This window comes from Pipra filicauda, unplaced genomic scaffold (genome assembly GCF_003945595.2).
Source record: "Pipra filicauda isolate LSUMZ 115617 unplaced genomic scaffold, ASM394559v2 scaffold463_size517996_pilon, whole genome shotgun sequence".
NCBI lineage: Eukaryota > Metazoa > Chordata > Aves > Passeriformes > Pipridae > Pipra > Pipra filicauda.
The window spans coordinates 261-220167 of record NW_024104602.1 but is presented as its reverse complement, the minus strand read 5'-3'; the positions used below and the strand labels follow the sequence as shown (position 1 = coordinate 220167).

General features: G+C 51.0%; 13 protein-coding genes and 2 long non-coding RNA genes across 31 annotated transcripts; 7 read left to right on the top strand and 8 right to left on the bottom strand.

The window, feature by feature from the left end:
* Nucleotides 1-4574: 4574 nt before the first annotated feature.
* BUB1B (BUB1 mitotic checkpoint serine/threonine kinase B) lies at nucleotides 4575-27655 on the bottom strand. Of its 7 annotated transcripts, none has more exons than XM_039386091.1 (24): nucleotides 27505-27655; nucleotides 25444-25605; nucleotides 25001-25060; nucleotides 24624-24768; nucleotides 23663-23859; nucleotides 23405-23583; nucleotides 23096-23289; nucleotides 20834-20928; nucleotides 18807-19030; nucleotides 18435-18541; nucleotides 18041-18138; nucleotides 17714-17766; nucleotides 17152-17253; nucleotides 16826-16910; nucleotides 16344-16446; nucleotides 15678-15964; nucleotides 14570-14757; nucleotides 13057-13203; nucleotides 12839-12951; nucleotides 12392-12553; nucleotides 11560-11702; nucleotides 9886-10057; nucleotides 9405-9511; nucleotides 4575-6748 (listed from the first exon to the last, which is right to left on the bottom strand). In XM_039386091.1, the coding sequence occupies exons 2-24, from the start codon at nucleotides 25584-25586 to the stop codon at nucleotides 6571-6573; spliced, it is 3282 nt and encodes a 1093-aa protein (XP_039242025.1). In that variant the 5' UTR covers nucleotides 25587-25605; nucleotides 27505-27655; the 3' UTR covers nucleotides 4575-6570. The 7 variants fall into 7 exon arrangements, with proteins under 7 accessions (XP_039242025.1, XP_027605132.2, XP_039242027.1 ...); XM_027749331.2 differs by lacking the exon at nucleotides 27505-27655 and adding an exon at nucleotides 27374-27439; XM_039386093.1 differs by lacking the exon at nucleotides 27505-27655 and adding an exon at nucleotides 27129-27138.
* Nucleotides 27656-29847: 2192 nt separating this feature from the next.
* On the bottom strand, nucleotides 29848-43180 carry CDHR5 (cadherin related family member 5). The gene is made up of 14 exons (XM_027749339.2): nucleotides 43082-43180; nucleotides 42718-42896; nucleotides 41825-41875; nucleotides 41502-41594; nucleotides 41215-41313; nucleotides 39999-40109; nucleotides 39480-39656; nucleotides 39044-39134; nucleotides 37693-37790; nucleotides 37153-37359; nucleotides 36553-36669; nucleotides 35948-36020; nucleotides 33656-33816; nucleotides 29848-32811 (listed from the first exon to the last, which is right to left on the bottom strand). Exons 1-14 carry the CDS (start codon nucleotides 43158-43160, stop codon nucleotides 32227-32229), a joined length of 2121 nt encoding a protein of 706 aa, XP_027605140.1. The 5' UTR covers nucleotides 43161-43180; the 3' UTR covers nucleotides 29848-32226.
* A 1591-nt stretch (nucleotides 43181-44771) lies between these two features.
* LOC114002923 lies at nucleotides 44772-64979 on the bottom strand. 3 transcript variants are annotated; one of them, XM_027749357.2, is made up of 11 exons: nucleotides 60291-60373; nucleotides 56319-57058; nucleotides 51085-51223; nucleotides 50277-50428; nucleotides 48034-48110; nucleotides 47150-47208; nucleotides 46856-46959; nucleotides 45981-46094; nucleotides 45761-45865; nucleotides 45447-45548; nucleotides 44772-44907 (listed from the first exon to the last, which is right to left on the bottom strand). In XM_027749357.2, the coding sequence occupies exons 5-11, from the start codon at nucleotides 48077-48079 to the stop codon at nucleotides 44796-44798; spliced, it is 642 nt and encodes a 213-aa protein (XP_027605158.2). In that variant the 5' UTR covers nucleotides 48080-48110; nucleotides 50277-50428; nucleotides 51085-51223; nucleotides 56319-57058; nucleotides 60291-60373; the 3' UTR covers nucleotides 44772-44795. The 3 variants fall into 3 exon arrangements, with proteins under 3 accessions (XP_027605158.2, XP_039242036.1, XP_027605156.2); XM_039386102.1 differs by lacking the exons at nucleotides 47150-47208; nucleotides 48034-48110; nucleotides 50277-50428; nucleotides 51085-51223 and adding an exon at nucleotides 60862-64979 and having other exon boundaries at nucleotides 56319-56467; nucleotides 60291-60439; XM_027749355.2 differs by lacking the exons at nucleotides 50277-50428; nucleotides 51085-51223; nucleotides 56319-57058; nucleotides 60291-60373 and having other exon boundaries at nucleotides 48034-50037.
* DRD4 (dopamine receptor D4) lies at nucleotides 55791-62798 on the top strand. Its single transcript, XM_027749350.2, has 4 exons — nucleotides 55791-56082; nucleotides 61096-61208; nucleotides 61552-62099; nucleotides 62507-62798. The coding sequence occupies exons 1-4, from the start codon at nucleotides 55855-55857 to the stop codon at nucleotides 62707-62709; spliced, it is 1092 nt and encodes a 363-aa protein (XP_027605151.1). The 5' UTR covers nucleotides 55791-55854; the 3' UTR covers nucleotides 62710-62798.
* Nucleotides 64980-65052: 73 nt separating the features above from the next.
* Nucleotides 65053-80307, bottom strand: DEAF1 (DEAF1 transcription factor). 2 transcript variants are annotated; one of them, XM_027749348.2, is made up of 13 exons: nucleotides 80002-80307; nucleotides 79162-79259; nucleotides 78667-78796; nucleotides 77683-77829; nucleotides 76760-76899; nucleotides 76085-76150; nucleotides 75066-75192; nucleotides 73018-73146; nucleotides 72429-72557; nucleotides 69704-69954; nucleotides 67922-67987; nucleotides 66185-66274; nucleotides 65053-65736 (listed from the first exon to the last, which is right to left on the bottom strand). In XM_027749348.2, the coding sequence occupies exons 1-13, from the start codon at nucleotides 80216-80218 to the stop codon at nucleotides 65632-65634; spliced, it is 1695 nt and encodes a 564-aa protein (XP_027605149.1). In that variant the 5' UTR covers nucleotides 80219-80307; the 3' UTR covers nucleotides 65053-65631. The 2 variants fall into 2 exon arrangements, with proteins under 2 accessions (XP_027605149.1, XP_027605150.1); XM_027749349.2 differs by having other exon boundaries at nucleotides 73018-73123; nucleotides 80002-80297.
* Nucleotides 80308-80777: 470 nt separating this feature from the next.
* TMEM80 (transmembrane protein 80) lies at nucleotides 80778-86446 on the top strand. Of its 2 annotated transcripts, XM_027749363.2 has the most exons (5): nucleotides 80778-80796; nucleotides 82873-82889; nucleotides 84135-84228; nucleotides 84332-84424; nucleotides 85333-86446. In XM_027749363.2, exons 1-5 carry the CDS (start codon nucleotides 80778-80780, stop codon nucleotides 85536-85538), a joined length of 429 nt encoding a protein of 142 aa, XP_027605164.1. In that variant the 3' UTR covers nucleotides 85539-86446. The 2 variants fall into 2 exon arrangements, with proteins under 2 accessions (XP_027605164.1, XP_039242037.1); XM_039386103.1 differs by lacking the exons at nucleotides 80778-80796; nucleotides 82873-82889 and having other exon boundaries at nucleotides 82896-84228.
* Nucleotides 83436-140190, bottom strand: LOC114002926. 2 transcript variants are annotated; one of them, XR_005565356.1, is made up of 3 exons: nucleotides 140077-140190; nucleotides 87577-87667; nucleotides 83436-83611 (listed from the first exon to the last, which is right to left on the bottom strand). It is a non-coding gene; the product is annotated as an uncharacterized LOC114002926 (long non-coding RNA). The 2 variants fall into 2 exon arrangements; XR_003546052.2 differs by lacking the exon at nucleotides 83436-83611 and adding an exon at nucleotides 86417-86679.
* EPS8L2 (EPS8 like 2) lies at nucleotides 91250-138785 on the top strand. The gene is made up of 21 exons (XM_027749337.2): nucleotides 91250-91481; nucleotides 108216-108280; nucleotides 109400-109455; nucleotides 120766-120830; nucleotides 123475-123636; nucleotides 123904-124053; nucleotides 124163-124242; nucleotides 124373-124512; nucleotides 126343-126422; nucleotides 126882-127008; nucleotides 127334-127422; nucleotides 128897-128971; nucleotides 129431-129579; nucleotides 129735-129861; nucleotides 130212-130327; nucleotides 133049-133160; nucleotides 133921-134028; nucleotides 135100-135241; nucleotides 137163-137346; nucleotides 137731-137863; nucleotides 138196-138785. Exons 2-21 carry the CDS (start codon nucleotides 108237-108239, stop codon nucleotides 138265-138267), a joined length of 2211 nt encoding a protein of 736 aa, XP_027605138.1. The 5' UTR covers nucleotides 91250-91481; nucleotides 108216-108236; the 3' UTR covers nucleotides 138268-138785.
* Nucleotides 140191-141661: 1471 nt separating the features above from the next.
* TALDO1 (transaldolase 1) lies at nucleotides 141662-148142 on the top strand. The gene is made up of 8 exons (XM_027749352.2): nucleotides 141662-141914; nucleotides 143898-144021; nucleotides 144398-144505; nucleotides 145073-145204; nucleotides 145640-145815; nucleotides 145967-146164; nucleotides 147275-147420; nucleotides 147980-148142. The coding sequence occupies exons 1-8, from the start codon at nucleotides 141818-141820 to the stop codon at nucleotides 148010-148012; spliced, it is 1014 nt and encodes a 337-aa protein (XP_027605153.1). The 5' UTR covers nucleotides 141662-141817; the 3' UTR covers nucleotides 148013-148142.
* A 2713-nt stretch (nucleotides 148143-150855) lies between these two features.
* Nucleotides 150856-157552, bottom strand: GATD1 (glutamine amidotransferase like class 1 domain containing 1). 2 transcript variants are annotated; one of them, XM_027749353.2, is made up of 8 exons: nucleotides 157447-157552; nucleotides 156541-156617; nucleotides 156190-156295; nucleotides 155528-155635; nucleotides 154706-154800; nucleotides 153453-153546; nucleotides 152652-152763; nucleotides 150856-152139 (listed from the first exon to the last, which is right to left on the bottom strand). In XM_027749353.2, exons 1-8 carry the CDS (start codon nucleotides 157502-157504, stop codon nucleotides 152130-152132), a joined length of 660 nt encoding a protein of 219 aa, XP_027605154.1. In that variant the 5' UTR covers nucleotides 157505-157552; the 3' UTR covers nucleotides 150856-152129. The 2 variants fall into 2 exon arrangements, with proteins under 2 accessions (XP_027605154.1, XP_027605155.1); XM_027749354.2 differs by having other exon boundaries at nucleotides 150856-152136.
* A 2838-nt stretch (nucleotides 157553-160390) lies between these two features.
* On the bottom strand, nucleotides 160391-177986 carry CEND1 (cell cycle exit and neuronal differentiation 1). Its single transcript, XM_027749364.2, has 2 exons — nucleotides 177888-177986; nucleotides 160391-168366 (listed from the first exon to the last, which is right to left on the bottom strand). Exon 2 carries the CDS (start codon nucleotides 168190-168192, stop codon nucleotides 167800-167802), a length of 393 nt encoding a protein of 130 aa, XP_027605165.1. The 5' UTR covers nucleotides 168193-168366; nucleotides 177888-177986; the 3' UTR covers nucleotides 160391-167799.
* NLRP3 (NLR family pyrin domain containing 3) lies at nucleotides 177384-185912 on the top strand. Of its 4 annotated transcripts, XM_039386110.1 has the most exons (9): nucleotides 177403-177468; nucleotides 177669-177766; nucleotides 180998-181163; nucleotides 181850-183530; nucleotides 184079-184207; nucleotides 184495-184665; nucleotides 184915-185088; nucleotides 185183-185353; nucleotides 185490-185912. In XM_039386110.1, the coding sequence occupies exons 3-9, from the start codon at nucleotides 181118-181120 to the stop codon at nucleotides 185689-185691; spliced, it is 2574 nt and encodes an 857-aa protein (XP_039242044.1). In that variant the 5' UTR covers nucleotides 177403-177468; nucleotides 177669-177766; nucleotides 180998-181117; the 3' UTR covers nucleotides 185692-185912. The 4 variants fall into 4 exon arrangements, with proteins under 4 accessions (XP_039242045.1, XP_027605135.1, XP_039242044.1 ...); XM_039386111.1 differs by lacking the exon at nucleotides 177669-177766 and having other exon boundaries at nucleotides 177384-177468; nucleotides 184942-185088; XM_027749334.2 differs by lacking the exon at nucleotides 177669-177766 and having other exon boundaries at nucleotides 177384-177468.
* Nucleotides 185913-186032: 120 nt separating this feature from the next.
* On the bottom strand, nucleotides 186033-191083 carry LOC114002901 (scavenger receptor cysteine-rich type 1 protein M130-like). Its single transcript, XM_039386114.1, is given in 11 exon segments — nucleotides 186033-186324; nucleotides 186511-186789; nucleotides 187016-187099; nucleotides 187312-187407; nucleotides 187558-187737; nucleotides 187819-188190; nucleotides 188279-189550; nucleotides 189625-189927; nucleotides 190001-190382; nucleotides 190385-190728; nucleotides 190799-191083. Coding segments are annotated over 11 exon segments (3480 nt in total). The 5' UTR covers nucleotides 190851-191083; the 3' UTR covers nucleotides 186033-186208.
* Nucleotides 191084-197966: 6883 nt separating this feature from the next.
* On the top strand, nucleotides 197967-208189 carry LOC114002902 (antigen WC1.1-like). Its single transcript, XM_039386113.1, has 14 exons — nucleotides 197967-198414; nucleotides 198485-198805; nucleotides 198895-199212; nucleotides 199286-199588; nucleotides 199663-200553; nucleotides 200626-200934; nucleotides 201023-201394; nucleotides 201476-201655; nucleotides 201806-201901; nucleotides 202114-202197; nucleotides 202481-202858; nucleotides 205612-205782; nucleotides 206101-206163; nucleotides 206399-208189. Exons 1-14 carry the CDS (start codon nucleotides 198048-198050, stop codon nucleotides 206482-206484), a joined length of 3939 nt encoding a protein of 1312 aa, XP_039242047.1. The 5' UTR covers nucleotides 197967-198047; the 3' UTR covers nucleotides 206485-208189.
* A 4837-nt stretch (nucleotides 208190-213026) lies between these two features.
* Nucleotides 213027-215967, top strand: LOC113999387. Of its 2 annotated transcripts, none has more exons than XR_005565359.1 (4): nucleotides 213027-213064; nucleotides 214035-214151; nucleotides 214603-214758; nucleotides 215931-215967. It is a non-coding gene; the product is annotated as an uncharacterized LOC113999387 (long non-coding RNA). The 2 variants fall into 2 exon arrangements; XR_003544854.2 differs by lacking the exon at nucleotides 215931-215967 and adding an exon at nucleotides 214885-214991.
* The last annotated feature ends 3940 nt before the right edge of the window (nucleotides 215968-219907 follow it).

Genomic DNA, 219907 nt, shown 5'->3' with positions numbered 1-219907 from the left:
CAGGGCTGGAGGGACCCCGAGGGGCAGAGTGCAGCTCCTGGGACTGGCTGCCTTGGCCCTGGCTATGGGGGGTGCCACTGCACATCAACACAACCCTCAGAGAAGGAAACATTTAGCACATATGAAAATTGCAAAACACAGAAGAGAGAAGAAATGGAGGATTACAAACTTAGACAGAAACAAAAATAATAATTTTAAAATGCTCTTGGAATAAAAGGGTGGTTTAAGACCAGGACAGGAAAGCTACCACAGACATCGAAGGAGTATTATTTATGTGTATGGCACCCAAACCAAACACGCAACCATCTATCACACCGAAATCTGACAGGAGAGTGACATCCCACAAGTTGGATGCTAAGAATTATTCACCAAGATACAGGTCAAGGCCCAAAATTCAGTGTAAAAGTTAAAAAACCCCTTAGGTTTTCAAAGAAAACAGCTTGGATCTTGGCAGCTGGTGGAACAGCTACACTCCAGCTTAAACAACAGCAGCAGGCAGAGCAATGGTTTCCCTGTTTTAGTCTCTGGATACTAATCAATACCAAACCTATTTTGGTGCCATATTACTGGTTGCATTGCACATTTCAACTTCCCAAAACCACCACTGTGGCAGGGAGAAGTTTCCAATCCCAAAGCAGGTGAGGAAAAGCAGCAACGAAGTGTAGTGTTACCTTGGTTTTATGAGCCATTTCTCCTCTGCAGAAGTGAAAAATTTATAAGTATGCATATGTGGGTAAGAAAATATACCTAAAAGTACAATACCAGTTTTATAAATGAGCAAACCCAAACTTCCATGACCTGTCCAGTCTCTCATGCAGAGCCAGGAGCAGTGGGCAGGGGAAGGTTTGTCCTCAGTCTGGAACCCTCTTTTGTCTCAGTAATACAAGTTTAACAAAACTACAAAAGCATTACAAGGGCTTTGCTAAAGCATCCACAGCTCAGCATCCAGCAGGTTGGCTTTTACTGTAATGAAATGGTAGGAAAAGTCAGGAGAAGCAGGGCTCTCATCTCTCCTTTTCAACATGGCCAACTACTCAAACAGCATTTCCTAACTTGCTGTCTCCCATTTCAAGAGGACCAGTGTGTAACTCTTTTTCATAAGCCTCATCCAATGCACCAGTGTGTTCCTCCTCACAAAGCAGTCGTTCTGCCTTTCCCACTCCACCCACACTGCTGAGCATCCTGTAGGAAAGGCTGGGGATGCATCAGGAAAGATCACCGTGGAAACCACAATAAAGTTTAAGACAGTGAAGAATGTGCCATACAGTGAAAGCCCACAGAAACTTAAGCTCGTAATTGAGAATGTTCTGATGTGTGGACATATGTATTGCTGACTTGGATAAAGGCCTCCTCAGCTCAGCTGAAAGGAAGGAAAACACCATTTTGGACTTGGTGCATGGAGCACATGTAGAGCAGAAATGAATGCTCAGAGATGCAGTGAAGGTGACTCCCATGTTCAGCTGTGTGGGAATTATGTGTTCAAAGAGCTGAGAATGGGATCATAGAGTGTTTTCTATTGTTGTCCAACTCCCCAAGTGAAAAACGTGCTTTTCCAGGACATAAGGAGGAATAATAACTTTTCTAATTGCATAAAAATGGACTTTTCCTGTTACACATTGCCCATGTTAAGCAAATCAGAGACTGCCTTCACAGCTGAGGGTAAGGTTTCTGGTTCAGGCTAGTCAGGACTTCTCCCAGCTGACACTTGTTTTACATCTTGATAAAAACCTGCTGCTTTTAGACAGGATCTAAGCCAGAGTTTCTAAGATAAAGACTGTGGCTCCAGTAAATCTGCATGAGGAAAAGCCGTCCCTAGTTCCCCTACAAACAGCAGGAGAAGGGGATGTGCCACTAAAACAAGGGGTGCCCTCTGCCATTGTTCTCTCAAAGGGTATCAGCAGGACTGGGCTGGGAACCAAGGGAACAGGCTCAGGAGAGGACAAGTTGCAGCCAGTTCAGTTCACAGAGAGGTAAAGCACCAACCCAGGCTGGCTCTTCAGGAGCAGCTGCAGATGGGGCAGAACAGCCCAGTGCCTTTGCTGGTTTTTGGACCAGATACTAAGGGAACACACCAACAAGCCACATTCACCGCTGAATTCTGCACTATTCCAACATTTTTCCCTACAAAATGATTCCTGAGTGAATGATTACATAGAGTACCACACTACATCAAAGTACATGACTAGTTTAGCTTCAAGGAACCACAGAGCTCGAGATCCTGAAAACTGAGGAGAATCCAAAGCACTGGGAAAACAACCATCAGCTCAGGCCTAGAACCTGAACAGTTGCCTTTGTGTCCCTCAGGTGCTGCTCTGCTTTGTAAATCACACTGTCACACCAGCTGGAGCCATGGGATCAATAATTAAATAGCTCTGGATAGTAATTATTACAAAAGGAGAGTAAGAAACAACCATTTATAGAACCAACAAAAGGAACGACATTTTTCCCCAGTCTTACTTAGTGACCTCAATATCCACATGTTGTTTAATAATTTAAAATGTTATGGAAATGAAACCTTCGTATTTCTAAGTTTCCAACCATGGCATTCTGATGGATTAACCAAGCAGAGGGGCAATGAGTGTAAAACACTAAGAACCCAGAGAATGAAGCTGATAAAGTGTCCTTTATCCAGCTTTAAGGGCAGTCTGTATAAGCACAGTTAATGTAAATGCAGTGCCCATAGCCCCAGGCTAAAGCAGAGACTCTAACCAGCAGTTCTGCAGCCCACAGCCAAATAACTCTCTTAGAATAAGAACTCTCATCTTCTGTACACAGGTTTCCTCAGGGGAAATCACCGGGCACAGCCTGGAGCACAGCACCTCAGGAGCTGCATTTCAGCCCCAGGTCATTTGGAATATTTATTAAGTGGGAAATCAGCAGCAGCACAGAGGAAAGGTTTAGAATTACTTGCTGATACACATGCAGGAGGGGTGATTTGTCTACTTTGAATAACAGAATCATTAAGGCTGGAAAAGACCTCTAAGAGCCCAACCAGCACTGCCAAGCCCACCACCAAACCACATCCCCAAGTGCCACCTCTATATAGCCTTTAAATCCTTCCAGGAATAGTGACTCAACCACTTCTTACTGAGGGTGCCCCAACACCCTTCATAGATTCTCCTCAGCCCTCCTTTTGTTGTTTGTCCTGTTGCTTTTATGTTTTTACTGCAGTACACAGGTTAAGCTTTAACTGGGCTTTGGCCCTTCTAGTTTTCTCCCTGCATAACCACACAAGATCCTTGTAGCCCTGCTGAGTTTCCTACCCCTTCTAGTTCATTCTGGAAAATCAAAAAGCCAAGTATTACCTGCTAGCACAAGCCCAAGCTTAATCTATATAACACAGACCTCAGGCTGGGAAAATCTCAGATAACTGCACTCAGAATATATCTGTTAAGTTTTATCAATTATGTCAGATTTAGGATTTTAAATCTAAAAATCACATACCTTTTGAGACCAGCAGATGACGAGTGCTCCTCAGCCTTCCTTGAGCTTCCTTACAACGATCTCTTCAGGGGTCAAGTGGGTCTCAGCTCACAATATATTTAACTATGTGCAGGTGCACCTTGGAAAGTCGTTAGGTTCTGTCCCACCATTGGTGGTTCCACTCCCTGGCACTCAGGGCTCACCTGGAGCACCTGTGTGTGGGCACTGAGTCCCCAGGAGCCCTGGAGACAGTGGAACCAACTTCTCCAACCCCAGCTGCAGCTCCAGAGCTTAAGGGCAGAAAATGGCTCACACCTGTGGGGTTTGCCTCACCCACAGCTCCATCAGCACCCATTTTTTTATAGGTAGCATATTTTTGCAGCTTAGTGACTTCCTGCCATTATTTCTAGACCCCTTTCCACTTAACACAATAGAGTGGACATTAACAGCTTGATTCTCTCACTGTTTCTGAATCAAAGCACTTCAAGACTGCAGAGATCTTCCAGACATCCCTGTTGTATCTCTGGTCAAGTTTTATTCTCAAACAACGTAGTACAACCATGATCTATTTCTTGGATTTACTTTCCTTAGTGCTCTTTTATTTATATAACAGTGTATTAAAACTTGCTAGAGCTCAGATTCCATCACCATACTGTTTTGTGATAACCTGACTAGGACTTGTACACCCTTCACACATTTCACCCTGCCAGCCACCCCCTGTGGCACTTCCTGTCATCCCAGGATCTGTAGTTGCCTCTTTTCCTTAGGCACTGCTAAGACAATTTTCATGTCCAAATATCTCATGGGCAAGGCTGGTCTCTCTCCTGTTTCGTGACAAGTCTGTGACAATCCCAGCCTGTGAGAGCATCTGCCTGTTACACAATGATTCAGAAGTGATGCTTAGGAAAAGCTTTGAAGGTTGGAGGCAGAGTTACTTGAACATACAGCAAGGATGTCAAAAGACCTCCCTGCCCTCCTGGTACGTGTTGGTGCAATGAGCTCGTGGGCTGGGGGAGCAGAGACTTACCTGTGTGGAAGAGAGGCAGAGTTTCACTGGAGTAGAACAGAACAACCAGCACAAGAGGTGACTGCTCTTTGTTATCCCTGCTCCTCCCTCTGGTATTTGTGTGTGTTTATTAAGGCCAGGGTTATAAACACTGCTGTGTTTATTTTACAGGACTTGGGGGCAGTTTTGTGTCGTCTGGGACATACATGAAGACTAACTGATCAGGGGCAGGCTTATTACACGGAGAAGGATTTAGCACGCTTTTTGTTCAGAAAGAAAACAGGTGCCAAGTCAACATCGAAGTAATGGTGGAGGATTGCAGCTTTGAAATACATCTCCTTATAGACAAATAGGTTCACTTACAGCTTTTAAAGACCTTTGCTGAACTTCTGCTGAGAGCTCTTATCTGTGCGTTCAGGCTGTTCTCGAAGGCTTTCTGTCTGAGTTAGACGTGGTGAAGTTGTTCTGTACTGGCTGGAAACATGTCTTGCCTGAGAAGTCCTTGGGATGAGCCATACTTGCTTAGCAATGTTCTCTTCCTAAGCTACCTGGTTTTCAGACCTGTGCTGCAGGATATAAACTGAAACAGGAGGAAGTGAAACCCCCCCAGATTTTGCCTAAAAGGCAAAAGTTCGAGGATCAGCAAAAGAAAATAAATTTCAGCTAAAGAACAAACAGGCAATGTTTTTAGAGCTTGCAGAACTTAGCTATGCATTGGACTCCTTGTTGCTCTACCAGTGATCTTGGCTCTTAACTCTGGCTAGAGACAAATCATTATTTATCTGTGTGCTCAGTACGTGACTTATCAATGATTTGTACTACAAGAAGCATTATTTAAGGCATTAATGGACCAAAATAAATTCTTCTGCAGCACTTTACATTAGATATTAAAGCTGGTCTATCAGGGCATTTAGGTCCCATTCCTGACTTACAAGAGCATATAAAAAAGGTATTAAGAACCTGGGAGAGGAAAAAGAATACAGGCCAAAGCAGGAGGAATAGTGTTGGAATACGCAGAAAAAACTGGAAACAAGGTGGCTTGCAGCCATGTGAAAAAAAATAGAATTAAGTTCCAGAATAGAATTTGGAGACAACACAAACAGGAGAATCAACAGAACCATGGCTGGACAATTGAACCAAATGAAAGAACCCAGCCAGTCTGGCTTTCCAGGGAGATGAAAGTTCTGGTGAAGCAGTTGTGTGCTCTCACTTTCATGCGTGGCAGAAGCTGTGAGGAAGTAAATGCCAACTCTGAGGAGTTTCTCTGCATTTAAAGTACATAGTACATTGGGTTTGGATCATGTAAATTCTGTTGCCTTGAATAAAATGAAGCCTTTTTATTGGTTTCAGTAATACAATGTATAAAAGGTTAACACAGATATCTATCCACAAAACCTTGCACAAAAACCTGCAAAGACTTCACTTATGGCAAATTGAGACTTCAGGGAGATTTCTGGAGGATGCTCAAATCCAATCAGGAACTGCAGCTCTTGCAAAAGTAAACAAAATGCCTTAAGAAGCCAAAATTAAGTGTGTGGCTTTTCCACTCATGTCTTCATCTACTTTTTCTTATGACAACCATCCATGAGAGCACATTCCAAGTAGAACCATCCAGGTTATGTTCCAGTGTCCAGGAAATGCCACGTGGTTATGAGCCACCAAACGGGGGGCTCTTGTATCCAGCAGCCACAAAACATCCGCAGCAACTCCAGCACTAAACCCAGTCTTTCAAAACCATCTGACAGCAGTGTTTAATGTGACTGAGTTGCTCTCAAAAGACAACTTCATCGATCAAACACTAATTGAAAGGCCAACTGAACGCAGGACAAAGCCATTCCAAAGAGCGCGGTGTGAACCAGGTATGAAACGCATCTTGAAGGAGCTGTACAAGGGCAGGGGGCAGACATGACAAACAATTTTCTCTGGCAAACTGCTCAGACACAGGTTAACCTCCTAAGCCTCTTAAGTGATCTGGGCACTGATGCAACAGAAACATCCTTTAGCAAGTCCCATGTGAAGCACCGCAGACACAGCTGCAATCGCTGTCATGCTTACATTGGAAAAAAATAAATAAGAAATCAGTAACAAATTCTTCTCTATAATACAAGGTGTGTTTGTCCTCTATGAAGTCACAGGAAGTTCTAGAGGAGGAAGGTTACTCCCAGGGCAGCTAAGGACTCACAAAGTCGTTCTTGGAAACAGCTGTCAAACATGTCACCGATTTCCTCTCTCAACTCCCGCAGCAGAGGCGCTGTGGACTTACCATCTGCATTCAGAATTGTCCCAAAAAGTTTACTCCAGAAATCACTGTCAACAGTCCTAAAACAAACAGAGCAGTGTTCAGTGGAACAGTACACACACACACAAACACACACACACGTCTGTCAGGGTCTGCATTTATATTCAGCACTAAACATCCCGGGAGATCCACCCCTGAAATAGTCATTCCAGTCAAGGCAAACTAGGAATGTGGTGTTCATTGCATATGCATGGGCCCCTTGCTCTTTCCCCAGTAAGCTTCTGGATAGGAATCACACACATCTAAACCCCCCTGTTTGTGCTGTTACCTCTTTTAGTGCACCTGAGCACTGTCCCCATTCACACTGAGCCACAGCACTTGGCATTTAAAGGAGTTACCAGGAACAGTTTTGAACCAACAAACTTGGCAGAATCCTTTCAGGAAGAAGGGGCAGAGGTAAATCTTGTTTCCCCACTTGCAAGCTAAGTTAACAAGGCAATATTAAAGGAAAGCTACAAGAGACATAAAATAATTTTTTAAAAGGTGTTTTACAGCCAGTTTAACTTTGTTTTTTTCCCTGCCTTCCATCTGCCAGAGTTCTGTATAGATAACATTTCAGAGACAATTCACAGGAATAAATCCCCTCTCTCCCAGATGTACCCACACAACATGAATTAAAAGGTTAAGTGACTCATTTAAGTCTTGACAAACTGATATCAGAGCTAACCCTTTGTTCTTCAGTCTTGCACTGCTACTGAGTACTGCAGCACTTTCTCCCCCGAGCCAGGAGGTACAGTGGCTTGGGAACAAACTATCTGCCTCTGCTTTATATAAGTGACTCACCAAACAGCAGCAGCCAGAGTCTCAGAAGGAATCCAGCCTGTACAATTACACTAGTAACTCTTATATTTGCTAAAATAATTAAGTCATGCAGAACCTAACCCAGCAAAAAATATGCGAGACTTGAGGCCATTTTCTTCGTGGGCTTAGATGAGTAAGAGGCATAGCAGAAGAGATTAAGAGTTGGTAAGGAGGTCTAAGGAGTTCAAAAGTAAGGAGTAACAAAGAGAGTCCTAAAAATTCAAACACAGCTTCTATATCCTACCTCACAAACTTGCACAGATGAAGTTTCCTAAAACAGTATAGCAAAAATAGAAAAACTGAAAAGACTCTGGGAACTGAAACATCCCCAAATCCATTCTTTACTAATGGTAAAACCCCTCCCCTGAAAACCAGGCTGCCAGCCCTCTAGTGATACTCAGAGATGAAAAAAGCAACTTGATCAGAATTACATTCACCTTTCCCTAAATCTCTATCACTTTCAGAAGCAAAGCAAGACAGGATGGAAAAGAAATTCCTTATAACTCCCAAGTTATGAACTGATGCACCCAGGTGAGCAATGAGCCATTCCAGCCTGGTTCCAGCTCCACAGAACTCATGCTCAGCTTCTTCCTTCATCTCCTCTAGCCCTTTCCAGGTCTCACTCCTCTTCTGCCCAAGTCTCCCTCGAAATTCTACCTCTATCAGAATCGTAATTTTTTTGATCCAGTGTCACCAGCTCTTACTGCAATTCCTTTCCAATTGACCCCCTCCCCTCCAAACTCCAGCCCTATCCTTCCAAATTCAGACTTACTATTCCTCCTGCTCCAGTTATCCCAACAGTTATTGCTATTTTTCCCATACCCACATCCTGATCAGGTCCCCAACACCATTTTCCAACCTTCTCAACTCAGGCCTTGTGTGGTTTCATCTGCAGTAGCTCAGTTTAATCTCTTGCAGAATTAAAAAAGAATCAGTTAGAAAACTAGTAAAGAAAAAAAAGGGCATTGCCCCCCTCTACACAGCAGCCCATGAGGCTTTTTCCAAAGGCTGAACACAACCAGCTGGGAGGTGTGAGCAGTGCAGGTTGCTAGGGAACTGGACAGCTCCACACTGGCACAAGGTTTCCTTAAGGAAGTGCTTTCAGGAGTGTATCCACACAGGCAGTGCAACCAGTCAGTATCCATGACCCTGAACACAGCAATTGCTGTCCTGGGGGGGAGAGTTCTGGAAAATCCTTATGAAATGCCAAGGCAGAGGATGCTGCAGGATGTGACTAAGAACATGAACAAGTCTAGGAACCAAAAAAGGGCAGAGGAAGGCAGAGCAATCTTAACAGCCAAAACACGTGGCTAAAAGAGAGCAGTAGCAATTAATACCTGAGGACAAACAGCAGCTTCCAAAAAGAAGCTGTTTGCACTTGCATCTTAAATGACAGTTGTAAATTCTTTTCCTTCCTGTGCACGTATATTGTTTCTGCTACTGTTACAGACAACCCTGGCCTCAGTGTCTCAGCAGAATGAAAAAAGAGCAAACCAAACTAATCCACTCCTAGAGCGACACGCTCATGGGATCTTTTCTTTCCCCTCACCACCCACCCACCCACTTATCAGCTTTTCCAAGCTTGGGCTGTGAGGTGCAAAGAGAGAGACTAAGGCAGTGTGGTCCGAAAGGATGGAAAGAGCAAAATCATCTTCACTGGACTGTTCCTATTCAGCTTAAAATTGTCTCCTAAGCATTGAGGCCACCAGTGAACAAGTCCAACAGCTTCACAGTTTCAGTCCCCACAGAACTAACACTTTTTGGCAGCAACAGCCCCAGGTTGTGTGTTCTAAGCTCTGAGGATGGTACCACTATAAGGAAAATGAAGTTAGATGTCTGTTCTTTCCCAGCAGCCTCCTCTGCAAAAAGACTTACTTTGGTAAGCTTTGGCTGATTTTCCAGACGGAATTCTCCTGATAGACCTGGATATGATCCCCAAACAGCATCAAATGGACTATATCTGCAATGCCAACCAAGTCTACCTGTAATCACAACGAACATCACAAAGTTCAATGCCTGTCACTTTCTGCAATCCATTACAGCTTTCTGCTTTTGGTGCTTTCACACATTTAAGTCTGGATTGGTCTTTGCACCAGAATCTTCCAGAGACTGTTAAGCAAGAAAACTTCAAGAAGTAAAATTCTGTTTTTATTGTAGGTTTCTAGATAAATACAGTAGTCACAGACACTCAACAGTGCTGCTAGTCCCCTTCACTTAATGCCAAAGACTCTATCAGGTGTCAAATTCAGTATTTATTGGTCAGAGCTTTCCACAGCACTTGAAAATTGCAGCCTAAGGAAATAGATTTTGCAAAGGAAACACAGAAACTAAGATGTCCTGCTAAACAGAGACTCACCTGATAAGGAAGAGAACTTGCTGCCAGAAGCTGCTGCCCGTGAGGGGTCTGAGATATGGGAAAGCTGTTGCACAAGCTCACTCGAGACTGCAACCTCAAATCCAGACTGTGAGAGAAATCCACCACCTTCAGAGCACTGGCCATGTCCTCGTTAGCAAAGGCATCACAGATCCTGAGCAGAGGAAGCACGTGAAGCACAAGACAATCCAACAAACTTTTTCTTTCTGTAATTAATTTAACAGTGCAGTGAAGGTGAGTCTTAGCCATGTCAATGCTCCCCTCTGATGGCTGCCTTCAGAACTGCTGCAAGGGCTGCCCCTGGACAGGAGCAGCTGGCAGCCGGGAGCCAGGGGTGACACTGGAGTCTCCAGTGACCCGTGGGAAAGGCCAAAGAGTTGAGGATGCTGCTGGTTTAATATTGGTCACAGTTATCCAAGCACAGTCTGTGCAATAGGACAATAGTGCAGTGCTTAGCACTCATCCCTCTCCTTCAGCATCTCAGAATGCTTCATACAGAAAATAATTAAGCTTGATAATGCTTAAACAAACCTTTCCTGGTCTAGAGGTGAGGGAGGACAAACAAGAAGGGCAGGGAGGAGTATCTGTATCGAGGACTGCCAAGCAACAATATCCACAGACCACAGCTCTCACTACTATTCTTCTTACAGATTTGTGTGCTGAGCACGTTTTTTAATTTATACCGTGCACTTGTCCTTTAGTTATCTTAAAAAACCCAAACCACTATCCTAACTTCTTGGCAGCTGGGGTTGTTTTATTTGCCACAGAGAAATCCAGCAGAAGATATCCAAGCCCATCAAGCCACTGTTAGATCAGTGACTTCCAAAATAGCATGCAGCACCCTAAGGCATGTGCAAGACAACCCATTGTAGGGTGTGAAGAAAATATAAGAACTTCAGTGTGTATGTATGTATGTAATTTACAATTAAGTAAATAATATAAATAAGTTATTAATAAAATAATCACAAAGAAATTCTAAATAAAAAATCTTGGGGGTGTGCATGTTAGATGACTGCAAGCTCTAAGTACATTTAAAGTTAATAGCTATTTATAACATATCAGGGATAACTAAGAACAGCCTCAGTGAATTTATGTAATGGAATTCTACCTGATTCATTAGACATTCTGGTTACTGGCTTCCCACACTTAGTTCACAGATCACATTCCATGGGATATGAGACTTTGTTAACATAATATGGGAAAGAGCTTCAAGAAGAAAACTAGATCTGTGCATCAAGGGACAATCTGGACTGCGGAGGAAGCTGAGCAGTCTGTTTAAGGGTGTCTGGATATTCCAGTCCCACCTGTCCTTTGTCTTCTAATTCCCTGGTTTTCAGATATGTAAAACCAAAGGCAAGTTACCATATCCAGTTAGAGGTCCAGTACACTAAACGTCCAGTAAAGTAGAAGCTTGAAAACACAGGCAATAGCAACACCATTTTGCTTAGCACAAGTTTTACAACATCACTGTGTAAACCTTCTATAGAAAGGTTTATTCCTAAACAAAGTGTTTTCACTGTTTCCAGAATACACTGGAGCCTAAAATACCTGGACTGCCAAACCAGTACCCCAGCTGAGGAGGAGAAATGAGAGCAGTACGAGAGCTGTAGCTGCAGTGAGTGTTCTGTACCCCCATAGCCACACACAGAGACAAACCTGTCTCCCAGAAAGAACACCTCTGGTCTCAGATCTCCATGGACAATCTCAGCCTTGTGCAGCTTCTCTACCACACCCAGAAGATTATAAACAACCAGGAAGATGACTTCCTCCGTGATGGACTTGCGGCCACGGATAACATCCTGCAAAGAGACAGTAAACATGTATCTCTGTGCCATTCTACCTTAGGTTAGGTCAAGTATTTATAGCTCACCTTTTTTTTTCATTACTCATCTGTACAGAGATAACAGTCCCACCCTAAATTCAGTATAATCAGATTTTGCCCATAATCAGCCCACACAGAATTACAAGAGCCATGAGCTCCTAGGAGACATTATTATTATTCAAAAGTGGACAAAAGATCAGGAGGAGAAAATTGAACTCAAGACTGAAATCACTATTTAATTTCTATCCTATTTATACACAACAATTCAAAATGCACTCATGAGACTTTATTTAAAATGTAAATCCTTCAGCAAGACATTAAACACTATGACCTTGCTATAGCAGATGGGAACTTATTGAAACAGGTGAAGTTAAACAACAGTTTTAGGTGCAAATCTTGTTTGGAATAACATGTGGTTCTTGGTTCAGGTCCTTTATCATTCACAAAGACAGAAAATGTGAATAATTTGTTCAAAATCATCTTCTGAGAAGCACATGATCTACAGATGAGAAACCAAACCCAAGGGAGGCTATAACAGACAGCCCTGGTTTGTATATGGATAAGACCCAGAGGATCCAGATTGCAGGATTAACCAGGGGAAGCTCTTCAGCCAAAGTCACTACTGTACCCAAGCAAGAGCCCCTGTGTCCTCCAGCCTGTACTGACCCCGAGCGTGAAGCGGTTGATGTCCCTGTGCACCACGACACAGCCATCCCGGTACAGGTGGCAGCTGCAGCTCTCACTGAAGCTCTGGTCAAAGTCAGCCTTCAAACGCCTCTGTAACTCAAGGGTGATATAAAAATCCCAAGGCACAGGCTGAGAATATACCTACAACAAGGTATGTAAGAAGAACATTTATTTTTGGAATAAAATGAAAATTATTCATCTTCATATCCTTCTCAGCCTTTTTTTTCCTCTCCCACTTTACTAAGGAAGACGTTTTCCACAGCCAGAAACTTTTTAATCTATACCCACAATTAGAAATAGGACTCGAAGTAGCAAACTTCATGTATGGAATTCAGAAATGAAGGCCAGATTTACTACATTTTACATATTAATGGATGAGATTTTACCATTTCACAATTCTTGTACAATAACCATCGTGTGCGTTACCTTTATTGCAAATCCCTTTGCATCCAACTGGAAAAGGTTAGCTGGAACAGCAAAAAACATTTTGTAGTCTTCATTGTTCCAGTATTCCCATTTGATGCAGTAAGTCTCATGCCCTGGGATCAAAGGTTACATTCATGAGCTGCCACAGCAGAACCACAGTTCAACCCAACGAGAACACAAACAGATGCCCTGCACTGCAGAGGCTCTGGCACACCTACCCAGCTCAATGTCCTTCTCAACCTCCATGCCAGGCAGAGCTCCAGGCTCCAAGTAAAAATCTGGAGAAGCAGCCAGTGATTCTGGCACAGGATCCAACAGCTTTTTATGCTGCTCAGCACTCCCCAGGAACTGAGCCACATCATCCCCTATGAAGGCAAGGAACAGCAAGGTGAGCTGAAACTCAGTAATGAGTCTCTGCCATTGGATTACCTCTGTCAGTAAAAGTACCCCGGATACTGGAAGCTTTCTGTCCACATTCTGATTTACTGTTCACCTTCCAGCAAGTCAATTCACCTCTTCCCAACAGTTTGTGAAGTGAATGTGACACTCCTCTTTACAACCACCTCACAGACTCACGTCTCAAGGAGTCTCCTGTAGCATCATGCAAAATATATCTTCCACAAGAGACAAAGCTCTGAATTAATTCAGCCACAGCAGAAGTCAAACTCATTCTGCAAATCAACACTCCTCGTTTTAAATCTATGTCCAGAGTAAGTGATCAGTTTAGGATTTTCAAATGAAGGGGTTTAGTGAAATTCAGTCCTTTAATTACAGCAGGGGTTTTATGGAAGAAAAGGAAAACAAAGTTGGACTCCAACACTGTTGCTCACTGCAATATTAAAAATTTCGTGTCTTTTACCTCCTGGAAGACACATAAGATAATTCCATGTAGGAACTGTATTTTTATTCCAGGTCCCAAGCATGCTTCATCAAAAAATAGTCTACAGGCACACAAGAACATTCTTCTCCAGAGTAGATACACTGAGAATTTTCAGATACACAATTCTAATTAAAGTATCATAAGTCAAAATCAAAGGAGTTAAAGCAGTTTAAACACCTTGAAAAACCATCATGCCACATACACCTAATTCTATAGGCCAGATTTCAAAGGCCTTTTGGGACCATTCCTGTTCTAACTGTAATATAAATATTCAGAACAGAGAAAAACAAGGGCTTTTAGCTAGAAGAAAAATAAATTGACTATTCAAGTACCAGTATTGTTTTCCTTCAATAGGAATAAGAAATGTACTGTGAAGCAGCACCACACTTTACAGCGCAGTTAAAAGTGCAAATTTACACCAAAATTCTGCAACTTTCACTAGATTTCAAATTCCCCTGTTTCAAAGTAGCAGTTATCAGCACATCAGGAGAGACACGGTATCATTACAGAGAAAAAACCAAGACAAACCAAAACAAAGCTGTCTTAGAAGTTCTCATTGCCCTCCAGTCCCAACTTTTCCTTTCAGAATTTGACCCCATTATTCCTACACGTTCCCTGGTTTTACTACCTTAATAACTTCTGCCCCCTTAATATTTCCATGTTTTGGATGCTGACAAGCATTCTGTACTGCACCTCTCTGCTGCTTCCCACAAGGGACACAAGTTCAGGCACAAGTCACAGCAATGGGAAACACACAGGAAGCACAGTGGGATATAGGAAGGACAAGAAGAAACATGCTTAGTGACAGCTGCAAGTTATTTGTTGTGAGTGAAACTTGGTTTAGTACTAACCAGGAGCGTTTCCACAGACACCTCCAGCATCAGGACCTGTTTCAGCAGGCAGGCTCTGAGCCAGCTCCAGCTTCTCAGGGATACGCAGGTATTTAATAGCAGATGTTTGTGTCACAGAGGACAGAGAACCTCCTGAGACTGAAGAACCTGACGAGCGAGTGTCTTCCAGGCTTGTTTCCATGATTGGGCTGGAAATAAAGTCATCAGCTATTCAGACTGCCAGAACATACAGGTTCGAGGTAATGCCAGCCCAGGGACCAGGAGAGGATACCGTGCACTTCCACATTTAATTAACAAAGAAATCCTTTCCCATCCTCAGTGGAAAACCAAAAGTCATGTCAGTGCTTCATTCTGGCTTTGATGATTGTTTATACTCAGAATCTTAGTCTACAGATGACTTTTTATCTCCTCTTCCACTAAATCTGACTGCTACCATACAAGACATACTGAATATTTATTCCTCGTCTCGCTACCAAATTTCAGTGCTTTTAAAGCAGTGAAGGGTTGGGTGGGAAATAACTCTGCCTAATTATAATCAGCATGGTTTCCAGGGAGCTTCCCAAGTAAACAAACACCTTTGGCGTAGCATATGTGTTTACATACTAACAGCCAGCAAAACCAACTCAGCTCTAAATTAAGAAACCCCCATATAAGATGCTTTTTTGGTTTACAAGGATAAAAAAGAAGGTTGTTTGCCAGTTTTTTCTTCTCTCCAGCTTCCCTCCTCTGTAGAAAAACTAAATTATAGTCACCAGATGCATCTTATATACTTAAAATAACTGCAGAAATCTACAAGTATGAAAGGAACTGATGATTCTGCTTTTCATGTCTGATAACCAAGACAGAATGCATTTATTAGTTACTTTGCAAGTTATTTGGTAAAAGCATGGAGTAAGGCCCAGAGCAGTAATGCTGAAAAGCCAAGTGGGCTTGCTCTTGCCTCTTGGATCTGCTCAAGGCAGAGTAGACCCTAAGCTAGAAAAATGGCTGTCTTTGGAATATCCTGGTCTACTCAGAAAACTGTTTCTTCAGCAAGAGAACCACAATAAAACCACAACTGTGAAAGACACACAGGATAAGGGGCTTCAGGTACTTTGCTGTTAATTACCTCAGTTTATTTACACACAGAGCTTCCCTGTACGCTCCCTCACACACCAGCGTCTCCTGCTCCAGAGGTGCACTCTTGGATTCTGGACTATCCTCCTTCAGGCCGCTCTGGGAGAAAGCAGGAGCTGGGACTCTCTGAGCCCCCAGCCCGTGAAAGGGCGTCGAGGCCAGGTGGGCAGCCCTGTTAAAGTCACACGTGTCTTCTGGGTTGGCACAAAGGGGTTTGTTCTTGTAGGAGCCTGTCACAATTGCATCCTCAGTCAAAGGTTCGATTCCATTCAGCTCATCCTTAAAAAAAGCAGGAAGAGACAGTGAAAAGCCTGTACATTTTATGACATTTTTTTCTTTAATTTATTTAAAAGGTGAATATTTCTCTCTCCCCTTTCTTCCACCCAACCACCTTCCAAAATATATCTGACACTCTGGCCACTAATGACTTGCCTAAATTTTGGAAGACTCCCTACCATCATCTCCTTATTGTCCACCCTAAAGCCTAATAAAACCATGAATTTCCAGTATAATCTTAACATGCCCCAATTCAAGTCCTGCCATGCCAGACAGCAGTTTGGAATCCCTGCTTATTGCACATCAGGTCAGTGTGTAGCAGGACAGGCAGTGCTGGCTCCCCCTGGGCAGGGGCTGTGCTGTGGGTAGGCTGTGTCCTTACACAGGCTTCTGGGGAGACGTTTTCCTTTGCTGTCAGAGAGGCCAAAGGTTTACGAACAGCGAGTGGGCGACGGGCACTTGTCTGGGTCTGATCTGCAGAACAACTAAGATAAAGTTACATTCAATTAAATACTTATTAGAGCAGATTCCAGTCTTCAACAGATTCCTCAAGAGTTTTTATCTACAGACAATTTCAATCTATCTTTTTCTGGTACAGAACTGCCAGTTAACTGCAATTTATGCAATTCTCCAAAATGAAGAAAGCTTACATAGCAGCTTAAAGAGTTCTAGGCTGAGGAAGAGCAACAGAAGAGTATTTCCTCATCATGGACTCTGAGTAATGAAATAAAAAAATAGCAATGTAAACAAAACAAAATGCCACCCCACACCCTTGTAAGAAACAGTTATTTCAGAAGCTACAGAAAATGGTTTGATATTTCAGGTGTTCCCTCCCTCTGAAATCTAGATCTTGAATATTTCTACCTTATATTCTGATTTGTTAAAGTAGAGGATTCATCAAATATAGAGAAAAACGGAGCAGGAGCCAGTGGGGGAAGCAGACCTACATCTGTAAAGAAAAACCAAGAGGCTCTGTCATATCAACAGTTTTTCCACAACAGTGTATCCAACACTGCTTAAAATATTTAATACACAATTTTAAAAATGTTGGTCCTAGCAGGAACTCACAGAACTGGCATTTAAGGAACCCCATTAAAAAAGCCTTGGTTTTGTCCCATTACTGAACCACACCTTTACCACCATATTATGTGAGCTGGCTTGCTCTTTTTAGACTGTATCAGAATTGGTACCTTCTTTTGGAAGGCTGGCCTCATCTCTCTGTTCCTCCTCAGGGTCTAAAAGCACATTTCCACTGTGGGTGTCTGGGGATACATCAGGAGTAGGAATAACCTCTGTCAACAGTTAATTTGGGTCAAAAGTAAGTTTTTCAGCACACATCCTTCCCAACAACAAAACTTCCCCAGGAGAAAAATACACAACTTCTGGTTGTATTCCTCCAGAGAATCCTCTGAGGCAAAAGGACTTAAGATAGTAACAATCTGATGGTAGCATTAAACTCTTTTGAGATTTTAGTAGAACTGCCAATGTGAAAGCTTGAAAAAAGCTCTCCAGCTATTGAAAGCAAAAAGCTCTTCTGCTCAAATGTCCTTTCAAACAGTGACATTCTCTGGCCTCAGATACTCAATCTGCTGAATATGGTTAAAGGCACTCGTAGAACCTTCTCATTTTCATTCTTTTAACCCACCTAGACTTTTGTTTTTAGTTTGCTGCAGTCTTGCTATTCATATAAAAAAAACACTTCCCCTTTTTACAAAGCCTTCTCCTTAATGGTAAAAAAAATTTAATACTTACCCTCAGGACAAGATGGTTTATGTAGGTGAGTATCTTCACAGACACGGAACTCACTGCAAAAAAGATATAAACTTGTTTCTTATACTTTACAGACCTTCACAAAACAGAACTAAACTCCATAAAAAAGGCAATGTATGCTACCTGCAAGAAGTTAAGATCCCATAATCAAAAATATTGAGAGAGAGAGAGAGAGGGCAGATCCTGGCTGCAGGCTGACAGAGGAGTCTGTTCCACTCTGCCTGCAGAAACAGGCTGATAGTGATCCATGTTACTCTTGACTTATCCCCACAAACCTTCTCGTTGCTGGCAAAGAAAACTCTCTATTACCTTTGCCACTGAAGCTGCTTCTCCCCAACTTCTGTTGCACCGGAAGAAGTAAATCCTTGCGGTCCCAAAGGTGCCAAAGCTTCCCTTATCTCTGCTGCCTATAGAAACAAAACCGTGTTTTGGTTCTACAGGGATGGAATCACAAGCCATGAAAAAAGGTTCCAAAACTATTACTATGATAATCCTGTGTGGGTCATTAGTTGTCTTTAGCCATTTTTATTGGTACGTAGCTTACTGTCATGAAACAAAGTCCATTTTTATTGCATAGTGTAGTTACAAAATTTTACTCTTTGCAACCCTGTATAACTTTCACAGGAGATTTTAGTAACCCTACAACTGTTACAGACATACATAAGCAGCTATTTGTAAAAGAATGGTTAAGTGAGGACAATACCTGTTCACGTGGTTGTTGCTCCTTGTCATCTTCTTTCAATTTCTTCTCCAGCTCCTCAATTTGCCTTTGTATTTCTTCCTTCTTCTGTGCTATGGCTTGCATTTCCTCTAAGGAAGAAAAGCTTGTAAGGCCCAATGCATATTTAACATACAATTGGTGGCTAAAGCCTAAATTATTTGTAAAGGGGTCTTTCCCTGTTCCACAGCTTGAATGCAAAGCTGTCAGATATGTTACTGTCTGTGTACCTCAGAGCAGTTAAACAACTCTTCCAGTAGAAAAAGAAAAGCAGCTGCAATAATAGAGAGCAGCAAATATAATGTTATGATCCCATCTCTGAAAGCCTTACTGATTTCAGCCCATTTTGAAACACACCTTCAGTTTTCTTTTTCGCTTTCTTCCTGTAGATTTCAGCTCGAATCTCTTCCAAAGAGAATTCATCGACTCCAGCATAAACCTTGTCCTTGCAGTACATCACCATCTCCCTCTGCTCCTGAGTGTCCTGCTGATGGTGCTGCACTCGCTGCAGCGGGTCCTCCTTCTCGGGTTTGCGAGCGCTCAACACGCGGTTTATGCTGGGCTCGATTTTGCACGGAGTCCTGGAAAACAGGGAATTTGTTACTGGGGTTCTGGGGAACTTCACTGTAGCACAGAAAAGCAGGCACAGGAGACAACAGGGCTGATTTCAGAGTCTGGTTGTGGAACAGTGTAAAGACCTTATGATCTGTTGTTAGCAAAAATAAAGCAGAAAACTGGAATGATAGCAGATGAAAGGCCAGCATACAACTCCAAACGGGGTAATAAATAAAAAAACCAAAACAAACAACAATCAATCCCAAACAGTTAATAAGGTCCAGTCACAATTCCTTAGCGTGAAAGGGCTTTCTCAAAGCCCAGTAATGCCAGGAGAGAGGAACCAACACTGGTACAGCTTCACAGGCAGCAGCATTCCAGCTGGACTGACTCAGCTGTGCCTCAGTAAAAGATGACCTGAACAACTGACCTTAAAAACTGGGTTAGCTGTGGTCTGGGTAAGCAGATCCAAAGAAAGCCCTATGCACAGCTCCAAGACATCCATTTTGGTTTGTGTGTGAAGGGACTCCCAGCCCTTTCACTATATGGGAGATCGTGAGGCAAAGAGGTGCTTCTCATGTTTGGGTTTTTAAAGCTTTTTTGGGGAATCTGGAGGCCCATTACCAAGATCACTACAGGGTCCTTCTGCCCAGACCTCTGGATGATAGCTGAGGGCATGATTTGCATCATGTTCACACAGTTTCAACATAACACTTTCAGACATGACTTGGCTGGTGACCATGGTATCATGAGGAAATGGACTCCAAGGCAGAAAAAAAAAATCTACTTTTAAACATTCAGCTACATTATATAAAACTGCATACAAAGTCTCTGCCTGAGTTGCTTAGAGCTAATTTACATAATGTTCAGTTCCACCCACTCCTTCCCTCTCCCTCGGATAAAGAGCTAAAGTAAGTAACAAATCTTCATCTCAGAGACCAGCATGCCAAGAGATTTCATTCTGTGGTATCACTAACTTTCAGGAGCAAGAAATAGTCTAAACAGAAATTTATTTTTTTACAGATTCTTCAACCCAACTGTGGCATGTCCTTGGTCAGAGCTATTCTGCAGTCCACATGGAACATACAAAACCCACAGGAAAAATCCATGCTGTTCACCACGTCTCAGCAGTCTTGGATTCTATGCAATTCAGAGCTGTGGAAACTGCAATACCAAATTGTCTTTTCCACTTCTCTCTCAGGAAGAGCCTGTGTATTCCCTGGCCATCATTAGCCATAGAAAGGTAGAGCAACTTTGCAAAAAAAAAAAAAAAAGTCCTTTGCTCTAACAAAACCACCCCATCTCCTGGGATTTATTAGAATTTCAGGGAGACTGCACAAGCAGGAAGGTAATTTCAGGCAAAGCAGCATACTCACTCCTCCACGACCTAAGCAACACTGTTGTCATGGCAACTCTGATAGTTTGTTTCAGAATAAAACTCCAGATATGCTGAGCACAGAGCTCCCAAGACAGAAAAACAGCCCTAAGTCTGCCTCAATTTGAGGCTGTTCCACAGCAAAGGGCACCCTAAGACAGGGACCTGTGGGTTTGTGCAAACACACCGAGATAAGCCATTAGACTAATTAGCACATATAAATATGACATGGGCTCCCACATCACGAGCAGTGCTGGCTGAACACTTCCCATGTCCTTATGCAACCTCTGCTGGAGCCTCTGCCATCAAGCTGCAGCACTGATTGCTTCCAGGCTGATGGATTTTTAAATTCTTGTAGCTCTAGAGGCTTGACTACTTGGCAAAACAAGTCAGAATTTTAGGAAAGAGCTTTTAGAGTTCCAAAGGCAGTTCCCATCTCCAGCTCAAGACTCACATCATTTGAGGCTGAGCTGACTCGTCCACGTAGGGGGTGAAGCTGGGCAGGGGGCCGGGCACTGCCACGCCAGGGTTGGAGGCGCTGCGAGGACGCTGAGGGAGGAAGGGCACTGTTAACAGCTGCAACGTTCATCTGTGCACTCCACACCTCTCTGGGCTCTGCATCTCCCTTTGCCTGCTGTTCTGCTCGTTTGGAGGGTTTGTTATATAAAAGAATTAAACCTAATAGACTTTTCCAAGATTCTTGCCATTCTGACACATAAATAGTTACAACCCATCAGCTGAACACTGGCACCTAAAAAGCAAGACACTCCTCCCACGTGACCTCACCATCCCAGTTTCTCTTATTCTGAGGGAATATTATATGTATACACATATATAGAGAGAGGGAATGTTATTCTGGTTAAGGTGGGTATTCCAGTTTCTCTTTGTCTGTTTTCCACAGATGCTTCAGTCCTCATTTTCCAACTAAAATTGTCCCAGTTGTATTACAATATTCCTTCTCCTGTCAACCAAGGACCTTCAGACTTGGGGGGTTTAAAATTTTCCTTTCAGAGGCCATTCCAACACCACAAAAATCCCTTAACTGTTTCTGAGGTCCATTATTTAAGAGAACAGAGTTTAGTCTGACAACACACTCCACACAACAAATCATCTGCTGATTTGAACTCCCTGTGACCCTTCAGCACGAGAAGTTTCCCAAACTGTTTACTCAGCCATCTTCACATCAGCAATTAGAGAAGCTTCTTTCCTCTGTGCAGGTTTTAATATCTCAAAGCCTTCACCAAAGGTTATTCCTTCCCTACCCTTGAGTGAAGGGGAATTAAACATCCTCAACTCTTCTTCTAGTAGCAGGATATTTTATTTTATTTTTTTAATTAAATCTAACAAATTTCATTAAGGGGAGAACAGAGAGAATTCTAAGGCCAGACATTAAAAGATATACAGAAGCATCTGGAGACCAGAATGAATGTGTTCAGCAGCCCTAAGCAACTGATAAAAGAAGTTCTACATTAATAATTCCTCCTCATTCTTCTCCAGCTAAATTAAACCTGTGATTTACTGAACTTTTCCGTTCATTTAATCAAATTGCTTTGTATCTGGGAGTAATATTCCTGGAGTTCCCCTGAATTTCAGCCTATTTGCATACCTCCCCTCATCCTAGCTTTTGTTCCTAAGCTTCACTTGTAACAACTTCTATATTGAGAAATCTAAAATATTTTTATCACCTGATTACTTTCTATTCTTCCTCTCGAAGGTACAAAGAATGGGGGAACACTGGGGGTTATCTGAGCACCTAACAACAAACTTCATTTTGCAGGATTAATTCCCTTCAGATAATGTCTTGGATCTCTTCCCTAGAAGAGCTAAAACACCTGAGCACAGCTCTTTCTTTTCCTGTCTCCTGCATTAGTTTAAACCACTGGAACCTACTTTCTGTCATCCCACTGTCAGGATAAATATCCCACTGATACAGCAGTTCTGCAATTCTTTTGATCTCCACTCTGTTGTTTTCCTCACAAGCACTTCAGATGTGCAGAATGCTGCACATGCCTTATTTTTGTAAGGCAGGCAACAAGTTCTTCCTTCAGGTGGTATTTTACAATATAATTTGACTCTTACTCTTCCTTCTCAGAGAATCCCTCTCACATTCCTTTTCTGACCTCCAAACAGCTTGGCAGGTCATCTCTACCAATTTTTCTAGTTTGCAAGAAATATAATTACTTGATATAGTAATTCTAGAGAGTTTTTTAAACTTCTTCTAGTAATTTCAGCTTGCTAAACTTGAGTAGGTTATGCATAGCCAGAGAGTCTTCGGAAGGAGAGGGACTGTCCACAAGGGCCTGGAGTGATAGGACAAGGGGGAATGGCTTTCAGCCCAAGGAAGGTGGGTTTGGATGAGATATTGTGAAGGAATTCCTCCCTGTGAGGGTGCTGGGACCCTGGCACAGGTTGCCCAGAGAAGCTGTGGCTGCCCCATCCCTGGAACTGTCCAAGGCCAGGTTGGACAGGGCTTGGAGCAACCTGGGCTAGTGGAAGGTGTCCCTGCCCATGGCCAGGGGTGGGACTGGATGAGCTCCAAGGTCCTTTCCAACCCAAACTGTTCTGGGATGCTATGATTCCATTATAAAATCTGTATTTACTAACAGACACAAACCCTAGGCAAGGGAGAAAGATATGACCTTTGTCTCAGGGATCAGAAGTCATCAGCTTACATACACCTTCCTTTCTTTTCCCAGTCTATTTCGAGACTCCTTACCCTGCCAGAGTTCCAAGGTCCTGCACTGAGTTCATTCTCCTTGGCCCTGGGAGCTGGAGGTGCTGCCCACGACTGTGCTGTAAGTGTGGGAATCTCATCTACAGACGCTGAATTTTCATCAAAGACGGCAAAACCCGGAGTATTTGAAAGCTGCAGAGAAGTTTGAGGCTGGACGCTTCTGTTTGGGTTAGTGACTATAAGCAAGAAGATTTATGCAAATTAACCTTTAACGATCACATTCAATTGCAAAGTCCACAACAAAAAGATGCAACTCTTCCAATAACAGGTGATTTCAGCTCTTGAATGTACCTTTAACTGCATCTCCCACACGACTAATGGGTGCTCTCACTTTTTTCTTCCCCCTGCCTTTGAGATCTGCCAATGAGCTTCTCTGAGGCTCTGCAATTTCCAGCAGACCTGTATCTTTTCCATCTGGACTTTCCTCAAGTGCCAGTAGTGCCTGCCGAGAAACGCGGGCCTGAAACTGCCTAGAAAAACATCGGACAAGTCAACATAACCTTCTACCAGGTACCCAGGGAAGCACCTCAGAGTAAGCTGTTCCCTCACCTGTGATGGGACTGCAGTTTGTCCAAAGGCTCAGCCTGGCGCTGAAGCCCTTCCTGGAATATCAGATCTGCTTTCTTGAAGTTCCCTCTGGCCTCCAGTGCCTCTGCCCAGGTGATGTAGAGCAGTGCCAGCGTGGTGCCAATCTCCTGGCTGCGCAGGTAACTGTACAGATCCAAGGGCTCGTGGCAGCAATTGCCCTGAAACAAGCCCAGGTCAGTGATCCCACTGGATTGCAAAGGAGTCCAAGGCAGAAATCTGCATTCTGATGCCTCCAGCCAGACCCCCCTGATTTCAGTACAAGTCTGAGAGGAGCAGCTGTAAGGCCAGGACATGCAACCATTTCCTAGATTTTTTTTTTTAATCTGAGGTAATTCAGTGATTGACCTATGTCATATTAGCATTCCTGAGAACAGTTATTTCAGCTTTAGATAAAGTACAGCATATTCCTTGCCAGTTTTGGAACTGGTAAATCAGCTCAGGAAGCTAAACCTGGAGAAAAGCTGCTTTAAAAAGATGAGAACAACAAAAATTACAGCAATGGAGAGACAGGGAAGGACCAGAACATGCTCAGCTTGGTTTGGCTCAAATACAGGATGTGGATATAAGACAACAGAAGCTAAAATAACTGGTAGGGCAGATATAACACCTAAAATATATCTTTAAATCGCTTCCCTTTCTCTTTAAATCATTATTTGAGCTCTACTTAGTCAAACCAGCTTTTCCACAACAAAACTTCTGGAGTTTGTAGCTGTCCAAAGATAACAATTGTAAAAAAGGTCTCAAGATCCCATCAAAAAGTGAAATTCAAAAGTAACATGTTTGCAGAGGGATACTTCTAATATTGCACCTGTGCTACAACATCCTTTGCCTCTGCTGTCACAAAAATCAGCTTAGCTTTGTGCAGATGACACGACAAGTCCCCTGGAAAAGCAGACCCAAGGGAGATTAAGAAAATACTCACAAACTTGAGCCAGAGATTAAGATAACGAGGATCTTTGTAGTATCGCTGCTGCTCATTGAGGGCTTTCACTGCCCTTTCCAAAACTGCTGCGAGATTTCCATCTTTCCCACCCTGGGGGAAGGTCTGCTCTGTCCACTTGATGTACCTACAGATGGAAGATGTTCAGAGGAAGTCAGTTCTGAATAAGTTTCTGTACAATCTAAGGGGATTTAGAAAAAAAATAGGCATAATACTGAAACACAACACATTATTCAAAAACTATTATAGAATTTAACTTGGAATGAGTTTCTAAATTAGAATGCTTTTCCCTTGCTTTTCCAAGGATATCTGACCTTTCTACTTTTTTTTTTTGAAAAAAAAAAAAAAGGGAAACTTACCGGTCCCACACATCCAGAGGGTCATCTCCTGAGTAAAATCGGATTTCTGATTCAAATTCTCTAAAAGATAAAATTATCCATCCAATAAGTACATGTGTATCACTGGAAATACATTTTCCACGCTGTAAACTAAGACTTAACTATTATAGTTAAAAGTACAACCAAATCTCCCTGGTGTTTGCTGTTTAAATGTTCCACTGCAAACCTGAAAGTTGCAGTTTGTACCACACAGCACCTACAGCGAGGAGTTCTGAACACCTAGAGTGTTCAGACATCAGCTGAACAGACATGTCAGCTACTAAACTGACATCAGCTACTAAACATCTTTTATGCCTTTTTTAACGCTTATGAGATCAGTACAGTTGAGTAAGACAGAGAAAAATGAGGAGGAGGAGGAGGAGGGAGGAATATAAGGGGAAAGGAGGTGTTATAACATCACCCACTGTTTTTTGAGCTGCACAGCGGTGTGGCTGGAGGAGTCCTGCTGAGCCAGCGCCTCCTGCAAGCTGGACATCACCCGCCCCTGCCTGAGGGGCTGCACATTCTCCTTGCTCAGCTCCCACTCATCGCCGCGCTCCTGGGACATGACCGCGGCTCCTTTAGCCCTGCGCTCACAACAACAATAACATCATCATCACGTGTTGGCAGGACCCAGACCCGAAACTTCACAGGTCCGCCGTTCATCAGCCCATTCACGCCAAATTTACTGCGCAGTCAAAACACACCGTTTAGATGCCCAACTCTTAGAGGGACTTTGGGTTTTAATTCCCTTCCGTGGGAATTGCATGAAACGAAAGGCAATCTTAACAATGAAGAACCTCTGCAGGCGACGTTTGCAGGGCAAGCCGCTCAGATGATGGCGTTTCCCTTCCCGGGGATTGCTCCCTTCCCTGCCCCGAGACTGACACCCTCCGCCCGGGGGGAGCCTGGGCGGGCACCCGAGTTCATCCGAGCCCCTGTGGCTCTTCACCTGCGAGTAGCGCGAGAGCAATAATTCTCCATTGTTCAGTGATTTTCTATCCGCCTTTACAATCTAAATTTCTATTAAGGTAGTTGCGGAATAGGGCAAGTTTCTGAATGCTTTAGTTAAAGTGGTAACATAAGTATCCAGTTTCCCGACAAGAGATGCCGAACGAAGGTGCTCTGTAACCAGCTCAAGTAAAGTTCGAGCTCCAAACGACCACCAGAGACGACCGGGAAACCCCTCGGGCCCCGCGCTCCCCTCAGCCCTCGGCCCCGCGCGCCCCTCACGGCCGCCTCGGCCGGAATCAGCCCACGGCCAGATTTTTCCAAAACTCGGTCCTTTAAATATCTAAAGAGATGCACAGTTCTGGGAAAAAAAAAAAAAACCTGCTGCAAAATCCCCGCGCTACCAGATTAACTACAGCACTCTGCAACAGAGCGCTGAGTGCGCGTACAAGACCGGTCAGAGTAACAGCGCTGAGCTAACGTTTTGCTCGATTAGCTGGGGACCTTGCGCTCTGTCAAGTTCTTCCCCGCGAATATCCCGCTACGGTCCGCAGCCGTATTTTTCCCGACTTACTATCCCTAACAAGTAATTTACAAAAGCAAAGCAGATTCTGTGAATGAGAGTTCAGAACTGAGGTCTCAGCCCGCAGCTCCGCGCGCCCCTCACGGCCCCGCGCGCCCCTCAGCCCCTCACGGCCCCGCGCGCCCCTCAGCCCCTCACGGCCCCGCGCGCCCCTCAGCCCCTCACGGCCCCGCGCGCCCCTCAGCCCCTCACGGCCCCGCGCGCCCCTCAGCCCCTCACGGCCCCGCGCGCCCCTCAGCCCCTCACGGCCCCGCGCGCCCCTCAGCCCCTCACGGCCCCGCGCGCCCCTCAGCCCCTCACGGCCCCGCGCGCCCCTCAGCCCCTCACGGCCCCGCGCGCCCCTCAGCCCCTCACGGCCCCGCGCGCCCCTCAGCCCCTCACGGCCCCGCGCGCCCCTCAGCCCCTCACGGCCCCGCGCGCCCCTCAGCCCCTCACGGCTCCGCGCGCCCCTCAGCCCCATGCACCCCTCAGCCTCTCACGGCCCCAACGCACCTCTCGCCCCTCACGGCTCCGCGCACCCCTCGGCGCCTCAGCCCGCGTACCTCGCACCCTTCAGCCGCTCACGGCTCAGCGCACCTCTCGCCCCTCACGGCTCCCCGTACCCCTCAGCCTCTCGCAGCCCCGCGCGCCCCTCAGCCCCTCACGGCTCCGCGCGCGCCCCTCAGCCCCGCGCGCCCCTCAGCCCCGCGCGCCCCTCAGCCCCTCACAGCCCCCACGCACCCCTCGGCGCCTCAGCCCACGTACCTCGCACCCCTCAGCCCCTCTCGGCTCCGCGCACCCCTCACAGTCCCGGACCCCTCTGTCCCCTGAGCCCCGCGTACCTTTCGGCTCCGCGCGTCCCTCACGGCCCGCGCCCCTCAGCCTCGCGCAGTAACGGCAGCGCCGCCTCAGCCCGCCCCGAAATTCAAACGTCCACCTTCTCCCTATTGGCCGCTCCCGGTGCCCCCCTCACCTGATTGGTTCATTTCCGCACCGCCGCCGCGGGGCATCACGGGAGCTGTAGTTTCCCTTCAGGCGACTCCGTCAGGGAGAAATAAATAGTTTTATAATTTATTCCCTCAGAATTAATCTTATTATTATTATGGCTTCCCACTGCCAGAGGGTGGGTTTAGATGGGATATTGGGAAGGAATTTCTCCCTGTGCGGGGGGTGAGGCCCTGCCCTGCCACAGGTTGTCCAGAGAAGCTGTGACTGCCCCAGTGAAATCAAATTTTTCCAGCCCTTATTTACGTGGTACAGGCAAGAACTCAGGTTTAACAACCTGGTCGGGGGGGGGGGGGGGGGGGGGGTGGGAGGGGGGGAGTGGGGGCGAAGCGCTTTAACAGCTCCCTACACTAGTTTCAAGTTGTTCTTCAGCATCACCTTGTGTTCCTGTAGGGAACTGAATGTGTTGGGACTGGTCGTTCATCTCTCTTTAAGTGAAAGTTGAGATCTTAATAAAATCCAACATCTTCGGGGTCTTAAAAATATTGATGTCTTGCTCCCTTCTGCATTCTAGATCTGCAAAAACTGAAATATGTGGCAGCTGCAAAAAAAATTTCCCTAGACTTGGACAGGAATATCCTGTGAGTAATACAGATTAGCTGCCTGCTATTACTGGGAAGGTGATCAAAACCAGAAATATTTGTCACAAAAAAAATTGACTATTTGATGAGTAAAAAGTGACTTTTTTCCTTCATAGCTGACCTTAACTCCCAGACTCTGAAGCCATTTGTGATGCCTGTGGGTTATGGAGATTCCATGCTCCCAGATGAGACAAACTTGGATCATGCTGTTGACGGGTGGTTTCTTCTTCACTACATAGGCAAAAAATTAATGACGTGCCTAAAAGGGATATATGGCCTTATACCTCCCTAAAAAATCTGTTACTTTTATACCTGAAGAGTTAACACACTTATCCTACAATAAAATGCAGAATGTATGCATAAAGATATATAAATCCCAGCATAACATCGAGTATAATGTGGTGTCTTAAATTTTTCAGCTCTTTCATTATGACTTATCATACAAGTGTTTATCTCAACTTACACAAAATCAAGGGGAAAACCAGAATTCCAACCTCAGTCCTTCATTACAGCAACCTCTCTGCAAAAGGAGCACAGGAATACAGGTTCTATCCAGATATTACTACTGGGTCATTTCCTCGGCCTCAGTTGTTGCTTCAGTTCTAAATCTGTTCCTTTCAATGTCTGGTGGATCTTGTGTTGTTATTGATTGGATAAAATATCTATTTATAAAAAGAGAAGGCTATATTTTGCTTAAAGCCCATATGATGGAGTTGATCCTGTTTCTTTAAGTTTGCATTTACCGCTCAGGTCTGTTTTATTTTTAGGAGGACTTAGTAACCAACTAAGGAAAAAATAAAAGGTACAAACCAGAATAAAATTGAATTGACTTCTTTTTTGAGGGAAAAAGAATCCATTTTGGAGCTAAGGTCACCCAATATCCAAGAAAAATCAAGTTAAAACAAGTCTTTTATGGCTGACTATTTATCATTTGGAAGTTGTTCTTTGAGAAGAAGGATAATCTCTCCAGATGAGGTGACTGAAGAGATCAGGGTTCATTATTGACTCAGATAAAAGGGAGATCATTCTGCTCTCCCACATACAAAGAGAAAGTTCTCCAGTTCTCTTCCATCCCTTCGAAGCCAAACCAACAAGTGTCCCCTGCACTCTGCCAGGTACCAAAAGTGTTTTTCTCTTGGGGGCCAAAAAAGGCCCAAAGGTGCATTTGCTGTCACTTATGCCAATGAGACTTGATAAAATCCATGGGGTTATTCAGTTCTAAATGGAGACAGAATGTGAGCAGAAAGGAATTTTCAGACACCTGGTGATTTTTTGGTTTGTTTCTGTTACTTCCTGCAGGTAAAATGTCTGTATTTACTTGATTTTTTCCAATTCAGGTTTAGAGTTTCCCCTGACAGCCAAGAAGGGATGTGGCTTTTTCTCCTTGTAGAGGCCAAAGGGAAGGTGAAATGGGCACTTCCCAGGGGTGTTATTCCAGGAGAGGGTGCTCCAGGCTTGGGAAAGCCATGAGCATCCTCTTCCTTGGCAGATGTAAAATCCCAAACCCACATCTCCCACTGCCCCACTGGAACTGCTGGTATTCACCTGCAGATTTGTTCACTGACTTTTTATAGCTCTGCCTTACAAACATTAAACAAATATCATTCTAAGCTGGTACAAAAATAAAAATCAGAGCTTGATTTGGGAGAGGGTGAAAGAGATTTCTTAAATCCACCTGTAGAGTTAAACTTCCAAAATCATTTGAGTGTCTTTGGAGTGCAAGGATGAGCTTTTCAAGGTACTTAGGCATTTATTTACCATCAGAAAACACTTAAGCTGATACAATTTTCTAAAAACATTTCTATCGGTACATTTTTCTTTCCCACGCAGATGTTTATAAATGAACATGATTGTTGTACAATAATGCAAGAAGTTTATAAACATTCCCAGCCTCAGCAGACAAACAAATCCCACCAGATGGAGGGTAAACTCAGATGGACTTGAACTGAAAAGGTTACATTTTCTTCTTGTTCCTTTCACTTTTTTATTCTTTTTTCTTTTCAAAAAGGCAGAAGTGAAGAACAGGATCTGGAGGCTTTAAGGCAATAGCTGGAGGAAGCTGAGCTCTGCCTGCTGCCAAGTTTTATTAGTTCTCCTCACAACAACAACCACCACTTCCACAGACACAGCATTTACCAAACATCACCTCCCTGGAAATTAAACAAGCATAACTCTGAAAAACACCAAGCCCCGTGGCTGTGTGTACTGATGAGGATTGGAGGAAAACAAAGCCTGGTTTGGTGGGACCAGTCTGATTCCAACAGCACAGGGAGCACCCCGGGGAGGGAAGGGGGAGCACTGGGAGCTGAGCACAGACTGCAGATCCAGGGAGCTCGTCAATCACTGTGGCAGAAACCCAGACAGACAGACAACAGGGCCCTGGCAGACAGGAATGAGCACACGTGGCACAGCCATGAGGGACACTCCAGCCTCTCCCACCCCTCACAGTCCTCCCAGGAGCAGCACCAGGGACGGCAGGCTGGGCTCACCCTCGCCCTCGCTGTGCCCAAGGGTGGTGGGCTGCCATCAGGAGCTGCTGGAGAGCTCTCCCAGTCGGTGGGAAATGCTTACTGGAGACAACCCAAAGCAGCAGGAGGAGCCTTGTTTACATGGCAAACACAGGGCACACTCCCTGCCCTCCACCAGCAGCCAAACCACACTGGGCAAAGAGCTCGGCTGCAGGAGGGATCAAAGCTTCCCACGTCTCCACCTGCAGCACAAGTGCAGCTCCTGAAGGCCACACAGCCAGGGCAGCTCTCAGGAGAGCAGAACTGAGCACTGAACACTGGGACAGGGACATGGATGGGAATAAAGTATGGGCCTAGAGGATAAAAGCCTCCTTGCAAATCCTTTGTGCTCTGGAGTACTTGAGGATCCCAGCAGTCATCCTTTGGTTTCTCTCTCTCTCTTGGGTTTATCTGGAGTAATGGCAGCAAAGTGGAGATTGGTTTGTAGGGAAAAGGCAGGATTATTTATTGGTTTTGCTCCTCTACCATGACACTTTGTTGCAATCCTGTGCTGTTGTGCTAAGCTGAGGAAATGGGACAAAAACCAGTGACCCAAGTTCCTCCTGCTGCATCCCTGCCTTGGACAGTCTCGAGTTTTTACTGGAAGTTAAACGCTCCACAACCCACATCTGCTCTGCAGTGAGCCCCAAAGTGAGAAAACCAGGAGCAGTATAAATTTTGTGCTGATGATCAGAAGATGCCAGTGGAGACCAGCCCAGCCTTTGGCTGCCAGCTGGGGAAGAGATGGGTCGATGGGAGGTGCAAACCTGGACAGGAGCATCAAACACCTTCCTCCCCCTGCTGCCTGGAAACACAGTGCTGACTTGGCAGGGCCATAACTGAAGGCAATATCTCAGGAGCTCTTTTCCCTGACAGATAGGAGATAGACAGTTAAAATAGTGCACAATGAGCGGGTTTATGGCATAGAAAATTGATGACTAAGTCCTTCAGTAAAGAACAAGTGATTGGTGCTTGTTAACCAATGATAGAGGAAATACCAGCTCCTGAGTGTAGAACCTCCTGGCTGGTGGCAGGATGAGGACTGTGGTGGCACATTCCAGCTGCCTGTGCTGGAGCACAGAGCAGAGCCAGGCCCTGAAGTGAGCTCCTGGATACAGTCACATGAGCAACTGCAGGCTCAGGGGGACTTGCTGACACCAGACTGTAACACCCTGAAGGGAACAGCCAAGCACTCACTGCTGGCTTATTCACCCACCAAGGAGATGAACACTGGGCTGCGTAACCAAACTGCTCCCTGAGCTGGGCTAAGGTCAGACCTGGGCTGCCAGGTCAGTTCAGGTACAGCTCTGCTGTACCTGCAGCCAGTTTGGGAAAGGTGATGTGAAGGGGCCCAGGAAAACAGGCAGGAAGTGGAGAGATGAAACATGTTCTCCCCCTCGAATCTTAAGTGCCATTCCAAGGTCTCACTAAAGGGGTAAATTAGCTGTAATCTCCTCTGGTCTTATTTGCTGCACTTAGACAGGCAGGGCAGGCAACCTCATCCTCTGCATTCCAGTTTGCTCCCTGAGCAGAAAGATGGACTTCATGCCAGCAAAGCTGCTGATATTCCCCCATTTTGAGGGGGATGTAGGCCCACTTCCATTATAATTCAGACTCTTCTCCTGTCACTGCATCCATATAAGACACATCGACTGTCTCCTGTGCAGCTGGGGGTGAGGAGCTCTCTGAGGCAAAGGACAGTCCCAGCCCTCTGTGCTGATCATCCAGGTCAGAATCTTCTTCCTCCTCCTCATTCTTCTGCAGATCTTGGTCACTGTCATCATCATCATCATCTGCTGCTGCATTGTTCTCAATCACTTCAACCCTCTCTCCAGCCTCTGGATCCACATCAGTCTTAAACCACACAGCTTTGTAGCCATCGTCTGCCACGTGCCTGTCTGTCTTGAGGATGGACTTCACCTCTTTCTCCTGTCCAGTCTCTTCTTCCACTTCTTCCTTTTTCTCTCCCTGGATGGAGATGGTGCTGGAAGCTGTAGAACCCCTTGAGAGACTCTCAGTTTCCCCTGCACTGCGGGAGGGCAGGGGAGGTGCTGGCTGCTCCAGCACACCAGTCTCTGACCGGATGCTGCCGTTTTCTGGTGTCTTATCCTGTGTGGTGCTCACATCTGGGTATTCATATTCCTGGTAATATTCGTTGTGGTGACCCCCAGAGACTTCCTTGGAGAGCTACAGGAGAGACAGTGATTGTAGTGACAGGAAGACAAATGGGGGGTGGGAGGGAAGGGGTGGCTGAAGTGACTGAGCTCCTGCCCAGGGAAGTTCAGCTTGGTTTGCAGTTAGACCTGTTCAAAGCCAGGGAAAGGTACAGCTCCCTGGAACAGCTATTTTTTATTGACTCCATTTCTGGAGCTTTCTCAGGTCAGTGTGGGCATGTTTTCCAGGAGGGCTGAGCACCAGCACTGTGCACTGATTTGTCCCCATCTGTTTGAGGTATTACTCTGGAGGGGGATTCACCTCACCCAGGGGGAAGGACTGTTGTTCTCCACCCGAGCCATGTGCTCTGCACTCATGTCTAGGCTCCCGGCAGTCCCATCCTAAGGCACAGACCAACATCTGGTCAGACAAATTACACCCTAAACTCTGAGGTGACCAGTCTGCTAGGGCCCTGAGAGGTCCAAAAGTAAATAGCTGAAGTGCAGACAAGTGTCTGAGCCCAGGCTTCTCAAATGTGAGGGACTTTTCTCTCCTTTGACTATGGAGGGAGGATGAACTGTGGTTTAGAGACCACCTCTGATATGTGTCACATTCATCCCAGATTTTGTGCTCCATGGAGCTGGGGTCCTCTCCTTACCATGTCTGCTCATCATCTACCACACAGCTCCAGCCTAGGGAGCAGAAAAGAACAGCAGCAAACACCACCAAAGCAAGGTTACCTGTGCAAACATTGTCTTGGGAGTGATTTACCACTTTCACACAATGTGTGCTATTTGGACAGCCCACACAGACTTTAAAACTTCCTCAGATGCCACTTTCTAACTCTTAGAAATTCAGGTACAAACAAGGCACTCACCTTCTTCTTCAGCAGGTTTTTGACAGGTTTTCCATACCATTTCCTGGATTTCCATACCAGCACTCCAAGGAAGACCAAGGCAATTAAGAGCAGTGCTGCTAAGGTGCCCCCTAGGATAGCCATGTCCTGAGCAGAGTACATCTTATCAGAGGAGGTTTCAGCTGTGAGGCAAACAAACCAGTGTTACAGAGCCCAAACTGGCAGCCAGTGTGTTTAACACAACCCTTCGTTGTGGGAGAAGCTCCAGCCAAGTTTGGAAGGGCAGGGAAGCATCCTGTGCTGCAGAATGTGACAGTGATATATCTGATATCACAGAACACCATTTTTTTTCTGTCCTAAAAGCAGAAATGGTTTTGGTTTTATTACATAGAATACTATAATTTCCAATAAATTACATGAAGTAGAAATAGTAGCCATTCACAGAACAATGACTTTTACCTGGTGATTTAACTAAATCGATATATAACTGACTGTATTAGGCAAGCAGATGCTACATGGAGCAAATTTATGTAGGTCTTTGGCTTTCCCACTTCACCATCTTACACCAGAATGCAAAAATGAGGTTTCTTTGTACATATGTGTGTGAAAATGCAAAGCTTCCTTTAATCCAGAACATCCCCTCCGATAGTGATGAGCATGTTAAAATAAAAAACAGAAAAGCATAATAGGAAATAGGAAAAGCAGTAGGAGGTGCCTAGGACAGGAAACCCTTTCCTGCCTTTTTGTAGCTGTAGCAATATTCCCCAGCCTGCCCAGGGGCAGCTGCTGCTTCCACTGGCCAGTGTAAGGTATTGGTACAGAGATCAACAGCGTAGTGGAAAGACAGAAACATTCTCAGCTTGGCTTGGTGGTGGGATTCTTTAAGTTTTCCAGCTTCATTTTGTAGTGTAAATGACTCTCATTAATGATTAATTGTTAATGAAACACGGTTTTGTTCTCCTCCTGATTGTTCATGGTAATGGACTTTGAGTATCCCCTCCCTGGGTTTATCATTAACACCCTGGGGAGGGCTTAGGACCTCGGTGACTTTTTGCTGCTTACTCATGTCTCCTGGGGAGCCACAGCCCAGAGTGTGTCCCAGAACTGTGAAACTCCTCCTGTGCCCCTGTGCAGCCTGCTCAGCTGGCCCTGCCTCACCTGGAGGGTCTGGCCAGGCCAAAGGGAACCTCAGATCTGTTTGGGCCATCCCTGGGTTCTGGCTATGGCACAGAATTCCTCTCAGAGGCTCTGAGCCATTCCCTGTCATTTCAATGTATCTTTTTGCATATTCAGCAGCTCCATTGCTTTGTGTGGTTTAAGAAGCAAGGGCAGCATTTCAAAGTTGCCCAGAAGTGGTGGTACATGCTTGGAGCATTTCCAGCTCTGTACTGACACCTGAACAAGCTCTCTGCAGAGCTGGACTGTGCCCTTACATTGGGGTCAGGTGGTTTGTGGCTGTGAAGTGACTCTGCCTTTAGGGAACTCAAATTTACACCCAGGAGCCCACTTTTTTTCCTCACCCCATGATGGTGGTGATAAGAGGGTGAAGTGATGGAACATCAATCACACATCACTGTATAGAAACCAGTGGAGTCTGGGCATTGTGTGCCTATCCTGATGTGAAAATGCATGATATTGGTTCACCTTAATGCAAAGTATAAGTTTCATAAACTTCAAACCTAATTAATTTATCAGACCTATTTAAGAGTTACTTCTCAGAAGTATGGAAGTGTGAGCTATTTTTACATCAACACAGTTAAACAGTAGCTAGAGGGTTACGTATGAAGCCTCATGTCTATCTTATTACTCATGGGTTATTTCTTCTGGTTAGACCATAAAGTCTTGGGGTAAAAGAACCTGACCTGAATAGAAAATGCCTTGGCTCACAGGCAAGCCTGGCTTTGGGGAGTGCCAACTGCCCTCTGCTGGGCCTAAGACAGGCAAGAACATTGCAGTTTTCTCTGTGTTTGGCTAAAAAGGAGCAGGGAGGTACCAAGGTCTCAGGGCAACACTTCCCTGCCATGATAGGACACCCTGGGTTATCTCCCAGCATGAATCAGCCCCAGATTTAGCTTTGCAGTAACAAGAGAAGGCACCACAATACACAGCACCACTTAAGGTCTCAGGAGGCTGTTTGAGGTGTGTAAGGATGTTGTTGGAGTGTTTTCTCTGTTAAAGCCCCTGCAAGTATGGGGTTGGCCCCAGTCCAGGCCCACAGACTCAGCAGGTGACTCTCATGGCCAGTTTGCCCAGAGAAGCAGAAAAGACTCCCCAGTCATCTCCACAGAGCAGAAACCAGAGCCCCCAGCCTACCTGTGGCCGGCAGGACCTCCACCTCAATTACAGTGCTTGCCTCCTGCAGGCTCAACACATCTCTTCCAACAGCCTATGGGAACATGGGAAAGAGAGGTTTAGGCACTTCCAAATCTCCAGCTCACCCTCCAGGTCTGGGGGGGACCTCTGAGGACAAAGTATCCTGTCCATCTCCTCACCACAGCCCTGCACAGGGGCTGGATAGCCTGGTCACAGAGAAGGAAGAGCTCTGAAGATTCCCTGTGCTGGGAGTGGATGACCTGACCCAGGTCTGTGCTTTGTGCAGAGTTCCCAGCACGGTGCAGTGCACAGGTACTGAGGTGATATGGGGCAGGAGCAGCGTGTGTTGGCAACCTCTCTGTGCCCTGCCCGTGTAGCCACAGCAACGCTGTGGTCAGGCTGGCTCAGACAGCTCCACAGGGCATGGCACTGTGCCAGCAAGCCTGAGGGACCCCATTGGAGCAGGCAGGCAGATGGACAAAGGGAACAGGCAGCTTCTTTCAAAGCCTAAAGTTAATAACTGCTTCCTTTGACCCCAGCAAACAAAGCACTGGAATTCCCCCTCTTTGCACAAGCCTGACAAAATAAAGAGAAAGCTGCCCTACCTCGATGGCCACAGTTCCTGGGGACTGCAGCACCACGTTGGTCAGGATGAGTCCGTCTCTGGTTGCGACGAAATCGGTGCTGTTTTTGATGTAGTACTCGATGTTTGGGTTGAATTTCTGAAAAGCCAGAGAGTGATGCTCAAACCACATTCTGCTCCACCTGCACCTTCCTAACAACCCCTTGGCAGCACTTGTCCAAGACACCTGAGGTACAAGCAGGTGTGTGGTGCAAAAAATAAATCTGCACTGAGCAGCTGAGAAAGGCTGAACTCACCTGTGTTCACCCTGGTGCTCAGAGCATCACAGACACCTCAAAAAAATTCCCAAGTCTTACCCAGCTTCTACTGGTAACTTTACTATTTGCCCAAGCAAAATACATCTATGCAAGAGACCCATATGGGACTGGCTTTGGAAGAGGGGGGGTCCAGCAGCTTTTCCTCATTACATCGCACCATAAGTGGTACTGGTCTATGTGGAATTTCCAAGGAAATATAATACGGAATACTAGAGGAAAACATGTGTCTGCCTCTCCCCACCTCCCCTTCCTCCTGTTTCCTGATCCTGCTTTGAGCCCAACACGGTGCATTTCCAGTCTCTTACATCAGGGAAGTCCTCGTCGGCTGCCGTGATCGTCAGGGGGGTGGAAGGATCTCCAGCCTGGAAGACAAAGCTCCTCGGGGCCAGTCCAACCACCACGGTGCCGCTGTAGAGCTCCTTCTCAAAGTGTGGGGGATAAAGGCTCTTGTTGATGACCTTTATCTCTACAGTGGCCACGGAGTATTTCCGGACGTTGTTGGCCTGGGTGGCCTGGGGAGGAAGAGAGACAGATGACAGGGAGATGCTTCCCCTGCTTGTGAGGAGACATGTAAAGACAGGCCTGATGCAACCCCAGCTCAGCAGGATGTCCCCATTCCGTGACTTTCCTTTGCTGTCACCATCCACACCTGAGGGAAAAGTCTCTTAACTGCTGCAAGGGCTTTGCATGTGGGTTGGTGTAAGACATAGGTCAAATACTGGGCCCTTCCAAAATAAAAGGAGGAACTGAGTTATTCTTAACATCACTGACTCCTATCACATCCTGGCTGCTGCTTCCTAGAAATCCAGCTGTGCTGGGTGACTGTCTGCAATGGCATCACTTACCATGACTTGCAAGAGGAAGGAGTCTGGGGAAGTCACTATTTTGTTCATAGTTAGATTCCCCGTGTCTGCATCCACTGAGAACACTTCATCTGTATTCCCTGGGGAAAATGGAAAGGCCATTCAATCATCAAATTCCTTCATAAAGTGACCTGGAGCTCACAGACTCATTCTTTTGCATCTTCATGACAATATCCCCAGGACAAAGTGCTGTTCTCCTTGCCTGCCTGGCTGCTCCAAGGATGAGAGTGCTGTCCAAGGACTCAGAGAGACACAACACACATGTGTGACCCCAATTAAATGAGGTAGGACAGCAAAGCTTTGCATTTCCAGTGCCTGGGCCCAGATATTGTCGGTTTAAATTCTGATAAATGCCCAGAGCCTCTGGTGCAATTTGAGGACTGGAAGTCTCTATCCAGTTCCCATCCTGTTCTGGGAATGCTTATTTCTCTCTACTGGCTACAAAGGGAGTCTAGACACAAACCTTGTATTGATGCAGGGGTAAAAATCAGCTTCCTACATGTGTGTGTGAATCATAAAAGTACCTGTGTTGGATATGTGTTAAAATATAAGCAGAATTTTTAGTTCTCTTCCTCACTCCAAGACATTGTGGGCTCTGTTTAGACAACAACCCCCAGACTGGGGCCCTCTGTTGCCTGTGGGGTGGGGAGGCCACGTGCATCCAAAATGCCAGTGGAATTTAGGGTTCTTTGATGTGTTGTTGTCAGGAGGATATTCAGTGCTGAATGAGGCACAGCTAAAGGGAGAGGAGCACTCCACCTGGCCAACAGCTTCTACCTTTGCCTTGATAACTATGCAGAACCCCACTACTGCTAAAATAAAATAAAAAAATAAATCCTTTGACTGACTTAAAGGGCCCAATCAATGACTGGCAATCAGTTGACTGTATTCAAGTGATCTTCTTGAAATCAAGACTAAAACAGAGCAGATGAGGCAGTGGCAATGTGCTGGGGAATAAAAACACAATTCTTGGCACTGCAGGAAAATTATGCTGCTAAAGTGAGAATTTTAGGTTCAGCTTGAAGACTGAATGAAAGTGGCATGACCAGACTGGCAAAATCATGTCTAAAAACTTAAAGATAAAACATGTCTCACCTCCCATAAAACCCAATTTCATTGTGATTGGATTGTGGGACTGTAATTCTCTTTTTCTTCCTCTCTGTACAGACTATTTCTTCTACTTAATCCACAGTGTTCTGTGGATCTCACGGTGTTTCTGTGGCACAAACAGGGGCTCTCAGTGAGGTGCCATGGGAGTACCTGCTCTTGGTACTGCAGGGGACTTGAGCAATGCTTTTTTTGGGAAGGTGGCAATGTGACAATGTCCACTCACCCCCAACGATGCTGTACACGATCTTCTCATTTATGGTGTAGTCAGGATCAACAGCATAGATGGGTCCTGGTCTCAGGGTCAGTGGCTCCACCTGCAATGAGAAGGCACAGCCTGACATGCCACAAACCAGCACTAAATCAGCAGTTGGGGCTCTCTCCCATCCCAGCGTGGCTCGGGTGGCTTTGTGAGGGCAGAATGGGGTTTATGGCTGCCAGATGGCTGGCACAGGGCAGAGGGGAGCCAGCCTTGGGAGTGGGGTGCTGCAGGAGCAGCAGTGCTGCCTGGGGTGGGGAATTCCACCTTCTGGGGTGACAAAGGTTCCCTGTCCTGCTGAACCATCTGCACTGTAACTGGAGACCAGCAGGAGCTCATGGAAGTTACCAGGCACTTCCCACTGGGAGCAGCATGAGGGCCCTGTTTGGTGGCTCCTGCTCACCGCCAGCTCGGAGATGTTGACGATCCCGGAGTAGGGGCTGCTGATGCAGACACTGGTGTCGTTGTGGAGGAGGGCACAGGGCAGGAACCAGGGTGCTCTGGTGTCTGCTTGGGTGATCAGGAGGGTTATTGTTGCAGTAGCTGTTCTGGTGAGGTCGGCGCTGCCCACGGGCCTGTCCTGGAGCCAAAGGCAAAGCACACTCATGAGACGTCAGTTTTATTGCCAAAAGAAGGGCCCACCTGCCACAAGCAGTGGCCCAGGGTCCTTTAGCCCTTGTCACTCCACTCTGTTTAAGGCTTAGAAATTTATGTGAGATTGGCTAAAGCACTGGGTTGTCTGCTTCTGCTGGCAAAGGTGGGCTGACTGCAAGTCTGTCCCTGTAACTGTGGAGGGTGAAAGGCTGCTCCAAGCCCAGCACCCACCCTCCCTCTGCCACCCCAGAGATCTCCCATCCAAACTCACCCTTCAGGTAAAAGACACCGGGCTAACGAGGCATTCTGTTCCTCCCCAGGGACTTACCCTTGCATACAACAGCAACCTCGTTGATTGAAATTTATCATAGTCCAGTGCTTTTTGTAAATAAATTTCAGGGTTATTAACTCCTTTTATGGCAAAATAACCGTCTGTGCCCTGGCAAGGGAAAAGAAAAAATCCTATAGCAGACTCAGCCACAGACATGTTTCAAATCCTGCTCATTGCTATGTTTGTCATCTCAATTGTACCTTTAATCCTGGGGAACTGGTTGGGGGGGCAGTGTGGGAATGTTGGATCTATTTAATCTTTGGTACTGCACACTGGAGTTGCCTGGCTTGTCAAAAGGTGTGTTCCTCCTCCTGGATGAAATCTCTTACCTCATTTATTTCCTACACTCAACAAGTTGCCAACAAGCCTTCATTTTTGGTCCCTGACAGCCAAGCAATCTCACTTTCATGCAAAAAACAGGCCAAAGATGGCTCAGCCTCTGAGGGCTGGCAGGATCACCTGCCTTAGCCTAATGCAGCTGGATTTTGGAAGAAACTGTAAAGCCAAACTGAAGTAACGTACGTTGCAATTTACTCTGTAGCCTTCTGCATTTGCTTTGGCTCTCCTTTAATCTTATGCCTTGTCTACAGTTCCTTTGAGTTTCTCAATCCTCTTGATTTACACCAATGTGAATGCAAAGTCTGCTCCAGAGCTGAAATACAGAAACTGATGGTTTCTGTTCCCAGCCCCTAAAGCCCCTGGGGTAATGGAGGTAATGGATGCGAGTGTCAGGCACTGTCTGCTCCCTCCACAGTGCTTTTCAAAAGTGCAAACATACATTTGGGGTTTCTCTTGAATTTGCTTTTATTTTTAGTTTCTAGCCAGCCCTTGCACTCCAGGCTGGCATCAGGGACTGTGTGCGCAACCCATTTCCGTTGGCAAACAGGGCAAGGACTCCATTTCCCATCTGACTCAGTGCAATTCTGAGCTCCCTGAGGTACAAAGGTCTCCTGATATGTTTACAGATCATCCCAACAAGACTTCCCTGAGTTTTATGGCTCTGAATATCCCAGATGAAAGTTTAATCTGTACAGTGCAATAAAAGTGTGAGCAGTGAGAGAATTCAATACCTACAGCATTGATGGCTCTGTTCTGTTAACCAAATAAATGTTTGGGGTTTGTAAAAGATGAGAGCTAAATGCAATGACCTCTACCTGAGAACTGGGGCTCTTCTGCTTCTCCAGAGCTACTCTTTCTGCCCAGAGATGCTCACCTGCACTGTGGCTGTGAGTTCATAGTAGATGATGTCCAGGTCAGCATCAGTAGCAGTTAAATCTTCACGGGCTACAATGGTTGCATTCACTTCTGTATCCTGAAAAAACACATTGCTGGGGTTATTCTCTGTGTGAAATGGGCTGAAGCCTCTCCCTGCTGACCCCTCCTCAGTCCCACAGCACTGAGTGACCCAGTGCCCTCTTATAGGGTTAGGGAGAATCACAGGTTAACCAATTAGAAGTCTCAAGTACTGCTACACCCTCTTCCATTCCAAGACACACTCACCTCTCGGACAGACCTGGTGAGATTCGGCTGCTGAAACTGCGGATCGTTGTCGTTCAGGTTGAGAATGGTGACAATGATTTCCAAAGAATCGCTCTGCAGAACGGGCAAAGGGAGAGGATCAGAGCCAGAAAGAGGCTGCTGGGGCTGCTCCTGGTTTGCAGAGTGACCAGAGGGGATGGTGTAAGGAGCAGAGATGGGTGGGGGCTGGATGGGGCTGGGAGCGTAGTGTGTGTGCCCACAGGGAGAAGGACATCTCCCTATGCCTGTGTGGGAAGAGCAGAGGGAAGCACATGCTGGGTGCAGTTCCTCATCCTGGGGCTCACCTGGCCAGTAGAGTCCTCACAGTTCAAGTACACCACCAGCAGGGGGTCTTCCTGCAGGAAACACAAACCCACCACTGGAGAAACAGCCAACATGTGCAAACTCCTTCAAAGCAAATGACCCAAATTTATGCCTTGCTGAATCAGAAATGCTGATGGGCTTTATCTTGTTTTCAGGTGTACCTAACTTTTCCTTTCTTTCCTTTGTGCTGGGATCTTGGGATGGAGTCAAACCAGCCCAACCTTCAGCCTCTCTCCCTGCATCTCCTGTAAGATGCTGACAGAGCTAACCTGTCATTTTCTCCCACTTCAGGTGAATTCAAACAGAGATCTCTTTTTAAATTGAATGAATCAGAAATGTTCCATGTGGCAAGTACAGGGTCATCTGCAGGGTATTAACTCTGGCTGCTGCTCTTGACTCAAATAAATGTGGGGTTTTACATTGAAAGGGAACTTAAGGACGCTTGTGGCTGTACACAGAGCACTCCAGGGAGGTAAAAGAATGTAGCAGCAACCAAAATGAACCATGACCTTTTATGCTGCTTTTCAGTTTCACACAAGGTCATAGAATCACAGAATGGTTTGGGTTGGAAAGGACCTTAAAGCACATCCAGTCCCATCCCCTGCCATGGGCAGGGACACCTTCCACTATCCCAGGTGGCTCCAATCCCTGTCCAACCTGGCCTTGGACACTTGCAGGGATGGGACAGCAGCAGCTTCTCCAAGCAACCTGTGCCAGGGCCTCCCCACCATCACAGGGAAAAACTTCTTCCCAATATCCCATCTAACCCTGCCCTCTGTCAGTGTAAAGCCATTCCCCCTCATCCTGTCACTCCAGGCCCTTGTCCAAAGCCCCTCTCCACCCTTCCTGTCCGTCCCTTCAGGCAGTGACTCACCTCATAGTCCACCACCTTTGTGAGCAGCAGCTCATCCCCCTGGATGGTGAAGAAACTGCCGTCAGGGAACCGGGGGTCAATGCTGACGGTGAACCCTGGCTGCACGTAGATGGTGGTCACCACGTAGTTAACAGGGTTGTTTTCAGGAACTTTCGGATTGCTGTTACTGACAGAACATCCTGGAAAGACACACAAATGAGATGGGAAGCTGCCTGGGGATTCCCACTGGGAAGGAGTCGGTGAGAGCCAAGACCTCTCTGGTCCCCCTGGGGTGAAGTCGCTGAGCAAAGCAACCACCTCCCAGCCTATGCCACCGCTGCCTGGGGACACTGCCAGGGCCCACGGACCTCCTGCAGGAGCTTACCTTGCTGCTGTGCTGAAACCCCTGTCGTGAGAGGCAGCAGGACGAGCACAGGTGTGAGGAGCCAGCGAGAAACAGCCATGGGGAACCGCCAGTCGCTGAAGAATCCCTGTCCCCAGCTAAGCTGATCCTCTCTCCCCGTTTCTCCCGGTGCCGTCTCCCGCGCTCACGGCTTTGTGACGGCAGAAACAGTGACTGGACTGGATTGCTGAGCTTCAACCTTTGCCTCCTTGCCTCATTGGGTGAGTTGTTGAAAGATTTACCAGTCATGGAACATGATGACATGTACATTCCTATTTCTTCTTTTTTCCTGGGTCTCTCCTATCCTGAACTCTTCGTGGCAACAAGAATGTATTTGAAGCATTTCAGAACTCAGGGCCAAGCCCTCCCCCCTGAGATGAGCATGAAGGACAAGGGCTGGCACTTGTGAAACTGCCTGTATTCTCCAGGCTCTCCCAGTGGAAAGGTTTCTAATGTGCCAGAGATGGGGTCTGTATCCCACAAGGTGAGCAGAGTAGATCCTGACAGGGACGAGGCTCGGCAGCCCAGGAATTGCCAGCAACTCTGTAGGGAAAACACACCTCCTTCTACCAGTGGCCAGCAGTGGCTCCTTGTAGGGATGCCTCCCAGAATCTCCTTCCAGGGGACCTCTGCTCTCACTGATTCTTTTAAATTCCCAGCTGATTTCAGAAGGCTCTCATCTGCTGCACCTCAGCCAAGTGACTGTTAGTGGCTCAATGGAATCCAGGCTGTCAGCACTCCTGAAAGTATTCCAAGAGGAATCTTTCCTAGCAGAGACTTCCTATGGACCAAAATAAACAACTGCTGAGGTTTGTTCAGCCCCTCAGTAAGGGAATGGTGCTCAGGTGAGCACTGGAGTGGGAAGGGCTCCTTTGCAGGTGTCAGGTACATTATAGATGGTGAGAAGTGCTGGAGCAGGATGGGCTGAGCAGGGTTGTGCTCGGCACAGGACTGCAGCTGAAGATCCTTATTTTAGAGCTGCTCTCAAGAATCTGTTGGTTTTACAGGAAAGCTGGAGTGGCCGTTCTATCAGAGGAGGGAATCTGCATGTCAACAGCATGTAAACCTCGTTAAGTGGTGGGAACAAATTCCTCCACGTGGAGCTCTGTCTTTAGTGGCTCTGAGAAAGCTGGGCCAGCAAATCCAGGGGCAGAATGGAGCGGAAATACCATTTACAGTGAGTATCTCTGTTGTGTAGCTCTCAGAACATTTCTTTGCCACAGAATCTAACACCTGGCTGAGTTCCTGCTCCATGGATTCTGACTGTGTGCACAGCTGGACGGTGGGCACTCCCAACGTGCCTCGTGTGGGGGATCCCGGCACAATGCTCCTCCCCAGACCCTGCATTCCAAGGGTAAGGTACCACCCTTCTTCCAGTTTCCCGAAGAGGAGCCAAGGCACAGGTACAGCTAACCAATCTTTATTTGGGAGCAGCAGCGGGCAGCCAGATGCCAACACACAGTGGAAGGGATGTGCTTCACCCAGGCTCCATCTACTGACAGCAGTTCACACCCACACACATTTCACTTTGGGTAATCTAAGAGGTTTCATCGGGTTTTGGCTGCTTTCCACGATTATTTTTATTTATTTGCCAATCTCAAGAGTTTTTCCTAAGCAAATTCAAGAGCTTCCCTATTTATTTTCAAGGCCATACACATGCAAAGCTGTCTCCTTGGCTGTTTTTTTCCCTTCACCTTCAGGCAGAACCATCTGTATCTTCCTTCATGTCTGCAACCAGCGGCTTAGAGGTGGGGCAAACGTACCGGCTGCTGATGGCAGCAGCTTCCCAGGCATCTCTGTCTGAGAGGCTGCAGGGAGGGAAAAAGGACGGAGAGTTCCTTATTCCTGGGGGCCTGGACTGCAGGAAGTGTGACAAAGCTGTCTTGTGAAATTCAAGGATAGAGGGACCATGACTGCCTGCAGCCGGGCACCCCACAAAGGCACAGCAGGGTTTCATCCCCACTGTGGTCAAGAGGTAGTAAGGGCCAGTGTATTCCTCCTAATTTTAGGGATTTAAGAGTGAGATGTCTAAGTGAAAGTGGTTGGTCACTAGGAAAAGACAATATCCAGGTGCTAGGATCCTCAGGAGTGTGTTTGACAGGGTAGTAAGGGTTTTCTTTCCATTTTAACTGTTAGGTTGGGTTTCCTAATGGGATGAATAATTACTGCAGTCCAGGATAACAACTCTATGATTAGAAAAAGATAGTATTTCATTTCCGTGGGTCTTATAATTTTTAATAACTGGCTTTTCTAGGGCCATTTATAAAAGCATTTGGCTTTATAAAAACTTTTGGCTTCAGTACTATGGGGCTCAGGGCCACAGAGGGAACAAATCTGTCCCACCTACCTGGTGTTCAGAAAGCTCTGGTACAACCAGAGAAAGCAAAGTTCTGCAGGGCTGTTCTCTCCCTCTCTCTCCTGCACATCTGTGTTGACCGGGCCAGGAGAGCTGGAAATTAATAATAATTAAAATAACAATTAAGAATAATTAAAGAAAATTAACAATAATTAAAACCCCCAAACCACAACAGTGTAAGCACCACAGCTGTAGAGCAGCATGTGCCCCGTGTCTGCTGCTGTCGTGTCACCGTGGTTCAAGGGGGCCCAGCGTGGCAGTGAGAGCCACGGGGGGCACGGGGGCTCCCAGAGGTTTCCCCTCACCTGCGCTTGCGGCCCATGAGGTTTTGGATGAATTTCTGCACCTGGGCGTTCCCTCTCATCTTGCTGTACTCGCTGGTGAACAGCCCATCCGAGTGCCTCTGGGACCTGGGCCAGGGGAACGTGGACAGCGGCTGCTCAGCCCCTGGCAGCCCTCGGTGCTGGGATCCCCCTCCCTCTGGAGACTCCCTCGCCCCACAGGGTGGGTTTGGCTGGTGCTCACCTCTCCTTGAGGCCCACCAGGTGTTTGACCAGCTGCCTCACGTAGGCGTTGCCGTTCATCTTGCTGAGCTCGCTGTGGAAGAGCCCGTCAGCATGTCGCTCCATCCTGGGGGGACTGAGAGGGAGGAGAGGCTTAAAACCAGACAAGAATGGGCATTAAACACTGCTCCCTCAAGGAAAGAGGGTACCAAACACACACAGGCAAGAATTTGTGCTATTTTGGCAAAGTTTCACCAAAAAAAGGGAAAACCTTACGGGAGTCTAAAAAATATCTTTGTTAACCATCACACAGAAAATCGACCTGCACTTGCTTTTAGTGATGTAATCACCTTGCCACAAGGATGTGAGAATGTGAGGTTAGTGCTGGCTCAGCACAAAAGAGTAGGGCAAGAGGCTGGAGAAGTAATAAAGAAACACCCAGAGACACAAACCTGAGGAGCAGGTAGATAACAGCAGTGGTGACAAAGACCAGCCCTTGCCAGTGACTCCTTTGGTGAACTTGGTGAACTTACAGTGTTGGCTATTTCTGGCTATGTTTTCATGGGACCAGGCTATTGGAAATAAACTTCCACCTCTATCAGGCTGTGTAACTACATAGCAGGAAAACAGACTCCAAAGTGACCTTTTAACTTACTTGGTTCTGTTTGGGGTCATGAATTTTCTCTTTCATTAAGCCAAATCAACATTCCCATTCTCAAGCAATAAAAAAAATCTTTACAGCATTTGCACTCATTTAACTAAATCAATGTAGGGAAGCCAAAATCCACAGCCAAGCAGATGCAAGTTCAGGAAGGCAGATAAAAGGCTGGGTTTACAACCAGCTCTTTGAACAAAAACCATGGGGAAAAAGGAGGCAGAGTCCCAAGGAACGCTCACCTCTCCCGGGATGGCAGAGATGCTGAGAAGTGGGACAGGACAATCACGGGAATAATGACTTGCCACAGGGTTGTCATCATGGAAACCATGTCCTCTCCTGAAATCTTTCAAGAAGGAAAAAGAAATAACAAACATTTTCAGTCACTGCAGACCCCCCCCTAGTTTGTTTTCTTACTGAAATAAAAAGAAAAGGACATTTGGTTTATCCCAAGCCACTGCATGCTTCCCCCCTTTGTTTCCAGGCTCTGCCCTGTGCCTGCAGAGGTGGGTATGTGTCTGTAAGAGGGTGCTCACCTTTCCCCAAGGACCGCACAGGAGCCGTATCTGGAGTTTATAACACACCTGCTTTCCTCCTGCAAAGAAACCAGCCTTCCTCACTGTCCTGCAGCCTCTCAGGCAGCACCTGCTAACCCCAAATCAAAGTTCTCCCAATTGGTTTTTACTTTATTCTGAAACTAGACAGTACAAAGAATGTGAAAGGACTGTCAGAGATTCCTGAACACTTTCCAGCCACCCTCCTGGGACTGTTTGCTGCTCTGGAGGTGCTGCAAGATGAGAAGAGGTAGGAGGAGGAAGGACAAGAAGGGGGATTTACCCAGAAATTCATTCAGTGTAAACCACAGCACAAATATTTAATGATGGCTGCAGAGCAAACAGGTGAGAGGATGAAGGGGCCACAAGCTTCATCTCACATACACTTAGAGCTTTAATGTTGTGTTTTCCTGCCTGATTCAGCTTTGAGGAGATGGAATAGGAAAACAAGGACATTTCCAAGGTCAGTCTCTTATTGGAGTCCAAACTAGGCAGACTCCACAGTCCTGCAGAGGAGCTGAGAACAGCCACCAAACCCAGAGCTCAACACCCTTGGGGAAGGGGAACCTGGATCCTGAGCCTGTCCTTCCATCTGTCCACAGATGCCTTGACCCCCAGGATCTCACCCTGGCATTGTGGCCTTCCTTGTGCTATCCCTGGGATGGCATTTCTCTGGGAGAACCATACTTAAGAGCCCATTTTAAATCCCATCCCTGGCTCCAGACTTTCCCTCTGCTCCAAAAAATTTCTGGCTGCTAATCCAGTGGATCAACTTGTCTTTTCTCTTTCTGGGCATAACTTTTGTCTCAGAGGTCTGAAATCCACCCCCCAAAGCTGAAAGAGGGGGGAAGCACAGCAGGACTCACCAACCCTGGTCGCTCGTGGCTCGCTGCTGATGCTCCACTGGCCCATTCCTCCTGTGGTCCCCTATAAATGTGCTGCCCTTATCAGGGGCAATTATTTGGGTAAAGCTATGAATATGAGCAATCATGATTAACAGCAAACAATGCAGTAGGGCTGGAATGCCCCTTTAATTACCTGATGGGGTCATTCACAGCAATTGGATGGACTATTTCTGCTGATGGATAATAATTCCTGCTTCTGTCTCTAACGACAGTCGTTTGTTGGGCAAACATCCCTGTACCAATTGATTCACTGTGATTGTCATCATTATCTCTTTAATTACCTCTTGATAGGAGCTTAATCTCCTGTTCTTCTCTTTTAATGCTGGCTTGGGCTGTGTTTGCAATTGCCAGGATCTGTTGGTGAGTCCCTGTGTGCCCCAGTGATTTGGCTGAATGACATGTCACTTTTATAGGGCAACTGTTGTCTGCTCAGTAGGATCAGGGCTGACTTTTGCATGAGGGGACAACACCTTTTGAGCTGTGGTTTCACCTGGGAAAGGTGTGCTGAGAACAGACTCTGTCACAGCTTCTAAAAAAGCAGCATACATAAACACACATGGAAAACATCCTGAATATATTCCCTGCCATTGCTGGGGGTTGGAGCTGGTTCATCTCAAGTGCTGCAGGTAAAGGTGACACGGGAATGGTGGTGGCACTTCAACCTGGGCTCCTGGTGTTGCCAAACACCCACAGCTGAGAAAACCCACGGAGGAGCAAGGCAAGGAAGAAAGAAGGTTTATAAAGGCCGAACAACATGTAGGGAACTAAAATTTACTAATGTGATTTCCCTTCCTTTGCAAATAACCTCAATGGGTCTGAAATGCCCCTGAGCTCTGAGGAAGCTCAGTTTGCCATGAGAGACTGGATGAGAGGATAGAGAAGAGGTCGGAATGACAAAGTGGCCCCACGATGGCAGCAGAGGGTGAATAATAGGACAGTAAAAGCTTCTGGGGACTGGAAGAACATGCTCTAAGTAACCTGATTTACCTACTTTGTACAAAAAATGGGATTTGTCTCCAGCAGCACTGGCAGAGTGAAAAGGTGGTGGGGTAGAAAACTGTGTAGCCATGCCCAGCACTGCTGCAATTAATGCAGGTGCCAACCACGGGCTCAAACTCAAACGCAGGTTCTGAGACCTTGATGAGGAAATTCAGGGCCATGAAGGGAACTCAAAAGCATTTGCAAGCTGAAATTTATACATGAATAAACTAGAGCCCAAACCAAATCCCCAGTCCTGAAACCACATCTGATTTTCCTTAACCAGAATTAGCACCAAACACTCATCAGGAGATTCTGGAAACAGGAGTGATAAAGGATCCTGCTCAGCAATATCGACTGATTGGAGCTTTGGGAATCTGCACCTTGCTGCTCCCATTCTCCATTTGTGAGAACGTTCCAAGTGGGAGTGGAGATTCCCCTTGCCTGCATCTAGCAGGTACAAAGCAGGATTAAATCACCCATGTACCGATGGAATGTAACCACCATCTCTGCAGTATCACTGCAGAGAAAAGCTCCTCGGCACTGGCTCTAGGAATGATACAGGGAATTGCTGGCCTCACCTGGGCCCTGCTCCTGCACTGCTGTCCCACCTGCAACCTCAGGAAGTCAGGGCTGCACTGATCCCAGCCACCACCAGCCCATGGGACAGAACACTGCTCTAAGGGGCTGGAGCAAAGTGAGGAGTGCTGAGTGTGCATCCACACTCCTTGGAGAGGGCAGGGAGAGACGCTCCGGGACAGGATGGAGAAAGGACATGTGATGGCCTTGGGGCACCCCTGAGCTGCCCTGGGGACACTGCCAGCTGTAAAGCCACCAGGATCTCTGTGCAGTCACCTGTGCTTAAGGTGACACCAACTGACATGCCCAGGGTGCAGAGCCCTGTGGTGGCATGTATTAAGTAAATCCAGCTGCCACGGGTGCCAGGGCTATTCCCAGCACCACGCTGATGGCTGGGGACACCCTCGTGAGCAGCAGAGAGCAGACATTATGAAACAGAGGGGCCACCCCCCTGCAACACCCAAGCTCTGGTTCCTGCTCCCAAGGTGACCTGTCCCAAAGGCATCCAAGCTGAGAGTGGAACTGAGGAAGGCCTTTTTCCTCCTCTTTACAGCAGGAGGGCTCACCAAACCTAAAGCGTGAAACGCAGCATCTCAGGACCACATTAAATGTTTTAGTCCCAAATTTTGCAATATTTAAGAGAGTACCTTTTTCTGTGGTGGAGGTAAAGACAGAAAACTGCACTTTGGAAAAGAGAGGGTTTCATCACAAAGCTGCATATCCTGACCCGCACCACAGGGAGGATGCAGACAGACTCTCCAAAATCAGCACTCGGAGCTCTGCAGGGTAAGTCCAAATTCTGAAAGGAAGAAATTCCCATTCACACTCCTAAGAAATCGGTACAGGAGATCAAAAAAGACCTTTGACTGGAGGAGCACTGTGGCTGCACTCATAAGAACAGGATGGACAAATGTTGCTATTGTCTCGTGGACACTGTTGCTCCTGCCTTGGAGCAGGAAAGCCCACCCAGCCTTTGGGGTTGCTGTTTATCCTGGGCAGCCCTTACAAGGTTTGTCCAATCCTTGCCAGCCTATCCACAGTCCAAGCCCCAGGATCTGCTGGAGCTGCTCTTCTTCATGGAGACACCACATCCCCAAATGCTCCCACAGCCTCTGCATGGCTCCCTGAGGTCTGTGGCTTTGGAATGGCAAAGAGCACAAGGGCCAAGCCAGGCTGAGGAGGCTGGGGAGGGACCATCTCATCCCCCACACATCCAGCAGTGGTGTCCCCAGTCCTGAGGAAGCTGTCCAGGGGCAGCCAGCCTTTGAGGAGCCCAGCACAGGCTGTGCCCCATCCAGTGGCAGCCCCAGCCCATGGCAGGGGAAGTTTATTGAGGTCAGATGGTACGAGGAGCTGCACGGCTAAACCCTGCCTACGTAAAATACCCTTTAATCAGCTTAGGGGCTGTTCAGGAACTTCTACCTCCCCCATTCCCTTTTCCCCTCCTTGCCATACCTGTGTGAGGCCATGTGGGCATGGGGTTGTCTCTGTGTGTCTGCAGGTAAGCCCTGCCCAGGCCCTGAGCTGACGGTGAAGGTGACGCTGCTGCCAGCGGGGAGCAGCTTGGAGGCATTTCCTTGCATCACTCCCAGCTCTGTAAGAGAAAGGACCCTAATTGGAATAAGGGGATTGGAGGATTTAGCCTTCTAAATGCTCCTTTCTTGCACAGGATGCTTTCAGGAGTGGTTTTAATCTTTACCACCTGATTTTGTGATTTTGGCTGCAAGGGGGAAGAGCGGGATGGCAGCAAGGGGTGAGCAGGGCAGCTATAGTTGGGCTTGGGAGAAGGAAGAGGAAAATCACAGTCCTGTATGGTCATGGGACACACCTGGAGTGTGCCCACTTGCTCTGAAACCAGGAGGGAAGGTGCTGGACACTGGTTACCTCCATGGCTGGCACCATCATCCCAGGCCAAGAACAGAAGACCAAAGAGCCTTTTAAAGAAGAGCTGCTGCCCCCATCAAGCACTTGCTGACCTTTACACCCTTTGGAACTCCCTCCCAACCTCCCTGAGCGTTGCCCAAGCGGGAGAACCCTGCCTGCCCCCAGGCACTGTCCCCAGGGTGGCTGCACAGGTGGAACAACCCATCCCACTGCAGGGACACGGTGGGACAGGACTGGGTGGCTTCCTCCCAGGGCTGCTCTGGCCATCCTTGCCCTCCTGGCCCAGCACTGCTCCCAGCCCAGCTGGCAGCTGCCCTGTCCCTGCATACAGAACTCCCCTGTCACGGCTCCAAGTGGCATCAGCGGCGCAATCCCGGCCTCCAGCTGTTTGCTGTGTCTGGGGAAGAGGGGAAAGCACTTCAGGGAATTCACTGGAATGAGAAGAACAGCACCCAGCTGTGCCAGGTGTGCCGTGCCAGCACTGAGCACAGCAGCTCCTGGCACAGCTGCTGCGGCTGCTTCGACTGCATCCCCCCCTGGCCTTTGCCAGGGACCTGCCAGGACCTCCAGGGGAGCAGGAAGGGGCTTTTTCTGAAAGGCACCCCTTCCAGGGGAACAGGAACAGGCTTTGTCAAGGGGAGGGTGGAGGGAGCTGCATTTACAGGTGCTTGCTGCTCCCAGGCATGCCCTTCCCTGCCTGTGTTGCCTTCCCCTGCCTGTGTTGCCTTCCACTTCTCCCCCTGCCCAGAAGGTTTTCCCTGACAAGTGACTTAAATAAGCTCACTGACGTTTTAAAACCGGTAGGGGCTTTTGAACTATGTTATTTGATCTGCCTTGTGCCACAAACCCTCGTATCCCTTGTATATCACCAGGTTACTCTTGTGTGAGATCAGTGATAGGGTTAAGCTGAAACGTGGCATCCACAAAAACACCTAGTTTTGGCTCCAAGCAAAGATGGAAAATCCAGGCATTTTCTCCATAGTTTCATCCCCCCCAGGTAACCACTAGCATTAGTTTTTACATCTTACAGGGATTTATCATAACTTATCAGAAAGGTAAATGTCAAAAGACCCACTCAGTGTGTACATAAATCCCTGCAGCTTCTCGCAGGGGGACTGGCAGAGCCTGGGCAGCCCGGAGAGCCCAGAGAGCCCAGAGAGCTGTGCCATCCTCCTCCCTCTCCTGCAAAGCCTCACCTGAGGCAGGATGCTGCCCCTGCCTCTTTTCTGGGAAATGCATTACAGGAGATTGGAAAGCTGGGCGGCTTTGCTGCCGACGAGACTCTCACAGAGAATTGCCCTTGTCAATATGGCAAATCAAAGGAACACGATTGGCTTTCAGAGCTCTTTGTTTTCCTCCCTTTGTCCTGAACCTGAAGACAGCCGGGAATGCTGCTCCCGGCTATCAGGGCACTATTCATCAGCCCAGTTTGGCACATCTGTGCTGAAACTTTGGCAGCCACATTGTTCCCCTTTTCTATTTAAACATTCAGTGTCTCAGATGTGAGAAAATATGTTGATAAAAGTTCCATCTCTTTTTGGAGACTCTGACAGATGCCTCACTCTGCCACTCTCCTGATCCTTTGAACCGGCTGGGAATCAAATCCTCAATTAATTCATCCTAGGGGAGTGTCTGGGGGACCCCTCTGGGCTCCCTGGCAGGGGACCAGCTCCACCACAGCCACAAACCACGCTGCTCATCCCCCTGAGCTTCTCTTACAAACAGTCCAAACCCCCAGACCAGGCAGATGTCTCACTCCTTTGTTGCTCGGGGTGTTTTCCCGGCGCTGCCATTTTCCTGACACAAGGAGCAGCCGTGGTGGCTTCCCCAGCCCCTCCACCTCCTGCCCGGAGCAGCTCCCTCACGGCGGGGTGGGGAACCAGGACACCACAGGATGTGCAGCCGAGCAAAGCACCAACCACACCAGAGCCTCTCCAAAGGTGCTCTAAGCATTCCCAGTCCACACTTTGACATAATTCCTCCTGCTTTCCACGAGGGTGACCCACGAGGGTGACTCTGTCCTCTGCCTCCTGCTTTTCCTTGCAGTGACAACCTCTTCCAGTATGGGGATGTGAGAGACCTTCCTTCTCCTCTGCAAGGAGGGCAGCTCTGATCCAAGAAAGGAATTGTGTCTAATGTCTGCAGCCTGTTTGCCATGGAAGCACTGTCCTAATTAGTGCTTTGCATGGCTGCTTGTTTTTGGAAGTCAAAAGCCTTATTTCACATTAGTTTAATCCACGCCAGGATTAAACTAGTCTAGGATTAAGGCCCTGTTAGTCTGGAATATGGGCTTCCATACTGAGAATCAAGAGTCATTCAGCACTAACCCACAGGAAAAATCGAGATAATGAAAGTAAATTAACTGTTGAAGGGGATTAGATAAATGGCATTAATCCCTGTGGGAAGGCAGGGCAGCAGTCACACTTCGATCCTGCTCTCTTGGCTGCTCAGGTAGTTTAAACATAAATAAATTAACAGTATTCTGTCCACACAGTTTCATTAATGCACTCCAGGGCCTCCTTGGACTAATTTGAGTTGATTTCTCAGAGTAAAAAGGGCTCTAACAAAAGTGATCCTGCTGTCCCAACTCCTTGCTGAGGGGAGGCTGTGCCAGAAGTCAAGTTTTAGGGACCAACCACGGATGGGAAAAGCTGTGACCAGGTGATGGAAACCATCTGCCTTGTCTGAACTTCCCAGCAAATGAGGTCCCACAAATGAGCTCCTGACATGATGGATGTGCAGCCACACTTGTGCCCACCCGAGTCCAAGACAAACCATTCCTGAAGGAATGCAGAGACAGGCACGTGAGTACCCACTCCAGTGCTGGTAGGAGTTTGGGGCCCACTCAGAGCAGGTGGAAGTGTCTCTTCTCTCTCTGCACACTGGAAGAGGGAGATGAACAGACAAATCCATGGGTATTTGGGTCAGTGTGAGGATGGCAAACCTACACTGGGATGGGAGAGAGGGGTGATACAGCTCTGTAGCTACTAAAGGAATGGCATTCTTGTGGCTTTAGAACAGGGCTGGAAGCCACACCTCTGGAGACAGAACTTGGCAAGCCAGACTGTCAGCAAAGTGCTTAAACCAAGGGGATTTTCTCCTCCTCCTGTATGGAATTGTGGAGCTGTGGCTGTTGGGCAGAACAGACTGTGTGGAGCTGCTGCTGTTGATCCACTCTAAGGGAAGGACCTGGATCGGTGTCCCATGGCTGAAACCTGGGCTCTGGCCTTTCCATGCTGCACCTGCTGAGGGTAACCATGGCCTTTTCCAAAAAAGAGTAGGGAACTGGGGGGAACAAGGGTGGTGGCTGGAGACAGGATTTGTCCCACAGGTCTCAATAGTTTGGATGAAATTCCAAGAGTTGCAGCCTATAAATACATCTTAAAAGCTCCTTGTCTTATAAAAAGCTTCCAATAATACAATTTCCCGCCTCCATGGAGTGTAAATGTCCCTTTCTTGCTATGCCTTCTCTTCCCAGAGCCTTCCACAAAGCCCAGGCTGATCTGAATGCTTTCCTGGCATTAACATCTGGGCTGAGGCTTGGTGGCACAGCTGGACAGATGCCCACAGAGTCTGGATCAGGTCCCACATCTCCCAAGCAATCTGGGCTAGAAATGAGGGGTCACAGCTCCCCTGTCTTTCCTGCCTGACCCTGCAGGTGCACAGGTACCCCTCAAACAGCATTTTTCTCTCATTTCCAGCAATAAGACACCCCAGCCCTTCTGTTCAGCTGTCACTCTCCCTTTGCTCCCACACTTGCTGCCTGTCTGCTTTCTTCCTCAATCCTGCATTTCTGCAGTTGATTATTACTGCCCAAGCACAGGTAAGGCACAAAATTCCTTTGGAGTTGCATCCTACATTTGCCAGTTTCTCCAGCTTATCAAGACCACTTTTGAATCCTTACTCTGTGCTCCAAGATGCTCACAGGATCCTGTCTTGGCAGTAATTTAGCTATGGACTCTCTGGACCCTCACTCAGGTTAATTATAAACACTTAAACATTACCAGGTTCTGCACATACCTTGGCATACAATTTCCCAGTTATCTGCCCAACCTATAATAATTCCAAGTCTTTCCTCTCACAGTGCTTCAGAGAACACCACCCTGCGAGACCGCGGTGAGAGCTCCCGGGGGCGCGGCGGGGGACGGGACACCGGGACACGGGGAGCCGGGACACCAGGAGCCTGCCCCCCTCCCCCGGCGCCCCCTAAGCCGCTTGGTGACCCAGTTGTCCCCGCGGGGCCGGGCCGGGCCGGGCGGGGCGGCGGCGGAGGCTCCTCCCGCGGCTCGGCGGGCACTCCCGGCCCGGCTCCCCGGGCTGCGGGGGCAGCGCCGCGGGGCCATGGGCAACGGCACGGCCGGACCCCCGCCCGCCGCCGGCCACAGCATCGCCGCGCTGGTGCTCGGCATCCTCCTCATCCTCCTCATCGTCGGCGGCAACGGGCTGGTCTGTCTGAGCGTGTGCACCGAGCGGGCGCTCAAGACCACCACCAACTACTTCATCGTCAGCCTCGCCGTGGCCGACCTGCTGCTCGCCCTCCTCGTCCTGCCCCTCTACGTCTACTCCGAGGTGAGGTTGCTCGGGGGTCTCCGGGGGGACGGGGGGCTGTGGCTTGTGCGCCCGCGGAGCCTGAAGGTTGCGGGGCTGCGCGGTGGGATGGGCGAGAGCCCATGCACCGAGGGGCAGAGCCGCTTTCCGGGCTTGTTCCCCACCTCCATCCCGCCGGTCCGAGAGTGCCAGCGCCCTCGGGACAGCCCCTGCGCCTCGCGATGCTCGTGTGGCGTTCGGAGCACCGCGGCTCTTACCTGCGAGTGCCACCGGGGCCGCGGGCGGGTCCCGGGGCTGCCCTGCCGTCCGAGCCGCAAACACACCGAGTGGAGACGCCCCGAGTGGAGGTGCCCTAACGCGTCTGCCCGGGGCCGGGCCAGCAGCTCCTGAGGCTGAGTGGTTCTCTCTGTAACAGGGAGATAAATGATTACTGCCAGGGATGGGTAAAGCCTTGTGCTTGTGGGGGATTTTGTTGGGTGGGTGAGGGGGCTCCCTGGAACCTGCCCGTTAGTACCAGCTGAGGGCTCTTCCCTGCTCAAGTGGATGAAAGCATCCACAGGGCAAAATACGAGGTGTTTCCATCCACCCTTGTGGTAGCTGGTGGTGTGGACCTTTTTCTCAGTCGTGGGAGAACATCTCCCCTCTCTCCCACGCCATGCTGAGCATCCTTAAGCAAGGCAGGCTGTGGATTAGGGCTTAGGATGGTCTCTGCCTGGTCCTAGGATTTTGCAGGACATTGTGACCTCTCTGGAACAGGTATTATGGAGTGACAGGTTCATCAGGGGACCATGAGAAGAACCAGTGAAGAAGAGAAGCATTAGATGCCCTCTTTTTCCACTGTGCCATTGGTTTTGGTGGATTTGCTTTTCCCTTGTTACCTCTGTTTTTCTGGTCAGAAGGGCACATTCTTCACCATTCTTCTCAGATACTTTTGTAGCTGAGCAGGCCTGGGGCACTCCCAGGCACCCACAGTAATTCCTGAGGAACCAAGTTCCACCTATATGTGAAGAGAGGCCAGAAGAAGATACCAGTGTGCCTGGAGAGTTGATAGCACTGAAACAGGGGTTACCTGAGGAAGCAGAGCTACAGGTGCTGTGGAGGTACCCAGGATATCACCAGGTGATATCACCTTCTCCTTTGGGAAGGAGCTGCATAGCCCCAAAGGCTTGGCCTGGTGTGTAACTGCTTCCTCTCTCTGCCCAAGGACTGTGACAGTGGCTGGAGTCCCAAAAACTCTGGGACACTGGCAGGAGCCACAGCAGCAGTTTATACCATCCTCAGTAAGCGGAGGCATCCCAGCAATTAGGGCCAGTACCAGGACCACTTCCCCAGCTGGACTGTGCCATGGAGCACACCTGTCCCTGTCCCTGTGCCTGTCCCTGTGCCTGCTGTGCTCCTCTGAGCAGCTCTCTCCTAATCCCCGAGTGCCAGAGCTGAGCCAGGTCTGAGCCAGGAAGCCTCTGGCAGGAGCTGAGGGTGCTGGTTATGTAAACATCTTTGCCACTAAGATCCGTGTAAGTGATTACGGAAAAGAGGAAACAGTTTTAGCAGATTTGCATGTTCACCTGGCTCCTTCTCCAGGTCAGGGAAGATGAGTGTTTCCCAGCGGGCACAGTGGTGGAGCAGCCAGGACAAATGACATGAGCCGTTTTCCTGGTGAGGGTGATGCTGCTCTGCCTAAAACTTCCAGTGGTATGGCATCAAAAGATCTCTTTTCTTGCACTTTCTTATGTGTGCCTAATGATGCAGGTCTTCTGATGAGACACCAGACCTTTATCCTCTCCAAATTTCCCGTGGCTCTCTGTGAATGCATGTCAGCCTGTTTGCAGCAGGATTCAGGATTAGCCTTTCCTGGAATCTTAAAGCTTTAATGGAAATAGATGTTCTTCTGTACCTGGCTTATGTCTGAGCCACACAAAATGCTGGGGAGGTGAGACAGGCCAGCAGTTATAAATCAGCGCTCAGGGGGTTATTTTCAGGCACCAATAACTGGGAGAGGTGTCCTGGAACTTCAGGCCCTCGTAATGTCTCAGGTGGATGATCAGACTTGCTCCTCATGTCTGAAAAACCTTGACCTCAACGATTTAGGTCAAGAAAGGACATTAGAGCAGACATGAGGCACCTTTGTCCTGTGTCCTATTCCCTCCCCTCCCTCTCCCCTTGCAGGCTGGGCCGTGTCTTCTGGGGAATGCTGCAGCTGTCACAGCTCATGACAAAAGGCCCCGTGTCAGCATTTGGGGGCACGGGGACAATTCTTTGGCTCTGATGCTGGACTGTGCCCACTGGCAAGGATTATTCCTCTTCCAGTTGGTGCCACAGCGTTCTCAGTCCATGCCATGCCCTCAAGCCATGGCTGAGCTGAGACAGAGGCTTGTTCAAAGTCCAGCTGGACATCTCCTAATTCCCTTTCGGGCTCCTGCTGTTCCCTGCGTGTGGCAGGACTGAGACAAGAGTTGGTATCACAGGAAATACAACCAGAACCTTTGGCCCTGTCCTGGCTCACGGCCTCAGGATCACTGGAGGTGTAAGAGCTCTTCTGGCATCAGGCCGGTTCAGAAGGCAGATTTTTCCTTACCAATCAGCTGAGCTTAGGAATATGGATACCAAAATGGGCCGACTAGGAAGGCAGCTGCAAGGGTGTTTCAGAAGCCAAGTCTGCCTCCTGCCATCCACCATCCTATCAAATCTTCTCCATAACTTCTTTGTATTCCAGAAAAGGGGAGAACCCCAAGAGCCACTGAAGGTGAACCTGCTCTGGAGCGCTTCCTAAAGGCAGTTCGTGCTGTGTGTGATCCCTAAAGCTTTACACAGTGTACCTGGATGGGCTAATCTGCTGCAGTCTCCTGTCATTATGTACCCCTTAATCACATGGCCCAGCAAAGCCTCTAATCCAAAGTCACTCTCCCTTCTGAGGGGTCCTTGGCACGTTTTGTAAGGTGGGCAGGTGGCAAACACCATGTAATGGAAAGTTCTCTCCCAGCACCTTCCCCAAAGCCAGAGTCTTGGGGATTGGTGGAGAAAGGGAAGGGTTTGTAGCATTTTCCAGGTACCCAACTTGAATGTCACATCCTCTGAAGGTGCTACAGCCTGAGAGCTCTTGTCCTTTTCAGAATCAATTAGTTCCCCCAAATCAAAAACAGGTTTGGAAAACTGTAGCTCAAAATCAAATTTTCTCTCTCATAAGCTGAACTGAACTTGTCAGGATCCCAGTAAGCTCGGTAAAAATTTGGGTTTTGATGATTCAGGTTTCAAATTCAGTTTGGAGTGGCTGCTCTGTGCTGGAGAAGAGGCTGAATGAAGCATTCAGGTCTCACTCCAGCCCTCCCCTGGAGGTATCTCAAGGAGATGCTGTACAAAAATAGCCAGACAGTTACTTCAGAGTCTCCTCTGGCTTTACAGCCCCTCTAATCATAATCCTGGGCCTGACATCACCACTGCCTGGTATTAATCCCCACGGAGGATTAATACCTCCTGGCAGGGGCAGGGGTTTTGGCACCTTCCCATTGTTCCGTGGAGCGTGTTCCCCACATGGCTCTGCTCTGTGCTGGGATGAATGAAACCAGAACCTGCTGTTTAGCACCTGCACAGGAGCAAATCCATACCTGCTTCCTGAACCCTGCACGAGGGCAGCAACACTACACTCCACGAGCACTGCCTGACTGTTGCTACAGAGGAATAAGTCCCTGGGATTTATGTGTGCAGATGTAAAAATTATTGTTATGTAGTGCATTTCCTATAGATAAAAATATATAGTAAATATTCACCTTAGATGATGCACATTACTTATAGGTAAACATATATAGTAAATATATTACATGTAGCAATATATACTATAGTGATATTAATCATTTATGTTCTAATAAGAGCATATAGAGAGTGTTTGATAGTTTGCATGACAGTTTGCTACTGAACACTTTGTTTCCAAGCTAAAATCACACTTATTTGTACAGTGTGTTTGGTTCTTAAGTGAACCTCTCTCTGCAGAGGGACCCAAAGGATGGTGAAGTTTTCCTGACAGGCACAAACCGGGAGGAAAATTCCCTGCTGCTCTAATGGGAACAGCCCATGGAGCCTCCTGGTTACCTGTGCAGGTGTGAGCACACAGACAGGACTCTGCCTGTGCGGAAGGAGCTCACTGGAATAATGGCACAGGAATGGGATTGAGGGGGTGTATTTCTGTATCAGCCTAAAAAGTGCTTTAATGCTAAACCAACAGGCTGGGTTTGTACCTGGGTGAGATGAGCGCTCGCTTGGAACAAACTGCTGCAAGTAGTCTCTGGCTGTACCAGCATCAGCCATTGCTGTCCTGCTGCCTGTTCTGCTGCCTGTCCTCTGCCAGGGGCTGTGCAGAGCTGTGCCCCTGGCCAAGATGACCGAGCTGAAAATCACAAAGCACAGCAGTCAACACTTCCAGTTGTCTGGAGCAGTGACAACACTGGTCACTGTTGCTCTGCCCTGGCACTGGGACTGTGCAGGGAGAGCCAGAGGTTCTATCTCCCTGCCCAACCCTGGTCTCCATGGGCTGGAGTTGTGCTTTGCCTGCCAGGACAGAACAGTTGTGTTAACAAAGGGAAACCGTTCACATTGTCTGCAAACAGGACATTGGAGCAGTGGGGACCTGAAAGTGGAAGAGGAACTTTGTGTTCTGCCACTTGCTGCCTCAGGGACCGAGCCAGTGGTGCTGTGCAGCGACTGTGGTGCTGGGGAGGCTCTGGGGGTGTGAGGAGGGTGGGGGCTCCTGCACTCACCCAAGGCAGTGGGGGCCATTCTGTGTCCATCTCTCTGCCCAGCACAACTCACCTGGCCATGCTGATGCTCTGTGGGCTCAGTTCTCCTGCCAGCCCCGGGCAGGCTGTGAGCTCCTGCGTGGGGCTGACTCCTGTGTGCCACTGCCGTGCCGGGAGCATCGTGCCACGGGAGGAGCGCTCGGCCTTGCGCTGCTTGTCTGGAGGAACTGGGAGTGGCTGAGGTGCCCAGGCACAGAGGTGTTCCCTGTCACTTTAAAGGCATCTGCTGATCCCGGGATCTTTCCAGTTCCAGGGAGGTGTGTGGTCCCTGAGCACGGTGCTGTGTGACGCCCTGATGACCATGGACGTGATGCTGTGCACGGCGTCCATCTTCAACCTGTGTGCGATCAGCGTGGACCGGTGAGTGCCTCCCTGCTCTGGCTGTGTCAGGGCATCACGCTGCTTCCATACACCCTTGCCAGGCTCTCACAGTGGGAGGATCCTGCCCTCCCCTAAGTGGGGATGCTCTGCCCTACCATCCTCCATCCCAAGCTTTGTGTCCCATCAGGGGTGGCCATGCTGAAAGCACCGCTGTGTGAGGAAGCAGAGCTGCCCCTCGGGTGCTCTGGCTGTAGCCCATGCCTTGGCTATGTAAATGCCTGGGGGGGAAGGACAGGGACGAGGAGCTCTGGGGCCTCTCGGTCCCCTCACAGGCAGTGACGTCCCCAGGCCAGGCCTGGCTCACCCGGGGCTGTGTTGGCAGGTTCATCGCCGTTCAAGTCCCGCTCAACTACAACCGGCGGCAGATCGACCTGCGGCAGCTGATCCTGATATCCACCACCTGGATATTCGCCTTTGCTGTAGCATCTCCTGTCATATTTGGCCTCAACAACGTCCCAAACCGGGACCCCAGCCTGTGCCAGCTGGAGGATGACAACTACATCGTGTACTCCTCCATCTGCTCCTTCTTCATCCCGTGCCCCGTCATGCTGGTGCTGTACTGCGGCATGTTCCAAGGACTCAAGCGCTGGGAAGAGGCCAGGAAGGCCAAGCTGAGGGGCTGCATCTATGGGGCCAACAGGAAGCTGTACCACCCCCCGACCTTCCTGGAGAGGGAGCAGAGCCGGCTGGGGCCGCCGGAGTGCAGCCCCTACAGCCTCACCGGCCTCCCTGGGGACTGTGGGATGAGCAATGGGATCCAGACTGTGTCCTACCCACACCTCAGGTACCCACACCCGGGGCACGGGCGGAAGCGGGCCAAGATCAATGGCCGGGAGCGCAAGGCCATGCGGGTGCTGCCGGTCGTCGTCGGTGAGTATCCGCAGGGAAGGGCTGGGCAGGGTGGGAAATGTGCCACCTTGTCCCACGCAGGGCAGGGATCTGTGTGGATCCGGGGTGCCAGAGCAGTGCCAACAACTACCACCCCTGGGAGAGAATGCATGTAGTTGATAACCAAGTTTCCTTCAAGGCAAACCTGTGACTCCCAGTATCTTACATTCAAAGCCAAAGTGAGATTAACTTTAGACTTTTCATCAATATTTGTGACAGGAAAGACATCCCAATTTTTCGTCTGGGCACAGGCCCAGCTCCACATGTCAGCACAGCTGCTGCCTGTTCCCTGAGCACTCTGAGCTGCCTCTGTCTTGTTTGGCCCGAGCCTTGTTAAACTAAACCCTTTCGAATGTTCCCATCACCTTCTCTCTTTACTGCCCTGGCAGGTGCTTTCCTCTTCTGCTGGACACCTTTCTTTGTGGTGCACATTACCAGGGCTCTCTGCAAGTCCTGTGCCATCCCCACTCAAGTCACCAGCACTGTCACTTGGCTGGGCTATGTCAACAGTGCTCTCAACCCCATCATTTACACCGTGTTCAACGCCGAGTTCAGGAACTTCTTCCGCAAAGTCTTGCACCTCTTCTGCTGAGCCCTCTGGGACTGGTGAGGAGGAGGAACCTCCAGGGAGCAGGAATCACCAGGTGATTTTTTGTATAGTTCATTAAAGATCTATTTCTGTCCCTGGCCTGCTGTCTTTGTTGGGGAGGAGGGGAGGAGGAGGAGGAGAAGGAAGGCGGCCCAAGGAAGCTGCTCCCCAGCTCCCTGTAGTAAGGTGTCACAGGTGAGTACCACTGAATGCAGCTCAGATCCTCTTCCCACTGGAAACTGCAGGTTTCCAGGCTCTTTTTTCACATTTGATGTAAGCAGGGATAATAATAATAATTTCTAGTCTTCTGGCTTCTGGGGTGGCATTAACAGGGCTGTGAGGTGACATCTACCTGTGCAACCTCCTTTCCCCTTGCTCTTGATAATTTTAAATCCAAAGCCTGATTTCACTCATGTTTAACAAGGGTCCTACAAAGGCACCGTTGCTAGTGCTCCAGAATTCCTTATCAAGCCATAGGATTCCTGTCAGGAACCATTTCTAGCCACGGGAAAAAAATCTTTCATGCCTTTAGGTGAACCTGGGCTGGCGACAGCCAGTGGGACCAGGCAACGCCTGTCACTGAGGCTCGGAGGCGAGAAAAGGAATATCGCACAAATTACAATCTTCCAAGTCATGATTTTGTACAGGATTGTTGCTTTCCAGGGGGGAAATTTGCTTGGAAACAAAACAGAAAAGAGTACTGCAGGGAGGTCTTGAGTGTTCCTTTGACTAAGAATAGCAATTGCTCAATGAGTTTCTCCTCAGCAAACAGACAGACTACATTCCCATGGGATTATCCTGTGCCTTTCTGGGCTCTGTCACTGCCTGGTTGGGGTGCAGCTGCCCCAGGTACCAGGGCCCAGTGGGAAGCTCCCCGAGAGCTTTAATGGCAGCTGAGTCACACCTACAGTTCTACAATTGAGAGAAGTTGCCCCACTTTCTTCCAAATTTTTTCCCCTTACAAGGTGCAGTAAAGCCAAAATTCCAACAGTGACTGAGGCTTGACTATAGCCGGCCACAAGCTATTGGATAAGGACAGTGGGTTGGATAAGGACAGCCACTGGATAAGGACAGTGGAGACTCCGTTGCTGCCTCATGCCCCTCCCAAGCCCATTCCTGGTGTCCCAGCTCACCCGTCCATGGAGCTGCCTTGTCCTCAACCCAGGAGGAGCTCTGCTGCTCACACCGGCCATGCTGGACAGGGATGTGAAGCAACAAGAATAGTTTGCAACCAAAAGCCTCGTTTGATGCTGCAAGTGCAGCTTTAGCACTCCAGAGGTGCCACTTTGGAGATGCCTTTGCTGCGTCCGAATGCGGGACACAAGAAACCCTGGGAATGAGCTGTGTTACCAGGGGCTCAATTAAGACTGTCTTCTCAATTAACTAATTGTCTCCATGCTCTACAAAACAGGAAGTCAGCATTTTACTGTGAGCAGAAACCATCGCCAGTACTTGAGTATTACTCTGGGAAGCAAGAGTGGGCATTTTGCTGTGGGAATGGAAGGAGTTGCCTGTTCTTTCCTTCCCAGGAGTATCACAGGTAATTTCTGTTCCCATCCTGCCTCAGTTCCTGCTTGGCTTTCCATGGATTTGCCAGAGACCTCCAGTCTAAGACTTAAGTCTTTTCCACTGCATTTTTCTCTCTTATTAACTTTCCTGTAGCTCTGGATAGAATGTTCTCCTTTTGACAGTGTGTGTGTGATGCTGGGTTGGGTCACTCCGTGGTTCAGCTGACCTTTCCTGGAGCAGCAGCTGAACAACCATCCTCATCCACCAGCACAAAACCAGAGTGAACAACAGCCAGGACGAGTGACACTCACAGGGGCTGTGATCCCTTAGAGGGATGGATTGTGACCCCTCAATTGAAGAACCAGCCAGAACAAGTGACCCCTCACAGGGGCTATGCCTGAAGCTAAAAACAAACCCAAACCACCAACCAGAGGTTTGTGCACCTGCCAAGAGTCCTCCAAAATCTCCAACCACAACAGCTTAATTATTAAAGAAGTACATTAATAATCAGAATGATTTTGTTGCAGTGAGCAAAGCAAATAACTCCCTAATGGTCACATCTCTAATCAGCAGCTCCTGCGGGGCAGGGACAGGACAGCCCCATATCCACGTGCACTCACCTTGGGCTTCATCCGATCTGATTCTGGCCAGGTGGATGCTACGAGTGACATTCCAGGCACGCCGTGGGATGAGGCTGTGCTTCCCTGCGGAGCAAACACCTCCCAGGCAGACAGGGGAACATGGACACACGTGTACCTGCCACAACACCCACCTGTGCAAGTACCTGCACCCTCGAGTGCTGCCCTGGGGATTAAAGGGAACCGCTGGGCTCGCTCGTGCTTTCACTGCATTTTATTGAACAACATGTTATTTTTCAATGGTGTTTAAATGCAGAAGCTCCAACGTGTTCCAAATCTGCCTAGCACAGAGGGAACACAGGAAAACCAAAAATCCTTCCAAAGCCAAACTAAGAACTTGTACCGACTCTGTCAAGGCAATTAAATAAGCCAAAGGTTCATTTCTCTTCTCAAACAAGAGGTAGGGAGGCCCCGGGAGGAGGAAATACTGGCACATCTCCTTGCAGCACCTGCTTTAGATTAATTTCAAGAGAGAGGAGGAGATTGCTGTAATCCACATGGTGGAGGATCCAGTCAGGCAAAGGCAAAGCCTCCCAAAGGCAAAGGGGGATCCCAGTGTGCGTGTGGGGGGCATTCCAGATGAGGTTTTCACAGTCTCTGTATTATCCAAAGTTATGAAAGGGGCTCGGGAGTAGACAAACGCTGTCACAGTATCAAAAAGCCAATCAAAAATGATTCTGCTAGAGAGAACAGTGCCGTTGGCACAGGACAGACCGTTCCGCCGGGTCCCGATCCAGCCGGCCCCGCGTGCCCGGGAACGGCTGCGGAGGTAGTTTGCTCACACGGTGACCTTCTCCATGACACTGTCCGTGACGTGCACCTCGTCACCCTGCACCGTCACCGTGGCCGACTGGCCGCAGATGTGCTGGTGGTCCTTCCAGTCCTGCGAGGGGAGAGCAGAGGGCGAGGCCATCAAGGGAACAGGCCCTTGGAAAAGCCACTGTGTGGGAAGCGCTTTCTCCAGCCCAGGTGGGAGCAGCAGGTCTCCAGTGCCCCACAAACCAGACCAATGATGGAGGGGAAAGGAGCCACACACTGGAATATTAGAGGTGGAATTGGACTAAGCAGAATGTTACCTTGATTTTTTGGATCACCTTTGGGAAGATGTGTGCAAACCCTGGGACCTTCCCTACCTTTTTAACCCTGTCCTGACTTGCAGACCTGCCCCATGACTACAGCCTTGCTGGTGATCCCACTGGCAGGGGGTTTGGAATGCTTGACCCACGTAGGATTCTGCGCTGGCTGCCCGGTTCTGCTCCATCAGGTGACTCTCCCTAGGGTCCCACAGCCCTCTCCAGGGAACTGGATCCCAACTCCCAGCCATGCCATACCTTCCGCTGGCAGAACGTGGAGCAGTAGTTGACTTTGTGGCACCCCGTGCACTCGTTGGTGGCCTCCCGCCCGCAGTTGACACAGGATTGCTGTGGGAAGGGACAGAGAGTGACCGTGTCACACAGAGCCACCCCAGCGAGGTCACCGAGGGGCTGTGACCTGCTGGAATGTGGGAGCAGTGGGAAAGCCCCTGCTTCCCAAAATACACTCAGCACACCAACGCAAAACAGGCCCAGTGGCTCGTGGATACGCCCTCAGAGACCTGCTCTCCTGCTGCTGTAGCAGGGATCACTTTGGAAAACGGAATGCACCTCTGTTTTCCTTTCTATCAGGCAGGAAGCCCTTCAAAACCATGGGTGGGACACTGAGTGGCCATGGAAATCCATCCCCACTACCTCAGGGATACCTCCCTCCATAGGGGTCAGGTAGCTGCAGGCTTCAGCAGGAGTTGAGTGTATCCCAAACAGCCATGTCAGGCTGTACCCAGGCTGTTCACAGCCAAACTCTGAGTTTATCCCAAATTGAAAGGTTTAAGGCAGATTTCATTGGTGGCTTTGTTGGGTTTATAATACTGTGTATGTCAGAGAGAGGGTCTGAGGAAGGACAACAGGAGCAGGAGTAAGAATGGGACTCCTCAGCTTAATCATTCCTTGGTTTTAGAGAGGAAAAAGGGATTTGTTACTTTGCCAGTCAGCAGCATGACTGCGTAAGGAGTGTCCCAACAGGGAAAAAGGAGTCAAATGAAGAAGGCTCTAACAGGAGCAAGGATTTAAATCCAGAAGCAAGGTGAGAGAGGATACATGGGAGAAAAATCACACCTGCTTTTTAGGGGATGCTTTTGTGTCTATCGCTTTAATCTTACCTCAGTCACATCAATTAACATAACCTGTATATTTAGGTGGAAACATCATTGAACTGCCACCAAATAAGCACTTCACAGAGCATTCCAGCTTCCAGCTCATTAAACTCTTGACAAATCATTAGCACTTGGAGCAGCAGCGGCAGGAAGCGTTGCTGGGCTGTGAAAGTATCCTGGGCTCCTGAGTTCCTCAGGCTCCTTTTCTCCTTTGAGCACGAGCACCCCCAAATCGGTGTCCTGATTAACACCCCACTCATCACACCCCCTGCTCACACCTTCCATGTACCTGCAGTGAACAGCTGGTGTGACTGAACTGTGTTTGTGCTCCTGATGTACAGCCGGGGATTTGGGACACCAGAAATGCCTTAAAGCTGCAAGGTGGGACTTGCAAAGCCTGTCCCGAGGGGACACTTGACTGGGGCTGTTTGTCACCTGTACAGGTACTGGAAAACGTGGGAAACACACTGTGTGTGTGTGCAGTTGTACCTGGAAGTCTGAGGGACAACTGAGTAACACACACAGCTCTGAGGGCTTCAGTCATGGGTCCTGAACTAACTCCCATTCCGAAAGCCAGAGGGAATTGTGGAGTTATGAAAACCAGCTCACAGGACAGAAAGGAAGCAAGTTCCCTTCCTGCCAGAGCTCAGTGACAGCCACCCAGCAGAGCTGCAGCACCACCACTCAGAGGTGAGTGAGACTCGGGAACCTGGCTGGGTGACAACGGAGGAGTGTGGAAAGCTGGAAGGCTTGGGAAAGGGAAGACACTGCTTGAAGGCTCAGATCTGTGCCAGCACAGGATTCTGTGGCAATGACAAACTGAAATGGAGCGAGATAAAGACCAAAAGACTCTGCAACACACGAGATGTCCCCAGCTTACCTTGATGATGATTTCTGTTTTCCCATCCACATCCTCTGTTTGTTGGAATAACTGGCTCTGGTATTGCTGCAAGGAAGACACACCAGATGTGTCATTTCCCAGCTGGAGTGTGATGTAAGGGGTTGCCTTGCCATGCTCGGCAAGGGGGGACAGGAGTCCCAAACCAATGAAATCCAAACCCAATCCCAAATGGACTCTGTGCTAACCCTGGCCTAAATGTATTGGGAACAGTCAAAAAGTCCAAAAACATCTGAACTCCCACCTCCAGGCAAAGCAGGTTCACCCAGGAGTTTGACCCAACATATAAGGAGATTAAAGGCTTAATTTACAAGTGTATGACCCGACAGCACAGTATTTATTCTCCTGTGAAACCATGACCTTCAAAACCTCTATGTTACCATGACATAACTGAGTTAAAAAGCTCCAGGCAGACGGAGGCGGTGGCAGGGAAACCTCTTGCTGTGGCCTGCGAGGGTGGGGTTGGGTTCTGCCTGATCTGACAAGGCAATTCCAGCCATGCACAAACCACAGAGGAGGAAAAGGTGTGATAAGAGAGAGGATCAAGCCAGACACATCCAGCCCTCTCACAAAAACAGCTCCAGAAAACCGATAACCTCCAATTCCCAACTGTTTCCCGGCTCCTTTGGAGGACACAAGCCTCTGTTTGCTGACCGGAGCCACACATCTTAACTGCCCGACCCTTTTCGGTTCATTTCACACTCTCCAGCCCTGAATTGGTTTAATCTTTCTAAAATCCAATTCAGATGCCCCAGCTGTTTGCTGACTTAATCTTCCACCTTGCTTTCAAACGAGCTGGGCTCCAGAGCCATCACTGCTTTGCCAAGGGCTATTCCAATTAAAACACTCGTCAGACTTCAACACTGATTCTCTTCAATTTATACAGAATATCCACTTAACACATTTCCTGCATATCTTTATTATCCCCCAGCAATTCCGGCACAGAATTTAGCAAGTTCATGTATTCTCCCCATCCTAAAAAGTTTATCTGATATAAACAATGGCTTAATGCACACTCAAAAAAATTCCATTGCTCAAGCACAGAGGCCCCTGTGTTAGTCCTATCTTTAATCTGTTCATTTTGGGCTTGACCTACAAATGTCAAATATCTTTTGCAAGACACAGAGAGCCTTTTGTTGCCCCTTTTCCTAAATGTCCTTTCCTTACCAAAAAATGCAGTAAAGCCATCACTGGGATAGTAACCAAGGGATCAGATACTCAGTGTGGAGAACTGTTTCTTAACAGCCACAAGAAGTTCTGCCAGAGCAGTTGTATTTAACTAATCCCACACAAAATGCTGCAATTCAGAACAATCTTACAAATATCTCAGCATTTTCAATTTTTGCAATATCCTGACACATTTTGGAAGTTCATATAAACATGGAGCCGAAGGGCTCACGGTTTGCTTTTCTTTCAGGATGTCATTCCCCACACCTTCTAAGTAACACAAGTGTAACTTTACTCGGAGGATCCTAACAGCTTTCCCAGACAAGGATTTGGTGCCCACACTCCATAAATTTACAGACAGCTGATGGGAGAGCTCAGCATCGTGACACCACTGTGCACAACCAGCCTGCTGCCCACAGCTCCTGGAATCCCCGAGCACTCCATTCCTTTCCCCAGGACACAAACAACTCAGAAAGATTTCTCTTGCTAACACTGCTCTCCAGGCCTGGAGAAACAAATTTCTAAGGGCTGCCACTGTTCCAGGCAGGAGCTGCTCTGCCCATCCCTCGGCCCCAGAGGCGCCCCTGGCCCAGTTACCTCCTTCCTCTCCACGTCCGCCTGGATCTTGGCCTGTGTGACGGCGGCCTCTCGGAAGGAGGAGCTGGCCTGCTTGGCCTGCTCGATCAGGGTCTTCAGCTGCTGGGCGGTGCTGAGCAGGGAGTTGACCATCTCCTCCAGGTAGAGCCAGCTCCGCTGCTCCGTCACCTCCAGCCCGTTCACCACCGACGGCGACATGGCCTTGGTGGGGGTCGTGGGGGGCACGGCCAGGGCGGGGAGAGAGGTTAACACTGGGGACAAACCAAACAACAACAGACACACAGTTAGGGGGTTTGATTCCCAGAAAGCAGGGGGTTGGAGGAGTGTGTGTGGGGGGTTCTTCTGCGTTGTTTAGTTTCTTTTTTAAAATACGGTCTGAGGAATTTCCAGTCCGGGAAGTTTTTGCTAAACAGAGCTTTCCTCCTGCAACCCAAAGTGCAGGTCTGTGCAGAACAAGCTCTTGAGCACTCTCAAACCCCCCGGACAAGAACATCTCCTCATGACCCCCCCGTTTGCTCTGGGAAGGGTTTTAACACCTCCCAGCGGTGCTGTGGACAAGCACAATTAAGTGGTGAAAGCAGCATTCCCAGGGACTCCACCACTGGCAACAACGTTTCCCTCAGCCAGGGCTAGGAAAGGTTACAGTAAGTCACTCAGTGATCCAGCACTTCACAGGAGTATCCCAGTGTCCCTACCCAGATGTCCATTCTCAGGCTGCAAACCCACAAAACTCAGGCACTGATCCCCATCACACTCCCTGCGCTTCCTGAATCCTGACCTGGACCATAACCCTGGCCTGACACTGGAATAAACCCGACAGTCACCACCACCTCAAAGTGAGTGTATTCCAAACATGCACTTCCCAAAACCATGGGCTGGGGACTCCTTTAAAAACACAGCAGTTACTGTGTCACTAAAAGAGCTCCTTTTTGCAACATAAGGTTTGCATGTACGCTGGGAGATCATGGAATGAGGAAATTAAATCCAGATCCAGGAACTCCACGATACACAGTGTAAACTCAGCTTAGGTAACATTCCAGGAAGAAATGTTATCTGGCTTTACTGGCTTTACTTTTCCAAAATATAACTTGAGCAATAAATACTCACCATCTGCCATAAAATTCAGTCTAAGACATTCACATCTACCAACACCTGACCTCCACATTCCTCACCAAATTGTTTACTAGAAAAAGGAAGGTACCACCAGCTTTGGGGCTGTGCAGAGTTATTACCCCAAAATCTCCCCCCAGTCTGGCAGGCAGCTGGTCCTGCAGCTCTCCCAGTGCTGATGGTACTGAAGATAAAGCAGTGACAGTGTCCCTCAGGATCTGCAGCACGACCAGGGAGCGCCAGCACCGCTGCCTCTGGTGGATCTCTGACCAGTGTTCCCACTAAAAGGGACCATTATCGGAGCCAGATGTTGTTCCTTGGAACCAGAGTTAAGAAATTTACTGAACAGGGAGTTCTTGAACAAAATGTAGAGGGGCTCAAGTGTCTGAAAGTCACTTCAGTGTCATTTACTTCAGAGGCACATGTAAGTAGTGCCCTGAACACACCTTCCTGCTCCCAGCTGCCATTCCAGCAGCTCCACTGGCAGTGACCCTCTCCTTAGAAAAGCATCTGCAGATAAAACAGCTTTCTTGCAAGACAGTACTGAACACTGAGTGGCAGTGTCAGTGTAACACACTTACAAGGCAGTGACTAATTTAGCTTTTTTTAACCCTTTTCACCTACCACCTGGTAGTTGTTCATGGAATCAGTAAAAGCTGGAAGAATCCAACACTGATCTGGACAGAGAGAACAAGCCCCAACCCCCAGGTAGGTCACTGTCAGGTGTGTGACCTTTCCTTGCCAGCTCCCCACACAGGTACACAGACATTTCATGGCAAATGCCCTTAATTAAAACAGTAATTTCAATCAATCTGCACATGAGGGGTGTGGAACTATTTGCACTTAGATATGAGTATGAGATAAATGGGTCTTTTTTATCAGTGTCTGTTTGCAGAAGAGCCTTTTCCACTCTCCATTTCCAGCACAATATTTGTCCCAGTGTGGCGTTTGATAACATATCACACAGGAATTACTTCTGATTTCTCATTCTGGAACAGGTACAGGAGGCAAGAGAAAGTATTCACTGGTGAAAAAACAATCAGTGTTTAATTAGTAACATCAAGATCTAAGTCTTAAACCCAACAAGATGTGACTCTGGACAGCAGGAATATGCTGTGCTGCTCTGAGCAAACAAATAAAGGTCATTCAGAGGGGATGGACAATTGACACCAAACCTGCCCAAAACTACCTCCAGCAAGTACCCCTGGAGTAATAAAGACATGGGAGAACGTCTAGAAAAGCTTCTGTGGATTTTGAAGGGGTTGGTCTCCTCAGATAGAACATGAAATCAATGTTGAGCCACTGAGCCACAGTGCCCAACAGGGACAAAAGCCTGGAAGCAAGAGCCTTAGGAAAGGCAGGGAGTGCAAGATGATGCAGGCAGCAGGATCACAGCAGCCTCCTCTGGTAGAAACCAACATATCAAAGTTCTCAATAAGGAGTGAAAAACTCCCCACGGAGGGGAAATCTGCTTGTCTAAATCCTAATAACTGTAAAACTCACAAGCGAAACAGAGCCAAGTTTAATTTTCTGCCTCAATCTTTACCTTTGCTGAGAAGGATCAGAGGAAACTCAAGCCCAGTGAAGTGTCTCACCTGCCGGACAGCAAACGTACCGATTTTGGGGTGAGACGTCGGCAGCGCAGCCTCGGGGAAGGGGGAGATCTGGCAGTTGTCCTGGTAACTGGGATAGTGAGGCTCCGGATGGGACACCCGGCAAGGCTGCTGGACGTTGGTGTCCTGAACTGCAGGAGGACAAGGACGTTGGGAATCACTGTCTAACACACCTGGCAGGTGTTTCTTACACTGCTTTCATCCCCATGGTTTTACATTTTATACAAGTTCCTACACTCTGTGGTAATTCCCAAGAGTTGGAAATGAGAAATGGCAGCACGATCTCACACAGTCAGCAAACAAGGCAGCCTGGTCTTCATTCCAACAGGCTTAATTTTAGAGCCACAGGTTCCCTGGTTCCCTCCCACACATCTACATACCCACAATAATCCCAGGGCTCCAAACTCCCGTTCTTGGAGCAGAATCATTCCCTCAACAGAGCCGACACCTCAAAGCACGACTCAAACTGCAGTAACTGAAACGTACGTCTTGCATTTATACTTGGATTTCTTCTGGCACTGAGATGAGCATAAACCAGCCCCCTCCTGCCCCTTCCCACGGCTGCCCAGGACACAAAGCCCTGGCTCTTACCCGTGGCCCCAGTGAACACGTCCCCCTGGGCCGGGCTCTCCGAGATGATGGCTGTGGCCTCCACGGTGGACGCGCGGTCGAAGGTCAGCGCCCCCGAGGTCGTGATCTGTCCAGAGGGAGTCACGGTGACTGGAAATATTAAAGCACTCTCATCATTCACACTCAGGGCAGGGCCCACAGCTGCCCAGCTGTTGATATCCCTGTGCTGCACCATCCAGAGTCAGGGGACTCACAGACCACTGGCCTGTGATAACCCAGTTTGGATCACACCTACGACCAGCGCAGCTGGAAATGGGAATAAAAGCCCTGGTGGACTTCTGAAGGCTCTGCTGTCCTTCCAGGTTATTCTCTGGGGGTACAAGGCTGGAACATTAATTTACAACATAACACCTCTCAAATCACCACATTTTCAATTATTTTATGAGCCATAACTTAACACCTCTCATAAAGGTTCAGTGAGGTCACAAACCCCATCAGTTTCTGGCTGATCCTAATTTATGACAATCTTAGCAAGAGTGATTCTTGCTACTTAAATCAGCATAAAAACCTGCGGATAACAACTAATTCCATGACAGCTGGACAATTTTAGCTGTTTATCTACACACAGTGACAGAATGTGCTTGGCCAGTGCAAGTAACAAGGCACAAAATCCTTTTGGATGATTATACCTGAGCAGCTCCAGAATATTAAAACCCCTTTTTAAACAGGACTAATTACCTGGCACCATTAACTGGCAATGGGCTGATGCCACGGCACACTGCTCTGCCAGAAGGATCTTTTCCCAAACAATAATTCAGTTTTTAGATATTGTGGCTACAAATCCATGGCTGGTGAAGTATGTGGCCCCCAAAACGAGCAGTTGTCTCTCCCAGTGCCAGCACAAGGGAATGTGCAGCCTCGCAGCACCTCACTTAACAAACCAATACAAGTTAAACATATCTGGGGACTAAAAAACCAAACCCACAAAACAACTCTGCAGAACCCTTGTGTGTTTCTCCTCCTACTATTGCTGATGATCTAACCCTACTTTTTTGTTCCTATTTTTGGATTTCTGCTGCTTCCTCCTGGATTCACTTTGCACTGTTACAGCCCAGATGATGCCAGAGCACCGAGGGCAGGAGGACACACGGATGTGACTGGGAATGTGTGAGCTGGATGAGCTTGCACATTAATTTCTGCTCTCACACAGATGGTTTGCCAATCAAACCAGTAACAAAGCGTGTGCTGGGTGCTGGAGAGGGACGTGCAGATAAAAGTGTCACCTTCTGCCTCCTTCATTAGCGACTTTCAGGCTGGGCACCTCATCCCAGCTGCTTCCAGCCTTTGTTTCTACGTATTGCAAGGAATAGCACAAATCTTACTCCAGCTTCTGAGGGACACAAAGCAGCTCAGGGGATGGAATGGGGATTTCTGGCAGAGCAGAAAAGGGCCAGCCTTCCCCACAACCTAATTCCAACAGGAAATTTCCCAACTGTTATTTGTGAAAAATCTACTTGAAACCCACTGTGGATCAAGGCCAGGACTCCACAATTCCCCCCACACTGCTGGGCTGAGAGCAGGTACAGGGGGGAATATAACCATGGAATCATAGAATCCTGGGATGGTTTGGGTTGGAAGGGACCTTCAAGCTCATCTTGTTCCATCCCCTGCCATGGGCAGGGACACCTTTCACCTTCCCCATCTAACCTGGCCTGGAACACTTCCAGGAATGGGGCAAAATCCAAAGCTCTTTCAGCACAAAATATAAAACCTCCTGTTCACTGCACAAAGATGTGATGATGCTTAAACCCGAGTTTCCTGGAGGTCTAGAGCTGTACTTTTTCCTACTCAGCTTGTGTCCAGATGTGACAACACTGTGCTACTTTCTATAAAATGGGAAGTGACACTGAGCCAATAAAACTGTCCAATGAAAAGGATATGGCCAAAAAAAAAGGGCCATTTTTCTCAGCTGGACAGTTCCAAGGGGCCACTAACAGACATAAAATACCTAGTGTGGCAATTTCTCACCAAGGAAGGGAAGCAATTTTCAGCAGGAGAAAAGAACCTACACGTGGTTGCAGCTGTGGCAGGAAGCAGAGTGATGTTTTTGGAGCAATTCTTCTTCACTGGAGTTGCAGGCATTTCATTTTCCTTTTTCCGCCTTTTATATGGCACAAAGAGTCGAATGGGGCCACTCTGGGCAGAACACAAGGAAAAGGAGAAGAAAGGAAAAAAAGAGAAGGCATTAACTGAGGCACCTCTTTGGAGACATTGGGTTTACCCTCCTCTTTCCAGGAACAGCAGCACAGATCCCCATGGATGATGTGTGGTTGGCAACAACTGACCAAAGAACTTACAGTTCTCCAGACCAAAAGAACTTGGGGGAAAAAAAGTTAAACTCAGCTCCTTCCAGCTGAAGAGGCACAAATCCAGCCTCTTCCAACTATTTTTTAAGGAGTAGAACTGGGCAAATAATTGACTGCTGGCCGAGGTGGTGGAAGAGAAGAGAACAAGAGTGAGGAGAAGAGAGGAAGCAGTTCCAGGCTTGGAAACAAGGAAATCAGTCAGTTCATAGCAGAAAAGAAATGCAAAACATCAAGTCAAGCTAAAGCCTTCTGCTTTCAGGATTTTAACCTCATTTTTTGAAACAAACAAGCAAAAAACCAAACTCCAAACAAACCAACCAAGAACCCCAAGCAGTTTTGAGATGAAAATATAGCTCCATCATAAGAGTATTATGTTACTTCCTTACAAAAATATTTTTCCAACTCAAAACATTGTGAAATTTGAGTCAAAAATCACAAATAGTATTGGCATTCCCAAAAGGCATTTTACATAAATATATTATTTAGAAAGAGAAAAAAAAAAAGGAAAAAGCACTAACTATGATCCAGTTTTACTGAGGCTGCTCCACAATAGCTCCAGCAGTTCCTTATCTCCTTTCTCCACAGAGCAGGGACAAAGCACTTGTGCCCATTCCCAGGGCACTCACGACCTGCTTGCCAAGGGCTGTGGCAGCATGACCAGTTAATTTTTCAAACTCAACTAATTAGTTTATAAACTGATGGATGTAAAACCTCCCACTCACCAGTGTCATGTCGTCGCAGCAAGCGGCACAAGTACAGGAGGCAGCGTGAGGATTTAAAATCCCATCCTGGAATGAGAAGTGACCAGCTCAGCACTGGAGTCACCAAAATCACCGAGAACACACCTGTGTTCTCCCAAAACAGCTGGATGGCTCCCAGGGAGAGGTACTCCCTCCCTCCTGGACCCTCTGCAGCAACAGAGGTCAGTTCCTCACACCGCAGCCATGGGGTGAGAGCTGGGGGAGAACAAAGGAAAACCAAACCATTTCCACACCAAAAGGCCAGGATATGTGAATCTGAGGTTTTATTTCTGCCCAAGCAGAAATCACCTGTCAGCCTGATGGCAATGCAGGAGTACTGCAGGAAATAAAGGATCCAAATACTCAATAAATGGTGCAAGTGAAGAATGCGGGTGTCAGGCAAACAGAATGGAGATCTCACAGTGACAACTCAATTCCTGTGACACAGCTCAAGGCTGGGCTTCACCCCACAGAAACTCCAGCCCCTTTCCAGCACAAGCAAGATTCCCAGCGTGCTGTTTGAGACGCATCTAGAAAAAACTCCCCTCAGGCCACTGACTCCCCACCAGACCCGGCATGGCTCCCGGTGCCAGCAGAGGCAGCCCCTGGCCCTGCCAGCCCCTTCCTGCAGAAGGGAGGGAGCCCAGGGGGCCTTACATGGATAAGGCACTGCAGGGGCCGCCCGGCGTAGCGGATGCTCCTCTTCCAGTCCTTGCTGCTGGCTCGGCCCGCCATGGCCTCGAACTCGGTGGGGCTGTACCAGTTGTCCCCCTGCTTGATGCACCTGCCACGGCCCCCTGAGACAAAGCAGCAAAACACACTGTTTAGTGCAGCTGAGGGGTCATTTTGCCACTTCCCTAAAGAAGGAAATACGGAAATTGCTGGACAAAATAGCAGTTAATCCACAGCCATCACCAAATGTGCCCGTCTGCTGCTTCCCTTCGCTCTGGGACAACCACATCCAATTACTGTCATGGCTGTGACAATGACTGGGCATGTTAAGGGAGCTCCAACTCTGTGCCTCAAAAGGCTACAAAAATTGCTCCTCCACAAGAAGGAAAAGTCTTTCTTGCGTAAACACCATTAATTTAAGCCTATTCTTAATTTACACTTAAATTTCTGGTCTTTCTGGTGATGAAGAAAACTCTCTGTCCATGAAGCAAGTGCTGTGCTGGACAGCCAGGCTGCTGCTTCTCCAGCTTCCCCACAAGGATAAGAGAGAAGAGGAGGAGCTCAGGAGCCCTGTGAGGAGACAAATTCTCCATTTTCATTCCAGCAGGGATTCTTTAGAGCTTTGTAGAAACACAAGTCTACTCCTCAGATGAAAAAAACGTTAGAGGAGTTGGCCTGTTACTGAGGACACTCACTACATGGCAGCCTGGATCCCCACAGATTTAAGAAAAAGTAAAAAGCCTCTGAAGAATGAGCAAAACAGATGAGAACAATATCAAAAGGCACTGGGCTGGCTTGGAAACTGTCTTTTTTTTTTTTTTCCCCCTCACAGTCAGCCCTTAAGAAGAGCCTGATGAAAAGAAGAGTGTAGAAGGAGCTGTCCCACTCCTCCCCCAGGCTGTAGTTACCTGAGCCGAGCCTGTTTTTGTACAGAATGCCACTGATATTCCGGCACCTCACCGGGAGCTCGTTCTCGTACACAGATGGGTCCCAGTTGTACTTGGTCCCAGTTTTCCCTTGGACAGTTGTTAACGGGGTAGGAGGAGACTGGGGTCCTTGGAGAAAAGAGAAAAGAAAGGTGACAGCAACCAAAAAGAAGAGTGGCTGTTCCATCTCACAGCTGGGCTGGGTCAGCAGGGCCCAGGGGACTGGAGCAGCTGGAACATCCCCACAAAGGTGCACCACAAAAAATTTGTCTTGAACCAACTGAAAAGGACGGATAATTGAGCAAACTGCATCAGAGGAAACAGGCTCTAACAGGAAATAAACGCTGAGGTTATACCCCGACCCTTACACCACCTGTAAGCTGTGGTGTAAGGAGCTGGCTGGATCTTCCCCTTCCCAGGGCCCATCCTGCGAGGAGTTCGTGCCACCTTGTGGGCAGCAAGGAAACTGCCAAGCAGCCCTGAACAAAAACCCCAGCGCATGGAGACACTAAAATATCAGCAAGTGGTCTGAATGGAGACAAAAATGTATTCCAGGACCCTTTAAAACAAACCCACGTGCAGAACCGGCAGACTCGTATTTTTATTGTCCACGTTAAAAGGATTCCTGTGCCCTCGGGGGTGGGATGGGTGTAGGAAGCCCAGCAGCAGGGTAAGATTTTTCAAGCAGCTTCTTTGCCAGGGTCAGGGCAAAGGGTGAGGAAATGAAATACATTTCTGACAGAAAAAAAAAAAACAGCCAAGTATTCTTGTACTCCCAAGAAATACTGTGTGAGGACTTGATACCTTAAAGGTCTTTTCCCACCTAAACAATTTGATGGTTGTAAGTGGGGACAAACGATCCTTACAACATTCTGCCCATGCTTTTAAATCCTAGAAACACAGTGGAAGTGGAGAAGAAGGCATCCCCCAGAGAGAATGACCCCTGAGGAGCAGATTGGCTCATACCTGGTGTGAGAGGTGCCGAAGGCCCCTTGATCCCGGTGGTTTCCACGATGCTCCCGTCCGTGTGCACCACGATCAGAGTGGCCTTCTCAGGGTTCAAGCTGTCCCCAATCTGGAGGGCTGTTCTCCCAGACTACAGAAGGAATTAGGAGTTTAAATTGATTAAAAGGGTGAAACACCAATAGATTTCAGTGTCCTCCAAGGGTACCCTAAAACTGCAATCAGTATGGCAGTTATTAGGTTAATTTTGGAGGTTTCAGCCAAGCAAATTCAAATGTTTCATGTTCCAGGTCACCAGTTCCATTACAGAATGAGTAGATGAGGGTGGAAAGGCAAAAAAAATAATGAATAAAAAACTGCATGTCCCCCAGCTAATGGGTTTGTGGCTTAAAGCCTGTATAGTGCAATAAAAACAGATGTTTGACCTTACTACAGCTCTTTATTTACACTGAGCAAGTGAGACTTTGCCAAGGCCCTCAGATGAAAGGCCAGACTTACCAACACGTGTCCTGAAATTGAAGCTGCATTGGCCACAGACGTGGTGAAAACATTGTCTGCAGAGGCCCCCACGTTGGCTACTGTCACTGTGGTGACTTCTGCAACGTAAAACAGGCATTAATTTAATATTTGGCTGCATCCAGAGAGCCTCATAAACAGCTAAAACACCAAATAAATGTAACTGCGCTTCCTTCTTCCTTCCTATTCTAAATTAACTTTATTTTTCATGACACCTGTAAGTTGTTATAAACACAATCATTGTGATTTTTATTAAGCTTTGGGTTGAATTGGCTTTAACCTCGAGGCAGTGACAGTTGCTATGAGCATGTGATGAACTAAAGGAAAAATGAATATCGTATCTGTACTTGGAACACCCCCAGGTGTGCTGCTTTTAATGAAAAGAGGGGTGAATGGCAAACGCCAGGATAAAGTGAACAACTGACTGTCCCTTTGCCATGTGTTAATACCCAGGGTGTCACTACCAGCTAAAAAATGCCCAAACTTACAGCCAAACGTCTCTGTGATGTTCAGCCTGGCTAAAATCTTATGGCCTGGCTAAAATCTCAGGGGTTTCATGTGCGGTGAGGGTGAAAAACCAGCCGTAGCTGAGGCAGAGACGCCCAGCCGGGCACGGGGGCTCTGGGATGTTGTGGTACCGCAGCTCGGCTGCAGAGCCCTGCGTGTTTGGGGCACTTTGTAACGGGACACAGACAATGTGACTGCAGGAGCTCCTGGCCCCGCGTGTGAGGGCGGAGTGTGGGCCGTGCCCAGGGCGGGGGTGCTCCCCGAGGGGCCGTGAGGGAGCCCCGGGCGGGCCGAGGGAGCGCTGCCCGCCCTGACCTGCGAAGGCGGCGGCGGCGGCGGCCTCGTCGGCGCTGGGCATCGGAGGCGCTCCCATCTCGATGTGCTCGGCGTCCGCCGCCATCACCGTCACCGCCTCCTCCTCCTCGGGCTCCGCCTCCCCCTCGGCCGCTCGCGGCGGCTCCTGCTGCTGCTGCCCGGGCCCCGCGGCCAAGCCGAGCCGTGCGGCCGCCGGCTCGCCGTCGTTGTGCTCCATGCGCGGGCCCGGGGGAGCCGGGCCCGGGGGGGCCGAGCCCGTGCCCCGGGGTGAGGGGTCCCGGGGTGAGGGTCCCGGCGGGTGCTGAGCCGAGCGCGTTCGGGCCCGTCCGGCGGTTTCCGAGGGCGCCCGAAGCGCCCCGAGCCGCCGGGCGCGCGCTCCCCCCGCTGGCCAATGGGGCGCGGCCGGGCCCGCGCGCGCGGCCCGCGGCGGTACCTGACGGCGCGGGGGGAGCCGAGCCCGCCCGAGCGCGGCCGAGCCCCGAGCGGCGCGGCCCGGCCCGGCCGGCGGAGAGTCCCGAGCGCGCTCGAGCCGCTTCCGATCTCTGCCGAAGGCGGGCGCGAGAAGAGCCGATCTGTGCCGAGTCCGCTCCGATCGCGCCCGAGCCCCGCTCGCCGGCCCGCACGGAGACGCCCGAACGGGCAGCGCCCGAATCCGCCCGAAAGCGACCGAACCGGGCCGAGCGCTCCGATCGCGCCCGAAGGCGGGGGGGCGGGGCGAGCGGCCGCGCGGGGGCTGCCGGGACGGCGGAGGACCGGGCGCGGGGCGGGGCGCTAAGATGGCGGCGGGGAGCCGAGGTGAGAGGTGTCGCGACAGCGACACGACAGCGGCGGCGACACGAAAGCCATTTCCGGGGGCAGGTGGGAGGGCTCTCCCACCGTGCGAGAGGGGACCTCTCGCGGGGGGACACGACTAGAGCGAGGCGGGGGCCCCGGCCGAGCCCAGCCTCGGTGCCATATCGCGACAGCCCCGACACGCTGCGGTAAATCTCAGTGGCAGCGTGAGCAGGGCCTTGGCGCTTGTGCGGGATGGGGAGAACCTCTGTCCGCGGTCAAGCCACTGTCCTGAGCCCGAGAGACCCCCCCTGGAAAATCCAAACCTCGGCTTTACATCCCGAACCGTGGCATTGAGGGGCAGCTCCTCATTATCGGGCCAATTCTTTCAAACGGGTCAGAGTTCTCTTCTAAAAATGTACATTAGTGGTCTGGGGAGACAGAACCGGTTTGACAGGTTTTGGCACCCAAGCCCTGAAGGTTCCTGCCGCCGGGTTTGTGCAGGGAGGTGCCGGCACCCGGAGGGATGCGCTTCCTGGTGAGAGTTAAACCGTTCTTTGAGGAAAGGGGTCACGGGCCGCCTCCGGCCACCATTCCCACTGTCACTCACAGTCAGCTCTAGAATCAGCACCAGCCCGGATCAATAATAAAGGTGGTGTTGGCGAAAACACCGAACTTTTACGCTCTGGTGGTTTAATAATCGCCTTTTCCAGGGGTGCTGGGCCTTTCCCTGTGGGATGTCCTGGTCTCCCCGAGGTGGCAGCACATCCTCAGGAGCAGTGGCTGCCACCCCGGCCCGGGCACTGCCCCCTCCCTGGAAAGGACTGAGGGAATCAGGACTTAAAAATAAACCTGGGGAGGGAATTCCCTGAGGGAATTCACTCAGGGCTCGCTGTGTGAATTGTAGCAGTGTGACTGACCCCCGGCACTGGTGCTGCAGCTGCAGGTGTGGATATCGAGTCAACACAGAATCATGGAATGGGTTGGGTGGGAAGGGACCTTCAAGCTCATCCAAGAGCACCTTCTGCTAGCCCAGGTTGCTCCAAGCCCCATCCAACCTGGCCTTGGACACTTCCAGGGATGGGGCAGCCACAGCTTCTCTGGGCAACCTGTGCCAGGGCCTCCCCACCTTGACAGGGAAGGATTCCTTCCCAATATCCCACCTAACCCTGCCCTCTGGCAGCTTAAAGCCATTCCACCGGAGTCCCAAGCTGGACACCTTAACCAGGTGCCTGGAGTTCGTGGGGACTCATTTGGGCCCAAGTGCATGAAACTGTGGTGATGAGGACATGGACCTCAGGGATCCCGGGATGAGGATGGGGATGTGACAGTGAAATGGCCTCTCACAGGTGGTTCTGCTTCCTCTGGAACAGAAATCCCAACTTTGCAATTCCTCATCTGTCTGAGGCAAGCTGACAATATTAATGAGGAACTTTAAGTAATGAGGTGCTGTAGGAGGTCAGTGCCATCTTTCTGCACCAGAATTTCATCTGGCTTTTACAGAAGATAATAAGGGAAACAGTGAAATGGATCAGTGGAAATCCTTGATTTGGTTTCTGTGGGCAATGGGAACACGCTGAGGTTTGACAGGGAATGACTTTGTGAAGGGAACCGGTTTGGAGGGATGGTGTTTGCAGGGATGGTGTGTGGAGGAGTGTTATTTAGGGGCACACAGGAGTCCTGTGTTCTCCGCAAACTTTCTCACAATTTACAAGCAAATGGTCCATTCTGGTTCCCATGTCTCCCTCCTTCCCGCATAGTTAGAGGGGATGAGGTGTCATCTGCTGGGAAAGGACAGGATGAACAAGTTCTGGATAATGCCTGTGCACTCCTTTAGGCTTTGAAGGAGCCTCAAGTTCCTCAGTGAAAGTGGCTTTTCCCAGCAGGGATTTCCCCCAAATTATTTTAGGCTTCATCTACTTGAAAAGGTTATTTTTGGAACCTGAACTCCAGGATCTGAGGAAATAGCAAATGTTCCAGTGAGCTGAAAAAAGAGATCCCTACAGCATCCTGGTACTGTTGCTTGAATGTTTCTGCTGCACTTCTGGTAAACATTTAGACTTATTTTCTTCTCTTTATTTTCTCCTTCTCTGTGGAAAGGAAGAACTTCAGAGGTTGTATCCTTTCTGAACCATTCCTCCCTCCATGTGGGAATCCTTGGGAAGACTGGCAGAAGTGGATCCACATCTCCTGCCCAGGAAATCCGCACGGTGATGGGTTTGTGCTCCTGAGTTTTCCATCGGCACCATCCACAGGAAGCAGAACTGGTACCACATTTCTTCCACAGGAAGATGTTTCGTGCAAGTTTAGCTGGGATCTGGCCCTGCTGGGCTCCCACTCCTGCAGAAACCCCTTTAACCCCCTGCAGCCGTGGCAGAGGACTGGAAGCCTCCTTCTGTCGTCACTTAACTCTCATTTTCTTAGGAAACAAGGCTAAGAGGTGGATTTATGGAGGGGTGGACACACCCTCATGCAGCACAGCTCACAGACAGCTGATGTAGCTCACAAGGGGTAGTAAAAGCAGCTCTCAGGGATATTTCCTCCTCTCTCATGGTAATTCACCCCACCTTTACTCCTGCCAGGATCCAGGTAACCTAGGAGGAGACACCCTCAGCTCCAGAGATTTCCATGCTTAGAACCTCTCTAGTAATTTTTTGCTCCACCTTCCTTCAACTGGAAAAACTCCCAAACCTGGTTCTGTGTTAATGAAATGAGCTGCTCTGGGAACTGGAATCCATCCACGGCACGTGGGTGGGTTCAGGAGTGGGATGGGACGTTCCTCCAAAAGATGCTTGGGATGAAATCCCTGCTTGGAGATATTCAGAGGATCTGAGAAGGGCTGGGGGAGAGAAGGGAGTGAATTAAGTCAGTCTGTTTCTTAGGGATTTGCCTCTCAGAGTGGAGCTCTGGCCGTTCTCAGACAGGTGAGAGCACGGCTATTCCATGCTGTGGGCAGGAACGGGGCCTGGCTGCTGCACAGAGCCACCTCTTCTCCAAACTCCCAGGAATTCGATGGATTGGAGGCTGCCAACCCTCTGTCAGCTTCCTTAAGGCTGACTAAGAGGTGTGGAATTTGTCTGGGGCAATGTAGACATGCACCCCCCGTTTCCTCAGGCTGACAGATACCCGACTACAGACCAAATAAAGTTCCTTAAAAAAAGGAACTAAAGCCAAGCCTGAAACAGCAAGCTTTTATCCCAGCTCCTGGTGTTTGCAGCCTCAAGTTCCTTCCTGGACCCTCCCCACAGGCCAGGCATAGCTGGACCATTCAGTATAAAATGGCAGAGCAGTATATTTTGGGAAATGGTGATTTTATGGAATGGGTCCCGTCTCCTCTGAGAATCCTTAACAGCAGTTCTCAGCTGTCATCGCTTCCCTTACAGATCCTGTTCTATGTAAATGGGATTTATTACATCTTCTACTTCTTGGCAACTCTTGCAATGATTGTTTACAAAAGTAAGTCGCAGGTAACCCAGAGCAGGCCTTGCTTGTGCACAGCTGGGCTTTGCCCTACTCCTGCTGTGTTTTCCTGCTCTATTTACCCCGGCTTATTCTCCAGGTCAAGTTTTCAGTTATCCAGATGATTTCCTGGCTCCTGATCTTGCCGTGCTTTTCCTTATGGCCATGCTGGAAGTGCCTCGACTGTACTTGGGTAGGTGATGTTATCCCTGCACCTTTTTGTGGAATAGAATCTTTAAACATGAATCATTTGGAAATGGAGTCTGTGTCAAAACACGTCAGTTTAGCGGGTATTTGGAGACACCTGCACCTCTCCCTTCACTCCTGAAGCCTTGGGCCAGCACCAACACCCTCCTTCCACTAAGACAGAACAGTGTGAACAGCCTCCTGTCCAGAGCTTGCCAAAACTTCTTATAATCCTTTTTTTAAAAAAAACCAAATCACTGTTAAAAGACATTTATTCAGGGTGAGGCTCTTGAATCCAGCTTACTGGCTGTAGGGGGGGATTTATCCTGCTGCCTTAGAGCTCTCTGTGTATTTGCTTGGAGCCTGGTCCAGGAATAAAGGAGTGAGTTTCAACTCTAATGTAGTTAAACACCAAAATCTACTGAGACAAGCCTGGAAATAGGCTGCAAGGAAGAGATAAGTGCAGCTTCTCCAGACTGACAGTCATTTGAAACAGGAATAGATTAGCAGGGAATAGAGAACTGTCTATATTGCCTAAGATGTGACAGCCAGGATTGGACTCCGGGTGGTTTGATGGTTGATTAAGAAACTGAGTGATCAGAAAGACTGCAGCTTCAGAAGTGATTCTTGTGGAAGAAAATGTGCCCTGACTGTGACTATCCACTGATTGCTCTTTATTTAGATTAACTTTGAGTCATTTCTCTGTTTTGAAATGGACTGTCCATTGGTGTTGGGTTTGCTGTTAATTTGCTGGCAGAGCCTTGGTTCAGGCTGGTATTTCAGTGTATTCTGAGCCTCTGTAAGGCTCAGCAAGAGCAAGGTAATAACCAGAGCCTTTTTGAGCAGGAATATTCTGGAGTTATGGAGTTATGTCAGAAAGAATCAGGCTCCTCTTGGCCTTTTGTTTCCTCACAGGTTGCAAGGGAAACCTGAGGGAGGAGGAGGCTCCGCTGGCGCTCAGCCTGGGGCTCACGGTGGGCAGTGTGGTGCTGAGTGTGTACCTGCTGGCCTGGCAGACCTACGTGCTGTGGGCAGACGTTGTGCTCACGGCAGTGCTGCTCTGTGCCTACGGGCTGGAGTCGGGGCTCAAGGTCACGGCCATCGCTGCCTTCGTCAGCTGAGCCCAGCACATTGCCTGCCACACAACAGTGGGCTTTCATTGCAAGGATTTAATTCTTTTGTATGGAGAACTTCTGTTTCAATTAGAAATTTTCAGGGCAGAGATGTCCCTGTGTGGCAGGTGAGACGTCCTGCCCAGCCCCTCCGTGACACTGTCCCGCTCGTGGCTTATTTATGGGCAAAGGATGAATCAGCAAAACCCTCAATGCTCTGGCATTCACCAGGGATCAATACTCAATACCCATTCCCAACACAGGACAGGAGCCAGCACATCATCCCTGCTGGGATGATGGGAGTTTTCATGGCACAGCAGCAACGTGCAGCCCAAGTGACACAGAAATGAACCAGGCCAGGACTGATTCCTGCCTCGCCACTCACACGGCCGTCTTCGAGGGCACAGCTCCTCTGCTGCTCTCATTTGTGCTTCCAGACCTCAGTGGTAATTTCCCTGACTTTAGTAGGGCAGAACCTGGTGTATCCCAGCGGGAGACAGTGGAACTGGTTTTTGTGCATACCCAGAGAGCTGAGCTGCAGGGTTTGGGCTGCTGTTCTTACTGACATGGTGTGTGAGGGGATGTCTGGTTAGATATGATGGCCTCAAAATGAACAAAACCATTCACTGCTCACGCTGACTTCTGTCCTGTTTACAAGTCCAACAGAATGTTGGCAGGTAGATTCCTATTTGGTGTTAAACGTGTTGATTTCCACTATTCTGCAAAAATTACTGCATTCAAGCCTTGTCTTTTAACTGAACAACTTGTGCAAATTCAGAGTTTTTTACTGTATCAAAAACATATGTTAATGAAAAGCTTGGGGAGTTTGTGGGGTTTTGAAGAAGCAGGTTTTATATTCAGAATTTCCTATTTTTGTATTTATTTATTCATTCAAATAAATAATGGTTTAGATCTAAGGAGTGTTTGAAGTGCAGAGCATCTTGTTCAGATCCTCGGCTCCAGCTAAGCCACCCAAAGGAAGACGCGGGTGAGCTGGATGTGTGTGAAAGCCTCTTCTGATCCTGATCCTGCTGCTGTGTGTGGGCCCTTCTCCTGTCCTGGGAAGGTCTGAGCTAATTTGCACTCATCAGGGGCTGAAAATTGAGGGGTGCAGGCCTGAGGCACCTCAGCTTATGCTGCTCTTTGCTTCCTGGTGGTGGTAGAAGGGAACAAAAGGCACTGAAGTTCCTGAGGAAGGGCCCAAATTCATCCCTTGGTCATTCAGTGGTTGAACTTGATGATCTTAGAGGGCTTTTCCAACCTTAAGGATTCCAGTTCCTAAAGGGGGCTTACAAGAAGGCTGGAGAAGGACTTTTCGTAAGGGCCTGTTGTGACAGGACAAGGGGGAATGGCTTTAAGCTGAAGGAGGGTGGGTTTGGATGAGATATTGGGAAGAAGTTCTCCCCTGTGAGGGTGGTGAGGCCCTGGCAGAGGTTGTGGCTGCCCCATCCCTGGAAGTGTCCAAGGCCAGGTTGGATGGGGCTCAGAGCAACCTGGGCTAGTGGAAGGTGTCCCTGCCCATGGCAGGGGGTGCTATGAGATGAGCTTGAAGGTCCCTTCCGACCCAAACCATTCCATGATTCAACTCCCAGGCCAGGTAACAGCAGGTTCTGTCCACATGACACCACTACAGTCACAATCAGAGTACCCATTGGCATGAATCCCCTTGGACAGATCCCAGTCAGTCCGTGGCACAGCTGACCCTTTGCTGCACCCATGAAACAACATCCCAGCAGCAGAACTGGGGCTAAGGAGCACCCAGAGACTGAATCACCAAATGTTTCTGTGTTTAATCTGCCTGAATCGAGCCCCCACCTATTTGTCCTCCCAGATTTGTTTGGCATGATGGAATGTGCCATCACAAGCTTGTTACGAGGAGTGACCAACATTCCGAGCTGTCCCTGCCCCTTAGCGAGCAAAACCCTTCCTGGATGGGGACAAATACCAGCACAAACTTTTCCTGGTGTTCACACCCACCTTGCACAAAGGTCTGGCTGCAGAGCACCTGTCAGGCTCTAAAGGACATGCTGCCCAGTGGAATTTTTACCTGAATGCAGGTGATACAGCAGAGGGGGTCGCACAGGTCAGCGTTGAGTCGCAGCCTCCCCGCGGCACCTTCCCAGGGTGACCACTGCAAACTAAATAAACACAAAACAGATGTCACAAAACGTGGGGCACCCTGTGCTCCCTCCCCACTGCCCAGGTGAAAAGCAAGGGTCAGGGGAGAGTGCCAGTGCTTGCTGATAGTCCACGGGGTAAATATGCACAGAGGATAATAACCATGAGGTTTTGGGCTCATTTCAGAGCAGGGCCTGCTGGCTGGAACTGGCAGAGCTCTGGCTGGCTGTCGGTGCCTGCTGGGGTCAGCTGGCAGCAACCTGGACTGGCACCCTCACCAGGGCAGGACAGCCCCCAGATAAAACTGTCCATGAACTGTTTTCTGAGTACTGCTGCTGCTGACAGCCCTTCACTCCGTGATGAAGGATGAAGTCTGGAAGCTTCAGACAACTCCTTCATCTCGGGTATTTCCAGGCTTTCAGTGGGAATCGTCATTATGCTGCTGACCCTGATTCCATGACAGCATCCCTCCATGCTGAGCTGGTACAAAGACTCAAAGTGAATCAGCTTCAGAGAGTTCCCCTAACAGGATCTCCTTTCCAAACCGTTCCCACTGCTCAGAGAAGCAGGGAACACATAGTGAAGCCATTGATGACATTTGCCAGACATAAAATCGCTGGAGCTTTTAATTATGAGGCCCAGCCCTTCTGAAACAGGACAAGCAAGTTGGATGCAAACAGCATTAAAAATTGAGAGGAACACACATTTTGAGGAGCTGGGTTTGGGTGGTGTTTACTTGACAAGTCTTTGTTCTCGAGCCATCCCAGGGGTGTCTGCCGCCAACCTGATTTAAAAGGCTGATCCCAAAAGGAAAGTCAGCCCCCCGGGATTTCCAGCTTGGAGATACTGGGAGATAGGGTGTTATTGCTCCGTGACTTTGTAATGTCCCTCAGCAGGCAGGAACAACGTGCAGACAGACCCCAGCTGGAGCAGCCCAGTGCTCAGGGAAGGAGGGAGGCTGAGGATTGCACTCGGTCGGTTCCACACCTGGGAGCAGAGGCTGGAACTGCCATTGAACCATTCCATGATTCCACAGTCGCCTCTGGCCCAGCTCGACCGGCACCAGCTGTTGCAGGGAAGGTGTAATAAGCTCCGTTGTGGTTTCCTTCCCTGCCCAGAGGAAAAGTTGCCTCCCTGCTCACAGTTAGAGATTTGCTGCGGGCGCAGCAGCTCACAGTAGCCCTGTCTGCACTGTGCATGTGGAGCTGGATGGCAGGCAGTGCCTTAAAACAGAATCCTGCCAACTCCCTGTCTGCATCCCAGGAACGTGAGCCCAGCCCAGCAGTCCTACTGAAATACCCCAGTGATGCACTTCAGGGAGTGGGGATCTCCTGCACAAACCCTTCTGGCCGGGCACAGCTGACATTCCCACTGCACTTCCCTTCGGTTGGACCGAATCCCTTCCTCCGCCCGGCGGTGTGGCTGGCATTCCCTAAATCCCGCATTTCCTAGGGCTGGCCGCGTCTTCCCAGTGCATTCCCCTGGGATCTCGGCGAGGAGGGTGCTGGGGCGCCGGGCGGGCGCGTCACTCCGAGCATCATTGCCGCTCTGACGGGCGGAAGAGGTCGTGCTCCTGTCAAAGCGAGCTGCCAAATCGCCACTGTCAGGCCAGGAGCTGGCTCTCCCTTCCCGCCCGGCTCCCCCGCCACATTCCTCCCGCAGGAACTCAGCCCGGCGGCTCCTCGGAGCAGGGCCTGGACACGGGCCAGGCTGCGAGCTGGGCACAAGCCCCTCCAAGAGAACAGGAGCAGCATGGAACTCACAAATGTCCAGCTAAGGAACTCGGGCTTTCCCGACAGACGACTGTCCAGAGGTGGAAGCTTTTCCTTCCTTCTTTCCCTCGTGTCACAGTCACAGCTGTTTCTTCCCGGGCCGGTGACACGGGGTCTCTCTAGATGTACATGCCAGGGGTTCAGCACACACCCTGGGGGTAGAGTGAAGGCCTGCAGGCACAAGCACTTTAATAAAACACTCTCAAAAGCCCCGATTTTTGGAGAGGACTGGCTAACCAGAAGGATCCCACCCTGCTATGGACATGTCAGTATGACACAGCTGATATTTTCCAGCCTAATGATCAGTTCATGAGCTGACCCCATCATTTTAAAAAATGTTAAATCTTAAGACAAATGAAACTGGGCACTACAAAACTGTTTCTTTAAAAGTAAGAAGTCTGCCCACACATGAGACTGTTTCCAAGAGTCCAGGGTCCCTCTGGGCCCCCAAACACAGGGTCTGCAGAGCAGACCCAAGCACAGCTCACACATCCTCTCTGCAGTCTCGCTCAGAAACTCCAGAGTGGTCTTGCCAGCTATTAAAATTTCCCTCTGGCTTTTGAAGAGCAAGAGAAGAGCAACAAGAGACACTGTGATAAGACTGCAGCTTCTAAAAATCCTTCCCAGAGTGCCCAGGAACAACACTCGCCTTGGCACAAGGGCTGGAGCTCAAGTCCTACCTCTGCCACTCCAGCAAGAAGTGGCTCTTGCCTTCTCCGTGCCCCACCTGGGGCCCAGGTGAGAAGGGGAGGGTGGTCTTGCTCCTGACAACACAGATAACGGGGCCTGGACATCCCCAGGGAGGGCTGATGGTACTGCAGTGGCACAGGGATGCTCCCTGCCAAGGCTGCTCTCTGCCCCATCCCTGGAAGTGTCCAAGGCCGGCGCTTGGAGCAACCTGGGACAGTGGAAGGTGTCCCTGCCCGTGGCAGGGGAGTGGAACTGGATGGGCTTGAAGGTCCCTTCCAACTCAAACCATTCCAGGATTCTATGGCAGAAAGGGTCACGTGCAGTTTCTCTCTGGCACACAAGTACAGGGGCACACAGTGTGAGCAATGACAGGGGCCTGCACTAGGTCTTCATCAGGGATGGGGCAGCCACAGCTTCTCTGGGCAACCTGTGCCAGGGCCTCAGCACCCTCACAGGGAAGAATTTCTTCCCAATACTCAACCTAAACCTACTCTCTTTCATGGAAGAGCTGGGGCAAGATGAGGGGCTTTATGGCCAGGTAACCCCAAGGAGCACAGTGCCATGGAGAGGGTACCCCGATGGATGCTCTCCCCCACACCCCTCAGTGCTCTGGGGACCGGGAGAGAGAGGACATTTTGCCCTCTCCCCCCATCTCCCGGCACCTTTCCCTGCTGCAGACATCAGGGAAGGGAGAGAAGGCAGGAGCGGCGCTGGAGGAAAACAACCCGTGAGCCGGCGCGGAGGAGAGCCCTGGGCTGCACAAAAGGGGCCTTGTTCCCCCACGAGGCGATCGGGCAGCACGTCCCCTCCCTCACCGGCGATGGAAAACCGAGCTCCAAGCACTCCTTCACCTCCCCTCGCCGCCTTAACCTCCCCATTGGGTACAAAATGTTCTCGGGTGCAGGAAACCTGAAGTTTAACACGCCCTGGGCTCTTGGTCCCCTTGCCCGGGGAGTGGGCGAAGGCCGCACAGCCCCCGGCGCTCCTGGGGCCACCAGCCCTGGTTACACAGTAACCTGTTGCTCCGGGTCCCAGCTCCACCTCTCGCTGCCTCCACATCCCTCCCCTCCTCTCTGCTCTGCCAAGAAACCTCTGTCACCTGCTCTCAGACAACCGGGGCGAGCGGCACCGGGAGGAAAGGGCAGCAGGAAGCCAAGCACGGGGACCCCCAGGCCGGGGTGCCGGGTGGGCTCTGCCTCGGGCTCCCCTCCAGCGGCTGGGGCACCGCGATCGCAAGCTGCGCAGGGAGAGCAGAGGGAGCTTGGCTGCTGGAGAATGGCAGCAGGATTTAACTAGGAGGGCACGGAAAACTGGGAGAGAACACACGGGAGCTGAGGGAACTGCGGGAGACGAGAGCGGCTTCTCAGCACCGGTGAGTCCCTCCTCAAAACCTAAAACTTCACATCCCCCTCCCCAACATTTATCCACTTCAAAAGTCTGGCTGATTCCGCTGTGGAGGGAGTGTGGCTGGGGAGGGGCTATGGCTGGGAGATCTACCTGGGTAGTTTTCTGTTGTTACAGTATAAAAAAAGGTAAAAACCTGTACTTTTCCCAGTGTTGCGTTTTCTGGGTTTGTTTCCCGTCCTGGCGATTCCCCACCGGGAGAGATCCAGTAGGTGGCACTTTCTTGGCAGTAAACTGTCCATTTGGCACAGAACGAGGCTTTTTTTGTTGTTCCTAATTAAATCTGGAGACGTACTTTTGAGCAGCTGTTTGTTTGCAAACCTCGGGGTTTCCTCGTTTTGGGACACGCGTGGAATTTTCGCCGTTCCCCGCCGGGCCCCTGGATGAGCCGCTGCTCTCGGTGGGTGTGCTCTCCCTGCCCCGACCCTGGCAGGACCCTGTTTGGGCACGGAGGGAAGCTCGGAGCTGCCGCGCTCCCCGCCGTGACAGCTCTGCCTCCCTCTGCGTTAAGAGTCGGAGCGCAGCGTTCCCGTCCCCTTTCACTTCTATGCCTGGAAAATGCCCGTGCAAACTGCACCCAGCACAAGGCTCAGGGACGAATGATGTGACTGCCATTATTTTTAAATACTGGAAGTAACTGTGACACAGCACAGGAGTAAAATCCGGTGATTGCCCCGCTGTAATTAGGGCAACGGGGAGTAACGCTTGCGTTGCTGGGCTGCTCCGAAACGCTGCCACGGGGATCGGATCCATCGGCGGTTGCTCGTCCAGGAGCGCCAGCACTGGGCTGGGATCTGCCCCTAAAAAGGACTTTTTCTTAGTAGAAATAATGACAGCCAGAGGCTCAGCCCCCGGCTGACACAGCAGGGACCCACGCAGGGCTTCACCCACGGATGCCGCAGGCAGCAGCACATTCCTGGCTCTGTTTCCTTGCGTGATGGAGTTTTCAGGTGATTAAGAAGGAAAATCAGTCCTCCACAGACAGAAAGGGCAGGCAGTGGTGCTGAATCAAGGAGCCCTTTAAAGGAGGACCGGGAAGAGGGGCTTGGGATTCACTGTGGGAATGTGTCTGTGAGAGGCAAAGGTCGGTGCTCGGCCCGGTTTAAAACCAAGGCTTGGACGTGCTTGGAATGTGCTGGGAAACAAAATACTTTTTGTAGGGCCACAGAATCATTCTGGAAATGAAAGGTTCAGAAGAGACACTAATGCACTACAGGACTCAGGAGGTTCCAGTCCTTGTGGCAACAAAGGAAGGAGTAAAACAGGGAGAACAAATGCGTTGGCTTGTGTGGGCTTGAGAAACATCCATACTCTCGGAGTATTATTCCCAGAGGGCTGGATCCGGGGGTGCTTTGGAGCTGTGTCTCTGTCGCACTCTGTTCTCTCCCTTCCATGCCAAGGTGTGGAGTGCTGGATCAGGGCAGGTTTGTGGCTTTGAGGAAGACTCAGTGTTTTTCTCCTTGCGTGGGGCTGGTCTGGCCTCGAGTCTCCTTTCTGTAGGTGCTGTCAGTGCTGCCCTTCCCCCGGGGAGACGGGAGTGCACGGCCTCTATTGCTTTGGCAATAAAAATATCACCCTCTAAAAACAGTCAAACCTTATGAGCCCGCCCTAGTGACCGCCAAGAAGTCCACTGACCTCCTGGACTGACAGGGATGGTCTCCTGCCCTCCAGTAAAGCTTTATCAGCAGTGAGGTGTCTGCCTGGCAGGGCAGTGCCAGCAGATCCAGCACCATGTGACTCTGCCAGCACAGCCTTCTGAGCCACCTGCTTCGGCCAAGGTTCAGCAGGTGCCCAGGAAAACACCCACCTGCCTGCCAAGGAGCTATTCAAGGCTCCCACTCAAAGGGAGAGGAAGGATGGTACCTCCAGAAGGCCTTCTGTTTGTCCAACTACATTGTCTTTGCACCACCAGAAGTGGTGCCAGGCACTGTACGACACCTGAGTGACACAGGACACGAGATCCAGGGAGGTCCAGGAGGCCTGAGATCACAGTGTGGCTACAGATCTCCATATCCTCACAAGACCACAGTCAGGAACACAGCAGAGAGGAACATTAAGGATTTTCATGGAGTGGGGAGGCTCTGAATAGCATCTCTGTCCACTTGCAGAGGGTTTGAAATGTCAGGCTCAGGGAAAAATATGCTGTCACCCATCCCTAAAGTATTTAGTGTTCCTGCATCAAATGGGTATCAAGGAGGAGAGGAAGGGGATCCTGGGAGAGCTGATCCCATACATTGGTGTCATGCTGTTCCCACATGGACAAGGCCACCTCTGTGCACAGTCACAGGCAAGAGTCTGTCCTTTCCCAAGGGAGCGAGAGTTTTCCTTTCTCCTGGGCTGGAGACAGTACTGCCTCCAAAACTGAAATGCACACTGCCAGGGGGGTAACCAAAAAAGCCCTGGCGTTTTATTTCCTGATAATCCAGGTAAATTAGGAGGAATGGCAATTAAGAAGGGAGGGAAGGGTGTGGAGCTGAGCTGGACCGGTTTGGAGATCTTCCCCATTCCCCTGCACTGCAATTCCCCAGGAGAGCCCAGCCCTTGTTCCCACTCCCCAAGTGCTCCCGGGGGCGTTACTGCAACGTGCTCACTGCCACTGAGGATCTGCTGAGGAACAGAACAAAAGCCCCTGGGAAGAGGTGGGGAGTCACAGGCTCTGCCTGTTCAGCTGCCCTGGGACAGGGCTCGAAGTGCCCAGACAAGCTGCCGGGGCCCTGATTTGGTTGGAAGCACCAAGCGAGGCTGGAGGTGCCTGTTCCTGCAGGCACAGTGGAATGAGGGGACCCTCACAAGGCAAGAGGCTGATGGCAGAGGCTGAGCTGCTCCGGCCCGTCTGGCACAGAGTCAGACCCTGCTCAGGATGCTCTGCCCTCACATCCATCCCTGCCTTCAGAGCAGAGTCCAAACAACCCCTCTCACAACCATCTCCCACAAAGGTTCTCCTTATCCTCCTGAGACTGGCAAATACGTCTCACATGTCAAAATCCTCATCTCCAGTGCCAGGGGCACATTCCCACATCCAGTCCACAGCTGGGTCTTCACCCGCTGAGCTATTAGCCCACTTCTCCTTTCCCACTCCCTGGACACTGCCACAGTTTCTCTCAGCCATTTCAGCTGGATGGAGGAGCTGAGTGTCAAGACCCAGGGCAGGAAGGGGCAGGATGGCATTTTGCAACAGCCCCGGCCATTGGGATGGGCAGGTGTGGCACAAATGAGCCCTCATGGCTCATGGGCCTCTGACCCAGCCTTGCCCCAGGTGAGGGCAGCTCCTTGCCTGGCTGGTGGAGCAGTAACACTCCACATTTGTGGGTTGTGGTCTTTCAACACCACCTTGGAACAGGCCAGGAAATTCTTTCCTATTGTTGGTTTCTGGTTGGGGCACTGGCCCCCAAAAGCTTTTCATAATTTGAACTTGTTTAAGTTTAGTCCTTCCTGGATCCTTCTTGTTGTTTTTTTTTCCCTCTGTCATATCAGTCTCAACCTGTCCAGATTTATATACTACAAAGGTAAAGTGCAGCCCATCCGAATGGCAATAAATCAAAGTTCAGACCCCATGGCTGGTTCAGAAAGTGAAATAGTGCTGCTGCTGGGACGGTGATTAAGACCAGGTGAACAGGCACAGGCTGAGTCAACACCACCCTCCCCCAGACTGTTTACACCTAACTTCCCTCTCGCTGAAGATGACCAAAAGTGGGAACCGTCTGGGAGCCAAGATAGCTGGAATCTCTTCATGCCTTACGGGTGTTGGCTATCGGAACTGGAGCTGCCACCCAAAGCCACGCGTCCCCCAGATTCTCTCACCAGCAAATACAAAGGGACCCCCAAACCTGACTCATCTCACTGCTGTGGACAAGGCCAGTGGCTTGTCCTGGCCTGTCACTGCTCATTGCCATCATCAGGACTCCCCTGGGTTGCTCCTCGTCCCACCGCTGCCACCAGTCAGAACTGAGACGTGCGGACACAAATTCCTCCGAGTCCTCCAAACTCCTCCATGTCCTTTTCACAAGGGCATGGAGTGGCAGGACAAAGGGGAGTGGCTTTAAGCTGAAGAATGGTGGGTTTAGGTTGGACAGTGGGAAGAAATTCTTCCCTGTGAGGGTGGTGAGGCCCTGGCACAGGTTGCCCAGAGAAGCTGTGACTGCCCCATCCCTGGAAGTGTCCAAGGCCAGGTTGGACGGGGCTTGGAGCAACCTGGACTAGTGGGAGGTGTCCTTGTCCATGGCCAGGGGTGGGACTGGATGGGCTTGAAGGTCCCTTCCAACCCAAACCATTCCAGGATCTATAGTAAGTCAGGTGTGAGGCTTTCAGTGGTGACTGTATGAAGGCAAAGCAGTGACTCTGCCTTCGCTCTCAGTGCCAAGATAAACACAGAGGTGTCCATTTGCCTGAGCCCGAGACAATCCTTTCATCAGTAAATTCACTTCATAAAAACACCGGGGAGAGTAGGAGAGAGAAAGGTAATTGCACCCACGATATCCCTTAATAAATCACAGGCTGGAGCCTGCTCTCATTTCTGATACTGCTGCCTCTTAATTATAGCTGTGTTTGGCTGAGGAGACAGAGGAGGAGAGCCAGGCTCTATGCAGAAGGGAGCACTAATTAAAACCTCTTTTCCCTGGAAAGATATTTAACGTCTTCCTCTGGGGAAGAAGCAAATGGACTTGTCTCTGGCCATTCCTGTGGGTTAACCTGGAACACTGACTTTCACACAGTCAGGCAGTTTGTCCTGTTTTCAGTACCTGATGCTCCTGGCATTGCTCCTGGGTTGAGATATTGGACTTTCAAAAGTCCTTGGAGAAGGAAGAGGAATAACATGTAGCCAGGTAGGCTGTGCAGGTGTGGATGTAAGGTTAAGAGCAGGGGTGGCTCCTCAGTCCATGTACACTGACCACAAAAAGGGTTTTGCACGTTGTCCCTTGACATGTGACACAGGCAGGACCTCTGTGATGGGGAGGGTAATCCCAGACTGCACCCAGGCAAATCCTCTGATTGGAATTCATACATGGACTTTACAGGCTTGATCCATGCTCAGTTCCACATGAGAAGAGAGTCCCCCGGGCTGGCAAGGGGAAGGATCTTGTACCACCAGGCACCTGCACTCCAGCATCCCTGCCCGATCTCCTGATGGGTTTGGGACCGGGCCACAACAGGACAGGTTTATTCACCTGGAGAACAGAAACCCTTCCGAAGTGCAGGAGGGGAGTGGTACATCTGAGCTATGGAAATGACAGTTGGCCCCACTGAAGTCAAAGGGCTGATTCTGTGATTCTGTCTGTTTATTCTATGTTTCCATGATTCCCAAAGGGAGTAAGTCAGCAATCTCCAGCTGCCCCTGCAGAGTTTCCACAGCAGGGAACCCAACTGGTGAAGGGAGACTCCAGTCTAGCATCCAGGTGCATGATCACTCCAACCTGGCATTCCAGCCAGAGTAGGCTGGATGTGAAAAACACAGAGAAAATGTGGGGTTGGATTATTTTCCTCCTGTTTTGCAATAGAAGGGGCAGGGCAGGAGTGTAAAAGTGACATGAAAGGCTCTCAGGGTTAACTCCAGGACTGTCAGGTTTATTCTGAGTTGCTGCTGCTTGGAAAATAAGTTGATAAAGTTTCAGTAGCTAAAAAAAAAGGCAGAAAAGTTGCAGCTCCGTCAGAGGAGCTGCTGCACAGAGCAAGGCAGGAGCAGGTTCAGCAGGATAAATTGAGAGCAAATGTACCAGAGCTGTGCAGGTAACACCCAAGGTGTGGTCAGGCCATCGGCTGCCTGAGCAATCTCTTGCCATGGAAGCACCTCTTCCCACTGCTGCAGCTGATCTGAGCTTAAAATCAAAGCAGGAAGAGCCTCTGTGTCTGTGACTTCAGTTATGGAAATTCCAATGCTCTTCAGCCTGGGAGAGGGACACTGAGGTGCTGCTCTCCTTGAGATCTGAGATAGAGCCTGTGGCACGGAGACACAGACTGAGGGAACAGTTGCTTCCTGCTGACAGAGCTGGGGGCATCCCACAAAACCAGCAGCTGGCAAGTGTGGCAGGAACAAAAGGAGGTGGCTGAGAACACCACGAAGAGCAGAGCGTGGAGCACCCTGCCACAGGCCATTCAGGATGGGCCAGAGTTTAACAGCCTGGTCAAATGCAGCTGGAGAAATTCAGGGGTGACAAAGGGTACTGAGAGCTCTTCACCCCCACTGCTGGAGGCTGGAGAGCTGTGCAGAGAGGCTTCCCGTGCTCCTGCGCTGTCTTGGCCTCTCCTCTGGGATCCACATGTGCTGCAGCCGTGTGTGTGATCCAAACCTGCCCCTGAACAGGAACTGAGGGTGGGTGATGGGAGGGGTGATGGACCACCCCATGTCCAGGCAGCTGCTTCTGGCTCCTCTTAGCACAAGGGAGGATGGAAGGGAGGAGAGGAGCTCCAGCCCCTGTGACTGCTCCGCAGAAGGAAATGCTGTGCCCAGGAAGTGAGAACTGAAACCATCCGAGCAGTCAAAGCCCTGCCACATGGAAACTAGACCAGACAGGTCCCAGAACATCTGCTCCACACCTGGCATGAGCCTGGAGACACTCCTGCTCCCTGCTCCCTGCCTGCCAAGACCTGGTGAGCAAACAGTCAAAGGTGAGAAGGAGTCAAAAGAGAAGGCTGCGGGGGAGACCCGGGCTGCCACCACCCTCGGCAGTCCCTGCTGTTTCCCTGGAGCTGACCCCAGTGGGATCTGTCCTTGCCAGGTGCCTGCAGCTGCCAGGACACTGCTCACAGTGGCCACACTCCACTCCTGGGCCGGTGATGGGCACTCAGGTCCTCATCTTGGAATCCTGCCCTCGACAACTCGAGCTAAAGGACAACTTGGGTAGCTCAAGACATCCATGAGCTCAGCAGCAGGCCCCCAAGCAGGACTCACGAGCACCAGGAACAGCACTTTGTCCTTCCCAAAACCATGGATATTCCTGTGCTCTCGGGGCCACCTGCCCCTTTCTTCAGAACGACCTTCCCAGAATATGCCAGGTTCTCCAATGTGCATGTTTAGGCACAACCCTGCTTCTGCCAACCTTCTCCTGCTCCAAAGGTGACCCATAAACCTGTGGCTCATTTAAGGATCAGACCCTAAAGACAGGCCAGCAAGGAGAGCTCAGTGGTTTTAAGCCCAGGCTGTGGAAAGCACCACCCCGGCTCTCCTTTGGCTGCAGGAGCATCCACGTGGCCTGTGTGGGCACCACATGTGCCCACAGCCCTGATCCTTGCAAGCACAGCTTGCCCACATGGCAGAAAGGGCTTTCTTGCTCCTTGCCCGTCTCCTCTGAGGATCACAAGGTCTCAGGGGGTCTCCAGTCCAACCCCAGGCAGGGTCAGCTCTGCAATCAGAGCAGGCTGCACAGTTCCCTCCAGCTGTTCTTGAAAATCTCCAAGAACGAGGCAGCACAACCTCTCTGGGCAAACCTGCTCCACAGCAGAGAGCATCTCCTCCGTGTCCCCCTGCACAGCTCTAGCTCTGTGGCACTGGAAAGCCCTGTGCCGAGCCCTGGGGCCACGCAGGAGTGCCCAGTGAAACCTTTCCTCCTTGGGGCACTGCAGGAAACTCATCTCTCCCTTCCCAGCCCTGGAATCACTCCGGTGCCTCCTAGCCCAGCTCACACTCCCATCCCAGACTCTGCAGGGACCAATTGTGCCTTTTCCTCCTCGCCCTCGGAGGAGATTAATTATTTTGTGGCAAGATTGTTAAAACATTTCTGCACCGCAAGATTAGAAACTGCCATGTGAATTATTTTGATAAACCCAGCCTCACACATCCTTCTATTCTGTACGAAACAAAGGGCAAAGGGAATGGGTTTTATTTTGGTTTTGGAATGATCTCTCCAGGGACTGTTCTGGTTAATGGGTAACTGGATGTTCAGGCTGCAAAACCCTCCCGTGGCCTCACCCACAGCTTCACTAAAAGCCCAAACATCAGAAATCAACCCAGTGATTTCCTGTGACTGTGCATCTTGTCTTCTGACCCCAAAAGCAGAGCAGGGCTTCCCCCAGCTAGGTATGAGAGTTTAGTTAAGAACATGTTTTGCACCAGCACTGAACATTATAGCTCCTGAGGGAACTATCTGTGAGAATCCAAAAAGCTCAGCGTTTTGCAGGTAAAATGAATAAATGATGGACAGCAAAACTCCCATTTCTGCCTTTCACAGGCGACTGGGAAGGGATAATTCACCATTTTTTCCATACAAAATTTTATCTACCATGAGATATATATGAAAATACCAACCACAGAAGGAAAAAGCTACATTAGACCTCTGCTAAAAATGCCAAAGTGCTGCTGTCACACCAAAAGCTGACCTGAACCCCAACACATTTCTGGGGGCCACCACTGAGCTGGTTAAACTGGTGTCAGCCTGCTTTCCTGCAGTGACACTTGGAGCCCAGCTCCCATGTGCCAAGTTTTAGCTCCAATGAATTGTTACAAATGGCCAAAAATATACAGACAGGATATGAGTAGGAAGCACAAAATGGGATGGGAAGAGATGGCAATGAATGTTGTCATGATTAGCCAAAAAAAGGCTGCAAAAGCCTTAAACATCAAATGAGATTTTTAAGAGATGACTCTCCTCCCTCAAAACTTCTGCCCCACCATCCCAGCAAAAAGCCCAGGGTGAGTTTTACAGCAGGAAATGAAAAATATTGCTGTTTCCCAAGCCCCAACTGCTGTAGGCAGAGATTTGGAAAGGGAGTAGGGGCAGAGTGGAATAGCTCCTCACTGGAATAGGCAGAGGGAGATGCTGCCTTCTCCCTTTCTATGGGGAAAGATAGGATGCTGTGACCTTCCTACACAGGGAGAGAAGGATTTTTAGTTCAGATTTACCAGTTTCTTGGCTCAGATTTACCAATCATCATCTGACTGCAACCCCAGAGACTCCGAGCTGACCATGCTGGAGGCAAACTGAAGCTAAACGTGGCCCCAGAGTGGCTCTGAGCCCAAGAACAGCTTTTCTCTGATGGAGAAAATCTCTGATGGAGAAAAGCTCCTGGCACAGTGGCTGCTCTGCTACATGCCTGAGTTTCTGCCAGGGAAGTGAATCAGCATTTCAGGGAGTGACCACAAATGCCCTGCCTTTAGCAGGAGGTGGTGGAAAGGTCCCATGGATCTCAACACCTCCATTTGCTCACAAACCAGTCAGGATGGGGGAGTCCACTGACAAGCAACACTCCCTGTGCCCCTCTTGAGAGGGTGAGGGACCAACCATATCTCCCATCCATCCCTCCTTGAAGCACTGTAGCCCAGCTGGGGCTGGCAGTAGCCAGGCGGGGATGGTCGGGTGGATCACGGCCTGCCCGGGGCTACAGGTTGGGAATTAATGTGGAAAATGAATCCACCTGCCAAATTTCTCTGTTAGGGTTACAGGTCCCGTAAAAGAGGAGAGGAAGCAGGAATGCTGAGGCTGGCTCGTAGGGATCGCCCAGGACTCAGGGGAGGGAGGGCACCCTGTACTTACACATTAAAGCAATGATTTAATGGACAATTAAGGCACTTGAGTGATTAACTGAAAGCAGTGCTGACAGCAAGGCCAAGCTCTTGCACCTGTACACCCACACCTGGGCAGAAATGACTGATCCCTACTGGGATGAACCAGGACCACCCCGGGGTTATCGGCACGGTCTGTGTTGGACCAGGCAGCCTTGAAGCTTCTGCAAGAAGAAGTTTTGCTGTGGGTGCTTTGGTAAACACAGCACCACCTTCCAGCAAGGATGTGACAGTCCTGAGCTTTGGTCCTTGAAATCCCATCATGAAAAACACCCCTTTGCTGTGCTTGTCTCCATCAGAGCTGTGACACCACTGCAGGAAGCAGCAGGAACCCTCACAACTCCATCCCAGTTCAAGCCTGTCCTCCTAGAATCTGGAATGGTTTGGGTGGGAAGGGACCTTCAAGCCCATCCAGTCCCACCCCCTGCCATGGGCAGGGACACCTTCCACTAGCCCAGGTTGCTCCAAGCCCCGTCCAACCTGGCCTTGGACACGTCCAGGGATGGGGAGTCCACAATCCCTACTGGTGCCAGCCTTTCACCGACCCTCCCAGCTGTTCCACAAATGCCTTCAGGCTTGGAAAAAACCTCAGAGAAATATTCCAGCTATACAGGAGGTGCACATGAGGAACAGCTCTGGTGCCTGCAGCCAGGGACACGAACACACAGATGGTTACACACAGGATTTTGGTGTTTTTCCTGAACACAGAGGCAATTCAATGCCCTCCTCCAGGCTGGGCCAGGGCTGTTACCCATCCTGCTCTGGAGTATGACACACACAGGCAGAGTCACTCCCTGTTTTTACTGGCCTGATGTCCGAGTGCTGATTTCTACCCAGAGCAATGAAAAAGGCTCCCTTTCAATCCTTAGCACTTCTAAAAATCCCAGCTCTAACCCCCTCGCTCCCAGTGATCCACTGCCCAGAGCACAGCTCCAGGACAGGACTCGGGATCATTTTTGGGGTGTGGGGTGAATAAGGACACAGGGCAGAGAAACCTTCAGCATGACAACCACCTTTCTTCCAGTGCTTTCTTCAGCAAACTTTCTGGGTACCAGGCGTGCTACACCCACAGGTCCCTCACGTCCTGCCCGGACAGTCCCACAGCCAGCTCCAGCCTCCCACAGCTTCTTGGCTCCCACCTCCCAGGAGCTGGGTGGTGCAGGGACAGGCTTAGCTCACAGAAGGTGTGGGTACAAAATAAAAACAGGACAGAGGAAAAAAGCTACAAAATTCCTCACAACTCTCCTCTCTTCCCAGGAAGCTGAGGGAACGTGTCATTGTATTGGGTCTGGTTGGTCAACCCACCACAGTCATGCTGGTTTTTGTTCCTGGGGAGTACAAGTGACTCATGTGACACTTTCTCCCAGTCAGGTAGTTTTGAACTGGGGTCTTTTAATTTAACCATTTAATGAGCTTTTATATGAGGAACACTCATCTGTCTCCTTCCATTTTCCAAAAGCATCCATTAATATTTAACACACTATTTCTGGGCCTGGCTCTCCAGCTTTCTAAACTGCAGCCCAAGCGTGGATAATGCTCACCTTGGAACCCCTGGCAGGACACACAGCAAGCCCAAACCTGCTCCCTGTTTTCCCTCCACCCAGCCTCTGCGGAATTCCTCCAACAGAGAGGAAAAGCGTAAATCCAGGAGCTGTGACTCAGCACGGGGACTCTGAAAACAACTCTTTCCAAGGGGTGGTGGAGTCAGCTTCCAGTTTTTTCCCAAGATCTTGGAGACTGTGGCTGTTTGTGCATTTTCCCTGGGTATTTATAGAGCAGGGCGCTGTCTAGACTTGCTTTTGGTTATAGTTCCGGGAGGAAGGTTTTACTTTCTGGCAGGAGTATAAAAGCTCCTAGTTTTTGGTTCAGTGCCTTCCTCTCCCACTCCAGCCTGTGGGCACCGAGGGTCTCCAAGGTCTGTCTGTGGATCACCTATGGATACACAAGGGTGTGTGTTTGGGGGGGCACGGGGTGCCTGCCCATGCTCTCTCTAGGTTCTCTGTGAATCTCCCATCAGGAGTTTGTCAATATTGGCACTTTGCTCCGTGGTGCCAGTTTGTGTTTCCGAGCTCCAAAGGCTCCATTTCAGCCCCCTGGGGTCCAACAGTAAATCCAGAGGGGACTCAAACAAAGGTGGTCAGTGTCCACCAAAGCTGGGCCAAGGGTGGCTGTAGGTCTGAGGTGCCTCAGTCCAAAAGAGCTGCTGCCACTTCTCCCACAGAGGCTGAAGAACACTTGGTTCCTCTGTGCCCAGACCTGTTGGGCTGGGCTATATTTATCCAGGTGCTTGTCTTTGGAGAATCTCCACAATGTGAAAAATCCGATGTGCAGAGCAGGGAGTGTTCCTGCCAGACCCCTGGCAGGTCATACCCGGTGACTGTCACTGCTGTAACGTGGGACGTGCCACGCACACCCTGCAGCTCCACACGCTCCACAAGCAACTAAAAGCAGGAGCAGGGTGGTTCCATCGTTAGGAGGCTGGATCAGGGACCCATGTGAAGTTCTCAGGTCAACCACAGGCCCCCAGGGTCCATCTCACAAGGACTTTTAGAGATCTAAACTAGTTTGTGTGAATTTAGGACTCTTGGTACGACATGAGCAGCCCTGAGCACACAGATGCCCAAAAGCTGTTTTGTTAGTGGACTGTGGCCTTCCCGACCTGCCAGATCCTTCCATACCATCCCAGCGAGCAGGACAGATTGTGGGAGGCAGTGGGATACTCCCAGGGCTGAGGGGGCTGTCTGGAGCAGGGACAGTGCAGGACACATGGACCAGGGTGCCAGGGTGCCAGTGCTCCCTCTGCTCTCCTGTGAGTCTCAGCAGCCTGAACTTCGCAGCACAGCCCATCAGACAGCTTTCTCCAGCACAACATTCCCAGATGGAAACACCCAGCAGCCCTAACAGACAGCACTTTGTTGGCCTGGGAAGTGTAAAAGATAACATCGTGTGGTGCCCAGCTCATGTTGCTCCCTGAGCTTTATGTTACTCCCCGAGGCTGTTGCCAGTCCAGCATTCCTGCCTGGCCCATCCCGCGGGGTCGGGACACACTCACGGAGAGCAGCACCCGCCTCGTATCGCACCCCTCACCCCGGCAGGACGTTTTCATCACGTGTATGTCACCCCTGCCCAAGCCCCAGAATCTCTGGGTGCAGAGACTCCCTTCCCCATGGCTGACAGGGAATTCGGAAGTCCTGTCACCCCAGGCAGATTTCCATGGGATGACTGATGGAAACACAGACAAGGTCTGTTAGAACTGGGTTACAGCATGCTTGGAAAAACTTGCTATTCCTCCTAGGTCACTTAGCTTAAGGGTTTGGGGGTTTCACCATATTTTAATTCTGTTCCAGCAAAAGCTGTAGTGTTTTGACCAGCACTTCGCCTGCTGCTACAATCACTTCCTAATATTCTCTGATACCAACAAACCCAATCTCAGTCTTAAAGGTCTTAGACCCATCAAGAAAAGCACTCACAGACACCAGATGCTGCTGTTATTGGCAGTGATGATAATAATAATAGCCCTAAAAAACCCACTAGTATTTCACATTTTCAAGTTGTCCAGTTTTTACCCAAATCCAGAATTTTTCATGTTCTTTCCGTGTCCTATAAGAACAAAAATGTCTGACCACAGCAGATAAGAGACAACTATACCTAATAAAGTACAACAATAGCAGAAATCAGCCCAAAGAGGAGAAAGAGATATTAGTCTTTCCCTTCCCAAAGAGCTTCCCCACCCTTGGAGAAGAGGGATCAATGTCACAGTTCCCTCTTCAAAGAGACTCAGGGAAAGTCCAAACAATGCATGGCCAGCATCCATTTGCTATAAAAGCACAGAAGTGCAGCACAGACAATGCCAGGCTCCCGTCACGGCTCCGCGTGTCTTCGGGAGGATATTTGACCTCCAAGGATAAGAGTGGCCGGAAAGTCAGGGAGTGAGGTTTCCTGTGCTTTAAAGTACAAGATGACTTCACTCACCTCCACGTCCTTCAGCACTGAGTTGTGCTGGCCTCCCTAATTCCCCCTGGGATCGCCTGTCCTGGGACAGATCACAGTGCCAGGCTTTAGCCGTGCAGTTGTACTTCCCTGTAGTCGCTCCAGCAGAAGCGACAAGAATGTGAGCCCACCTGAGCTCCTGGAGTCCCTATCCCGTTCCACACTGTGCAACAGTGAGCTGCCTTGCCTGGTGACACACACAAACACTGCTCTGCACCAGCAGAAGGGCAGGTGATGGTCTCAAAATTGGATTTGCTGAGTCTGAGTCAAAGATGACGCCGCCACAGCTGCGCATCGCACGGCAAAATCTGCCTCTCTCTTCCCGCCCTGCAGTCACCCCGCTGGGGGAGGAGGGAGCAGCCACGCCTGCTGGGAGATAAGAGGGAGATCGGAACCCTCTAATCAGGGCAGGGAGAAGACAACATCTGGAAGAGGCTGCAGACTGTAGGAGCTCTTAGGGATGCTCCCATGGGGAGAGGGAACCTGGGGAACGCCAGCCACTAGCCCACAGCTTCATCTCTCCCATCTTTGGCTCTGCCCGCACTGAAGGGGAAGTGCTCTCAGCCCCTGCCTCACCTTCCTCAAGCCCAGTTGTCTCTTGATTTAGCAAACTCATTATAAAGTCTCCAAGCCCTTAGAAACGTGCCCTTCCCCCTCCCAGTCTTCCAGCTTGAAGTCAATTAATATCAGGTAATTTACTCTGAATTAAAAGCTCTGGCACGAGGCTCTGGCCTGGTTTAACTTGGCCAGCACACACCACACCCTCCGTAAGTCCCACAGCCTGGGCACAGCCCCGGCCCTGAGCACAGCGGGGAGAGCTGGGCAAAGGGCAAGGCAGGAAAACAGCAGGAAAAACCAGAGAAAAGGGAGCCCAGCACGATAAGGACGTGCTGACTGGGCAGCCATTTACACTGCTTCTAGTTCCATGGCCTTTTTGGGACACAGGCACCCTGGAAGGGAGGACAACCTTCCAGGCTAGCTTATCCTGCCTTCATCAAGGGAGCCCAGCTTATCCCATCAGTACTTTATTGACCACCATGAGATGAAGAATTGCCTCATTTTAGGGCTGGTCCTGCTTCACCCACAAAGCCGAGCAGGACCCTCTGCCACTGCCATGTAGGGTTTGACCAGATGAGCCTCTCCAAGAGCAGATCCCAGTTTTTCTTTTGAACAGAGCTTGGGAAGGAGAAGCAAAAACCAGGGTGACCATGGCTGCATCCCTGGTTCCTCCTGTTGCTTCATAGCTGGGGCCTGGGACCTGCTGTGAGCTCCACGGGCCAGACTCGGTGCCACATTCCTGCTGCAGTAACCTGGATTTCAGTCCATTACGGACACAGCCCTGGGGCAGTAAGTGAAAGGGAGCCAGAAATATGACATTAACATGCAGAAACATTCCCATCTATCATCAGCTGTGGGACTCAAGTGATTGGGTGGTGCAGAGGAAACAGAGCAGAGCGGGGTTTTTAAGAGCACAAGTTCCCTTTTCCAGGTACCTTATGCTAATGCACACGGAGATCTGGGAGATAGGAACAGTTTGAGGACTGTAAAAGGAAACCAGTAGACAGCTATTAAGGGAGGAAAAATTCACAGGTACCCAAGCTTGGGCACAGGGATGGGTTTTATTACAGTCAGAGGGGTTGGCAGAACACCAAGTTTCTATTCTAAGGTGAATGAGAATTTAGACCTGTATATAAGTGTGTGTAGGGACTTCAGCACTGACCACAAGAGAGATGAAAGGAAGAATATACTTGCTCCAAAATGCATGTGAGAGTCATTTCTAGCAGTGCCTCAGTGCTTAGGAGGGTTACTGGGACAGTAAAGAGGCTGTGAGTTGTGAGGCCGAGCCCAAAATGTGCCGGGGTTCTCCGTACACTCTGTGTGCAGCTTCACCTGAAGAGCTGCATCTCCATAAACACATCCCTCTGGCAGGGCTGATAAGATCAGTGAGAAAACTGTCTCTGCCCTCACCTCAGGGTGAAACACATGGAGCAAAATACCACAAATGAGTGTTTCCAACACACGGAATAAAAACGGATACGTAAGGAATCTAGGGCAGGTCTGCTGATGATACAACAAGCCCTGCAGCAGAGGGGAAATCCCAGGTGGCAGGGATGACTCCTAAGTATTCCCTGGGGATTACACACACTTTAGCCTAAATCCAGTGAAGACCAAGCCTTGAGAGGAAGCTCCACTGCCTGCCCATAGCTGTCAGGGCAGCCCCTGGCACATGCCAAGCACACTCAGAGGTCCCCTCACAGGAAATCCCATTGAGGACATTGAGCAACTTCTTCCTTCAAGCCAACAATGAGTATTTTAAAGAAACCTTTGATTTCTGACAAACTTATCAGGAGGTGAGCAGGGTCCAACCCAAGCACAGAGTGCCCCTGGGCTTTCCTGAAGTGAACTAAGAAACCTTTCAGACTTTGCCTTGGCTTCCCTTCAGCTCACACACTGGAGCAGAGGTGAAGATCTTGGATGCCAATACAAAGTATTTCCTGAGATTTTTTTATATCTTGTTTTCCCCTTCCCCCCCCCCCCTTGCAGTTCTGCTATCAGAGCAGTGCCTGGATCTCTCTCACATCTTCTCCCACATTATTTATGATTCTCATCTGAAAGAGGAGGAAAAAAATCTGAACTGAGCCTGTCTGCCCCTCACCAAGCACTCAGCCATCTCAGCCCAATTTCCTCCATCCTTGTGCTGCCAGTGGAGCAGCATTCACAGTTATTCCACTTTTCCTTATGTGGGTAATCCCCTCATAACCATACTTGAACAGCTTAAAATTACCACATAACAAAAGCGAAGTGAATGGCACTCTAGGCATGACAAATGACTCAGGACACACAGCCACGAGCACACGGGCACAGGGACACGCTGGGAAGGCAAAGGTCACCTCAGTCCCTGTTTAACCTCAGGCAGGGCAGCACTGCTGGGGAAAGACGTGCTGGAATGCCACCGATTTGGGGTGTGCCTGGAAGGGATGGGCAAGAGTGAGAAGAGGAAATAGGTTTTGAGAAAGCATCCTGAGATGTGTCACCTCCAGCCCAGGTCACAGCAAGGAGAGGTGTCTGGGAGCAGGAGGGAACCCCCCTGTGCTCGCCCGACTGCTCCATCTGCTCGGAGACCCCAACTCGGAGCAGGAAGGGCAGGATGCACAGGGATAAATCACCTGACAGCCTGTTTTATAACCACTGACACTGTCTCTTCTGCTTCTGCTGCAGTTGCCCGGCCTGTGAAGCAACATGAGTCACAAGGGATCCCTCAGCAGCAACCCCGGCTCATCCAAGTAAGGATCTCCATGGTGGGCTTCCTCCACCACTCCTTCCTACCATCAGGGGATGCTCCAAGTGCTCGCGCTTGTCCCCAAAATCCCTGGTGTTTGTTTCACCCTTCCTGGGCACCTCAGAACCTGGCCCTGCCTCACACATCACCTGCCTGTGTGCTGTGGTTTGATAAGGCCACATCAGGTGGAGAGAGGAGGGGGACACCAGAAGCCTCTCCACCTTCAGCCTTGGGGCTACAGCAGCCCAGGGCAGCTTCCCAGTGGAGCCACAGCCACCAGGTCTCTCCCTCCTTCCTGCACAGTATAAGAGCACCATGAATTGCTGTCTGCCCTCAAGGGGACATAGTGACAGGAGAAGGTGCCCCTGTGCACCCACAGGCTACTGCTCCGTGCCAGACAGCCTGTCCACAGCACCTCAGATCCTGCTTGGATCCTCCTCTGCCAGAGGAAACGCTGTTATTTCCTGGCTGCTCAGTCCTACCCATGACCCAGGCATGGGGGTGGCCCTACATGGTGGTGCTTAGGGACCTGACACCCCAAAACCCCGCTGTTTGCACACAATTCCGTCCTCCCACATTTTTACACGGGATATGTTCTATACCTGAGCACCTGCCTTCAAAGGGGTACATCTCCAACAGGTCCATTCAGAAGGGATCATAATCTTGGCTGTTACACTGCCTCACGTTCAGGGGTACTCAGGCATAACACAGAGGGGTCTCCATTTACCTGGGCTGTTCCCTGGAACAACCCCCCTTATGGCACACCGGGAGCCGGGGTCCTTAAAGCAGCCCCTCTGGAAGCGCTGTCCTTCCCAGGACACCGTGTGCAGGTAACTCTAGTGGGACAGGCCTGGCTGGGCTGCTCCATCTCCTGTTTCCAGTGCAGGGCTCAGTGACATGTCCCCGTGGTGTGGATAACAGGTAGGGTTGCACAAGGAGAGCTGGCACAGTCCACGAGGAAATGCTTTCCCTGGTAATTCGGAGATGTACCACATCCGATGGATGTGATGGGGAGGAAAGGAAGGGCTGGTCCCTCTGGGACAGCTGCAGAGCTGCTGTGTGAAAGCTGATGTTAAAAAGATTTGGGAGCTGATGGTTGATTTGTACCCTCCTCCTTTTCCAGTGGCAGCATGGGCAAAGCTGACGGAGCCTCCAAGCTGAGCGCAAAGGACCTGTACGGTGAGTTGTGTCCACAAACACATCCCAAGTTTCCTATAGCAAAGGCACCTCTGGAGAGCTGGACGGGCTGTTGGGGAGTTCTAGGCTGGAACTCAACCAAAGCCACATGAATCCAGAGCTCCATACATGACAGGCTGGCCTGACCTGGCGGCAAAAACACATCTTATGTCTGTGCCAACACCTCCCGCACTGGGGACAGCTGAGATTTTGTGGGAACAGAACACTGCTTCCCCTCATCCAAATCCTCCCCAGGTCTGTTAGCAAGATCCCCTGATAAAGGACCTCACAAAAGAAAGACTGTCCTCAGCAGGTTAATGATTATCCTCTTCTAACTACTCAGTGAACCATGAAAACTCCGGTGCCCTTTGGCTCTTTGGAAGTGCAGGGAATGGGTAGGATGGGTGTTTGTGCACAGCCCAAGAGGCAGCTTGTTCACAAACCACCACGGAGAACATTTACGTACCAAAACCAATCTTGGTCTGAGCAGCTCTTTCAATGTTCCCCAGGGGAAGATTTGGCCTGTGGGGTGGGCTGAACAAGCAGAAAGTCTTGTGAGAAATCACCTCCTTCAGTTATTCCCTGGGAAGACGGGAGTTGTCTGGGGGAACACTCGCAGCTCTTGGGGAGTCTGAGCCTGCAAACTCTTCCTCTCGAGAGCTGGGATTTACACGGTTGATGTTTAATTGGGAATGAACAGGATGTGTGTGTTTCTCCTTGGAGATCTATTTGATCAGAAATCACCCTCAGCAGCTATGAGCTGCCAAGGTGGTTTGTTTGTCCCTGAGAAGTGACTTTGATTGCCATAGGGTTTTGGCTGAAGGTTTATCCAAGTGGAGTAGCCTGGAGCAGTGTCCCACAAGTGACTTATCTCACTGGGGAGAAGTGGGATGGCAGGGGCTGTACTTAGTGTTAAACAAAGCCATTGGTAACTAACTTCAATTAGCTGCCAATGAATGAAACACAGGGATACAGGTAGAGCAGAAATTTGGGCTGCCCTGGATGCTGCAGGATGGGCAGGTGCCAAGTGGGGGAGATGGAAGGACACATGATAAAGAAGCAAGATGATGAGGTGTGGAAATTTTGAGTGCACACAGGACTGCCAGTTCAGACAAACTCCTCCTGCCTCCAAGGGCATCATTCAGCTGTGCACTGAAACTCTGGCACATCCCATCAGGGGCAGGCCTGTGGTTTCCATGTAAACAGGAGTACAGAGGGGTGTAAAAACAAAGCCAGGAGCTGACAGTGGTGGTGGAGCCATGCAGGTGTGTGGGTTGGCACCCATGGGGGCAGGGGCCCAGGGCTCCGAGCTGACAGGGTTCCAGGGTGGGATCTAACACTGAGCCCAAGGCTGATGGTGCCATGGCACAGGGAGCAGGGAGCACCCCAGGATGCCTCTGCCACAAAAACCAGCCAGGGGAAAGGCTGACAGACTGCCTTTAGAACAAACACAGCTCTCAAATAAGCACTTTTCAACACAGAATTCCATCTTTTACATTTTTTTGCATGAACACACCCCAAAAGCAAATTTCACCAAGGTTGGGACCTCTCTGACCAAATTCCAGCAAACCTTAAATGAGGACTGTATGTCCCTGGGCCAAATCCTCAAGAGGAGTAAAGCAGCTGCCTATTATTTCCCTGCCTCTGCTGGAGCACAGAACAAGCCCTGCAGGCATTCCCTGCACAAATCTGAGGCTGTTGGCCGGCTCAGCTCCTGCACGAGCATATCCAGAGGGATTTTGCTTGGCAGCACTGGAAGCCCACCCCTTAGTTCAGGAAAGGGCACTCAGCACGTGCAAACCAATATTGAAATGTCTTGGTCCCCTTCCCACTCGGATCCTCCCTCCCCCAGCATTAATTTCTGCTGTGAGCTGGCACATTTAGGGGGAGAGGGCAGGCAAGAACTAAAATTCCAGAGAGAATTATGTTTTGTAACGAAACAAATCACACCAAGCCGAGCTGGCCTTCATTATGTGATTATGATGCTGCTTAGGGACGTTTGGAGCTGACAAGACTTTCCATATTCCCATTTTTCTCCAGTGCAATCAGGTTGGACCCTCAGTCTGTACACTGCCAGACCTCCAAGAAATGAGTGCAGTGACTCCCAGATTCCCAGCACACAGGCATCCACTGCATTCAAAACTTGCTGGGTAATGATCACAGATGCTCCAATGCACACAGGTGTCTAAATATTATTTCTTGGTGAACAAGGCCTTGGGTTTAGCTTTCCAAAGATGTTTTTTCTACAGCGCTGCTGGCCTAACGTGACAGGGGTGCCAAATGCAGGTACACAATGTTACCTGAGGGACGAGGTGTCCCCGGGATCAACAGGGGCTTATTGGGAATATTAAACCCACCTCAGGTGAGACCCTGGAGAGGGATATTTAAAATCATGGTGGTGAGGCTGGAGCAGAGCAGCAGCTCAAGGCTGTGCACAGAAAGGCAACTGGGTGATGAAGGTGGGGGATTGCCCTGGGGGCTCCAGGACAGTGTGAAGGTCCTCACAGGACACAGGCTCATGGCCCTGGTGTCACCCTTGGCCTGCTGAAATTGCCTTGGTCAGTAAGTACATTGCCCCCCACCACGTCTTCTCCACTGTGGTGAGCACAGAGGGATAGGGAGAGATAACCAAAGGAAATTCTGCAAAGAAATTGGCTTAAAGCCCCGAGATCCCCTCCCCTGGCTCTATCCCTACCAGTTGGATACACTTTCTAACTGGTCAGCCACCCTCAGTGGCGTTTCCCGGCTCTCAGGGGAGCAGGACACTCATCCTTTCCTCCCCCCTTAGCAAAACAGCATCCCGTTAGTTCAGCTCCACATTCTGGAAAGGTCTGTGGCTGCAGGAGCTGAGCCCCAGCTCAGCTGGCAGCAGGGGAATGGCTGGCACCTATCAAGTTGCCACCTTCCTCCCCGCACAGCCAGCGGCTGAATAAATGTTAATGCACCCCATAAATAATTTAGGCGGCTTCTCGGCTTACGGGCTCTGCTCAGCCTGGATGAAAGCCTGGGGGGGAAACCAGCGTGGCTGGGGCAGAGCCCACAGGAGGGGATGGCAGCAAGTGCTTCTGCCCAGTGCTCCCCACAGCAGCAAAGCCACTGCCACCCCTTAGAGAGGGGTCTCAGGTGAGCTCCTGCAGGTGTGCCCTCAACTGCTCCCACAGCTGCTCAGACAGTGCTGGCTCCCCGGAGGGATCAGGCAGCACAGTCAGGAGAAGCTGCTGAGCCCAGGGCAGTTTGATGTGACAGTGATTTCTCGGGGGGCTGTGGGAAGCAGCAGTTTTTCTGTTTGGCTCCGTCTGTCCCTGCAGTGCTCAGCTGCACCTCGGGAAAACCTGTGAGATCAGGCCCCTGCCTGCTCCGTGCTCAATACACTCCTTTGTGGGAAAGCCCAGAACCTGACAGGGCACAGGGCTGGAGGAGGGATTGTGGAGGCTGAGTGAGGCTGCGGAGCGCGGCCACTTGACACTGCACCCCCGTAACCCAAGCCAGGCCTCGGCGCCGTAACAGGACACGGGGCACCAGCACAAAGAGAAGAGCCACTTCCTGCCCAGCCTGGCCCTGGACAGGGATCATCTCCCTGGGGAGCCACAGGCAGAAAGGCTCCACAGGAGGCTGCTTGGCCCTGGCTAAGCAGAACACACCGACAGAGAAGGAGTAAATTATGTTCAGTGGTCACGAACTGACTCTTGGAAGTCTCCACAGACCCCCTTGTCTCCCAACAGGGCCTGCACCGGAATGGTGCCACTCAGCATCATGTCTTTAAAGCTTTCATCTCACTGGAGAGAAAGCCTGAGGTCCAGCAAAGATCCAGCCTTCTTGCCCAGGCCATTAATTCCTCATCTCCACTGCCAGCCCTGAATAAGTCCCTTGTCCTCCTGCACTGTTCCCTCAGGGCCACTTCAGCTCCTTTCTTCAGGTCCCTTTCCCACAAGAGATTCCAGGTTCAGATTACCCCGCTCCCCTCCGACGCTGCTGTGTGGGTGACCCCTTTATTCAAAGCCTTGGACATTTAATACTCCAACTGGAAACAGGGCTGGAAGAAAAATCGGAAGCCAACATTCCTGTTGGTTCCTGCAGGTCAAACCCCAGTACTGGGTAAGACAGGGAACACATTGGCTCAGCTCAGCCCTGACTGGAGCTACTGGGAGGAGCGGGCACTGCTCCGGGTGCTGTTGGCTGGGAATTTGGGATGGCAGTTAGTGACAGGGATGCTGTGGGGAGGGATCTGCCACCTCTGACACTGCTCAGCATCTCCAGGGAACCTTTTTTGTTTGCTACTTCAAAACTGTTGAGCGCAAGTTTTCTCCTTGGATGGAGTAACTGCTCAGAGCTTGCTCAGAGCTTACTCAAAGGAACATTTTCCTAAATGGAAGTGGCCAATTACCTTGGGAAAAAAAGCTGTGGTACTTAATAACAATGAAAACAAACAAACAAACAAAACCAAAAAACTACCAACTTTTCATTATGAATTTTTTTGATCCCCAAGTAAAGCAAATTAATCTTTAACTAAATCAAGGTTCCCCCAATCTTACCTATTGTATTCTGACATTCAAAAAATGTCATTACCAGCTACGGGAAGTTCAGAAAACACCACTTTGGGTTGTTTGATGAAAAATAATTTGGCAGATTTCTCCCAGCTCTGGTTGTAAAGGCAAGAAGGAACATCCCTCCCCACGAGCCTCCCCCCCGGCTCCTCAATCCCCCGCTGATCCTGCTCCGAGCAGCACGGCCGTGCTGGACACAAACCCACACTGTTCCTCATGTGCTCAGTCCTTGCACAACCCGGGAGCTGGGTCAGGTTTTTGTTTGCTCTCCTGGAGTGGGTTGTGTCTTCAGCTAATAAACCAGGAATGTGAGCACTGGGCCCGAGCTGTGCAAATAGGAAGCGTGTGGAGTAGGAATTCAGCCCTGTGGCACCTGGCTCCTGCTCCCTGCTGCCACAGCCCATTCACACCTCCGGGAGAGCCGGGTCATTCACTCCCAGAGCTTCCAGAGCTGTCCTCACACACCAGCCAGGAGCGACAGCTGCCCCAGGCAGAGATTCCCTGTGCCACGGCCACCAGTAGAGACCAGCTCCAGATGTAAAAGCACACCCAGAGAGCTTGATGCTTCCTAAGCTGCAAAGATATTCCAAAGTGGAGCTCTCCCCATGCTGGCCCTGGGGAACAGGGAAGCAGCAAGGCAGGACCTGCAAATGCTTCCCTGTCTGGAGCTCAGGCATAGCAGGTCTGTGCAAGACCCAAAACCAGATCCTTCACTAACCCTGTGCAACCTGGAGCATCCCATCCTCCTACTTGGTGAGGAAGCAGGAGCCTGGCAGATCCCAGAGCTGTGCTGCTGTAGAGCTGTGCTCAGACCACCACATCTGGCCCTGGAGGCTGGCCCTGACCTGCTGGTTGGCACAGCCCAGCTCATGCCATGCTGGCAGGTTACTATAAATAGCCTGTGCACAGCTGGATAACATAACAGAAAGAACTGGCAAGCTTCGGGAGGCACAGCCAGGACTTCCTTTAGGCTGCTCCAATGGATGTGGAGGCTGGGGAGGTCGGCAGTGTGATGCAGGGAATGGAGGAGAGGTCCATGGTGTGGCACTGCCAAGGAAAACAAATCCAATACCTCTCTGATTCCTCACAGACTGCTCCAAACTTGTCCATCCCCCTGTTTTCTGCTGTGCCTTCTGCCTAGCAACGGCTGGAAACAAATATGGGGAGGGATAGGGAGGATCAGGGAGGATCCTGTGTGATGAAACTAATTAAGCAGAGAAGGATGTGCATGGAGGGGAGGAGAAGGCCCTGCAGCTCTGCTGTAGCTGCCTGTGTTTGTTAGAGACACCTGTTTACCCCACAGCTGACCCCGGCCCTGCACAGGGGAGTTTTTGTTTAGAGCAGTTCAGGATGGAAAGGGATGGAAGGAGATGCAACGTTGCACTGAGCTTCGGCATCCTGCCTGTAGCAGCCTGTAACCCCCAGCAGGTCAGTGCAGCCCCAGGACACTCCCTGGGTAAGCTGAGTCCCAGAGGAGCCTGTTTCCCTCCACCCCAGGCAGATGTTCCCCGCTGTGGATATTCCAGCTATACCACTGGGTGTCCGACTCCTACAACCTCCCTTTCTCCCACCCCTGGTCCCACTGGCACATTGTACTGGGGACACTGTGCCCTCTGGTTTGGAGAGAGACCAGCCTGCTCCTGCCCTCCTTGGCACTGCTCAGCATGCTCAGAGACCTCAACCAATTATCCCAGCTCCAAGCTGGTCCCGTGGGCAGTTTATCCCACTAGTTGATCTCTTGTGCTCACTTGAAGGGAGTGTTCACAGCCACAGTCCCTGCAAAAAAGGTGTTGCACAGAAATGGGGAGGGACCTTGGCTCTAAAGACGTGGTTTGGCTTCCTGGACCAAGCCGATAACCCCGTGTGCACTTGCATCGATCCTGCTTCTTTTCCTTACTTATTCCTCTCTTTCATCCCTCCCGCTCCTTAACACAAAGCCAAACAGGGCACTCTCCTTTCCAGACAAGATTTTAGCCTCAGCATCGGGATTTCAGCCCAGCACTGTCTTGAGCCCTCGGGTAAAATCCACCCTGTACCCCTGCAGTGGTCTGAGCTTTTCCCGTTCCCTCACCAGTGCCAGTGGGAAACACCATTCCCACAGCCCTGTTTATCTGTAGGGTACTGGTGATAGATAACATTCTTTGCCCTTTTCCCCACACCTCTGGGTGTGAGGCAAGAGTAAAACCACCTGGTTAGGAGAGGACTGAAGTGAATTCCATTAAAGAACCATTTATAGGAATTTTTCCTCCTCAAAGGACTGTCTTAGGGATCACTGGGCCAGATCCTGAGAGGCAAGAGATGAGACAATGAGGGTGCACATGTCCAGTGTGTTATCCATGCTCAAAGCATTCAGAACTTTCTGGATCACCCATGCCATTTGTACAGTAAATGTCTGGGATCAGCACAACTGCTCCTCAGGCCACAGTAGATCACAGCACCTTCCAGGATCCCCATGCAAGACACCAGAAGGACAGGACAAAGCCGTATTGTTTTCCCATCTCTTTGGCTCTCTTGGCAGACAGAAGGAAAAAGGCCAGTGGTGGTCGCTGTGGGCCAGCTCTATCACCTTGGGATGTTTGCTGGACTGGTGCCACAGCCCTGGAGCTCTCCTTGCCCTTTGCCTGTGTCCTACCCACAGTCCTGCACTGCCGCAGCCTCTGAAGGTCACACAGGACATACACAGAGCTGCAGGTTGGGGCTGAGCTAATCTGGGGGAAGTGTTCCCTGTATTCCTGCAATGCTCATTTATCACATGGGGATTATGGAATTCTCTGCCTCCTGGGGCAGGTGGAGGGTGGGATAACACCTGAGGTGCCCATTGCAGGAGCTGTAGAAATGCCAAGTGTCCCGGGTGAGGTGTTGGATGAACCAGGAGGAAATTGGTTCCCGCTGCTGAGCCAGAGTCCCTCCATCCAACATCCAGTAGATGAGGACAGGGCTGTGCAGAAAGGGCAGCGGGGAAGCACATGGGAAAGGTGACCCTCCTCCTGAAGCCTTTCTGGCTGGGGGAATTCCCCTGTGCAAGGCAAAGGATCCCCCTTGATCCAAGAGTCAGTCACAGATCTCCCTGCAGGCATCACTCACAGGATCCCAGACTGGTTTGGGTTGGAAGGGACCTTCAAGCCCATCCAGTCCCACCCCCACCATGGGCAGGAACACCTTCCACTAGCTTGGGTTGCTCCAAGCCCCGTCCAACCTGGCCTTGGACACTTCCAGGGATGGGGCAGCCACAGCTTCCCTGGGCAACCTGTGCCAGGGCCTCACCCCTCTCACAGGGAAGAATTCCTTCCTAAAGTGTATCAGTATTAGCCCAGCCCAACCAGAGCCAGATTTAAGCAAAGACTAATAAAGATGCATCATGGAAAGCTCTGCAGCTTTGAGTAAATAAACCCAAACCCCCTCTTTTCCTTTAAAGCACCCACACTCCCCAGATAGCTGTGGCCCAAGACTGACTCTGTTGTGATCTGCAGCCTGGATCTTTAATTCTTCCTGTGTTTCAATCAAAACTATGCACTAGGAAAGGAGATTTCAGTGTTTTGGCACCCTGCTGTCCCCGGAAAGCCAGGCTGGTTCCAGACCTCGTGGTTTCATTTGCCAGGAGGAAACACAAAAATAAAAGTTTCCATGGGTGTGGGGGCCAGGTAGAAGCCAAGGAGACAGAAGGGATTTCAGGAGAAGGAACAAGCAGACTTCTTAAGGAAAGGGACAGGAAAGAGAATATGCAGTAACACCCCATTTCTTGCCCTGGGCAGATTCTGGGACGTCACTTGAATGACATGATGAGACAAAATAGAGGCACTTTGTTCTAGTTCTGCGACTCTCGGAGGTAATGCAGAAATTCCTCCCGGGAAAATCAACAGAGGGAGGGGAAACATCTGCATTTCTCCCTGTCCCTGGGCTTGCTACTGTCTGAAAAAGGCTGCAAAGGGCTAAAGGGGCCTTTGCTCTCTGCAGTCACCAAGGGCAGGTGATGGAAAGTTGGGCTATGCAGAGTTTTGAGGTTTTGGCCAGTCCCCAAAATTTCCAAGGGCTTCTCCAAATATTTTCTCAGGGATTCATGCTGAGATCTCCCTTGACCGGGACATGTGCAGCTTCTTTGAGCTTGGAGGAAGGGCCAAAGGCATTGGAGGGGATCCCAGACAGTCCAAGGGCAACAAGCTGCAGCCCTGACCACTGCTGCAGCTCCAGGGGCTGTTTTCTTACCTGGAACACAGATCTGCACTAGCCTCCCTCTGGAAACCTCATCCCCCTGGTATTCCTTCCCTTCCTCACGGACTAGCAGCTCCCAGTGCAGCTCCAACCCTTCCTCTCAGGGCTGGAGACATTTGCCTGCCCTAATATAAACCCCCTTTGTTTCCAGACCACCCACTTCAGCCTTTTCCACTCCCTTTAAAAAAGGGATGCCTTTTAAGGGATGCCTTAAACTCCAGATCTGCCTCCATCCCACACGGGTGCAGTGCTCTCATTTCCATCAGTGTCATCTATTTACACGAGAAATGCCTGGGCAGGAAATTGAGGTTACTGAGAGAAGAAAAGTGCCTCACATCAGCCCCGAATCCCTGCGGGATGCGCTGCCTGTGCCCTACCCCAGACCTTGCCCCACATTCCAAGTAGGACAGACTGCAATTAAAGCCCCCAGCAAACAGAAAATGCCACTGAGCCTTCCCTGCGAGCCCGAGGTGGGAAGTGGCTGTGCTGCAATGTTAATTCTTTTATTCAAGGTCACTCTGGAATGGCTGAGCAGGGAGCTGGGCTGGGTGTCCGAGGCCTTTCCCCCTGACTATCCTCACTCCACCTCTGAGTCGGTGCTGGTGGTGTAGGAGACCCTGGCTCAGAGACCTGCAGTCTCCAGTATGCCTCTGTCAGCTTTCCCACCAATGAAGCAGCGTTCCCACCAACAAACCACTTCTACTCTGGAACAGCCACCACTCCAGGGCTATCAGGAATCAGCCACAGAGGCAAAACACTGTTGTGTTTTCAGCCACAGAGACACCAGGTGTGAAGTACTCACATGTCCTGCCAAGCTCGTGGCACACACCAGCCTTAAAGTGTTAGAGAAGTGCTAAAAAGCTTTAGCAATCAGCTTGAATCCAGTGTCTGTCCACCCTGGCCAGAGCAGGCATCTCTTTCCAGCATGTCTGGGGTGTCTGTGGGTGCTCAGCACACTCCTGCAGCCATGGGCAGGATTGCCACCACTGCTCAGCCCTGTGGCTTCGGAAGAGGGCCAAGAGGGGCTCCGTGTAAAAGCTCTTTTCAGCCAGCCAAGGAGAGAGGGGAAATCCCCCAGGCAGATCCCATGGAAAGGCAGCGCCTGTTCCGGAGAGACACCTGCTGGCAATGCCTGTGGAGCTGGAGCTGATCCTTGCTCATTTCCCATGGAAGGCAAGGAGAAATGAAAGTGTAACAGAGATACAGGGGGAATGTGGAGGAAAGGCTCACAGTGCCAAGGTGGGACCCAAAGGGAAAACACGCTGCCCCTGCATGTGTCCCAGGCCCTGATCCCAACTCCGATTTTAGGACAGCCAAAGAAACGCCAAATTCCCACCAGATGTGAGCTAAATCAAAGAAAGCTGGAATGGGAGCATTCCAGGGGCTAGATGGGCTGGCTGGAAATCCCAGCCTGTTCTAGGCAGGACAAATCCAGGCACGAAGCTGTACGTCAAACACAGGGGCATTTGCAGGAATCCTGGCAGGCAGCGCCTGGAATACATGTTGACTCCTGTCAACTCACCTCTTCACCAAAAGCTCCTGGTTTTAATACATTTGGAAAGTATGAGTTCCTATCAGGACAGACATTTTCTAGGAACCAGCCTCTTTAATGTGAAATTTGTTAAATGAGGCCACGTGTTCTGTGCTCGGAGAAAAGGGGAGAACAAGAGAGAAGCCAAATCCCTGAGAAGGTATTAAGGAGAGCTTTGAGTGAACCACAAAGAAATTCAGATGAACATATACTTCTTTAAAACCCAAGGATGTCCTCTGCTGGCCAGGAGGATGTTTCCAGTTTGGATGCTCCCAGATCACTCTGGGCCTGGATAGTTCCTCCTCTACCATTCAAGCAATTTAAAGGAATCCCTGGCCAAGGGCCAATTAAACAGCGAGTAAGAGCCGGCAGGGTCAGTTCCAGGAGGATTATGTTCAATAGCCTCACGGAATACTAAGCAATTTTTTCCCTAATTGCTCTTTACTGCTGCTTTCCAGTAAGAAATGCAGGAAGTAATGAGGATTTGTTGCCTCATAAAAATACTTTACAAGAAACTGGGGTTCCTGGCTGATCCCAACTGCCTTTCCTACCTGTAGCAACAGCCCTTTACTGTGGCAGGAAAAATGAGAAAGGAAACTGAAAGCATCCCAGAGCACAGAGGGTTCTTCTGGAGGACGAGTCAGAGGGCTGTCACGTCCAAACTGGTGGGTTGTGGTTGGATTTTTCCTTCTGGCCTTCTGCCAGTCTTCTCAAAACACTCCTCACCTCTCCAGCCCTCTTCCAAAAGCTTTCCTAATCATTCCTTTTCCAGGGATTTCCTTTACACAAGGTTTAATTTGCTCCACAAATGGTGCTGAATCAAAAGATGAGCAGCACGAAGGAATACAGCTTGAACATACACTTTACACACTCAATTTTCCAATCCTTCTAACAAAAGCTAATGTCTTATTATTCCCAATATTCCAACTGAAGCTGGAATCTCAGAAATTACAGAGCTGTAATTCTCAGATCCTGATTCAGAGATAAACAATGATAAACTTGTTTTTTTCTTTTTTTTTTTTTTTACAGAACAAAGGAAAAAATACTCCAATTCCAACATCATTATGCACGAGACTTCCCAGTACCACGTCCAGGTGAGCACACAATGGAGCACTGAGGGGCTGGGAGGCCAAGGTCAGTGATAGGTCCTGGTCATGCAGTGTGTTCCCTGTGTCCTGGACCTTCACGGGGCCAGAGAGCAGTTGGGACTCTCCTTACAATTCAAGTCCTGAGTAACTGGGTAGAGGAGGATGGCAGGGGGGAATACTGTTAAAAAAGGCAAGGGGAATTGTGTACAAGGAAAGAGGAAATGGAGAAGCTGCTGTCCTCTCCCTCCTCTGTGTCCATCCCTCCCATCACCCTGTGCTTCCAACCCTCCGGATCAGCACAGAGAGGTTAAAAGCAGAGTTCCCATGGTGGTTACAGGAACTCAACTTCCCAAACAACAGAGACCACATGGACTATCAGCTTTCATCTCTCCCCAGCTCCTTGTCCTCTCAAGTAACTCAAAGCCCTCCACACACTCAGGCAATAAGCCAAACCCATCTCCCAGTGTCAGGCACCCTGTGCATGGAGAGGAGCCAGCCTGGCCACCCTGGGCTCGGCCATTCCTGAGCACAGCACGCTGGTACAGGCCAGGACACCGCGGGGACAGAGGTGGCCGCTCACCACTGACTGGGCAAGGCCAGGAGGGAAGACACTTCATGAGGTTCATATTTAATACATGGGACCCTTTAAAACGCTGAATTTAAACTTTTGAAATGCCTGTTTGGAAGGAGGTCCTGGTTTGCACCGGAGAAACCAACTCGATGGCCCAGCAGTCGCTCACGGAGGCAGAGACAGGACTTTACACAGTGCAGGAATTCCTCATTAATTAGGCCACATGCCACCCATTCACCAGTCTCTCCCCTGAACTTTGACCAAGGCCAACAGGATTCCAGTGGCAGGCACTGACACAGAATGAGGTTTCCTCACAGGAGGCATTTTACACCCTTTGAAATAATCTGATCGAAGTTTAATGGTGGATGGACTCACTGCCCATTCTTACAAAAGCTGCTGTATTTGAATATCAAGGTTTTAATGAGATAAAGCAAAGACAGCAGGAAATTTCTGCCCCTCAATCCACCCATATCTACAGAAAATGGAAAATGAAAACGAAAAATATTCTAGTGAGTGAGTCTGACAAGTAGTTTCCCCTCCATGAAAATTAACGTAACAGTAAACAGGAAAGGAATTTATGAAGCTCGTAAAGCTGGTGGATAAAATAATAGAAGAGATAAGAACGCCCGTCATCCCATGTAAACCATTCTCCTCACTGCTCCGAAAGAGAGGCCTGTCACCTCTGCACAGATAAGACTGACTTGGCAAATAACCTTTCTGTGCACTGTTTTACAGTTCCAGTAAGACAGCCCGGTGTGTTTTCATACGTGACTGCACTGCTAATCTCAGCTCAGGCAGTTCTATTTAGTCAGTGCCTCACCCCACACCTGTGCTTAGGGAACACGCAACGGGTCTGCGCCCTGCAGAGCTTGCCCTCTTCTCTGCCCCTTCCTCCAGGATTTGGGGATCATCCAACAGCAAATGGGGCACCGCAAACCCTATCCACCCCTAATTCCCACCAGCATCAGCACCAGAAAGAACCTGCTTGACCCCTGAAAAGCTTATGTCTGATCACTGGGAGAAGGGAGGAAGATATGGGATCAGAGGGAGAAAAGCCAGGCAAAACTCATCTCTCTACTCCAAATTTCAGATCAATTTAGGACTTGCTGTACAACACACCCCATTTTTCTGGCTCTTGCTTTGAAACCAGGCTGCAGGGCTTGTGCTTCAGAGAGAAGCAGGAGTTCACATTGCTCCCAGCTGGGCAGTGAAGGAACAAGGTGAAACAGGACCAGTTCCTTTTCCTTCCTGATTTTTTCCCCTTCCCTGTTGTCATCTGGACACGTGGCCTGGCTGTGCTGTCACGGCACAAGGACAACAGCTCGGCAAACAGCCAGGCTGCTCGGAGTCCCAGCTTTTCCTGCCTCACAGTCCCCTCTGCTGGCAGACTCCGGTCCTCGGGGAGCAGCGCTTGCTCCCGCCTGCTGCTGAGCAGTTACCTGGATTTTTGGAGTGGCCTCCACGCACTACTGGGAGGCACTGGCACCAGTTGGATGTGACACATCTCTCCTTTCCACAGCTGCCTCGATACCCTTCCCTGCCCAGCATGGAAGCTCTCCAGAGGGGCTGTTCCCAGAGCAGGGGACCCCACACAGCACACTTGGCACAGAGGACTGACACTCGCCCATGGCTTGTGTGAGCTCTTTGTCTGGCACAAATCCCACACAGGCAGATCTGCTACGCCAGACAAGCAAATTCCAAGTGCTTTTAGCTTGGCAAGTGAAGCTTAACTACTATATTTAAACTTCCAAGCCAGTTTCAGAAAGGCCAGGGCAGTAACTTGTGTGTAGGAAGCATTTGCCCCGCTGGATGGGGGCCAGAGCTGCTGGAATTGAGGAGATTAATATGCAAGTGGTGAAACTGGTTATGCAAACCCATTACAAAACCCAGTCTTTCACTGCCATGGCCAGGCTGCTACCACCAACCAGAACTGCTTTGTGCAACAAAACTCCTTCACGCCTGAGCTCTGAAGAACTACAAACAGTAGCTGAAGCCTTTAGAGATGCTTTCACCACTGATCTACACACACTAACAAATGTTTTCTACCTGTTTTTTCCTCCTTTCCCTCCCCATCTTCAGCACTTGGCCACCTTCATCATGGACAAGAGCGAGTCCATCATGACGGTGGACGATGCCATCCGGAAGCTCATCCTGCTCAACTCCAAAGAGAAAATCTGGACACAGGAAATGCTGCTGCAAGTGAACGACAAGTCCATCCGGCTGCTGGACTGCGAGACAAAGGTACCTGGGGCTCTGGGGGAGCTGTGGGGTGCAGTGGTGCCCTTGCTGTTCTACCTGGAGAAGGCAAGTTCTAAGGAACCCAAACAAGGGTGAGTCACTACCAAAATCCACTCCTGGATTAGAGCCAGCCCTGCAGCATGGGAGAGGGATGGTTTTAGCAATGGCAAACTAAAGATCAGGACAGGGATCCCAGGAGTTCCTGCACAGGACCATTCCCCCTCAGTTCAATAGCTCCCATTGCCTGACACCTTCCTCCTCCTCTTCCAGGAGGAGCTGGAGGACTTCCCTCTGCCGACAGTGCAGCACTGCCAGACGGTGCTCAACCAGATGCGCTATTCCTCCATCCTGCTCCTGGTGTGCCAGGATTCAGAGCAGCACAAACCTGACATCCACTTCTTCAACTGTGATGAGGTGGAGGTGAGCAGAGCGCTCCTCGTTTGTCTCGCTGCCTGCCAGCCCCTTCCTGCTTTGCCCTCAATCCTCCCCAGAGACAAGCCCCTAAAAACATCCCTGTTTTCTCTTTGAGGCGGAGCTGGTTCATGAGGACATAGAAAGTGCCCTGTCAGACCACAAGCATGGGAAGAAGATACGGCCACAGACACTCAAGTAAGTGCTGCAGGATACAGCTGGGAGTAACAAACCCAAAGCTGTTTCCAGTGGTGTATTCACACCCCAGTCTCTTGGAAGCAGGATCAGCAGCCACTGACAGGGTTGCTCTGTGACCTTTTCCTTGCAGGGCAAACCAAGAAAAGATCAAGCAGAGACAATCCATCCTCCCCCCGCCGCAAGGGCCGGCTCCCATCCCAATCCAGCACGACATGCGAGGCTCAGGGATGAACAGGAACAGGGTGGCACCTCCTTCCCAGCATGATCCAGGTACTGGGAGCACTCAGGAAGTCTGTCCTGGGGATGGGAAACTCATGAACCCAGACAGCCAACCCTCTTGAAGTGGTCTGTGGTATAAACAAGTGTTGCACCCACTGGGCATCTTCTGCTCAACAAATCAAAACTCCTAGAAAGTCCTTGTAAAAACACCTATATTTGGGGGATTCTGAAATTCCCAAAATAAGCAAAGACCCCCCCCATAAAACTGAGCTACCACATGAAGTTTGAAGCAAGCATTAGTGATCTTAAAATGTACAGACAAGACAGGGCTGGTCAGAAAGACAAGTTCCTGGCTCTGCTGACTTCACAGGAGCCTAGATTTCACACTCAAAAATCAAGGGGTTTCCATGAACTCCTGTAAAGTCGAGTGTGGAAATGCAGCTCTGAACTCTCCCCTCATGTGTGAATCCAAAGACCGATTCCAAAAGCATCCTGACTTCAGCCCCTTTGGGCTGGCTTGAAAACAGAACAGATATAAGCTCTTTCTCTGACAAAAGCTCAAACTGATGAGCAAACTGCAAGCACTTCTCATCCCTGCCTACCATACCACCTTCTCTTAGGATTCATTTCTAGTTTCAAGGAAAACACATAATAGTATACTATAAGAAACTCCAAACCACTCCTTTCCTGGGACAGAAGCTCTGGCTCCTGAATGGAGAGCTTATTTCAGGCCCAGTTCTGCATCATAAAAGGAATATCTGTGTTTCTGAGCTGGACCATGAATAAACACCTATATTCTGATGCAGAGCAGCCACCCTTATCTCTGCCCTTCCGAGGGAGCTCAGCACAGAGCTGAGCTTACACTGCTCCCATCAGCTGAGCTGGGAATTCACCCAGGCAGGATTTCTGGCTCTGAGAGCACAGAGCCTGGCACGAAAGCAGATGACAGGAGAAAGCTTCGAGTGATGCCTGTTTGCTGAGATCACTTCTCAAAACACGCCCTACTGCTTTTTCTACAAAACCTGTCAGAACTAATCACTTCAGCCCCACACTTACAGATGACGTGGGTTTTTCACGGTCCTTTGCCAAAGCTGCCTCCCAAGTTCTCCCACTCGGTGTATCCTGCTGTGCTGGCCCTTTCAAACCACATTTCACTGAGCTGACAGAGTTTTCTTTTCACAGGGGGCCACCCCAGCAATTGTACATGCTGAAATATCCCCCCTCACTGAGTGGCTGTCTCCTGGAAGCCGGGAGGTGCCTGCGGGTTGGGTTTTTTGCAGGATGATTGGTATTTTTAACACCCATTAAAAACACTTGAGAGACTGCACACAAGTTTGTACAAAAATGCTGATTTGTGCACGGGCCTGCCTAAACATCCATCATGCAGAATTCCTGGCATGCTGCTTTACAGCAGTTGTGTTCACTTCCAGGGCTTTTCCCTTCTTTCTTAACTACTGTTCAGTTAAACTGGAACCTCTAGGAGAATGAAGGCTCCTGTGGAGATTAGAAGAGAGAGTAAAGTTAATCTAATCACACTTGACATCTTGTTCTTCAGTTCCTCAGCATAGATCCAGCAAAGGTACAGGAGTTGCTGACTCAGGGGCTGGCAGGTCTCTGCTGGTTGCTCCTCCTGATTAATTCCCTGTCCATACCTGAGAACAGGCAGAGTGTTGACACAGGGGTTGGCAGGCAAGTGCTGTGACCTTGGAAGATTTAATCAGCAACTTTGATCACCTCCTGCTCCCTATGGTCTCCTGAGGTGCCCTCATAACCCAGAGTAAACACCCGAGTTGGGAGTTACCATCCCATGGATCCCTGCCTTTAATGGAGCCTATTTTTAACCTCTGATAGGAAGTATCTTTTTCTCTCCCTCGTTTGCAGACTATGATCGACGAAGCTCCGGCTCTCATGACCACGAAGAGTCCCGGGCCATGTTAGCACAGAAGATTGAAAAGGAAACGGTGGGTAACCAGGACAGTGCACAGCCCACAGGCAGGAGGAGAGGGAGACCAGGGAGCAGACATTTAATGCATAATCTGGTCATTTTTCAAACTGATATCTGCTGTGCATAAAGATAAGGTGGCCAAAAGCAAAGCTCCATCACTGGGTTAGTTATAACATCCTCTGACCTGAGGCAGCTCTGCTGATTCCAGGTCTGCTCCTCCCCATCCCACAGCCCGGTCTTGGGTTATTTTCCAGCCGTCCATTAGCAGGGGTCACTTGTCACATTGATAAGTACAGCACCCAGCCTGGCCCAGCTTTGTGTTTGGAAAGTGATGAATTCAGCTTCATTTCATGCCTGGATTGTTGATTCCTGTGCATTCTTCCAGGAAATGTGGCAGGCTCTGGGATTCGGACTCCCAGCTGGGTGCAGCCCAGGCTCACTTTCACCTTGGTCTCTTGGGTTTCTGTCCCCACAGCAAATCCTGAACTGCACTCTGGATGACATCGAAGTGTTCGTCGCCCAGCTGCAGAAGGCAGCAGAGGCATTCCGACAGCTCAACCAGAGGAAGAAAGGGAAGAAGAACAAGAAGAAAGGGCCGGCAGGTACAGTGCAGCAGCTGGAACAAACGGGGAATACAGGGGCACAGGTGAAGGTGGGGGGACACCTCAGCTCATGCCCCAGCAAGGGCAGGTCGATGCAGCAGCACCATTACGGATCCAGCCATTTCAGAAGGTGCCACTGGTCCGTGGGGGCCTCCTGGAGAGCACAGGGAGCCTGGTGAGGCCTCCAACACACAGAAAGGCATTTGGCTTTCCCTGACCCCTGGATTTTTAGTAGTTTCAGCACCCGTTTTTGATGTGTTTTCTGCCCATTCCCAAACAGGGATTCTGTAATTAACACGTCCTTCTGTGCCCCTTCTCCTGGCAGAGGGAATGCTGACTCTCCGAGCAAGACCCCCGAGTGAGGCCGAGTTCATCGACTGCTTCCAGAAAACCAAACTGGCTTTTAACCTCTTGGTAAGGCACGGAGGGAGCTCCCACCCCACACAGTGACAGGGCTTTTCCTTGTGCATCCCAGTAGCAAGAGTTCGGAGTGAAATTTGAATGGAAAACACCACCAAGGGACGAAGGTGTAAATTCCAGGATCTTCAGAACCCAGGACAAACATTGTGTCAGGCTGGTGCAGGTCTTTTGGAACAAACTGTTAAACCAAACTAGAAGCATGAAGTCCAGGATGGGACTGAGCAGCCAGAGGCTTGCAACACTTTCATCTTTTCAGATTCAGGCCTGAGAAGTCTCTGCTTGACATTAACTGATGCCCCCCATTGCCCCCATATTCCTGGCTCCTTTCTTTCTCCTCTGGAAGACCCTCTGCACTAAGAAGGGAATGAAAAGCAGGAGCATAAAGATGTTCCCAGTGCTACCAGCTCTGCTTAGCGAAATGTGTGAGACCCGGAGGGTCACAAGCCACAAGAAATTCTGTCAGTTCTGACCAAACCTGCCCAGCAAACACATCCTACAAGGTCCTTCAGGGAGCTTATTAGTAAGGAAACCACAGAGATTGTAAACAACCTCAGTGCAGGACACCAAGCTCCAGCCTTCTCTTTTAGAGGCAAATATGAATAATTTGTGCCTGCTCAGGGCCAGAAAGAGCAGCATATCTTCTGGGAAGAGCCCAGGTCTGAGCATGGAGGAGAACTGGGAGTCCGTGCTGGAACACTGCCACATTCCACACCACAGGGCTGGGAAGTCCTTGAGAAGGGCCATTTCATTGAGTCCCCTTGTTGCCATCAGTTGTTTCACACTTTCCACTCCACATTAATGTTTAACCACCAGCATTTAAAATACTCTGAATTTCAGGAGGAGCAGGGAGAGCCTGTTTTCCATGGCAGCAATGCCAGGAGCCCAGGACAGGAGAAAGAGCTGAATGGAAGCACAAAGTGAAGAGGTTTCAGCTCAGCTGATCACTGCTAATAAAACCCCATTCTTACAGTAAACTCACCCTAAGTGTTTGCTCCTCCATTCCAGCCCAACTCACTCCAATAAATACCATTGGATTTGGAGCAGTTCAGTGGCCAGGGCAGCTGTAGGTGCCACAGGCAAGACCGTGGTGGAGATTTTTCTTCTTCAGCAATTTGGCAAAGGACCTACAAAACACTTGTCCTATTGTTTTCATTCATGGAACTAGCAGGGTTTTCAACCCTGCAAGAGGCAGAAGCCATAATCCTGGCCTTTCCTCACTAGGACTTTCATAATAAGCTGAGGTTTTCTGTGTTGCTCCAATTAGCTTCAGAGAGACTGATTTAGCAGAGCAGGTATTCCAGCCCTCCTGAATTCACCAGGAACTAGAAATGGGCACAAAAGAAAAATGAACGATTCCTACTCCCCAGTCACTTACTCTTCTTATCAGTCAGCAGCAATCCCTCCATGTGACAGAAAAGAGAGGGCACACTCAGGTTAGGGTTAAACCGGGTTTCCTTTCTCTTTCCAGGCCAAACTAAGGAAGCATATCCAGAACCCCAGCGCTTCGGAGTTGGTACATTTCCTGTTTGGACCGCTGGAACTGGTAAATCCTATCTCCACCCCATTAATAAAGCCTGACTGTGAACAAAAGTGCCAGCCAGCTGTGGTTCCCATTGGGAATCTGCCTGCTCTCACCTTCAGGCAAACATGGCTCAGTATTTGCACTGAAAATAGGAAGCAGAAATCCTGACATGGAAAAGGACAAGAGAGGACACAGAAATAGCAAGATATTTGTCAGTTTTTGAAGTGCCAGCTTGTGATGCCTCTACCAACAGCTCATTTTTAGATCAGATCACGCTTTGACTCCAATATAAAAAATTCTCACATTCCTCTGAACTGTCCAGTCTTCTTCAAAGATTTAGGCTGATGTTTCTTGAGGCGACTGAGCTGATCTCAGGATCAGCTTTGTCTTTGATTGCTGCTCCTTTGAGTGTCTCTGCTTTGATATTTTGACCGTTTCCTGCAAATTCTCTCCTGTTTGTGTGGTTTGTGTGTAACCCAGATCATCAACAGCTGTGGTGGCCCCGAGCTTGCCCGCTCTGTCGTCAGCCCACTTCTTTCTAAAGACGCCACAGATTTCCTCAGAGGACACCTGACACCCAAAGAGATCAACCTCTGGGATTCCCTGGGGGAGACGTGGACCAGATCCAGGTGAGGACAGAGCTGCCATCTCACCAGGTTCCCAGTGAAAGGATGATTGATTCTATCAGAAGGTCAAGGATGCCCTGATGCTTCTGCTTCTCCCTCACATGCCTTCAGACACATTCCTTGTGAATCTCACCTCATATTCCCACTTCATGTCCTAGAGCCGAGTGGCCCCGAGACGCAAACATCCCCACCTACATCCCCAAATTCCGCAACGGCTGGGAACCACCCACAGAAATCTTCCGTGGAGCTCCCTGGGAAATAGACATCGGACACCTGCAGGAGGAGGTTAGTCCTGTGTCCCTGGGGACCCTCTCTTCTCCTGCCCCCTTTTCCAGAGATGGATCTGTGGGGGGCGTGGTGGTGTCTAATAAGTAGACAACTCAAAACTCAGTTGGTTCTGGTCACTCCAGTTAAATACAGAAAGAAAATAAGGCTGGAAAGGGGCAGCAATAACCAGCCCCTCCTGATCAAAGGCCACTATCATGTAACTGAGCTCCAGGGATACAGGTTTGCCTGAAGAACGTTTTGGTGTGCACCTCGTGGTGACCAAAAGCTTCCAGGCCACGACTCATCTACCACTGTCCCTCTCCTCTCCCCCTTCCCTGGTAACGCTGACTCCACATCTGCCTTCCCAGCTCTCCTCAGCCAACGGATATCCCTACCGGAACTCCTCGCTCAAGCGTGGCCAGGCGGCCGACCAGACACAAGCCGTGGATGCCTTCAAGCAGAACGTCACCCAGCACGTGAACAGGTCAGGGATCCTCACATCCCAGCTCCCCCCCGGGAACCTCACACACACACACGGACAGGTACCACAACACCGGGATGTTTGGGCATCCTGGAGGTCACTCTCTGCCACTGCTCACAACCCCCAAGAGAAGGTACAGGTCAGACAAGGAATCATTCACCTAAGCACTGTCTGCTGTTTAATCACCAGCAGCTCCGCAAGGAAAACACTTCCAGGTGTTTTCCACCACAAGAGGCAAAAATATTGCCTGACCTCATTAGTCCATCCACAGGTCTTGTTCCCTGCCCCCAGCCCACCAAACTGACCCTGTGGATGAGGGGCCACAGGTGCTGCACTGTGCTTCTGCTCTCCGTATGTTTAGAGACACTAGAATCATGGAACCACAGAATGGATTGGGTGGGAAGGGACCTTAAAGCTTGTCCAGTTCCAACTCCCAACCTTCCAATAGACCAGGTTGCTCCAGAGCTTACAGTTCAAAATCACAGCAAAATACCTTAAATCCAATTATATCAGCAAATAACTTATTTCTGTTGTTCACCACATCACAGCTCTTGGTGGGACCATAAAATGGTACAGATGCAGGAAAAGAGCGTGTAAAGCAGGGAAGGAATTAGGATATTTCCCTTCTCCAATTCCAGTTTTCTCACGCTGGGAAAAACACAGAGAATTTTGTTTACGTGAGAAGATTTAAATCTGGTTTTAGTGACTATTTGACAACACACACAGGCAAACCCTTCCACATCCATCAGCACAGGCAAACTAAAAATAGCAGTATGGAATCTTGGGATAGAAATTATCAGGGTGCCTTTCACCAAGGCCACCTCTCCCCGGGACACCCCTCAGCCCCAGCACAGCGTGGGCTCACGGAGAGGAGCTGAGGATCTCAGGTGTTGGACCTGTTTACCTGCCTTTCAGAATGTCAGTGGCAAGTTTTCCTCACAGGTAACAGTCAAGAAAAAAAAATAAATTCAAGTTCATTGCACTGGAGTTGAGTCTGCCCAGGGTTAGCCACAATGACAGTCCTGGCACAGACATTTTTCCTGCTGTGCTCATGCTTTTTTCAGAAGAGTTCTGAACTAGTTTTCTAACCAAGAGACCCCATATTAGCAAAAACACCCAACACATCAGTACTACAGTTATTTACAGGGCTTTTGGCTGCAGAGAAGTGTCCTGAAAGTCCCAGGCAGTACCACAACCATCAGCACGGGTCCCTTGGGCACAGTCCAGGTGCACACAGAGTACACACCACCTCCAACTCCTCCCTCATGACTCAATTACCTTCTGGAATGCCATAGAAGAAGTAATTCCGACCTAACTCGGGCCTTCCTCCCCCTCCCTGCCTTCAGGGCACTGCTGGGCAAGGCCATTGCTCCCTTTCTGGCCAGGTGGATTCAATTTGACTGCTCCAAGCTCTTCCCCACGGTGGAATTACAACTTAAATACTACACATGGGTGTAACTAGACCAAGAGCTGTCCCAGAGCATGGAACTAAACACAACACTACAACCACTGGTGTGCATCAAACACTAAACCAGCGATTTCAACATTTTTCAGACCACCAACAACATATAACAAAGGCAGGAAAATCAATTTAAACTTAGCATAATGGGGTCATTTTTCAAAGCCAGGTTTTACAGGTTCAGAAGAGCTGAGCTTCCACAGTACATGGATTTGAAATCACTGACCAAACCCAGTAAGTCAGAAATGGAAAAATATAGTTGCTGGCAATGCTGGAAGCACCGGTTTCATCAGCTTACAGAACCTGACCTAAAGTGGAGGAGAACCTGAGCCCCTGCTCCAAACCCACTGGGAATATGGCATCTGGTATCTGTGCAGGCTACACATCACAAACAAAAAGATCCAAGTGCACTAAAATAGTTCCTGATATCCTTCCACAAGGCAAGACAGTTTTCCATACAGCAAACATTTTTTGAATTAAAAAAATAACACTACACTCAACTGGAGAAGAAAGTGAGACCTGCAAAATTTTCCCAAGTCAGGCAGAAAAAAAAAAAGAAAAAAAAAATCATTTCAGTTTGGGTCAAAGAGAATCTTTCATTCTATTTTTTCACCATTTTCAATAATCTACCATATTTATTTTGTCTCTCTTCAAACAAAAAGCTAATTCAACATTGAAAAGTGTTACGTTCTAGTGTCAGAAATTTCCAAGCAGACACATGAATGCATTTGTCTTCCCTCTCTCCAAATGCATCTTAGAACAGAAACATTCGAATGCACTGTTCCTGGAAAACTGCAGAATTCTGTGTCAGCAGCTCAGTGTTGCCTGATGAAAACCCCACAGATTTCCAGTCAGTTCTGCCTACTCTCCTTTTCAGTTCCCTTTCCCCCAGCTTCTCCCTGTTCTGGCATCTGGGGCTGTTGTTTCCACTGATCAGGACAGGAGGGTTTCACACCTAATTTTTCCCAGGTACAGTCAGAGCGTTTGGTTTGTGCCTTGTCAGCCCCTCCAGGCTCTAAAAATCAGTATTTTCTTCAAAGCTCCCTCAAAAAGACCATTAACCAAACCCCCTATGGCTTTTTGTTTGCTTGTTTGTCCCCAACACCAGGATCTTTCACTAAAAATAAGGGGTGAAAATCTTCCCCAAAAAGAGGAGCAAAGGCATGCTGCCCCTCCACACACGAACAAACCTGCCATCACCACTCTGTTTTACCAGCGAGCCCACTATCAGCATCCATTAAAACTGGGGTTTTCCTCTGCTGCAGGAACTTTGAGGCCCAGGGAATGGCTCTGCCCAAGAGATATGCCAAAATCCGCTACGACTTCACCGCGCGGAACGCCAACGAGCTCTCCGTGCTGAAGGATGAAATCCTGGAGGTAGGTGAGCACGCTTGGGAAAAGCTGCATCCTCCCCTTCCCAGGGGCAGGAGAGACCTCAGGACACCAGCAAAACACCAACTCAGTTTTCCTCAGTGGTTTCTGAGCAGTTGCACCAAGTTTTGCCCAAGTCTGAAGCCGGAAGAGACTGACTCTGTGTTGGGTCATTTCCTGAGCTGTAACACATCGGCCACCCCTTAATTACAACGAGGAGGGAGGAAAACAACTCACTGCAGTGCCCTGCTCACCTCCTTCCTGGGTCTGTGCTAGTTATTACCACTTCCCCCTCCCCAGGGAATTATTTTCTCTGAACACATCCTTTTTCATAACCCTTCTCTTACTGCAACGCTGTTGGCAGCTGGAGAGCGTAGGACACAGCTTGGGCCAACACTCAGCTGTGACCTGAGGAAAAGGTTTCTGTGCAAAATACAGCTATTGTTACTTATTTAACGCAAAAAAGACAACAGTAACTCAGTCACTGGAAAAAAAAAATATGGAGAAACAGGGAAATTTGACCTATGGAACTATGAGTTCTTCAGAGGTGCTCTCCTGCTCATCCATCCTTAGGACAAGATGCTTTCCAGGCAAGGTTTCACCCCTGGATTGCACCTGAGAACAACAGATCTACTCTGAGCTCCTGCCCTCAGTGATGTTATTCTGGCAACTTCACCTTCCATGTGGTCCCTCTCCACTATATCCCATTTTTGTGTGCCAGACACCTGTGTTCCCACCAGAAGGTTTATTTTTGTCCCTCTCTCAGGTGCTGGAAGATAACAAGCAGTGGTGGAAGTTGCTCAACCGGAGCGGGCAGGCCGGTTACGTCCCGTATAATATCCTGGATGTGGTGAAGCTGGAAGAGGTGGAACAGGTCTGTAGTCAGGTGGTATCTGACTGGTAGCACCTGCAGGGCACCATCAACCTCTGGAAATAATGCTGTTGTTAGACCCCCCTGCATTTCTTAGGATGCTGTGCCCAGGTCAGGATAAACCCTCACAGACAGACAAACTCAGGAGATCCCCGAATCTCCTACAATAAAACTCTCACATTCTGCCACGCTCACCTTCCCCCTTCCCAAACAAGTGTATCCTTCCCATCCGTGCAGCAGCCCCTTGCTTTCCATAAAAGCAAATTCTTCCAGGAAAGTGCCGAGGTTTTTGCTGGAGGTTAAAGACAGACAGTTCCCTCACTAAGTTCAGTGCAGCAGCAGGAACACATTGCTGGAGTGGAGGCAGATGCACACACCATCTAAGTGAGAATTAAGTGAATATTGCACCTTGCGGTGCAAAAATGTAGAGCTGGAGTGCTCTAAATCCTCTAAGGAAACATGGAATTGCTTCCCCACTTTGGTATTGCAGAGTTTGGGCAAAGCATAAGGTGGCCCAGAAGGTCTCTGGATAAATCCCTGTGAGTTTAACCTAAATGTCAAAAAACTTTCCAGACTGCTCCAGGAGCTTGGCAGTGGTCCTGCTTCACATCCCAGTTACAGAGCAGTGAGGCTTTGCCTTCCAGTGGGATTTCTGTTTATTTTCTCCTCCTGTAAGGATCCTTTTGCTTCCCAAGGAAGCCCTGTGAGCAGTAATTTCTGCATAGCAAGAGGCTAAAGGGCTGAGTCACACATGGGGGAAGTCATCTGCAGCAGCAGCAGCAAGGAAGCACCAACACCACATATGACAGTCATGACACAGGATGTTAATTTTGCAGGGATGTTAATTCCCTCACACAATCCTCACCCTTTGGTTTGGGTTGCTCATTCCCATAAGAACCCAGAAATTACCTTCTTCCATGCAGCTCCACCTGAGGTGCCACCAGCCCCACACCAACACAGGGAGAACAGGGCAGTTTGTCCCTCCGTGAGTGAGAGGCAAAAAGTTTAAGAAAGTGAAAAATGGAAAAAAAAAAAATTCTTACACCTTTTTTTGTTTTTCCCTTTTCTAACCAGTCTAACCAGAGGTACAAAGGAGACCTGAGCCCCAGGGGCTACGGACCATCCAGCCCAACTCACAAGCTGCCTGCGAGCTACGCCGGGGACAAGTGGGGCAGTGAGATGTTATCGCGCAACTCTCCCCAGGACGCCAAAGAACGTACGTGTCCCACATGTCCCACACCAGGCTCCCCTGGCTCTGGTGCTCCGGGCAGGGGACAGACCTGCCCACAGTGTTCCCTCTCAACTGCACCTTTTAGTGATCAGCACTAGACCAGCAGTGGGTTTGGAGGAGATTCCAAGTGGTACAAGAGCCAGGAGAGCAGCCCTGGTGTTCGTGACTCACCTCCCAGGCTCTCAGGGAGCCCGGGACAAGCAGGGCAATAAGTGATTACCATGTCCTTCCTTCCAGCTTGACCTTCCTCCTCCTCTTCCAGGGAGAGAGTTTCTTTTCCCTTCCAAAACACTTAAGTGTGTCTAAGCAACCACATACACTCAAGGTCAATCCCTTTCTCTCGCTGCCTTTGCTGCCACACAGACAGAACCCACCTGGCCTGTTCCTTCCTGTGGTTCCACAGAATTCCCAGATAAACGGGAGAGCCACATCACAATTCCCAGACAAATAGGAAAGCCACTCCCTCACCCTGCACATGCTTTGGGGGAGGGGGGGGTCACAGAGCAGGAGGGAGACCAGGAGCCCTGCTGACCTCACCCTCTTACCCCAGCCTGTTCATCCTCTGTGGACTCCTGGAAGCAGGAGCCCCTTGGGACAGTGGAGAGCCCCATATATGAGCATCACGGACACATGTCTGTTAAGAACACCAAGTTATTCTCCACATCCTTCAGGAGTGTCATGGGAAAAGTGATACTAGGTACTGTGTCACTGGAGTTGTCACAGAATCATAGAATGGCCTGGGTTGGAAAGGACCTTGAAGAGCATCTTGGTTCCAACCCCTGATTTTTATGAGTCTGTTGCTCACTCCCAGTTTGTGCTTCCTGCCACTGCTGTTCAGCTGTGGAGCAAAACCTGGAGCTCTGAGGACCTGAATCAGCAAATTACTTACTAGAAGCAGCAGTCAGGACTGAAAAAGAACCAATCCCAAATCTCTAGTTGCAGATTCTCACAGAACTGTCCTTCCACATCAGGTGACAGCAAAGGGGCGATATGGGAGGAAAATAAATGTCAATGCAGGGGCAGATAAAAATGGGAACCTGGTTCTCAGAAACACCAAATCCATCCCTCCTGACCCCTGCTGCCTCACGTGGGCTGGGCTTCTCCCCTCTTGCTGCTGTGTCTGCAGGGCAGTTCCCTTATTTCAGCAGCCCAAAGGGAACTAAATAACTCAAAAACAGGAAGATGACCAACTGAAGCAAAAAGCCAGCAGCAACACCAGACATCAGGGAAAGGGACCCTGTCCCTTGTCACCACCTGACAGCACTGGTGGGAGCAAAGACACTGCCAGATGAGGTTTACACCCTTGAGCAAACCTCGAGCAGAAGTTCGTGGGGGTTGTGGGGTTTCATGTCCCTTGGCTGAGGTGTGATGGACGGGGAAGTTACAAACGTGAGAAACAAGACGGGTCTCAATGTAAATTTGTATCTAAAACAGGTGAAAATGAGGTTCTCGCCAGTCACGCTGCAAGAAACCCAAACCCAAAGCTTCTTAGAACACTCAGCTGTCATTTTTGTGATCCCTCCTCTCCATCATTCTGTAGAACTGTAGAAATCCCAGTTTCTCCCAAAGAGAAAGCAACGTTTCAAAAGCTGAAGGGAAGAATTGGCTTGGGAAGAAAAGGGAGATCCCCCACTCTGCTCCAGCAGCCTCCAAAACCACCGTGGAACCCTGTCCACATTTGTTCCTGGTGGAATTTGAAGGTCAAAATGTCACTGCTCTAACAAAGCACTTAAGCTTGTTCTTTAGAACTAAAATACAAAAGTAAGCACTTTCCTGGGGTGTATTTACAGAGTTAATGAAAATGCTGAGCCACATTCCAATTTTCCTTACAATTTCCCTGCAAACACATTCGTTTAACAGGATTTCTGACTGAAGACTTGATTTCATTCCCTACTTGTTTCTACAGAACTTATTCACCAAATGGATGAGCTGAATGACGAGCTGCTAAAGAAGATCACAAACAATAAAATTCAGCCTCCCCACAGGAATTTCAAAGTGGAAAAGCCTCAGGAAGTTTTTGTGCCCCTCACCTTCGAATCCAGCACCGAAGAAGTCAAAGCTTGGCTGGAGGCAAAGTCATTCAGCAAAGAGTAAGATTTGCTTTTTTGCCACATGAAATGCTGCTCCTTTATTGGAAAAGGAGCAGAGGAGGCTACTTGCAACATCTCAACCGTGTGACAAGTCACTTGTATTTACTTACAAAGCCTGTGTTGCAAACTGCATTTCAATCCTGGTAAATCCAGGCTCTGTAACCAGGGCATTCAGAGCCCAAACTCACTCTCTTTTCTTTCTTATATGTAGTTTCCTGGGGAAAACTGCATAATAACTAACTAAACCCACGGCCTGAAATGCAACTGGGATTGCAGCTGCCACCTTGGCACAGCTCCAGGGCCTCATGATGCGGCCCTGGTGCAGTGCCCAGCCCTTCCATCTCTGGCACAAAGCCATCATCTCCTCCCTTTGTGTCTTCCCAGGACAGTGGAACACCTTGGCATCCTCACTGGAGCTCAGCTCTTCTCCCTCAACAGAGAGGAGCTGAAGAAGGTGTGTGGCGATGAGGGAAACAGAGTATACAGCAAGATCACAGTGGAGAAAAACCAACTGGAGGTAAGTATTTTTCTGGATAATCCCTACTTTACCAGCAGTGTCAAATATCTCATTAAACAGGCATTTTAAGAAACACAATTGAAAGAAACAAAAAACAATGCAACCAAAACCCACACCACCAATCAAACACATGTAAAAATTCTCAAGGGGCTTTTAAGCAAAAAGGTCCCAAATCCATAAGGCAGATCCCCGTTTCCACTAATTAATCTGCTTTTTGCTAATATAATGTATCTCTTTGAAACTAGCTTGACCCTTACAGCATGAATTAAATGCTGTAATTTGCCTACAGCTCGGAGTTCAAATTCAAACTTCCTGTTTTGTTTCCGTTGCAGAAAAGCAGAGGGGAGTCAGAGCTCCAAGAAATCATGAAGCGCCGCCAGGAGAGGATTGATTCCGCTAATTAAACCCTGTCTGCTTTATTTCAGCTCTTAGTTCTAGTAGTGCAGAGAAAAAGGGAATGAAAGCAATGATCCCCTGGCCAGGCAGGAGACAGCAGTGCTGCACTTTGGGTCTGGCTGCCAGCAGAGTGACAATTCCTCGAACACTGTTGATAAGGGTTGACAATAAGACCATGTCCCTCTGGGAAAGGTGTTTTAATATTGCATGAAGTATTTTTTTTATAACTATGTATTTTATACTGAAATTTTACGTGCATGCGGTCAGAGCGGGACTCACACGGGTCTGGATGAACGACAAGGGCCGGAGTCAAGCAAAAAGAGACCTCACAAAGCTTTTGTCTGAGAGCTGTCCCTGCTCCCACCCCCTCTCCAGCATGGCTCGGGAAGAGCAGGCACGGAACAGCACTGACTGTTTAGAGGCTGGACCATGGGAATAAGGCTCTTCCTAAAATCCTGGAATGGTTTGGGTTGGAAAAGACCTTAAAGCTCATCCTGTTCCAACCCCTGCCATGGGCAGGGACACCTTCCACTAGACCAGGTTGTTCCAAGTCCCATCCGACCTGGCCTTGGACACTTCCAGGGATGGGGAGTCACCACCTCTCCGGGCATCCTAAGGCAACCCCCTCCTCATTCCCTCCTCAGAGCAGATATTCCCCTGCACAGGGCCTGTGACAATTCCCTGCCCTCTTTCTCTCCTTCCCACCACCCTCTTTCCCATGCCCCCTCGTTGGACAAGGCTGGAATGGCAACACACATTCCCAAAGACTGTCTGCTTCCTTAAATCCATAAACCAGTTATTGCTGGCTTTGAACAGTGGAACTGAGATTTCATTGCCTAAAAACAGGAGTGACAAAGGAAGTCATTTAAGTATGGAAATAGGTGAGTTCCCCTCTGCTTAGGCAGAGCCTGGGGCTCAGGGCAGCTGTGCAGCCCTTCCCAGTGACATTGATCCTGATTTGGAATGTTGTGGTGTTGCCAAACCCCACCTCAAACCAGGAGAAGATAAGCCCTGACCATTTGCTCCCAACCCAGTTACACCCACAGCCCTTCCCAGGGTGTCGGTCACCTGTCCCCACCTTCACATTTGCTTTGCAAAGGTTCAGCTGAAATGACTCCTAAATATCTAAAACCCAAAAGCACACTGGGAAAAAGGCTGGTTTAGCACAAAATAAATGGCCACTAAAAGAAAAAAAAAGTAATTTAGCACAGGGTGTTTTTCATCATCATATCATGTGCATATGTATATAACAATCTATAAATAGAGGTGAGGAAAAATCCCTCTCCCTAGAGACAGGATGAAGTGATTATGCATCAAAATTTTACTCAAGGTTTTACAACTCAAGCAAGTGCAGAGTAGTTCCTGTCCACAGTAAGTTTGGCACGTTGTATTTCTGTCTCTATTTAACTTATAGACCTACCTGATGGCAAAGCAGGAAAGCAAACAGCTCCAGAACTGCTCACAGCACAGGGAGAGTTGGGTTTTCTCCTTCACACCCCTCACCTTTGGCTGGATGGGATTCAGGTCCAGGTTCCACACCTGTGCTTGCCTTTACCTGCCAGGAATGGCCCTGCCTCCTTTAAAGTGCTTGTCTTCGAACATTTAGTGGAAAAAGCTTTAAAACAGTGTCTGGGGGACTTGTGTCTAAATCTGAGAGCACCAACACACCTCAGTTTTGGCTTTATTCTTCAATTAACGTCTCTTATGGATGATATATTTTCTTTATTTGAAACAGGAACTGGAGTGCAGGCAGGGAACTTGCAGGGGAGGATCATCTTTTAGCCCCAACCCTGCTGGAATCTGTGAAGGGCACTTACCTTGTCAGGGAGGGATGAAGAGGACAATCCTCCTGAGAAGCCCTGGCTCTGGAGTAGGGTGGAGATGGGAAGCGGGATGGCAAGCACAGGAGAAATCATTCCTAAAATGAAAATAAAACCAAGTGTTGAGCCAGGAAACACACCACCTTCCTTTCTTTGGGTGTAGAAGAAAGCAAGTCCCACAGAATTATAGTTATTAGGGATTATAATGGGACTGTACACGACAGTTCTGTAAAGCTGGGAGCATGGGAGCACTTCCTAAAGTAAATATCTCAGCAGACCTTATTGCAGGAGTCACTTCTATAAATTTTCAAGTGACTGAGCTGTGCATCTGTTCTGCTTGTACTGCCTACAGACAACGCTATAAAGTCCTGTACATTGATGTAACTGAAGGAAGGAGAAAATGATATAACCATGCACTGTATAAGATTTATTAAAATAGTTAAGTTATAAGTATACCTCCATCTCCGTCTCGTTCGCTGGGTTTTCATAATGGTTTGTCACTGAGTCTCAGAAACCCACCAAAATGTCTGAAACCACACGTTTCCTTTGGGTTTGGGGAACTGGCATTCAACAGGAAGAATGCCGTGGCCTCGATAACGGTATCCAAAAATGGGGAGGGGGGGAGAGAAACCTCACACATGGTAGGAATTAAATGCCAGGAAAACTGCCAACTCGTCACCTCGAAGAACAAATTTCTCTTACCCCTGGAACATGCAACTGTGACAACACATCAGTGTTTTCACACACAGATGCTGTCCAGGGCTACATTTTGCACTGGCAAGCTAAAAATCCCCAATGCTGGTCAATGCCAGCTTAGGCACAGCACGGAAGTAAAGAGATGCCTCTTTGCATTATCCTCTCTTGGGCTGGGCAAAGCATGAGAACGTTGTACAAAAGCACATTCTTGCTTATCGGGAAGGGAAACTCCGGTGGCAGCTTATACGATTGGAACGGTACAAAAGAGGGGACAGCATGACTCGGAGCCTGTTAGACAGTCAAGTGACAGATTCTCTGACATTTCTAGCCAAGTCCCATCCTCTGTTTCAGGAGCACGACCACGCTAACAGAATGACCTTTTCTAGAACCTGAAAAAAGTTGGAGTGAACGAGCAGCCCAAACCACGTGCCTTGCTGGGTTGAGGGCTCTCTCACAGGCTGGAGCTGTGGCTGACTAGCCCTTTCGAGCCTTGCCGCGACAGTAGGGGAGGAAACAGAAAGCGCTGAGCTCCTGGAGCGGGTGAGCACTTCCCTCAGCGCTGCCTCCCCCTCACAGCCCGGCCGCCATCTTGTGCCAGTGGCGGCGCCCCGACCCCGCGCGGCCATGAGGGACGGGTGGCTCAGGGGAGGCTCGGGCGCTGTGCCCGGCCGTGGGGAAGCCTCCGGGGGAGGTCCAGAGGCCGGGAGATCCCAGCCCGGGAGATCCCGGGGTGAGGAGCCCACCCCAGCCCACCCGCCGGGGGCAATGGCGGCATCAGAGTCGCCAAGGCGACCACCCGCCCCGACCCTCAGAGCCGCGACCCAGCCAATCAGAATCGCGCTCCCTCCCGCTGCCCCGCCCCGGCTCCTCCCGGCCGGGTCCGCCGTGTGTCGGCGCTCCCGATTGGCTGGCCGCCCCCCACCTCTGGCCGGGATTGGCGCGGGTGGCGGGAGTGCGCGGGCGGCGGGTGCGCGCGCAGGCCGGTCCCCTCCGGGCACGCAGGGTCCCTTATAGGTGGCCGGAGTCCCCCAGAGCCGCCGACATGTCAGTGTCCCCCGTGAAGCGGCAGAAGATGGAGTCGGCGCTGGACCAGCTCAAGCACTACACCACGGTGGTGGCCGACACCGGGGACTTCAACGGTGAGGGGCGGCGCGGGGGGGGGGTGGGTGTCCTGTCAGTGCACCTTCTCCTTAACCCCCACCCTTCCCGGCAGAGTGGGCGCGCCCGGCTAAAGGGGCGCTCGGCGGGGGCAGAGCGAACCACCCGGCGGCGGGGGGGGGGGGGGGCCGCTCGTCCATTCCCGGCCTCTGCAGCCGGCAGGGCAGAACCCGCCCGCCCGCCCGGGACATTTTCCAGACCCTCCCGTGATTTTCTGCTAGTGTGCCCAAACCCCCACGCTCAGCTCCGCGTGCTGTCAGTAAGAACTGCCGCACTCTAACCGGGCTCTGAATTCGGGCTTTTTTTCCAGCGACCTGTCTGGATTTGGGACTTTTCTGGGGTTTTTTCAAACTCGAGGCCAGGTTGGACGGGGCTTGGAGCAGTCAGGGCTAGTGGAAGCTGTCCCTGCCCATGGCAAGGGGTGGAAGTGGACGATCTTTAAGGTCCCTTCCAACCCAAGCCATTCCAGGATTCCATAAAAATAATGCCAAAGTGCTTTCGTTCGCCTTATCTCCTGGTAATGAGCCAGCGTGCTCCTTTCCGAGAAGGGGAGGTGGCCTTCCATTATAAAGCCATTTGTTCCCAAGCTGTCACTGCCCAGTGCCCTGCTTGGCCCATCAGAGCCAAAAAATCCCTCCTGAGTATCTCTGGGTGGCGTAGAACAGCCCTGGAATCCCGTCCTGCCCTCCCCAGGCCTGGTAATCCCTAATCCTGGATGTGTAATAATAACCAACCCCACATGGGAACTGTCAGATGTCTCAGGGCAGTAAATTTAAGGTGAAGGGAAGAGGTGGCGGCAGCTCAGACAAAAAAATACACGGTGTGGTGGCCGAGGGGGTGGTGGTGTGCAGGCAGCAGGAAGGACCAGGGAATATCCCACAGGGATCACTAAGTCCAGCTCCTGGCCCTGTGCAGGACACCCCCAGGTTGTCCTCTGGCTGCCTGTTGTTACCTGGGGGTCATTCTTAGAGCCCAAAACACGGCAAGAATCCCACCTGGCTCTGCTGAAGGTGCAGTCTCTGCCGACTCTGGTTCCCCGTTGGGTTCAGTACAGAGCAGGAGTTTCACTGAGGTGCTGCTCTATTTTAAGCCGTGTCCACGTGAATTAAAGTTCTGAAGGACCTCTCCAGGATCCTGATCGTTGCCTGGGAGGGATCTGTGGAAAAACAAGACTTATTTTCAATACAGTTGCACAGTTTCAGTACAGTTTGCACTCTCTAACTTCACGGGTTCATCCCTTGTGCAAAAAAAAAAAAAAAAGGTTATTTTTTGACATTTAACTGCGTTGTTGAAACTGCTGAGGGGCCTGCAGAGGCTCTGCCCTGTTTGCCCAGCCAGGCTCTGGTGCCAGGCTGTGATTACAGCCAGACAATGTAAGTCACAGCCTGCTTTGGTAAACACTTGGCATCACCTGGAATAGGTGCAGTCCACAGCTTAAGGTAAGACAAAGGGTCAAATATGTTCTGCAAAGAAGAAAGCCTGGTAGTACAAGGAAATGACAAGGACATAGAGAAACTACAACTATTTGGAAAAGGTTTAAAAAGCAGTAAGAAGAGTTGCTGTTCATCTGTCCTGGTCCTATCCTTGGACACAAACAAGAGCCCCAACTCCTGACTGCTAGAAGGGAAGATCCCCTGGTCTTTATTCCCTTCTGTGATTCCTGAAGCTCAGCTATGCTGGCTGGGATACAGTTGGAAGTCAGGACCACTTCATGATTTTTACAAGTCTGTATCTTTTGGGCAATGCCTGTTGTTTATAGAATTTGAAGTTTGCTGTACTTTGCTCCTGCAGCCCAGTTGTTCATGGCACATGTCCCATGGCACAAACACCTCTGAGCACTGGTGTGCTCTGTCATTACCAGACCCTACAGCCACAAGTGTTCACATCCTCAGCCACCTGAGCAAAATCCTTCTCATTTCTGAAGCTGGCTGGTGGTTTTAAACAGCCTGGTTTTCCTTCCTCAGCCATCGACGAGTACAAGCCCCTGGATGCCACCACCAACCCGTCCCTGATCCTCGCCGCGGCCCAGATGCCGGTGTACCAGAAACTCGTGGATGATGCTGTTGCCTTTGGGAAAAAGCTTGGTGGGTAAGTCAAGAGGGCTTTAATCTCAGGAGACCTACGTTTAAAATGCCTCATTTACACAAGCATCGTACTGGGCTTTCCCCCTCGCGTACTTGCGGGTTTATCTCCTGCCCCAAAAAAGCCTCCCTATTCACCAGCTCACACATGGCCTTCCTTGCACAGGAAAACAGCAGCTTTATAGGAAATAATGTCCAAAGGCTAATCCTGCCAGCAGTAACAGAGGGCAGGAGACAAACACAGAGCAGAGCACACGTGGCTCATTTGAACTCTGGAATTTGATGTTAAACAGGCTGTGAAATTTGATCTTCAGATCCATGGTAAAGCGTAAACGTACCTTTTTCTTTTCCTCCCATATGCTTTTGCTTCTTGTGGTTTTCAGGTCAGAAGAGGAACAGATCAAAAATGCTTCTGACAAACTTTTTGTATTGTTTGGAGCTGAAATCCTCAAGAGGATACCCGGCCGTGTGTCCACAGAAGTAGATGCAAGGTTGGCTCTTTTCCCTCTGGGTTACCCTGGATATTTGTACATAGAAAAAGAGACATGACATGAGCTGGAGAAAGGTGCTCTTGCCTATAAGACTATCAGGATTTATATTGTTAATATTTAGAAGTGTGGCTTCCCCTTAGTTTGACTAGAACTCTGTAAGAAAAACAAGTAACACCAACCTTGGATTTTTGTAATCCTCCTGTTGTTTCTCAAGCCAGGGAAGCTTCGTGCTTCCCCTCTTAGTTTTGCTCATTCTTTTCTCTGTGATTCTATCTGCTCAATTTAGCAAGAGATCTGTTTGAACAGTTTATTTCAAGACTTGCACAGGATTTGTCTGTTAACCTGCTCACTGCCAATTTTTTTTTTTAAATGCTCAGCTTCTGAATTCATTATGAAGAACTTCCTCCTCGGGGGGGGCTCAGAGTCCAGGAGGGACCCTAGAACAAAAACCCACTGCTGGCATGTTTTTGTCCTGATAAAACAGGACAATGTTTTTCCACGGAGCTTGGGGGGGGAGCATATAAAACAGAGGATCAGTTCTGAGCAGCCCTGCTCTTGTCTCAAAAGGTTGTCCTTCGACAAGGAAGGAATGATTCAAAGGGCCCGGCGCCTCATCGACCTCTATAAGGAAGCAGGAATTGGTAAAGATCGGATTCTCATCAAGCTCTCTTCGACGTGGGAAGGAATCCAGGCTGGCAAGTAAGTCTTTGTGTGGCTGGTGTGCTGACTCATGGCATGCTCCTGCCTGTCCACAGGCACCTGACGGGCGCACTCTGACCTTCGATAAACAGTACTGCTGAAGGCATGGCATGAGGAAGTCTGTCACCAGCAAGGAAGGTGCTCTGCCACAGCTTGCTGTTGAAATAGGAAAAGTGTGTTCATACAAGGGCCAGGCCACAGTTTCCTGAAACATCCTGCTAAGTTGGCTGCATTTGGCCCAAGGAACAGCATTAATAACGCAGAGTTCAGCAGCACAAAACATCTGCTGTTAGCTTAAAACCTCAAAGCTTACCGACTGTGCCACATTCCTAACTCAACTGGAGGAATTCAGGAGACTGAACCTATCAGCTTCTTACAGGAATATAAATTCAGTAGGTGAGCGAAGTGCTGTTCTAAGCCAGCCTGTGTCTGCAGGGTCCTGGAGGCAGAGTATGGGATCCACTGCAACATGACCTTGCTGTTCTCCTTTGCTCAGGCTGTTGCCTGTGCTGAAGCTGGAGTTACTCTGATCTCCCCATTTGTGGGAAGGATCCTGGATTGGTATGTTGCAAATGGAGACAAGAAAACCTATGAGCCTTCAGAGGACCCAGGTAAACACATATTTAACACTGTTAAGATGCCAATAGCTACTCATTCAAACAGTTTACTCATATAAACCCTCTTATGACAAAATGCTGGTTTGAGCCTGTTCTAAATGATCACTTAGAATCATTCTTGAAGTTGCTGGCTTCTCCATTTTAGGAGTGAAGAGTGTCACCAAGATCTACAACTACTACAAAAAGTTTGGCTACAAAACCATCGTGATGGGCGCGTCATTCCGGAACACGGGCGAAATCAAAGCGCTCACAGGCTGTGACTATCTCACCATTTCACCCAAACTCCTGGCAGAGCTCAGCAAAGAGCACATCAAGTTAACTCCCACACTCAGTGTGAAAGAGGGTAAGTCCCCTTCCTGGGTCACACTGGCTTCTTCAGTCTCCCTTTCTCCTGGAACGTTAAAAGAGTTTGGGGTTCCACTCAGCGCTGTGGTGCTCGATTCCATCCTGCTTTAGGGACAGTCTGATTTCCTAAAGGAAATATTGTAGCCTCAAAAGGAAATACTGTAGCCCCATTACAGCATCACTGCTACAATTGCAGACACACCTTTAGGGTCTTGGGTCCCCTGGGTTTGGAATGTGCTTGCATCCTCTGCAGCTCTCCCAAGGGGACAGGGAGAGCAGAGGGAAGTTTATCTCCATATGCTCGGGATGAAATTTCACTGAATATTAGCAAAGATGCCAAACTTGTTTAATCTTAATCTCTAGACATGCCAAAAGGTGTTTTCCCTCCAGAAATCATACACAAGACTGAGTGACTGGATCTAGTGACACTGTGCCACGATGGCTTTGAATGCTTGTTCCCATTGCACTGCTTCAAGGCCAGGTTGGACAGGGCTTGGAGCAACCTGGTCTAGTGGAAGGTGTCCCTGCCCATGACAGGGGGTAGAACTGGATGAGCTTTAAGGTCCCTTCCAACCCAAACTGTTCCAGGATTCTGTGATACTCTTCCTTTTCTGTAGCCTCATTAAAATGCTGCTTTGCATCTCAGCAAACAAGCTCTGCACAGCTGTAGTCATGGGTTGCTGCTCACAGGGTGCTGGCTGGCCTGGAGGCCTGTTATCAAGCGAGCTTTTGTTAGTTCTTGCCAAATAAAGCCCTGATTGTTCAGAATATTTGCTTAGAACGTCTCACTGCTGTAGGACTGCTGCATAATTCCCTAGAACAGGCCTCAAAGTGCTGTGCCATTCAGCAGCAGGTACAGGAACAGCACACACATACATTGTGTTTTAAGACAAACTGATTATCCAGATTACCTTTTTTCCTCCACCTCTTCTCCACTCCCCCCAGCCATATCAGGAGCACTTCCAGTCTCACACCCCAAACTGTGCTCCTGCAGCAAGTCATGTTGAAAGTATTTCAAAATTTTTCAATACCTAGAGGTGCTCAGAAGCCTAAATTTGATGAGAATCCAATCACCTGGCTCATTTCTGTTCCTGCTCCCCTTGCACAGCTCAGGCATGTGACCTGGAGAAGATCCACCTGGATGAGAAGGCATTCCGCTGGCGCCACAACGAGGACCAGATGGCTGTGGAGAAGCTCTCCGACGGGATCAGGAAGTTTGCTGCAGATGCAGTCAAGCTGGAAAGGATGTTAAAGGTAGGTGTTGTGTCCCGCTCCTCCCAGGCACTGCAGCCAACCTGCAGTTCCCTTTGATGTGGCCAAGGATTGAAGCAAGTCTGATCAGGCTTTTGGACATGTTCTGGAGGACAGGCCACCTAAATTCAGTGAGCTTGGTAATCCTCACTGCATGCCAAGAGAAGTGAATGCCAGGTGTGGGCCACACCTGCAGTTTGGGGCCCCAGGCAGGGTTTGGACTGGCAGCTCATCAAGATAACACCACTATCAAAGTGAGGAGTCCTTCAAGTCTGATTCTAAACTCATTAGCTGTCAGCAGCAGCACAAGACACAAATAATGTGCACATAGTGAGCTGGAAATAAATCACATTTCTACTTGGAGACACTGAGAAAGCACAGATCTGCTGTCAAAGTCACCTGTCAATTTATGGAGAGGCTTTCACATGGGATTCATTAAACTGTGGGGGTTTGGGGGACAAATACTCAGCATCATACCTGATTCTAAGCACTTGGTGACTGACAACTCCTTGCACTGTTCCCAGGCTCTTCCTCAGCTGCTCTTTGTTTGTTCTCTTTGCAGGAGCGAATGTTCAGTGCTGAAAATGGAAAGTAAAAAGCAAGAAAAACCAAGCATTTCCCTGAGTGCTCCAGGCTGAGCAAATCACCTGAGGTTCAGTGGATGTACAAATGTCTTACCTGTAAAAGTATCATGCTGAGTATGGATAGATTTCTGTATCATGGTTGGTTTTTTGTGGGTTGTTTTTTTTTTTTAACCAATTTGCAAAGGGACAAATAGAACGTCAAATCCTTGTGGCACTTTTGTCAATACATGCAAATTAACCCAGACCTGCCTGCCTTGTAACATGGTCAGTTCACTGCTGCAGCAGCCACCTGAGAGCATTTTAATTTCTTAAGTTTTCGTAATTGAACTCCCAGTTCAGTCTGCAGCCCTGCCACATTGAAGAAAGCAGTTTTGAATTTCAGGCACTCTTAAAGGGAAAACACAGGTTTCAAAAGCCCCTCTTGGTACAAAACACACAGGTACTCTTATGAGACACACATATGTGGAAAATATATATATAACTTATTAGTTTATGTAGGCCCAGTTCCACAAGAAGTAGACAAGAACAAGTGACAGGACAAGAAGGAAATAGCCTCAATTTGTGCCAGAGGATGTTTATTGGATGTTAGGGTTATTATTAGGGATATTATACTCTGGAAGGGTTATTAAGCACTGGCACAGCTGCCCAGGGGAGTGGCTGATTCCCCGTCCCTGGAGGGATTTAAAAGCCATGTGGATGGGGCACTTGGGGACACTGGTTAGTGGTGGCCTTGGCAGTGCTGAGGGAATGGCTGGACTCCATGATCTCAGAGGTCCTTTCCAACCTCAGTTATTTCACAATTCTAAGAGATTCCTGCTCACAGGTAGACACAATTAACTGTTTCCTGACAAAGTTGCCTGAACTTAACTTTTTAAAAAGGGAAAAATCACAGTACTGAGGCTACAACACTGACACACACGTGCTCTACCCAGCTTGAGTAACACAAGGGAAACGAGCCAAGGGAACCAGTGCTCTCTCACAGCAGGGTGACACAGCAGCACTATTGTCAGGACATCCATAACAACCTGGGAACAAAGGGACAGCCAGCTACAACCAGACATGGATACCTGGGGCTGCATTCCCAGCCCTGCCCTGGGAATAGTGCCAGTCTGCCAGAAGGAGATGAAGCCACCTCAGGGGACTCACCCAGCCCCTCTGTCCCTGCAGGTGTCAGGGGTGGGAAGCAGGGCCAGGCAGAAAGCACAGCTGTCCAAAGGGAGCTGACCTTTTCCCTGTCCAAGTCAAGCCAGCATTAAAAGCTTTACCCGCGTGCATGGAATCTGTCACCTCAAAGCTGGGGCTCAAATTAAACATGGGGCTCAAATTAAACTCAGGTGTTCTCAAAGTTGCCCAAGAGACAATAAAATACTGCAGTGAAAGGGGAAAAAAAGAGGCAGGACAAGGTCCCTCAATCACAGTTAAACCTTACTCCACTTACCCACAGCCACCTCAGGAGCTGAGGGGGCAGGAGATGAACAAGTTATGCTTGAAGTGTCACAGGGTCCCTTACCTGCTGCAGTGGCAGCTGGTGTTCCCCTCTCAGCACTGGGGTTTCCTCTTCCCTGCAGCACAGGGGGATGTTGGGAGGTGCCTGATTTCCAGGGCTAAGCCACAAAAATCTACATCCTTCCTGAAATGGGGCAGAAACCCAACAACCACACGAACCTTCAGCCTCTACAGGCCTTCAGTCAGTCACAAAAGAACCTTTCCTCCCTAACTCTTCCTCAGCTTCACCTCTCTTCAGAGGAAGAGATCTCCCACAGAATCCTGTCTGAGCCCAGTTTACAAACCCCTTCAGGGGTTTCCCAGATGCCCGTACCTCCTCAGATTAAGAAATCAGATGTCTGTCATCTCCCAGAAAGATTTTCTCTCTCACAGTCACAAGGACAAGCTTAGACTCAGGAATGAGGAGGAAATAAAATGTGTGTTTGTGGAGAGATCCCAAAGAATCACTACACACCCTGTAAAACTTGATTTAAAAATGCCCTTACCTTTTGTTAGACACACCCAGAGCCAGTAATACTTGCCAAAGACTCAACCTTTCCAACCTCTTGGGACAGGAAGTCTCCCTTCATTGACAATTTTTTTCCAATCCCTGGCTAGAATTAGTCATTCTGTACAAGAACTTGAAGCTACCATCACTAATGGCTTCAAGTTGTGCCAGGGGAGTTTTAGGTTGGATAATGGGGAAAATTTCTTCGTGGACAGGGTTGTCAAGCGTTGGAACAGGCTGCCCATGGCAGTGGTGGAGTCACCATCCCTGCAAGTGTTCCAAAAAAGTGTGTGGATGTGGCATTTGAGGGCACAGTTTAGTGGTGAACACAGTGGTAGTGCTGCTCTGACACTTGGACTTGATGGTCTTCAAGGTCTTTTCCAACCTTAATTCCAAGACTCTACAATGCTAATGGCTCCCAATTCATCAGCAGGATTTCTAAAGGTGACACAATCCAGCCCACCATCCAGATCCACCTCAGAAGCTGCTGGCACACACCTGCACACATCCCTCAACCCTCCCTCAGTTTTCCAGGAGCAACTTCATCACCGAGGAGATAAAAATGTCTGTGTGATGGGAGAGAGTGAAAACACACACACAGAAACTCCTCTCTGTCTGCTCTCATGTGGGAGGAACAAGGAAGCACCACAAAATCTCCAGGTACTGTACTTTGTCCATCAGTTCACCACCCAACAGAGGTACAAAGAGCAATTCCAACAGGTCCCAGATGCCACAAAATAAGGGGAAAAAATAGCACAGTAGTGAACTGATCAAAGCCTGCAGTGGCCTGACTGCTGTTTGCTCACCTGGCAGCTCATCCATGACAGAACCTCATGTAAGAAATGAAAACAGGACACGGGGTAGACATCAATATTCTATTTTTACAGGCAAGCAGTGAAAGGTGCAATGGATTTTGGCAAAATCCCGTGGAAACAGTCCTACAGGAGATACAGACTTGTGGCCACTCAGACTCCCACTTCCCACTCGAGTTGTGGCTTTCCAGATGTAAAGTGTGCCCTGAAGGTGTCAGCATCAAATCCCTAAGAAGACTTGCCAGGAATGAAGATTTATCAAAGCCATTCAATAATTTCTATCAAAGCCCAATTTTCATTTCAAAATTAAATTCTAGAGCTGGGCTCTAGAATGTAACAGAAGACCCAGCAAATCCCACAGCAAGATTTTTTGTCTTTTAAAAAAAAAATCACACCAAATTCTTGAGACAGAGCTAAACAGTTGGGTTTCTACAGAAGAGACAAAGTTACTTTGACTTGATGACTTGTTATAGTCAATATTACCCCAGTAAGAAAACAAAAATGTAAGTCCAAAGGTCCTTCCCTTCAGAGCACTGTAGAAATGCTGCCCACTGTTTCAAGAGGGAAGGAAAAATCAATTACCTAAAAGTTGATTTATCTACTTTCCAATATATTTAGTGTGTCTGAGCCTGCAACAATGAAAAAAAAAAAAAAATCTTCTCAGCCTGGTTATTCCTTTCCACTCTCAGCTTCAAGCCACATGTGCAGGTCAGAAGGAAGGAGAAGGCCAGATTCCAGCCTGCAGCTGGTTCCTCAGATGTGCTCCACATTATCTGCCTGCATTTTTAGTCCCTTTTGTCCATGAAATTCCAGCAAGGGGCAGCAGCAACGTACTCCCAGAGAGGAATATTTTAAAGAGAACAAAATTCACAACGTAAGCAGCACGAAGGAGAACAAATAACCAGCTGGGAGACCACGTAAAAATCCGCTGAGCAAACTTTTTGAAACACAATTCCAAGGATGTGAACGGGCAAGGAAGAAAAACAAAGGGCACACTGTGCATCAGTGTAATACCAACCCAGAGCAAGGCCTCCAACTTCAGCCACTTGTATTCACAGCACCACCTGGGGGATGGGTTTCAAGAAGACAGTTCCCCCCCCCTGCAGACTGAGGGTCTAGAGAAGCACTGAGCAAATGCAGCAGCAAAAATGCAAGGGGGGGGTCACAGTTGCTTCATCCATTCGGTACACACAGAACCTGACACGGCCACTCCACTGTCACAGTCACTTCCCAGGCCACAACAGGGATGTTTTATCCAAGAGCCAAGGAAATCCTCAGCCTGCTGGCTCTTCATCCGTCCCATTTGCAAAGAGACCTGCTCCTTCACTTCCTGCTGAAGGAAACACAGCCAGACACGACACGACCCATTAGTCCACGGCCAGCACAGGACTTGTAACACACATTGCCCTGAGCAGGAGAAGATTTTTGGGGTTATCTACATGTGCTCTTCTGTCTGACAAGGTGACAGTCAAACAGCCAAGCCACTTCCAAAGGAACTAAGTCCATTCATTCCCAGAATCCTCAGTCAGAACTGACTCAATGCTAACCTGCCAAAGTTCGAGAAACAAGAGATGTTTCTCCTAATAAAAATATTTAGTGAAGCCTATTTAATATTTTATTTTACCAGTTTGACTATAGCTATGCATTTCCCCCCACAATTTCATCTTTTTTAAAATAATCAGATGCTTTCTACCAGACACAACTGCCTGAAGAGCTTGATCAAGAGTGATGCTCACTTCATTAGTTAACCAAGGGCAAAAGCCTCTTTGGAGGGACAATATTCCGGAAACTAAAAGATGCTCATACCCCTGGCTGTTCCCAGTTCTTATCCCCATCTTGCCTCACCTGACATTGCAGAGAATCAGGAGGTTCTGGACAGCAGGGAGGGTGGAATTCTCGTTCTGCCCCGTCACCAGGTGCCTGTCCAGCATGACATGAACAGCACTGGGGCTGCTGGCTGGGCACGGGAGAGAGCACAGCAGGGAGAGTCAGTGCACAGAGCACAGGCACAGCAGGGAACTGCTCTGACCTGACACACCTGCTGGGGGCTGATCCCTAACCCCACACAGGGACAGCCTCAAGCCCCTGATCCTGCAATGATTTCCCCAGAAAAACCCTTTTCTGAAAGGACAGGACTGGCCCCTTGATTTGATGAGCACCAGGTGGGGAAGGCACATACAATCAAGAGATTTTCATTACAGAACCCTCAAAGTATGTATTTTAAAGTTGTGATTACCTTGCCATTCTTATGCAAGGCATTAGTTGTAATCACCATGCTACAAAAATGAAATACTGATTTTCTGGCCAATTTTAATACCACAGTGTGCTCAGATCTACCAGCAACTGCTCAGTACCCCAACCAGAATTTTTAAGTTACCTCATTTCAGACAGAATCCCAGCCTGGTTTGGGTTGGAAGGGACCTTAAAGCTCATTCAGTCCTACCCCCTTACAGGGACACCTTCCACCAGGCTGCTCCAATCCCCATCCAACCCAGCCTTGAAAAATCTCTAGTAAATTAGGGAATGGGAATGCCAGATGAGATATCCTGGCAGAGTCCCACTCAGCTGGGTACAACTGGCACACAAACACCCATTTGCAAAAGGCAGGCACTAAGTGTGAAGTCCTGGACACCAGGAGTGACATACCACTGAATGTAGCTCCAGAATCCTTCACAAAATCCTCCACAATAATAGACAAACTGGCAAAGTTTGGCTCCCTCACCAGTTCATATACAGAGGGCTGAAAGAAGATCAAAAGGAGATAAGTTTGTCTGGTTTTTTACAGAAAAAAAAGCCAAGCAGACCCCACACATTTCCCTGCAACTCATATTCCTGTTCCCTCTATGATTCTCCCAACCAAAGGACCCCGTGCAGCTTCAATGGATTTCCTGCAGGAAGCCAACTGAAAACTTCCTTTATCTCACTTGAAAGCAAACACCAAACAATTTCTGCACATGTGATTAACTTCAGGGAAGTGCAGACCTGTCTGGCTGTGGGACACAAACATTTGGACACAGATGCTGTGCTACTTGTAGTGCCCAAATAACAGTAATCCACCTCAGAACGAGTATGGGAAACAAATAAATAAAGACAGAAAAATTTAAGAGCACTCAGTTCAGCTTTTACATGCACAGGAGGAAATGTCATTTCATGGTTTCCACATCAACTATAGTTAGGCCACATCACACTTTAATACATTTCATCATGGATTATTACAATCCATGCACAATCCATAAGTGAAATAGAAGTACATGAGGACATTGATAGCATCTGAGTCCCCAAAAATCTTGATTTCTTAACTTTTCATGTAAATTTTCAACCCTAAAAGCCATGCTATAGAGATTTGCATCACCTTGGCACACCTGCCATACAGATGGACTGTGAGGTAAGAGATATGGCTGCACATAAAATAAATTACCAGCAGTAACTGGCTACTTCAATTACAAGCCAATTTGTACAAACAGCCTTTTTCCTGAAGCTTCCTCTGTCTTTTTTCCTATGACTTTCTCTGCCTTTTGAAATGAAACAGCACCTTGAGAAATAACTTACCCAAGAATTCATGGAACCAAAAGAAAAAAAAAACCTCTTAGAAGTCCTCAAAGAGTCCTCAACTATGAATCCAAAGAGCTGCAGTGGGAATTTCCAGCATTTTAGTGCTTCAGTTTGAAGTTTACTGCACGGTCAGAGGGAAAACACTCCACATGACAGTCAGAGTGGGATAATCTCCCCATGCACTGTGTTGGGCCCCTTGTCAAAGACACCTCTCCACATCCTGCACAAACTCAGCGTAGCAAACTGATGGTTTTTGTTCTTAGGGAATTTCAGGTTAAGACCAAACCCACCAGAAATCACAGCAAGGGAAGTCTCCAAACAGCAAGTCAGGCAGAAGCTCAACTTACCCCTGTCAGGCTGTACCCCTGAAAAACCCAGGATTTGTCCTCATTGGTGGCACAACACAAAGCTGCCACTCCATGTCCAACAGCACAGATGGGCTCTAGGGGAAGAGATTAAAGCTATTTGTGAGCATCTTCAAACAGTCAGAACACAGGAGAGTGTGAGGACATTGCCCTCCTGCAAGAGAATTACACTGCACTCTTAATATTCTCTTGGGCTGTAAGGGCTTTCCTGCACACTGCAGTAACAATTACTGTCTATAATAAGATTTATTATCATTATTATTATAACAATAAGAGGAAGAATAAGAACTGCCCCAGTCTTGCAAGAAGTTAACAGCTTGTAACTCCAAGTCCAGAGACAGCAGGAAAGAGGAAACACAGATGCTCAGACATGAAGCACACCCAAAGTCTTGACTAACTCCAGCCTTAATGATGATCCTGGGACATTCCACACTTGGCTCTGAACCTTGAATCCCAATGATTTCCACAGAGCCATTTCTGTATCACTGTAAGGCAGGGAATCCTCTTCTGAGACAAGCTTGGAAAAGCTATTGGCATTGTTTTAAGATACTTTAAGACCCCCTTTTTCCTTCAAGACTCCCCCTTTCAGACACTTTGGGAGACTTTTCTTTTAAAGGTTTCCTTTCCTTTTTTAAGACCCTTTTAAGATACTTGTTCCCCTCCCTTTAAGACACCAGTTTTCCTTCCCAGCTCTGAATGCTCTTTAACTACACAAACACTGAAGGCATTAGAAGGCAAGAGTCCTGCAGGAACAGCACAGAACCACTATTTTATTTACCAAAACAACCAAGGACGTTCACCTACTGCTCTCAGTGCTGAAGTGCTGCAGTATCTTGGCCAGGTACCCGCTGTTGGCAAGGTCAGTCACAGCCCCAGGGCAGTTTGGGATCAGCAAGGCGTGGTACCGAGCCCCTGGGCAGGAGGAAAGCGTGAGCTCATCATAACAGAGGTAACAAACAAAAAAGCCTGACCATAAATACATTGCAAGTTTGAAAAAAAAAAAATAAAAAAAATCAGCAAACCCACACACAGAGCAGTCAAAAGTGAACTAAAGAAATTAACAGAGCTATGAGGGGTAAAGAAAAAGGTCCTTGTTAGGGGCAAGGAACATATTTTTAATGAGCTGTGCTTACCCAGGCAACTGTTCTGTCTGCTAGCTTCCACTTCAGCAAAATATTTATTTTTAACCCATAACAATGTAGTGTGTGTATATATATACAAGAGATGGAGATGATATGTACTGTATATATTAAGAGAATTACCAAGCCAAGATAAATAAGCAAACAAGGCAGTTGCCAGGACTTCCTCTTAAATAAAAAATAAACAAACAACTGCAGTTGCCACGGTCTTCTCTTAGAACACAAGTTTTATGCCTTTCCTGTGTCGCTCTTCCCTAAAAACCTGGCCCTAGGCAGCACCTGTTCCCCTGACAACGGAGATGACAGTGCCCCTGGTGAAGGTCTCACCATCAATGGACTCCAGCTTGGCGGGGTTGGCGTAGGATTTCATTCGGAAGTCCTGGATCCAGCGCGCGTTGCCCTCGTTCACATCCACGAAATCAATTGACTTCCCCTGGGGACAACACGGTTCACACGGTCAGGATCCCTGCACAGACACCCACCACGCTTCCTGAAGGACAGCCATGTGGGACTTCGGGAGGCTGCAGCTCTCAAAAACCTCAGGTTTTCCATTTTTCCCCATTTAATTCATTCTAATAGCTCTCCCTCCTGCCAAAGTTTGAGTGCAATTCTCTCACGTCAATCAAGATATCAACTGGCTCCAGACTGAAATCACAGCATTTGCCCATTTTTACTTACCCCAGGAGTTGCAACTTGCAGGTTAAAAGCAGAGCTGGCCAGAGTAAAGCAGTGAAGGAAGGACTGGGCTGAGACACCTGGAAAACAGATTCCAACACCTTAAGGAAACAACAGCGATAGTTTAATCCCAGCCACACTAGCTCAGTTCATCTAGCAAAGCACATTAAAAAGCTCAACTCAGAAGCTTTAAATTTTAGAGGGTTTTTTTTAATGATTTATGATACTATGATTATAAGACGTAGTAAGCGTACAACGTTCATTACAGGTGAGCTGTATACTGAAGAAGAGAATCAGAGAATCCAGGAATGGTTTAGCTTGGAAGGGACCTTAAAGATCAAGAAATTCCACCCCCTGCCATGGGCAGGGACACCTCCCACTAGCCCGGGTTGCTCCAAGCCCTGTCCAACCTGGCCTTGGACACTCCCAGGGATGGGGCAGCCACAGCTTCTCTGGGCAACCTGTGCCAGGGCCTCACCATCCTCACAGGGAAGGATTTCTTCCCAATATCCCATTTAACCCTGCCCTCCTTCAGCTGAAAGCCACTACAGCCGCACGCAGGGGGACAAACCAGCACAGCTGCACCAGGAGGCAGCACCTGCAGCGCAGGTGTCCGTGTGTTCCCGGGGAACAGGCACAGCCGCAGCCTGTGCGGGGAGGGCACAGCTGCGACCGCGGGGCTCGGCCGCGGGCACCGGCACACACACAGCGGGCAGGCCACTGCCAAGGCAGCCGTGGGCCGCACACACGGATGACGAGCCCCCGCCAGCGGAGCGAACACACGCGGGAGCTCACTGCCCGAACACGGTACAGGGGACACCGCACCGACGAGCGCCGAGGAGGGCGGGGGCGCGGAGCACCCGCGGCCGGAGCGAACATGAGGGTTCCCCCCCGCCGAGAGCGTCTCACCCGCGGCAGCGGCGCTGGCGACGATGAGGCAGGAGGGCTTGGCGAGCCGGTCCGACATGGCGCGGGGCGCGGCGGGGCCCGGCCGCGGCTGCGGGGAGGGAGGCGGCGGACACCGCCTCATGCGGCCGCGCATGCGCAGCGCGGGCAGCGCCGAGGGGCGGGGCGCAAAAAGGGCGGGAAGCGCTGAGGGGCGGGAGGAAAGGCGGGAAGCGCTGAGGGGGCTGCGGCCTCCAGGGTGCCTTTTAAACCCCCGCAATGATCGTGGGAATCGTGCGGTGCCGCGTCGCACCTGAAACTGCTTGCAGTTGTTTTTATTACTTTTCCCTCATTAGGTTGATATCGGCGGCCGGTGGGTCTGAAATCCAGGGGTTGTTGTAGGCACCACCCCGCCCCCGGAAGGGGGAAGTGGGTGATGCCGTGGTGTAGGTTAGAAATGGGAAAAGCAACTTAATGCCAAAACGTTAGCTCATTTTTGAGTTGGGTTCTGCCCTTCCTCGTCACCACACAACATCCCTCCTCAGCCAAGTAGCACCAGAAGCCTCCCAGAAACCCCAAGCCACCACAGAGTGTGGTTTATTCCGCTCCTGCCACATGAGATCAGGAGGAACAAAAATCCTTTGACAAGCCGAAGCTGGTTTTAAGTCACTGTTTTCAGCTGTTATTGGCTTACGCTATTTTTTAAGTTATTTAAATCTCTCAGGTTTTGCTCCCTCTCCCCCTGAGGATGAATAACCTCGGGGATGTTGTGGAGGGACAGATGTACATCCTGCTCTTTCATATCCCTGAAAAAGTCACAACCGACCATGTTCTATGGGATGGCAGGAGATGCACATGGATCTGTCAGACTGGTTTGCTGAAAATAATAATGGGGGAAAACATGAAAAACTGTGTCATTTCTGTGATTTTGTGATATTCTGGAGCCACTGGAATGAGCACCAGAACCACAAACTAAATCAAGTCACCCAAACTTCCCTGAAGCTGTCCCTTCCATGCCTCATCTCTGCTCCAGATTGCCCCCTTTCCGTACATTCTTAACCTTTAACTGAGCTATTATTCTTCAGTAAAAATGTTCCTTTATTATAGGTGTCATTCCTTTCTGTAGGGAAAAGTCTTTTTGTAAACCTCGTTCAGTTTCTGGATTTGCATTTTTCATTGCTGTGTTAATTTAATAAGTTTATCCCTTGCTGGTTGCTGGTGTATTACAGACACAAAACCATTGAAAAATGATAGATATAAAATAAGAGTGTGAAATTCTGCTGTTATTTTTATTTGAAAGGGCTTAATTTCTAGCCTGGTTTCCTGAAGGAAATGTAGCTCATGCCATCTTGTCCATCTCTTCAATCATGTGTCCATCTCCTTTTCTCTCCAAAGCGTGCTCTGAATCCATAGGCTGGTTAACTGTGGAGATATCTGGATATTCCTCTATCTTTGCTCCAGTTTAGATACCAGAAAATTATTTTTAACAAACAAACAATAACAAAGCAAAACCCAACCAAACAAAAAACAAACAAAACCAAACCCAAAGCAATTCCACTATTCAGTTTAGCTGTTGTGCAGGGGACTCGAGGACTTAGTGCCACTCCAGCAGCCTAAGCCTTTATGGCACTGAGCATCACATTTATGCTCCTTATTCCCTGCTTGTGAATCCAGTGCTTTTTAAATAAATACAAAACCCAGTGCTGTTTCAACCCCTGCTCCATCAGCCCTTCCCATCCTCCCTAGACTGCACAAAATACAAAGTGTTAGAGGACTTGACAGTGATTAAGGAGCATGAGAGTGCCCAGGGAGATTAAAGTGTACAGTGATATCTTAATACTCCATCTCCCACTGCTCAGCAGGAGCCAATGCCTTGGGTTTGCCAGAGAAGCATTTTGCAAAAGGTCTTCTGTTAAAATTTCCTTCTCTTTTTAAATATGTGGAGCGAAGGAAGGAGATGGGACGCAGAACGTGTGGATGGGAGATAGGGCCCCCACCCATTCCAGCCTCTCAGCTTCACCATTCCCACTCAGAAGACAGGAATTTATTTGCTCTCCTGTTCTCATGACCACTAAGGCAACCTAAAACTTTAGTCCTCAGCTGTGTTTCTGCGGCAAAAACCTCAGCTAATTATGCTTTTGCAACTGAAAGCTGCCCCTTTTTCCTAATCCCATGGAATTTACAGGATTTTTCTTCCCAGTTCTTGACAAATTAATTTCCAAAAGCCTGCAGACTTCTGCAGGGACCCTGTTGGGAGCTGGTGTAATGTGACATCAACTCTTTGCAGTGACATGTGCTGCCAAAATCCTCCTGCCCTATGACAGCTTGGAGGGAATTGATGTTCAGGGACTCCACAGACATCACTCAGGTGCTCAGGAGATTGTTTATTTTTAAGAAAAGGTGTTCTCAGGTCGTCCTAGAAATAAACCCAAGGAAATCAGCCTAATTGGGCAGGGAAGAAGTCAGAGAAAGAACTAGAGACCAGCCTGTGGGACAGGGAATCCCTGGGATCAGAAAGGTTTCCTCAATGGCTTGGGGTAAATGTTTAATCCTATTTAGTTCCAATGTGGGAATAACAATAATCATCCTCTGCCTGCTTTCCTTGGGCAGGCTGGAGTTTATTTGGGGCAGGAACTGCCTTTTCTCACAGTTCTCACTGGGATCACTAATCCTAGAAAATATTGAGCTTCCAGGAAACATGGACATTGAATCCCAGAATGGTTTGGGTTGGAAGGGACCTTAAAGATCATCCAGTGCCACCCCCTGCCATGGGCAGGGACACCTTCCACTAGCCCAGGTTGCTCCAAGCCCCGTCCAACCTGGCCTTGGACACTCCCAGGGATGGGGCAGCCGCAGATTCTCTGGACAACCTTCCGTGAGTGAGGAGGGAGAGGGAGCACAGGCATTTTCACTGGCACCCCCACGTACACAAAGATGCTCACAGGAGGAATTATACAATATCTCTATGTGTGTGTATATATATCTATATATAGTTTATTTCTCACAATCCTGGTAAGAGTTACAGGTGTATTTGGGAATCATTTACAGTTTCACAGCATATGGAGTGACCATACAGCTTGTGATGTGAGTAACATACAGTGTGTAGAGAGCACACGTTTCCGACCCATCCACCCACCACTCACACAATGGGTTTCCAAAGCTAATACTAGATTCAGCTACGGAGAAAGCCTGGAAAATGTTAGGGTACAGCGTTGGGTGTCATACAACACTGTCAGTCACAATGGGACAAGCTAAACTACTTTAAATTTTCAATCTAGTATTTCTAGTCTACCTGCATTATTGCATTTATACGCTTTTTTTGTTTTTTAAAGTCAAAGTAAATAGAATACTATATGGGAAAGGAAAAAATTCTTGACTATTTTAGGATTTGAGCTGCAGCCCATACAAAGTGTCCATAGAAGCATAGACAAGATTATAAATTCGACAAGGTATAAATTAGCTGGATAGCTTTGTGTGTAGGTAGGTGTCCATTTCCCTCCAGGAAATGTGTCCAGCAGCATATTGTTTCCGAGAGCAAAAAAAAACAACCCAAACCTGTATGTTGAACACAGGCAAATACGTGTAAGTGACAAGCAGGTCTGTTTGCACAGGGAAGAAACCAAAGTGTCACTCGGAAAGTTCCTATCATTTGGAAAACACGCTCAGGAGCTGACTCAAACCCCACCAAAGTCCTCAGAAAGATGCCTGAGGCTTCCAAAGGAGCAGCAGGCATTTCCCTGCTCCCAGCATTTGAGCCTTCAATCTGACTTCCAAGGGCTTTGGATCAGTCCCTGGAGAAGTAGCAGAATCCGAACAAAGCAAAAGCAAAGGAAAAAAATCCCCTGTAATCTGACCTTCAAGTTCCCTTCCTACAATTTTTCTGCACAAATTTATAGGCAACCTGCACCTACCACCGGAAGAGAGTTGGTTTCCTGGGGAGCTGAAACTGCAACTTTTAAAGGCTTCAGTTGAAATGGTCCTGGGGAAAGGCACCAGGCTGCTCAAAACTTAATAAAGCCAAATTATTCCCCTGTTGGTTTGTTTATTTGTTGTTTTATAACATGACAAGATTGTGTGGCACCCTTGTTCTCATCAGTTTGCCCCAGAAACTTGGCTGCTTGAAGCTGTTGAGGCAAAACCAGGGATATGATGCAGGACTTAATTGTTGCAAAGGTGATTAAAGATTCCTCTTGTCCTGGTGGGAGCTTTGGTACCGCAACATCATCACACAGACAGCAATAACCTGTAAACTCATGCTCGGGGTGCTGCACTGGGGCTGAGAACTGGAAAAATAATGGAATTGCTTGTCATTTTCAAGCTGGGAGCAACCCGAAGAGAAACAGGAACAACAGGTTCCAAAGCTCATGTAAGCCAAGTTATGTTTTTCAGCAGAAAAAAAAAAAATCTATTTAATTTGAAGATCATCAAAGAGCAGGGGGGCACAAGTCCCAAAGTACTGCTGTCCAAAGGAGTGAGCAGAGTTCTATCACAAGGTAGATCCAAAGTCATTTGGAAATCCAATGGCTCTGATCTCTCATGAGACTTTGAGGCTTTGGGCACGAGCTTATTATGGTGAACTGAATGAACTGTGAATTTTCAAGGCCCGGCAGTCCCGCAGTGCTGTGTCACACGGTAACACCCGAGCAGCCCATCCAAATGGGAAAATCCTCGTAGTTTCTGCATCCTCAACCCTGGCACACCACCTGATCCTTCCAGGCCAGCAGAAATGCAGGTCCTTGGCTTCGGGATCTCTCCTCCCCACGTGTTTTTGGTGCTCCAGAGGACTGAAGGAGCACTGGTTTCAGCCGAGGGCAGCGCATGTTCACACTGTGTCAGCACCTCCCGAGCAGCCCCAGCACCTCACACCTGACTGACAGCTTAGGACAAGGAAGGGACCTTCCTGTGGGTTTGTCATCCAGTACAAATCCTGTGGCAGACTGAGACCCTCACAGATCAGGGCACACGGAAGCTTCGTACGTTCCCTGCTGTGCCACACGGTCTGGGGGCCGAGCACTGCCCGTCTGTTTTGGGACCACCCAAAATGGGCCTCATCATGAAAATGCATCTTGCCCACCCCTATGGACATCTCCCGGCTTCGTGGTGAAGGGAATGAGACCACAGCAAGATGCTACACAACTCAGGAAGGGAATCACCATCCCTGCTCCATCAGGAAGGCATGGACTAAGAGGACGGAAGCACGAGCGGGTTGGATTTTCAGCCCTTGCCATAGCAAAGCAGGTGAAAAGAGAACGCAGCCCCTCCAAGTGTCCTGGCAACTCCCCTTAATCACACAAAGCTGTTTGTAGAAAACTTCAGGCGTTTTTCTAACCCATTAACATTGCACAGGACCAGCAGGAAAAATTCATCTGGAAAAGGGCAATTAGCAGAGGTTAATTTGCACGGTGTCAGAGCTGGTCGGTTTTGCTTTTTGCCAAGAAAAAAAATGAAATGAATAGGTTATAAAAGTTAACATGTCCTTACCAAAACTGTTAAGATAATTACATAGTGCTTTTTTCTCTCCACTTCTCTGTTCTGTTCTTTGCACACTCTCAGAGTCTTCACTGACTTGAAGCTTTCCAAGGAGCTGATTGAAATTCCAGGAATTTCACCTTTCAAATCCATTTTTTCATTGCCTTCCTTTTTTGGTTCGTTTCTCAAAGCATCATTTTCCTCTCCAGTCTTCGACACTGTTATTTTCAACCAATTCTAAGAATAGCTAAAAGGCTGCTGAATTCCAAACCCCAGTAGCATTTCCAGGAAAAAGCAGGGAATATTTTAAGGCAGAAATCATCTCTCACTAACTCCAGGGGTTTGGGTTGTTGTTGTTTATGTACAAATCCTGATGTGGGTATAATCAGGGCTGTGAGCAAGGCTGCCTCAGAGAAGACTTTCCTTATGCTCAGCTGAAGGGCTAAGGAATGTTTGTGTCAATTTTTTTAAAAAAATGTGTGACTGATAAGATTTTATGGTGACCTGCAATCGATATCCCTGGTGCCAACAAGACCTCAAAGGCCAGAGCATGGTGAAAACAATGGAAAAACTCCCCTGGTTTTCAGTATTCTATGGATCATCCCCTAAACTTTAATCCAGCAGAGACAAAAACCCATGTTTAATTTATAACCCAACTCGAGGGAACTAAGAAGTGCTTCAGGGCAAGTGCCTGTTCAGCGCTTTGAGTGAGCCCCGGGTGAACAGCACCTGCAGGAACGTGTTCTTACCCTCCCAAAAATGCTGCTGCGTTATCCTTTGGCTGCCACGTTTGTTTGCATCCTACTGCAGCACTGTTGGGAGTAACGGGATTTATCCACAGGGTATTAAATCAGTAGGAAGAGGAAGCAGAAGCGTAATCCATTTCATCTCTCCTAAAATAGAAGCAGCTAAAACCTTCTGCAGAGTTGTCCAAGGGAGCGTAATGACATCTTTGCATTCGACTAAAACTTAGGGTTCCTTAAAAACAGATTGAGATCGGGGTGCAGTCATTGAATCGACAGTTTTAGTGATAAGCTAAAAGGTCTGAAACCAATTTTTTGCGAATTTATGATTTTATCAACTTGACCGAAAAGAGTAAACTAGCAATCTAGATCTCTCCAAACCCCAAGCACAGAATCTGATTAGTTGTAAGCGTTAATAATTCACTCTCCCAACGGAGATGGCACTGGAAGGACTTCATACCACAAACACCACACGAAAAAAGAACGTCAAGCAAATAACGGCGTGTGCTCAGTACGAGAAAAGACAACTATTTATTTAGCACAGCGAGTTCAGTCAGTTCAGCCTCCTGCTTCGACAAATTCGGGGCTGGGAGAGGGGAATTCGCCCTCTCAGCCTAGTTCTCGCTGGACGTTTTTGGCTCAAAAGGAAAGCACTGCACAGCCTGGCACATTAAGGCAGGACAGGAGGTGTTTGCAAGTCAGGGCTGAGGTGCGTTGTGGCATCTACACTGGATCTACCCGACTCAACACTAGACCCACACTTCAAAAAGAGCTACAGCACAGTCCAGTATAGTCTAAAAGTGCCTTATTTTAAAGCAAACAGCCCACACGACTATCCAGGGAGGGGAACAGGGATTTGGAGCTTCTAGGACAGCGGGCACACCGGACATTCAGCAGTTCACTAGCCAGACGTTCTTTGCACTGAGGAGAAACCAGGACTGAAAAGGAATTCAGGCGCTGCGTGACATGGTGGGAATGGCACAGAAAAGACATCACAGACACTTTGTGTGAATGCAGGGAATGAAGGAAGGGGCATTTCCAGCTTGGCTTCTCTCCCCCTCCCCAGACTGCAGTGATACAACACATATGTATGTACACACACACGGGCAGGATATTCTCAAAGGCAGGGTGGTGTATTCACACACACAGAGACAGGTGTTTCCAAACTGAACTGCCAAAGAGGTGGTTATCTGGACAGCAGACTCTTAAGTGATCACAGGACGTGGAAGATCCCTTGGGAACAGGACATACCATGTTCAAAAATCCCTTACAAACAGGCAAAACCCTGCTGTGCAGGGTGGGTCCAAATGAGTGACAAACCCAGATGAGGAGCTGCAGCCCCATCAGCACCTCTGTGGTGTGTTTCTGGATGAAATTAGTGGCCTTGCATCCAAGTGCTCTAAGGGCAGGCAGGGTTTGGAGGTGGAGAAATGTTTAAGGCCCATGGTTGGCTGAGAACTGTTTTTTCCCCTCTTCTGTTGGCAAAGGTTAAGTCAAGGAAATAAAAACACTATAGAAAGTAAAACTGGAGATTCAAATTAAGCAGGTGTTTCATTTTCCTCCCCCTGATCTACCTGTGCTGGTCAGGGCAGAACAGACAGATGCTGTGTCTAATCTCACACACTGCTGAAAATAATCCTAGGCCAGGGCTGAGAGGGAGGGAAAGGACAGGAAAGGCAGAAATATCTCTTGAAAACAGAAGTCACCGTCTGAAAATCACCACCCTGCTTGGCAAAACGTGACTCCGAGCAGGAGGGACTATGGTGTGGAATGGGGTCTCTCCCCCGGGTGGAAAAGGATGTGCCTGGGGCACTTTCAGGATCTGGGCACATCCCGTTCCCACTGTGTCCTCTGCCAAAGCCACGCTGCAGTCACTGCAAGGGAGCTCAGCAGGGGCTGCTTCTGAGCTTCGTTCTCTCCCATCTCTGCTTTCCAAACACTTTTCCTGTTCCTTTGCTACCATTTGTCCTCTCCTCTTCCCCCCCTCCCCCCAACTCAGAAATAACCTCTGGACATCTGCAAAACAGGACGAGGGGAAATAAGATCTCTAGAGAAAAGTGGTGTTAGAGAAACACCCCACCACGGACCCTTCTGCTTCAAACCATTCCCCTGGCTGGAAGTGGCACCCTGCCACCGGGAGATACATCCACTGTGCATGCCAAGAGTGCTTTAGGCTACCAGGATTTCGCCTGGAGCTGTAGCCCTCCTTCCCAAAGCCCCTGTGAACCCAACATGCCCACCCCTGTCTCTGTACAGGTACAGGTGGAGGCAGGCACCAACCTTCAGCTGCACCTTGGTCATCAGAACACAGCATCTGATATTCCCAGAGGCCATGCACCTTTGGGAATATTTTATGAGCCTTGGGGAAAAAGAGAGTGACAAAGCTCACCATAGGAAAGGTCAGGCTCCATCACCAGACCTTTGGTTTGGGGAAGACTTGCTTTCAGCAGATCAAATTTGGAGGTAAATAAGACAGACATGAGCCAAGAGAAGAATTCCCAGATCAGTATCACACTCCCACCATCCTGTTCAGTGACTGTACCAGAGGCAGACACTGCACAAGCAGCACCTGAGGAACATGCACCTTTCTCTGGCCCTGCCCCCCCTGAGTTCATACATCCAGCTCAATTAAAGGTGTCTGACAGGTTCTGGAACTGAACTCACTCCTGTTTGCTACAGCCTCTTACTGACCCTCCCCCTAAACCCTGCCCACGGGCTGCACCTGCCGCCGAGCTCCAGACGCCACAGTTCTGAGCCCATCTAATCTCTGACTCCTTTAAAAGCAAAATGTAAGGTCTTTTTATGAGACTCTGTTTTGCAGCAGCCAAGAGAAGCCTAATGGACACCCACTGGTGTTAGAAGAGCATCAGCCAAAGCACTTAACACCCTCTCTTCTCCCCCTCACGGGGTCTGGCTTTAGAGCCAAGGTACTCGCCCATGAAACCAGGCTGATCCCGAGGGCTGGGAATTTGTTTCCATTTCCAAAGTGTGGACAAGTCACAAATCCCTGCTGCTATGACAGGAGGGAGGTAAGAAATCCCCCCGGGGCAGACTAGCCCTTGAAGAGGGTTGCCCTGCTATAAAGCAGGTCAGTGCTACTCTCGTGGGCTCCCAGGTCCTCTCTGCCCCTAAAACCAACTCATGTCTCCCCTTTTCCTATCTTCCCATCTAATGAGACTACACCCTTCAGTGGGGAAAAAACCTGGTGAAAGGCCTGATCCAAAGCCCCAAAAAAATGAACACAAACAGTCCATCTGACCTCGAAGGAGCTTGGGCGGAGGCCACAGCACCCTGCAAAGCCCAGCCTAACTTTAGGAAATACTAGATCCAAAACAAAGTCTCTCTATCCCAAACGCTGCCCATATGACCCTGGGGGGAGCCCTGGGATCCTAAAGGCTGCCTGCCAACGTGCAAGGAACAGAGCAGGTGGCAGCTGCTGCCGGCCTGGGGTCAGCAGGGGACTCAGCACGGCCCCTCTGGGACTCGAGGGGACACCCCAGGCTCAGGCTCAGCCTCTGCCTGCAGCTTTTCCTCCGGGGCACTTCCCAGCTGGGTGATTAGAGGTGGCTTGATGAGCAGCAGGTACACGAGACACCTATTGGAGATCACACACTGCTGTTTGGTCAGGGAGCTGCCTTCTACCTGCCCTTGCCCCAGGAGCGCTGGGCAAACACCACCCAACATACCGCGGCAGGAGAACTGGGCCCTGGCTCTCCCCTTCCGTCTTCTTTACCACAACCCAACTTAAAACCAAACCAAACAGAAACCAAAACACAAAGTGGGGACTCCAGATGGGACGTAGAACACTTTGGACTTGAAAACAGGGGACTGCAAGAGAGGTGGGGGTGTCTCCCAGGGAGAACAGCGAGGGAGGGGAGGGGACACCGTCATTTACACCGAGGAGAAGCTGTAACCTATACACGGTGGTATAAGCCAAGATATATTACATGAAAGAACACACTGAGTGCATGGAGTTACCCACACTGGGTCAAACTGGCACAGTTGTCTTGAACGAGACCCTTGAAGTTGCAGTTGGTGTTTGTTGTTGCCCTATCTAGCTCGCTCTCTATATATATAGCTATGTATAGAATTTCTCTGCATGCATTTGTCTCAAAAGGAGCTGTACAGCTGGGTTGGGTTCCTCATCCCCACCCCGTCTCGGTCTTCATTTTTTCCGGGCTAGGAACGCCACTCCCACAATCACAGCCAGCGCAGCCACCGCCACCCCTCCGACGATGATCAAGGGCTTCATGTTGTCGAAGAAGCTGCCCGGTGACTCCTCGGAGCTGTTTCCCTTGTGGTCAGAGTCAGGGGACTGGCCGGTGGCCTCGTGCGCCTCCGTGCCGGCGGGGTTGGGTTTCAGGTTGCTGTGGTTGTTCACGACGGCGGCGTCGCCACCCGCCTTCTTGGCGGCGGTGGCAGGAGCGGGCTGCTCCTTGGGGACCTCCTTCTTGTCTGCATTCGTGGCAGGCCCAGGGTTGGGCTTTTCCGGCTTTGCAGAGCTGGCGGCCTTGGCGTCGGGTTTGTTTCCGCTTCGGACGTTGCCTTTGGAATCCATCCTGCGAGTGCTGTGGGCAGCGACTGGATGCCACGCGCTCGGGGCTGTCCCAGCTCCTCTCCTTTGCCCGGCTGCTGGAGGAAGCAGAGGAGGCACCTGAGCTCAAGCCCTTGGAGCAGCTGTCTTGGGATGATTCTCACGCTGGCACTGTCCTACCTGGACATGATACGGCACCTGAAAGAGGAAGCAGAGCAATGAGAGCTGAGTGACAGGACAGAGCGAGCCAGTGCTGTTCTGCCTGGAGGCGGTGGAGGAGGACAGGAAGGAAAACTGGAAAACTGTTGGCTCTTTCTTTTGGAACTGTGAGCTGCATTCGAAGCATTTACTACAGACTGCATCTGCAACAATCACAGAACCATAGAATGGCCTGGGTTGGAAGGGACCTTAAAGCTCAGCCAGTGCCACCCCCGGCCATGGGCAGGGACACCTCCCACTAGCCCAGGTTGCTCCAAGCCCCGTCCAACCTGGCCTTGGACACTTCCAGGGATCCGGGGGCAGCCACAGCTTCTCTGGGCAACCTGTGCCAGGGCCTCCCCACTCTCACAGGGAAGAATTTCTCCCTAGTACCAAACTAGAACATTAAACAAGTCGGACTGACTGTCATCTATGGCTGCCCCAACCAGGCAAATCGAGACAAGTCCATCCTGGCTGTGTATGTGGTGCCATTTGTCAGCAATGAGAAACTCACATCCAACCAAACAGATCTTACTTTGCATTTGTTTACCCTTACCATTCCTGGGGGGTGAGGAGAGAGCACTTTGTTCCACGATGGCTCCTCCCTGCTCGTGTCTCACCCTCCACGCTTCCTGTTGCAGCACTGTCCCAAGTTCAGTTTGGGAAGTGGGCTTCGAAGGGTTGCAGAACCACCACAAAAACATCCCCTCCCCAAACCTGGCAGGGCAGGGTGAGCCAGGGATGGAGCTCCCGTGGCCGCACCCCCAGGCGATGGAGGAGAGCACACGGCGCTGGGCACTTTGGGCACTTTGCCATCAGGCTCTGGCAGCACCAGGTCAGCTCCCAGCTGGGAAATAATGAGTAAGCAGAGGCAGCAGAGGCAGCGGTGGGATCTGAGCCACTGGCTTCACTGCCTCCCACTGACCTTCAGCGCTGCCAGGAGCCTGCTGGGAGCTTTCTGCCTGCTAAGGGAAATTGGAGCTTATCACCTGTCTGGACTGAGAGCTGGAGAGGCTCCTCAAAAACCTCAACAAATAGAGATCCCTTCCAAAGCGGCTCAGAATGCACATCTCTCCTCTAATGACAGGAAGGAGGTCCCAAGGTTGCAGTCTGTGCTGCTGACTCTTCTGGAAAACAGGCTGACAGATGTGGTGGTTTCATGTCCATCTAGGCAGGAACGCTGTCCTGCAGGAAACCTGCTCACAAAAATGCCAGGTTTGGGTCTAGAGCAAAGCTGGGCATCACTTTATGGCTCAGAATGAGATGGAAACAGCCCCCTCTCCTGCTCTCCCTTGTAAGCCATTGCTCAGTGGCCACCAGCTGCTCCAGCCCAGTCACTGAGGGAACTGCTGCACCAAAATCACGGAATTCCATAGCTCTCATTGAATATCCTAAATTGGAGGGGACCCACAAGGATTTTCAAGTTCAGCTCCTCATGCTGCACCAGGCCTGGTGACCATAAAAACCCCATAGCCTCACTGAGTGCAGCTGGACAGTACCTGCATTTCTGAGTTTGTGATATTAAACCATTTTGGAAAGCCCAGACTCCACCGCTCTCCCCTCACGAATCGCTGAAGGGGTATCAGACACTTGGGCACCTTGTACCACACAAACACCACCCCAGATGCTCACCAAGCTTCAGACCTTCTCTGTGGCTTGGGACTTGAGAGGTAAACATGGCCAAGTGCAAGAATATTTTCTTCTCACTGCTCATTTTGTAATATTTCTATAGATATCACCTGCCTCACCTTTTTCTACTGCTTTCAGAGAGCATTCCTACTGCTCTGTCAGTACAAATCCTACATGGATCCAGGGCTGAGGCTGCTCACAGTCACTCACAAGGACTGTGCTCCTCTGGTTTGGGACGAATTTAGCCTCATTTTCCACCCAGCACAAAGAGGACACAAAGAAATAGTAAGTGGAGCCCATGACTAAAGCGGGCTCAGAGGTTAAAGCGGGAAGAGTCGGATCGATCGTGGCATAAATATTGAATTACCTGCTTAGTTGCTTTGATATCAATTAGCTGGGCTACTCACACAGTCTGATATTCGTGGGGTTATAGCACCTGGACCAAGCATTGAAATTCTGCTCTTTCCCTAGGAAAGCCACGTGCAGCCTATGGAAATGGGGTAAATCACAGAGAAGGCAAACTCACTTTTTTGCTGAGAAATGGGGGCCCTGCACAGCCTCAGTACCCCACAGTTTATCCACAGCCCTCACTGACACAATCTCCAGGTTCCTGGGAGCAGGTTGTGCTCGAAGCCCATGCTGGGCCATGGAGCCTTGTCCTGCTGCCATGCCCTGCACTGCCACAAACAGAATTTCTTGATTCTAAGTGAATTTCCATCTAAAAGCAATGCAAACCCCTCACACAGCTCAGAAAAGGTTTTAAAAGATGTAGAAACCAAACTAAGCCAAAAATCAATATCTCCACTTCTTAAGTGCCCACATAAAAGGGCTTTTGTTTGTGATTTTCCATCACTGGAATTAGCCACAGGATTGCCCAGCAGCTCTCCAGACCCTTTGGCCTGACTCCTCCTGCTCCTCAGGACACTGGGGACTCTTAACAGCACATCCCCTTGCATCACAGTACTGAACCCTCTCTTCATGCTGTTAAGTACCTCCCAGACTCCCTGCCTTGGGAATCATATCCACTTTCCACTCCTGTACTTCCATGGGCACGATCATGTGCTGGTATTTAGCACTTCTGTCTCCCACCCCAGACTGAAAAGAAAGGTGCTTTTCTCATATCCAAAAACTAAACCTGCACATGAGGGTTCCCCCCCCATCCCTTTGTCTCCTCTTCTTCCCTCATTCCATCACACAAAGTTTTTTCTCTAATGACACATTTCTCTACCTTTGCTTTCTTCTTTGTAGCTCCTCACATCTATTTATTCCTCCCTTCTCCTCATCAGCTGCTGTCTCTGCCTGGCTACCCATTCCTCCCCCTTCCAGCTCTGTCTCTGCCTCCTACACAGGCAGCAGCACTTGGGAATAAGGTTTTGTGGGAGACAGGCTTCATTTCCTCCCTTTTTCCCCCCCTCCATGCCATTTCTGTTTAACAATCAGTGCCCTTTCAGGGAGCTTTTCATTGCCAGCAGCTAACCAGCTCTTTCTCAGGCTGGGAAAAAGGAGCAGGCACAATAAAACCAGGGATAAAGGAGAAAAATGAAAAAAGAAAAGCCTTCCAAATTCCTGCTGCTGCAAGAACTGGCACACAAACACCACGGATCTCCTGGGATGCTCCTGGTTGTTGCAGCTCTCAAGGTCAGTGCAGTCGGACTCACCCAGCGCAACAAGCTGCCCTCAGCCTGAGCAACAGGCAGAGGGGAGAACAGCTTTCCTTGGCTCCCTGAAGGGCACCTTTTCTGCTTCAGTTCCCAGCAAATTAGCAAACACATCTATTCATCTGTCTCCTGCGTGCGCAGATGAAAGCTGCATCAATCCTGCTCCGAAGGAGCGGATGAGTCATTGCCAAGCTGTGCCATAGCACTGCTCCGTCAGGATGGCCTCTTCCCTCTGCAGGGACCAGCCCCATCCCATCCCCAGATCCTCTCATCTTCCCCTCCTGCTTCAGTCTGGAAGGAAAAATCAGTCACTTCACAAGACCAAGCAGCTGCTCCGGGGTGTGGGGTGTGGCAGGAAGCTCATCTGTAGGGTTTTCCTTCTTTTATGGAAAGCAGCACACTTCTATCGGGTCCTCAGCTGCCACACTGAGATGGTCAGCCAGGAAGGAGTCAACCAGCACAGTGGGGTTATGTATCAGGATTTATCCCACACCAAAGGTCCACCCCTACACTCCAGGTGCCCTCTGGTTGAAACCATCCATCTCAGAAATAGCTACGGACGATGTCTGAGCTGGAGCAATGCTGGGCAGAAAGAGCCAGAGATGGCAGGAAAGACTAAGATTATACCCTAATCTCCTCTTCCCTTCTTTGCCATTCCTACATGTCTGGAAAAAAGGCACTCATTAACTAGTGCACACAGCAGACAGACCTTTGCTCTCCATAAGGAAACACCAGTTGGCACCAAAGGTGGCTGAGCGTTTCTCCGGCACAGGGGAGGGAGCTCCTTTCCCAGCGCTCTCCCCATCCTGCTCTCCTCCACCTTCTTGTCTAACCCCTAAAGAATGCAGCTGGGACCACCCTGTCCTTCGGGAAGTGTCCTCAGGGGTCTGTGCCTGCTCCCTCTGCCACGTGTGGAGTGATCTGTCAGGGCCGGAAGGATTTGTGTCCAGTCCCCTGCCCCTTCCCAGCCTCCTCCTGCAACTGAGCAGCACATTTTGTTTCCCAGCACTTCAACTCTCCAGTTCCAACGGGAGAAAAATAGCATTTCTCCCCTTTTCTGAGCTGCTGGAGGAAAAAACACGTTAAAGGCAGGGAGATGCCAGGCAAGCACCCGAGTGGAGTGACGGCAGAGTAGTGACTAAGCCTTTCCCGTCCCCAAGAAGTGCTGTGAAGACAGATGAGGTAATGCACCGCCTCTTGATATTACCATAAATATTAAAGCAGCTTTACATAAGGAGCTTGTGTTCGCTCAGCTGCCGTGAGCAGCTCCCCAAGGAGGATTTTAGCTCCCTCCCAGGCTGTTTCAGCCCCCCACTCCTGACGCAACGCACAGCGAATGTGATGAAACACAACGCAAGCACCACGCCAGCGGAGTCACTTGTCACAGATGCCTTTAAACAGCCTCAGTGCACCAGGAACAGGCTGTGCAGGAGCCTGCTGTGCTTCCCAGCCCTCCCAAATCCAACCCTTGGAGACAGCAGCACCAAGTCACAGCAAACACCATTGACCCACTTCACTCTGATATTTATGAATCCTTTTCCCAATCTGTTGTTTGCTACTCCCCACATCCCCCCCCTCCCCTTCCCCGGCCCTGGATGAAACATTTCCCTCTCAAACAAGCCCTTTGAATCTTGACATGGAGACTGTCAGATGCTGAAGTATTTTAACAGTGGCAGCAGCCTCAAATTGCTGCCACGGGGGGAGATTTGCCAGCACAGCCTCTGCTCCGTGGCTGCGGCATTCCTGCGGCTGCTCCAAGTCCCAGCACACTCACCGCTGGTCCAGCTGGGGCTGGCAACGACCAAAAACCAGCATCCACCACCCCCACAGCCCCCAGAGCGTGGCCAGGACCAACCCCTCCTCTCTCCCACTGTCATGGAGCTGTGTCACCTCTCCCAGCCCGGGTGATTGGGTTATACCTGGCCCCAAGGTGAGATGTGGGAACAGGACGGGCTCCTGTGGCCCAGCAAAACTGGCAGCTTTTGCTGCACAGGGAAGGGCTGTGGGATGCAGACCCTGGGTCATCAACTGCACAGAGGTGGCTTGTAACACTGGTGCCAGTGTCCTCTCTGGAGGCTGCCCGGCCACGCTGCCCACACAGGTGACACAGCACTTCAGACTCCCCGCCAGAAAGAGCCCAGAGAAAGGACATTTATGGTCTCTTCCCACACCATGACCTCTGCAGATGACAAGTTCTGAGCCAAGTGCCACCTCTGCAAGCCACACACATGCTGTCCCCAGAGGCCTCCCGGGATGGACGTGGCAGACATTTTATTCTCTGAGAGAGGGAGGAGGCGTTGCAGACACACCACACTCCTGCCAGGGGCTAAGCTTCTGTTCTTTTTGGGTTTTTTAACCCCAAACACAGCTCCAACCTGCCCTGGTAAGCCCCCCCTGCCTGTACACAGCCACGTACACAGCAAAAACAAGGCATTACCAAAACAGACGTGGGAGACAGGAGGTTTTGTGCTCCAGCCACATGCTCCGACTGACGCCCGCGGGGGTAGGCACCCAGGTACACCCGGCACGGCCCTGACCTGCTGGTGGTGGGAGAATTCACACCTGGCAAGGCTGTACAACCGCCTGGTCACCAGTGCCACCAGCCCCCGCCGTGCAGCTGCACCCTCGGACACATCTTACAGGAAAATAATTTCCAGGATTTGAGAGGATGTGAAAACACTTTGCTGAGATTGGGTCGGAAATACCCCGCTGCAAAGCCTGGCTCCTCAGGGCCCTAACACAGTCCACAAGCCCCCAGAAGAGGGTTCAGAGCACCTCACTTTGCTGTGCTGGCCCAGCTTTAATCCTGGGTTTGATCCCCCCTCAGACACAGAACTAAATGCTGTTCTATTTTTTGTAGCAGAACAAAATGGTAGCTTTTACCCTTCAGTAGGTCTTAAGCCTCTCCCTGGCAGAACTGAGCACCCCTCACCCCAAGACAGAAATTCAGGGAACAAAGGAAAGGACTGTCAGGCAGGATGACTTTTTTTCCATGGCGGTTATTTGTCAGGACACTGTATCAAAGCACTGGAGTGGTTTCAGTCGGGAACAGGTCGGGAGATGCAGCAGATGTGCAGCAGCAACAGGAATCATGGAGCTTTAACCCACGAGTGTGACACCTCACAGGGATCTGGGTGCATCCTGCACCCTACCCTGGTCACCTCCTCAGGTCTTGACTTCTCCAAACACACTCATTTCGGTTTTTTATAATGCTTTTCCAGCCCTTCCAGAGCCAAAAATTCAATGCCAGGGACTCTGTGGCACTGGGGACGAGTTACTGCACTGAGAGGTGGCACAGCCCTTCCTGGGGGCAGTCTGGGACCTCCTGTGGCACCAGAAGGCAGGTCACCAGAGCCCCAAAGTCCAGGAGAAGCCAGCCCAGGAGCCTCCTGCTATTGAAAAGGTAATAATCACCCCACCAAGCACAGCTCCATCTCTTGGCATCAGCAACTCTCCCTACTCCAGCTCCTGCAGGTCTGCACCATGTTGGCTCTGCTCAGCCATGCAGAGGGAGGTTACAGCCCAGGAGGGAGGTTACACTCCCAAAATGCTCCCCAGGGAACAGAGATTTCCCACATCCACCCTAACACCCTGGCTGGGGCCATGGGGCAGGCCTCGGGTCTCTGCTCAGCTCTGCGTCTGTGGTGCCAGCTCAGAGATGACATGACAGGGTCAGCAAGTGTTCCCTGCCTCTTGGATAAGGGTGGACATCCATTCCTTCCAACCACAAAGCACTCCTCCTTACCCCAAGCCTGCCAGCACTTGGGAAAAGCCTTTGACAAGAGGACAGATGCTTCCAAACTGAGCAGCCACAGGCCAGTTCCCAGCTGCAGAAGGCTGGTTTCCTTTCTGACAGATCTTGCTTCTAAGGCCTCTTCCTGAGGCCAGTATCCCAAATTCAGTACTCTCAAGCAAAAAAGGATGAGGCATGTATGGGACACAGTAAAATAACCCCAACCACTGCAGGAAGCAGCAGAAAATTTATCATCGCTCCCCAGCTTATGGGCATCCATCCCTTCTGCCTGATGCAGGATCACACCAGGCTTTCATGCCATCACCCCCTTTGCAGCTCAGCTGTGGCCAGCAAAAAGATTCTGGAGGCAATTCCACACGTGCAGAGCTGGGTCTGGAATCTGGCAGCCCCCGGATCTGCAGGCGTCAGCCTGGAAACTGTTGCTCTGCAGCTGAAACGTAAGAAGCCACTGCAGGCAGACAAGGGGCCAATTCCACACGAGGCAGTGACCTTCCAGGCAGGCTCCTGGCATGCTCCGGGGTAAAACCCATCCCTTCCCTTGTGCAGCAAAACCAGAGCGCTCTCATTCCCTGCAGAAAGCTGGGAATGAGATCTGGGAAGGATGGCCAAAGCTCCTCCAGCATAGAAATCCCTGCCCAGAGAGCTCCATCCCTCCCTCTGCCCTGTCTGCCTGTCCCTACACCCAACCCAGGATGGGGAGACTGTGCCGGGGCACTCGCCAGCCCCCAGTGGAGGGGATGTTTGCAGAGGGATGAGTATCCAAATGCAGAGGAAATCTGGAATTTCTTCCCCCATCCTTCCACAGTATCACGGGGTTAGAGGCTGGTGATGAGCACCGTGGCTGAGAAAGGACAGATGGAGAACGCTGAAGGTCAAACCTGTGAAGGTCAGACTTTTGGAGGTCAGGCTTGAGATGGAGCAGGGAGCTTAATCCAGCGGAGTCCATCCTCCCTCTCCTGACGGCATCCTGCCCAAGCCCCACCCAGGAAAGCGGGGCTGTGCCGGGGGGCGGCCGCGGGGAGGATTCCTCCTCTTGTCCCAATACCCAAGTTTTTCCAAGCTGACCTCGATTCAATTTTAAAAAAATCCTCCTTCTTCCCCTTCCCCAGAAGCCACCAGGTAGGCAGAGAAGTAAACAGGAGCGAATAAATCAACAAGTCCCTGCAAACACGGAGATGCACATGGGTGCGCAGAGAGCAGGGACTGAAAAACCTGAGACGTTCCCAAAGCGTTTTCTCCCTGGAAGCACACACCGTGACTCAGGAGCCCTGGTCTGGTATCCTGCTCCCTCCCACCCCTTTCGGTGCAATATTCTCCCTTAAAATAGGCACTTATTGGCTCTGTCATCTTTCTCCTTTTTGTTTGTTGGTTTGGGTTTGGTTTTTTTTTTTGGGGGGGGGGGAGAGGCAGATTTCCCTTTGAGAGCTCCTTTCCAGCACAAGCCAGGGGTCATATCAAAGGATACCCCCCCCTCCTTGATATCAAAGCCCCCCTGCCTAACAAAACACCCCCCTTTCCTTGGAAAAGGTGAAGGCTAAGCCAAGCTGCTGGCTGTTCCTGGGCACACTTTCCTCCTGCCTCAGGCACTGACGGAATTAAAGAAGAGCCATGAAATCCAGGCAGAGCGAAGGGCAAGCAAACTCATGCAGATAGGAGGGGGAAAAAAAAAAAAACAAAAACCACAAAAAAACCCCCAAAAAACAAACAAACAAAAAAAAACAAAACCAAAAACAAAACACAACAGTTGGGAAAACCGCTCAAAACGTTCCAGGGAGGTGTACCAGCTTTCCTGCCAAGGCTGGAGCGGTCTAGCCGGGGATGCTGCTCCCCCTCCTCCCTCCCAGCAGCCCTGTTTCCGGCGCATGGCCGGCTCCTTCCCCGGCCCCTGAGCCCTTCTGCCTCCGGAGCCTTTCTGCCGCACCCGGGCCCTCTCCTTCCCCTCTCCGGAGCCCGGCGGGGGCAGCGCGGCTGGGATCGGCAGCGGGGCTGGGATCGGCAGCGGGGCTGGGATCGGCAGCGCGGCTGGGATCGGCAGCGCGGCACAGCCCACGGGGGCAGCAGGTACGGGAGGCAGCGGGAAGCCGCAGGCAGGAAGCAGGCAGGAGGCTCCCGTGCGTTTGCAGGAACAGCCTCTCTGGTCTGCCTGACCTTCAGGGAGCAGAACACGGGAGCTGAGGACACGGGAAGGGAGCCTCTCGGGGCCAGCCGTCCTCACCGGGCTCCTCGTTGTGGGTTAAAAAGGCGCGTTTTGCCTCCGGCAGGGAGAGCTGTGCGGGTCCCCGCTCCAGAGCCGGCCGGCATGGCAGCCCCGGCCTCCATCCCGGGCGGCTGCGAGGAGCTGGGCACTCACCTTGAGCAGGTAGCTCCGTGTCTCTGTTCCGCTTTGTCACCCCGGGCGGGACATCTGCACATCCCCCTGCCGAGGGCCGGGACCCCCGGCCCCTCCGCCCCTCACCCCCCGGCCCAGCGCCATCCCGTACCTCTGTCCTCCGGCTACGAGTCACACCTTGGGAGCTGGCTCTGCGCAGAGAGGAGGGAGGGAGGCAGGCAGAGGAGGGGGGGAAACTTGGGAGTTTCCCACAATGCACCTCTGCAGACTGCATGAAGATGGAGAGCAGGGAGGGGGGGAGAGGGCGCTCCAATCCGGAGGGAAGGGCTGGGATCTGGGGGGGAGGGGGGGGCAGGATGCCAAGGGGGGACCGCAGGGTGGTTAAGGCAGCCCAGCTGCATCTCCACATCCCCTGTCGTTTGGGGCTGAGCTGGCTCAGCAGTTCAGGGCTGTCCCTGCAGTGTTGACCCCTCTGCCTGCTCTGCTTGTTTCTCCTCCAAATCCTGCCTGGGTTTGCAGCAATTACAGGGAACAGGGCAACAAAGTGGGGGGGACATACTGGGCAGGAAAAATGGGAGGGGGCCAGCCTGATAAATTGGGATGCCTGTGTGTAGACCACAGGAAAAAGGCCAGGATAAGGGATTTCCAAGTGAGATGATCCCCAGCAGGGAGTTCAGGAATGTACTGCTAAGGAGAAGCTCTGCTTAGTGGAAGGAGGACACTGAAATGCTGCACCTTGGGGTAGTTTTGTGCCAGCTCTGCTTCCCTTCTCCCCAAACTCCCCCTCACCCCAGGGTGCTGGAGTCTGCCCCCCCTTCCCAAACTCCCACAAGGTCTGGGAGAGGCTGCAGGCAGCCCAAGGCCAGACTGGAGCCGGGCACACAGCCCGGTCCCGCTGCGGAGCGCTGTCATCCAGCCAGGCACTGCCAGGCACAGCCTGCTCCTCCTTCTCATCCACACCAGCTAAAAGCAAAGAGCCCTCCCTGTTACAGCCTCACCCCTCCAGCCAGGCACAGGGCTCAAATTCCCATGACTGGGTCACATCCTGCTTGCATCCCAAACCACAGCAGGTTCTGGGATTGTCTAGAGCTCTTTCTAGCCCTTATTTCAGAGCAAATCAGGCTGTGTGCTGCTTGCCCATCTTCCTCCATCAGTAGCTTGGGACCCACTGACAACCCTCATGTAATTTTGGACAAAGACTTGATGTTTTAAGGAGATTACACCAAGAAATCCATGAGAAACAACTTCGTCAGCTCAGCTGCCTGCAGAATAACTCACTTCACCTCTGTGCTCGCTGAGTTTCCTCTCTCCCATGAATGGCAGCCAGGCATCAGCTCAGCTATGGACATACTCAGTGCAGAAGGGCTGAAACTCCAGAGAAAATTCAGGATTTTGTTCCTTGACCCTCTCTGGCTCTGCCAAACTGCCCACCAGATCCAAGCCAGGTGCGTGTCATGCCTAAAAGTACTCAGGCTGCTTAAATCCCACTGTAAAGGACAATTCTGCCCTCGTTTGAAGTGAACTGCAGAACAAGGAGCTGGATGCAAGAACCCAAATCTCCCGGGAAAGGCTGTGCTTCCAGGGGCTGGTTTCAGATGCAGCTCCCCATACCCCCGTGGAGCAGGGATGAGCAAGGTTATCCTGCTGTAGTCCTTGGCTCCAGGAGCTGGCTGGGCTCAGACAGGCTGACACGGATGGGATTAGCTGTGGCTGATGCTGATGTTCCCTCTCTTCCCTGTCTGGTCCTGCACCAGCAGTGCCAGCACTTCCTGCTCTTCTAGGGGCTTGTGCCAGGCACATCCAGGACCTTTCCGTGGCTGCAAACAGCTGCTCCCCTTCGTAACGCCTCCCAAATTTGCTGATTTACTGCCAGCAGCAGAGAGGGGCTGAATTCCTGCAAAGCTGGTGGAAATCCATGATTCAGTGCAGGAGAACTGCTGCTTCCAGGACTAGTAAAACCTTTCTGCCACTTCTGTATCTGGCAGGAATATCCTCAGCGTGGCAGGAGGAGGGAGGGAACCTCCTGCAAGTGGAAATCGCCAGCTCCGTTCCCCAGAGCCTGGATGAGCCGAGGCCAGGGGGTTCTGGCAGCAGTTTCCTTGTGTTCACACATGCTGCCTCTGCCTCAGGAGATAAACAGCCCCACGTGATGCTTTCAGAGGCCTCAGACTTGAGTTCGCATTATATTTAAATTCTGAATTTAAAAAACGTGTTTTACTGAGGTAGGGAAAGCAAAAAAGGGAAAGCAAAGGAAATGAGCTGTAAAAACAATAACCTCCCCCCCACCCCTCCCCATGGCAGAGAGGAGAAGGCAGGGAAGCAGCCCCAGAGCTGGACAGGGCTCCAAAATCCCGTGGCACCAGGCATGGGAAGGACCCCTAGAAAGTGGGTCACATCCCCCCTAACGCAGCACAGGCACAGTGAGCAGCAATCCAGACCAAGACACAGCAAGGTGAAAATGACTTTTTCAAGGTCAGAGGGAGTGGGAAACCTTCAGAAATGGTGCTGCTGGATTTTCCTCCTCCCTCCCAGCTCACACCACACCCCAGGAGGAGTTAGCAGGGATAAGGACAGCCCTGGCTCCTGGGCAGCCCCCCTACAAAACCCGCTGGGGGACGTTGGGGGCAGCAGCATCCTAGGGAAGGAACAGAGCATCATGGAATTGTTCAGGTTGGAAATGCCCCCTGAGACCATGGAGTCCAGCCATTCCCCCAGCACTGCCAAGGCTACCACTAACCCGTGTCCCCAAATGCCACATCCTCGTGGCTTTTAAAACCCTGGGCAGCCTGTGCCAGGGCTGGACAGCCCTTTCTGTGAAGAAATTTTCCCTAATATGCAGTCTGAACCTCCCCTGGCACAACTTGAGACCATTTCCTTTAGAGAGAAGCAGTTATTCCCAGAATTATTTGATGTTCTGCAAGCAGGAGATGTTTGACTCTGAGGAGGGAAATAAAGAGTCAGTAAGGAGTCCTTAAATTCCCAATGTGCCTTAAAACATCCTTTCTCCCTTCCCCAGTGTCCCTCAAAGGCAGCTTTGCTAAACAAATCATCCTGAAGCATTTTGTTTTTCCATCATGGAAAGAAAATTATCGCTCATGGAAAATAAAATCATCAAGAGGGTTACCCCCTCCTAATCCAGACACAGGTACCCAGTCCATAAACTAGAGCAGGAAAACCAGGAGATCAGGTCACAGCACAGGCTCACACTCATTTCATCCCTGAGCATCCAAAGCTCCTAAAGGAGCCTCTCTCCTTTCCTAGAGCCCCAGTTACAACCCACCCACGGCTGGAGAAGGAGGAAAGGGCTACACAGCAGCAAAACCCAGTGGCTGTTTGGGCAGCAGCCATTTCTCCTTGCCTTGAACTCCCGGGAAAAGCAGGATGAAGGACGTTTCTCACAGTGGAGTGACTTGCTGCAGCAGCCAAGGTGGGTTTACCTGGCAGCAGAAAGTTCTTGCAGTGAAAATCCAAGCCCAGCTACCCAGGAGGGGCTGTGAATAGCCTGGAATCCCTGAGCAGCCTCCCCACCTGCTGCCATGGGCTTGGGCATTCCCAGTTTGAGCACTGCTAGGGGACAGTGTCACCACCTCTGTCCAGGCAGCTCATCCTTGCACTGAATTACACGGGCTTGTAACTTCTCGATAAACGCATTGTTTAAAATCATGGAATCACAAAATGGTTCGGGTTGGAAGTGACTTTAAAGCTCATCCAGCGCTCTCAGCACTTCCCAGGCAGGCAGATCCTTTCCTCCTGGGATGGGCATTAAGGATATCTCTGCAGAGCAACATGCTGTGGAGCCAGGAGCCCAGGCACAGTGCCTTTGTCCCCGGCAGCGTGAGGGGACAGAGGCTGCAGGTGGCCCCGGGCAGTTGCATTTGCTCCCAGGGGGATGAGGATGGTTGAAACAGGGGTTGGTGGATCAGGATGTTGAGGGCACCCGGGAGAAGAACCCCTGCAACCTTAAACCCTCACAGATTATGTCCTTATTGCCTCTGCCAGACTTAGGAAAGGCCTGAGCATTGAAATGAGTGTCCATTGGTGTGTCAGGAGCGCAGTTGGGCTGGCTGGGAATTCGTCTGGGCTTGGGACTGACTGTTCTCCTCATTGGCACAGAGTACAAGCGGAACTACAGAGAGCACGTGGTCCGGGAGTTCCTCCGAGACGGAGCAGGGGAATCCAGTCCCGGGGAGAACCCATCCATCCACAGCCACTACACCGCCCTGACCATCGCCAGGGAGCCTCGGAGCGGGCACGGAGCTGAGCGTGGAGCTGTGGGATGTGCCAGCACCAGCAATGGACCAGCCACCGTCACCGCACAGACGCTGTTCAGACCCGACGAGGACGGGCAAACACCGCGGGTCGTGGTGCTGGTGGGGGCCCCGGGGATGGGGAAGACAACGATGGTCAGGAAGGTGATGGTGGAGTGGGGAGAAGGGGCCCTCCACGAGCAGTTTGACTGTGTCTTCTGCATTGACTGTAAAGGCATCGCCCTTCCCGAGGAAGCGAGCGTGGCAGACCTGGTTTCACAGTGCTGCCCTCACCAGCGAGTGCCAGCTGGGAGGATCCTGGATGACCAGAAGATCCTGTTCATTTTTGATGGCTTTGAGGCCCTGGGATTTTCCTTGGTTCAGCCTGAAGCTGAGCTGAGCTCTGACCCCAGGGAGGTGAAGCCGCTGGAAACCACCCTGATGAGCTTGTTGAAGAGGACTGTTCTCCCAGAGGCTTCTTTGCTCATCACCACGAGGCCAACGGCTCTTCAAAGCCTGGGGCGGTGCCTGGAGGGGGAATATTACGCAGAGATACTGGGATTTTCGGCAGCCATGAGGGAGGAATATTTCCACAGATATTTTGAGAATGCCAACAAAGCTGACATGGCCTTCAGGTTTGCCAGAGGCAATGAGATCCTCTACAGCTTGTGCGTCATCCCCGTCATGAGCTGGACTGTCTGCACCATCCTTGAACGAGAGCTTTGCAGGAAGAAAAACCTCCTTGAGTGCTCCAAAGCCACCACAAGGATGACCATGTCTTACCTCTCCCAGTTACTGAAGCACAGGGACAGGGACAATCCGCAGGTCCTCCAGAGGTTTCTTCTCCGGCTTTGCTCCTTGGCTGCTGATGGCATCTGGAAGCACAAGGTCCTCTTTGAGGAGAAGGAGATCAGGGACCGTGGCTTGGGCCAGCCAGACCTTCTTCCCCTCTTCCTCAATGAGAAAATCTCAAAGGAAGGTGGAGACCACGGGAAGGTCTACAGCTTCACCCATCTGCACCTCCAGGAGTTTTTTGCAGCGATGTTTTATGTTCTGGAGGATGATGAGGAAATGGTCAGTGACTTGGGGGGGCTTGAGAAGGATGTAAGTAAGTTACTAGAAAGCTACAGTGAGTCCAGGAAGGATTTGAATGTAACAGTGCAGTTCCTCTTTGGTTTAGTCAGCCAAAAATCCATGGAGTATGTGGACAAGACCACTGGGTGCAGGATTTCACCACAAGCCAGGGAAGACTTGCTGAGGTGGCTTCAGGGGAGGCACAGGAGCATCTCCCACCCCAGCCAAGCGCTGAAGATTTCGGAGTTGGACACTTTCCACTTCTTGTTCGAGATGAATGAGAAGAGCTTTGCACAAAGTGCGTTGGGTCATTTCAGTGACCTGGACTTGCAGGACATGAAGTTGACTCTCTATGACCAAATGGCACTTTCCTTCTGCATCCAGCAGTGGGCTGGGCTGGGCTGTGTCACCCTCCGGGGATGCTCCTTCCACCAGCAGGATCCCAGGGTGGAGCTGGATGCATTGGTGCCCTGGTAAGTCCTGCCCCTCCTTGCTTTGGTGACCCAAAACTGCAAAGATTTCTCCTCCTCTGCCCCAAAGGATGGTTTTAAAGGCATTTCAGCTCCTTCCACCCAAACACCAGCTTGGCCTTTCCCTGGGGGTTTAGTTCCTCAGTGGAGGATTTTACTTATTCTTGGGGAGCATAAGGAGCACGTGAGCTCCCCTGTCCACAGCATGTTGTGGGGTTGGTGGAGATAGAGCATCTTGGCTCGACTTCCCGAGCCTGACCAGACCCACCTGTGTGCAGGTGTCGCTCTGGCTTCACGCCCCCCCTTCTCACAGGCAAAGGGGAGATCCCTGGTGCAGAAATGTTAAGTGCACCCTGTGACTTAAGTCACCCCAGGTGGCTCCAGAAGTAACACTTGTGATCCTTCGCACCTCCAAAGCCACGGAGGTCCCTCCTGAGAAGCCCTCCTACGAGCTGAAGGCTCTGCTCGGGGGGTTGTGTGCCGGTGTCGGAGCCGGGAGCTCCTGGCACCAGTGAGGGCTGCCTGTGCCCCACGGCTCTGTCCCCCTGCAGCTCTGGAGCCTCGGGAGCTGGAGGACATCCTGGTGCCATCGCTGAGCTGCAGCAGGAGGAGCTGCACTGCCCCATCCATCTGCTGTGCCAGGCGCTGCGGCACCCAGGCAGTGCCCTGCGGGTGCTCCGGTGAGAGACGTGCGCAAACCGCGGCTGGGATGGGGGGTCTGGGTGGGGGCACCCAAACCGGAGGGGAGTGGGTGGGTGGGTGGTGCCCTGGGCAGAAGGGACAGGAGCTGTGTGGGCTCATGGTCACCCCTCGCAGTGCCCCGCTGCTCCCTGGGGACAGCAGCACGTGGCCGGGGTGAGGCCGGCCCCGCTTGCCTGTGAGAGGGTGTGGTCCCTGGGGTTTGGTGGGCGGGTGAGCAGCCGGGACGGGTGTGCTGAGCCTGCCATTCCCCGTGGCTCTCCCGCAGGCTGCAGTGGTGCCGGCTGTCCGAGAGCTGCTGCGCCGAGCTGGCGGTGCTGCTGGCGGAACACCCCAGCTTGGCGCAGCTGGAGCTGGGCGATGGCGCGCTGGGCGACCGCGGCGTGCGCCTGCTGTGCCAGGGGCTGCGGCGTCCTGGCTGCCGCCTGCGCGTCCTGCGGTGAGTGGCCCCGGCACCCCCAGAACCCCCCGGCATCCCACGGGCATCTCCCACAGGCTGGAGCGGAGAGCTGGGGAAGTGCCTCAGAAGAGTCCCTTTGGGGTGGAATTGTCCCTCTATCCCCCCTGTCCCAGGGCAAGGAGCTCAAAGCAGTGGCACCAGAGGGGACTGTCACCATGGTAGGGTGGTGCTGGGTGCCCTCAGACGTCCTGGTGCCACTGGATGATCTTTTGCACGGGTTCCCGTCAGGCTGCATTATTCCCGCCTCACCAGCAGCTGCTGTGAGGACCTCGCTGCCGTGCTGGGCACCAGCCCGTGGCTGGAGGAGCTGGATTTGTCCTTCAGCGAGGGGCTTCGCGATGCCGGGGTGCAGCTGCTGTGCCAGGGGCTCCAGCACCGCGCCTGCCCGCTGCAGACGCTGCGGTAAGGGGCCAACCAGAGCTCCCTCCTTCCCACCTGGAACAGCTCACCCGCCGGATGGTCAAACCCCCCCTTCCCTGTTTCCCTGGTCCCACAGGCTGGGGAGCTGCCGGCTGACGGGCGCCTGCTGCCCAGCCCTGGCTGCACAGCTGCTGGAGGGGCCTCATCTCACCTGCCTGGACCTGAGTGACAACAATCTGGGAGCTGATGGCGTCCTGCAGCTCTGCCAGCAGCTCCGGCACCCCGCCTGCCCACTGCGGACCTTGGGGTGAGGGCCCTGGCACAGCCCCTTTCCACGCCCAGTATCCCCATTGCTGGGGGCACCAGCATTCTGGGTGGTTGAACACCTCCCTCCTAACAAGGTTTAACACCTTCTCCTCTTTTCCTCCTTCCTCCATCCCAAGGCTGAGCACAGACGGGTTAAGCCAGGACGTGCTGCAGGAACTCGCCACTCTCCGGGCCCTGAAGCCCGATCTGAAGATCAGGAACCTCCTGGAGCATGATGTGCCAGAGGTGGGGGCCATGGCCCGGCTGCCCTGCCACCGTGGGGTCCAGCCGGGCGGCAGGAAGGCACTTCCCTCCTTCAGGAGAGCTCCAATCCTTTAGGAAAGGTCCTTCCAAAAACCAGAGCCATTCCCAGCCTAGTTCTTGGTGCTGCCATGTGAGTGTGAGCCTGTGCCACACAGGGGGGCACAGGGAGGAGACCCTGCTGCACCTGCAAGGTGTCCAGCTCCTGTCTTCTCCTTTTTCCCCACAGTGTTGGTGGGAGTAACCGTATGGGTTTGTCAATGCCAAATAAAGAAATAAAGACCCTGGAGCCAATCCCAGGAGACTGTGCTCTTCCCCCTGATCCCATCGTGCCCAGGGATGTATCTGCGGTACCAGCTCCTGCCCCACATCCCCAAGGGATGGGTGATGTACCTGGGAGTGAGGTGCCAGCCTGGGAGTGAGTCTTCAGCCAGTTTGGGGTTTTAATAGGAAAAAAGAGAAATTCACATTGATATAAAAGAAAATCCCTACACTAGAGCACTTTTCTGCCTGCACTGCAGTCCTGGTCAGGGAGAGGTGACCTCCATGGCCATAGCACACGTGTCCCCAGGGATGGGACGTGGCCGGGACATCCTCACTGCGACGTCCCCGGGGCGCTGGTGCCGACATCATCATAGTCCATGTGCCCCGGGGGCTGTCCCGGGGGGTCCCTTGTGGCTCCGGGGGGACTTGGAGGGGGGCAGCTCCCACCTTGGGGACAGCAAAGGCAGGTGCCTGAGGGGGACAGCTCCGTGTCCCCCCTCCAGACCCCACCTGGGGTGTTTCTGTGTTTCTGCAGCCCCCGTGGATCTGCTGATGGATCCCAGCCCGCCACTGCAGCCAAATCCCCATGCAGTGGCTCTCCAGGAGGGACAGGGCAGCTGTGGTCCCTCTTACCTGTGGGTGGGACACAGATCCAGCCCCTCTGTGCCACTCCCTTGGAGATGTCCCCAGTGCTGGGAGTGGGGGATTCCTCTGGCACGGCCATGGCATCGTCGTAGCCATCCAGGCTTCCAGCTGTGGCATCATCGTAGCCATCCAGGCTTCCAGCCATGGCATCGTTGTGGCCATCTGGGGTTCCAACCATGGCATCGTCATAACTGTCCAGGGTTCCAGCCGTGGCATCGTCATAGCCATCCGGGGTTCTGTGCCCAGGCAGGGCAGGGGGGACTGGGACTGGCACAGGGGTACATGGCACTGACCCGGTGGCCATGGCAGGGACTGGCTGTGCTATCGCCCTCTGGCTGTGCCACCAGGGATGTGTTGGTGGCCCTTGGTCCCTCAGGGAAGGGCGATGCTTCTCTGCCCACTAACGAGGGGGGACCTGTCCCCTCAGCTCCCCAGCCCTGCCGTGTCCCCTGTCCCCAGTGCTCCCCGCTGGGTTCCTGCCCTGTGCCCCTACCTGGGGCTGCCCCGGTGTCACTCCCCTCCACGCTGTCCCCGGTGTAATACAGCAGCTTCTTCACGGAGCCCTCCCGCGGGGAACCTGCAGGGGGAAAACAGAGTGTTGGGGGTGGCCAGAGGTGGCACCGCGGGTGACACAACCTCAGCCACAGAGCACGGCTGTGATGGGACCCAGGGACCCCCCACACCACGGGGAGGAGCCAGTGCTGTGCCACCAGGACCCGCTGCCGCGGTGGGACTGTGGGGCAGAGCCCCCCTGTCCGGGCAGAGCTGGGGCACGGGGGCTGCACCGACCTGGGCGACTGGGCACCTCCTGGTACTCCGGCATCGCGCTGTAGTCCAGCTCCTCGTAGATGGCGTCGGGGATGGCACCCACGGCTCTGCCGGCACCTGCAACAAGAGGCAGCGCTCTCCCAGGGCCGTGGGCACCGTGGGTGGCACCGGGGTCACCCACTGCCCACCCTCCGAGCCGTTCCACACGGGGGGAGCCCCTGAACCCCCAAAGCGGCTCTGCCCCGGCACCCACCCGCCGGGACCCACCTCGGCGCCAAGTGCGGGCGCGGCACATCAGCACGGCCAGGGCGCCCAGGGCCAGGCACAGCAGCGTCCCCAGGACCACGCACAGGACCACCGGCACCGGCACAGTCCCCCTGGGCACCTGCCCACTTGGCACCGGCACAGTCCCCCTGGCCACCGCAGGGCCGCTGCTGCTGGGGACAGCTGTGGGGACACGGCCAGGCAGTGAGGGCAGGGGGATCCCAGCCGGCCCGGCGGGGGGGCTGCTGGCACGGGCAGAGGTACCTGTGCAGGTGGCCCCGTCCGGGCACGGGGTGGTGGCTGTCTCGCTGGGGTTGTCACTGTCCTCAACACAAGCCACGTAGGCGTCCCCTCCGGGGCCGCAGGAATGCAGGTGCCAGGGTGCCGACGGGCACCCCCAGAGCGAGCGGGCCCCCTCCTCGCAGCCCACCCAGGCCAGCCAGGCGGGGGCCGGCTGCTGGGCGGGGCCGGGTGCCAGCTGCCCCCCGTCCCCGCAGCCCAGCTGCCGGCAGACGGCGGCGGCGGTGCCGGGGCTGGTGCCGGTGGCGCACACGCGGCCCCAGGTGCCGTTGTGGAGCAGCTCCAGGTACCCGCTGCAGCGCCCGCGCCCGCCCGCCAGCCGCAGGGAGAGCTGCTCTGCGAGGGGTGCAGGGGGGTCACGGCACGGACGGGAACCCCCCCGGGGGCTCTGCTGCTCCCCGCCCCGGGGACACCCGACACTCACCTGAGCAGACGGCCCCGGCCCCGGCCCCGCGCTCGCACTCGCGCCCTTCCGAGCGTGGGCATTCCCAGAGAGACTCCTCGTTCCCGGCGCACTCAACCACGTACGGCCACGCTGTCCCCGGCCCGGGGCCGAAGCGCGTCGAGCCGGGGGCCTCCAGTGCCGCGCCACAGCCCAGCTCCCGGCACACAACGGCGGCGGCCCGCAGGTCCCAGCGCTCCTGGCACACGCTGCTCCAGGTGCCACCGGCATAGACCTCCACGCGCCCGGCGCAGCGCCCGGCACCGCCCGCCAGCCTCACCCGCCGGCTGCCTGCGGGCACGGAGGGACCGGGCTGGGGGTTGCTCAGGGCACCAGCAGCCCGGCCCTTCTCGGGACACCCACCTGAGCAGACGATGACCATCTCCTCAGGGCTGCTGGTTGGTGCAGGGCCCATCTCTAAGACATGGGAGGTCTCCTCCGGCATGTCCTCCATCTCCTCGAGGCTCCTGGTCAGCTCAGGGCCCATCCCCGAGATGTTGTACATTTCCCTCGTCACGACATCCACCTCCTCTGTCACGACATCTGTCTCCTCCGTCATGACATCCACCTCCCTGGCGCTGCTGGTCAGTGCAGTGGGTGCCATACCCAAGGCTGTGTAGATCTCCTTTGGCAGGCCACAACCCAGCACAGCACACACCATGTCGACATCCCATCTCTTCCACTGCTCCACAGGCACACGGCGCCAGGCTGGGGTGGTTATGGCCTCCTCCAGCCGCCCGTCACACCGGCTCTCACCCTCCACCAGCCGCACGGAATTGATGGTGCCTTCAGTGCCTGAAAAATCACCAGCAGTGCCGTGAGGCTGTGGCACCTGGTTCAGCCCTCCCCTCATCCCAAAACAGCCCTGAGTGCTCCGCTCCCAATTCTTGGGGTGTCCCAAAAGCCCTTGGAGGCTCTTCCCACAGGTGCCACACAGACCTGAGCAGTTGACGGCGGCAGCGTTCCCCGGGCTGCAGGGGGGCTCCCCCAGCACCGCCACGGGGCACTCGCCCGGGTGCCGCTCGCTCCCGCTGCAGCCGAAGGCGTCCGGCCTCAGCGGCCCGTCCCCGCTGCCGAAGGAGCCTCCCGGGGGCACGGTGACGGCGTGGCCACAGCCCAGGTGGCGGCACAGGACGTCGGCATCGGGCAGGTCCCAGTCGGTGGCGCAGACGGACCCCCACGTGCCCCTCACCTCCACCTCCACCCGCCCGGCACAGCCCGAGCTGCTGTTCCCCAGCCGGAAGCCCGTGTAGGCTGTGGCAGAAAGGGCATTCAGGGGGGTGATGCTGGGGGGACCCCTAACACCCCCCGGTGTCCCCGGTGCTTACGGGAGCAGATGATGGTGGCGTGGCCAGCGCAGCCCTGGCTGTGGGGCACCCGCCGGGCGCAGGCGCTGAGGAGGGGCTCGCTGCCGGTGCAGTTGAACCCCCCCTCCCACAGCGGCCCCGTTCCCGCCCCAAACCGGCCGCTGCCGGGGATGGCCAGCGCCGTGCCGCAGCCCAGCTCCCGGCACACCACCTGGGCCACCTTCATGTCCACGTGCTCCGCGCAGACGCCAACCCAGGCCTGGCGCTGCCGCACCTCCAACCGCCCGGCACAGGCTCTGTCACCTCCGACCAGCCGGGAAAACCCTGCAGGAGCGGTGCAGAATTGGCACTGAGGGATGTGCCGGGAGCGCCGCGTCCCTCCCAGCCCGGCTCCTACCTTGGCAGATGACGGCAGTGTCATAGTCATGGGGACCGCTGTAGGGTCCCCAGCCGCGGATCTTGCAGTCCCACAGTGTGGCCTCCTCCCCATTGCAGTCCACCACGGCCAGGTTGATGGGCCCGGTCCCTGCGCGAAAGCGGTCGCGGGAGGAGTAGGCGCCGGCAGCCGAGCCACAGCCCAGCTGCTGGCACACCACCTCGGCATCATCCATGTCCCAGTTGTCATCTGCCACCGAGCCCCAGTGTCCCCGCAGCTTCACCTCCACCCTCCCGGAACAGGGACCGCCACCATCCACCAGCCTCAGCTCCACGGCCTCTGCACCGGGACACCGGCACAGCTCAGCCGTGCCCGGCACACCCTGGCACAAGGTGGGTGTCCCAGCATGGCCAGCCTGTCCCCCTCACCTGTGCAGATCACCCCCACGTCCCGCTCGTGGCCGCAGTAGTGCTGGCCCCATTCATAGTGCGGACACTCCTCCAGCACCTCCTCGGTGCCACGGCAGTAGAAGGGCTGGAGCCAGATCCGGCCGCTGCCCTGCCCGAACGGGGCGTACGGGGACGACGAGGCCACGCGGCCACAGCCCAGCTGCCGGCACACCACGGTGGCCCAGCGGGCTTGCCAGTCAAAGTCGTAGACACAGACGGAGCCCCACTCACCGTCGTGATTCACCTCCACGCGTCCGGCACAGCGCCCGCCGCCCCCCACCAGCCGCAGCTGCCCGGAGCCTGCGGCACAGAGGGGCCTGAGCCGGGCCCGGCACCGGCGGGTCCCCGCTCCCACCACCCCGCCACTCACCCCCACACAGCTGCAGGCACAGCAGCAGCCCCAGCGCCACGACCGGCCCCATCCCCGACAGGTCCCGCACCCCCAGCGCAGGCAGGGGATGATGTAGCGGCAGCACCGGAGCCGGTGCAGGCGGCAGCACCAGGGGAGCCTTTATCAGCCGAGGGATCGCCCAGCTGCAGGGCCACGGCCTCCAATAACCTGCTTCGTGCCCAAATATGAGGCTCGGCTCCGCTTCTGGCGTCACACACCTCGCCACAGTGGGCCGGCACACGGATGTCCCCGGGGGGAGCCGCCCCCCCCCAGCACCTGGGCCGGGGGGCCCCTCCTGTTTCCCCCCGTGGGTCCAACTCTGCCGCTGGAGCCCGGCAAGAGCCACCCCCGCGCTGACAGGATTCAGCCCCAATCCCGCCGGAGCCTCCACGGGACCGCCCCGAGGAGCGGCTGGAGGCAGAGCCCCGGGGCCCCCTCCCCGGGTGCCCCCTCCCCGGGCGGTGGGAGCAGCCCCCGGCTCCCCGCGGGGGCGGCGGGTCCCGGTGCCTCGCGCGGGCGGTGGCACATGGCGGGGCTGCCGCAGCTGTGCCCCCGCGCTCGCCTCGCCGCCGGGGCAGGAAGGAGGCGGTCACCGCCCGCCGGGGACGCGGCCGAGGCACCGACCGCACGCGGCTCCTGCCACCTGCGCCGGCACCGATAACGCCGCCGCTCTGCGCTGCCCGCGCCCCGCGGCTCTGTCCCGCTGCAGCTCGGGAGCCTCTGGAGCCGCAGCGTTAAGGAGACGTCCCAGTCTCATCGCTCCTGCGGCTCCCTGCCGCCACGGTCCCAGTGCCAGAGACTTTCACTGCTGGGAACAAAGCTCTGAAGATCTGCTCTGATGGGGAGTTCAAAAAATGTAGGTTCTCAGGATGAGGAAGATTTCTGTTTCCTGCAAAATCTGTTTCCAGCTGAGCTCAGAAAGTACACAGTAGAGGTTCAGGGAAAAGGAGAAGACTGAAGCAATGACCCATCAGAAACCCATCAGAACTCACTGGCACTACTTCCAAGGCTGCTGGCAAAGCCTGGAAAACCCTCAGAAGCCATGCTGATTTGTCCTGGTTTGTCTCAGTCTCTTCCTGGACCTCAACTGCTTTTAGCACAGATGCTGCTGTCTCTGTGAGAATCCTGGAGATTCCCTGGGCAGCTGATCCACTGTGTCCCGTGTCCTGCTCTCAGTTCCTGCCCAGCCAGAGCCATCTGTGCCAAGGGCACGAGCACTCCCAGCCTGGATAGGGAATGAGGGACTGGCTTGTGTACAATTCACCTAGAAAGTCAAACGAGGGGATTGTTGGAGTATCTGGCTCCTTAGGGAACCTGCTGGGAGTAGAGAAGCACAGTCCCAAATCTCCAGCTGTGGGCGGAGTCGTGGAACGTAAACCAGCACAAATGGATCCCCCAAAATGAACCGTGGGAGAGCAGGACCAAATAAGGGTCACTGTCCCTGTGGAAAGGCAAAAGGAATTGGTTGGGACTTGGATTGTCCCCTGGGGAGATGCTGGTTGCCGGGATGCAGAGAATGCCCTCCCTCAGGCTGCCAAGATCTCTCAGTGCAGGGGCTTTGGCCGACACGGCAGCACAAAGATTGTTCTCTGCGGGGGCCCAGGTTTGGGTTCCGATCTCAGCTTTGCAGGTTTAGAGGAATTCTACCTACAACCCGCAATTCCATAGGGAATTCCTGCTGGAACAGCATCCCAGTGCCTCCTGGAGCCCGGCTATTCCCCTGCAGCCCTGCTGCTTTAAGGCCAGGTTTGCCAGGAAGCAGCCACGGTTCCAGGTTTGCTGAGCGGGATCGGGACAAGGACAGGTTGATGTTACACAGTCTTTGCTGTTTCTAACCCTCCTGCCCATCCCCACTGATGTCCCTGTGGGAGACAGCTCTGGTTGCCTGGAAATGACCTGAACAAACAGTTTTGCTGATGGATCTGGTCTCCCCCTGGCCGAGTTATGGAGCAGAAGCACCAACCCTGACCCAGCTCTCAGTTCTGCAACTGCAAATCTTCGTATCCTGTAAAATGTGTTGAATTTAAGAATGTTTCCCTGTCTTTCAGTTTTTATATATTTTGTGTTTTTCCTTCTGTTTGGAAGGTGAAAGTTCATTACACAGTGGATTTATCACTCTTCCTGCTTCCGGTGGGGAGTACTGGCTGCTCTGTTTAAACTGGTGACTGAAAAACTGATACTAAAATTGAAATAATTCTGTTAAATACTTGGGAAGAGTTTTCATAATATGATTTTTTTCCCTTTGCTGTGTGTTATTTTTCTATGTCCTGGCTTTTCAGTGGAATTTATTGTATTTTAATTAGGAAAACAGTACCTAAGTTGTAAATTATTTTAGGTGTTATACCTGGAATTTTCAATTTCCTAAGGCCATTCTCTGTGCATTACTAACCAGCAGAGAGTGCTGCAGCAGTTCCTCAGGAGCATTATACAGGAGCGTTATTCTTCCTCTTTTTTGGCTTTTTTCCTCTTTTTTCTTTCAGTATATTTACACACTAAAGGATCAACAACTATAAAAACTGAAGTGAGTTTTTGGTGCAGTTTATTATATTGCCTTGGATATTGAACCAAAGTAGCAGGTGAAGCCACACATCTGCAGTGGGAACAGGGGCTTGGACAGAAATTATTCTGTTGTCCAACTTTAGAAATTCATGGAAAATTTTGTTTCCACGTGCCAAGAACCAGCGGCTCCAATCTGTGCCCAGCAAGACCTCGAGGCAAAGGGCTTCCCTCAAATTCAGTTGATTGAGGCTGGTTTTGGACACACATCCCAAGGGAAGGGGCTTCCACTGCGGGATCCCAACCTCTGCTCCAGATGTGTCTCCAGCTGTTTGTTCCCGGGCCCTGCTGTGAGTTATGGCACAGAGCGAGAGGGGCTTTTATTGCTTAGGAATGTCCTCGTGCCCTGGGGCAGCTGAATTTAATGAGGCACAGGGCTGAGCATCAAAGGAGAAAAAGGGAAAGGGGAACAGAAAAAGGGGGAAAATGGGAAAAAGAGAGAAAGTAAAATAGGAAAAGAGAAAAGAAAAAGGGAGAAAAAGAGAAATGGCAAAAAAGGAAAAAGTGGAAAAGAGAAAAGGAAAAGGGAAAAATGAGATAAAAGGAAAAATAAGATAAAAGAAAAAGGGAAAAAGGAGGGGGAAAGGGGAAAAAATAGAAAAATAGAAAGGCAAAGGGGGAAAGAAAAGAAAAAGAGGAGGAAAGAAAAAGGGAGAGAAAAGAGAAAATAAAAACAGAGCAAAAAAAGAAGAAAAGGAAAGAAAAAAAAGAAAAGAAAAAGGGGCAAGAAAAACAGAAGAAAATGGGAAAAAAAGAAAAAGAAAAATGGTAAAAATAAATGAAAAGGAGGGGGGAGAAAATAAAAGGGCATAAAGAGAAAAGAAAAGGAAATTCGAAAGAAAGGTCGCGCTGCCCCACGGCTGATCTGCACGAACCCGTTCCCATCCCATTCCCATCCCATCGCATCCCGTCCCTTCCCGTCCCGTTCCCGGAGCCGTTTCCCGCGCGCGCGCTCCCGAGCGGGGCGGGGCCTCTGCGCGCGCAGGCGGCCGCGTCACGTGACGGGGCGGCGGGAGCGTCCGAACGGCCGGGACGGGACCGGGATCGGGACCGGGATCGGGATCGGGATCGGGATCGGGATCGGGATCGGGATCGGGATCGGGATCGGCACCGGGGTGAGACGGGCGGGGCCCGCCGGGCGGTCGCGGGGCTCCCCCGGGGCCTCCCCGGTGCCGGGAGCGGCCGGTCCAGCGCCGGCCCAGGGCGGGCTGAGGGGAGCGGGGCGGGAGCGGAGGGGCCGTGAGGGGATCGAACAAAGGGCCGGGACCGGCTCGGCGGGGGGACACGGCGGAGACACCGGGGAGCCACAGACCGCGGGCTGGCACCGGGCAGGGGCTGCTGGCTCCGGGGGCGGGACCTTAAAGATCATCCATCCCACCCCCGGCCGTGGGCAGGGACACCTTCCACCAGCCCAGGTTGCTCCAAGCCCCGTCCAACCAGGCCTTGGACACTTCCAGGGATCCGGGGGCAGCCACAGCTTCTCTGGGCAACCTGTGCCAGGGCCTCACCGCCCTCACAGCCAGGAATTCCCATTATCCAGTGTAAGTTTCCCTCTGCCAGTTGGAATTCATCCATCATCGGATCCCTGCGGTGCCTTGTGAACATTCCCAGAGGACCCACACCCTTTGTGTTCTCCTGGGTTCCACCACGCACGTGGCACAGTAAAATCCATGTGGCCGCAGTTCTGAACTTGGTGAATTTGAACTAAAGTTGGTGGGTTTGCCCAGTAAGAAAAGTGGTGATTTATGAAACCAAGCAGAGTGGTATTCCACACTAGGGACTTGGGATTGGTGATGATCCCAGTCCATAATCTTTCTGTTCATTTTCTTTTGGATGCTGCAACCTGCTGAGCTGGGGGAATGTTCATTTACATTTCAGTTTAATTTTCTGTATTTCATTAATTCTCCGTGGAAATCTGCTTTTAATAAAAAGGACCATGAGGATGTTGATGACATCACAGGTTCCTAGGATTCAGGCAGGTGTTCATGCAGACCAAGGATTTTTTTGGATGGAAGCAGCTGCACCAATCTCCAAGGAATCTCAGTCTGGGTTTTTTCTTTTCTCCTAATTGTCCTTGGTTTGGAGGTGCAGTGCAGCCATGCCCTGTATATCTCTTTTAAGGGTTTTTGAGGCTAAAAAGGTTCCTTTGTATTCTGTATTCTGCAGTATTTATATATAACTTGATTAAAAAGAATAATATAATATTGATTTGGTTTTAATTAGTTCATTTGAGTTGGTTAATTAAAGCAAATCATTGATAAGGGAGTGTGCTGAGCTCAAGCTCTGGCTGCAGGGGACTGCACGCTGGGGTCACACTGAGGGTGGAGAGGAGAGCCTGGGTACAGGGGCCAGAAGGGGATATTTTTGAGGGCAAAGCTGAGGTAATGTTTATGGAAGGGAATGGCCATTCTTGGGGTAAAAAAGAGAAGAAGAAAAATTTTGGGGGTAAAACTTGATGTAATTTAGGGTAGAGAATGACCATTTAGAGGTAAACTGAGGCAGTCAGTAGTGGACAAGTAGGGAAAATTTTTTTGGGTAAAATCAGAAGTAATCTGAAGCAGAGAGCATGTACATCATGAGGTAAACTGAGGTGATCAGTAGCGGACAGGTGAGGAAATTTTGGGGGAAAAAATTTGAGGTAATGTCCTGTGTAGAGTGTGAATATTTAGAGGTAAAAATGAGGGAATCAGTAGTGAACAGGTAGGGAAAATTTGGGGGGTAAAATGTGGGGCAATGTGTAGGAGAGAATGAACATTTTGGGATAAATTGAGGCAGTCAGTAGTGGACAGGCAGGGAAAATTTTGGGAGTAAAACTTGAGGTAATCTGTATTGGCAGAGAATGAGCACTTTGAGGGAAAAATGAGGTAATCAGTAGTGGACAGGCAGAGAAAATTTTGGGGTAAAACTTGAAGTGCTCCATAAAAGTTCAGTGAATATTTTGGAGGGAAAATCCTAGGCAATCTCTAGAGTACAGAACAAACCTTTTTGGGATAAGATAGAGTTAATGAGGGGGGTTTTTTTGGTCATAAAATGTCCCTCAAGGAAAGGTGGTGGGAGCCAGGCAGGACAACTCGCTGAGCCCCAGGGGAGGGACAGGCCCTGCTGGGGGGACACGAGCAGGGGGGAACCCCCAGGGCACAGAGGGGGCACGGGAAGCCCTCAAGGTTCGCCTGCTCATGGCTTTGGGGTGTCCTCTGCTTTTCTGGAAGAAGTTCTGGGGCACTTGTAAGGGCAAGCAACACGTAGAGAAGTGTGTTCTGGGTTTTTACTCTTTGCCACCTCGTGCTGTAAAAGCATCTTGCTCCAGGATTCATTTCTCCTCCCAGGGAGGTTTGGAGGTGCAGTGGTGCCCGCAGCTCCTTTGTGCCACGGCGCCAGCGAGGCCGAGCCCTGGCCCTGATTTGCCAGCCATGGGCAGGGGGCTCTGTGCCAGCCGGGGGAGCAGCGGGGCCCCCGTGGCAGAGAGGGCAGGGGGGCTGTGGAGCTGCCCCGGGGGGAGCGGGGGGTCCTGTCCTGGGCCGCCTCCAGCCCCCCTCGACCCCGGGGCTGCGCTGCCGCCCCCGCCCACCGGGGGCCGCTGCCGTCGGTCCGTGAGGGAGCGGGAACGGGGAAGGGGGAAAGTCCCCCCGGCTCGGGCCGCAGGGAGCGGGAATGGGGAATGGGGAACGGGGAACGTCCCCTGGGCTCCCGGGGGCTCCGCACGGGGCGGGGTCACGGGCCGGGGCCATGGGCGGGGGGTCCGCATCTTTATCCTGCGCCTTCCCCCCCAACCCGGGCCCCATTCCAGCGCTTGTGACGGACACGGTGCCGTGTTTGGAAGTAGGGTTGGTAGGCGCTGACGGTGTCCCCGGGAACCACTGCCGGGGTCCCCGCCCGCCGCGGGGAGACCGGCTGCTGCCGGCCGCCGCTGCTGCCGGCCCGGCCGGGTCTCCGTGCGGGCGGGAGGGCCGGGCAGCTGTGGCAGGTCCATGCGACACCATGGGGACACCCCAGGGCTCTCCAGGGTTGGGAGCAGCCCCACAAGCCACGGCGGGGTGACACGGGGGCGCTGGCATGTGGTAGGTGCCCGGTCCCACGCGGGACTGGCGGCACGTGGCGGTGCCTGCGCCGCTGCAGGTGTGACCCCGCCGGGAACACGCTGTTCCCCCGGCACTGGCACTGCAGCAGCGGCTCAGCCCCGTCCTCACCCTCAGGCACAAGCGAGACCCCGATGGAGCTGCTGCTCCCCCCTCCCGCACGCCTTGTTTGCGGTGGTGCTCGGTGCCGGCTCCCCCAGGCGGGTTCCCCAGCGCCGAGTGGGTTCTGTGCCCCCCCGTGCCTTGCCCGTGCCCAGGTGCCGGCGCGCAGAGCGGCGGCGTTATCGGTGCCGGCGCAGGTGGCAGGAGCCGCGTGCGGTCGGTGCCTCGGCCGCGTCCCCGGCGGGCGGTGACCGCCTCCTTCCTGCCCCGGCGGCGAGGCGAGCGCGGGGGCACAGCTGCGGCAGCCCCGCCATGTGCCACCGCCCGCGCGAGGCACCGGGACCCGCCGCCCCCGCGGGGAGCCGGGGGCTGCTCCCACCGCCCGGGGAGGGGGCACCCGGGGAGGGGGCCCCGGGGCTCTGCCTCGAGCCGCTCCTCGGGGCGGTCCCGTGGAGGCTCCGGCGGGATTGGGGCTGAATCCTGTCAGCGCGGGGATGGCTCTGGCCGGGCTCCAGCGGCAGAGTTGGACTCACGGGGGGAAACAGGAGGGGCCCCCCCGGCCCAGGTGCTGGGGGGGGCGGCTCCCCCCGGGGACATCCGTGTGCCGGCCCACTGTGGCGAGGTGTGTGACGCCAGAAGCAGAGCCGAGCCTCATATTTGGGCACGAAGCAGGTTATTGGAGGCTGTGGCCCCGCAGCTGGGCGATCCCTCGGCTGATAAAGGCTCCCCTGGTGCTGCCGCCTGCACCGGCTCCGGCGCTGCCGCTACATCATCCCCTGCCTGCGCAGGGGGTGCGGGACCTGTCGGGGATGGGGCCGGTCGTGGCTCTGGGGCTGCTGCTGTGCCTGCAGCTGTGTGAGGGTGAGTGGCGGGGTGGTGGGAGCGGGGACCCGCCGGTGCCGGGCCCGGCTCAGGCCCCTCTGTGCCGCAGGCTCCGGGCAGCTGCGGCTGGTGGGGGGCGGCGGGCGCTGTGCCGGACGCGTGGAGGTGAATCACGACGGTGAGTGGGGCTCCGTCTGCGTCTTGGACTTCGACTGGGAAGCCCGCTGGGCCACCGTGGTGTGCCGGCAGCTGGGCTGTGGCCGCGTGGCCTCGTCGTCCCCGTACGCCCCGTTCGGGCAGGGCAGCGGCCGGATCTGGCTCCAGCCCTACTTCTGCCTTGGCACCGAGGAGGTGCTGGAGGAGTGTCCAAACTTCGGATGGGGCCAGCACTCTTGTGGCCACAAGCGGGACGCGGGGGTGATCTGCACAGGTGAGGGGGACAGGCTGGCCATGCCGGGGCACCCACCTTGTGCCGGGGTGTGCTGGGCAGGGCTGAGCTGTGCCGGTGTCCTGGTGCAGAGGCCGTGGAGCTGAGGCTGGTGGATGGTGGCGGTCCCTGTTCCGGGAGGGTGGAGGTGAAGCTGCGGGGACACTGGGGCTCAGTGGGAGATGACAACTGGGACATGGAGGATGCCGAGGTGGTGTGCCAGCAGCTGGGCTGTGGCTCGGCCGCTGGCGCCTACGCCGCCCGCAACCACTTTGGCACTGGGGCCGGGCCCATCAACCTGGCCCTGGTGGACTGCAAGGGGGACGAGGCCACACTCTGGGACTGCGAGATCCGCGGCTGGGGACCTTATAGGAACAACCACGACTATGACACCGCCGTCATCTGCCAAGGTAGGAGCCGGGCTGGGAGGGACGCGGCACTCCCGGCACATCCCTCAGTGCCAATTCTGCACCGCTCCTGCAGGGTTTTCCCGGCTGGTCGGAGGTGACAGAGCCTGTGCCGGGCAGTTGGAGGTGCGGCAGCGCCAGGCCTGGGTTGGCGTCTGCGCGGAGCACGTGGACATGAAGGTGGCCCAGGTGGTGTGCCGGGAGCAGGGCTGCGGCGCGGCGCTGGCCATCCCCGGCAGCGGCCGGTTTGGGGCGGGAACGGGGCCGCTGTGGGAGGGGGGGTTCAACTGCACCGGCAGCGAGCCCCTCCTCAGCGCCTGCGCCCGGCGGGTGCCCCACAGCCAGGGCTGCGCTGGCCATGCCACCATCATCTGCTCCCGTAAGCACCGGGGACACCGGGGGGTGTTGGGGGTCCCCCCAGCATCACCCCCCTGAACGCCCTTTCTGCCACAGCCTACACGGGCTTCCGGCTGGGGAACAGCAGCTCGGGCTGTGCCGGGCGGGTGGAGGTGGCGGTGAGGGGCACGTGGGGGTCCGTCTGCGCCACCGACTGGGACCTGCCCGATGCCGACGTCCTGTGCCGCCACCTGGGCTGTGGCCACGCCGTCACCGTGCCCCCGGGAGGCTCCTTCGGCAGCGGGGACGGGCCGCTGAGGCCGGACGCCTTTGGCTGCAACGGGAGCGAGCGGCACCCGGGCGAGTGCCCCGTGGCGGTGCTGGGGGAGCCCCCCTGCAGCCCGGGGAACGCTGCCGCCGTCAACTGCTCAGGTCTGTGTGGCACCTGTGGGAAGAGCCTCCAAGGGCTTTTGGGACACCCCAAGAATTGGGAGCGGAGCACTCAGGGCTGTTTTGGGATGAGGGGAGGGCTGAACCAGGTGCCACAGCCCCACGGCACTGCTGGTGATTTTTCAGGCACTGAAGGCACCGTCAATTCCGTGCGGCTGGTGGAGGGTGAGAGCCGGTGTGACGGGAGGCTGGAGGAGGCCATAACCACCCCAGCCTGGCGCCGTGTGCCTGTGGAGCAGTGGAAGAGATGGGATGTCGACATGGTGTGTGCTGTGCTGGGTTGTGGCCTGCCAAAGGAGATCTACACAGCCTTGGGTATGGCACCCACTGCACTGACCAGCAGCGCCAGGGAGGTGGATGTCATGACGGAGGAGACAGATGTCGTGACAGAGGAGGTGGATGTCGTGACGAGGGAAATGTACAACATCTCGGGGATGGGCCCTGAGCTGACCAGGAGCCTCGAGGAGATGGAGGACGTGGCAGAGGAGATGTCTGATGTCTTAGGGATGGGCCCTGCACCAACCAGCAGCCCTGAGGAGATGGTCATCGTCTGCTCAGGTCGGTGTCCCGAGAAGGGCCGGGGTGCTGGTGCCCCGAGCAGCCCCCAGCCCGGTCTTTCCGTGCCCGCAGGCAGCCGGCGGGTGAGGCTGGCGGGCGGTGCCGGGCGCTGCGCCGGGCGCGTGGAGGTCTATGCCGGTGGCACCTGGAGCAGCGTGTGCCAGGAGCGCTGGGACCTGCGGGCCGCCGCCGTTGTGTGCCGGGAGCTGGGCTGTGGCGCGGCACTGGAGGCCCCCGGCTCGGCGCGCTTCGGCCCCGGGCCGGGGACAGCGTGGCCGTACGTGGTTGAGTGCGCCGGGAACGAGGAGTCTCTCTGGGAATGCCCACGCTCGGAAGGGCGCGAGTGCGAGCGCGGGGCCGGGGCCGGGGCCGTCTGCTCAGGTGAGTGTCGGGTGTCCCCGGGGCGGGGAGCAGCAGAGCCCCCGGGGGGGTTCCCGTCCGTGCCGTGACCCCCCTGCACCCCTCGCAGAGCAGCTCTCCCTGCGGCTGGCGGGCGGGCGCGGGCGCTGCAGCGGGTACCTGGAGCTGCTCCACAACGGCACCTGGGGCCGCGTGTGCGCCACCGGCACCAGCCCCGGCACCGCCGCCGCCGTCTGCCGGCAGCTGGGCTGCGGGGACGGGGGGCAGCTGGCACCCGGCCCCGCCCAGCAGCCGGCCCCCGCCTGGCTGGCCTGGGTGGGCTGCGAGGAGGGGGCCCGCTCGCTCTGGGGGTGCCCCTCGGCACCCTGGCACCTGCATTCCTGCGGCCCCGGAGGGGACGCCTACGTGGCTTGTGCGGAGGACAGTGACAACCCCAGCGAGACAGCCACCACCCCGTGCCCGGACGGGGCCACCTGCACAGGTAGCTCTGCCCGTGCCAGCAGCCCCCCCGCCGGGCCGGCTGGGATCCCCCTGCCCTCACTGCCTGGCCGTGTCCCCACAGCTGTCCCCAGCAGCAGCGGCCCTGCGGTGGCCAGGGGGACTGTGCCGGTGCCAAGCGGGCAGGTGGCCAGGGGGACTGTGCCGGTGCCAGTGGTGCTGTGTGTGGTCCTGGGGACGCTGCTGTGCCTGGCCCTGGGCGCCCTGGCCGTGCTGATGTGCCGTGCCCGTGCTTGGCGCCGAGGTGGGTCCCGGCGGGTGGGTACCGGGGCAGAGCCGCTTTGGGGGTTCAGGGGCTCCCCCCGTGTGGAACGGCTCGGAGGGTGGGCAGTGGGTGCCCCCGGTGCCACCCACGGTGCCCACGGCCCTGGGAGAGCGCTGCCTCTTCTTGCAGGCCCCGGCAGAGCCGTGGGTGCCATCCCCGACGCCATCTACGAGGAGCTGGACTACAGCGCGATGCCGGAGTACCAGGAGGTGCCCAGTCGCCCAGGTCGGTGCAGCCCCCGTGCCCCAGCTCTGCCCGGACAGGGGGGCTCTGCCCCACAGTCCCACCGCGGCAGCGGGTCCTGGTGGCACAGCACTGGCTCCTCCCCGTGGTGTGGGGGGTCCCTGGGTCCCATCACAGCCGTGCTCTGTGGCTGAGGTTGTGTCACCCGCGGTGCCACCTCTGGCCACCCCCAACACTCTGTTTTCCCCCTGCAGGTTCCCCGCGGGAGGGCTCCGTGAAGAAGCTGCTGTGTTACACCGGGGACAGCGTGGAGGGGAGTGACACCGGGGCAGCCCCAGGTAGGGGCACAGGGCAGGAACCCAGCGGGGAGCACTGGGGACAGGGGACACGGAAGGGCTGGGGAGCTGAGGGGACACGTCCCCCCTCGTTAGTGGGCAGAGAAGCATTGCCTTTCCCTGAGGGACCAAGGGCCACCAACACATCCCTGGTGGCACAGCTGGAGGGGGATGGCACGGCCAGAGGGGGATGGCACAGCCGGAGGGGGATGGCACAGCTGGAGGGGGATGGCACAGCCAGTCCCTGCCATGGCCACCGGGTCAGTGCCATGTACCCCTGTACCAGTCCCAGCCCCCCCTGCCCTGCCTGGGCACAGAACCCCAGATGGCTACGACGATGCCACAGCAGGAACCTCGGATGGCTACGACGATGCCACGGCTGGGACCCCGGATGGCTACGACGATGCCATGGTTGGAACCCCAAATGGATACGATGATGCCATGGCTGGAACTTCGGATGGCTACGACGATGCCACAGCAGGAACCCCAGATGGCTACGACGATGCCATGGTTGGAACCCCAGATGGCTACGACGATGCCACAGCTGGAACCTTGGATGTCTACGACGATGCCACGACCGTGCCAGAGGAGTCCCCCGCTCCCAGCACTGGGGACATCTCCGAGGGGGTGGCACAAAGGGGCTGGATCTGTGTCCCACCCACAGGTAAGAGGGACCCCAGCTGCCCTATCTGCCCTGGAGAGCCACTCCACGGGGGGTTTGGCTACGGTGGTGAGCTGGGATCCATCAGCAGATCCACGGGGGCTGCAGAAACACAGAAACACCCCAGGTGGGGTCTGGAGGGGGGACATGGAGCTGTCCCCCTCAGGCACCTGTCTTTGCTGTCCCCAAGGTGGGAGCTGCCCCCCTCCAAGTCCCCCCGGAGCCACAGGGGACCCCCCGGGACAGCCCCCGGGGCACATGGACTGTGATGATGGCGCCCCGGGGATGTCGCAGTGAGGATGTCCCGGCCACGTCCCATCCCTGGGGACACGTGTGCGGGGCTCTGTGTCATCATCTCTGATAATGTCATTTGGGGCACTCCGGTGTCACTGGGGGGGTGGTGTTGTGGTGGAGAAAATGAGTGGGGAATCAAGGCGGTCAGGTGGGTTCCCCCAAAAAGGGAGGGGACAGCCCAAAATTGCCTAAAAATTCATAGGGAGGGGCTGTGTGTCTCTGTAAAATACTAAAGTCTTTTAAATTTGTTATTTTTAAATCTGTTGACAAGTAATACTAATTCATATAAAAGCTGATTTCAAAACAAATCCTCGTATCTGCTATATTATATGCGGGATTTTAGGATATAATAAATTCCAAACGTGGATCCATAGGGTTTGAAAATGAAAATAAAACTTTTGTATGAATACGTTAAACACTGAAGGGCTGGAAAATGTGAGGCAGGCACTCGCTGTGCAGCAGCAGGGGCAGCTCGGTGTGTCGGGGGTTGTTCCTGTCCCCTCCCTGTCACCCCAGGGCGGTGGCACCGAGCGGGGGAGGAGCGGCTGGGCCGGGCTGGGGCCGGGGGGGTTCCCGGGGCACCCGGGACTTGTGGTCTCCCGTCTGTCCCGGGGGGGTAAAATGAACATTTTGAGTTAAAACCGAGGCAATTAGTGAAGGACATTCTGGGGGGAAAATCAAGGTTCTCCCAGCGGGACAGGAAGGGACAATTCTGGGGTAAAACCTGAGCTGGGCAGGGGAGGTTTGGGGATCAAACCTGAGTTCCTGTGCAGGGGGCAGAAGGAACGTTTGTGAGGGAAAAGCAGAGGCAAATTGTGAGGGGGAGCAGAGGTGACATTTTCCATAGAATTGCTGAGGTAATTTGGATGAAACAAAATCACCGTTTTTGTGGGGTGAATCCGGGGGTACCTTATCGAGGAAAAAGGAGCCTTTCTGAGAGAAAGGCTGGGAACTCAGAGATGACTGAGGCAGAATTTTGGACAGAAAAACTGAGGTTCCTTAGAGGGGACAGAAGTGACCCTTTTAGCTGAAAACTGGGGGTAATTTAGAGGGGACACGACCTCTGTTATATGTAAGAAAGTGGGGGGTGATGTACAGGGGAGAGAGGTGGCATTTCAGAGGGAGTGGCTGAGCTGGTTGGTAATGGCTGAGATCGACTGCAAGCTGCAGACTGAGCCTGGGACCTGAATCCTTTCCAGTCAGCAGGAGCTGTTCCCAAATGCCATCCCCTGGCTCATAACTCGGTAAGATTGTGTTCCTCCAACCCAACCCCCAGGTGCTGATGGAACCATTGCCTTAGGTGTGTTTAGTTTGTGTCTGTGAGAGCTGGGATTTTGGCTAGAGAGCTGTTGTTGGGAACAAAAGGTGGAGTAAATCTATTCCATGGATGTGTAAGGAAGGACTGAGTAGCAGGGAAGAGGAGGATTTATAAACTATATCAATATTTGACCCAAATTTGGGGTGAAGCAGTGGTGGGGGTGGTTGGGTTTGGTCTGGGCCAGTCAAGATCAGCCATAAACAACCTGCCAGACCCCTGAATCTTCAATGGACACGTCCAGCCCTTCAGCAGAAACCCAAGTCAGTAATTACTACAGAGGTGAAATTATTGAAAAAATATGGGAAAAAAAAGGAACTTTTGTTCTGCATGGCAAACCTTCTGTTACTCCTTGTGCAGTCTCTGCATGCTGTTCTAGGAGTTACTGTCCAGGATCTTTCTAACAAAACCTGTTAGAAATTTAGATGTAGGATTCAAATTTGGGTCTGTTCCCCACAAGACTCCTGCAGAGCCTGAAGGACTGGGGTGGTGACTGCTCTCAGTGAAGGTTGTTTTTTAATATTCTGTTCGATTTCCCTCATCTCTGGGCAGGAAAGGCAAGGGTTTGGGTCAGGAATTGTACAAGCAAGGCCTGTGTGTCCATGGATGTCTCGTGTGCGTGGCAGGGCTGGGACAAGGACTCGTGCAGTGACCGAGCTGGCACTGGAGCTGCTGCCATTCTGAGTCATTACCAAGGTGTGATTAGAGAAGGAGGACAATGTCCAGGGATGCTGAAGAGGGGGATCAGCTGAGCTGGGCAGCAACAAACACGAAGCTGCAGGGATTTGGGTGCTGCTGGGGATGTGTCACCTTCCAGCCGAGCATCCGTGCCTGGCATTCCATCCCCCCTCCGGAGGTGGTTCTGGCTCTGGGGGGGCAGCAGGATCCATGGGGATGGAGAGAAGCACCCCCAGGGCCATCCCCCAGCTGTGGTGCCGAGTATCCCGAGGGCTGTGCTGGGAGCGAGGAGAGGAACATCGTGTTCCCTCCATCCCTCCGGGTGCTTTCCCACAGCCTGGAGCCTCCCGGCTCACACGGAGCTCACACAGTTCCCTTTAAAAAGGGAGGCAATGGAATGTTGGGGCTTTTTTTCCTTCAATCTTTCGAGGTAGTGCTCTGAATTAATTTATTTCTGTCTTGCTTCCAGTGGTGCATTCCCCAGCAGTCCCACGGCAGCTCTTGGGCAGTGCAGCTGCCAGAGGTCCCTCTGGACTGTGGGACGGGCAAAAACTCCAAATAAAAGCACGTATGCAGATTCTGAGACTGTTACAAAGACAGGCGATGGGACATGGAAATAACATCTCTGTTTTGGATCATGGTTGGTTTTTAAAAAATTATTTCCCACTAGTTATTGTTTATTCTCCCCTTCTATATGTTAAAGCAATTCCATGGTGGGGGAAGAGTGAAACATGAAGCTAATCCCGTGTGCTTTCATGGTGTGTTTCCTGATGTTCATGATGTTTGTTGAACTGCATGTCTAAATACAAGTGTTTTAGTAAGAAATCTGTCTTGGAGTTATGGCATACACCCAGTAAGCCGAGATACTTTTCTACTGGCCTTAATATTCATCTTTATTTTGCCTTTCTAGCTATCGTATAAGAAAATTGTTCTTACAAATGTAAAAATGCCTTCCCAGGTGTGCTCGAGCAGGCCTGGCAAGCAGACTTTTCAGCTCGCGTGGTGATGCCTAAAAAGCCAGGTAGGTGGAGCTGTTACATCATGAAACCTTGAGTTCAGCCTTTTCGAGGAATTAGGTGTTAGTTTTTAATTAAAACTTTGCACGGAATTCTATTAATTATGGTTTGGAGGCTAATGCTGCTTATAAATATGGGGCACGTATAAATGTGAGGAATTACAAAGTAGAGGGTTTGATTTTGGACTTCTGAGTAGTTTGGATTAAACTACATCCTCACATGAACTTTTTTAAACAAAAGCCATCAGGATATGCTGGGATTGCTCCTGCTCCTCCTCTGCTGCTGGCTCTGACTCGGTGGCACATAAGAAGGATGACCTTCAGTGACGTGCCTTTAATCTAAGAAAGATGAGTAAAAAAAAATAAATCACTGTTCAGTCCTGTTGCATGAAGGTAAAGCACTGCTCCCAGGTTTGCAAGGTGTAAAAGATGTGCTTCTGCAGGAACTCTGGTTATACAGAGCAGAGAGGGGAAAGACTCTCTGGCTCAGGATTATTTCTCGATGATGTAGTTGCTTTAAGTGATTTGCAGGATGAAGAGATAGTCCTCAGGTGTCCTCAGAGGCAAAAACTGGAATCAAGTCAAGGATGCTGCTGGTCTGCTGCTGTTTCTTTCCAAGCTGCTTAATGGCACTCATTAGGTTGGCTTGGGCTGATTGTCAAGGGGGAAGTAGAATTGCCAGAGGGGGTATTTGTTTCCTCTTTTAGCAAGGGGAAGGAAAAAGGAAAATCCATGTGATGGAGGTGAGGTCGATATTCGAGGCATTCCACTGGGATAAGGAAAACTGGATACGACAGTGCAAGCCCCATGGGTGCTCCCAAAATCCCTGCAGCTGGAGAGAGGGGGGAGACTCCTGTTTTCTGACCAAATAACATGATGGGATGCAGTTTCCAGTTGCCCGAGTCCATAAAACGGAGCATTTGGGAGCTGTGGGGTTTTTAAGAGAAGCAGCTTTGATAACTTTTCTAACTCACCACACAGCTCCATAGCAAATAACCCAGGAATAATTTAAGATTCTCATCCCTGACAGTTCTGAGACACAGGTCAGGCAAACCTCCTGGCACAGACTGGGTGTATGTATTTAATCCTGTCTCAGCGCTGAGAAGCTGTCTCTCTTTTGAGGCCCAGTCAATTGTAGCCTTCTTTTATTATAACTGCTGTTCTCTCCCAAGGGAATTAGGAGCATCTCCTTTTTTCTTCAAGATAACAGCAGATTTTGCATTAAAAAAAAACAAAACAACAAAACCACAAACCCCTCCCTACTACCAGAATTGGGCTGTAAAAGATTTTTTTGTTTGCTTGCTTTTTTACTCCCACGGTGAATAAACTGATTTCCAGAAAATTTCTCAGCATGCTTATTCAATGCCTCTCACCCATTTTTTTTTTGGAAAAAAACCCAACCAAACAACCTAAAATGCCCATTTTCAGCAAAGAAAAGACAGTTTCTGTGTTTTCTTTTGTGGATGAATTGATCTCTCCATGTCTCTTTTGTCAGCTATTACCTCTCTGTTGCTGTAACATCTGGCACAAGAAAGAAGTGCTCTGGTGAAGAAACCACCTGGGAAGAAACCAAGGATCCTAAGAGAAAACTGTCCCTGACAAAAGGGCCTATAAGAAACTTCAAATTATTGGGGGTTGAGAGAGAAAATTAGAAGCAGAGTGTGGGAAAAGTAAATAAGTACTGAAAAGAGAGTGAACTCCGGCATGAATAGGTTGTATACAGAGAAAAAGATCTGGCCAAGTAACAACAACAACAAGCAATAAGTTGTTAACAGATGCTTGAACTTCATATTGAAACAGCAGAAGTGTTGATATAATTCTGTTGATATAGCTCTGCTGTGTTACTGTTGGCAGAAGAAGTTAGTTTAACTTTAGGGGAAGGGTAAATTGTAGGCTCTTGTTTATTTTCTCCGGCTAAAAACCTCTGACTTGACTTTTTACCTGTTTTTGTAGTGAATTTTCATCATACCATGTAAGTATGAAATCATTCAGACAAACATTTCACATGTCAATAAAGCTGTGTGTGTGTATATTAGCCCGGCACATTTCATTCCTCTAAACCATGTTTATTACTTAAGCTCTGCAACATCAATTTTGCACTTGGAAAAACAGAGGAGCAGAGAAAACAGAAAGCCAGGGTTGTTTGCAGAGGAATGTTGTTGTGAAATAAGCCAGGGAGGAAATAAAAAACCTCCCCAAATAGTGGTGAATGATCATTAGATCTCTTTTGAGGCCTTTTCTATTTCTATTTCTATTCAGTTCAGTCCCTGCTCTGTGACTGGCTGAGAGCGAAGCAAAGGAAGTTGAGATCCAAACTGGAAGTTGCTGTTCATCCAGGGAAATAATCCAGCAGTTTTGATCACCAGTCTTGATAACTAACGCTAATTAATTTCTCAAGAGTGTATAAATTTGGTCCTTATTTTTCTGAGCCGCTGTATTGCCAGTTCCTCAGCCCAATAAAACCATGAAAATGTAAATGCTTAGCACATTAAAGTTTATTTTCTGCAAACTGAGGTGTTTTTCTTCAGTCTCCTTCTTTGTATTAGAAAAAAAATATTCAGAAAAAAAAAGGTTGGGATAACAAAAACAACTATATTGCAGAAAATGAATAAATTTTGCATCACTTGGAAGTATTTCTTACAAGCATATAAATAGTCCTACACCACAGAACTTCATCCTCCCACCTAAGGAAAGGGTTTTTCCCTCTTTCCTTACTGAGGAGCAGCACTTGAGTGTCTGTTGCAGAGCATTGCAGTTGAAATAGCAGCATCAGGGATTTTTTTTTGTGTGTGTCTGTGAATATTCAGCTCTAATCTCTGCTGCATTAACAGGCTCTGCTTTGCACCTGGTCACTGTCATGAAAACGGTGTGAAAAATGTAAACTTTTTCAGAAGGGCCTCTTCACAGACCAGAAAAATACCCAAGCGTCTCCCAGAGGCACTAAAAGTTTGCTTTGATTAACAGAAATGAGTGAGCCTGGTCACACTTGCTTGACTTTTGAGTTAAACTCAGCAGTGAGTTCACGATGCCTGTGATTGGAGACAACGACAAAACCAAAACGGGGGAATACATTTCCTAAGGACAAGTATTACCTCAGGCACTAGTGATTTTCATTCTTCCCTTCCAAAATGGGCCAATACAGTATTTTCCATAATAGTGAGTCACTACCTGAGTGCCATTTCCCTCATTTCCTTTGAAAACATGAGTAGTTTTGTGTAGCCATTAAGTGATGCAGGATATGATTAGGTTACTTACTCACGGGGATTTAGATATAATAAATAAGAAAGCAAATCTGGTTTCGTCATCCCCCTTCCTTGATTCTTTGGGGGAGGAATTATTACTTTCTGCTTTCTAAAGAAACGGGGACCCCCCGGGCCGGCCCCGTCCGGGGGTCGGGAATAATTTTAAAATTATTCCAGAAAGAAACAGGGGAGTGTAAAACATACCGGGATGACTCTTACGTCCACCAAATCATTAGAATTGGAAGCCTGTGACCTCACCTCTGTCCCTGTTATTGTTTCCGGGAAAACCCTACGATCCCACAGTTTGGAAGAGAAATTCACTGGAACGATGACCAGGTTTGCTCTGACAGAGCTCGCGCCGGCCCCGTCCCCCGGCCCCGCCCTGCCCGCCCCCAAAAACGCCGCTGTCCCCGCAGGCCCCGCTCCCCGCCCCACTCCCCTTGTCCCGGGAGAGCTCCCGGCCGGGCCGTGGCCGCGGAGCTCCCACCCGCCCTTCCCCGGCCCCAGCAGCGCCCGCCGGGGCTGCGGCGGCGGCGGGAGCCGCGCTGAGGGAGCGGGGGGCGGGGCCGCGCCGAGGGGCGGGGCCGGGCTGAGCGGGCGGGGCGGGGCCGCAGGGCCGGGCGGGCTGGGATTGGGCGGAGGCGCTCGAGCGCTGATTGGGCAGCGCTGCCGGCCCGCGGTATAAAGGGCCGGCGGGGGGGGTGGGGCCGGTTGTGTGTGAGGGCTGAGGGCGCGGCCCCGCTGCTGCCCGGGCTGCGGAGGGGAGAGCGCCTTGGCCGCTGGGTTTGTGGACCGGGGCAGCTGGGGGCGTTTAGGGGCGCGTTGTGCTGGGCAGCGGGGTCCGAGTAAGCCCGTTACCTGCCGGGTGACCCCGTGGGGAGCCGTGGCGGGGCTGCGGGGCTGTTGTTCTCTGGGTGTCTCAGGGTTTGCCTCGGAATCCCAAAGCCTTTCCCCGTGCAGGGTTAGGAGGCAAAGACTGGTGTCAGTTTCTTGGTGCTGCATTAATGCTTTTTGCTCCTTCTCTGTCCAGTTGTGCCCTCCCTGGGGCTCAGCTCAGGTCCGTGCCCAGCGGCTGGTGGAGTGTGGCGAGTTGTGCTTCCTGCCGGGCGGGAGCTGCCTTGGGAAGCTGCTCCGTCCCCACGGCTGTGCCGAGCCCGGGAGCTTGGACAGGTAAGGGCAGGGCCCGTCCTGCCGGTGAGAATTGGGTTTGACTGGGGGAGGATGGAATAGAGTGTGTGCCTGTTAACTCCACGGAGAGCCAACAGCTGGGAGAGACCCCGAGCAGGTTTGGTGCCACGAGAGCAGCTTCAAAAGACCTTGAGTGTTGGAGAAATGTCCAGGAGAATCGGTTCCCTTTTTGCAGGGAGGCAGTTTGCAAGGACAGAGTGGCTGCTGAGCTCTCTGGCAAAAATACTCCCCTTGGGATGTACAGGGTGAGGAAATGTTGGCCACGTGTGGGCTGGAGCAAAGGTGTGTGGGTGCCTGTGTGTGACACCCGTGGGTGTGCAGGAAGGGGGTCCTGGTGCCATTGGAGCTGCCAGGGAGCCAAAAAGGGCTCAGTTGTCTGAAAAAGGCAAAAGCCATGTTGGTCTCTGTTGACACCTGCACCAAAGGAGATGCAAATTTTCCCCCTCTTGGTTGCACAAAGCTCCCAGGAAAGGCAGCTTTAGATTCCAACTCACCTTTATGCTAAAGGTTTCCTTGCTCTCTCAGCAGGATGTCGAGTGCCACCGTGTCCCTGAGGTCACCCTTTCTCCTGCTGGGAGAGCACGAGGTGGATGGAGAGGATCCCCAGGTATCTGCAGGCACAAGGGACTCGTACAGATGTGATTTTCCTACAGCCCTCATAAGATAGACGTTCAGGGTACCATGGGTCATGTGCCAGCTCTCCTGCTGGAGCTTTTGACTGCTATATTTGGACACAAAGAGTAGAACTAAAGTCAGGTCTGTTCTGGAGTGTGTTACACATGCGCAAAGCTCTTTCCCTCTATTTGTTTTCTGTTCTGGAAAGCACAGTCTGGGGTTCCTGGGTGCTTCCTGTTAAATGAAAAAAAATTTTGTACTGAAAGGTGAAAGGAGCTGTCTGTTGGAGGTCAGATGTCCATGATAAAAGCTTTATGCTTTTTCAGTCAGTAAGCTTCTAAAATATCTTAGTGTGTAGGAATGCCTGGCTTCTAAAACTTGCCAGTTGGGTTTTAGAGGCTTCTTTGAAGAGCTGATTTCAGGCAGCAGAATTGGCCCCCAGGAGGGACTCTGTGCCTGCTCTCCCGTGGCTCCAAGGGATCTCTGGTCCTTCACGCCGGCACCGAGATTTTCTCGGGAAGGGCCTCAGATCCCCGGACCCGTCTGGGACACAGGCAAGATCCCCCTGCATTTAGAAATGAGGCCTTCTTGTGGCTTCCTACCCGTACCCGTTGGTGGGTTCCAAAGAAGGACTCTTGAAATGCCTTTTGGGCTGTCCATTGAAGCCTTGGGACCAAATTGGGCCCCCTGGAGGGACAGTGCTGTTGGTGCCCCCCGGGTTGGGGCACCCCGAGGACTCCAGCGCGCACCGAAAGGATTATTCGGGGAGATCCTCGGGGTGCCCGGCCCTGGGGAGTTCAAAGCAAGGTCCCTGCCATGGATTCAGGCATTCCTGACAGTATCCCAGGTGTACCTGTCCATCCTAGACATGGAACTTTATAAAGGACTATAATTGGGTAATAAAAGTGGTGCTCCAAGTGCCAAAGAAGTGTGGGATTGGGATTAAGAAATGAGCAGTGATGGTCCAATTGGCTGTTTTCTCTTGACTGTGATGGTGAGAGCTGCAGGAGTGCAAGGTGTGTGTTCCAGTCCCCATAATTTGGTTTGCACATGTCCTGGTCAGACACAGGTCCAACTTCCTCAGTCCTTAACACAATAGAGGGAGAATTTAGGACTGGCACTGTTAAGGTGATTGATGTGTCATGGGTTAACCTGGGAAAACATTGGGTAATTCCTCAGTTTTTTTTATTTGCCAAACTCACCCAAACCTGTGCTAGGAAGAGATTGATTGGACAAGTTGAGGCAGAAATGAAATCGAAAACTGGGGATATTGACACTGTAATTGCTGAAACTAAATGTGTCAAAGCAGCAGCTCTTGTTGTGCAGGGAATAACTCCTGTCAGCAGCAAGGTCCCGACTGAAGTGGCAGCTGCAATTGTTCCTGTGGTGTGGGCCAGTGGAATTCCAGTAGAGTGGAAAAGGGCAGAACCTGTAGGTATTACCCCTAATGTGGGATCTCTCCTGGTAAGGCCAAGCCAGTATCCTTTAAAATCAGAATGTCAGGTAGGATTGGTTGCAGTAACAGCTAAATTTGCTTCTCATGGTTTCCTTGTAGAACGTGAATACAAGAACCTGCCAAGAAAACCAATGGCCAAGATGATTGATTAGTGCAGGACCTGAGAGAACCACCTTGAATGACAACCCAGAGTAGCTGACAGTATTATATTTAAAAGATGGCCTTTGCTGCATCTCCTTGAGCAAGGAAAGCCAAGAAACCTTTGCTTTTGCAGGAGAAAATCTGGACAGCGGGAAGGAAGAAAAGAAGCCCCGTGACTCCTCCCTGAGCCCCAGACAGCCCATGAACTGCCTTCCTGGGAATGGTGGGACGGGCTGGACTCTGGATTGCTCCCTCTGGATGTGTGGTAAGACTGTTATGCCAACTTTTCCAACAGCCTGTAAGCATTTGCTGCCTTGGCTAGATGGTGCAAGGGCAGCCTTTAAGCAGCTAAAGCATTCCCTGAGGAGAGCTCTGGGTCTGCCAGATGTGTCAGAACTGTTGGCAGCATCTTTGGTGGGAGGGCAAAGAAAGGCCAAGGTGTGCAGTGACCCCCCAACAAGGGACTTTGAGTTAATGGTATCCCTGCAAGTGAACTTTGTGGGCTGTTCCCCCTTTAGGGCAGGTGATAGTCCCAGCTACAGTGATGAGAAAAATAGTTAAAAGAGAGCTCCAAAAGCTGGAAATCCTCCTGGAGGCTCTTGGCAAACAGAGTTTACTGAGTTAGCCCCGAAAGAAAGACAGTGATAGCTTTTGCGTGCTAGTAGATTCTTTGAAAAGATAGCCTTGAGTGTGTCCTTGTTGCACCAGTAGGTCTAGTCAAACTCCCCATATTCCAGGAGATATACCTATTAAAGGAAACAATGATCTTCCTAATCCTTTGTTGGCTTGAGGCTCTCCCCTCAGGAACTGCAGGAACTCCTGGTGCCGCCTGGGCCGATGGATTGGACGCCCCAGCCCCTCCGTTCCTGCCCAGCCACTGGGTCCGTGTCGAGTGGTGGCACTGCCAGCCCTGCAGGTGAAGTGGGAAGGGCCTTTCCAGGTGTTGTTGGTCACATTTTTAGCAGGTAGAGTTGCAGTAAAAGGACGTTGGGTATGTTTTTCTTGAGTTCAGAAAGCTCCTTTTGATTGGTGAGCAGAACAAAGTGGATCCTTAAGAGTTCCCATCTGTGTTTGTGTCTCAGCCTGTGTTAGGATTCAGGGCTGTCAGTTGTTGTCACTGAGGAGTCAAACTCTGCTTTAAATAAGGAGACACTGGCCTAATGGCCAAGTGTCAAGAAAAAAGGGGGAATGCTGTCTGAGTGTTGAGATGTAACAAAAGCTAATCCTTTTTGCAGTGGGATGTAGCCTGGAAACTCCACAGAGGTGAGCCAAGGGATTTAAGGGAGGTGAAGAAAGAAGGAAGAAGGGAACTGAGGCATCAGCCAAGCAGCACCAAGCTCCTGTATAAGCAGGTGAGTTGTGTTGAGGTTCCTAAGGCAGGCACTGAGGTCTTTGAGGGCTCCAGACAGAGAAAAGCTGGGAAGCCCTTCGGTGAAGCCCCTTTGAAACCTGAAGCCCCTGGGCCATTTTGGGAGCCTGAGCTATTGCAGCCCTGGGGATGGCTTTGGTTTCTTTCTCTCCTCAGAGTAAAACTGTACAGGGGAATCTGTGATCTCTCTGATTTTTGTATCATAGCTGAAACTGAGAAAAAGTTCACCTTGTGCAATTTCCCAACTGACTTGGCCGGGTTTAACCAACAGTGCCAGATTGTTGTAGTGTGCAGGTTATTGTTTGTGTCTGAGCAGTTTGGTGTTTATTTACAAAGGGAGGCCATGGAATGTTATGGTGTCTTTGTCCCGATATTTGGAGACAGTGCATGAATTAGTTGACTTCTACCTCGCTCCCTGATATCTGACTTTTCAGATGTACCAAGAACTGGTAGTTTTTGCAGTGGGATGTTCCCTAGAAACTCCATGGAGGTGAGCGAAGGCATTTAAAGGGACTGTGCAAGCAAAGTAAAGAAAGACTGAAGAGAACTGAGGCAGAAGCCAAGCCAGCACCAAGTTCTTCTACAACCAGGTGAGTTGTCTTGAAGTTGATAAGGTGGTCACTTAGAACTTTGGGGGCTCCAGGCACAGGTGACCACCAGAGACCCCCAATGGAGCCCCTCAGAGACCTTATAAGGGTTTGTATTTATGGTAACAGGTGTGGGGAATGTCCTGAACACAGAACAGGAATACAGGGAAGGAAAATGAGCCCTCCTGTAATGCTGACCCATCCCTTCAGCTGCAGTGGAGACACCTCCGTGTGCCCTTTGGGAGCTGATTGCCAGGACACCCGGCAGGCTGGGATCATGGCAGGGTGTTGTAAGCAAGGAATGCCTGGCTTCTAAAACTCACCAGCTGAGTCTTAGAGGCTTCTTTGAAGAGTTGATTTCAGGCAGCAGAATTGGCCTCCCAGGAGGGACTCCGTGCCTGCTCTCCCGTGGCTCCAAGGGATCTCTGGGCCTTCACGCCGGCACCGAGATTTTCTCGGGAAGGGCCTCAGATCCCCGGACCAGTCTGGGACACAGGCAAGATCCCCCTGCCTTTAGAAATGAGACCAAATTGGGCCCCCCTGGAGGGACAGGGCTGTTGGTGCCCCCCGGGTTGGGGCACCCCGAGGACTCCAGCGCGCACCGAAAGGATTATTCGGGGAGATCCTCGGGGTGCCCGGCCCTGGGGAGTTCAAAGCAAGGTCCCTGCAATGGATTCAGGCATTGCTGAGAGTATCCCAGGGGTACCTGTCCCTGCTAGACATGGAGCTCTCTAATGGACTGTAATTGGGTGATAAAAGTGGTGCTCCAAGTGCCAAAGAAGTGTGGGATTGGGATTAAGAAATGAGCAGTGATGGTCCAATTGGCTGTTTTCTCTTGACTGTAATGGTAAGAGCTGCAGGAGTGCAAGGTGTGTGTTCCAGTCCCCAGCCTTTGGTTTGCACATGTCCTGGTCAGACACAGGTCCAACTTCCTCAGTCCTTAACACAATAGAGGGAGAATGAAGGACTGGCAGTGTTAAGGTGATTGGTGTGTCAGGTTAACCTGGGAAAACATTGGGTAATTCCTCAGTTTTTCTATTTGCCAAACTCACCCAAACCTGTGCTAGGAAGAGATTGATTGGAAAAGTTGAGGCAGAAATGCAATTGAAAATGGGGATATTGACACTGTAATTGCTGAAACTAAATGTGTCAAAGCAGCAGCTCTTGTTGTGCAGGGAATAACTCCTGTCAGCAGCAAGGTCCCGACTGAAGTGGCAGCTGCAGTTGTTCCTGTTGTGTGGGCCAGTGGAACTCCAGGAGAGTGGAAAAGGGCAGAACCTGTAGGTATTACCCCTAATGTGGGATCTCTCCTGGTAAGGCCAAACCCTTATCCTTTAAAATCAGAATGTCAGGTTGGATTGGTTGCAGTAACGGCTAAATTGGCTCCTCCTGGTTTGCTTGTAGAATGTGAATGCAAGAACCTGCCAAGAAACCAATGTCCAAGATGATTGATGAGTGCAGGACCTGAGAGAACCCCCTGAAATGACAACCTAGAACAGTTTCCAGTATTAGATTGAAAAGATGGCCTTTGCTGCATCTGCTTGAGCAAGGAAAGCCAAGAAACCTTTGCTTTTGCAAGAGAAAATCTGGACAGCAGGACGGAAGAAAAGAAGCCCCGTGACTCCTCCCTGAGCCCCAGACAGCCCATGAACTGCCTTCCTGGGAATGGTAGGATGGGGTGGACTCTGGATTGCTCCCTCTGGATGTGTGGTAAGACTGTTATGCCAGCTTTCAAGAAGAGCCTGTAAGAATTTGCTGCCTTGGCTAGATGGTGCAAACAGAGTTTCCTGAGTTCCCCCTGAAAGAAGGACAGTGATAGCTTTTGAGTGCTGGTAGATCCTTTTAATAGATAGCCTTGAGTGTGTCCTTGTTGCCTCAGTAGGCCTTGTCAAACTCTCCATATTCCAGGAGATATACCTATTAAAGGAAACAATGATCTCCATAATTCTCTGATGGCCTGAGGCTCTCCCCTGCAGGAACTCCAGGAACTCCTGGTGCCGCCTGGGCCGATGGATTGGATGCCCCAGCCCCTCCGTTCCTGCCCAGCCACTGGGTCTGTGTCAAGTGGTGGCACTGCCAGCCCTGCAGGGGAAGTGGAAAGGGCCTTTCCAGGTCTGTTTGATCCCATTTATAGCAGTTGATGTTGCATAAAAAGGACCTGGGGTCTCTTCTTCTTGAGTTCAGAAAGCTCCTTTTGTTTGGTGAGCAGAACGAAGTGGATCCTTAAGAGTTCCCATCTGTGTTTGTGTCTCAGCCTGTGTTAGGATTCAGGGCTGTCAGTTGTCACTGAGGAGTCAAACTATGCTTTAAATAAGGAGACATTGGCCTAATGGCCCAGTGAGAAGGACAAAGGAGAAATGATATCTGAGTTCTGAGATGTAACAAAAGCTAATCCTTTTTGCAATGGGATGTCGCACCGAAACTCCCCAGAGCTGAGCCAAGGGATTTAAAGGGACCAACCAAGGGAGATGAAGGAACTAAGGCAGCAGCCAAGCAGCACCAAGCTCCTGTGTAAGCAGGTGAGTTGTGTTGAGGTTCCTAAGGCAGGCACTGAGGACTTTGAGGGCTCCAGACAGAGAAGACCTGGGAAGCCCCTCAGAAACCTTATAAGGGTAGGTGTGTATGATAATAAGTGTTGGAAAATGTCCTGAATATGGAACAGGAATGCAGGGAGGGAAAATGAACCCTCATGTAATGCTGCCATATCAGCTGCAGTGGAGACACTTCTGTGTGCCTTTTGGGGCTGATTGCCAGGACGCCGGGCAAGCTGGAATGATTCGAGAGCATAGTAATAAAAGATTGCCTGGCTTCTAAAATTCACCAGTTGAGTCTTAGAGGCTTCTTTGAAGAGCTGATTTCAGGCAGCAGAATTGGCCCTGCAGAAGGGACTCTGTGCCTGCTCTCCCGTGGCTCCAAGGGATCTCTGGTCCTTCACGCCGGCACCGAGATTTTCTCGGGAAGGGCCTCAGATCCCCGGACCAGTCTGGGACACAGGCAAGATCCCCCTGCATTTTGGGACCAAATTGGGCCCCCTGGAGGGACAGTGCTGTTGGGGCACCCCGAGGACTCCAGCGCGCACCGAAAGGATTATTCGGGGAGATCCTCGGGGTGCCCGGCCCTGGGGAGTTCAAAGCAAGGTCCCTGCCATGGATTCAGGCATTGCTGAGAGTATCCCAGGTGTACCTATCCATCCTAGATATGGAGCTCTATAAGGGACTATAATTGGGTAATAAAAGTGGTGCTCCAAGTGCCAAAGAAGTGTGGGATTGGGATTAAGAAATGAGCAGTGATGGTCCAATTGGCTGTTTTCTCTTGAATGTGATGGTGAGAGCTGCAGGAGTGCAAGGTGTGTGTTCCAGTCCCCATAATTTGGTTTGCAAATGTCCTGGTCAGACACAGGTCCAACTTCCTCAGTCCTTAACACAATAGAGGGAGAATTAAGGACTGGCAGTGTTAAAGTGATTGATGTGTCAGGGGTTAAACTGGGAAAACATTGGGTAATTCCTCAGTTTTTCTATTTGCCAAACTCACCCAAACTTGTGCTAGGAGGTGGTTGATTGGACAAGTTGAGGCAGAAATGCAATTGAAAACTGGGGATATTGACACTAATTGCTGGAACTAAATGTGTCAAAGCAGCAGCTCTTGTTGTGCAGGGAATAACTCCTGTCAGCAGCAAGGTCCCGACTGAAGTGGCAGCTGCAGTTGTTCCTGTGGTGTGGGCCAGTGGAACTCCAGGAGAGTGGAAGAGGGCAGAACCTGTAGGTACCACTCCTAATGTGGGATCTATATGGGTAAGGCAAACCCAGTATCCTTTAAAATTAGGGAGCCAGGTTGGGTTGGTTGCAGTAACAGCTAAATTGGCTCATCCTGGTTTTCTTGTAGAATGTGAATGCAAGAACCTGCCAAGAAAACCAATGGCCAAGATGATTGATGAGTGCAGGACTTGAGAGAACCACCTTAAATAACAGCTTCCAGTAGCTTCTGGTATTAGATTGAAAAGATGGCCTTTGCTGCATCTCCTTGAGCAAGGAAAGCCAAGAAATCTTTGCTTTTGCAGCAGAAAATTGGTAAAGTGGGAAGGAAGAAAAGAAAGGGCCTTTGCAGGTCTGGCTGATCACATTTATAGCAGTTGACGTTGCAGAAAAACTACCTGGGGTCTCTTCTTCTTGAGTTAGGAAAGCTCCTTTTGATTGGTGAGCAGAACAAAGTGGATCCTTAAGAGTTCCCATCCGTGTTTGTGTCTCAGCCTGTGTTAGGATTCAGGGCTGTCAGTTGTTGTCACTGAGGAGTCAAACTATGCTTTAAATAAGGAGACACTGGCCTAATGGCCAAGTGTCAAGAAAAAAGAGGGAATGATATGTGAGTGTTGAGATGTAACAAGAGCTAATCCTTTTTGCAGTGGGATGTAGCCTGGAAACTCCACAGAGCTGAGCCAAGGGATTTAAAGGGACTAACCAAGGGAGGTGAAGAAAGAAGGGAACTGAGGCATCAGCCAAGCAGCACCAAGTTCCTCTACAACCACATGAATTGTTCTGAAGTTGATAAGGTGGTCACTTAGAACTTTGGGGTCTCTAGGCACAGGTGACCACCAGAGACCCCTGATGGAGCCCCTCAGCGACCTTATAAGGGTTTGTATTTATGGTAACAGGTATTGGGAATATCCTGAATATGGACCAGGAATGCAGGGAGGGAAAATGAGTCCTCCTGTAATGCTGACCCCTCCCATGAGCTGCAGTGGAGACCCCTCTGTGTGCCCTTTGGGAGCTGATTGCCAGGACACCCGGTGGGCTGGGATCATGGCAGGGTGTTGTAAGCAAGGAATGCCTGGCTTCTAAAAGTCACCAGTTGAGTCGTAGAGGTTTCCTTGAAGAGCTGATTTCAGGCAGCAGAATTGGCCCTGCAGAAGGGACTCTGTGCCTGCTCTCCCGTGGCTCCAAGGGATCTCTGGGCCTTCACGCCGGCACCGGGATTTTCTCGGGAAGGGCCTCAGATCCCCGGACCAGTCTGGGACACAGGCAAGATCCCCCTGCATTTTGGGACCAAATTGGCCCCCTGGAGGGACAGTGCTGTTGGTGCCCCCCGGGTTGGGGCACCCCGAGGACTCCAGCGCGCACCGAAAGGATTATTCGGGGAGATCCTCGGGGTGCCCGGC

What these genes read in the sequence shown, in the direction of transcription:
- BUB1B (XM_039386091.1), bottom strand. Translation starts at nt 25,586, where the DNA reads ATGTCCCAGGAGCGCGGCGATGAGTGGGAGCTGAGCAAGGAGAATGTG. An exon ending in TTAACAAATCAGAATATAAG is followed by an intron (nt 16,447 to 16,825) that starts GTAGAAATATTC and finishes ACTTTATCTTAG; the next exon opens with TTGTTCTGCAGATCAGACCC. An exon ending in GTGTTCTTTCTGGGAGACAG is followed by an intron (nt 10,058 to 11,559) that starts GTTTGTCTCTGT and finishes TCCTCTGCTCAG; the next exon opens with GATCTGTGATGCCTTTGCTA.
- CDHR5 (XM_027749339.2), bottom strand. Translation starts at nt 43,160, where the DNA reads ATGGCTGTTTCTCGCTGGCTCCTCACACCTGTGCTCGTCCTGCTGCCT. An exon ending in GGTTTCAGCACAGCAGCAAG is followed by an intron (nt 42,897 to 43,081) that starts GTAAGCTCCTGC and finishes GTGTCTTTCCAG; the next exon opens with GATGTTCTGTCAGTAACAGC. An exon ending in AAAACCTGCTGAAGAAGAAG is followed by an intron (nt 32,812 to 33,655) that starts GTGAGTGCCTTG and finishes TCTCTCCTGTAG; the next exon opens with CTCTCCAAGGAAGTCTCTGG.
- DRD4 (XM_027749350.2), top strand. Translation starts at nt 55,855, where the DNA reads ATGGGCAACGGCACGGCCGGACCCCCGCCCGCCGCCGGCCACAGCATC. An exon ending in CCCTCTACGTCTACTCCGAG is followed by an intron (nt 56,083 to 61,095) that starts GTGAGGTTGCTC and finishes GGATCTTTCCAG; the next exon opens with TTCCAGGGAGGTGTGTGGTC. An exon ending in GGTGCTGCCGGTCGTCGTCG is followed by an intron (nt 62,100 to 62,506) that starts GTGAGTATCCGC and finishes CTGCCCTGGCAG; the next exon opens with GTGCTTTCCTCTTCTGCTGG.
- LOC114002923 (XM_039386102.1), bottom strand. Translation starts at nt 60,968, where the DNA reads ATGCTCCCGGCACGGCAGTGGCACACAGGAGTCAGCCCCACGCAGGAG. An exon ending in CGAGCGCTCATCTCACCCAG is followed by an intron (nt 56,468 to 60,290) that starts GTACAAACCCAG and finishes TCCCTGTTACAG; the next exon opens with AGAGAACCACTCAGCCTCAG. An exon ending in TCTCTGCCATCCCGGGAGAG is followed by an intron (nt 46,095 to 46,855) that starts GTGAGCGTTCCT and finishes CCTCCCTCTCAG; the next exon opens with TCCCCCCAGGATGGAGCGAC.
- DEAF1 (XM_027749348.2), bottom strand. Translation starts at nt 80,218, where the DNA reads ATGGAGCACAACGACGGCGAGCCGGCGGCCGCACGGCTCGGCTTGGCC. An exon ending in GACGTCTCACCCCAAAATCG is followed by an intron (nt 69,955 to 72,428) that starts GTACGTTTGCTG and finishes GTTTGTCCCCAG; the next exon opens with TGTTAACCTCTCTCCCCGCC. An exon ending in AAACAGAAATCATCATCAAG is followed by an intron (nt 66,275 to 67,921) that starts GTAAGCTGGGGA and finishes CCCTTCCCACAG; the next exon opens with CAATCCTGTGTCAACTGCGG.
- TMEM80 (XM_039386103.1), top strand. Translation starts at nt 84,051, where the DNA reads ATGGCAGAGCAGTATATTTTGGGAAATGGTGATTTTATGGAATGGGTC. An exon ending in TGCAATGATTGTTTACAAAA is followed by an intron (nt 84,229 to 84,331) that starts GTAAGTCGCAGG and finishes CTTATTCTCCAG; the next exon opens with GTCAAGTTTTCAGTTATCCA. An exon ending in AGTGCCTCGACTGTACTTGG is followed by an intron (nt 84,425 to 85,332) that starts GTAGGTGATGTT and finishes GTTTCCTCACAG; the next exon opens with GTTGCAAGGGAAACCTGAGG.
- EPS8L2 (XM_027749337.2), top strand. Translation starts at nt 108,237, where the DNA reads ATGAGTCACAAGGGATCCCTCAGCAGCAACCCCGGCTCATCCAA. An exon ending in CTTCCCAGTACCACGTCCAG is followed by an intron (nt 120,831 to 123,474) that starts GTGAGCACACAA and finishes CCCCATCTTCAG; the next exon opens with CACTTGGCCACCTTCATCAT. An exon ending in TCCTTCCCAGCATGATCCAG is followed by an intron (nt 124,513 to 126,342) that starts GTACTGGGAGCA and finishes CCTCGTTTGCAG; the next exon opens with ACTATGATCGACGAAGCTCC.
- TALDO1 (XM_027749352.2), top strand. Translation starts at nt 141,818, where the DNA reads ATGTCAGTGTCCCCCGTGAAGCGGCAGAAGATGGAGTCGGCGCTGGAC. An exon ending in TTTGGGAAAAAGCTTGGTGG is followed by an intron (nt 144,022 to 144,397) that starts GTAAGTCAAGAG and finishes TGTGGTTTTCAG; the next exon opens with GTCAGAAGAGGAACAGATCA. An exon ending in CACACTCAGTGTGAAAGAGG is followed by an intron (nt 146,165 to 147,274) that starts GTAAGTCCCCTT and finishes CCCCTTGCACAG; the next exon opens with CTCAGGCATGTGACCTGGAG.
- GATD1 (XM_027749353.2), bottom strand. Translation starts at nt 157,504, where the DNA reads ATGTCGGACCGGCTCGCCAAGCCCTCCTGCCTCATCGTCGCCAGCGCC. An exon ending in CGCCAGCGCCGCTGCCGCGG is followed by an intron (nt 156,618 to 157,446) that starts GTGAGACGCTCT and finishes TCTGTTTTCCAG; the next exon opens with GTGTCTCAGCCCAGTCCTTC. An exon ending in TTCTGGAGCTACATTCAGTG is followed by an intron (nt 152,764 to 153,452) that starts GTATGTCACTCC and finishes TCCCGTGCCCAG; the next exon opens with CCAGCAGCCCCAGTGCTGTT.
- CEND1 (XM_027749364.2), bottom strand. Translation starts at nt 168,192, where the DNA reads ATGGATTCCAAAGGCAACGTCCGAAGCGGAAACAAACCCGACGCCAAG.
- NLRP3 (XM_027749334.2), top strand. Translation starts at nt 181,118, where the DNA reads ATGAAGGACGTTTCTCACAGTGGAGTGACTTGCTGCAGCAGCCAAG. An exon ending in GACTTGCTGCAGCAGCCAAG is followed by an intron (nt 181,164 to 181,849) that starts GTGGGTTTACCT and finishes TCATTGGCACAG; the next exon opens with AGTACAAGCGGAACTACAGA. An exon ending in TGCCCACTGCGGACCTTGGG is followed by an intron (nt 185,354 to 185,489) that starts GTGAGGGCCCTG and finishes CTCCATCCCAAG; the next exon opens with GCTGAGCACAGACGGGTTAA.
- LOC114002902 (XM_039386113.1), top strand. Translation starts at nt 198,048, where the DNA reads ATGGCTCTGGCCGGGCTCCAGCGGCAGAGTTGGACTCACGGGGGGAAA. An exon ending in TGACACCGGGGCAGCCCCAG is followed by an intron (nt 202,198 to 202,480) that starts GTAGGGGCACAG and finishes CCCCTGTACCAG; the next exon opens with TCCCAGCCCCCCCTGCCCTG. An exon ending in GATCTGTGTCCCACCCACAG is followed by an intron (nt 202,859 to 205,611) that starts GTAAGAGGGACC and finishes TCTTGCTTCCAG; the next exon opens with TGGTGCATTCCCCAGCAGTC.